The following is a 288,358-nucleotide window of genomic DNA, read 5'->3' on the forward strand; positions in this document are numbered from 1 at the left end:
TTAAAAGTACAGGTGACGAATCCACTGATTCTTCTTGTCTTGTTGTGACTAATTAATACACACTGAATAATGTGGATATTTTGAGGAGGATTTTCTATAGACCTTTCTCTCTACCTGCCAGGAAGCTGCTTTTCTTTGCTTTGTATGAGTTCACTTTTATGTATTGTTTTTATGTAAAATGCCACATACAGTAGGTGTACATGTATGTACTGTACACTGTGTACATGACATTTATTAGAGTTATGTAATACCACATGTCATATGAAGTCAACATTTCATGCACTTCTTTGTTCTGTCTCTCAGGTCTGATTATTATGTGGACAGCGTATCCACATGTCTCAAGAGGTCACAGAGTGAATCATGATGTTCTGACCTGTCCTCCTTCAGAAAGCTTTAGAGCGAGAAGCTTCATACAGTCCCGCTTTGCCAGATATCCACATCGTGTCATTGACGGCGGATTCCCTGCTGCTCATCAATATTAAAGGTCGATCTGTTTCTGTCTCTCAGGGCAACGCAGCTGGAAGACACGGTGACTTCAGTAGCAGACGCTTGTGTCTTTGTCTGTTGTTGATGCTTAAAACTGAGCAGAGGGAATTTTTACCGCTGACTATCGTGACCTGACTTCACCGTCATTAATCTACTGTGAAGAAGAAGCTTTACTAAAGGTGTAGGTCTTTTTGGACGTGGCTTGTTGTATTGACTGGGGTCAAACTAACAATACTGGTGTCTGAGAGGTTGCAGCTACAGATCTGAAAATGGATAAATTACAAAGAAAACGAAATCAAATATTGCATAACATGGCATCATTTTTGGTCTTTCTGTCTGTATTTTTTCAATTAAATACATTTATTCTTGTACAAAAAAATGTGAATTGGGTAATTTTTCCCTTTAATAGCTTCACAGCATTAAACTTAAATATTCTAATAAGAACTTCCAGGTTTAAATAACATAGGATGAAAACACATAACATACTACACCACTGCAATCATGGCCCCCTATTTAAACTTGAGTTTAGTACTAGATATAGTAAAGGAGAATACACTTGGCAAGCATTTTGTAATTGTAGGCGACCCTGTCTCCTAGAAAGTATATTATTTTTGTGCTAATTTGCAACAACAAGTAGGTTTCACCGCCCAGATTCAGTTTTTTTTAATCAACATAATGAGGGAAACGTTGATACTCGTGTATCTGCTAAATATTCGCTGGCAATGCATTTCATTTGTTTCCCCTTCAATACCTGCTCTTGCAATATAATACCTACTTGTAGCAATAAAAACATTACAGCTCTTGGATAAGATAAAGGAAATATTGTGGCCTTGGTGAAATATTGAAACACTCAAAAAATGACTGGAAGAATGAGATAAGGATGTTTTTACTTTATCAACCAAAACCAAAATCTTTCCTTCACCTTAAAAGGATAATGATGCCTCAAAGAACAGTGAAATGATCAACTTACAAGTGTTGTGTGTGTATCCAAAGCCTGACATACAGTTGTACTCATAAGTCTACATACCCTGGTAGAATCTGTGAGATGTGTACCATTCATAGTGTCTATAGTTGTGACCATAAAGTTCAATTTTGGTCTCATCACTACAAATAACTTTGTTCTAGAAGTTTTGAGGCTTGTCTCGGTGCTGTTTGTTATATTGTAAGCAGGCTGTTTTGTGGCGTTGGCACAAACGGCTTTTTTCTGGCAACTTGACCGTACAGCCCATTTCTGTTCAAGTACCTCCTTATTGTTCATCTTGAAACATCCAACTTTCAGCTGAAGTTGCATGTGGGTTTTTCTTTGCAATCTGAACATTTTCCTGACAATTGTGGCTGAAATCTTTGTTGTTCTACCTGACCGTTGCTTGGTATCAACAGAACCCTTAATTTTCCACTTCTTTATCAGAGATTGAACACTACTGATTGGCAAATCTTTTTTTATCCTTTTCCTGGTTTATAAAGTTGAACTCCCTTTTCTCGCAGGTCCTTTGACAGTTCTTTTGCTTTCCTCGTGGCTCAGTATCCAGTAAAGTCAGAGCAGCCCTGGATGCAATATGCAGGGGTCTCTCAAGAGCTGAGAAACTCATTGACTATTTATACACAGACACTAATTACAATCAAACAAGTCACAGGTGTGGAAACTTACCCTTCATAGCCATTTAAACCTGTGTGTGTCAGGCCAAACATTCAAGAGTATGTTTGATCAGGGCCAATGGCTTCACCTGACTACTATCCCTAAATAAAACAAAAGTTTTCAGCATGATCAGTCATATTTTCCAAAAAAAATGGCCAATATTTCACAAATTCTACCAGGGTATGTAAACTTATGAACACAACTGTATCTTATTCCTGTCTGCCGTAGACCTCTGTTGTTGGCCTTTTGTCGCTCTAGAATAATTTTCCTTTCTTCCTGGCGATGAGAGTCATAATTCCTCCGGTTGCTAGAGATCTGTGTGGTCATTTTTGGGCATTTGCTGGAGTAACTCATGTAATTTTTCTCAATAAAGGGCAGTTTATCTTCCAGGCATCTTCCAACTTACAGTAAATGTTTCATTTGTGAATAGCCTCAGTCTGTGCATCATCTATATATAAAGGGGATGTATCGAGCACATTTCCAGGTCTGTATTTGTTTTTTTGGGGCTCTACTTTATTTATCTTATACCGGCCTACAGTGGAAAATGCGATCAACCCATGAAACAACCTTAGCAACAAAGATTACGAAATGATGTCATCATGAGGAGGAAGTAGAGGTAACTTTGTTAAGAATGGGTTAGTCAGGATGATGCCCTGAGTTTTTGATTTTCAGGGAGCATTTTTACATATGTTCACCTCAAGTTTTGAAACTTTGACCGTGTATAACATAGAAATCTGACACCATAAAAGTAGAAAAATAACAGAAAATCATAAAAAGCGTGATAGGTCCCCTTTAATACAAAGCTTAAACAAAATTCGAATTAAAAAAAAAAGTCAAAAAACACAAATCACTATTGTGGACATACAAGATTTTCATTGGACTTTCTGCTTAGTCTTTAGTCATGCAAGTAAAAAAGTTTTTAAAAAGTTATTTTACCTTCAAAATATCAAGATAAACTGCAAACTTTAGAAAAGTTATAAATACCATGAAGGTGAAAGATAAGATACTTTTGTTCCATTTCATTCTGATCTTTTGCTCTTCATTTTTCACATAAAGGCAAAAATTACAAAAAAAAGATACAGCTGATCTCTCATGATATGAACAAGTTACATGATGGTAAATGTAGCACAGCCTTTTAGTAGCTCTAATGATCCATTTACACTTATCACAATGGGTAATGTCACCCTTTTAACAAATTGCCTTCCTGTATGTAGTGATTTGTTTTTTTGTAATATTGGGGGTGCTTGTCCTTTTTCCAGACCTTTCTGCCCCGCTTCTGATCCATTATCTGAAGACTCTGTGCTCATTACACTAATTTCATAAAGTGTTTGTGTTGAGGGCCCCGCTAACTGATTGTAGGCCCCACATGTAGAGTTTAATGTTCTGGAGACGATTAAAACAAAAATGGTCGCATTCAAACAAATTTAACCATTTTGTTTTGGCTGCAGCTGAGCTCTTCACCGTGTTAGTGAGGGCAGAAGCTTTTATTTCAAGTGCTACTTCAGCATGTAGCACTATAGCTTTTGACTGATTTACATATTCACATAAGTCACGGCGCTCTTGGAGTGCTAATTTACCAGAATTAAGAAGTTTGTTTTCATGAGGTTCAGTTATTTTAGGTTAAGAGAGAAAGTTCAGTCTTGATGTTTGAATTAAGATCACTTTGTCAAACTACTATTTCTAAGTCCACTTACTTCCCTTTTGTACGTGTTGGTGTAACGATTCGGGGTGTGCCGAATACAAATACATTATTCAGCAAAGCACAAATAATGGGTTTTTTTATGAATATTTGTTTCATACAAATATTTAAAAATCTCTCTCTCTCTCCTCTTTCCACTTTTATTCAAATACAAATAAGTTTGCTGCCTCAACAAATACAAATACTGGGTTTTCTGCACATCCCCAGTAACGACAGAGAGAGTTGCACACAGATGAGATTCATCATGATGACCTACTGCTGCATGGGCTACTATACACACACAACAAATAGTATTACAAAGAGCAAAAAAAAAAAAAAAAAAAAATCACAGACATTCTTACAGATATACACCTGGACCTGTTCAACAACAAAATTGATTACATAACTGGCCTGGAAAACTTTATCGAATCACTGCTACCTGCAGCGCAAAATGCCAGATCTCCACGGCCACTCCAGGCAAACCTTCAGATAACAAAAACTAATTCAAAAGAAAAAAGCCTCAGACAATCTGCTCACAAGTGAAATTGAGGTCAGTGTTTTACAATCTACTAACCAAAAAAAAAAAAGAAAGTACCTGCTTGTCACACTACACTCCAAAATAAGACATGCTGCAGTCTAGTTTAGAGCTTGCCCACAACCAGATAAAACACCTCCAACCACCATGAAAAACCTCACTGAACAAATGGACAAAAATAGAAATAAGCTCATTAAGGAAACCATTCTGGCTCTCAGGCACAGAGTTTCCCACCATCTGATATTCTCTAGCATAACAGAAAACACATCTGATGACCCAGAAGCTCTTCTCAAAACCTTCATGCTCTCCCAACTCAAAACTCTCTCAGCGTTACGTTCAGCAGGCAAATGGACCCGAGTGTGGAGAACAGCAGGCAAAGGATCTGAAGTATATCTTTTATTCCACAAGAGTGTAAGCAAAGCAAAACTGGCAGCTCTGAACTAACTAACTAAACAAGATAGAACAAAGGATCAGACAATGATTGAACAGAAAACTAGAGCTTAAAAACTAACTGAACTAACAAGGAGATGAGGTGCAGGTGGAGGAGCTCAGAGGGGGGGAGTGAGGTGACAAAACAGGAGAACAGATATGGAGCTGATTGGCTGGTGGACACACAGGGAGCAGGGCAGAGCTGATGATGATGATGCAGGACAGGTGTGAAGGGAAAAACAAGCTCAGGAACAACCCCAAACTCTTCATAATAAACGGACCTGCATTGAGCCGCCACAGAATACACATGAATACGACTCAAATACCCAAGAAACAGTATAACCTCTCTTATCTGTAATGAACAGAAAACCAAAAATCCCTCTTAATTACTGAGACTGAGAGTATGAGCTTTGAGAGACTGGATTGGAAACAAAGACAGACTAACTAATAAAAGCAACTTAATAATATCGTGCCAGAAAGTCTTTTTAAAGATACAGAGAACTGAACAGGCTCAATAACCATAAAGAAGAACTGGAATTAAAAAGACACACAGAGTGAACACAGGAACCCAAAAGAACAAAAACACAGAGTCCAAAAACCACAAATCCAAAAACCACGAGTCCAAAAACCACAAGTCCAAAAACACAGAGTCCAAAAACCACAAGTCCAAAAACCACAAATCCAAAAACCACGAGTCCAAAAACCACGAGTCTAAAAACCATGAGTCCATGACACTCAGATACTGCAAACAAAACACACGCAAAACACTCTTTCAGAGCTTTCAAAAGCATTGAACACTTTTCATCAGTGGATGGAGATGCTCAGTGATCACATAGTAACACCTGTCTGTGTTTTTTATGTTTAAAATAAGTGTGTTTTTACACTTACAGTATCTATCTATCTATCTATCTATCTATCTATCTATCTATCTATCTATCTATATATATTTCATGGGAGACAACTAGTCAGAAGCAAATGGCATCTACATCAAACCTGCAGCAGGAAATAGATGCTTTATTATAAGAATCATGCCATATTGAAACTGTTTTGTTTTTTTAAGTTGTAAATTGGCTTTTTTTTTCTTCCTGGAAATAAGGACTAAACATAGTCAAACTTCTGAGAATGTTTTTGTTAGTTTACTTAGTTGTTTCAAGTTTATAAGAAGTTGTAAATTTCCTTGAAATAATGGATCCATTTATAAACCCAAGTAAATATGAATTCATTGTTTATGTATATTTGGAAACTTTATTCTTGATGTACTTTTAATCGTATGTTTGCCTGTAGACAAATTTCACATTTTTTGCACATTTGGCATAATGTCACACTAGCTTAGAGTTTGAAATTAATTGAAATATAGCATCTTATCACTCTCAATTTTTCCTATTAGTAGGACCAAATTACCAAATGATTTACAGATCTGTAAAATATAGTTTCCCCACAACGTCTACCCCTCATCACAAGTTGCATATTTCTACAGTTTTTGACCAGTTAAACCAAGGAGTGATTGTTAAAAAAATATCTAGTAATTCACAAGCAAAGATAAGAGGAGAGTCTGAGAAATAATCATAACCTGACCTCCGCTTGGGAACCACAGATTTAGCATAAAGATGATTATGCTTCTTACTAACTTAACCCACTAGAAAGTCACGCCCCTCCCCTTGTTTTCACACTCACTGTCCTGTATTTTACAAAAAATTGTACAGTTAAAGGAGTTCTTCACGTGGTAACAAACATGATGGAAAGGTCATGATTGCAATCACGTGGACCGGTGTGACAGGATGAAGGGACTGCGTGTCCTTGGGGGTGTTGAAATGTTAATTTTCCAGATGGAATCACATGCTGAATTTAAAAATCGAATGTAAAAAGAAGAAGAAAACAATCTGTAGTGCTTTCACTGAAGGCAAGCAATCAGGATGATGACATGCTTTCATCACAAGATTCATGCTTCGAGCTGCATTACACTTCCTTGCATAATTTCCTAGGTTTGTGTGTACAATTTTCTCGAGACCTTTTTTTTCTGTCATTCTTCACTCAACTTGCATGCTATTAAACAGCTTCCATTAACTTTGCTGACCTGTTTCAGGTGATTGATTGAGGAGTTGGCGAGAGAAGGACAGGTGCTTTACAAATAACAAATCCAAATCAGCTTCATGGCTCTCAACCAAATGCTAGCTTTTTTTTTTTTTAAAGCTGGCAAAGACAGGAGAGATTTATTAAGTCAGGGTCAGAAATTAACTGCAGCTCAGGGCAGCAGTGTCCTTGGAGGCTCATACATTTTGAATTAACTTAAAAATGAAGGGGCAGCAGCCTTGGTGCAACAGAACTGTTGCCATGGACATTCAGTCACTGGCACTCAGTTGTGGACACAAAGGTGGATAGTCACTGCTTGTCCAATCATGTGCTTGCATTGAAGTTTGAAATTGGCAACAACTCGTCTTCTCTTGTGAAGATTATTTGGCCTGTTTTTAATGAGAGTCAAGTTCAGAGGTAGAATAGAACAGTTGCAAGTGAAGATGGAGTCTTTCATTGCTGTTCAATGAAAATCAGTATTCACAGTGTTCACAGTATTGACTTGTCAAGAAATAAGAAAAACAGCCCAGTTTTCTGTTAAGCTTTGTAACAGATAAATGGGGTTTTTTTAAGCCACACTAGGAGATGTTGGTCTGTCTGTCCTTCAGCTGAAAACTCTGGTCCATATTGAAAAATCCTGACATTTAAAGGATGCACCATGAAACATGGTTCAGATATTCATGGTGCCCAGAGGATGAATCCTTTTCCCTCCTTTACTTTAGCACCACCATGAGGCTGACATTTGTGATTTTGAGTGAAAAGTCACAACAACTATTTGGTGATCCTTTAACTTTTCATCTAGCTCCATCATCTCATTAAAGATTTAATTTGTCCAATACTTTATAACCAAATATGTACAAAACCAATAACAATCCCATCAGCCTCAGCTGTACTTTGTGTTTAGTGCTAATTAGAAAATGTTAGCATGCTAACACGCTAAACTAAACCTGCTAAACATCAACATGTTAGCATAGTCATTCTGAACATGCATGCTCACGTTAGCATTTCGCTCTAAGCACCTAAGTACAGACCTGCTAGCATGGCTGTACTCTTAGTCTTTTTAAAGAACTTTTTAGATATATTTGAATTTCCTGAACCAATTAAAGAGCTTTAACAGAAACCCTAAATATCAGGCAACATCACTGCTCACATTTCACTGCATTCAGTTTAGCTTTTTATTTATGCATAAACATGTTTCCTGTCAATATCAGTGAGATTTAATTTGTACAATAATTTGTTTTATAACCAAATATGTACAGAACCAATAACATTCCCATCAGCCTCAGCTGTACTATGTTTAGTGCTAATTAGAAAATGTTAGCATGCTAACACGCTAAACTAAACCTGCTAAACATCAACATGTTAGCATAGTCATTCTGAACGTGCATGCTCACGTTAGCATTTAGCTCAAAGCACCTAAGTACAGACCTGCTAGCATGACTGTACTCTTAGTCTTCTTAAAGAACTTTTTAGATATATTTGAATTTTCTGAACCAATTAAAGAGCTTTAACAGGAACCCTAAATATCACCAAATATGGAGTTACATAGTTTTCACTGGACATTTACACAATGATCATATTGATGGCACAGCATGAACCAAAAGGCTACAGGAGGCAACATCACTGTTCACATTTCACTGCATTTAGCTTTTTATTTATGCATAAACGTGTTTACTGTCAATATCAGTGATTCGGTGAGACAATAGTATTTCTACAGATTCTTTCTTTGTGCCTTCTAGGTGAAAAGGGTTGATTGTTTTTGATAGTATTTGTCAGACAATAACAGGACTTGCAGACCAGACAGTAGAAAATGTTTTGTGCACTCAGCAGTTGTTGAAATTGCCCTTCCTGGAACAAATTAATAAACTGCACTGAACTGAACTGAAAAGGCCGACTTCCCACTTAAACCATTACATAAACAAAATATTGAAAGTGGGTTAAACAGGTGTGCTTAATGATATAATGCAAGCCAGGACTCTTTTATATGGCTGCAGTGTATTATATTATATAAGATGTCATGCAGGTGCTTTTATTTTATCCACTCCTGTAAAGTGAGGATTGTACATTTCCTCCTCAGTATGTTTTTGATTGCAGATGTTATTTCAGTTTTCTTCTTCTGCTGCAGAGTGTTTGATGTGACAATAAGGCACCTGATTGGCAGCACTTGGGGGTAGCAGAAGCTCAGAACAAGAGTCAATAGCAAAATAAGCTGTTTGGCATTGGCAGAGACGATTTGGCAAATTTTGATGGGCTTCTGACTGCATTTTGTTCTGTTGTTTTCTGTCTTCGGTTTCATGTCTATCTTTAAAATAAGTACAAACAAGCACAAGGTTTTGATGGTTTAAACTCTCCATTCACTTTGTTTTTGCATCTCCAAACTCTTTTCACTTACAGCTTGATGTTGTCCCCCCGTTTACCCTGATTTTATTACATATCTCAGGGTAAATACCTGGTTTTGTTCATCAGTTCTGATGATTTATTCTTTTGGTTATTAGCCATTGACATCCCTGGAAAGGGAAAGATAAATTAAGAATTGATTTCAGTATTGTATTTGCTCAGATTGATATATTGATGGGCACAGTTTGCTAACATTCATTGGGCCTCATGCATGAATCATGTGTTTGCACAGATTTGATCTGTGTGAACAATTTAAGAACTTTTGTGGCATTCATCAATAATTGAATACCTCCTGCTTGTTCTTAGGGAAAATCGAAATTACTGTGATAATATGGAGTAGAATGAATACCTTGATAATGGGAAAGATTGTACAAATATATATATAGTTAAACATTTATTATGACAGCACACGTCATCAGTGCCCAACTGCTCGATGTGTTGGCCAACCAAACCTTGAGAAGAGAGCGTGTATTTAAATATCGTTTGCTCACTGATTCTTGAGACTTTGGCAAAAACACGTCCCACTAAGAAAAGTGCTACTTCCTTTGAAAATGAATAACATTTTCTTATTTAAAATAATCAGGGGTGAAAAAATTGTGAACAAATTATCTAAAATGTATAACATATTATATATGCCAGATGAAAGAGTAGAGTGAAAAACCTCCTAAAACTAAAAGCAGTACATTTTCAAGATTTACTTTTATTTCATGTTTGCTCAAAATGTGTCCTGAGTTTTTGTCAACACTGTCAGATATTTATGAAAAAGCAATAAAAATCAGGCAACCACATGGTCAACTACATTCCTGAGGACCCCTTTCCACCCATAGATATAGAAACGTAGATACCTCATTGGCTGCTGCTGTATGTTGCCGCTATTGGTCCGCCATATTGGGGCGGTCAAGATCTGCTGGTAAACAAATACACTGTGTATTGAGCGATGCAGACTTCACTACAAAGTCGACTGTAACTCGTTTAATTCTGAACCGATTTTCATGAAATTTAATTTGTTACAAATGTGAGATATTGAGCATGATACTGGTTAGTTGTTGGAATTAAATTCAGTTTCTAGGGGCGGATCTTATCAGCTTTATGCCAAAACATTAACCCTCTGAAGAGCAACAACTTCCACTGAGACATGCAGGCTTTGATCTATAAACAGGCAACATCAAGTGTAAATTATTTAGAATTTCAGCTTTTGTGAGTTCCTCCAAAAATATAGATTTTTTTACTCTTATTCATAAAATGAATAAGACTATTTGTTCCCCAGACTCCAGTTAAGAGACGAACATCCAGTCAGTTCATCCGCACAACCTGAGACACATATGATAACTTTCAGCAACACCTTTTGTTCTAAGGATTAATATTCTTGAAACAGTATATTTTCAAAGAGCTTCTCTCTCAGCTACCACTTTGTAATTTCAGAGTGTGAAGTTTGGCAATGTGATACTGCCTCAACTTGTGGAAGTTGCTGACAAATAATGACTGGATGCAGGAAGTGTGATGATTGTCAATGCTGTCCTGAGTTCCAATAATAATGGTCACCAAGATTGAACACATCCTCTGAGCCGAAGTCGGGCTGACAAGAGAAAACGCTGCATTGATGAGCTCCTGATGAAATGTTTATGGTTTGTCAAGTGCAGCTCTCTGCATATGGAATCATCAGGCCTCCACTGTTCTTTAAGGTCAACTCAGAAAACGATGCAGCGTCAAACACCAAACTGTGTCAGCACACATTGCATGAAAGCTGCTTCATCACCGGTCGAACAACAACTATTCCAATACACCAGTCAATTCTCCATCAGATCCCTGAGGTGAGCTGGCAGGTAACTGTGGTGCAATATCACACTACAGATGTCCTCAAATGGAGAGGAAGCAGTGTCAGAGTCGTCAGCCGGCACTACAGATGACATGTCCACAGCAGACAAGGAGACAGTCTCCTCCTGGGACGTCACACTGACAGCGTTCCCCGGAGGAAACCCCACAGCGGACCAGAAAATGCTCTGGAACTGAACCGAACTCTGGTTGTTGTTCCACCCACCTGTAATTCGCACATGAAATGACATTATAGTTCTGTATTGTATCATCTAATAACAATTTTCTCCTTATCCCTCTTAGTTATAACATAGCATTGTGTATTCAAAAGGTAATTCCTACCTGATGCCCTGATTGAACTGAACAGGAACTCTAACGGTCCTAGCTGAAGCGGTCTGTGCAGATGTAACGCTGTGACCGAAGCAGCTCTGGAATCATCAAGGTCAAGGTGTCGATGTTAATGATGAAGCTGATCACGGATAAGTGCCTTTTAAAAACTGAAAATAAATCAAATTAAAAAAGTGATAATTGACAATACTGTAAATATTTCTATCACCATTATCTCAACCTCGTTGCCCCATTTCACTATGAGGACAGAAATGACATTTGCTCTCATTGAAAACTGTCATGATTCCGAATCTAAAAACTAATAGATGCAGCTTCCTGTATATGTAACGTTTATTTCATTAACTGAGACCACGCCAAGAACGTTAGATTTCGATAGTTTAATTGAGATAATGAAAGAGAGCTGAGATGTTGATGGATGGGTTGGAGATCCTGACGAAGGGATTAGGGATGGAGGGATGAAGTGATGGGGTGAGGTGTGAGAGTTGAGGAACATAGAATGGAGGGTTGAGGGTCAACGATAGGTGTATGGTATTTGTCCATTAGACAACGACTGCTGACGGTGTAACTCTCTCTCATTTGTTCTCAATGAGAGAGAGTAGAGTTTATCCCCTTCCCATTTTATAGTCTATTTATCTTTATATGAAACAGGGCAATTGGGTTAAAATACTTTCATGTGAAAATGTGACTGTGACTTATAGAAAAAAAAGGATTGAGGAAAAAAAATAATCCTGCTCACAAAAGTGTAACAACCAAATAATTGCACTGCTGCAAAGATTCAACCAGAGATGTTTGATGAGACGTATGTTGCTTGATGAACTTCTTAAACGCCTGCACATTCCTCTCATTTCAAACGCCTCCGATTTTTTCTAGGAATAGAAAAAGATAAAAGGCAATAAAAACAAGAACAAACTGGAGCATCAAACAAACTTCACAGAAATGAACATCAAACAGCAAAAACTTTAAAGAGCAAGTAAGGATAGCTTGACAAGAGTCATAATGTCTGTACAGTTATATAAATATGCATTTTTTAAATTAACACATTTGCTGATATTGCAAATGAAAATTCAGCAACATCTCTATTAAGCCCCTGTACTTTAATCCACTTGCATATACAGTATATTATACATTTTTTAATGGACTCAGTACAAAATCATCATTTTGTACTGTATCATTCATTCAATGTATTTATGAACAGGTGTTTCATATTTAATATGAAATATGAATCTTTACTTTCATTGGTTTTTAAAAGGAAAATCTTTACCATTTATTTTAGATTCCTGCAGGCTTATTAGAGTTATTTACCTTACTGAAGAAGATGATAAAAAAGCCTGTCAGTGATATAGTGGTTTCCCATCATTCATTGCCAACGGAGTCGAGTACACTCAACTCGAGGTTGATGAGTTCAGCGGTTCAGGATCATTACTTGCCTCACCAGCTTGTGTTGGTGTCCTCGTCTGCCTTTACTGGACACTTTCAAATTAAGTAAGACATCAATATTAGAAAAAGTCTACGAGGGACGTTTACTTTCAAAATCAAGTTTAATAGTTATTCCAGTTATGTTAGCAAGAGACCATTCTAACCAGTTTCCACTATATATTAACACTGTTTATCACGAAGAACACTATAATCTTATGACTTGAAAATTCACTAACCTTGTTCAGATGATCTGGAAAGGATGCAAAAACTGAATCACACATCCCTTCACACACAATTCTGTCATCAGCCTTGAAACAGCTGAGAGCTTTAGTGTCATTTGACTCAAAATCCTTCTGTCTGACAGCTGTGGCCCAAGCTTTCCTCCAGTATCTAGTCCAGTATCTCTGGGGAACCTTTGACAAAAACAAGGCCATCTTAAAATGACTTCTGGCATGTAGCTGAATGGTGCAGTCAGTGCATTAAACTAGCAGCAGAAATACGGCTTACGAGATCTAGCTAATTTAGGCTAGCTGGTGTGTGTAATCTCATGAGCACAAACACAGGGAAGCACAAACAGGAGGTAAATTATACAAATAATGAGGTTATTGTTAATTAAATATCACGTTTTGGTCATGTTGTGCTTTAATAATAATTCAGTAATGTAATTTTTTTGGTAGGTTGCCATCTTTACTAAAGTGTCAGATCATTATCATGATAGTCTGAAGCGATATTTCACATTCACTAACTTACATAACAGTAAAATACAATAAAATTCACCACTTACTTGTGAAAGGTAATCCTACAATGCTTGTTTTGAATGTTTCGTCTGTTCGTACAGCCAAATGCAAAATATCCCTGCAGCATCTTTCCAAGTGATATACTTGGTAACTCTTGACTGTTGACCGCCCCAATATGGCAACCACGCAGATGCACGTCAAATCTCAAACGCAGTATCAAAATTTCTATATGTCTCCATCCTCCACATCTGCTTAATGCAAAAAGATCATACGAATTCCTGTAAATTTGCTATTTTTTACATATTTTTTACATATTATATTGATGTTGCTACTGTCACAACCCGACGTGTCAACACAGTGTCTTTTGTATATGAAGAATTATTTTAATTTATGACATAAAGTTATGCATTTTAAGTAGACACCAGAGGCAGCTAGCAACAGAGGGAAAACAAGATGGCTCCTGTATACAACTCATGCATGTAAAAAAGTGTGTTTTTGTCACCACCATCAGACTTTCTGATGTCGGTGACACATAGACGATGTTGACAAAAACCTCCAAATCATCCTCAATGGAGGATTGAATATAATTTATGATCACAATAAATACCAGTATGGTTTGTAATGTTTCATTTCATTTCATTAACCTCTTTATTTATACATATATTCCCCTTTTATAATATATTTTTGCCTCATATTACATTTTAAACAGTTACATTTAACAGAAAATGTGAAAATTCTTTATTATTTGCTGGAATTTGTTCATCAACTTTACCAAAACTTGTTGCAGACTCATTTTATGATCATAATTAAAATCAGTGGAAAGTTCAACAATCCTTTATACAGTATGAGGACTGAGTAAAACCAAGTCCTTGAATTACATAGGAATTTAATAAATAAAAGTATTGAGAGAGGATAAAGAAGAAATCTGGTCATGTTTATATTGAGTATGAGCTTATAAAAAAAGTGATCAAAGTGTTTGGAGAAATCATTTGTCCATCCGTCTGTTTCTATAACCATTTATTCTTCTCCAGGGTCACAGGATTAAAGAGCTGCTCTCAGTATGCAATAAGCAAAATACCTCCGACAGGTTTTCAGTCTAAAAAGTTAACACACTCACAAACACCTTTCATTCACCTGACTTGCATTTTGAATGTGATAGGAATATCTGTCAGTTATTTTCTTAGTTTGTAGAATTAAGGAGGCAAACTTGTATTCGTTTGTCTATTCTTAATCAGGATCCAGGATAATAGATTAGTCTTTTATCAGGCCTGCAACAGAGCTCAGTCCTGCTGTGCTCCAGCACCCTGTAACAGACCTTTATGTAAACCTTCCAGCTCCAGTAACCTCTCTGCACAGCCCGGTGGAAATTCCTACTTAATAAGTCTATGCACACACATGCATCGCTGAGTTTGATCTGGATGTTAATTTGTAAGAACATGTGTGGCAGACGTGACTGCTCATACAAAGCCTTCGCAGCTCATTGAACAATGTTCTAAAATAGATATTATATAATAGACATTGTATTGAAGTATTGTTGTCGGCAGCTCTGTATTTCTCTGCAAGAATCCAATATGTGTGCAGCTACCATGCAGAATTTCTTGAGGTGAAGTTCTGATTTTCCACAAGATGCACTTCAGACTGCTCATCAACACTCTACCTGAATCATTTTTACTGGCCATGTGCACTTACACAGAATAACAACACAATGATCTTAAGAAATACACACGAGGAATGACTACACACAGGCGAGTCTGCTTCTGTGAACTGTACAAAGGACACAAATAGTGCAAAGAAGGGAAGAGTGCAAGGAGTGATGAGATAAAGCCTGTTCCGATATACAGTAGTGAGTGAAATGCATTGCATATTTTATATTTTAGACTAAAATAAAAATAAATAATGTAGGTACAGTGGGTATTACAGTGTTCCAGGGTCACAGTGAGTTAACTGTTCATTAGTGTGATGGCGAGGGGGAAGAAACTGTCCCTGCGGTTTCTGTAGCGAGGTGAGAAGTTGGAACAGGTTATGATTGGTCTGTTTGTTCCTGTCTTGTTTGGTTGCCGATCCAAACCAGACAGTGATGGATGTGCAGATGTGTGAACTGGATCAGCAGCTCCTTAGGCAGGTTGTATTTTCTAAGCTGGCACAGGAAGTACATCCTCTCGCTGGGCCTCTTTGACTGTGTTGTTGACCTGAAACCTGAAGGATTCCACAGCTGACACACTTATGTTGAGTATGTCGAGGGGGCTCCTCCTGAAGTCCACTGTCATCTCCACAGTTTTGAGCGTGTTCAGCTCCAGGTTGTTGTGACCGCACCACAGGGCCAGCTGTTCAACCTCCTGTCTGTATACAGAATGCTCTCCGTCTCGGATGAGGCTGATTACATCTGCAAATTTCAGGAGTTGAACAGACGGGTCTCCTGAGGTGCAGTCGTTGGTGTGAAGGGAGAAGAGCAGTGGGGAGAGCACACATCTCTGAGGGATGCCAGCGCTGACTGTTCGGATGCTGGATTTGATTTCACCCAGCCTCGCCTGCTGCTTCCTGTTGTTACGTCCCCAGTCTAGGGGAAACCTGGACATAACATGTTTAGAGCCTCCGCTCTTCCCAGGCCCAAGAATGGTCAGCCCGACAACCATCAAAGTTCACTGTAGCAGTTTATTTTGCAGAACTTCAGAGCTGGGCAATGCCCAAAACAACAAACAAAAGTCAACTAAACCCCCACTTCCCTATCGAAAAACAAAATAGAAACAAAAGACAAAGCATAACTTAACTCCTAATCAAGAAAAACAGGAGAAAAAGGTTCACACAAAAAAGGGCTTCTCACTCCTACTAATTAAACTGCTACATAAGTTTGTGCAAATATTTACAATATACAAGAATTATCATCTAGTGAAGAAGAGCATGCTTAGCAGACTCAGCTGACATTAAATCTGTAGCACTTTACCACTCATATACATGACTAACACACACACACTACAACTAGCAGGATGGGCCTCCATCATCAGTATCAGCTGGTGTTTAAATCATCCGTTCTGGCCAATCAGCTGTCCCGGCACCCAGGCCAATCAGGGAGCACCACCTGCATGCAATCATGGCCACACTAGAGGGGTAAGGAAGAGAGAGAGCTCTATTGTAAAAATAGAAATACAGACGACCAGCAGGAGCAAAAAACACAATAATGACCCAGGGTCATAACACTGTCTATCAGGAGGTTTGTGATCCACTGACAGGTGGAGGTGGGCGCGGTGAGCTGGGTGAGTTTGGTGAGTTTGGTGGGGAGGACTTCTGGTGTTGAACGCCAAGCTGAAGTCCACAAACAAGATCCTCACGTACGTCCCTGGGGAGTCACAGTGTTGCAGGATGTAATGCAGTCCTATGTTGACTGCATCATCCACTGACCTGTTTGCCCGGTAGGCGAACTGCAGAGGGTCCAGTAGGGGGCCTGTGATGTCCTGCAGGTGGGTCAACATGTACAAACAAGTACAAACAAGTACAAACACACAAACAATGACAACAACAACAGGGCGACACAATAATTCGAAGGACTTCATGACTACAGACGTCAGGACGATAGTGGAGTGTAGAAGAAGAAGACTTCACACAGCTCTAGTGATCTGTTGAAGATCCTTGTGAAGATGGGGGGGCCAGCTGGACAGACTTTCTCTCTCTGAAAGAGCTGACACACATCCTCATCACAGACCGTCAGTGCTGGTGGAGGGTCAGGGGGGAGATGATAGCAGGAGGTTCAGTTGGTTATGTGATGTCTGAGTTGAAGCGGGTGACTGGTGTGGAAGTGGGCTGATCAAACCTGCAATAAAACACATTCAGGTCGTCGGCTAGTTGAAGGTTCTCTGTTGAAGGTTCTCCTTTCCCAGGACCAGAGTCAGACCGGGTCCAAATTCTACTCAGGTTGGGTTGGGTCAGGTCTCCTTTTACTGCCGTGGATCTTGGATTTGTATGTCAATAGGCCTTTGTCCAATACCCAGGTGGATCAGAACAGCCCCGTATACTTGCTTTCAGGTCTGATCATGTGGTACGTCACAATCACTGCAGGAGAAAACGTTGTGTTTTGAGTGAGAGGAGAATGCGAACTGTGAAGTGAAGAGAATTAACATGAGAAACAAGTAAAAGGAAAAGAAGAACAAAGAGGTAAAACCAACTGGAACATCAGTTGTTTGCTTCCTGTTTTATGCAAATGAATAACAAAGATGAGAAAAAGGTTCTAACAAGGTTAATGAAGAGAAAGTGAGGAGAAAGTTTCGGTGGGCGCACACGTCCTCACAAAAGCTGTATCGAAACAACACAGATGTGCTACATTTCACAGCTGTCTACACCTCTTCTTATTGTGTAAAATGGCATATAATATCTCATGCATTATATTGTGTTACGGTTTATTTCTGGGGGAGAGCTGAGGGCGGCCTGCTGGCCTCATACAAAGCCTCATTAGCAGAGAGTGACGCAAATTGTGTGAGCCCAGGTGCTTAGCTTGGTGCTAATTATATTTCTTCTTTCATTTGGAAACAGTTACAGAAATTGATGCACACGGTGCTGATAGAGATACAAATATATCTCCCAATATGAGGAGTTAAAAGCATAGAGATAATTATATTAAGAACCCACCTATTTTCCCTGTAGAGAAATCAGTCTGGGACGATGGTGTATGGTTCAAATTTCTAACTTAATAGCATATTTTTGTTATCCTCCCCGTCTGATGAATGCGCACCATATAAATTTCATGTTCTCAGTTTGTGACATAAGCTCCCTGTTACAAATTTGTCTCCAGGCCAAAGCTAAATTACTTCCCCAGACTTGACAAAACTCCTCCGGAGCCACAGAGGACATTATGACTGAGTGAACTGATTGACCTTGACGTGTAAAAGCAGTGCAGTTCCCCTTTAAATTACCGCCACAACAGGATCAGTAAAGAACACATTTGATGCTTTTGCATGCGCTTAAGTGACCAGGTTACTTAATGTATTCTTTTTTATTATTTTTGGGGACATTTTATGCTTTTTATTTGACCGCAACAACAGTTGAGGGGAGAAAGAGAGACAAAGGTCACCAGCTGGATGCGACAATGTATTCTTTTATTCAAAATGATAATAACTCAGGCGAAAACTAAAGCGTAAAGGAAAGGAGTAAAGGAAAAGTTTGACAGTTTTGGAGAATACACATATTCCCTTTCTTTGTGAGAGTTACATGAGAAGATCAATAACATGTTAAGTAAGGAGCTGGAGTCAGGAGGTGATTAGCTTAGCTTAGCTTAGCTTAGCATAAAGACTGGCTGTCTCCAAACTTCAAAAAAAGCCACACACAGCTACCAATTCACACATCATGTCTTCATAGGTTCATTTGTACGCAAACTGTAATGTAACAATGACAATTTGTGGTTTTAGAGGCAGCTACATAGTGTAGCTATAGTCTATCCATCTACCCAGCAAGTCTCTGCTGGTTGCCTGGCAACCTCTTTTTGTTTTGATAAGACTCTTTGAATACTGTGTCCGTCTGTAGTTTGCCATGAAATATGGATGATATATGATTATATATGACTGTTTGTACAAATGTAGACACACGTGGTGAAAGAAAAAAAACTTGAGAGTCTTTTCTCTCACTGCAGTTACTTCAATACACCTAAAATAAAATAATAAGCCATGGTTTCAAAATAAGGTCAGTTGTGAGGGAGAAATCTTATTACTGACTTGTTGCCTGTTGATTTCACAGTTACAAGGTTACAACTGTGCATGTACAAGTGTTATCTGTTGTCCTGCGTTATCTAATGTCAAGCTCTTGAATGCATGTAAACATACTGATACGAAGGTTTCTATAAGAACTACATAACGTTCTTCATTCTCAACAAGTAAAGCAACAAATACATTAACAATGTGGAGACTCAAAAGCTATGACACTGTACTCAGGGACCTGGACTTACTTATAATGATAATCACTAGTAAGGCTAATGGCTGGATTTAACCTTTATACTTCTAAATGGCAAATAAAACTGTTTTTAAATAATGAAGTAAAAAATCTAATTACAGCAAATTGGATTCTTTAAAACCTGTTGTTTTGCTGTCAAAAACCTTGGCATCACATTTGGTATTATTCTGTTTTTACTCACAATATGAAGAGGGGAAAAAAACATCCTTCTTCTCAGTAAATATAACAGATGCTGTAAGCTTAGTACATCCATTTCTTTTATCACAGGTTGCATCAGACTGAGCTGGATAAGCTAAGGGTTATATCTTTTCAACAGTCTGTTTCGTGTCAGGTGCTTTGTGTGGTTTTCTTTTGTTTTGTTGCAGACGTTTATCTTCCTGCTTCATATCAGCTCTGTTAAGACGTCCTTCAGCAGGATGTTATTCACAGCTGAGCCAACGCTCCTCTGACTTCACTGAGGTTGGAGTAATAAAAAAGAGAAATTCAAAAAATCATCTTATTACATCCCCTCATCTATTTGTTGTCGGGATAGAGACGTTATGATTACAGAATTAAATTGGTGAAAATAAGACTTCTCTGGTCAGTTCAGTCTGCATGAATCAGCACTTGGGATTTAGACAAGATCTACTTGAATGTGACATACATTCAGACATACCTGAATGGTATGTGGAGCTGGATAAGTCAAAGACGGTAGATAATAGACGGGTTTTTCTAGAGTCTGTGCAGCATCAACCTTTCCACCACCAACTATACTATATATATAACTATCCACTGTAGACTGAAGGGGAGAACGGGGTAACATGAGCCTTTTTTTTTACATTTGATGATTTTACTGCAAAATAAACATGTATTTATTTCAATATATAGTTACTATATATACCTCAGGTTGTTGTATACCCATGGAAATTAAAACAAGTTATCTAATTATCATGGTTTTAGAACAATGACCTATCAAAAAAAGTTAGTCCTATGGCACAACTTACCCCAAGGTGGGGGTAAAATGAGCATGGGGATGGGGTAAATTGAGCACTCTAGGGGTAATTAGTGCTACCATTAAATACTGATATAAAAATGACACAAAATCTAACAATTGTGAGATAATTTTGAACCTTTATTAATGCCATCAATTTAACAAACTGGTCCAGGTCTGAATGCTTGACCCCTACAGTGAGGGGATCTGGGGGCTCTGTTATGCTGTGGGGGGCATTTTGCTGGCATGGTTTGGGTCCACTTGTTCCCTCAGAGGGAAGGGTCACTGCTAATCAATACAAAGTTGTTCTGAGTGATCAGCTTTATCCTATGATGAAACATTTCTATCCTGATGGGAGTGGTCTCTTCCAGGATGACAATGCCCCAATTCATAAAGCACGAGGGGTCGCTGAATGTTTTGATGAGTATGAAAATGATGTGAATCATATGCTATGGGAAAGTACAAGCACTTTTTTCAGTATTTTTGATTATTATTAACTGTTAAAATCTTTTTATAAACCAGTGCCTAATACATTTTATCTAAAGCTTATGTGTTGTTTTTTAGAATCACGCCTTATCTGAATGATGTCTTCCAAGCCTCAGTATTATGATATAATATATGAATTATATTAAACTAATTTGCTGGCACATAGTAATAGCAGCCATACAATATCAGCGTCTCCTTACTGCCCGTTATTACTGAAGCAATTACGGCGTCTATGGAGAAGTGATAAGAGACGAATATGGAGCCAGAGGAAGTGCGTCTTTGTCAGCGGTATTAATCTGAGCTTCTCTAAGTGAGGATGTCAGTCAGAGGGCTACAGTAGGTAAGAGTTGGGCTGGTTAACATATGAGGAGAATTTGCTGTAATTTCTTTGCATTTATCAGTAATTAACTGTCATGTAGCAGTGTTTGAACCAACCTCAGTCATGGGTTTTATGAGTTTGGTTCCCTCTGCATGTCCCTGCTGAAGCCCTCAGTGGAATTCACTAAACCCCCCCTGCTGTAGACTGCCTCAGTTTTGCCCTTTTAGATGTTTTTTTTCCCAATCTGGCATGTGAAAAATCCATCACCGTCGCCTTGATCTTTGCCACATTCAGAGGTAGATTGTTCCTCCACCGAACCCTACCACCTAACAAAGCCGCCTATTTCCGACACTGCAGTTATCTGAAAACGTCCACAGATGACAGGATTCAGAACACGAGAACAGAAAGGGAGACAGCACGGGCCGCACGCTGGGCTCTGCTCACATGTTCAGAGAGAGAGGAAAAAAAATGAGTCCTGTCCATCAGGAGCACAGCAATCTAGAAGACTGTGGAGGCGTCCACCTGCTTCCTTTGTAGCCTCGCACTCAGCAGCAGGAACTGGATTGCATTAAGGGCCAAAATCACAGCCATCACAGTGCTGCCTGTTCTTTCCATAACTGCTCTAATGTGATTGGTTTAACTCCAATCTGACCAGTCTGTTTCAGTGAGCGATGACAAAACCGGAACACATGAACAGTGTTGTTTGTTAAAATAAGGCCAAAAACATCAGATGCTGGGCTGAATGAATCAAGCAAATGTGCCGCATCATGTTCTGATTCCTTTGAGATCACAGCTTTCATCATCGTCATTTCCAATTCAGATCAGGTTTCATTTTTCTTCAAGTGACTGTGAAAATGTCATCTCTTAAGCATGAATCTCATATGTAATTAGGCTGTTTTTTTTTCCTGTACAGCATGACATCTATGTTCACAGCTGCACTCGGATCTAAAAATACTAAAAGGAAAAAAAAAAACATTATTCAAAGGTGTTACATGATTAATCCTGCGTGGCCTGGTTTACATAATGTCCCCACAACAATGTTGTTTTTTAGTTGAGACGTGAACCAGCCGTAGTTTCTACAAGATTTAATACAAATTCAAGTAGAAATCAGTTGCCAATCTATTTGCTGATAGATTGCAAATGAGGAAGACTTTGGTGATAAATATCAATAAGACAAAATAAGATATGATGAGGAAGAAATGTTGGCCAGATATGATTGTGTAAGAACTTTTGAATGAGAGCCCACATTGAAAAATAGAATATATATATCGGTATTACGGCCTTTTTTGACTCATTTTTATAAATACTGAGCCTATTTTAAACATATCTGTGACATTTTATTCACCAAAAGTTGTTTACACTTCTCTAAATCCATCTTTCCCTACAGCCCAGATTCCTCTCCTATTTCCCGCACCTACTCCGATTGGCTGGAGGTGTGCCCCCCCCACCTTCACCCCCGGCCAATCAGAATACAAATAGTGAATAATACAATATCCCTTGTGCTGCATCTCAACATGGAATAATGGCTGCCACTAGAGATGTAAAACAGTCTGAAGAATCTGCTGTCGAGATTCCTGCATGACCCATATAACATATAAAACATGAAATATTCCCTTATTTCTGTATTTTGTGTCAATATGAAGCAACACATATTAAAATACAGTCTTTCCAGCGTGAATGAAAAGTAAATGTGGGCAGGTAAGTTCTCGTACGATTAATTCTCAAGTTCCTACTCTGATCAAGGATAAATGAAACTGAATGTAGCTGAAATATCTGCAGCACAAGTTTAATACGTAACTGCACACGATACTGAACCTGTGGAATTATTGTCCAATGTCAGGTAGAAGGTGGACATGTTGATAATGAAAGAACTTTATAATATAATAATTTTTGTATTAATTACAAACTGCACAAACTGTACAAACTCCCAGAAAACTGCCAGTGTGCTGCCTCTCCTGTTTTATGTCTTATTTCCAATTGAACACTTTTTATATCGCCTTGTGCTGCTTTTACATTTTCTCTTGATGTCTTTTATGTTTTATGTGAAGCTCTTTCAATCTCCTTGTTGTTGAAATGTGCTTTACAGATAAACTTGCTTTGCCTGTTTTTTTAGGGTTGATTCTGTATTTTTTTTTGTGTGAGTGATGGTGGTTACATAAAGCCACACTTTTATTTTCTCACCCACATGTTTTCAGATGATTTTCTACTCGCCACTCAGGTGTTAATGGATTTGGCGGCTGTATGTTACACTTCGGCACTGATTAAAAACAACCAGAGAGAGACGAACGAACAAATGAATATGCAGAAAAAAAACTTTCCAAAAAGTTGAAAAGTCACAGATAATGTACATATTATATAGAAATGTTGTTTGATATAGATGTAAACACTGTACAATGACAAAAATGATGTCAATTTTAAAATACCAGACACTAGATAACATAGATAATGTGAAGAGTATCTGGCTGATGTCGCTCAGCTTGTGACAAAGCATGTTTGGGAACCAACAGCCTCTCTGGTCCAGTCAAGAGACAAGAAACTTCTGTCTGTGTGCCTCTAGACGCAACATTTTAAACATGCATTAACTGATTTTTTTGGCCACTTTAGCTCTGTTTTTGCTTTCTACCAACTCCTGAGGGAAATATCTGGCTCTTTTTAGCTGCTAAATGCTCCATTATGTTTACCAGCTAGTTGCTAACTGTGTCTGTTTGCCATTTGGTGCTGAGCAGGTCACATACAGTAGGTTTTTAGAGCTTTTTCTCTGAAAACTGCTGCCAGCTGTGGCTGAAAACAACACTATGGGAGTGAACCAAAACAATGAGCTAAAACTTGCTATAAAGCTCCGTAAAGTCATGAGAAGCTGCAGAGTTGCTGATAATTCCCTGTAGGTTCGTCACTACAAACACATTGCAAGCTGTCAGCTCATACATTGTTATTATACAAAATGAAAGCTGTTGTATTGGATTCGAGTCAGGGGACATACTTGGCCAGGTCATAGTTTTCACTTTTTTCAAGTACTTTAAAGCAGACAGTAGAGCAACAAAACCCTCTCCAGTAAAGAGAAGCTGAAAAAAAATAAATCTGTGAAGAATGATTGAACATCTCTCCACAGATTTGGGCGAGAATGGTGTCATCTAAGCCCAGGAGGATCGAATCTGTCATCAAAAATAAAGGTGGGCATAACAAATACTGAAAATAAAAGAATGGAGACTCACTTATGATGTGTGTACTGACTTTTGTTGCAGTTTGTTCTTCAATATGGACCTTTAATTATAGATGAATTAGTCAAGAATACTGTTTTTTAAAGTTAATTGGCTTAATTCTATTTGAGGTTTGTCTAAAAACCAATGAAATTGTATTAAATGGACAAGTTTTGTTATAACTACCATTATTAACATTTCAGTGATATTGAGCAGGGATTTATTATATACTGTATATGTATGTTTACAGCTAATATTTTCCTTTTCCCAACACACTATTCAAGTCAGGGTTTACAAACCAGTTACATTTAATGCACACAGTGTATCTGTACATGCACGTGAACAGCACACAGTGGTTGCTTTAAGTAGCTTCTAGTAGATGTAATTTCATTCAAAAACTGTCTTTATTTGACATAAATTCACCAGCAATAAGAAAAAAAACCCATCAGGTGAAACAACAGAAGCAAAACTCTTTAATTAAACCTACTGATCTCTGTCTGCGGTGTATACTGGCTACATTTAACTGAATGCTTTTTGGTCAACTGAGGTTATCACACATAATAACAGTATTAAAGAGAGCCTCAGTACTTATGCTGGGTAGATCAAAATAAACTCCCTGACCCTTATTTTTCTATGAAATTCATTTCCTCTTCCCAGCACTCCAATGAAATGCATCATCTTTTGCCAGATGAGAAATGTGTTCCAATCTCTGCATGTTGCCTTTTGGTAATTATGTGTTTCCATGTATGCACAGGCACTGCACCGCACAGTCAGTGAGATGATAAATGCCGACTAATAAGGAACATGTTCCTCAAGAAAATGATATTAACATCTCCATCCATCAAGGAAGCTACTTTTTTTTTTTTTTTTTACTGGTTTTAGTCAACATCAGGATAATCAGTTCTAGTGAAAAGAACGGAGCCTTTTGCACAAAATAACCTGCTGTTCCCCATGAAAAACAGCAGTTACTACATTTATTTTCTGAAGAGTCAAAAATGCAGTGATTCACTGAACAGATCCCCTCCAGACATGGTTTAAAACATGAAGAAATACTCTGATTTGAATGATATGTGTCAGGTATGATTTTTCGACAAAAAAGTTAAATTAACTCTTTGTCCCTCATTGAAAATCCCACAATCTTCAAATACATGCTTTCAAAATCTCATTTTCAAATTTAAAGTCTCATTTTCAGTGTTTGTGAACTGGAGGCTTCAAGTTTCCACATCAGGCTCGTGTAAGCTACGTACCAGACCACGATTGACTCCGAACTAGTTGTGATGTCACTAATGATGCTCGTAGGTTCACGCCTTAAACTCAGATATAAGATGTACGCGGAGAAACTTTCCCTCTTCAGCAGATGAACATGAAAACAAACTCATTCTGCACAGAGAAGCTCAAACATCAGACTGAAGGAACAAGAAGAAAAACACATCTTTGAGTGCAGCAGAACTTTAAACATGTGTATTATGGATTATCTCACCTGATTCATGTAAAGTGTAATATTATATTATTAACATAACTCTTCAAACTAACTTTTTGAACAATTTCTTACATTTTCAATAAACCGGGACAGATTTAATTTAAGTTCACAGTTTGGTATTAATGGCTGTTATTGTCCAGTATAGTCCATGTGGAACTGTAAGACTGTGAAGCAGAGAACTACTGAAAGACAGTTAATGAATTTTTCTTTTCAGTGAACATAAGTGATATATCTTCAAAAGGTCATTTTTTGGGGGGAAAGAAAGAAAAGCTCCATTTATTATATGATTTAATTTTGATTAGAGTGTAAGTAGGTAATTATCAGTAAGACCAAGAAACCAAAAAGAACAGTGTGATACTTCTGAAGAAGTTATAATTTGAAAATGACCTCTATTCAGTGTCTTATCATATAAAATCAATTGTTTTATTGTATTATATGTGATTGTTGAGGCAGCAACATCATAGGAGAAACATGGAAACATCTCATCTATCGTCAACAATCTTCTTGTTCTTCTTCTTCTTTTTTTACCACAAATCATCAACTGTCCAAATGCTCCAAAATCTGTAGCTCTGCCCAGTTTTAGCCACTTTGACAGGATAACAGTCATCATCACAGGCTCAATTTCTACTCGTCTAAAATTTGAGCCCAGATAATTCACAGCTTTCCGTTTCACCTCTCTGCTCGAGCCTCTTTTAGCCTAAATCTCATTTTGACGTTGCGGGCTTCAGAGGAATACAGATCAGATCCGACTGCACATTTCTCTCAAACTTTAAATAAGTAAAGAAACGGAGTCACTGCTTCTTGGCCTAAATGAAATGTACCATTTAATTACATCTAATCAGCATGAAGAGTAGACAACGTTGTTTCTCTTATTAAGTTATTTTAATTAATCTAATCCATCTCTGTCATTTTGTTTTAAAGAAAAAAAATCTCATATAGCCTATTATCTCATTTACCTGCATGCTTAACAGCAAAAATATTTGGACATATGGAAGTTACGTTCTGGATAATTTGTTAAATATTGATTATTTTCTTCTAGGTGCACTTTAACTGACAGAACAAGTGTTTTACTCAAGTTAAAGTAGCATTATTTGCCATTTGCACAAGTACAAGTGTACTGGAATCCTTGCACGGTTTTCTAAGTCATTTATCAAATCATGTTTTTTTATGCAAAGGAACAGTTCAACATTTTGGGAAATATGCTTGTTAATTTTCTTGCCAAGAGTTACATGAAAAGATCAATATCACTCTCATTTTTGTGCATTAAGTATGGAGCTAAAGCTAGGAGACTGTTAGCTTAGCTTAGCATAAACACCGGAAACATGGTGAAATAGCTAGCTTAGCTCTGTCTAAATGTAACAGACTCTGCCTAAAACTACAACTTGTAGTTGTCACAATTCTACTTTTGTACAGTTAACAAAAAACAGCTATAACATGATAATTAGCAAGGTTCAGATGTGCTAGAAGGAAGATTTTGTTACATTTAGATGGAGCCAGGTTAGCTGTTTCCCCCTGTTTCTATACTTTATGCTAGGCTATGATAACTGATTGCTAGCAGTAGCCTTATATTAACTGTAAATACCAAGCAGCAACTACCACAGCTTGAGTCTGAAGCTGTTGCAGAAATACCTTAAAGTGCAAAACCACCAACAGCCGTTTGACGCTCCAACTGACTCCCGTCTAGTACATGAGAGTGGTATTGATCTTCTCATCAAACCCTCAGCAAGAAAGCAAATATGTATATTTCCCAAAACATCAAACTAATTCTTTAATTCTAAATGTATACTGGGTATTTTATGTTTGCATATATATATATATATATATATATATATATATATATATATATATATATATATATATATATATATATATGTCCTCTGGATCATTCTGCAAAAAGCCTCCATGCGACGACACAAAGATGCACTGCCTGGAAAACACATTAAGCTTTTTACCTTTTCACCATGTATGAATATAATTATTTTTGTGTCTGCGTGAGAGCTTCTCCGTGTACATTAACATCAAGGGAACACGGGCATCTAACATATTATCATAAACATCATGTAAGCTGAAAACACATCATTTCACAGACGTGCAGTGTGCAGGAACAGTGAATACGAGGACCGGAGCCACGTTTTCTGTTCCTGGTGCAGCGAGGATGTGGCCTTGTTCCAATGATGAACGTTATATCAAAGCAGATGACTAAACATTCAGAAAAGTGCTCTGTCTTTTAATTTTGCAACCTTGAATAAATTAATAAGCCTCAGATGTAACCGAATCAATACAATTCAATGTGAATCAACAACATGCGCTGTAGAGATTCTCAGTCATCCAGGTTATGGTAAAGTAGAAAGTACTATAAACTGCACAGTAAGTCAACTGAACTTGCTGTAGACTTTTGAAAACAGTGAAGTGAAGCGAGGAGAGCACAGACGTGTACACTGGGGAGAGAAAACAACTGCTGAACAAGCACATTTCTAAAAAGTTTGTCTTCTCAGTGTCACTAAGATCAAGTTCAGCTGAGGTGCTGCTGTCAAGTCTCCTACCGTTGCTCTAGTAAACATCAAAAGGGAAAATATCTTAGGTGTAGTCGATGTATCTCCAGTACACTATGTGCTATATATCATTAAGTGACAGGGACACCAGCAGGGACGCTGTAACCAAACCTCCAGAGCCAAATTGACCCACTCAAAGTTTTAAATAACTCTACCTTTGCAGGATTGCAACTCTCCTGTAGTCCAATACTTACTGTATGATATTTACTGACATTGAGCTGTCAAAATATAACACTGTGCAACAGTCTGCATACAGTGGAATTCACTATTTGATGCAAGACTCATATAAGAAATGTGCTGGAGGCCATCTTCTACAGTCTAAATGTAATTTTAATGGTAAAATTCTTAAAAGGAAAATTCTCTTAACATTAATCACTAACTATAACCTCTTCAATTCTACATCTATAGAATGATATAACAAACAAAACAATACAATCAGCAGCAGATTTTTGAATTAAGTATACATACCAGCTAGAAAATAAGCAGCTGTAAAAGTGCTACAGGAAAGGTCAAACGGTCACCAAATCAATAGGTTTCTTCTTCTTGGGGTCTTGATTGTGCAAAACAAATTTTATGGCAATCCAGCCATTACTTTGAGATATGTCAGCCTGTGGGCATCATATGTGTAGTGATCCAGTATCCATAGCCATACCAGTTAACAGTTATCACTGGCCCTTTGCTCTGCTCAGCCCTACTCACCAAGAGCCCAGCGCCGAGCCTTCTTGCTAGCAAAGTCACTGATCGAGTCTTTGAAGTCCAGCTCTCTAGCCAACAAGCCTGTCCTGGAAACATCGTAGACCTCAAATAGTTTTTTTTAAGAAGTCACAGGCAATATGCAAAATATATGTAAAGCAATGCACACTTCTCCAGAAATGCTTTGCAGCTGCATCTTACAATTTGCATTCAGGAGACCAAGATGGGAAAAGTTAGGGGGGAAAGTGGCAGCATATACTCAGGTGTAAGATCTCTGGAATACATAGAGAAGAGACTTTATCCTCACTAATCTGTCCAACTTTCAGAACAGCAGAAAATCCTTCTACAATTTTTGCAGCGGTGTGTCCAAGTCACTTATGGTGTTGTATTAAAAATACGCCATTGCTGCACTGTCCTACTCTGTCTCCTCTTGAGAAGTCTCATCACGCAGTCTCTTATTTTTCCCCTGGCAACTGTGTTCCTTCGCTAAATTGAGTTGCAACATCCATTTACGGGAGAGACTCCCGTCCGTCTCTAAGAACCTGTATCTCTTCCATTAAGACTCTAATATTGGACGCCACTGTGTCAAGTGATATTTTTCTCTGCATTGAAGTACTTTCAGCCAGACAGTGAGGAGGACAATAGCGTTGAAATTACCTAATGTAGTTCTTCAGACCACTAGCTTCTGATCTGGCCTCACTGGTGAGACTGTATGTTCTGCTATTAAGGGCCTTGATGACACAAGGTGCTACAGCCTCAATCTATGCACTTTCTTTGTAGATGGCCCATTGCTCTGGGGTGGCACTAATAAGTGTGTAAGGGCGATTGATACAGCCAAAAAAACGTTGATACTTCTGAGCTTGATTCTGCAGCCTGCACATCTACAAGATTTAAGGCGTGGGAGGCACAAGGTGAAAATGTAGCCGGATGATTTTTCTTTGATATCTGGGCTCCTTTGACTTTCCCTGCCATGTTTGCCCTGCTGTTATTACCCTGTCTATCCCTCGGTCATGAAGCACATTTTCAATCATCTCTGCTATCTCGTTTCCTTTCTTTTTGTGAAAGCAGTTGAATTCATGCAACCGTTCAGCGATCTCCCAGTCGTCTCTCAGTTCGGTATGGGGAAATGTCTGGCGTAGCATCACAGATGAATAATAAATAGCATCCTCTCTTTCCTTCAGAATTCTTTTCAAACTCTTCTGACACATAATTCAATGAACTCATTTTTTATGTCAGAGCTCAGATAATGTGTCAGCCTGGTTCCTTTTTTTGTCCCTGATTTTTTTGTAAGTGCTCATTCAGCTGTGGATTGTAATGAGACAAGACCTCTGGTGTGCCTTGGAAATTACCATTATATATGTCATCTAGGGTCTTTCTTTGTAGGTGCAGTGTTACATCCAGGATGCTCTGCAAGAGAGTTTTTCTGCTCGTATCTGCTTCTGTAACTGACAGTCAATACCGATAACTGTCATTAAAGATAGTTGCAAATTATTCCACTTCAAGTAGCAGTGTCCACGTGACTTATTCCTCTCATGGCTTGGGGATTTATCATACACTAGTGCAGTCCAGTGTTCAAAATGTGCCTCTTCAGAACGGGCCATCTTTCTATTATACACAGATGATATAAATAACAAGCTAAGTACCCTAATAGTGAATACATGTTCTTTTGTCATTTCAAGTAACAAATAATGTGCATCTTAAAATAAAGTGGATAGATTGTTTTCCTATTTTTTATGTGCCTTCAGTTCAGATTTGAGTGAGTATGTTTGCTCCAAAGATTTGTGCTTTGTCTGTAGTGGAGCTTCACAATGGTCATGGTCTTGGAATATATGAGACAAACTGGTTTTGAACTGCCTGTGCAGACCGTTCTCACTCCAAACTCATCACATATCGAAGCTTGGACCCCGTGGTGTCACTTTTTAACGAACAGGGTACCCCTTTAGTGTCATTTTTTAATGTGCAGGGTAGTCCGATAGACTTCCGTTGAGCTCCCACAATGTCTGAAATAGACATTATGAGACCGATGACGTCTAAATAAGGTGACAGATTTCAGCCCGGTCGCCAGAATAAAACTTTGGCATTGTATGTTTCTGCAAACCACAGATATGTTGAATATGTAGATTTTAACACCTGTAATATGGAGCACATTAAAGCATATATAAACATTTCTGAAGTGTTGTACTTCACATGACATCTATATAAGCTGACTTACTTTCTTATCAGGAGGTGAGGGAGTCGGTGGATGGCTTGTAATGTTGTTGGCAGAAACTTGGAAATCAGCACAGAGTCAGCATGGTTTGAGACCACCTTGCCCTTTTTTTTTTCCTAACCCTAACCAAGTGGTTTTTATGCCTAAACCTAACCGGACCTTAACCACCATGATACTGCGCCTTGAAAAATGACACTAAAGGGGTACCCCGTGTGTTAAAAAGTGACGCCAGGGGGCCCTGACCAAGCGTCGATATGTGACAAGTTGGGAGTGAGAACGTGTTGGCCTGTGGAAGTATTTGCTCCGTTTTACACACGTAACTAAAGTCAAAACGCAGGTGACCTACGTTCAACAATGTACCTGAACGCCTCCTGTGTAGTCACTCGCTGCTGATTTGCTAAACGTGCTGCTAACGCTACACTTTCTGTCTAGACATGGGGTCAGAGTGTCCATTCTTGATTAAAAGCTCTGTTTTCACTGTCTACTTTTCTCTGAGTCGTGTCTGTTCTCTCCCTGCTGGAGTCAGTCCTGCCCCTGCATGACTCATTGAGTGCTGGTTTATTCAGAGTTTATTAATATTAAACGTATTGTGTGTTCAAATCTCACCAAATTCGACACTGCACTCCCTTTGTTCCCCAGCAATGAACCCACCAAGTGTGGAGTCAATCCGATGAAAAGTCGAAGAGACACACAAAGGACATACAGACATCCAGACAGACACTCCTTCCTTTAGTAGATAGATAGATATGATGCCACTTCACATCAGACATTTTATATCCATATTGACTGTTCAGTGCACTAAAGGTCTTTGATGTTCATGGGAGAAAAGCACACATGGAATTCAATATAGTACATTAGTATTATTGCTATGAATTACCCCGTCTCTCCTCACTTTTTCTCTTCCATTGGCTGCTACTGCACTCTTCACAGCCCCCGTACTCATGGGACTGCATTTGTGCTCGCTCCCTTGCAAGGATGCTTTTCAACTCGCGGATACTGCTCTGGATGCTCGTATCACACACAAATACACACGCCTGGTATTTACCTGCGTGGGTTTTGAGACTAATTAAACTCTATCCACCTTTCTTTGTGACAAATTGGGTGACATACAGTTGCCCTTTCTTTTCTCTCGGCTGTCTTTCTTTTCTCTCTTTTTGTTTACGGAAGCCGGATTTTTCTTTAGGGAGCTGAGACGTGATGCTCCACAGACATTCCTCACTCGCATTTCACTGCTAGCAAGCACAGTTTGAGGGCTGGACTGAACCATTTCATGTAAACGGGGTTTTGGGGGGAAGCAATACAGAGGCTCTCTGATTACTTTTTGCCAAAAACAAGAAAAGAAAAGAAACTGTTTCATTAGTACATTGTAAATAAAATATTCTAATAATTTTTGGGGCCACTGTCAGTCACAGGCCTTTAGCATCGTGCTAACTTTTACCCCCCATACACGTCCCTAATTAGTGTCTCTGGTGTCTCATTTGCTCAGCATTCATTCTGACCTTTTGACACGTCTGCTACCAGCAGAGTCAACGGTGAGCTTTTGATAAGCTGATATACCTCTTGTATATGTATTTTGCATTTGAATTATGCTTTATGGAGAACATATGTGCTTCCCCCTGCTGCTGCAAACAGAAAACTCAGAACAATTGCAGCAATTATGAGTTCAATTTCATGCATCTCTTACACTGCAGTAAAATCAGAAACATATATATATATAAAGTGACCTGTAAGGTTATTTTGCTCTGTATATTACAGCAACAGGTGAGTGAAGATGATTTATGTTTTATCAGATTAGTTTTCACCTTTAAATCTATCATGATTTCACTAAAAAAAATGTCACCGCAAAGCTCCTCCATCTCATTTGAGCGAGCCTGTTGCACATAAATATCCACCGGCTCAGCCTTCTCCTTGGCGTTCATTACTCTCCACTTCCCCGCTGTTTCACTCAAATAACAAATAACACCATTTTCTCTTTGGCCTTTTCAGGTGGAAATGAATCATTATCAGGGGAAAGTATGCTCGATAGGTGAGACAAGTCGGCTTTTTGTTCTGGTGTTGTTTCAGTGACATACCTTAATGCAAGGTCAACACTCTCTGGTTATTATGTGTGGGGTTTTTTTTGTTTATTTGGTACTTCTTGCATGAATCTTAATGTGACACTTTGTCCTTGTATGAATGTAACTTTCCTTCCATCAATAAAGCTTAATAATCAGTCCTATATTGTGTGAATTTTTAAAAGCAGAAAATAGTTTGCATCTGCAACAATGCATGTTTATCATCATAACAGGCTTTACAAATATCCAGTTTTTTACTTAAAATCGCTTCTTAGAAGTTCAGTGTTTTTTTTCCTTCAAATGAATTTCTGAAAGCACCATTTAGGTGAAAGGGATGTCTGGTGTTGCAGGTCTCTTGCGAAATAGATTTTTTTTTTTTTCTTGAGGTAGAGCTATTGTGATCAGCATGAGGGCAGAGAATATTAATGCTTCTCAAGGCGACTGGAGGTGAATCATAATGGAGTTCTGCTGCTGACCATGACACATGTCAGAGGAAAAAACCATGAAGCCTGATGAAAACGTGTTCCTCTTTTTCATAACGTCGGCCTCTTTTTTTTTTTTTATCTCTGACATGTATGTGAGTGGCAGGTATGACATTTATATGTGTCAGTTTTTCTGTTTTGTATTTAGCGACGACTGAAAAACATCAAGGTGGAATATGAAGCGCCCTGTTGTGAGTAATGTGAGGTGCACCGGTGAGTAAAAGACAAATGGCATGTGTTAATTACCCCAAGAGACTGCTCATCAGAAGACAGATTGGTTAGCTCAATTCACATGGAGTGGCTGACTGCTTAAAGGGCGAATCCACCCTAAAATATGGTTTTCATGGCAGTTTTTACTCATTTCCTCTTAACGTACAGTCGTTTGCTGTAAGAGTAATTATAAAATCAAGATATTTTATTTACTCACTCTAACTACACAATATGGCCAGAAAATAAAACCTTCTAGGTAAAAGTTCATGCCGACTACTAGAGAGGAGAGCTACAGCGCTGTGCCTCTGCACTCTGTGGTAACTCAATTTGTTAGCAATCTTTTTTAAGGCATTTATCTTGCTCTTTTACTGCACTTTTCTCTGTTTCTTCAGGATGGGCAGGTTCACGGTTTTTCATGTCTCTCTTAAAACAACAGTCAAGTGTCCATATGAGCAGTGAAAGAGGTTTTCCTCGCTGCAATCATTCCTCCTCTTCATACTCGATATTAAAAGATCCCCTTCAAATGTGCTTTCATTGTAAGTGATGGAGGCCAAAATCCACAGTGTGTCCACACAGTCATTTGGTGCAAAGATGCATTTAAGGGTTTATCTGAGGCTTATAGGAGGCTTCAGCAGTCAAAATTCTTTGTGTTTCCTCGGACAGTGTTTCCATGTTGAGCTGCGGTGGAAGTATAGTAACAAAAATAGGAACTTTAGCACTAAAAAGACTGTAACGTTGAAAGATATCTACTTGATTTCACTCTTTTGGACGATTAAAGCTTCATATTAGCTTCAGGACTGTGGATTGTAAGTGTATTATGAAGGGATCTTCTAATGGTCAGTATGAACAGCAGCAATGATTATGGCAAGAAAACCTATTTCAATGTTCATTTGGGCTTCTGACTGTTTTAAGACAGACTTGAAAAGTTGTGAACTCGTGCTTTAAGGTCAACTCTTCGCTCGTTAATTAACCTTCTAACTTTTGCCATCTCCTGAAAATTTCAAGCTCAGTGTAATGTTAATAAAATTTAATGAAATTTACTTTGGTGGGTCACCAAGCAGATTATAAGTAAAGTATAAGTATAGTAATGTAGAAAAGAAAAGCTGTTTTGTTTAAGTTTTTAATCAGAGATTGACAAAGCTGTAACTTTCAGTTAACAGATGTGACTCCTATGTCTTTTGTATGTATCAGTTGTCAGGAACGCTCGCTAATTCAAAAACTATGGAACCATATGTTGCTGCAACAGCCTCCAGTCTTCTGGTTTCAGGCTTTCTACCAGTTTTTGGAACCTGGCTGCAGGGATTTACTCTCCATTCAACCACAGGAGCATCAGGGAGGTTTGGTGATTGATGAAATTGGTTAGTTGTTCATTTATTTCATTTTTCACAGTCATTTTTTAAGCACAAACACACTGCTTTTCTTTGTCTTATTTGATAATAAACTAAACAGGCTAAACAAGCAGTTAAAGACGTCAACTTAGGCTTTAGGAAATTGAAATGGGCATTTTCACCATTTTCTGACATTTTATGGACGACAGAATTGATTCATTAATTAATAAAATAATCATCATATCAATTGATACTTAAAATAATTGTTAGTTACAACTATGTAGGTGTTCCAGTTCATCACAAAGGTGTTTGATGTGGTTGAGGTGCACACCAGTCAAACTCTTCCACACCAAACTGGGAAATGTTTATCTTTATGGCTTTGTGCTCAGGGGTATTGTCATATTTTATCTCCAGGTCTCAGGAGTGGGTACTGGATCCAATATGTTACCAAGCTTTGCCTCGCTCTATGTCGGACTGTTAGACCCATACATGCAGCACATATCCAACTGGAAACAGTATTTGGATGATATATTTTTTTATATGGACTGGCACAGAGACACAACTGAAGGAATTCCATGAATTCATGAATCTGAAGAACCAACATCTAAAGTTTTCTATAGTTGCTTTTCAGTCATTCTGGTGATCAGGGAGAGGAATGCCTTAAAAACTAATTTGTACTAGAAAACCACAGATACATTTTTTTTTTATTACATAGGGACTCTCACCATCCTACATCTCCCTATTCCATTACTCAAGACGTATATGTAGCTCGGAGGAGGATTTTCAGGATCAATCAGCTGTTCTCAAAGATCGCCTCAGAAAAAGGGGCTTCAGGGAAGAGAGGATCACGGAGGCAACCAGGCAGTTTTGATAAAATCTCTCAAACTGGATTCAGTACTCACCTGTTGGAAGAGACACTGAGGAGGTTATAAAGAAACATTGATGCATCATAGATACAGACCCTTCACTGAGATTATGTTTTAATAACCCTCCTCCAGTTTATAAAAGACCATCTAATCTTTGCAATATGCTGGTGAGAGCAGACCTGCGCCCCCCCCCCCCCCCCCCCCCCCCCCCCCACACTTCTTGAGTCGGGTCCCTCCTGGCGATTACAAATGTGGGAATTGTCAACAATGCCATCTCACGTATATAAAACTCGTACCTTCAATCATCCTCACTCAGGAATAAGCTTCAGTGTCAAGGGCCTGATATCTTGCAACATGAAGAATGTAATATATATGCTTAAATGTCCTTGTGGTCTTGATTATATTGGAAAAAAAAACAACCAGAGCTCCCAAACCTAGAATCACTGAGCACAGACATGCCATTTGTTACCAGGATGTAACAAGCCTAGTTGCTGCCCATTTAAAAAAAAAAAAAAAAAGCCCAGCACAGCATATATCCACTCTCAGATACATCGACAGCCAAGCTATTAAATGCCCCCGTAGAGGAGGTGACATTGACTCTGTACTCCTGAGGAGAGAACTGTTTCAGATTTTATACACTGAATACTCTCACACCAAGGGGTCTGAATGAGGACTTTAATATCACACCTTTCCTGTGATTGTTTATGTATTGTTGCCATATTCTCCTCAGGTATTAATTAATCCCTGTGCTTTTTAAATATGAGGCACCTCTATTTAAATCACATTAAAGGTATGACGGTTACTAGCCTGATGTATTTCTATTGTGCTCTGAGGGTTCTTTCTATATTTCTATGTATTATATGTATGAATTATCATTATTGTTTTCTTTACACGTGTGTGTTTGGCACTTGTGTCTGTATATATATGTAAGAATGGGTTTTGCACATAAATCATGTGACTGTCATGTGACTGGAGCCTATTTAATCTATTTAAGATAGCAACTGTTTATGTTTTGTTTAGTCTGAAGAAGAGCTTGAAACGTCAATGGTGGATGTCTCAATAAACTGCAGCTAAGTGAGCAACAGTGTATCTTTCTTTGCAGCCTTGTCATGTTGACTTGTAAGACTCTAACTAGCAGTTCAATTGTTTTTACACACAAGCTGGATGATTAGTGGTCAGAAGAGAATGTAGGCGTCTCCTCCGAGCAAACTGTGTGGGCTTGTGCACTTTAACCTTGGTCTTTCACACTGATTTATCTGGCCAGAATGTGTGGTACATAACATCACAGCAGGGGGGGGGGGCACAGCAACGCTACTGCACAGCGAGGTTAACAACTGGGCTGTGAGTCATGTATTCAGACCAACATCTCCTGAGATAAGGTCAGATCAATACGGAGCAGAAGCGTAATAGGTTCCCCCACTCAGAATGATACGGGAGAAGCTGAATGGATTGAGGCCAGAATGTTCCCCAGGTTCTTTAAGAATGCAGTAACAGAGTTTAGCCTTAAGAAACACATGTACTATGTTAGATGTGTGGTGGTGTAGTCTCTGCCTCATCCGTTCTGGAGATGATGTGTGATGTTTCCATGGTAATGCTGCATCAGTTCATTGTCAGGCAGTTTCAAAATATTCCTCTGCCGCCCTCTAGTGGCTGCAGCGCACAAGTACAGTAAATATAGTTAAAAAAGGAAATATAGTTGGTAAATGTGTATAATTTTTATGAAACAACACACACACACACACACACACACACACACGCACACACACAGCTGCCAGACTAAAAGTATAAATGGAGCCTGTGAGATGAAGCCTTAACCTGTATTAGTTGATTTCCTTCCATGGATCTTCTGAAATGCCAAACAAGTTCTTCACTACTCAGTTAACAGTAATTATCTTGTAATAAAACTTTTTTTTTCTGTTATTAAATACAGTGATGCTGTATTTAATTGTGGCTACATATTAGGTAGAAAATGCTTTATCTTTATTTTCAGTCTGCTCCACAGAAATGTTAAACATGTAAAATTAATAAATGTGATACAGCATGTATTTAAAAAGTCAGAAAATAATCAGACCTGCCAGAGTGAATAAAAATGGAAAATTAAAGGCAATAAATTTTAATTCAATTAAGCAGATTTTCCCTGGACGACAGGGTTGACACATTACAGGCTTTACAATTACAAAGCAGATACATCACTTAGTAAATGCAGGTTTGTGATGAAATGTCAATTTCATATTTCATGAGCATTGATGCAAAAGTGTCAAATAAAACAGCAATAATCAGGAGAATTTATGTACATTGATTTCTAATTGGCCACATTGTAAAGGAAATAGTTTAAATTTAACTTTTTTTCTTTACCTGATAACACAGTCCTCTACTTTACTACACGAGAAAGTGTTTGTTTATGCGCTAAAGTGATCTTGTTTTCTCTTCCATCACTTTAATTATAGAAAGCATCACTTACAACATGTGTGACATTAAGACAATAACAGAAAACAATTAGGCATCATAATGACATAAAGATCACATAAAAGACATGACCTCACTTCCAATTTGTTGATACAGTCAACGTAGTAACAGGACAAAAGGCACAAGCAATAATAAATAAATAAATAAATAGAAACAATTTGTTGGTGGGATATATATTACATTATGTTATTATGCACTTATTTCAACACATTTATATGGGAGAAGCCGTGTTGTTTCCCACTGAATGTGGGCAGTTCCACGCAAATTTCCCACGTTGAGTAATTTTTCTTTTCTTGTAAATATATATATATATATATTTTTTTTTGCAAGTTTACAAAGATGCTCTATAACATTTCTAAACCGTCTCTGATGTTTACTAGTTGCGCTACAGATATCAAAGCCGGCGAGAAACTCTTTAAAACCATAACGCTCTGTCATTGGCCAATGACCAAATCGCTGAATCTGATTGGTCCATCCGTGCGCATCTCCGTAACAATTCCGACTAGAAACACAGGCAGTCGGACAGCGTGGTACCCAACTGGCAGCGTTAACCCGTTATACTGCATAGTATACTTCATTTCAATCTTGTTTAATTTAACCCCGGTTAAGACAGTTTAGACTGGAAGGTTTTTGAACCAGCAGTAAAGACGGAATGATACGCGTTTGTTGCTAGTGCTCCTTATTTTCAAAGGTAATTTCTTACGTTCATCCTGTCATGATGTGCTAGCTAGCTTGCTAATCGAACATGTCACCCGGAAAGCTAGTAGGATGTTTATTATAGCTGATAGCTCGAAAAATAATAATACTCACCCAGAGTGACCACTTTCTTTTCTAAACGGCAACATTAACTCAGTTAGCTTCAGTAGCTTTGTGCGTGTTTTGGTTAAACATTTGTTTTATTGGCATCTGTTGCAGCTTTAGCTACTGAAGCTCACATCTGTGCAAAGTAATTCAGTTAACGGTGTTCATACTGCTACACACGTAAATAATAAACCAACGTTTTTATCACTGCTTTTAGCTTTAATTACATGACATTGTGATATGACATAACTCGGTGCTTCTGTTTTAAACTTTTTACATCAACCTGCTCAGAGAATGCAGAGAAAAATTGGTGTTTGCTTGCCACATTAACATCATAATAATGTCATTTTGCTAAGCTTAGGCTAATTTTTTTTTCAAGGATGCCTCATTTAGATCAAGATCTCATTTGAGAGACCTGGGAACTGAGTCAGTCGCTCAAAATAATCAATACTCACACAGTCCAGTCAGTTATTACATCAATAAAACTATTATTAAAACCACATCAAATGCATTCTTAAAGTTCCTCATAAGAATGAGAGTCTCTTAGTTCAGTTTTTGCTGCAGTTCATTCTAATAGTAAGGTGAATAGTACCGGTGTTGTGTCTCTTTCCTCTCACCTTAATCTGAAAGTAACCATAACTCCTAACCTAATGATAACCTAAATAAAGCCCTAACCTCAACCATAAGAGACAGCGCTGTAGGAAACTGTATGTGAAAGGGAAACAGACTTTGATACAGGACTGAAAACAAGTTTTCCACTGTTGAGAGTAAGAGTCAGGGACTTTTAAACCTTAATGTTGTTAATAAATGTGCATTGCAAGTAATTCAAGTGAGCTGAGTAAAATAACACTTTGATGTAGGTGTATTTACTTGTGTGTCATTGATGTGGTATAAGAGTAGATGTCAGTTCTAATGTGATTGTCTTGTCTGCAGTCATGTCTTTCCATCAGGATCGTGGGGGTCCCAGAGGAGGGATGCCCCCCGGCCAGCACAGCTCCCCGCAGAACTACCGACCCGCCAACCTGAGACCGCCCCCTCCCCAGCCTCCGGTGCCCCCGTACCACTACGATCCTCAGGCTCCTCCCAGTTCAGGCTACCACGGAAACAGCGGCTACATGCCTCCGCACTCTGATTTCATGCAGTACCCTCCTCCAGCGCCTTCCCAGACACCCAGTTCTCTTAACGCGTGCCCGGTGCGCCCGCCTTTCCCCAAGCCCCCTGTGCGACAGGGCTTTCCCGAACCTCCACCTAACTTCCCACCTCCTCCTTTGCCCAGCTCCGCGGGTGGCCCCACCGCAGGCTCCCAGGTGTCCGCTCAGAACGCCTACCACCCTTACATGATGCCGCCTGTGCCCCCGCCGCCATTACCGCACCCTCCCATGCCTCCTCCCATGGCTTCTCAATCTATGAACTACCACCCTCCGTACTCGATGAACTACCCCCATCCTCCCCATCCTCCCTTCCCTCCTCCCACCTTCAACCCCGGGTACACCCAAAGCCCCAACTCGTTCAAACCAGACCACAGCTTCAGGCACGGCGGGCAGTACAAGTATGAGAAACCCATGGACAACCGGAGGTCTCCAGAAAGGGGGTATCGCCACGACGACCACAGGCAGAAGAGCTATGCCTACGGTAGCCATGGCGATAGGCATAAAATGGAGTTTTCCGGAGAGAGGAAGGATCGCGGGAGGAGTCCAGACAGGCGTAGCAGGCCAGACGGCGGGCGGTACAGGTCCGAATATGATAGAGGACGGACTTCCCCCAGACACAGGAGCAGGGATCGCAGCAGGTACGCAGACGGCAGTAGCTTTCCTGATGATTGAGATTAATCTGTGAAATAATCCTCTTCTGACTACCGTGTGTTTGTGTGCTGGCAGAGAGAGGTATCGTCACAGAGAAAGTCGGAGATCCCAGTCGCCCGACAGGCACAGAAAGAGACCTCGCAGGTACACATGTAGTCACTTATTTGTCTTTGTCTCACCTTTTCGTCCATCCTTTCTTATAATTCTTGTATTTTTTTGTGTCTAATGTTCTTAAGCTCAGTAAGTTTAGGATGAATAAGGTGTCTTTGCCTTTTACAGCAGTTGAAACATTCTACAGAGATTGCTTTTTTAATTATATTTTCCTTTTTGTAATCCGAGTCCTTTTGAAGTGCTTGTGTGTTCTTTGGTTATGAAATGGCTTCATGATCATGTCCTTCAGGGATCAGTGACAGTATGTCTATTTAACTGGAAATACTTTAGAAGCTGAAAAGTCCTGAATGATCCTAGAAGTAAACATCAGAGATACTCAGGCGATGAGTGAGAATGACTTTCAGTCGTATCTCATGGTCTTCATTTAGCAAACGGAACTGGCTAAGTTGACGTCACATGACCTGAACTCGGCTCTTTATCCATATTATAAAAATCGGTCATGATTGTGTTTCTGCTCGTCGCGATCCTCTTTTCTTATTTGTGCTTCGCAGCCGGTCAACGAGCAGAGACAGGAAGCGCAGCCGCTGGGAAGAGGAGAGGGAGCGGAGGTCGGAGGGCTCCTCGAGCGCGAGCAGAGAGCGCAGCTACTCGTCCGTCAGGAGCAGAGACCCCGAGGAGGCCTTCGCTGAGAGAGACCGAGACCGAGAGAGGGAACGGGAGAGAGAGAGAGAGCTGGAGAGGGAGAAGGAGAAGGGGGACGATGAGAAAGAAGAAGAGGAGCTACTGAAACCCGCCTGGATCCGCTGCACCCACGCCGAGAACTACTACTCCAACGACCCCATGGACCAAGTGGTACTGTTACCTTTGAGTTTATCTTTCCTGTCTTCAGTTGCTGGTTGTTATACTTGTTATTATACACTTGGTAACCATTTACAAGAGCTTCATGATATAACAAAACTCCAGTGAGGAAAATAAAGGTAGTAGCAGGTTTATAGATGTTAACACACACGGTGAGCGAAGCACTACTGTCTGATTTATGTAAAAATTCTCTCTGTCCAGATGAGTCCATAACCGTATAAATGTCTTTGACTATATTGTTATAGATGTGTTAAACTTCAGTATTTTTCAACCATATTTTCCATCTATTTTGCAGCTCTATTGGCCCCAAAGGGTTACATTACAACATGTTTTGTGGCTCCCGGCTGAGGCACTCTCACTCAATACTGGACCAGTTTCAAAAGTTGTCGTCCACATTAGAAACAAAAGGATGGGAAAATGAAAAACACCAGTTTCCCTTTAGCATCGCTCATTAACGCTGAGCAGAGACTTGTTTTATCCAACCGACTAGCAAAGGAAACTTTTTCCTTTTTTTTTCCTCCCGTCTGCTATTTTTTATCAATTCCGTCTTTCAGGGTGTTAAAGAGTTCGGCGCCGCTCTCGACTACAGTTTTTCAGCCTTTCAGTTAGTATCGAGCACTCAAAGACACCTCAATAGCACTTTGCAAATCACTACCTACCCTCTCAAACATTTCTGATGTCTGTGGATATTTTTGGATATTTCCAGCTGCTTTTTTTTTTAAGCTGACCTTTTAACATTTCTGAATGCTTGCTTCGTACTTTCTTACCACAAATTACACATTCTGGCCAAGACCTGACCAATCCCTCAATAAAACCAAAGTAAAGGTAAATGTCAAGAACTTTTTTCTTTTTTTTTTCCACCTCTCCATTAAGAGATTCAGTACTGCTGTGTCTCTTTCTTCTCTGCACTAACAGTGAAAATACAAGCTGTGGGAATAAGTGTAGGTGTCCCAAAAGTGTTGAATCACAATGATGACGTTGAGAGTGCAGGTGGCACAAGCTATATATATTCATATATAGCTTGTTTCATTCATAGTGAAATAATTACATTTTGTTTTTCATATGTTGTGCTTTTATTTTGGAGAACCTCACATCTGGATGTGTCTCTGCTTTAAAAGAAACATCATAGAGTCTCCAAAATGAATATAAATGTTGAGCTGTAGTATGTGGGTCACTTACAAACAGATGTAAGGATGGTAAATGCAAATATTTCCCGCTCTTTAGGTAAAATTAATAACTTCAGAGCTTATTCCTCTGAACCAGAGGTCCCCGACCTTTTCTGCGCCACGGACTGGTTTAATGTCAGACAGTATTTTCATGGAGCGGCCTTTGAGATGCGGCAGATAAATACAACCGGCATAAAAACTGCGGTATTTTCAAAATAAAATAATAAACCTGAATCCACTATCCACTTTATCAGCAGCGTCCTCGTAACATCGCGCCAACAACATAACATGAGTAACATCCTCTCTGCATCCCTAACGCTCTCTGGTTGCTATGGTAACGTGACCGAGACAAGCGTCAAGAGTAAATCATAGACGGATGTAATGGGGAGAATCCGGTCGTTTTTCAAAATAAAACATCGTTCGGACTTAGATAATAAATAAAAGGGAAATAATGTCAGTTATTTATTCTTTCTGTGAGGCCCGGTACCGGTCCGCGGCCCAGCGGTTGGGCACCACTGCTCTGAACCATTCGGTGACACACTTATCCAGTAAATCGTAGCGGCGTCACACGTATAAAACAAACTCCACTGTACTTAAAAGGAAGCTTCTATGTAACATTCATACGTCAACATATTTTCTTTGTATTGGTTTACTCCAGGGAGACTCCACAGTAGTGGGGACCAGTAAACTCCGGGACCTGTACGAGCGTTTCGAGGAGGAACTGGGGAGGAGACAGGAGCGAGCTAAAGAGGCTCGACCCAAATGGGACCCACCCAAGACCAAGCTGGACGAGGATCCAGGTGAGCAGTGATCCTGCGTCATCATCATCGTCCTCGTTTACTGTTGCAGCCATTGATTGATTGATTAGTCAATCAAATTTTCACCTTCTGAGATTTGCAGGCGTATTAGTTGTTTCTATAAGCGCAACAACTAAATAGCAAACAGCTCATACATCTGCTGACAATCTGTTGTTATTGACATCCATAAAAACCTGCAGTGCGTTCGACTGAAGCAGAGATTAAGTTCAACGTTCATGATCGTTATCTGCAGGGCTGTCAGCTCCATCGTCTTCCTCCAGCGTCTCCATAGTATAAATCTCACTCAGGGAGATCTAATTTGCTAAATATGTCGCTCTGGGGGCCACTGGCTTCACTTGAGTCGAAAAGCTGATAAGAAGTGAAGACTTTGTTTAGCTGAGAGCCAGAAACAATCCAACTGACTGGTAATTATATAATCCTCATTTCGGTGGGAGGGTTTTCTTTTCAGAAAAGGCAGAGCGACAAGTGTGAGAGAAAGAAAAGAAAACTTGAGTGCCAGATGTCAACATCGTAGCAACTGTACGGCTCCTTTTAACCACGTTGATGCATTTAAGTCTGTAGTCGGCTGTAATAGTAATGAAAAAGAAGGTTTAATGAATCTAATGTAGCGATTGGTAAGCTAAAGCCTAAAGAAACATACCGTTAATATAAATGAAGAGAGCTGCGCTGTATCGCCGGCATTGTGTGGATAATTACTCCTCCGCCGGAGCCGTCAGGGGCCGACAGTAAAGTACACACAGTTTGAAAGTATTTTGACAGATCGCTTTACCGACACTTTCTGTTGTATAATACTCAACGAGGGTGCAGCTGAGCAAGGGGGGGGAGCTTAACCACTCATCCAGCTCCGGCTCACTCACTGAATTATGTTTCAGTTGTCAACCCCCCCCCCCCCCCCTCCTCCTCCTCCTCACCCCCCAGGCTGATTAAAGAGCCTTTTGCACTTTGGTTTTTTTTCCAGATGACAGCAGCAGTGACTCAGACTGTGAGTCAGACGGCGAAGGAAGCACCTGCTCCAGCAGCTCTGACTCCGAGGTTTTTGATGTCATCGCCGAGATCAAGAGAAAAAAGGCTCACCCTGACCGCCTGCATGAGGAGCTGTGGTATAATGACCCAGGCCAGGTTGGTCTACTACTACTAATAATAATAATCTTTATTTATGTAACACAGTCAGAAAACGCTTTACGATAAATCAGAACATTCCTCACGTTCACAAAGAGATTCTCCTGCAGTGGAAGTGAAGGAGAACTACTTCATACTACTCTCTAGAAGTTATGAAAATCACTCTAGGAGATATTGGAAATCAATCAGTCCAGTAGAAGAGGCAGGTTGAGGCTGAAGTGGATCTACCAAAAAAAAGTAAATTGCAGCCCATCAGCGCTGATGTCTATCTAATGTTTTTCCTCTACAAGACTGTAGTTTCCTACTGTTGAAGTGCATGACTGGCAATGAATTCTCAAGTGTAGTTGAAGGCCAGTATTTTTTATTTTTTTAAAGTGCTAGCTGGAACATGTCTTATTCAGAGAAGTTTTTTTTCATGATATAACAAAACTCCAGTGAGGAAAATAAAGGTAGTAGCAGGTTTATAGATGTTAACACACACGGCGAGCGAAGCACTACTGTCTGATTTACGTAAAAATTCTCTCTGTCCAGATGAATGATGGTCCCTTGTGTAAGTGCAGCGCCAAGGCCAGACGTACAGGGATCCGCCACAGCATCTACCCGGGGGAGGAGGTATGACACGTCGTGAATAAATCAGCCTTTCATAACCTTGAAGTTCCGCCACAGACGTTATTCTAGTCACCCTAAACGTACCCTCGATACAGAGGCTGTTTTCTGTTGTATTTAAGAGACAATAAGTACGATTCGAACGTCCTAAAGCGCCGGTGAGTCGATCTGTGCCGGTGACTCATTGATTATTTTGCCAGGAGCTGAGATTTCTGGGTTTTTTATGACTCACTTTCTGGCTCTCCTGTGATTTGGAGTAAAAAAAAAGCTCTCAGCTAGTTGCATCTTCAACTGACAACAAAGTCAACAAACAACAAATCACAACGCGGTTTTAATATCGTAGTATTAAGCATCTTCCTTTCGGTTGCCGGTAGAGACCGATGAAGGTCACAGACTACTTCAAGCCTACTTAATGAGTGTGTTGATCTATGAAGATGTGTTTTGCAGGGTGTTAAATTAACATCAACGCCCCCCCAGACAACAATAAGTAAGTTTTAGTTGTAGAAGATTTCTACTCACCAGCTACTTCTACAGACACGTTAGCATTATTTAAAGGTGATTCTGTATCTTTTAAACGGGTCATTAAGTGTTAAATCAGATAAGGTTGTTGCACCATCGTCTCTGATTTTGTTCAAACCTCGTCTACATCATGAATGTCTATATTATGAATAAAACAAGGCATGGTAGCATATTTTGGTCATTCTCATAGGGCTAAAATGGTTTGGTTATTAAGGGTACAAAGTGCTAATGTCCTTCTGTTTTTCCTTCATACAAAAATAGTCACTGAAGTGAGATTTATATTTTATCTGTGGCAGAAAAACGTCCGTTTCTGGATTACTTTTTTGTGTCTCATGATTATTGCAGTGTGTCATAGGAATGTAAGAAATGAAAGATAAACATGTTTTCAGTATGTTCATCGGAACAGAGGGCATTTGAGATGGGAATTGTGTCCCGGATATTGAGAATAAGTGAAATATTTGGATAAAACCTCTGGTATAATTAGGAATAAGTGGCATCCTAAATGGCTCTCTCTCTCTCTCTCTCAGGCTCCAGTGGGAGCAGCTAAATGTGTTTCCACATAGAGGGTCGGATGTGTTTATTAATTATTGATTAACGACCCATTGTAAACATGTGTTTCTTTACTCCAATCAATATTTCAGAGGCTGGGACACATAAGTACAGATAATAAGAGTTAAAACAATGCCTTTAAGTATGTTTATTTATCTATGAAGGGAACATGGAGGGACACTTTGTACACTAAATGAACATACAACATACATACGTCTTATGAAAATGACTGAAAAATGCTTCGACGCCTTGTCTTATTCATAATATCTTCATGTCCTTTAGTGGTAGAGACCTCAAATATTGGCACAAAATTAATAAAAGATTGTATTTGAAGAAAAAATAATGATTGATACCATATGGTTGCAAAAAAATGGGTTTATAGTACCCTCGATATCACTCTTGTTTAGGCATTTTGCCTTTATTTTCCTTATAGAAAATCAATAAGCTTTTAATGCTTCAGTCATACTGAGAACATGTTTGTCTTCCATTCTGTAAAGTCTGGTGAGGATAGGAATAATACTTAATGGCCAAACATGGCTTCCCAGATAAAATATAAAAACATTGGCATTGAACAAAGATATATTACAGGTCTTAGTTTTAGGATCCAAACATTTTATAGACAAAATCTGAGACGATGCTGAAACCACTTTCCTGGATTCTGTGTGATTTGACACAGAATGACCCAAATCTATTATGCTGGTAAAATGAACAAGGGGCTGCCCTCCTAGTAGTCAATTAATGAACTAATTACTTGTTACAGTCTATGTTGACCTGGAAATGCTTAGTCAATTAGATGTTTTTTTTTTTTTTTTTATGGGTTTATAAATGGGCTGTGTGGTTGTACTTAAGGATGTCAGTCTTTACTGGAAAATGTCACGTCTCTGCCATCACTGTAATAACGTTTAGATTTTACAAGATCCTTTTGTGTGACTGCATTAATCTGTGAAAACAAAAGCAGATCTTTTAAAATTTAATCAAACATTTGGTCCGTGGTAGAAATCACATCACTGAAAGTAATTTGCAGCTATTTTGATTAATAGTTTAGGTCCCTTTTTAAGCAAATATGGCAAAAAGTTTCCTGCTTTTATCTTTTTTTATATATTTGTAAATGTAATATATAACATTTAAGGACGTCAACATGAACGTTGGGAAACTGTGACGTTTTTTTCTAACATATAATAAACGATTAACTGTGAAAGCAGCTGTCAGATTAGTCGACAATGGAAACAATTGCTATTTGCAGCCATAAAATACTGTTGCATGTGAACAAAAAGTCTTCATTTCATATCTCCCTTCTTTTTTTTTTATCTGTTAAACGCATCATGAGCTCACACATGTGAGCTAACGAGTGTTGTGTGTCTTTTTTTCCAGCATGTGAAAAAGTGTCGTCTAATGAACAACAACGCAGGGAAACTCTTCCACTACAGGATCACCGTGTCTCCTCCCACTAACTTCCTGGTATGGATTTATCTCTTTTTTTGTCAAAATCCTAAAATGACAGAAACTACATCTGCAAAAACACTAATTTAAGCAACAACTATCAGATCTTAAAGAATGTAACAACAATCAAGCGCTGTATTCTTCTTCTACTGCGGGATGTTTTGTGTAGCAGCAGGATTTTGAATGATGTATTATGGATTTTTCTACAGCATCATGGAAACAGTAATTGCTGTGTATATATATCATATCATATATCATATAAACGTGTTGCAGTGTCGCTAAAGTGTTTTGTGTTTCAGACTGACAGGCCGACGGTGATCGAGTACGATGACCACGAGTACCTGTTCGAAGGCTTTTCTCTTTTCTCCCACACTCCTCTCACCAGTGTAAGCCTGCTTTTTCATTCACTATCCGGTGATACAGCGTGAATTTTAACACCACAAAAATGTCTGACAGCGTTTGTCACTGTATAGTCAATTTTTCCCTGTTATGCCTGTTATTTTTTTTATATTGAATGTCATTGTTATTTATTTATTTGCTTACTTTTCTTGACAGTTTTATTCAAACAATTCATCTTAAACTTAACAAAGGTCAAGTAGAAAGTTTAGAAGGTTGCTTACAAGCTTAAAATGCTCACAGACATTGTGATTGGTTGTCATTTCCCATACAAACAGACATGTATTATACATAAAATCTCATCTGAAGTAATAATTCCAAGTAATGTGTGATTGACAGTTTGGTTTTATATGTGTACAAAGGGTTTCTCATGCATTTGGCATGTTGTGATATATGTATTAATATCTTTATATTCATTTCAGCCATATAGCTCAGTGTTGGTAATCCACCCACGTCTAATTTTATTCCCTCTTCTTTGTGATGTATGAGCCCGCCAGCATGAAGCTCTGCTATGTAAAGCAGCCGGGTCCATGATCGGTTTTATTACCCGGCTCTCGATACAGCACTCCACGTGGCCGACCGTCCTCCCCCCTACATGTCTGTTAATGCGACACGTCTAATTTAGTTCAGCAGCTGAATGAAACCACCTCTCCTTTAACTCCGCTCTCTCCTCAAAAGTAACTTCACATCGGGGCTTTTTTTGGCTTCGGGTCAGCCTCTCTTTGTCGCCTGGACAAAGTGCTCTTCTCTCACTTGCGCTGACCTTGTCGCAGAGTCCTCTCTTTCGCTTTTTGAAGGCCCGGCAATGACTGTTAAACATTAGAGAGGTCATGACTTAAAAGGACCCTCTCTTTCTTTAGCCGTTTCAGCTCGGCGCCCGACTTTTATCCCAAGGAGGAAGTTTAAAGGGAGCGAGGAATCGATAGGGCGCCAACAAACCCAGTTTCATGGGAATCTGTTCAAAGTGTTTTTACATATTTGCATCTGTATAAACCAGCAGTGTCAACGCGTTTATAAGGTTGGGAATCATGATATATATATCACAATTTCGTGTGTATACAGTGTTCGTGTATCTATCTAAATGTAAGATATATCACGATATCTAAGAAGTATAAATATCACAACACTGCTAACTGTAGCCTCAGTTTGTGCCTCACACAGAGCTGCTGGTAGCAAGTCTGATAAGAGACGCGGTGAACGAAAGATTTATTCCTTTTCCGTGGCAGTAAACACAATACACGACCCGCCGATAACTGACCGCTATATTCAGAGCTTAACGAGATATTCGGGGCTGACGTGTGACGACGGTAGGCTTAACATTAACCTCTCGTAGTATCTGGTACTACACAGAAACTTTAACAAAGTGCCATAAATGTGCTTCTAGTGACTGTCAAAGCTCCAGCAGACTCTGTGTTTCCAGTAAGGGTCTGCCTGAATACAAATACATTATTCGGCAAAGCACAAATATTTGTTAGTTAGAGGTCTGTCTGCAATGAGGTGAAGAGTAAAGTTTTATAGTAGTTAAGTTTTATTCATAAACACTTATTGTAACACTTTAATTTTCCAAAAATTAAAAGTCTAATAAAAACAAAAACAGGATTTTTTTTAAGCCTATTTCCACTTTTATTCGAATACAAATACAAATAATTTTGCTGCCTCAACAAATACAGATACAAATAGTGGGCTCTCTGCACATCCTTACTTTCCAGCCTGGACACTGAGAGTCTGACAGCAGCTGGTTATTTTACTCGCATGCATTGCGGTCTATTCGACTGTCACCAGTCTGTTCAACGCCTCCGTAAGGGAGCCGAGGGTAGTGGCGCTGTATTAAAAGTAGCTGAATCAAAGATGTATTGATACTCGGCGCCAGTGTATCGATAATGTAATACAAGTGGAGATGTTGTGATATGTTGCAATAATTGTCCCACCCCTTAGTATTTTACTGCATGTTTGAATATTAAACTACTTGGTCAATATCCGTCTCGCTTGAAAAGAGCCCTGAGGATTAGCCATGATTTGAACTGGATAATTTAAGCAGGCCTTGTTAAAAGCCAGGGTAAACGCTTCGTGGCAGTGTGGGGATTAGAAACCTTGGGAGTGATATTAGCCCCCCCCCCCCCTCCACCCCCCTCCTGCTAGTTAGCCGCTGGGATGGGCAAGAACGAATGTGGCTCCCAGGTTAATCTCTTAAAATGGACACCCGCGCTCTGACAACAAAGACCGTGTAACTAGGGAGATTAAACACAGAAGCGCAGGCTTATCTATTTAGCGAGATTTGAGTTACTTAAATTTGAAGAGTCAGGTTCCTGTCTCTGTGTGTGTGTGTGTAGAAGCGTGTGATTTGTATGTTTGTTTTTCAAATTAACCAAAGGTTGTGCATGTTTATACATATTACAGTAAGCTACAGTAGGATTTCTGCAGCGTACGTACAGTTTCTTTACATGTGTGTGTGTGTGTGCCGTTTTGGGGTCGAGCTCCACGGGCGTAGATGAGGGTTTTTAATGAGTTTCCTTGAAAAGCTTGTAACCTCTGCCTAACGCCAATGGTAATGAGTCGGCCCGTTCTTTCTTCCTCTCGTTCCTCTCGTCCCTTTCATCATCACAGATTCCATTGTGCCGTGTGATCCGCTTCAACATAGATTACACCATTCACTTCATAGAGGAGATGGCACCGGAGGTCAGTAAAACCCCACTTTATCTCCCAGCTCTTTCTCTCCCCTTTCTCACCCCCTTTGTTTTTTTTTTTTTTTTATCTCAAATGGCAGAGTCTGAGCACAGTTGAGCCACACGTAACCCCTCGCACCTCAGTGCCCGGGTGAGCGAAGGTGCTAATCCCCTTTAGAAGAAGGGAAAAGAGATTCTTTTTTAACCTGCAGAGGTTGATTACGTCGATAAGGTGGCTTATGCGATAAAGTTTAGAGAACTGGATTTACTTATCAGTCATATCTACATTAAGGTACTTTGTGGCAGTATGCTTGTGCTATACGCTCACATACGCCGCTATCAAACACTTCTCTCTCTCTCTTTCTTCTGTGCTCAGAACTACTGCGTCCGAGGCCTGGAGTTGTTCGCCTCCTACTTGTTCCAGGACATTCTTGAGCTGTATGACTGGAACCTGACAGGTAGGACACCCGAGCCAAGTTGACCGCCCGCTCTGTCGTCTTCTCGTTCTTTGACCTTGTCGCCGTTCTTTTGATGAACATAGTAAGCCACAAGTTCCTCACAGAGCCTTCATTGTTTGCCGTCATGACCTTCGGCAGTGGGTGTAGTTTGCTCGGTTGTTCCGTGCTTAAATGACAACAAAACATAACCATCTCCTCGACAATGGAGCAAACTCCTTTCACCGATGAAGGCCACAAGATGAAAGCTCTGGTCTCTTTTTGTTAAACTTCCAAGGTCAACGACCCCTCAAGCTCATGTGAAGTTAGATATTTTAGATACAGTAGAGTACAGAACAGTTGCATTAATAATGTATAACTTGCTCCTTATCGCATTCAAATGTAACACTGATTACTATCTGACTTTCCTTATAAATAGGTTTGAAATGTATGGAAGCTTGTAGTGTAATAAATAAACATGACATATTTATCAAGCTATGTTAATGACACAATAAACAGAGTCACATATTTTATATTCCGATATGATAACACCTGTCTGTCGGAGTAATAATGAGCAGCTGAAACATGTGCGGAAAGCTTCTCAGGTTTCTCCTCAGAGGCAGAACCGGCCAACGTGTAATTATATTAGTATGAATTTCGCCTCCGCAGTCGTCATAATATGTGTATATATTTATATACCCTCACTGGCCACTTTATTAGGTACACCTGTGCAATCTAATGCAATCCAATACAACAGCTCTGCCATGAATTCTACATATTTTGCCCTCCTCATGCATGTTAATGCAGTAGACAAGATATTAGGAACACTTTTCAATATACTCCAGTACATCACCACCACCCACTACGACCTCAGTAATAAACATAAAGTAGAATTATCACCTTTCTGACAATGCCAACAAAATATATAAGCTGCATAAATGTAGAATTAACGGCAGAGCTGTTGTGTTGGATTGCATTAGATTGCACAGGTGTTCCTAATAAAGTGGATGGTGAGTGTACATATGTATATATATAGAGAGAGAAAGTACATCAAAGTTGTGTTTTTCCTTTTCTCACAAATCTGTGGTGCAATGAATTCTGGTTAATAACTTTGATGAAGATGTCAACACTGTAAATCTTTAACTTTTGTTAGGTTTTATAATTAAATGTTGTCCTCTGTTCTTTTTTTCCAGGCCCAGACTTCGACAACGACGTCACCGGATGCCAGCGGTTCCACTTCATGCCCCGTTTTGTCCGGTTCTTACCCGGTGAGGCTCCGGACAACCTACACAGAACCCATCCTGCTTTTTACTTTTGCTCTTTGTCTCTCTCTAGTGGTTAAAACACACAACAGAAAAAAAAGGAACAAGAAGCTGCATGTTTCCAGTAAAGTTTACTCTCAACATTTCTGCATACGTTGATATTTGATGGGGGGGGGGGGGGGAATGAAAGGGTCACTGAGAGTGACTGTGCTGCTGCGTAGCTGCATGGTTGTTCATCTTTGCTACACATGATGGTGCTGGTGCACTATGATGTTGCCACGGTGTTTTGTTATGACAACCGTGCCACCTACCTTCTTTCCATCAAAAAACAATTTCTCTCCTAGTTCTCCCAATTTAGCCGGCTACAAACACTTATCTGCCTCTTTTACAAAAGCATAAAAAAAAAAAACTCCCAAAAAACTGTCCAATCCAGTGTTTCTGATGTGATCTGTGAAGAGAAAGAGAGTGAGAGGAGACAAGGAGTTACAGAGAGAGCATGATGATGATGGTTGTGTGTGTTTGAAAGTTACAGTGAGAGTGTGTGGGTATGCATTTATTATAGTCTTAATACATTTCCAGCACTGAGAGGGATTTTTTGTGTGTGTGTGTGTGTGTGTCCACGTGAACACTCGTCGATGGAGGTCAACCAATTCTGAGTGTCTATTAAAGCGATTTGACCTGTTAGATCATGCGTGCATGTGCTTTGGCTGTATTTCTATGTGCATGCATTCGTGTGTGCGACCGTGCGCTCATTCCTGATTTATTTTTTTTATAATATTATTCCATAAGCAAATCATTATGTGCCTTCACGTATTACGTAGCATTTGACCTTGTATCAGCTCCTCCGTTCACCTGTGTGTGTGTGTTTTCCTGAACAATGTGACTACGATGCATGGGCACATTTTCACAGTATGTTATATTGTCTCAAAAACTCAGAGGTGAGGCGGGTTGAGATGCTTGTAAAAAGAAAAGAGAAAGAGATTTTCTCCAACATCAACCTTTATTATTTTTTAGCCAAGGATTTTGAACAGTGAAAGAAAGTACTGTATGGAAGCTCAGTAAAACAGTTTCCCTCGTGGAAAAAAGTCACAGCTTGTTAAATTTCCCAACCTGTGGCTATAAAGACTGAAATTTCGGCATGTTTTTCAATTAACTACCAATCCCAGGTGAACTGCAAGCATCGTGGTAATCATTTTATACTTCTCCCTCATACATACATTTATTTCTGGCGTGTGTTTATGCCTCTGTATGTTCTGGTAGATGGTGGGAAGGAGGTGCTGTCCATGCATCAGGTGCTTCTCTACCTGCTGCGCAGCAGCAAGCCCCTGGTCCCCGAAGAGGAGATTGCAGACATGCTGCAGTGGGAGGAGCTGGAGTGGCAGAAATATGCGGAGGAGTGCAAGGGCATGATTGTCACCAACCCGGGCATGGTAAGGCCTCCGCTTCTCGGTTACTACTACAGGCAGGAGGTGGCCTTGTCTGCCGTTTCAAGGGCATTCGACGCCCCCCACCCCCCTCCCCCAACCCCAACCCCGACACCGCAGGAATAAGGCTGTTCCTGTTAGCCTGTGACATGAGCAACCTCACCTATTATCCCCAAGGGCGTTTGCTGTCATCAACACTATTCAGACCCAAAGCTTTTATGTCACAATGAAGTTGGTTAACCTTCTTGTCTAAGCCCCATATTTTAAAGGATGTACAGTAATTGTGTCTGGGTAAAGGTGAAGATGTCGTTGCTAGCTAAAAGGTTGCATATGAACAGTGGATATGATTGTGTAACCTTTGGCGTTAGGGTGAGTTATTGAGTCAACTGCTCCTCCTGGCAGGACTGCATTGTTGCTGTCAGGGTTTCCACATAAGGGGGGGGGTGTTTTTAATAGTGTTTCATCCCTAGACTCAAGTTAAAGATTGGTCTGCCAGTCAAACAAAGTCTATTAAAAGGGTCTTATAGAGAGCTTTACCCTGCTTTGGCAAAAACAGAACTATTTGGGGCAATGCTCAATAACTCTGTCATCATCATAACTGATAACTGATACTTATGAAGTATTTGTTGACTGCGTTAATAACTAAATTGGTTATTTAAACACAGGTGAGATGAGGTGGAAAAGACTATTTGATTCAGTTTCAGGGTTTGGAAACCAGTCACTTTATATTTTTTGTAAAACTTCTGTAAGACTACTTGTAAAGCTATTTTTTTTGAAAGACTAATACTTTTATGTCCATCACAATTTCCCAGAGACCAAAGTAGCATCTTTGAAGAACTATTTTGTCCAACATATGGTCCCAAACCCAAAAATATTCAATTAACAACTGTAGGAAACAGATAAAAGCAGGAAGTTGTCACATCAAAGCTGGAACCAGACAGTGTTAATACATCATTATCAGAACAATTGCTGATTATTCTTCTGTCAGTAGTCAATCAATATGATCAAAACCTTCATGTCTTGTCATCAAAGTATGTTCAGCCAATTTGGTTCCTTCATATCAACGCAGTGCCCTTTCAGAGCTTCCTGGTCCAGCTCACGTCATACATTCCTTCACTTTGTGGAAATCTCACTGGCTGTTGTCAAGGTCACACATACTACTCCAAACCAAAAGGTAGGCCAGTCAAACACGGCACGCTCAAGTGATTATTTCACACAGCGGCGCGGTCGACAAATGAGGGCACGAACATCATCGACCTTCAATCAGTTTTTGGCCGCATTAAAGCATAGGCAGAGAACCGGCGTGTGCTGTCGGCCTAGTATATATAAATTAGCATTTACAACGTATTTGTGTCGGGGATTATAAACAGGGCAATCATCAAGGCTTCCATCAAGCCAATCAAACCTGATTATGTTGCTTTAAAGACTAAATCAAAAGTGGCTGGCGACCTCTTGCTCTGGAATCAAAGTTTTGTATGCAGACCGCGACGAGCCAGCGCGGCTAATGTCAAGGTGAGCCCGAGCCTCGAGCCATCTGCCGCGCAGCTCATCACGCCTTATGCTACAGCCCCCCCTTTTCCCTCTGATCTCGCAAAACGCCTGACAGGCTATCTGTGATTTGGGAGACAGCTGAGGACATGTTGCTTGTCAATCTCCTCCCCGAGATAAGAGCGTCAGAAGTTAGCTCGCCATCTCTGACATCACTTTATCACTGCGTATGTGCTACAAGCTGAGTCCTCGTCTCATTACGCATCCTGTGACGGACGACCCTCACGGCACGAGTTGTTTGTTATTCCACATATTGGTAGCAGATGATTGAATGATGGCTGTCTTTGTAGCTGTATTAATGTGTTTATACTGTGCTGACTTCTTTTTTTTTTCTCCCCCCCTTTTTTTAGAAACCGAGCTCGGTGCGAATCGACCAACTGGACAGAGAGCAGTTCAACCCAGAAGTCATCACCTTCCCCATAATTGTTCATTTCGGGATCCGGCCCGCTCAGCTCAGCTACGCCGGAGACCCTCAGTAAGATCACTAACATACACACATAAATGTCGACCAGCCATCCAGAGAGAACAGATCTCTCCTTTTTATAGTTCCCCACCTGCTGCGTACCATCTCCCCTGTTCCCTCCACTCCTCATTCACCGGCGCTCTCCCAGGACGCCGTCGAAGAGGATGAGAACGGTGTATGTCGAAGAAGAGGAGGAGAGATAGAGACCGATAGGGAAAAAAAAAAAAAAAAAAGGGGAATAGAAAGACGAGAAAACGAGCGGCGTGACATTTTCACATGCGTCGTCACGGGTCCCGGGTTTCCTCTGGGTGCCTCCGCCGTGGGAGCCGCTGCTTGCCGGTTTATGTCTGGTGAATAGTAATGCCACACACATGCCACGGGGCTGCGGTAGGGAATACAGTACTGTGCTGCTGCATAATTAACAAAAGCAGTGTATTAGATCATCAGAGCCGCTGTCTCCAAGGTGTTTCAGAGAGATGTGACAAACACGGCGCCGAAGCACCAATCAAAAGTCGGTACACAACTTGATTTCTGCTCTCTCGTTCTAAATTTAAACCTGTGGATTTTCAACTCGGAGTATCTGGTTCCCATCACAACAGTCAGATGGAAGGAAAACGGAGGTGATGAAGATGCAAACAAGAGGATGATCATTAGGAAATGCATTTAGGCAGAACTTGTTTGCTTCCTCCCTCTGACTAATGTCCTCTTCCCACCCCCCCTCCCACCCCCCCCGCCGCTACATTTAAGCCGTCTGTCCGCCGAGCACTTTCATCCCCGTGCACCCCGCTGCCATGTCAAACTTCTCAAAGCAGGCAGACAACGACAAATTTATGGATGGACTGGGACATCATTAGCTGATGCAGAAACGAGTAGTAAGAGACCAGTGGAAAGGATTTCCTACCACTGCTAATGATGCGTGTAGCGAGGGCAGGGATCGGGCGTTGATTGCGGCGGCAGCGATGCCACAGAGAGAGAGAGAGGGAGTCTCGGACACGGAGGCGGCATATATCTGGAACATCCCGAGTCCCTTAAAATGCATCTACGTGTCCCTCGCTCCCGTCCTTTCCTCGTCTTTTAGTCCCTCCCACAGAGGATGCATAAAGAGACACGAGGAGAGAGAGGAATGAGACGTCCTTTCCTCTGAAGCGACATCAGCTGGAGCAACTTTAGACGGAGTTTGTCCAGTATTTACACCCGCTCAGAGGCACAGGAACCATTTCTATACCGGAGGAACGCGTTTATATTATTTTGTTAATTATTTGCGTCTGCATTTATTGATATTTTGATTGTGGATTCATTATTTAACAACCCAGAATGTGTGTCTTTCGAACACTGGAAATGATTTATCTCGCTAAGTGTTTCAGGGGAAAATGGACGTTATGTAATTAATCAATCCCCGACACATGTGACTGAATGGAAACGACGATAAATGATGTAACATATAAATAAATAAAATATAATAACTCTTCCTTACTTTAATTGTACCCATGATAAGAGTTAATGTAGGGAAATAATAATAAGATCATGAAAAGAGAAATCTTTTTTAATAAATGAAGACAGTTTTTATGGTTCTTTTGTTGATCAGACTGACAATTAACAAAGAATTTTAATTAGACGTTGAATCAAAAAACAAATAAAATAGATACTCTGGAGTTTAATCTGTTGTCTGTCTCCAGCCAGTGTTGTATCAGATCAGTCCGATCAGCTGCAGCGTCCAATCAATAACTGATATCCAATAAGGACAACCTTTTGAACGGCCTTAAAAATGGCGGACCGGAACGACTTCCGGGTTGCAGACTCGGGGGGATGTACCCATTAACTCATGAGACTGAAGAAGCAGTGTTGTCTCCTTCACGCTGCCCACTGGATGCATTCGTGTGCGTTTAGGACTGCCGCTCCAACTTCTCCAGATTTTTTTTTCCATCACGACCGCTGAGGCAAGAATGACGACATGTCAGAGGTCAGGGGATGTAATGAAAAGAAAAGCTGGATGGGAAAGATGGCACATGACAGAAATCCAGTGTGAGAGAGATATGAAAAGCAGAGAACATAGAAGACTTTTGTTTGAATAAGCCACGGCCACAGTCTCTTTCTTTCTTTTTTTTTGTGTATAAAATTCCTAGCAGCAGTTTTTTTTTCTGAGTTGGACCTAGTAACATTTCTTTTAAACACTTCCAACACAGCTCAAGTTTGAATTGAATGCCGTCACATTTACGCCTCATTCACACACTCTCACCCTCATTCAAAGAGGCACGCTCTCTGTGGTTTCTTATAAACCTGAAGGTTCCGCACGCGTTAGCCTTGAGAACATCATTTATATACTCAGCTTTGGTTGAGAAGTTTTTTTTTCTCACATTGCTACGATACTGGCATACAACAAAGTAGTTCATTTCCCTAGCGATGCATTATTTCATTCATCTGCTTTTCCTCCATATTGTTTGAGGTAATTTCATAGTAATATGTCATAAAAAAACAACAATGACTGTTTCATCACATGCACAATGAACAATAATACTGTGAATTAGCCAATTTTGAAGTTGTTGTGGAGACTGTAATGTAATCACAGTCTATTAAAATGTGTCCAATTTTCTTCACTCAGTTTTTTATAATTTTCAACTTTTAAGTTACAATATTTACAGGATCGATATTCATCACAAATTCTTCCCACACAACATGAGAGTAAAGTGTAATTAAAAGAATCACCAACAAACATCTTATCGTTTTTAATATCGAGGCCATTAAATCAGCTTTATTAATGAATTTACTGCGACTGGTCATCATTTACATCATTACACTAATCCTTGCTGCTCTTCACTGGTTACCTGTGAGTTTTAGAATTGATTTTAAGATTTTTACTGCTTGTTTTTAAAGCCTTGAAGGCTCCTGCCTATATCTGCTAAATCCCTATGAGCCTGATCTTTGCTTGAGATCCTCCAGCAGGGACCTACTAATGGTTCCAAAATCTGGACTTGCCACTAAAGTTGATCGAGCCTCTCAGCTGTGTAACTCCCTGCCTGGAGATCTCATCTTATCTTGTTTATATCTGAAGTTTTAGATCTTATTTACTTGTATTATCTGTTTTTCTTATAAAGGACTTTGTAAGTATCCAGAGACAGTTCGGCAAAGCGTAATACAGCTGAACTTCTTCCCACACTGTTCACAGGCGTATGGTTTCTCTTAGACAGACGGTGTTCCGCGGTCAGCTTCTCCTGGTTCCTTCAGTGTTTTAGTCATTCAGGAGGTTTTTCACCAGGAGCCGAAACATCCACAGTAGGGGTGTGTCCGAATACAAATACATTATTCGGCAAAGCACAAATAGTGAGTTTTTTTTTTTTACAAATATTAGTTAGAGGTCTGTCTGCAAAGAGGTGAGGAGTAAAGTTTTGTCTCAGTAGTCAGCACGGCCGTCTGTAATCTGGGAGACTCCAGTTCGAGACCCGGTGTGGGGACCTCCTTCGTAAGGTAGTTTGTTCATAAACACTTATTGTAACACTTTAATTTTCCAAAATTAAAAGCGTAATAAAAGCAAAAACAGGATTTGTAAGCCTCTCTCCACTTTTATTCAAATACAAATACAAATAATTTTGCTGCCTCAACAAATACAGATACAAATACTGGACTCTCTGCACATCCCTAATCCACAGGGGTCTCTTCCTCTCTAAGACAACCGGACCAACCGGTGACCAAAACCAGCAAAAACACACTGAATAAAGCAGTTAAATTCAGTGTTTCTAGGCAGAGGACGACCTGTAGCGGCAGGTTGCAGAGTCATGTTATCACTGCTATGAACAGTTCTTGAAAACAACTTAAAATACACGTCAGATGACTAAAATCCTTTATCCGGTTAAAAATGACAGAGATCCAAAAAGTATATCGCAAAAATGTGTCCCAAAACCGGATAAAAAGCTTGCAAACACAGACGCCGACGTATGTGAAGTAAACAGTCATCCTTCAGTTCATCATAAGTGCAATGATTACTTTCCAACTTCCAGCAGCCACTTTGGGCTCCCTCGCCAAGCATTGTGAGTATTGTAGCGCTATCTGAAACGGTCTTATCATGTTTTAAATATAGTCATCACACAACATTTATGTACTGTATATTCCAATGCCAAAAAAAAAAAAAAAAAAAAAGCTGTTACTTTTTACAGATAGACGAAGCCAGCAGTGTTTTTTAGATTCAGAAAAGGACGACTAGAGATAGGAAGGAGAGAGAGAGTGGGATGGAAAGAAAGAAGGCGACATACGCTAATGAAAAGCATGTGCAGGGAGTGGCGAAAGCTGCGGCAGTGCTACCCTGAGAGCACACAGCGGATCTGTGGAAAGGTCATTGGAGCGGATTGGGGACGAGAGGGCCTCCCAGGCTGGATAGACTCTCCCTCTCTCTCTCTCTCTCTCTCTCTCTCTCTCTCGCCGTCTCGCTCTCTTTCTTGCTCTCTCTCTGTCTCTCGTCCGCTCGGGCTGCCTCAGTGCGGAGGTGGTGGTGAGCTGATAATCGGGGCGGTAAAGCCGTCTCATTCCCTCGTCTCAGTCTCTAATGAAGTCCCCACTATTAAAGCTCTATAATTCTTCTATTCCACACCAAACCCCCCCCCCCCCCCCCCCCCCCCCACCTCCCCCTCCCACCACCACCACCTCCTCTCCCTTCCTTTTCTCCTCTCTCTCTCTCTTTCTCTCTATCTTTATACCTCTCTTCCTTTCTCTCTGTCAATGCACCACCCCCACCCCCACCCCCCAAACCTCACCACCTTACCCCTCCATCCCACCAATCATAATTGAATAACTCTTGGTAAATGAGGAGAAAGTCTCCTGAATGGGAGCAGAACGGTCACACTCGGCCCTCAGTGCATCAATCAGGAGGTCTGATTGAAAAGAGAGAGAGAGAGAGAGAGAGAGAGAGAGGGGGAGACGAGGAGAGATGGAGGGAGTAAAGGGGGGAGGCGGTTAGCGTGGTGGCTACATGTCACCTTGCCGATAACTCCCTGCCTCTTTTCAGATGCAAATGAGAGCAAAGACAATGGGGTTTTATAGAAAATGAGAATAAGGAGGTTGTGAGATAGCTATGGAGCCATGTGTCAGGGCTGCTCAAATGTTTCATGACTTACAGCTTTTTTTTTTTTTTTTTTTTTTACCAGAAAGGAAAATATAGTGAACTGCAAATGTGTGCGTGCTCACAGTTCAAACGGTGGACATCTGAAACACAGAGAATCTTCTGTGTCCGCTGCCCTCACACACACACAAGCAGCTAATGCAATAACGGCCGCAGGCAACTGTTAAATTATGTTTAATATCAGGCAAGCGGCAGATGAAATATTGATGTGTTGTTGCAGAGCAGGAGAGCGAGCGAGCCACCGGGCGAGCCAGGGAGGGAGAGATAGACTCCTGTCAGCTCCTGACACCACCTTTATTTACTGTTTTGGCAGGTACCAGAAGCTGTGGAAGAGCTACGTGAAACTACGCCACCTGCTGGCCAACAGCCCCAAGGTCAAGCAGATTGACAAGCAGAAGTTGACACAGAGAGAGGTGGGTTAAACACTTGTTTCCTTTGTCACACTCGTGTTTTAAAATCGATGTTTTATGCGGATGTGTTTTTTGGAAGCTCATCCACAAGCTTTGTTTTTTTTTTTTTTTTTTTGCTGAAACATTGGAGCTTTTGCACGCTCTGCAGAAACAAGAAACTCACAGCCATTAATTTCAAAAAACAAAAAACTTATTACTGATATTCCTGCTGTGTGCATCGATTCAAATGCTGTTTATCTGCAAGTCGCTGCTGGTAGTCGAGAGTCGTTCCCTGAAAGTAACAAGGATGACACAGCCAAAAAACATACAAATGTTTCTTTTTTGTTGGTTTTTGTAAGAAGCACAGCCTCAATTTCATGCCTTTTTGCTTTTTGTTTAACCAGAACAGAGGAATATTTAAATTTTTTTTGCTTTCAGGGCCTTACCTTGGAAAAAAATATTCATTTGCTCATTAGTACCGTGTAAGGCAGATATGTTACATAATTGCTGACCTGCTTCTTTTCAAATAATGTTATTTGAGGTTATGTGCTGGTAAAAAAAAAAAAAAAAAAAAAGAACTTTAGATATAAAATGATTGGTTTTACTCAACTGTAACCGTACAAATTGTGGATCAGCAATCATCTCCTTGTCATTATTCAACAAACAAGCTAAATTAAAACTATATTCACTGAAGAGTCAAGAGAAAATAGAAGAATTATATCTTGTAATGGGTGTAAATGTAAGATTTTGGAGCATGTTGTTTGGCCTTTGCCTGATTTCCTCTCATCCCTTGAATGAATGCTTTCGTCTGTAGGTCAGATATAAATGCTTTGCTTATATTCAGGTGTGGAAGCATCTTTTTTAAACAGATTAATACATAATTTAGATGAATTTACAGCTCAGGAACTGCTCTCTGGAGTTCACTGTGGAGGTCAAACCACCACAAGAGACCCAGTATGGTAAATATTTAGGTTTGGTGAAGTAATGACCATGTCTCCAGGTGCTGTGTGTGGCCTGTAGTAGCTGAACACAGTCCATGTCCCAGCATATCTCTCCCATAGGGACTGCTGTAACTTCTCTGCAGCAGATGTAACTTTCCCCCCACCTCTCTCTCTCTCTCTCTCTCTCTCTCTAAGGCTCTGAGTGTGCTACAGATCCAGTCTCTTCCTTTGGTCTTGTTTGATACACTCTGAACCAATAATGAGCAAGAACTCCGAGCTCAATTAGCTTTTTTCCCAGGTAGCTCCGCGAAGCTGTCTGGCTAACAGGCCCTGACAATCCTACTGTCAACCTGCACTGGAGCAATTAGTGAACCCAAACACATGCACACTCACACACCGGGTCCATCAGGCTCCACCACAAGCATTAGCCATGTCAGTGTCTCTTTACTGCAGTGGCAGTGTGGCATCAGGGCTTATTTAATGCCCGAGGGAACACTGAAGCTTCCTGCGTAAATGGTCTTTCAGTAAAAAGACTTAAACGTCGTCTCCTCTGATAGGTATTTTCTACCATTAAGAATCGCCCTGTCAGAGGTGTTCACTGCAATGTTGTGCTTCTCGAGCTGCTTCTCTGATACCTCTGTGCTCAGCCCTCAGACCACGGTGCTCCGGGGAGACCAGAGGTGTGCTCCTCGGCGAGAACTGGCCTTCACACCAGGGTGCACGCCTTTGCACCCGTGCACCGAGAGCACGGAGAGTTGTGTGGACATTCAGGCTGACTGTGTGTGTTGCCTAGATGGATTTTATGCAAAACTCTCAGCCAAACATGCACATAAACTGATATTTTCATCAGAAATACTTAACTCTTGTGACAAATTTTTTGTTTTTTTCACAAAATCTTGACATTTTCATAGTTTTTTGCTAACCGTCTCCACAAAATAACCAATAACGACAAGGTGAAAACGTGACTTAAGACCTTTTTGGTAACTGTACTGAAAATGAAATACAGAAGTATGTTACTTTATTATCACATATCTCTAATTTGAATAAGTATTCAGGCCCGAGCCAGTACTTTGGCAGTGGTTGCAGCTTTGAGTCTTCTCTATCAGCTCAGCATATGTGGATTTTGGGGATTTGCTCTGATTCTTCTTTGCAGATTTGGCCGAGCTCAGTCGAGTTGTATGAGGAGCATCTTTTTGAAAAGATATCTTCAACTCATTCCACAGATTTTCCATCGGTCTGTGCTTCAGCTGGGCCACACATGAATTTAACATCTTTTTTTTTTTCTCAGTTTATTCCAGCGTTGATTGGGATGTGTTTTTGAGGACGACTGTGCTGTTCCAACATGCGTTTTCACAATTTGGGGATTTTGGCACTTGAACCTGATTCCTCTATAATAATTTTTATGTTTGGTATAAAATCTAAACATCTTACCAGCAAAGATACAAGAATAAAATGAAGGTGACAGTAGGAAAATTAACTGTAAACAAGAATTTTAAGCATTTTTTTTTTGTTTTAACAGAATTAACAGGGTACTCAAAATGTTTGTTCTGTTGCTATAGGAAGAATGATTGAATCAAAAGGTTTTATCCCAATGGGGAGTGTTGAACAAATTTGTTTGCACAGCTGACATTTTTACATTATATTATATTTATTTAACGGACTCTTCTGTGCAAAGCAACCTAATAAATGTTCATTCAACCTTCACAGGAGCAGCTAGATGTTATCAAAAATATTAAAAGTGCACATCCCCCCAAACATAGAACATTTAGGCCCAAGCTTCATCCAAGAGGAAAGTTCAGGTATCTAACATCCTCTGTAAACTATGGATGTGAAAATCTGAACATAAGTTTTGGGAGACTTTATCCAGGACCACATACATCGACTTTAATCATTTAACCTCCTCAATGGACTCCACCTGCAACAGATGTACAGATGTAGAATTTCAGACACTGGCTTTGACCTCAACCTGATCCACAAAACACAAACACAAACACCCCCCCCCCCCCCGGACAGGAGGATGTAATGATAGAAGTCAAATGTGCCACATCGTGACACATCTGTTTGACCAGCAGAAAGTTAGTTTTTGTTCCAAGAGACTTGTGCATCCCTACCTCCCCTTTCTGGTTAATTATTTACTTTTTGTACTTCTAGCCATTCCCTAACCCTGTAGAAAGCCCTGCATAATAAAGTATTTACATATCATTTGCACTTCTCTGTGATTACTGCTTTCCATATACAGTGGCTGGCTGTCCATGGAAAGATTTGTTGTGTGTGTGTGTGTGTGTGTATGTGTGTGGTAGCAGCGCGTGCACGTGTTTTTGCGCGTGGGGGCGAGCGTGTTCACTTTGATGCACAGTTCAAAGTAGGATGGCATTATTTATTCATGCCTTTGTTGTTCTTATTTCCTCTGCGAGTCAGAAATTCCTGGCGTTCCATTTTAGGCAGATCACGGCTAACTCGGAGTCGATAGCGTCACGGGCGAATGAAACACTCGCGTGCACACTCACATTTAGGAGGTGCAGACTGTCAATAATCTTCCATCTTGGTTATTTGTAGGACCCTCTTGTCTCAGAGTCAACACCCCCCCCCCCCCCTCCTCCTCCCTTACTGAATTTCCAGTTATTTGCTATAGGGCTGACATGATGCTATATGTGTGTGTGTGTGTGTGTGTGTAATGATTTGTGCTGCCTCTGATAAAGGTATCTCTAGGCTCTTGTTTGGTGGTCCTAATGGGTAGGCAGGTGCTTCAGTTCTCGGTGGCTGGGATTGAAGCCTCAGTATGAGCCTTCCTACACCCTGCACCACCACCACCACCACCACCACAGCCCACAGCTCATGCTCAACCATTGCGGCGCCTTAATTAGCCAGGCCCAGCAGTGCTGTCGCTCTTCCCCCTGTTGCTGCTGCTGCTGCTGCTGCTGCTGCTGTCCACCACCGCTATACTGTATGTGTGTCACGCCATGGAGGTTTCAGTTTATTGCATGTGCCAGCTTTATCTGTTGGGAGAGCAGGAGCGAAAAAGAAAAGGGGGGGGGCGGAGGGGGGTAGAGGGCGGGGTGCTGTTTTGAGGATAGGAGCTGTCCCCGTAGGCTGTGCTCCAACAGATCAATAATTGACTGGCTGGTTGTTTGGCAGGAAGCTCTTCAGAAGATCCGTCAGAAGAACACCATGCGCCGTGAGGTGACAGTGGAGCTCAGCAGTCAGGGCTTCTGGAAGACTGGCATCCGCTCCGACGTCTGTCAGGTAACAACCGTCGACTGTATTAACGCACAAACACAGACACATGCGTGCATACATTCTGCAATAAAGCACTCATGGATCTCACACGTGTACGCATGCGACACATTCAGATGTTTAAGAGATGCACAGATTTGTACAAGCACTCACTTACACAAGCACATACACTGTTACATAACATTTAGACAATGAAACTCTCCATATAGCTAAAAAAAAATCATTAAAAACAAATACGATGCAGAGCAGAGACTGAAGAGAGGCAAGAAAACCCCCTAATATTCAATATTAGACAAGGAGATAATAATAATAAGCTTGTTAGACAGATATTTACAGAGGCTGGGTGCTCTGATGGTGAATGCACGCTCACCTGTTGACACCTGTCTGTACTTTGGGACAACCAGTAAGGCTGAATCTGAAGGTTTTAGAGCATGCTCTGGTGTTTGCAAGACCTTTAAGAGCCTTAAAAGTTATCAATAAAATATTAAAATCAAATTTGACCGGACAGGCCAACGTAGAGCAGCTAAATCTGGGGTGACACGGTCGTATTACTTATTACAGCTTATTACAACTTATTGTCATAGTTTTGTCCGAGTTTTGGCAAGAAACACAAGCAGTCAGACAAGTTTGTTGTGTCGCTGTGGCTCAGCTATTAACTGGATGAATACAGTGTTATCATAACCGATAGCAATGATGGCCAAAACTGTGGAAAAAAAAAAAAAAGTCACAATTTGTAACACACCGCAATTATACTTGCCGAATCCGCGCATACACGCACCCAGCAGTACTTCCAATCAGACAGACACAGACCAGCGCTCGCCGCAGCCACAGTCCAAAAAAACCGGGGGCCTTCTGATCTTTCCACACATTGCATCACTTCTTCATTCAAGTGTCAAAATCTGTGTAAGGAAAGTGGACTCCCACAGAGCCTCAGCAACCATACCCTTCATTAAGTAACGTCTGAGACCTGACAGTTTACTTATATACAAATCCACCGCCACTCAGTACGGCGAGAGGACATGTGCCACGTTATCTCCTCCACGCGCTAGTTAGCAGTAAAATAAACGAAGACGGAAATCCCATCTCCACATGCTCTTCTATTTTATCTTGAGCTCAGAGAAGTGTGACAACATATGCGGCTCACAGTTTCGTGTGCATACAGTTTAGCATAGGGGGTCCCTAATGAGACTTGAACCATAACCCTTAATGTGATAGCTCCACGCTGTGCCCACTGAAACATACAGAAGTGCATTTGTTCACGGATTTGTCAGTGTAATGAAGTGGACTTGTATGCTTTATTTTATTATTCTTTCATACATCGCCCTTCCCTCCCCATATGTTCTGCTTGTTACTCTGAAAATAATTGGCATCAGCGTCGCACATCATCTTCTGTGAGCACATACCCCATCGCCGTATGCGGCGGCGGCGGCGAGGATAGCCATACAGCTGATGCTCAGGCTCACATTCGGTGAGGAATGACAGGAAAAGTTCTAGCCTCACAAGCCAAACCCCCCCATCCCCCCCCTCTCTTTTACAGCAAGGTCTAGCAAAGAAGGATCCGATCAATAATTGCTGCCCAATTATATTTGCTTCAAGCTGTACCGCTACGACTAATTGGTTCATGAATAATTTCACTTTCGAACTATGCGGCGGCAGCAGCGGCGGCGGTACACCCCGCACAAAAAGTGTGACACCGACGGCAAAACTGACCCCGTAGTCTCTTGATTCTAAAAGCAGACACTCGATCTGGAACAAAATCAACCTCCTCTAGTTACTGACATCGCTCGGCTACACCAAGGTTATTTGACTTGAAAGGCTCCGTCAAGGACCAGGCTACACGTTAGAGGCAGGGATGGGATTTATTTATTCATCAATGTTTCTCTTTTTTTTTTTTTTTAATATATTTTTGTGTGTATTCTGTGATTCACTGCCATTTTTCCCGCTTTGTCCTCCTGACTTTTTGTGTCGGTCAGAAACATTTCAAGGGAGAGGCAGCTTGTTTTTAGTCCCTGCAACAGTGTGTTACATTTATTTATTTATCTTCATTTACTATATACATTAATCCACCTGCTTAACTAAGCTGGAGCATGTAGGAATATACTCTACCTCTCTCTTAATTTGTATTAGTAGCATGCGAGTACTGTAGGAAATAAATTAAAAATCTATTGCAAATTTGCTTTAATACTGCTGAAGAGATGTTTCCTGATAAAATATCTTGAAATAAGTTGGAGTAAAGTAAGTGTTTAGCCTCATAATGACATCTCTATTGCAAGATATACAGCATACATCAAAATAAATGAATCTTTAAAAAGTTCAGTTTCTTATTTATGCCTTATGGAATAAATTAATGTGATTAAACACCCCAAAAAACAAGGTGGGATCAGCATTATATCACGTTGTAGTTCATAAAATGATCATAGTGTGAGTTTAAGTGCGATTTAAAATTCATGTTTGCAATATTTCAGCCAAGGGGTAAAGACCACTGGTCCTGGTTGGACGATGTCCAGAAATACCCAAATGTCATCCGTGACAGTAAATTAGAAATTTCCCACCTTTTAATTACTGGAGTATCATCTCTAACAAGCCCCCCCCCCACCCACCACCCACCACCCTGCCTTTCCCACACTCACACTCATATATACTGTTGTCACTCAGGCGGTCATCATCAGCACAGGTCAGGGTCCGGCTTTGTTAATTGGCTGCTTAACAAGGCCTGGGGAGTGTGTCACCACAGCCCTTGTGATGGCCCCAGGGCTACGTGGCAGCGCTGCTTGTAGCCGCCGGGGCCTCGGGGCTCACCCTCCCCAGTACCACTAATTAAAACATGCGCGGCTCTCCCTCCTCTCTCACGCGGTGGCACGGAGAGGGGGGGGGGGGGGGGGGGGGGGGGGGGTTAATGTGTGTACACCAGCCTTTGCTACAGTTTTCTTAACCGCTCCGACCGGCCTGCTTGATAAGCCTCCGCTAATGATCCCGTAGATCGGCTCTCTGACTGTCAGAGTCGTTTGCTGACCACTGACCACTTTCCGTGTCAAATCCCCTCACGCACACACTTCACCCACAACTCATCCCCCTTTTTTTTTTTACACTTTTATTTCTCTTTCTGGCACTCAAACTTTGTTTTTAATATATATGTGGGGGGTCAGAGAGGGGGCTGTCTGAGTTTGTCTGAATGTAAGTGTGTCAACATGTCGAAATGGGCTTCGATTTGACTGTCCTGTCCAAATGTGAATTTCCCTCCTCTGTCATTCCCTCTCACAGAGCAGCGATTGGGTTTTTGATTATTTCATCTCTCTGTTGCTGAGCACCACTTAATAAATAATGACTGGCTGATTGATTTCTCCCTCCCCTGTTCCCTCTATCAACCCTCTCTCCCTTTCTTTCTCACAATCTCTTCATCACACTTTCTCTCAAAACACACTCCTCTCACTCTTTTTTTTTTTTCTTTCATATAAGGCACGATTCTTCTTCTTCTTCTTCTCACACTTTTCATGTTTCTTCCAATACTGCATTGCCCTTTTTTTTTGCCAATTCTCTCTGTCCTCCGCAGCACGCCATGATGCTGCCTGTTCTCACCCATCATATCCGGTACCACCAGTGTCTGATGCACCTGGATAAACTCATCGGCTACATCTTCAAGGAACGCTGCCTCCTTCAGGTAATGCACGGTCATGACAGCTGCTTGCTTATAATGTGAGACTGTACCACAACCCAGTCTGCATTATTTAAAAGCCCGGCATAGTTAATAACTAACAGGATGGATAAGAAAAAGGAGTAGCCGGTTAGATAGCCAGATATAAAAAAGTAAGCATTTGGTGGAGATCCAGGGAGGCAGCAGTCGCCTCATTATTGTGCCCGTTTCACCTCTGCAGGGATAGTTCAGGTGAAAACACAGGGCTCAGGAGTCAGCTAAGGTAACCCCCGCATACACACACACACACCGTCCTGAGTCATATCTCTGCAGCGAGCGGGCCCGGTCTGCTGTGAGTTGCAGTGACAGTAGTCAGGACAACAACAGCCTCCTCCGTAATGCCAGCTCTCTCCCCTTGTCAGGTCTGCAGCCTCAAGCTGTGTGCTCTCAGAGTAAGCGCCACGGCTGCCTCCAGCAATATTGAAGAGCTGTCATAACCTGATACATTAGAAATCAATGTGTTGTAGCCCTATACATAGTTAAAAAGGGGAAGGATGCATTAAGATTCGCTCAAGGCTCCGCGTGTGTGTGTGTGCGTGTGTGTCTGTGTGTGCATGACTGCTCGGCGCTCCGGTTGTGTTTATGCGCTGGGATTTGCACGTATCGATCGATGATTGGCCTTTTTGTCGTTCGGCGTAATGACGACCTGTCATTACGAGTGCTAAAAAGGAAACACGGACCCGCCGCGAGGCCGGCCCGACAAGCTGCGGCCCTTTCATTGGAGGAGATACGCACGTTTGAGCTCGACGTCTCTCGGGAAGAAGTTAATGGGTTTGTCCCTCCCTCCTTTTTCATTCCAATCCTTCATCTTCAACAAAATGACAAATAAACAAAAAGGAAAAAACAATCGGTTTGATCATAACAGTCGACAGCTCGCATACAGGCTGCTGCAGTGTGTCGCCTGTCACTTATGATACCGTGACGTCGCTCTGTGTGTGTGTGTGTGTGTGTGTGTGTGTGTGTGTGTGTGTGTGTGTGTGTGGACAAAGCAAGGGCTGTCAGCACTACAGGGATTGAAACGGCCCAAGTAAGGAGCCGTCATCGCTGGGCTTTCCAGCACCTTCCTGTTCTCCTTCACACACACACACACTCCTGCCCAGATAGGTTTGGACAGTAAGGCTGAAGCAGTGCTTGTTCAAACAACCGTCTCCCAGTCAAAGCTGGTTTCAGTTCCACCATCACTCTCTTGTTGATAGGTTGATCCCGATGAACTGAATGTTTTCCAGTGGCAGTTTATTCATTTCTAAGGAGAGAGAGACACTGACACCTCTCTTTGAATGTATTATAATCGTGTTTCTATACAAAGTGTGTGTGTTTTTGACCCCTGTAGCCTTGTTTTAAACACTACATGTGCTACTTCTGACAGTGCTTTGGAGCTATGAGGTGGCGTTGGTGCAACAAGGAAGTATTGTATTTACCTGTAGTATGTTGTGGAGAAGCAGTGGGTGTTTGGAACTAAACATACACATCAGTGGCCTCGGGGATGTTTGGGGAAGTTTGATTCATTGTAAGGGTGTTTGCAGACCTGCACTCTTTAATCCAGTTGAATTGGACTCTGGTTTAACCCCTTGGTACAGTTTTTTTGGGGTAGATCTGAACACAGTAATCATACTCGGGTGCGGACTAAAACAACCGTACCAAGACCCTTTGAGGATGCGTCCTCAGTCTGGTCCCAAACTAACTTTAAAGCGGTTCGTTTGATCCGACTCATCTGCTAGGCGTACTCTGCAAGTTGCACCCAAGACACATCTGACCAATAAGCGAAGTGAACGTTCTCACGTGGTTCGAGTGATGAAGTTTACCAACTCATCCACTGATTCAGACCAGAGCAAAGACCAGACCTGAGCTTGGTGTCCTCTATAAATGAGAAAGCTACAGACATTTCAAGCCTACAGGTGGTGAATATTTGATGCTCAAAAGATTTCCAGTGGAGTGTTTCTTTAAGGATCAAATTTAGTTTTGGAATAGGGGTGACCTTGCAAAGGGGAAACCTGCCCCCCCTCCTGGTGTCTTGCAAGAAAGTACCTGGTGTCTGAGACCGGTAACCCCGAGGTGAAAGGCATTTACTGAGTTTAAGGATACTAAAGATCATTTTGCAGTTTATCCCGGAGAACGAAAGGATTTTTCCTTTATATGACTGCGTGTTGCTGCGAGAAAGGCTGGTTGAATGTGTGTAACTGAACATGAAGATGGCTAAAAGTACTAAACAAAGACCAAGGTTGTATAAATGACAAAAAACTGAACTGTCCTTGAAGTCTTACATACTATATGTGAGATATGTGAGCAAATGAAAATATTAAAAATGTATTTGATAGTTGAAAATCTTCAGCTTATTGTACTTAATATTATTCAATTTATATTAATGGACAGAAACAGCACAATATGTACTTATTTAAAGATTCATAAGTAACTTGACATCAATATTAAACACACACAGTGCTATTGTTGGCTAGTGTGGGATTTCCTTATGTAGTTTTCAGGGACAATTAAGACTTTGTAGCTTGTGTGGCCGTTCTCAGTTTGGGGCGGTTGAATCAGAATTTCAGAATTGGGATTTTTGTTCTATCTTTGAAGGATAATGAGCCGTACTCCCATTAAAGGAATGAGACTTTATTTCCCGCTTTTTTTCTTTTTTTTTTCATATTTTCTGTAGAAGAGATGAAAGCAGCTGATCATCTGGGAAACCAGAGAGTTGGGTGGGTCTACACAAGAGTCAATGCTTGTTCCCAGCTCATTCTCTGTAATGTTTTAATGAAAACATATCTTACCAATCAAACTTGCAAGGAGAACATATGTCATAAATGTATAATCACTATACTATTATGCTCAGTCGGTAAATCCATGGGTACATCGTTCGGGTTCCTCTGTGTAGCTGCATACCTGTTATTGCAGTACAGAACGGCAATGCAATCATAGCATGAGGCAACTTGCAAAAACCCAGCCTGAGAAGTGGGAGCCTCTGAGCTTGGCACTTCCCCCCGCCTGGCTCCAATGGAGCCACGGCCCTTTGAAGCTCCTCTTCTGAGAGCCTCCCTGTTAAACATTTAATATTTAAAACTTTGGTGTTGGGGTGGGAGGGGGGGGTTTAGGGTTGGAGAGACATGTGTACATGGTCGCCACATGCTCCCACATCCACCAGACCCTCCTAATCCCCACCCCCCTGTTGCTTCATCCCCGTTCTTCACTTTTGACCCATGCTGAAAGAATGAGAGGCATCACAGAGGATCTCAATAATTTAACCGTACAAGTCCTCGGCCTCGGCTCTGATATTGCATGCTTTTGTTTGTGTGCCCGCACAAATGCGGCTGTGACTCTGTGTACAGAGTACAAGGGTATTTTATTTGTTGTGTTATTCATGGCCATGCATGTCCTGCCCTGGGACTGAATTGATACACAGCATGAATATTCCTTTATATTGTATATTATGTTATAATGTAACCTTAATACTGTATAGGGTATATTTATTAATTAAAACAGGGATAGGACAGGAGCTAAAATGTGTTGTGATGCCAGCAAATCAATTATAAAACATGAAGCTACAGATTAATGCTTGATGCTGTAGATTTCTATGCGTAGGTTCTGATTTATTCAGTTCAGCATCAGATTTCACAGGTTGACAACACCATTGCAACACCAGATGGATATATTGTATGTGATCAGGCCATATCATGCTTTATTATATCCCCCGTAGCGCCTACTTTTTCATTCTTTTCGTGATATAGAGCAACAACGGGAAAGTTTGGCTTTACTCATTACTGAGAGTTCGCCGTGCAGTTGTTGTATTTCTGTTCTTCGATTCAAGAGCAGTGATTGTGGCAAGCAGGACGTTTGCAGCGGAAATGGTTTCGCTAGACGTGTGCGACTGAAAACATTAAGATTACTGAGCTTTTTCTTCAACTTCATGTCGCCTTCGCTGTCAGCAGTCTCCAATAGCATCTGAAAGTTGAGGTAAGCTGACCAGCTCCCCTTAACACACCCATTAAATCCCCCTTTACTCTGTAGCTGTATCAGCCTATCCAATGCTGAACCAACTCCAGATATTAAGACAAAACACCAAGCATTAGCCTAGTGAGGCAACCATCAAACACACAGAGACAGACAACCCTACAATAGCATGACAACAGCGTCTATAATGCTGCAAGCGACTGCTGCATTGACTCAGAACCGTCTTACTGCTTTGTCTTGACGTGAGAAGAACGTGGTGTCACAGGAAAACAGCTAAATCCTCAAACAACACTTTTTCTTCCTAATTCCACTCTGTTCTCTATTCTCCGTTAATATCCAAAATGCTTAAAGACAGCCAAATTATTAAGCTCATTTCGGCTGTTTTTGGCGACCTGTTGGACATCACGCAGGTGTTTGTGGAGATCAGGAGAGACAGAATAATTTTGCAGATGTCATAATGTTATAAAATAAAAACCTGATATTAGAAAATCAATTTAAGAGCAGCCTTAGTTTCAGGTGATCCCAGTCCGTTCCCCCCTCCGTGTTGTTTCATGCATGAACCCTTATTTACCTGTGTACCATAGTAAATGATGCAGTACACGATAATGACATTGTTGAGTACTGTTTGCCAGCAGGCAGTTTGCCCATCAGTTTCCCTGCATGCGGGTGCAGAAGCGACTTCAGTCTAAGTCCACTGCTCGCTCTCCGCTGAGCGATGATGTTTATTCCCGTTTAGCCAAAGGCGGTCGAGCAGCAGCCGAGGCAGCGATCGCTAAATCCTAAATCCCTTCCGATATTTTACGCGGTCATTATGTTGACAGGAACGGTTGCATACGTCAGACCTCTTCACAGATTCAGCTTAAGAGCCCATACTGTTGTTGCCTGCTGTCCTTAACTGTGAAGGACTTGAAGTGTTTACAGAATAACTGATGTATTTTGCTTGATACGTTTCCTTTCAGAGCACCAAACTCTGTAGTTCAGGCTGTGTAGTAGGCTTGTATCTGACATAGCACAATGGGGGATTTGAAATTGGAAGTAAATGTGGTGTTTGTTGTTGTTTTTATTCACATTTTTTTATCAAACTGTCAAACTGCTGAGAATTGCTAGATTTCTGCTTGTGTCATGTCAAAAACGGTAAGTCGCTTTTTCTTTCTCCCTTTTTTTTTTTTTTTTAAAAAAAAAAAAAAAGCTGTTCCTCTTAACCAAAAGAAAAAAAAATACAATTGCTGTTGAATTTGTCGTCTCTGTGTTGAAGGCTACAAAGCTGAAGGCCTCTTGAGCAACTATAAATATTGAAACCTCTCTGTTAACGTTTTACATATATATCTCATTGGAGCTTGAAATTGATTTGAAGTTGGCTGAAAGGAGACAAGCATTTTGAAAAGCAAGCCCAGGGGGGGGAGAGTAGTTGAAGTTTTCTTTTTTTTTGGCTGAGATTAACATTCTCCTAATGTAAGATTGATAAAGGCTTGACATATCCTACTGAGCCCTATCTTTTTCCTTTTTCTTCCCTCAGCGAGTTTTGAGATGTTCAGCCGCAGCAGGCTTTCTAGGCACAGCAGTTTTTGTCCTCTTTTCAAACAAAGCTGAACGTTGACTAATATATTTCCTTCAGAGTTATTTTACCTCAAATTAAATTCCCACTATTGCCTCTCTTAACAGGTTTGAAAGTTAATTTTCATACAAACAACTTTCGCTGTGACAAAGAGGCAACAGGGACATCCTCTCTCTCCCATGACACATTTTAAGTACAGCGCTCTCTCTCTTCTCTCTTCTCCTTCAGCGATCCAACATTATTAGACTGATTTGCTTTGACCAGTCTTACTGTAATTAGTCATTAGACAAAAGAGGGAACGGATCAGTCTCTGTGGAGGCTTTCACAAGGCCCGGGGTCATGTTGTTGATGTTTAAATGCTGGCGGTTAAGCCTTTGTTGCTCACTGTGTGCATTATTGGCCCTTTTTCAATTAACAGTCCAGAATCTCTAACTCTAACCCCTAACCCCTAACCCCAACCCTAAACCTCTCAGGAGAATCTAACCCTAACCCCAACCCTAAACCTCTCAGGAGAATCTAACCCTAACCCCTAACCCTAAACCTCTCAGGAGAATCTAACCCCTAACCCCAACCCTAAACCTCTCAGGAGAATCTAACCCTAACCCCTAACCCCAACCCTAAACCTCTCAGGAGAATCTAACCCTAACCCCTAACCCCAACCCTAAACCTCTCAGGAGAATCTAACCCCTAACCCCTAACCCCAACCCTAAACCTCTCAGGAGAATCTAACCCCTAACCCTAACTCTAACCCTAACCCTCTCAGGAGAATCTAACCCCTAACCCTAACTCTAACCCTAACCCTCTCAGGAGAATCTAACCCTAACCCCTAACCCTAAACCTCTCAGGAGAATCTAACCCTAACCCCTAACCCTAAACCTCTCAGGAGAATCTACCCCTAACTCTAACCCCTAACCCCCACCCTATCCCCCTAACCCTAACCCTCTCAGGAGAATCTAACCCCTAACCCTAACTCTAACCCTAACCCTCTCAGGAGAATCTAACCTCTAACCCTAACCCTCTCAGGAGAATCTAACCCTAACCCCTAACCCTAAACCTCTCAGGAGAATCTAACCCTAACCCCTAACCCTAAACCTCTCAGGAGAATCTAACCCTAACCCCTAACCCTAAACCTCTCAGGAGAATCTACCCCTAACTCTAACCCCTAACCCCCACCCTATCCCCCTAACCCTAACCATCTCAGGAGAATCTAACCCTAACCCTACAGTCAGGCCCTAAAAGTTTTTTTTTTAGCATAAAATGATAAATTGCTGAGTTATGGCTTTCACCTTTCAAAAAATCAAATTCTTATAAATATGATGCACCATTTTGCCATCTATAATCCAAGATGCTTCCACCCTTTGCTTCTCAGATGGGTTGGTGGTCAACATGTTATTTTCTTCCATCCTGCATTAATGAATAACCCCGTCTTCTAACAGGGAAATAGGGTCTGATGTAGGTTAGAGTGACATTTTATGAGTGCCTGATGCACTTGTACGCTGTGAATTATGCCCATTGCAGAACCAATAAGTAACTTTTCCTCACCTTCAAAAGATTGTTTAAAAGTGACGTAAAATGTGACTAGTTTTTCAGTTTTTTTATGCTTAAGTGTGTAACTGCATTGAAAAAGTTATCAAATATTGCAAGCTTGAAACTGGAAGGTCGACGGTTTAATCCTTGGACTTGGAGGATACATTTAAAAAAAGAGAAACTTCAGTGAAACGTTCCTGAATAAATGAAGTTGAAAAGTTTTCTTTGCTTGACTGACACTCTCTTGTTTGCCCAATCTCTCTAGTTTTACACTAGTTTTCATGCTGTAGCTGAAGTTCCCAAGTTCCTATAAAGGTTCCTGGGTTCTTGAAAAAGTTCCTACAGTGGAAAAAATGCCATATTTATCTCGTTTGCTAACTCCCTCATCCTCTCTTCTAGCTGGCCATGACACACCCCAGTCACCACCTCAACTTTGGGATGAATCCCGATCATGCCCGCAACTCCCTTTCCAACTGTGGCATCCGTCAGCCCAAGTACGGAGACAGGAAGGTCCACCACATGTACATGAGGAAGAAGGGTGTGTGTAACCCCAGTCTCTCCTTTTTCTTCTTCTATCCTTCCTCTCTGTCAGATGACCACTCTGTCTACTATGGTCTCTAACCCCTCCACCCTTGGGATTTTTCTTTTTTTTTTCTTCCAGGAATCAACACATTGATTAACATCATGTCTCGTCTGGGCCAGGATGACCCCTCCCCTTCCAGGTAGGCTGCCCGCGGGCACATATCTGTTCATGCTATCACTGACCACAGGAGCAATCAAAGGGACGATTCTGGTGATTAATATACCCAGCAGGCCCGCTGACAAGAAAATTAACTTTAACTGTGAAAGGAAGGGATATCTCAAGGGAAATGAAATGAGCTAATTTTAAGGGCAACGACTACGTATTATTGAATGTGAGCTGCTGTTACTCTCAAAGCGCTGATCAGGTGAGCAGGTATGTGTGTGTGTGAGTGAATGTACGTATGTGTGTTTGCCTGAAGTCTGTTTTTCTCCTCTACTTCTTCCAACTATCCTCATATCTCCACCTCTCTTCCCGTCTCCTCCCCTCATCCCCGTCTCCTCCCTCCCACCACCCCCAGGATCAATCACAACGAGAGACTGGAGTTCCTGGGTGATGCTGTCGTCGAGTTCCTCACCAGGTGAGAAAGCGCTCGCACATCTTTGATAGACTCAACCGCTAATTGAAGCCGACTACAACACTATCGGCCTTTCTCTCTTTCCCCCCTCCCCCCCTCCCCCCTTTCTCACCCTCTCACTCAATTTTCCTCTCTTTCTCTTTGTCTACATCTGTCCATGTCTGTCACAACCACGCTCTTCCCCATACTTTCGACTCATTCAAGACAGTGATTTACTGGTAATTGGAACTGGGATGTAATCCCCCTCCCACCCCACCCCTCCACCCCGCTTTTAACGGCCTGAAATTCTCCATGACAACTTGCAATTAGCTGTCTGGAATTGCTGTCTGGAATGCTGACTGTGTTATTGACTCCCAGGTGAGTGCGGACGTTACTGCCCGGCACTTACCTAAGCACTGTGCTAATTATATGTAGCTATTATTAATCTCACACACCCACCTATCTTGGTAGCAACCCACCTACCTTCTGTACTTCTATCTCCTCCTCTGAGTGGATATTACCACAAGAAAATATAAAGAAAAAAGGGATTTCTGTCTTGCCACAGGGTGTAATACTCAAAAAGAATAGATTATCTCACTTCCTTTTGCCTGACTGCATAACTTCTACCACCAAAATCTAATTCGTAACCCTCAACACTAACACTTCCACAACACTGAGCATTCAGGAGCAGGATTAAACCTTAACAGGAACTGACACCGGGGCACACAGGACGCCGCTTCAGCTCCTTATGTAGAGTGCAAGAGTGTTACAAAGAAGGTGGTTAGCCTCTGTTTCTCTAGATATCTCTGGGTATGTTTTGCCACTTTTTTTTTTTTTTTTTGCCTCCTCCCTTCTTCCCTCTTTTCCCTCTGCCTTCCTTCTTTGATTGTTAGCGTCTGACGAGACATGCTTGGCCTACGCTCTGGCCCTCTGAATTATTTATCAGCCTCTTGTCCAGTTAAATGGGTACAGCAGATCCCAGCCAACTGCCTCGTGCACCTCCAGCGCGCCGCTGCCCTTGGAGGCTATCAGTGCCTTCCGCTGTCCAGCCAACAGAATATTTTTGCACATTTGAATTGCCCCAACACGAGGAGTTAGTGCTGAACACAGGGAGGTCACAAGATGATTTAAAAAAAAAAAGGATCAGCAGCAGATGATGTAAAAGAAACAAGTCCACTTGCAATATTTGTGATCCTTCCTGAGCAAAAAAGTAAATATTTCATAAGAAGTAGTTCGAAAAAGTTAAGGTAAGTTTTTACATTAGTGAAATTGAAGATACAGGGTCTGAAATGGCCAAACTAGAAGTCATCTTTTGGAATCGCATGTTACAACACAGAGCCGCGAGCCTGCATCACATCTGTTCTGGGATTTCTGAGCCATAAAGTTTAAGAACCGACGCCTCGGAGCGTGTAAGGAGAAAGCACGTGAGAAATTGATGAGAGATGAGCTTCAGAATTACTGTCTGGAAAGAGCCACAGTTTTTATATTCATTTAATGACCCTTTGATGTTCTGCACAGTCGGCAAGGTTGATGGTTTACGGCGTTATGAACGTTTGAAGGCCGTTTTTCTTCATGAATGGAATTTATCTAGAGAGGATGTCCTAATCTATTTAAGATTTATACTTCTTGACATATTCAAATGTATAGTATACATAGTAATTCAGTATTTCTCCAGTAATCTGCTCATAGAAATGAGGTTCTAGCTCCGTTCAGGTACAAACAATCTTTTTTTGGAGCCCAGTGTGACTGACACTTTTGCCAGCAAACTAAGTGTCTCTTGTCTAATTATTTTTCATTACACTAAGTGGTTTTTATTAATTCCAAGTGCTTTGTTTTCACACTAAGATCCCCAAACATCCTGACAAATAGACCTCTCGTGAATTTGGAAAAAAAAAAAGAGAACACCACCTGCTTTCCTCTCTTTGTCAGTGATTAGAAATGACTGAATTAAATGGCCTGTTTTTAATTCAAATGAAATCAAATGACACGCCGTGGTTAGGGAGACGCTGGACCGTAATGAAAATGGAACCTGCTCGCCCAGAACCCAGCTGTGGAACCACTGAAGCGCATGCGGGCCGTTTCTGGGCTTCCGACACAGACCCTGGAAAGGCTGGAAATCTCTGGAAAATTAATTGGCGGTCTTGAAAAGTTTGGAATTATGAAGGACCATAAAAATAACAATTTTCAGCTGGTTTTTAGATTTAAATAGTTGTAAATCCACTTATTCTTACTTTTGTTGGTCTGAAGAGAAACTTTCTGTAGGTGTCAAGATGGTGATGTGTGGCTGCGACTTTATCTGTTGCCTTTTTTTTTTTGAACATTTATGGAATATTTCCAAAATAAAATGTCTACAAACCATGAAATCTGTGATCTAGTGACTTGTTCTTCATTGTTTAATCTACATTTCATTCCTCTGTCCACAGCGTCCACTTGTACTACCTTTTTCCCAGTTTAGAGGAGGGCGGCCTGGCCACCTACAGAACAGCCATCGTACAGAACCAGCACTTAGCCATGCTAGCCAAGGTAAACTCATAACAAGTCCTCCCTCCATGCAGGTCAAAACAGTGAAAGGTCTGCGAACTGACAGGAGAACACGTTGGAGCCGGTGTTATTGTTTTCTGTCTTGCCGTTATGACTTTGCTTCTTTCTAAGGGGGCACTGGGGAAAAGACTAATTTTGTCTCACTGCCATTCCTACCCTTATTTTTTTTTTGCCCTCTCAGGTTTGTAATTGGAGTTAAAAGGTTGTTGTTTTGGAGGACTAGACTAGTGCGGCTGGGGTCCCTCCGGGCCCCTAGAGGTCTTCCTGAAACACTCTCCAGTTCCTGTTATTGTTAAGGCCCCCCCCCCCCCCCCTTGCTTCCCTCCTTCTCTCTCTCTCTCTCTCTCTCTCTCTCGCTGGCAGCATTATAGAGCCGAGCAGCACTCACTGGCACGTTTGTAAAGAACACAACAATAATCGTCCCGTGATGTGGAGAAAGCAATTAAAAACTTCAATCTTTCATGTCGCTCCCCGCTGAATACAAAGATGCAGCCGCCCGAATCTGCATTAGTGCTGTGTAGCAGTTTGGCTTGTTTCAATTTGCCGCTCGCGGTAAAGTGAGTGTGATACAGTGTTCGACGTTGCCAAGTTGTTTACCAGGCTCCTCTAAAGCCGTCTGCTCAAGAACACTCGCAATTATCTTTCAAAAAATATCTTCAGCGAGCAACGGCACAATCCGCCACTTCACTTGGAAGGCTTAAAAGTCAGAATGGGTTCCCTCTGAGTTGGAGTATTTATGAATTGTGATTTAATTTGTGTGTGCGCAATCACGGGGGGTGGGATACCACCAACGGTTATCAGCCATAATTAAATAGCACCCTGACTGTTTTTTTGCCGGGGACTCGTCTGTGGTGCGCTGCCAGTAAAGTCAAGTTGGGCTACTTTTGACTTGGCTCAGAGAAACAGTTGCAGAAAGTTTCACTGACCGAACAGTCCCACACGTCAGACACACATTTACATTAAATGCAAACATTATTATTGGATGTTCAGTGTCTTTGTTTAATAGCATCTTGAGTTGTTGGGTGAATTAGGTGATTTTTTTTGCAAAACTTTACCATATAGGCTTGTTTAGTCTTAGCATTGATACTGGTCACAAGTTTATTTGTGCAACCTAGTGATGACATACATCATCTCACTTGGCTTTACACACATCAACAACAGCTCCAAACACAGCTGAAGCTCCATCACAAAGAAAAATTACCTAAAAGGCTTTACATGTTTATAAAAAACATGGAAGAGTCCATTCAAAGAATATACATCTTTCATTCAAGGACAACAGTGAGGTCAATAAAAATGTCAAAAATTAAATAGTTGTAATCAAGATATAAAGTATTTTATTAATACCACTGAAAAATGATGGTGTTGCAGAAGCAGAGTCACATAAAACCATGAAACAGGACACACAAGAAGGTGCTGTAGCTAAGAAACGCAACACTGTACAGATAATAAATAATGTTTGTACAATACAATATATGCACAATATTGCATTCTGCGCAGATTGACCTTTCATAGATTACAATACAATTAACTTTACACTGAATATATGAACTTATAATACATGCACACACACATAAGCAGAGGTATTTTTATATACAGGTAAGTAGTAACACAAGGACATGAGGTAACATTATACGACAGCGGTGAATAGCACACTGCAGGTTGTTATTATAATAATAATAATATACAGTCTAGCGTAGCAAGTTCAATATCAGTTTTTCTTATTTTTTTTAGTGTTATTGAGGTAGAAGGTCAGCGGATGCTGCAGCTTAAAGCCCACGTCTCTTTTCTGAGTATTTGTAATACTAATGTTCTGTATGTTGTAGAAAGTAGTGAAAGAACGCACTTCTTTTCAGAGAGAATGAAGGTCACCGCTGTACTATTTCACAATTTATCTTGGGATTATCTATCGTGTCTGTGTGTGCGTGCCAGTGTAATTTGTTCACGTGCGTACACACGTGCACGTGTGCGAACAACTCTCCTCCTGTGTCGGCTTAGTGCATCATGCCACAGCTGGACAACACATGGACACATCTGTCAGTGCCATGAAGTAGAACCTTTTCCAGCAAGGGCAGGCAATCTTTTTCATTTCCCTCGAGTTTCTTGCACCCCTTCCCAGCCCCCCCTTTTCTTTTTTTCCCCTTGTTTTCCATGGAGAGCCTATGAAAATGTGCAATACCCCAAAAAAAAAAAAAAAAAAAAAAATGCTATTACTTTTTGAAGAGGCTATTACCGGGGGTGTCGGCGGTGGCACGCTGATATGAATATGTTTGTCTTTTTTTTTTTTTTTTTGTTACAGAAACTGGAGTTAGATCGCTTCATGCTCTACGCACACGGACCGGATCTGTGCCGGGAGTCTGACCTGCGACACGCCATGGCCAACTGCTTCGAGGCTCTCATCGGTGAGATTCCCACAAGACATAGAGATAGGAGGAGCGAGGGCGTTGGTGTGCAGGAGAACAAAAAAAAGAGGGAGTGAACTGAATATGTTAATGTATTCCTAATAGGGTAGATATACTGTACATACGATGAAAACAAATACTGTCTCTTTGCTCTTATAAGCACAGTACAAACAGCAGTAGGGGGTTTAATACTCTAGTGTTAGTGGAGGTATCGGTAATGCCTCTTTGCATTTATGTGTTTAATTCACCTGCTAAGTTCATTTGCTTTGAATAAAATTGAATCTTTTAATAGTCTAATTCAGGTTTGTGTGTGTGTTAAGCTGTGTAAATAGCTGCAGTGGATCTCCCATTAGATCCCGGACACATTACCCAGCTTTTATTGATCTCAGGAGATGCGGTTTGACCTCTGGCTGGACAGGCAATCCCCAGAGCACATCTCTCCTTTTACCCACACCAAACACATACACAAGCTGGCTATTCATCCCCCGCTAGCAGTTCAGCGGTAGAGTTTGTGAAGTGATTAGGACCCCTCACTGGAAAAAAACCACACACACAAAACACACACAAACAAAAATCTCGTTGTTGTTGTGTTGGGGGGGGGGGAACGGTCTCCTTCTCTCTCTCCATCCAACCCCATGGGCGCAGCGCTAAGCTAAGCTTCACTCCTGGAGAGCTGCGGAGTCGGCAGCTTTTCCTCATCTTATCACCATCTTGATTGAACCAGTTCAGCCATCTCTGCCCCCCCCCCCGCCCCCCCCCCCCCCCCCTTCTCCCACCATGATGATAGATACAGAAAGTGGGTGGCTTTAAAAGAGAGATCCTCGCCTCCCTCTTTCCACCCCCTTGCACCAAAAAAAAAACACAGCATGTGTGTGTGTGAAGAGTGGCGGGAAAGTGCTGACTGGCACCATGGCCCCCTGTCGGCCCCGGGGCCCTGTACTTGTTACGGGTTCATTATCGGCAGAGATGAAGTCATAATCTATTCTGTCCCGTGGCTGTCGCAGCCTCATCGCAGGCACACATCCGAGCAAGGCAGCGGGGGCCTCGACCGTCTTCCTCTCCTCTCTCTCTCTCCTCTTCTATCTAAAAAAAAAAAAATTTCAACTTAATAAAAGTGATGAATAAACAGGGATGTTGTTATAAAGGAACCTGTGAGGGGAAAAAAACTGCTGTCAGAGGAGAGCACCCTGTTGTCGGTGATGGATTACTAACTCGAAAATATATCAAGACGCACATGCGAAACACGCGCGCGTACGCACAGATTTGAGACATTCAAAGCGAGTGGCGTCGAGAACGGCGTCTGATGTTGCCACTCTTCTTTCACTGCGACTTTTGTCATCTTCATACTTTTTTTTTTTAAGCTCAAACACCTCCTTTAAGACCTTGTTTTCAAGCAGTCTATCCGTCTCCACCCCCCTGTCTCTGACTTATTCTTTGTCTCTTTGCGTTCCTCCATCTCTCTCTCTTTTTTTTTTTTTTTCTCTTCCCCCCCTGTGATCTAGAGTTTGGGTGTTATTAGGTGAAAGATGTGCCACAGAGATGATGAGTCATCCTGTCACTGTCATTTCCTCCCTCCCTCCCTCCCTCCTCTCCCTCCTCACCCTCCAGCCTTCCAACTCTCCCACTGAACATTTTTTTTTTCCCTCCTTACAAGACAAACTCAGATCGCTCTCACGTGTGCCGTACGATGCTTACGAGGGGGCACGGCAGACGCTGTCATTTCATCCTCTCTCTCTCGCGCGCGCTCGTGCTTTTCAACCTGACAGACGTCAAAAACCACCACTTTCCCCAAAAAGCAGCAGGCACCACATCAGCAGACGTATCGTCGCCTTGTTGTCCAAAGGTACCATCAGTTTTTTTTTTTCTTTTTAACACCTTTTTTCCCTCCTAGCGCGCACATGCATAGAATTCAAATGCGCCCTTCTTTCCATACGCTCGTGATGGAATATGAAAATGCTCATAATATTTTCCGAGGCCCCGGCAGATAGCTTTGCCAGCTTACTATGCATGTTTTTTGACCTTTGTTTTATTTGTTTCTCTGCCACAGTGACCGTTGAACCTGGTCTGTGTTGGAAATGGCAGATAATCTCCTGCTTTGCATGGGCTGAAGCTTTCCCTCCACGGGAGCCCGAGAATGTGTCTATCTCCCTAACCCTAAGGCAGGGCCGTTCTCTTGTTTGAGACAGACAGACAGAGAGAGAGAGAGAGAGAAAGAAAAGGGGGGAGAGAGAGAGAGAGAATGGAGAGAGAGAGAGAGAGAGAGCAGTAGAGGAATGGAAAGCAAAGGCATCTGCAATGCAAATGGGTGCCCTGCAACCCTGAATAATTCAAAGTGTTGAATGGAAATCTTGCTTTTCTGATCCCCTGTCATTAACTTCTGCCGGAGTGGGCCATTCTCATTTGGGCTCTTTTGGCCTGCGCACCTCCCATCCTGTACCACCCCCCTCCACCTCCTCCCTCCCCTCATCTCTCTCTCTCTCCCCCCCCTCCCTCTATACTTTTGCTCTTGCCCACTTTACCTCTCCGTCTTTTAGAAAGCACTTTCTCTCTCTCTCTCTCTCTCTCCGCTTATTCATAGAAACTCCTGCACGCCTGTTGCCCTCCCCGTTTCCCCTCTCAGGTCCTCTTCACTGATAAGCCACGCCGCTTCCTTCCTACCGAACAGTTTTGTAAAAAGAATTGAGAAGAAGAAGAAGAAGAAGAAAAGAGGCCCCCACTCTGTTTTTATGGCCCTAATTTCCTTGTACAGTTGATCTGTGGATTATACGCTGCCAGCAGCCATGGGGGATACAGATGGTGAACCTTTGTGAGGGCCCTCTCTAAGCTCTTCCTATTAAAAGAATGGAGAGAAAGGATTATCTCTCACTTGCTGAATATCAGATTCATACACAATGCAGCCGGTGTATTCATTGAGCGAGTACTGCTTCCTTTGTTAATTGCTGCGGTGGTAGCTGTGGTGGAGTTCTTGTGCGCCCTCATTTTTTTATTATTTTTTTTGTTTCTATGTCTTACCCCCCCCTTCTCCCCTGCTCCAAGCCACATTTTTTGAAAAGTAAGATGTTTGATGTCACAATGCACTCAGCCTGCCTTTTGTTTGCCGCTGTGGTGAAAAATTCTATTTTCATGTTTTCGTTTCGTTTATTTTTATTATTTTTTTTTTCCTACCTTTTAATTTGTTGCTTTCTGTGTCCGTCCGCCGCTTCAGCCCCCATTGAGCTGAGAGGGAGCGGCTTAATATATTATTTGATGGATTAGAGCCTGAGCGTTTTTGAATAATTCATTCTAGGTTATTAATGTGACTGTCAGCGGCTGGTGTTTCATATGCCCCTGACTCTGGGTTTTTATTGGTCACTGAAAGCCCACAGACATTGGAATTCTATTCCTAAACATAACACTGTACAGTCGACATGGCTGTCTGAATTAGACTTATGACAGATGTGGAGATTCATTAATGGCCTTCACTGGCCATGACTGATATTCTCTACACAGTACTGGATAAAAACTTTGTTAGAGTTTGCACACTGTGTTCTCTCTCTGACCTGTATCAAATTTGCACTTTTTAAAGTTTGGGCTCCAGTAGGCTTTGGTTCCATTTTTGGGTCCTAAAGTTGATTAAACACCCAGATTTGTTAAGCTATGTGTCTAATAGATTGCAAAGATCGACGTATAAAACATTAAAGTGATAATTTACTGAAATATCAAGCAGGTAAATGAGTTAAAATGCAAGAGATTTGACTTAGGAGCAGGTGGATCAATCACATTGTCCTATAAGTGTCAAAAGGGCATCCACTGCACACTCAGATGCAGTGTCAGTGATTCTCTATGTGCATATTCAAAGAAGGTTTATCTCTGTTGTTAGGCCCTCCTGCATTTTGCCTCCCTGGCAGAGTCGACAACTCAGCGGGTCGAACGCTCTGAAACTCTGAGACTGCAGAGATATTTGGCCGGAGCATGATGTTACTGCAGGATGAGCTGCAGAGAGAGAGATGCTAGCATATAATTGCCAGTTGAGTTGGCTGGGCGTTCAGGGCGTCAGCTGCAACTTTGCAAGCGCTGGTGAGGCGGACTGTGAAGCACAGATCTCCGTTTAATGATTGCGGCAAGTTGTAGGATTGATTGGATGGCTTTGGGGCACACTTTTTGCATGGACAGCCCTACTTGTCAAGAGCGTTCATGTTAGAATTAACTGCATATCTTGGTTTTCTTCATCCACAGGCTCTTTGATTGACACCAAAGGTGTTGCTTTGAGATTTGTAATACCTTTTTTTTTTTTAAATCCCTTGAGGCTCTCCTGGCTTCTTCCTCCTCTTTCCCTGCTTACCTCACACACCTTCTCCTTCCTCTTGGAAGAAGTTTGAAAAATCTAATCAGAAGCAAAAACTTTTAGTTTCAATGACTTTGAGGCCTCCATTTGGGGGAACTTTGCAAATCTGCTGTGTCATCAAAACATGAAGAAAATTGCCTTCCGGCCCCACCCACACCCCCCTAGCTTCAGCAGATGAATGCATTATGAGTGATAGTTGAAAGACATTCAAAAACTTGGTCTTAGGAGGGAGCTCTTATACTCCCACAGCTGGTCTCCAGAGGAAACATCTGCTGTGTAGCAGCGTTTAGAACCGAGGTCCGCATTACGGTAAAACCACAAATCCTCAGTGCTGATGCATAGTGGAAAACATCCTACGAAGAGCTGCTCCCCTCTCTAGAGCCTCCTGTGGTCAACCTCAGCGAGACGCTCTCCCCCGTCATGCCAAGATTACAGAGGCCTCGCTCACTGGTGCACATCTGCAAGGGGTTTAATGGCGTGATGCGTTCGCTGACTTTGACAAGAGTTTAGATTTAAAGATACTGATTTATAGGCCTTTTTGTGTTCAAGTTGCAAGCATTTTTTTTTTCTCTAAAAACCAAAGTGGCTGGTGCCTTCCAAAATTCACAAGCTACTTTCATTATTTTACCACTCAACTAGGTTTTTATATTAGTAAAAGGCCTCTGAACGAATGCGAGTCTGTTACTTGCCAACAGAGGCTGCCGGGTGAGACAAAGTTGTCAGGCTTAATCAAATTTTACGAACATTTGGGCAATGGCTGGTAGTAATTTCCCACTCTGTTTAGAAGTAAAGGGCATGCGAGGCAGATAGAGCGGGTTGAGCGTTTGTGTGTTTGTCTTTTGTTCTAGGTGGTTTGTTTGTATTTCTTTATGGTTTCGGTTATGTAGGCTGCATCTTGACTGTTTGTGTGTGTGTGTGTGTGTGTGTGTAAATGGTCTGTTAGCCATCTGAAAGCAGTTTCCCTCCCCCAGATGATGAATCCCTCATATGTTTTTGATGTAGTCCGTGAAAGCAGTTTTTGCGCATTTAGACCGGCGACCGCACCGCGCCCCATTTCCACCGGCTCATTTATGCACATAATAAAAACCGCTGCACGATTGTATACCCAATTTGCCAGGTGGTTATTGCTTTCTAAATTGAATGAGCTACCCTAAGTGTGATGGTTCCAAGTTGTATGCAGCTTAAAGGCACCGTGATAGTTCCACTGATTTTTTTTTTTTTTTTTTTCTGTTAGGAGAAACAGTAGAGGAGCAAAACAACAAAACACACAAAGGAGAGCTGACTCGTGTAAAGGAGCTGACTATTGCAGCGGAATGAGCTAAAGATGCTGCATATCATTCCCATAGAGAGACAAATTTGGCCTACTTGTCTTGATCGTTGCTTGCTGTGACAGCATCTCTCCGCAATTTAGGTCCAATCCTCTATCGAATTTCTTTCTTTGTCCCTTGTCTTTTGTGTGTGTGTGTTGGTGTGTGTGTGTTGGTGTATGCACTCCTTGTATAAAAAAAAGTTGTTTTTGTTCTTCTCAATTCAACTTTTTTTTTAGTGCATTCTGTGTGTCGGTGTGGACATCTGCACAGATAAACTAACGGCTGAGCGCGTAGGCGAGCGACAAAGAGGACAGTATACTTTTTGTCCGTTCTGACCATGACTGCGTTACAACATAAGTACATAAGTGTTACGTGGGCTTCTATTTGTTTGTCAGGCCTCTTCTCATATCTAAGCATCTGACACAAGCTCAGCCTTGCCGCTCTGAATTCAAGTCGTTGATGTTTACATGACCTTGGCCGGTGATGCAACTATCCCTTCCTCTCCTCCTCCTCCTCCTCCTCCTCCTCCTCCTAATACTGCGCTCTGACAAGAGGGAGGTGGATCTGCACAGGAACCCTGAGGTCATTTCACCGTCAAAAAAGCAATAAAAATGCACTCCTACTTTTAATAAAGCAATTATAACTCATTGCCGAGTTCAATTAATTTTAAGTTTTCCATTAGGAGAGAAGTCTGAAATTGCCTGAGAATTGCAGGAATTTTTTTTTTTTTTTTTAAACACAAGCAATGCACTGGTGGAACGTCATGCTTTTCATAGATATTTTAAATTTGTGTTGATGGGGGGGGGGTTGGGTAATGGTTTATCCTGCATAATTTCCAGCAACACACTTCCTGATTGAACTTTGTTGTTTTCATTTTGTCCTCATTCATCCTTCTTCTTATTTCTATTTCTCCTCAGGTGCTGTGTATTTGGAGGGAGGCCTGGAGGAGGCCCGGCAGCTCTTCGGTCGACTGCTTTTCAACGGCGAGGTAACTCACGACATTTATAATTCAGCTCTAATTCGGTGTCTGCCACATGCCTCTGTAGTTTTTTTTAAAAATTTCTTTACATGAGTGTGTGTCGCTGTCTGTCTGTCATATGCATGTACAGATCAGTCAAAGAACGGGAGCCGCGGACACACTAGATGAGATTTTCTTCCATTTTAAACTGTGGAAGACATAACTGTAATGCTTTCACCAATCTGGTCTCTTTTATTTGTTGAAACCCACACGCTGCATGTTTTAGCAAAATACCACACATTGCACAACACCCAACGCTATGCAGCTTCAGAACCTGAGATCTCACATAATCTCGCTTTATCCTCCAATACTTTTGACTATCTGCTTACACTGATCATGCGAAAAGATAGAACGATACGACGGGGAAAAAAAAGGGAAGATGAGGATGAAGCCGTAAGCTGAACATGGCTTGTATATTTTTTGCAGAATGAACTGGAGGTGTGGAACATTGCAGTTTGGCAGTCTTTAGCAGGACACCTGCTATTGTTTGAGAGTGTGTGTGTGTGTGTGTGTGTGATCAGCAGGCATGAATAATTGATGAATGAATCAGTATTTGCATTTATCTTGGCGAGGAATGTTATGAATCAATTAAATGACTTGCAGCAGGTCTAGTGTGTAGCAGCAGGCTCGGCTCTAATTGGCTGTTGAGGGTGTTTGTCTGAGATTCAGTCGGTGACTCCCACACACTACAGGACACGGGACACGCGGCGATCTATCAAACATGTTTGATCCAAACCGGTGGGTCTTTGAGAGACCGAATCAGAAGCTTCAGGACTGAATCTTTGAAGACCTCACACCACAAAACAACTGAGGAAGATTATCATTAATTAGGGATCACTTCTCCCCAAAACCTCAGAGTGGCTGAAATTTGCTTGAAGGATAAAAAAAACAAAAACATTATTATTATTATTATTATTATCTTCAGGACTAAATAATTCAATGTGCAATTATACATTTTAGCTTTTTCATTTGCATGTTTTTCACTCCGTACTCGGCCAAATTGATTGAGTCTCTTTTACTGTGTGGTCTGCCATTGTGTTCGAGTGCTGAGTACTTGCTTCTATGTGGAAAGCTGAAATGTCCTTGGTTCTGTTTTTACTGTCATCCTTTGGCAATGAAAGAAGACAGCAGTAATCGAGTTACTGGGTTTTCAGTGTGTGGAGGTCTTTATTTGTTAGGACAGATTTTTTTTTGGAGCTGCTGAACAGAAAAGAAACGCAATAAATTTCAAACATTATATCATTTTATTATGAGGAGTAGTACAGCATCTATTGGAGCAGGCCAGAGGATAGGGTACGCCAAAATCAAGATTGTGATTTCAAATCTACATTGATAATTAGCATATAGACAAAGAGAAACACAAATACGTCCGCTCATGCAAAAGAAATCCTCAGCATTGAGCACATCAGTATCCCATGGCTACAAAAGATACCTGCTGTTGCATGTTTCCTTGATAGTCCTGCTGATAAGATGTGGACTGCGGGTGTTCACTCGGGGAGACAACAGAGGAGAGGAAAAATAGGTGTGTTTATGATGGTATTTTAAGACGTGGTATCCATGTTCAGTGAGTAAAGAAGAGGCAAAAACAGGGTGTAGTGTTTGCATGCTGCATGGAAAAAAGGAACCTCAGTAGACATATAGACTTATCAGATGCAGAACTGTATAAACTATGGTTAATTTTAGATGAAGTCAGTCTGTAGTTATTATTCCTGATGATGATGATAATAATAACTGCTACACTATATTACAAGATCTAAGATTAATGGTGAATAAGGACGTTAGAACTCAGAGATACAAGCAGGACAAGACAGGAACTCTAAATCATTCAGCACTTAAGTAACTAGCAAGATCTTAAAATCATTTCTAAAATCTAATGGGGGGCTAGTAAAAGGATTGCCAAATGGGAGATATGTGATCTATATTCTATGTTCTTCTTTAGAGTGTCAGCATTAGCATCAGCATTTTGAAGCCGCTGGAGATGAGTGTGGGCTTTGCAGCTTAGGTAAGAAAACAAGGATTTTAATGGGTCGATACAATAGAAATTCAGAGAGTAAAAAACTCAATCTGAAAAGGATAAAGAACATATTTTATATATATAGCCTATATATCAGTTGAAAAATGGGATTGAAAGATGCTTTGTACATAACCTTCAAAACTTAAATTAGGGTAAAGCCATTTGTTGTTTTTTCAGGAAGTTTAAACGGAGCAACTTTCCAGAGAAAAACAAGATTATTTGATTCTGATGGGATAAAATGGTACGTACAATTGGTATTATCTGCATAAAAATAAAAGGAGAGATCATGACTATGAGTAATATCAGCACAGCGGAGCATGTAAATAAAAAATAATTGGGAACCCAAAATGGAACCTTGAGGGACTCCGCTTTTGATGTTAAAGGGAGGAAGTGGAATTACCTAGAAAAGAAGAGAAGAAGAGTTAGTCATTCAAATAGAGAATAAACAAGTTTCCTCAATTCCAACAAAGGAATAAAAGTTTTATGATATCTAGGGTTCAAATCTGTTCCATATTGGTTATTAAATGACTGACTGAATGTTGCTACATTATAAAATTAACTAGTACCCCACAAGAAGCTCATGATTTACACTCAGAGTTCATCAATACAAAAGGTAATTTCACATTTATATTTAAAGAAATAGTTGCCACAGTCACAGGAGTAACTTTTAGTGCTGCACAAAACATGTCATACTACTTAAGTTAACAAGAATATACATTTACTTATTAATCAAAAGTGACAAATGATGCAGTGATGTATTTAGGATGTATAGCAAAGTGAAGGTAACACAATTATATTGACAGTGTTAAAGCTCAGGATATCTGATGGTCCTTAAATGATACTGTTGATGGCTTTCAATCTCCACTCTGCCATTACAGTTTTACCAGCTGACATGACTAGTTGCAGCGTAGCCTTGAATACTACTGCTCAAATTACAAAAACACAAAAAGACTTCCCATTGAGCGAAGGTACAAAGACACAAAGACGTCACATCAGTGTATAAAACACACCAGCTTCACAGTTGCAGACACTTTCTCTTTCTCTTTCAAGAGGGCTTGGTAAAAAAAAAAAAAAAAAATATTGCCTCTGCTAGTGACATACATCACTCCACTCTATTCCAGTCCATTTTATTATCAAACCAAATAAGGCCCATTCCCATCTAACTTGACCGCCAATCATGAAACTTGTGGTACTGTCACAATACTCTGTACAGCCCAGTTTGTCCATTGAAAATATTTACTATGCCATGCAATTAATGATAAAAATCTCACTCATTTTGCTCAACTGCACTGTATAGTAAAACCACACTTAATGCCATACTAATAGATGCTGAGGGAACACATAGGTTGCATGTGATTGAGATTCTCCAGAGAACAAATATAAGTGATTTTCAACAAAGTTTTCAGACTTGCAGATCGCGGATTGAAATAATATGGCTTGTCACCCTCCCCCCCCCCTGCTGAGTCCTCCTGATGACTACTCTCTCATACAAAGCTGAGAGGAGACAGATGGACGCAGACCAGCAAGCCAAACACCAGCCGGGGTGGTATGATGGGTATGGGGGTGGGGGAGAGTTGTGGGGCAGGCTAGAGAGATAGACGGACGGAGGGTGAGATAAATTTCTATGGTCTGCAGGACCACTGGAACCCTTATGTATTTCTAGCTTAACACATCAGAATGGGTCTTCACACAGCACATTACCAAACTAATGAGATGCGGTGCAAAACTGAAGGACTCTAAATTTCTCTCTATTACACCCTGGAAGGCTTTGCCGCTCCTATTTGTCGGTATGGTATTCCGTTCACACACGGGTGATCAGTCCCATACCCTCCTTCGCTCTCTCTCTGTAACAACAGGATGCTGGCTGGTGTCTCCTTTTTTTTTTTTTGCTCCCTCTTGTTCTCTTCCCCTTCCTCTCCATTCTTTCCTCTCAGTAACACTCAAGAAAGTCATTACCCCCACAGATGTTTCACACCAGTCCTCTTAAGACCAGTCAAAACAAAAGCTCCACAACTCCGGAGGTAAAAATTCAGAATTGACTACCTAAGACAAAGCATGCATGTAATTTCCACCTCAAAACCTATCCATACAAACAGTTTTTTTTTCCCTCTTAGTCTCTCTCTGTTATTCCCTAATTGGTATGGCATTCATGGCTGGAGCGCAACAGTTATTTCCGTCCCCTTGTTTTTCTTTCAACATATCACCTTTGCTGGCACTGGTTCCCAAACAACGGAGCTCTCGCCGAGGATGGAATCTAGCTTCATTGCACACAGAAGCCCGGAGGAAACAATAGATGCTAATTTGCTAATGACATTACTGTGGAGGTTATTAAAGCATCAGCAGAGAAGCAGGAAGCATCTTCTTCAGGGGGAGCTGCTCAATTGCTCCCAACCTGGACTCAACAGCAGGGCAATATTGCAGGGAAAAGATGTTGATGCCACTTTGCTGTCCTGAGGGAAGTGCCTCTTTTGAAGAGCAATCACCATAATGATGATCTCACTACTTGCCCATGGGCTAATCCTTTTGCCTTTTATTAACACCACCACCACCACCACACAAGCATACACACTCAAACACCAACAAAGGTTGCTGTGACAACCGAGATGGTCACCATGGCGCTGTGATAGTTGCCTTTGGTAGTATGGCATCGCTGCCTTCTTTCTACCTCCCTCACTTCTGGGTGCAGTGCCAAAAAGGTTTTTAGAGCAGCTTGTCTCTAACTGACTCGAGCAATGATAGCACAAACAGTTTGAGTCTAACAACCTTTTCTCCCCATTTTAACATTAACTGTCATGTATTTTGCATTGAGGGTTTTTTTTTGCAACAAGTGCCAGTAAATCAGATTTGTCTTACTGTGATATTATTTTGGTCTCTTGGTATGCCAGTTCAGTGTGTGTGATGTGCTCGTTGGATGGTCAAATGGTTTCATAAACCACCTCCCCCCCTACACCTTTGTGATGTCAGAAATTCGGGGACGGGGGCCTTTCTATAACTTTCCAAAATAGACATTCATCCCAACTTCCCACAGTGATTGGTTGCAGAAGTGAGACAGTTGTCAGGGTCTTCTCTAGCTCTCTTTTTTTACATCCCCCACATAACCATTTCAGACACTTTTAATGTGAACAACTGAGTATAACACTATGAACACCCTCCTGGAGAGAGAGTTTAAAAGTATTTGCCATTATCCCTGAATTTAAACAATATTATGTCTCCCACTCTTCTATAACGGCCGGCTTTTCACTCCGCCTTCCAGCGTAGCCATTTGGAACAACAGTAATCACCTTTGACTCCCAATGCGGTCGGACAACACTTCCTACGAACCAGCTCTCTCATCAACCATAGGGCCGTCTCACCGGCTTGCGGCAAGGGTGTGATTTGAACCATTCCTTTCCGCATACACCTACATTATTCATTTGTATTTCTTTAGAAAAGAACATCCACTGTACACGAGTCATTCTGCGAAAGAGTGAGTTTCTAATTTCTGTTACATGAACCTCAAACATACGCTCCACTTCTCTTTGCACTCAGCCGGTCTTTACCCCTTCAACACCTTTAACGTCCTTCCCCCCCCATTCTCTGTTGACATCTATGCACTTTGTACACTTTGTCCTGTAACTGCGGCTACTATTCCCAATGTTTGAATGAGAAGCGTGTATGCCTTCTTCGCCGTGTCCTTTTGTTTGGTAATAGCTGGGAGAACGAATGCATGCGCGCATTCACAGGCCATTTTCCATTCACACATGCTTTTATTCTGCCCACACTCACAGAAACTGAAAAAAGGGTGCACTTTTCACCCCCCAACTATAACAGACTTCACCAAAGCGTCGACATTAGCTTTCCCCCATATTTGGAAGATCACCTTGATCATTCACTGATAGAAGCCTCCGTTTTGGACTTAGGGCCGCTTTTATGTTGGTATCGATCAGTGACGCTATCTCTTATCGATTTGTCTGCTACACTACTACGTTTGATGGATTGATTGGCAGCCTGTAGCTAGAGACCAATTTGTCAGGGAGCATTGGACCTTGTCAGAGAAGAGCACCATTATGTCCCAATCATGGATGGCCAACTTTCCCCAGGGGTGTGTGGGGGTAGTGAGTTTGTGTGTGTGTGTGTGTGTGTGTGTGTGTGTGTGGGTAGAGGTTATAGTGGCGTTGCCTAGTCACGGTTGGCTTGTGAGCCCTCAGTATATGCAAGACTGAGCCTGGGTCTTGATTCCTCTGTGGGTTAGGGCAGCGCTTACTGAAGCCCACCTTTTTTTTAAAGTGGAGATTATAGGCGGTTTCACCAAGTCGCCTCTCATTTCGCTTTTAATTTCAACTCCCATAATGGGTAGCCCGTTGACATTCAAATAAGCATGTTTGCATATGTTTTTTTTTTTTCCCCTTTTTTTTTTTCTGTTTGTAGCACAAGAGCTCTATCCTCCAAATGGCTGTGATTCAGCTGCTGCACATGATGATTTGTTCCCCTAGTAATTATACCTTCCTCATGCTGGGAGAGAGAGAGAGAGAGAGAGAGAAGGGTGAAAAAAAAAAAACCTGTTGTTATTCTTAAATCCCCACTCGATGCTGGCTTAATCATTGTCTGCCTTGTCTTTGGAATGGCTGTAATTGAAACATTAGCTGTTCGGGTCTATATACAGCATGTGGGCGGATCGTGTGCGCCTTGTGGACGGATTTTAATCATAAGCCTTGATCACAAGCCCCACGAAACTTGTGTGTACTTCACTTCGTCTCTTTGTTGTTTTTTTTTGCTTGTTCGCTGTCCTTTCTTTCTCATTGTCCGTATGCCTGTGCCCTAAGCTTTAAACGCATCAGTCCTTTCATGTGTATCGTGGCAATTTGTGTGGCTGCAAAATCACTACGTCGAAAGCAAAGCGATCCATTAGCCGGCGCTATTGACTTTTCTTTAAGCGATGCCATCCTCGACAGCACAGGACCCATGCTGTATTCACATGCAGGCTCCCTGTTGTCTCGATACCTGTTATGTACTTAGTGCTTCTCGACTCCGGTTCCAGCCTAAGAGACAAGTAACCAAAAGGAAGCATTTCCTCAAATGTATTGACCTCCTTCATGCATTTTTCATTGGCTGCTCAAGGCGATGGGTTGCCAGCTGGGTGAGTTGAGAAGATGAGGCGCCCATTTGATGCCGTTGACCACACACAACCCCACGCCATGGGCTGTTACCACGTTTTAAAGGTTTATATTCCTTGAACCCTTTAAACACCTGAGCGATACTGTACTTTAGAGACCCCTCAGCACATCTCTATCACAGCTAGACCCACCCAACTTAGACCCCAGGCCCAAAAACTGCCTCTCGCTGGCATTGTTCTTGGCAACAACTTCTCTCTCTCTCTCTCTCTCTCTGTGTGTCTGTCAATTTTCCAGTCTCTGTCTCTCTACCGTTCGATCTCGTGTGGTTACCCTCAGTGCAGGATTGAGGAAAACATGTTGATCTTGCACATATTTCTCTCCACAGGCGAAAGTGCAAAAGCAGTCCAGAACTGTCAATATGTGTCTTTAGAGACAACACACCTCTCAAAGCCAAACCGCACCGACCATCCACCTGCAACACCTCACGCTCAAATCCACATCTCCAACCCCCCCCCCTACCTTACTCCCTAGTGGGTGGTCAATATACAGACCCGTGGGTCTGAAAATGAGACGCTGACTCATTCGCTGTTATTTCACCGCCACCCACTGGGGCTGCTGATGGCACCTGAAAACACTCGGACTAAGGAATTCAGTGCGTCCACGACATTGAGCCGTCTTGTCTCACACCGCTACAGTTTTTCCACAGTTTTTTACGTCCACTGCGGAGTCTTAGTGGAGCATTTAGCAGCTAAAGAGCCGGATATTTCCTGCAGGAGTTGGTGGACAGCAAAACAGAGCTAAAAGTGAATATTAAACATATATTCCACCGGGTGTCCTGAAACAAAGACTCCATATGAATAATGAGCATCTGTTGAAGGTTTAGCAATTATTTCCAATGTATAACATGTCTATAATAATGTTTAGAGCTTATTCTGCTGTCTCCAAGTGGCCCTAACAAAAGCAATTAATGCAAGCTTTCATGAATGCAGTTAATCAGGACAAACATAATTAACAAGAGCCATCACTGTCAACCACGCTGGACAGTATTTTATCCAAACAAATCAGTTCATAATGAAGCCGTTCTTCAGAAAACCTTACCTGTAACACACATCAAAACAGTCCTTTTAACTCGTGGGCTCTGGCTCTCATAATTAAGCTTTTATTGGTTTTTTTCACATGTACTGGATTCCAGTGAGGCTAGTGTGTCTCCGGAATAGACGAAATGATCAACACCACCGTTGTATCCAACGTATCACTCAGATATCATGAAATTCAACAACTTCCGCAGCTTTAAAAGCAGTTTATTTATTATTTTAATGATGTAATTCGTCATTACCATGTTTATTTTGTACAGTTACACAGATGATCCTCACACCTACGGGGGGAATACCGAAATCTCTTTCCTCTGACGGCTCATCTTTCTTCCCTTTCCCTTTTTTATTTTTCTCTCTCTCTCTTTGCAGGACCTACGGGAGGTCTGGCTCAACTACCCATCACACCCCCTGCAGGTTGGTTGAGATATGTTTTTATTATTGATGTTTATTTTGGCTAGATGCCTCTCATTAAAACTCACCTCACCCCCAAGACACAAAAGCGATCTCCCAACTTTGAAGTTTCCAGCCTGAATGTATGTTTTTTCTGTGTGTGTGTGTGTGTGTGTGTTGCTAACAGAGGTGGGCAAGCTGTTACTTATGTTGCCTGAGGGTGACTGAGTCTTTTATAGCTGTCACAAGGCCCCAGTAGCCTTCCACCAGTCTCCATTGTTCTCTTCCTGTGGTTTGCTGCTCTCCATTTCGGTCGAGACCCTAATCCTCTCTTTCATTTACTCCGTCTCTCTTCCTCTTCGCCATCGCTCCCTTTTTCTCGCGCTCTTTCCGCCCGCCGCTCCATTCTTCCTCTGCTCTATCATCATGCTCTCTCCGTCTCTTCAGTCTCTCCCTCTCTCTCTCTCTCTCTCTCTGTGTTCTCTGCCGTTCTTTGCTTTGCATGATCTGCCCAGAAACATTGAACATGTCAACAGTGTTTGTTTGAAATTAGGATATGGAAGAAGAGATCAAAGATGCCATAACAGGATTACAGTCCCGAATCATATGGGGCCTCCAGGGACCGTCAGGCATCCTTCTCTCTGATGTGTTTGTGAGGAGAAAGTGTTTCTTTGTGTGTATGCCGAGACTCGTCTTTAAGCACTTTATTCTCTTCATCTCCCTGCATGTGCACAAGTGTCGCTGCGTTTTTCATATGTACATTTTTGCATATCCATGTTTGGCCCAAAATAACACTGTGTTCTTGTTTATGTACATCTCTGTGTATATATATTTGTTTTTTTTCTCCCCTGACTTTGCCCCCTCACTCAGTTTTTTTTTCATCCCAAAATGCTGAAGATCTACTGGAGCGGCTGTTTTTGTTGAGCTTGTCAGTGCTCAGAATAAACTCACTGTATCCAGCAGTCTGTTTTTCCTGGTGAGTTGCACAGCAGAGGCCCCAGCGGTGGGCACCGTGGTCAGGGTGGTGCCCCGGGGTCAGCCCTACAACCGCTCTGTGGTGCGAGGGGAACCTCCACAGTGTGCTGCATGAGTAGTCATTAGCTGCTTCAGAGAAGCGGCCTCATTACCACACACTGCGCGCGGCTGAGGTTTACTCTGGGTGGTCCCTTGCCAGTGGGGTAACGCCTGTTAAATTGTGCCAACCTCTTGGTTGCTTGATAGCATCCTGACCTTTTGGCTTTTGAGATGATATAATCTAAGCATTTTCACACAAAGAAAAAACATCTTTCCCATCATTATTTATTTAAATAATGATTTATTCTATAATTGATGAAGGCCCCTTGGAGTTTAGGCTAGAACATTACGCCCCAAATTGTTGCTGAGAGGTAACAAGGTGTCACCCCCCCCCCCCCCCCCCCCCCCTCCCCTCCTCCTCGTGCCCACCAAGACGAGAATGACAAAACGGAGGTGAAAGAGGAGCTGCCTTAATGAGGTTTGAGCGGATGGCAATGGCAGCTCGCCATGGCGTGGGTAATTATGCGTACACCCGTCTTTGGCATACACGCATACATTAGCCTTGCCACCGACGTGCCCCGCAGAGCGCGGTGGAACGCTTCGTGGTTGACAGGCACATCTTTATGTCTTTCGTGTTCGCTCGATTCGCACCAGCGCATCATCACCCCCGGCTCTCCAGAATAATTTACCAGAACGTCATTTACGTCGAGTCTGGATTTCAAAATTTCTCCTTTGGTTTATTAGGGAGATACATGAGTGTCAGGGTTTTTGGGTCTCAGAAGACCTCGACTCTGATTCTGCTTTCTGTCTGGACTGAGCTGAAAGTGATGCTTTGAAGCCATTTCAGAAGTGGGTTTTTTTTTTTTTTGATAACTGCTGTTGATTCCCCCCCCTCACCCCCCCCTCCATCCTCCTCTCTTCACTTCGTTTGAAGCCTTGCTGCTGGCCATTCCCCCTGAAGGACAGCTAGCGTCTATGAGTGCTGAACTCGTCAGATGTCGTTAGTTGTGATGCATGACATTTAAACGCCTTTCGTTAATTAACAGAGGAAGGGGGGGGGGGGGGGAGGCAGAAATGAAATGTTTCTTAGGACATATTGGAAGATGGAACCATGACATTACCGGCAGCACTCCAATTAAAATACTGAATTTAAAAATACATCTCTGCTCCACACAGTTGCTTGACATGGGAGACACTGAGAAAGCTGTTTACTTGTCATTTCTTCATGAAAACACAGACAAGGAAGATGCTGGAAAATGAAGAAAACGTCCGTCTTCCCCTTGAGTCTTAAATTGTTGTTCTTTATTCTTATTTTGGGGGTACTTTTATAGTGTATAGCTAAATGGAGCAAGCTAACAAGGTCAGCTGAATGCGCCTTATTTCCCTTTTGAATGTCCAAATGAAATTATGTTGCTCAATGTATCTTTTTCTTCGGAAAAGATGTCTTGGTCAAGCTTACAGTTGTACCACGCAGAGACCAATTAGAGGTTTCCAGCAGCCTAATTAATGCACCCATAAGGATATCTCTTGATTCAACAAACATGCACGCACATATTTTCTTAGCATATCATTTCTTTTTCTAATGAGCAAAGGCATGAGCAAATATTGTAGTTAAATCAAGCAGAATGTTTTCGCTGAACCCGTCTACCTCTGAACTCACCAAGCCTTAAAGCTAATGTTTAAAAGCATAATCTACACCGATTTTCACAACTTTGAAAACATTCTTTTTAAAAACTCATCAAAGTCACAAGGCCAAGAGTCTCTTGATATAGCCTGCTTTAAGAACAAGTAAGGAAACTTACAGTACGGCTGAGTCACCAGAGATATTAATTGACCGTTTGAATCACCAGATTTAGACAGAGAGAGGAAAAAAATGAGCTGTTTGACTTAAAACTTAATGACTAAGATATTCCATCTGCTGCAGAGTTTGTTTTGAGGGGGGGATAAAAACACACACACCCTAAACAGGCCCTCAAGCAGAACATAGTGTAGAGGTTCATTTCATTTATCTGACACGCTTATGTGGAATGACTTCATTGAGCAAGTAGCATTTTTTTATTTTTTTTTTTATGTTTATGTTTCAAGGATCCTTGAAGTGGTCATGCTGGTTGTTCCTGGACACATATTTGCTGTTTTTAAATCCCAAACCTCCTTTTTCAATTTCTTCTCCCTTTGGTTTGGCTTATTCTTGCAAAAATGTTCACACAGTAATAAATGTACATACACAAACCTAAAGAAAAAATATCACAGATTCAGTAGAAATGAGATGTGTAAACTGAAAGAAAAAAGAAAATAATCTATAAAATGAAATAAAATAAAACAATTATAAATAGCACAAGACACAAAGTAGATGTTATACATAAAACTGAATCATGGCACAGGAATAAAATAATAAAAGTTAACAAATGTCTTTCTTAAATTAAAGCAACAAAGACTATGTTGCCTACATTACTGCCTTAAATGAGAGTTGTGTCATGCAGTAATGTACACTATTGTGAAAAGTGCATATTAGGGATGTGCAGAGATCCCACTATTTGTATTTGTATCTGCATTTGTTGAGGCAGCAAAATTATTTGTATTTGTATTCAAATAAAAGTGGAAAGAGGCTTAAAAATCCTGTTTTTGCTTTCATTAGACTTTTAATTTTGGAAAATTAAAGTGTTACAATAAGTGTTTATGAATAAACTACCTTACGAAGGAGGTCCCCAAACTAACTAACAAATATTTTTAAATATATTTGCACGAAACAAATATTTGTTAAAAAACAAAAAAAACAAAACACTATTTGTGCTTCGCCGAATAATGTATTTGTATTCGGCACACCCCTAGTGCATATGCTATGATTAGCGACCTTTTATTCACTCCTACTCTTTCCATTTACTTTTACTAAAAAAAAAAAGTTTCACCCTCTGCTTTTATTAACTTGAATCACTTCCAACTATCTGACATCTTCTGGTAGGCTTCTGATAATCTTGACCTCCCACACATTAAAAGGATTCACACCACATGCGGACACACAATGTGATCGTATTAACATCTCATGCCCAAACCATGGGCATGAATGAATATGTTGCTATGACAGCCTCCTCTGCTCTGTGAAGGCTTTCTACAAGATTTTTGGAACCTGGCTGCAGGGATTTGTAGCCACTAAGAGCATTAGTGAAGTCGGCCGCTGATGTTGGGTGATGAGGTCGGGCTCTCATTCCAGTTCATTCCAAAAATGGGAAAACCTTTGTCATGCTGAAACAGGAAAGGGTCTTCCCCAACCTGTTGCTACAAAGTTGACCGCACACTATTGTCTTAAATATAATAGTATGCTGTTCAGGGCTGTCATGTGTCTTCTTCCTTCATTACAGCCTCCTAATGTTTATGAGAAATGTTATTCATGCCTTCGCACAGTTACAGTACAAATCCAGCACACCTGCAGAGCAGCTGCCCTACACTAACCTCCTGTAACAGCCTACATGAGTCTCATGTTTTTACCTGTAAGACTTGCGTTTTAATGTTGTTCTTCATCTGTGATGTGAAAACATCAGATTTCCACTCAGAGAAATATAAAGAGTCTGTCCTGCCCGGCTGCTGACAGCTCCGTCAGCCGAAGAGTCAATCTAACTGGACAGTAGAGCAGGTTGTACCAGCATCTGGTTCAGAAGAAGTTTAGCCAACTTTGTTAATATTCAACACCGGGTTGCTCCGTGTTGGCCCGCTCTGCGCCATGCTGTCCTGCGGTAAAAGCTTACAGCCTGTCATGCTGTCACCCTGTGTTACTCTAGAGAGATGAGAACTCCAGCAACACTTGTAGTATGAGGAACAACTTGATTAGTTGACTGACGGGTAATAGGCACATTTTTGGATTAACAAAAACCCAAGTACCACCCCCTAGTTGCACCTTTCTAGCTAATGGACCAAATATGGTGTCACCCATGCCCCTTGCCTCTGTTGATCTTGGACAACGATTGGCCTGAAGCCAAATGACCATATATCCAACCCATCTTTGTAGATGCCCCATTGGCTGATGTGTGTCTGGATGGATATGATTGAGCCTTTTTTTTTTTTACCTTTTTTCATCCCAATCTTACTTTATTAAAATGCTGTTTGTAATGTGTTTTATGATGACCCTGATGAAGGCCACAAGCCGCAATGCGTCGGTCAGCTAATAAAGTTGTTCTTCATACTACAAGTGTTGCTGGAGTTCTCATCTCTCTAGACTTCTTTCCCTTCTCCGTGCACCTTGGAAGTAGGTGAAGTTGTGCCAGAGACCCTTAATCTGCATACTTTTTAGCAACGTCACTGTGTACAGTGATTCCACATAGGGGCTTCTTGACTGATGCATTGAATGATCAACGTTTAGGAGGAAGCCCTAATGCTGTAAGGTTTACCATAATTGGAATGAAGGGGCCTTGTCCAAACAATGAAAAACAGCTGCAGAGTACACAAACCCATGTGGACTGAGGTCATGTAGTGTATTAGATACATTCGCTCTACTCTTTCCATTTCCCTTTATCAAAGTTTTACACTAGTTCATAAAAACAACTTGATTCAGAGAATCTTACACTCCCTGGTTACCCCACCGCCCCAAACACTTTAAGAATTCATATAAAATAAAGAACAATATCTCTGACTTTTGACTGAATGATTCCTTGGCCAGGTCCAGGAGCCTCAAACAGACAGGCAGCTGATTGAGACGTCTCCAGTCCTGCAGAAACTGACCAACTTTGAGGATTCTATCGGCGTTCTCTTCACACATGTGCGTCTGCTGGCCAGAGCCTTCACCTTGAGGACCGTGGGCTTCAACCACCTCACCCTGTAAGTACATTTGGTGTTTGTTTGTGGATAATAGAGTTACAGCCAATTAAAATGCAAAGTGAGGCACTAGCTGGCCAGATGTAATTTGCAAGGATGCTGCAGAACTAGCCAGACTTTGTCTGTTTTTTCCCTTCAGAGGTGATGAGGCATGATGCATTATAATTTATAATATGATCTGAGATAGTGGGAGTTTTATCCTGCGTCGAGCATTTTAAATTGTTGTATCTCTTGTAAATGCAGCAGCCTCCTCCTCCCACATCATCATATGTTTACCCCCTGCATCTTCAGTCACTAACACTGACTCTATAGCAAGTGATGTCTTGAATGTCATGTTCAAAGTACCTTAGTGAAAGATTCACTTGTTTTTGGCTTGGTGCCTAATCCAAGGGTTTCACAGCTGATAGAGAGAGAGAGAGAGAGACAGAGAGAGGAGGGGGGGTTGGGACTCTGAAGTCCCCATATCTGTAGTCTGCCTGTACCTGTGAGGCCATAACCCCACTGCCCCATGGGAAATGGTGTTTTGATTCACTGGGCTGTCCAGGGCAGAAGGTTTGAAATTCCTCTTTATCATTCATTGCAGCCACATACCTCATTTGACAGATTTCTCCCTCTCATTGTCATGCTTCTCTCCTCTCTGTGAATCTCTCTTAAATCTGTTTTTTTTATCCAGATTTAATTTAGACTGCATATACTATACTGTACAATAATGAAGTCTCTTCTGTTTTGAAAGATATGCATTTTATTTTTGACCTGTTTTTTTCGCTGTTAATTGCACAGTGACGTCATAGTGATTTAGCACCGACATCGGAAATGTTTTTTTTTTTCTCCTCTCGGCCTCTGTTATGACATTTGTTCAATAGCCAGTCAAGTTCCAAACTTCTCTGGAGATGACTTCAAATTGATCGGAGAGCGCCTCGGTCTGTTTTGTAACAAACATGACATTGTTGTGTAGCTACAGTGTAACCTTGCTCCTTCGTTGATAGAATGCAAGTTTGAAAAGATTGCAACTTTCATGAGGAAAATGTTTTCACTAATGAGACTGTTCACTCCAATTTATGTTTTTTTTTTTTTTGTGATTTTGTGTATGAGAGGATTATTTGCAACGAAAGCTTAGCTCACTTCAGAGCTTTACAACAAAACACAATAGTGAATTTGACAACTAAAGCAAATTAGCGTTGGCAGCTCACCTCTGATATCTTATTGGCAGGCTGCACTCTGTAATTGCTTGCTTAGGTTTGCCACAAGGACATTGCTCTGTGTGTGTTTGTGTTTGTGTGTGTATCCTGCCCACATTCACACATACTGTACACTGTTGTGTATGGTCTAATCCATCACTGAAATGTCAAACCTCTCCTCACTCATGGTTAGTGAAGTCGATTAGAGGTCCAGAGGTTTGTCTCCCGCTGATCTTTTCTTTCAGGACTTTCCAACTCAAGCTTGATACCAACTTGGAGGCATCACATCCATGCTAGGTGATTTAATCAAATGTGTTTTTTTTAGTTCACCAAATAGTATTGTTAATTTTCCTTGAGCAAAACGGAAAAAAAATCTTATATTTTTCTGGGTGATTTATGTTCATTAGCTCATTAGTGGCCGAAGGCAGGTTGACCTAAATACAGCCGACTGACTTGAAAGCTGGAACAGAGCAACAACTGCCCATAAGGACCAAAGGTTATACCGAAGTAGGTCACGCTGTCGTGATGGAGAGAAGAACGAGGTCAGATAACGGAGAGGAAGGTCAGACAATAAGGTAGGCAGCAGATGAGGAGACAGGACCTGAGTTGGCCTTCGGCCTATCACTTTATGCAGAAGTAGAGGACAAACCGACCTAGAAGAAGACAGCGAAGATGGGAGTTGACCCTGTCGAGAGGCGGCGGAGACCGGAGGCTACCATCAGACAGCAGAAATGGAGAGTGTTGGCCCCCCAGGCGCTGCTGGGCTTCCTATCTCCTCTCACAGCGGAAGAGCAGGGTGTTGCAAGAATTTCACTGTTAGTGAAAAAGGATCCATCTCTCCTCAAGTTCAGTATTTGTTAAATCAAAGTACATTCCACTGTGCAGCTTTCAGAGCGGTTATTTGAAATATTTATACAAGCAATTATACTTTACTAAATAGATCGAGGTTGCACAAAATAGAAACAAGCATATTCCTCAGCAAGGCCGACACTTCTGGCTCCTTAGATTTTAAAAAGCATAATTTTTAAAAACGAATACATGACAAGTAAAATAACTTCAGCAAATTATCTACATCATAGTCATTAGTGTCAGTCAGAAAATAGTGTTTAATTGCATGAATAAACAAGTGACAGCATGCTGAGGTGATTCCAGTATTTTCTTACACTTTCATTTATGTAAGTAATTTTCTATATATATAAAAAAAAAAAGCTTCATCGGGTATTACTGTATTTAAACAAGTCAAATCAAATGTTGTAATTCAAGTTTTTATATCATTCTTACAGTAAATCTGAAGCCAAGGTGATTCTTCTAATATGAAAACTCACTTTATTTATTATCCATTTAGGACTGCCATTTGGCTAGAAGAGACCCTGAGGTTACATTATGTATTTCTTTTCTATTACAATTTCTTTTCTATTGCTTTTACCCAGAAAGTCTCTGCATGTGTGATACCAAAGTCACTCCCCCACTCGCTCCTCCTCCTCCCACAAAGTAGCTGCAGATTACACATTTGAATCTTGCGCATATGAAACAAGAACATAATTTCCCTATGAACGGAGAAGGGGGAAAAAAAAAAAAGAAAAGGCCTTAAAAAATGCAGTGCTCCCCTCGTTTGGAGCGGGCAGCCCGTCGCAGCCTCTTCAGAGGGGCTGTTAAAGGTATTTTAGATCAAAGTCAAAGGCGAATAAAGACCTCGGCTCAACACTTTACTTCAATTTCCCCCCACCTTACTCGAGCATTGTGCCTCTGCTGTTGAAGTGAATAAGGGATGGCTCTTTGTGCCGCTTCACACGGCAGCGCATTCCTCTTTGACCCCCCCCCCTCCCCATCTCTCCTTTTTTTTCCCCCTTCTATCTCCTCTCTTTCTTCCTTTCGTCTCTCACTGTCACTCCGCTGTTCCCTTTCTCACTCTGCCTCCTATTGGACATGAAATTAGCTCACGCTATACTCTCTCAGTCCGTTTCTAACCCAGTATATTCTCCCCGGCGTACCCGTTTCCCAGCTCACTATATGTGGTCGATATTTGAGAAAAATCCACAACGATCCTGTTCGCATGTGCAAGGAGACTCCTGATGGCCTCCGTTTCCCGCCTTTTTTCCCCTCTCATCCCAACCTTTTCATTAAGAAGCTCTTAAAAACCTTAAAGACATTAAAAAAGTAGCTTTTCAACTTCTTATTTATCATGTATCCCTGCATGAAGTGTCCTGTTATCTTTGGATTCATGTCATTTACGTAAAAAAAGAAACATTTTTGAGCTTTAAAAATCAAAATCCCTGTACAGCACTTTTGATCAGTGACCAGTGAATCTCTCCAATCATATAAACCGACCTTGACTAATCAATAGACAAGAAATTAAACAATATTTTCATCATCATCCATTGTGAAAGTCCTTTAAGAAGCAAAATTGTCAAACATTCTGTCTTTCCAGCTTCTCTATTGGCTAAACAAAACAGGCAAACTGGGAATGTGAGTATGGACTGGGCATTTCATTGACTACAGATGAATCAATAATGAAATCAGTTACAGATCTATTTCACAGGTCAGAGGTTTGTGTTTGGATGTAAGTTGGGAAAAACCTTTTTGTTGACACTTCCAATAGAGCCGTGGCTGGAATTGATTGATTTTTTTTCTCATTTTTCATTTCATCCTCCCGCCTCCTGATATAACAATGTGGGCGACGGAGGTGATGATGATGATGATGGAGGCGACCGGCCTTCTACAACTGAATAATGGAGGGGGGGGGGGAGTACCCATCTTGGAATCACTGTGGTTTCTTCAGCGACTCCGTCATGCCCACTTTAGAGTGATAAAACCCTCCGAAGATCCCTTCACGCACACATTTCCTGTTTCATATCATGACATTAGTTAAACCTTAGTGTGGAATTGATAAGCCAATCAACAGAAAATTAATGTCAAAATGTATCTTTTGACTGTTGATCAGACAAAACAAGCAATTTAAACATTGCGATGGGCATTCTTCACAAGAATTGACCTTGATTGATCAACAGGAGGAAAAAATAGACTGATTAATCATAAATAAAACAATAGTTGCAACCCTTCCAAAGATGCCATTTCACTGTGTCTTTGGCTCAGATTTCTTCGGATAGGCTGTGGCTCATAAAAGGCAGAGGCACCAGAAATCAGACAATAAACTTTGACCTTTTTTCTCTCTTTGATGTCAGCCTCCTCCTCCTCCTCGCCTCTTCTACCTCTGAGTCTTGCTCTCTCATCTTCAGTCCTTCCCCTCCTGTGAGGAGCTCATATCTATATGTGCTCCGTTGCTGTATGTACCTCCTCACTTGTACGGCCCTCGCTTAACGCTCTCCCCCCCCCTCCCCCCACCCTCCACCCCGACGCTTCCTGCCCTGGCACAGCACCAGCCCCACATCTGCAATGCTAATCTATAATTCTGTTTAATTAATGACCATTACAGCAGCAGCAGCAGCAGCAGTAATGCCCCCACCCCTCCTACCATCACCACCACCACCACCACCACCTCACTGCCCTGTCTAGCACTGTGCAGGGGAGTCACAGTATGCTCCCTGCCTTTCACTGCTGCTGGGAAGAAAGGCGGGGGGAAGTGATGTACAGTATCACAGCGCTGCCATTAGCTTTTTTTTTTTTTTTTCTAGGAATTGTTAGAAGGATGGAAGTTGTTCTCCAAACCTGCTCGCTGCTGCTTTTATAGGCTTAGGATTTTTTTTTTGACAGGCGCTCTTGCAGGTGTACCAGAGGTTTTATAAGCATGTTTTTTTTTTTTTTTTTCTCTCCCCCCTCCGTTTTATATTTGAATTGCAATCAAAGCCCCGTCGGTTTTTTCTTCAGAAGGGGCTGCTACTTCAGGCAGCCTCCAAGTTGTCACACAGTCTGTCAGTGCAGCTGTTCCCAAAGGCCACCCATGAAATGTACATCAGCCGACTTCACTGTTTCTGCTGAAAGACTAAAAGCCTGGTAGATTTGTCGAGAGAGCACAATGCCTTTCATGCCCCACTGATGTGTAGCTGAATAACTTCATGTGAAACCCTCCCTGTCCTCTCTTTTTTTTTTTTTACCCCATATCTCCCTGCCTTCCCACCTTACCCTCTCTACAATTTAATTTTCCCTTGTATCCGTCTTTTATCTCATGAGGGTTTTTTTTGTGTTTTACCCTTTCTTGCTCTCATCCAGTGGCCACAACCAAAGGATGGAGTTCCTGGGAGATTCTATCATGCAGCTGGTGGCTACAGAGTACCTTTTTATCCACTTTCCCGACCACCATGAAGGACATTTAACAGTAAGATCAAATCGCTTAATTCACATGTGTCATCACACTCTCACCCACCAGCATGTACTTTTCACATTTGCGCCTGTGTTTTGTCATTTTCCCCATCTTTGTGCTTCTGTCGTCTGAAGTTGAATGAAACTATTGTTACCTTACACCGCTTTTCTTGAAGTAAAGTTTGTGTGAGTGTGTGTGGGTGATGTTTTATCCCCCCCCTCCCCCCTTCCTCATCCTTCCTTCCCGTCAATCTTTGAATCTCCAAGTGCAAGCCAGGTATTCACACAACAGAATACAGACAGAATAAGACATCCAAAGTATGTCTGGTAACTTAAATAGATATTTGGCAGCTAAAGAGAAGATTGTCATCATTGTCTGGTGGCTGTTTTTCCTCCACGCTGAATTAAGAGGACTGAGTTTTCCTTGCTTTTAACATAAATACTATATGAAATAACACCTCAAATTCCTCAAATTAGCCTCAATTTGCCTTGATGACAGCTTTGCACTTCCCTGTTTGATGAGATAAAAGGCAGAAATCTACTGTATAGTACAGTTCATTTAAATAATTGCTTTCAATAACATCACATTACTGTAATGAGTTAAAAAAAAAAAAAAAAGTAATCATTTAGCAGATACTCGAGATATAAAAAGCTGCACACTCACAGCGAGGCAGGTTCAATCTCTTGCTGTAGTGTCTCCGGGTTTTGTTAGGTGCTCTTTCAAACACATTTGGCAGCGTTTTGTGGGTGGAAAACCTGTCAGGAAATCATGTTGTTACAGTAGTGACTCCTATTATTGGTCAGCTGGTCAGATGAAGAAACCCACAATGCCGAGCGCTACTCGCTAGCCTTTCTCTCTGGATGAAGTCATACTCTTCCTCTATGAAGTCACTTGTAAACCTGAGTGTTAGACAGATAAATTGGCCGGGCGGATATATATCAGCTACTGTTAGCTTACTGCCGATGTTGTGTTTGTGTGTGTGTGTGTGTGTGTGTGTGTGTGTGTGTATGTGTGTGTGTGTATCCTTCCTTCCTTCCTTCCTTCCCATCAATCTTTGAGTCTCCGAGTGCCAACCAGGTATTCACCTCCTGCCTCTTTGCTTGTTTCCACAAAATAACTGTCTTCCACTCCTCTACCCCCATACTGCGCCTGTATGTTTACTGTACTCCTCGTGACGGGTATTGTCATGAGACAGAATCTTTCAGCGGTTTTCAATAACACATCTTTGTCGACACATTTTTTACTGAAGCTGTCAAGTGTCTGAAAAATAAAGTTTGTGTGTGTGTGTGTGCACGACTTGTAACCACAGGTACAAAGCAAAACGATCACACTTTGAACTCGCGAGTCCATTTTCCAACAGTGTCAGACGGAACTCCCTCTTTTCATTTGAGCATCAGCGCTTCTCCTTTACCTATTCGAGGCTTGAGGGATTGTACCGGTCTAAAAGTGAACACGAACCTCCGCGGTTATTTATTTTCGGTTATTCCTTATAGATGGAAGCCGTGACGTCATTTGTATAAAAGCTTCTACGGGCTTTTTTGTTAAAAGACCGAGAGAGAGCTCCAGCAATGCCCCAAGAGTCAAGATGAGGTACATCTGAAATGGATTTCAAATCGGGGGGAAAAAGGAAAAAGTGCTCATTCAACTAGTGTGTGTGTGTGTTTTACTGCGATTGTGATTGCGTGTGTGTGTACTGTTAAGGAGGACACATCACAGCGAGACAGATCCAGACAAGTCATATTGCATTCCATTTGCTTTTTTCCCCTCGCATCTTGTAGCTATATTTAACATGTTTGTGTTTTTCCTTTTTAGAGACGTAGATGTACCTAACCCAGTCTAACATGTTGTCATCCGCTCAGCTCCAAGTCACAATGTAATATTTAACAGAGCAACATGCAATCTCCCTGAAACATTTACTCCACATTACCATTTCCGTCTTTGATGAATTATTCCATGTGGGGTTTATTTTGATGTTTTTTTTGTACACAGTGTGTGTTTGTGTAGGTATATGTTCATATTTCTTGAAAGCTGGACATCTATAATCTGTTGGTTTCTCCGTAGCTACTCCGCAGTTCGCTGGTCAACAACCGCACGCAGGCCAAAGTGGCCGAGGAGCTCGGGATGCAGGAGTTCGCCATCACCAACGACAAAACCAAACGACCGGTCGCCCTTCGGACCAAGACTCTGGCTGACTTGTTGGAGTGTATGTTCACAGCTCTTTGATTCATTCGCTGAGAATACAAAAATGAAAAGAGGAAAGAAAAAAAAAAAGAAAAAATCTTTATAGACCTTTATAGACCCTCACTCAACCTTTTTTTTTTCTTGTATGTCTCTCCAGAATGTGCAGTTTAAGATGGCAGCATGAAGTACCATTATTGATTTCTTTGTTCCCTTTGTGTTAGATGTCAAACACAGTCACTTCACTGCTGAAGACACTGGGAGATGTGCTGAGTAGGAGGGGAGTCGTTAGTGATGATTTTTTTTTTTTTTTTTTCTCTTTTTCTTTTTAAATTCCACACCAGCCATAACCGCCACAATATCCCACAATCGACAAGCTACTCGTGGTATTCTATCAGCTAAAAAAAATAATCTTTTGAAGAGAATAAGACATCCAGAGTATGCTTCATAACTTTAATGGACGGCGGCAGAGTCACATTTGGCAGCTAAAGAGACGATTGTCAGCTGTTTTTTTCCACCCTGAATTAACCCTTTCATGCATGAATTATGATAACCTCAGTCAGGATTTTGTTTTTATTCCTCTTTAGACATGAAAAAAACATATTTGAACTCTTGAACAGGCATTTTTCAAGGAGTTTGTCCAACTTAGTGGACAGATGATTAATTGTCTCCCAACATAACATCAATACTTGGAAATTTAAACAATTATAGTACTCCTTAGTTATTACAAAATTTAATATACCTGCAAGGGTCTATTACTATAGAAGGATTGGCAAGATATTCCTGAGCTGCTGAGGCGGCCATCTTGGTTTTGAGAAATTTACGTTGCACTTACAAAGGCTGGCCAATGGGTGACAGTGTATGGGATGACACACTAGAGTCCGCTGTGTCGGCTGATGTGCAACTATACCATTAAAACCCCATGCATATATAAGAAAACAGCTTTTGAATAGCTGTCCACTGTAGTGACCACTATGCATGAAAGGGTTAAGACTCTTAAGATAACATATAAATACTATATTGAGTGTGATAAACTGTCTATTTCTAGTAAAATGAACATTTTACTTCCTATATTATATGTCGTACTAGTCTGAAAAGTTTGGTCACACCTACTCCAGGGTGTGAAGGGTTTTTCTTTATTTTTACTATTTTCTACATTGGCGAATAATACTGAAGACGTCAAAACTATGAAATAACACATATTGAATTATGTAGTAAACAAAAAAAAAGTGTTTCATATTTTAGATTCTTCAAATTACAGCTTTTCACACTCTTGGCTTTCTCTCAACCAGTTTCCTGTTTGATGGGATAATAAAAGGCAGAAATCTACTGTATAGTACAGTTCATTTAAATAATTGGTTTCAATAACATCACATTACTGTAATGAGTTAAAAAAAAAAAAAGTAATCATTTAGCAGATACTCGAGATATAAAAAGCTGCACACTCACAGCGAGGCAGGTTCAATCTCTTGCTGTAGTGTCTCCGGGTTTTGTTAGGTGCTCTTTCAAACACATTTGGCAGCGTTTTGTGGGTGGAAAACCTGTCAGGAAATCATGTTGTTACAGTAGTGACTCCTATTATTGGTCAGCTGGTCAGATGAAGAAACCCCATGGCCCTTTCTCCCACAATGCTGAGCCCTAATCGCTAGCCTTTCTCTCTGGATGAAGTCATACCCTTCCTCCTCCTCCTTCCTGTTAGACAGATAAATTGGCCAGGCGGATATATATATATATATATCGGTATATTTAGCCGATAATAAACAAGAAATAACATGAAAAGAGGTAATGAAGAAAGTGTGTCACCATGACGGCACTGACAAGTATTGACAAGTGTAGTTTTGAACTGTTAAAGGTTCTGGGTCACAGTTTCGATATTTTATCAATATTTGAGAGTTTTAAAATAAATCTAGTAACAATATATCAGCTCATAGTATAAAACTATACTAACTACCATAAATTCATATATGCTGAGCCAAGTGCTGCATATATGTTTCCAAGCCAAAAAAAAGTCCAAAAACTAACTTAAACAACTTTCACAAACAATAAAATCCATAAATCACTGACAAAAGCATATATATACATATCTATACAAATATAAAATACTGGAAAAGTCTGAGTAAATACTAATTAAATAGTCATTTGTGCCTTCTTTTATAGACTTTGGAGACAAAGTTAACAAACTGAAACACATCAAAATTTAACAACCATTCAAATCTTTTATCATTTATACAGAAGAATATAATATTTCAGGGTTTTGTTGAGTCATTTCATGAAAATGGGAATCAGTTTTCCACCCCAAATCCCACAGCTCTCTCTCTCGTCTGTTTTCCTCCTGAATATTTTTACCAGTCTCAATGGCCAGAGGAAGAAAACCAGCTCTCTAGTGCAACTAAAGATATTTGGCTTCTAGATAAACGAGACAAGAATATATGATTAAGGGCCAAACTTCGGTTTGATATGCATATATATTTTTAATTCTGGCTCTCCACAAGAAACCTCTTTTTCTCAAACTTCTTCATAAAAGCTTACTTTTAATTAAGTTATTCCGGTAGATATACTTTGCAGAAGATTGAGTAGATTTACTCCATATAAACACCTCATTTATTCTACCTTCTGCCATTTAGATTCTGCAAATCAAATACATGTTCCTACAGCGAAATGGTTCCTTTTTATTTTACTTTTCTGCACATTTTATGGTTTCAAGCCTCCTGTTAAAAGACAACGTTACAGCAAAAAAATCAAGGTTTGTGTATGTACAAATTCATTTTTATGATGTTTCCTCAATTTCCTGTTCTTAGGGGTATTTTAAAACAAGTTAGTATTGCTCCACACTCAGAAACACCTGGCGAAAATGGGAAAACACACAAATGGAGTGTATTGGCCTAACTGGGATTGAGCTGATGTGTATCAGAGGACACTCAGAGAGTGATTATGTAGTGACAGGGACTGTAATATAAATAGAATAGACCTTTTCCATACTGGCAGAAAAAAAGAAGGGGGGAAAACAAACAATGAAGGAAGCATTAATGCCTTCCGGGACGCTATCGAACGGTTGGGCCTTTAATGCATGAATCACACATGCAATTCACAAACACACACACAAAAAACAAAGCTTCATATAATTTGCCTTTCATATTATCCTTCAAAGTTTAGACCAGATCATAGTTGATGACACGGGAAGGGAGACGACGAGGGGTCAGCGCTGAAAATGAGCGCTGGGCTCTTCGGCATATGAACAGTTGTGCCCCGCGGCTACGAAAAAAGGGCCCCACGCCGGCCTCCTGAAATATTACCTATTATTCCTCTCTCATGTCCCGCACACACCGTCTTAGTCACAGAAATGAGTGAATGCACTGGCAGCTAGTGGAAGAGGAAAACAAAGGGACAGCCGTGAGATGAAGATGACACCCAGGGCACCTTCTCTGCTTACATTTTTATATCTTTTTTTTTTTTCGGTTCAGTTAGACCGCCAGTTACTCTCCATTCAGCTTGACACACAGCTGAATGGAGAGTTTTATCTTATATATTATATAGATGTTTCTCTGAACTCTGTTTGGCCTTCCCTATACCAATTTCCTGTTTGATGGAAAAGGCTGGCGACTACTAACCAATCTATTTATAGTCCTTATGATAACGTCACACGTGAGGTTTGTCCTCCTCATTGTTTTATTTACTGTAGATGTTTAGCAGGACAGATAAAGAAGCCACTCTTTTTATTTCTTTATGTTTTTTATAAATGCTTTCTTTCTCTTTTTTTTCTGTCTGTCTGCAGCCTTCATCGCCGCCCTCTACATCGATAAAGACCTGGAGTTCGTGCACACCTTCATGAACGTCTGCTTTTTCCCTCGGCTGAAGGTGAGCCCCTTATTGATGGCCATTCAAATGACGCTTGCGCCTGATCAATGAGCCGCTGAGCGGGTACCTCAGAGAGAAAGAACCAGAGACGACGACGATGATGAGGAGGCAGTTAATGGCTGAGCCCTAATGGCGCTAGCATCGACACACGAGGCTTGAAGTGGTGCTCGGGCTCTTGAATGCCTCTCCCGAAGGCGGTGGCGGCTCGGATCGCTATTTTAGTCGTCTTTAATGGGAATCGCAACACTGTCGGGATGCATTTATTTGGGTTGTTAACTTTAGTCGTCAGTGTTGTCTTCTATCGATCCAAGAAGTGCCGTTGATGGTGTCCACTCTTTGAGTGTTAGCAGGAGTTTAGTCAAGACTTCCACCGCCATATCTGATGAAAGACAGATGTTTTATCATCAAGCATCATCGAATCGTCCAAATTCCCGATAGAAGAGCCTCTTAATACAGCTGCTGTGGTAAAAGACGCCAACTATCACATACACTCTCATACCTGAACCAGACGTGTACACAATCGGGCACACACATGCACATGTACGAGTACCCACACCGCGCGGACGACTCCTTGTGAAGCTGCTGCAGTGGTCTGATACGCCATACTAATTGCTGTCTTGGTGTGCCTCTCCAGGGAGAATCCCTAGCTCTGGAGTGAGCTGAGCTTTGCGTCATGGTCGCTGCAAGAGAGCACCTCATTTCCACTTCCAAGAGAAAAGTTGTGAAACAGCCAGCAAGTCTCCTTACATAGCCTTCTGGAAACCACAGCGTTGCACACTGTGCTGCTTCATCCAATTTGGATGGAAATAGAGAGGCAATACCAGGGACATAAAAGCTCCTTTCCTTATGTTCGCATTTTTTTTTTGCTGCACTGTGTGATTACGCGTATAGAGGAGGGGGAGGGATGGAGGGTGGGGGGGGGTTCGTGTGAGTGTGAATGCATCTGTGCATTTGAAATGGCTTGTAGTAGAGCCGGGCTATATGCTACGCTCCTTTCAAAACAGCCAAATTTCTCTGCTTTAAGCAAAAGGGAGTGTAGATGCCCCCCAGAGAGAGGAAAAGTGGGAAGTAGAAAAAGGGAAGTAAAGTGCGGAAGCAAGAACAGCAGAGATGGAAGGGGTTTGGGGAGGATGGGGAGGGGGAGCAGTAAAGCGAGAGAGTAAGAGAGCGCAAGCAACAGAAGCAGAAGCACTCTTTGTAGAAAATTAATAGGAGCAGACAGTTCTGGATTCAAAGTCTGCCTTTTTATGACAAGGCTGCTTCCCTGTTAATGGAAGGGCTTTTAGAAGTCCCCCTTGGATAAGAGAAATGTATCAGGGCTGCACACCTGGGAGACTCCCAGGCGCTCTTTATTTCTGGCCGGGGATTGGCTTTTGTCTTAAGTAGCCTGTGATTTGTACTCACTGCGAAGACACAAATGGAGAAGAGAGCAAATAAGTGAGTGCAAAAAAAGGAGGAGAGGGTAAGGGCGGAGAGGGTCATGACAAGAATGAAATAAAAAAAAAAAAAAAAAAAAAAAGCAGGAGCAACCGAGGGAGACGGTTTTTTGTAAAGGCAGATGATTTTTTATGTCGTACGTTTTCTGAGTTTGTGAAAGAGGCGGTTTTGATTTCATGTGTGTGTGTGTTTTTTTTGTCGGGTTTGTGTCGTTGCAGGAGTTCATTCTGAATCAGGACTGGAATGACCCCAAGTCTCAGCTGCAGCAGTGCTGTTTGACCCTCAGAACAGAGGGCAAGGAGCCTGATATCCCGCTGTACAAGTAAGACCCCCAGAAAAACACACACAGAGAGACACACACACACTCTGCACTAGCTGGAAGCCATGGTGAATTATAGTTTTTTTTTTTATTAATATGTCTCACTCTAAAATCCATCTTTGAAAGTAGAGTTTTGACGGCAGAGATCTTTTAAAGTAGACCCGATATTTTAATGTTGTTTTCAAGATCTATCACATTTTTATATTGCAATATCATTATAAGCTATCATATTGTGAGTTTTTGTGTGTTTGGTTTTGGTTAAACGAGCAAATTAACTACCTGACAAATGACAATACTATACAATAACACAATATCCGTGCTCATTAATGTGCGGTTTTGCTCATAATGGTCTTATACACTGGTTCCCAACCTTTTTCTTTGGTATACTTCTTCTTCACTGCCATTAATTTCAATCTTTGCTTTTAGGTATTTATTTTAACCATGCCTCCATTACTTTTAACAAGCTATTTCAACCATTTATCCATCATTTTTAGCTGTGCTCTGCTAGAGCTGATATTTTTTCATTTAAATCTCCATTTTTTTCAGATTACATAAACTACTTCTTCCCAACAAAGCCACAATTTTAACATGTGCTCCCAAGCAACTGCAGAAGTACCTTGGTTGGGAATCATTGGTCTAACACACCCATAATACACCAATACTGACCGTGATATTAACAGTGTGCACACTCGTGATACACTCTAATGTATTTCACTCTATTTTTTGAAGAATCTGAGATCGGTGTACTGATATAACCTAAACATGTGCATGCACTCATTCACGTGTACACTCTACTTACAAGAATAAAAGCAGTCACATCTTTCCTTCTCTTCAGCGTGTGACCCAGTGTCTACAGTCGAGATGGGTATAGTCAGGCATCACATGGGCGTCGGTGCACATTCAGAAAAATGGAACGGCACAAACATAATTTACAGGACTTTTCTCCTTGCCGTTGGTCCCTGAACATTGTGAATAACTGTGTAAAGGTCTCTGTTGTTGTGATAAATAAACACTCCCAAAGAGACCTCTTATTTGACAGAAAGGTCAAGGAGCAAGTGTCATTTGACAGAATGCTTTTGAGAGCTGCCATGAAACAGTGTGTGTGTGTCGCCATGGAAACACAAACAGTGTTTTCTCTCTCTCAAAAAAAAAAAAAAAAAAAGGGGGTCAACTCGACGTGCAAGGGCGGTTGGAGATGGAGTAGTTTTATGTACAATGAACTCCACAATCCAGCGTTTAATCAGTTCCCTCTTCTTCCCGTCCTCTCTTCCTTGTATTTGTTTGACTGTCTTCTCAGCTCCCCTTCTGTTTGTTATTCGGTCTATCTGCCTCACGGATGGTGATTTTTGACACAGCGCAACTCTGACACCACAATCAACACTTCCCTCTAACTCTATCGCCCACAAGAACGTGAACTAGAAACAAATAGAGCTCCTGGGTGACTTGAATTTCAAAATTCGAACACACATTTACAAGAATAGACTACAGATTAATTTGAGGCTTTCGCCGAACCCTCGAGTGTAATTATTAGGGCCCGAGCACCGAGTGGTGCGAAGGCCCTTTTGTATCTGAAGGAATTATTATTCTTCTCCCCAAAGAATAGCATCTTTGAGGAGCTAAATGAGCTCAAAAACTCATAAAACTCTGCACATGCAACACAAATGGTGAAAAATTTAATATTTTATGGGTCGTGGTGTTGCAAAATGGCTCGACGGTGCCCCCTAGAAAACTTCAAAGTAGAAGCTCCCACCTTTAAATTTGACGTAGATAAATGAAATATGGTAGGCAGATGTATCATGTCCAGATTTACAAAAGAGCCTCTTGGAGCCATATCCTAAGTCTAACAGGAAGTCAGCCATTTTGTTGAATGTCGATGTTTCGCCATGAAAGAAGAAGTTGTTGTAACTCCTGTGTACATTGTCCAGTCTGACCCCAGATTTCTCCTGCTTGTTAAGAGTCCTGACCTGAACACACCTACGTGTCAATATTGAGTCATAGTCATAGGACCACCTACTCACAACAGGAAGTCAGCCTCATATGACAAACATCATCTGATTTACATGGAATTTACACGTTGTGGTCAACCGTAGCACCTCCTAGTGGCAACAGGAAGCAAACCTTATGTTACAAACTTCCTTTGATTAACATGAAATTTAAAGTGTGTGGCCTACATTCTATGTGCAGTAACATAATGTACATTTAGTGCGTGTTTTCTAGCACCACATATTGGACACAGGAAGTGATAGTTATCTCCTTCATGTAATCTTTAATATTCATGAAAATGTATATCCATAAGTCAGAATTGTACGCTTTTTTTATAGCATTTCAAACCACAGCCGCTTGCATCACATCTGTCAAAGCTGTCTTAAGTCTGAATTTGTTTACAAGTGTGAAGAGTAGAGAAACAGAGGGCGAGACAAGAGTGTGAGTCAGGCAGAAAGAGACTAAATGACCGAGAGAGAGGGCAAGAAAGGACACATAAAGGGAGAAGGAAATGAGTTAATGCACCGAGCCCCCCCCCTTGCTAAAGGTTCCCTGGTGAATGTGTCTGGCTGATGACAGATCCACACCTCAACCCCAGCACCGTCACTTTACCGTACATCTCGTCTGGGCAGGACACACCAGGGAGTACAGACATACACACTTTCACATGGTGCAGAGGACGGCTTGAGTCAGTAGCATCTTTTAGTGTAAGCTTGTACGGACCCTCTACACTGCTCCCTCTTCTCCCTCTCACACTTCCATCTGCGCTTAGCCTCGGAAGCTTGACAACTTCCCAACAGCCTCACAGATTTCCTTTTTTTTTTTTTTTTTTTATCCTGTCTCGTTTTGTGTTATTTTAGCAGCGTGATAATTCCGAGTGACACGCCGCTCTCCCTGTTGAGATTTGGCTGAAGCAACGCGCACAAGAGTCTTATTTGCTCCTCACATGCTTATGTGCTTCTTCATTTGTAAGTGAGAAAGGGGGTCTGAATTATTGATAAAGTGTCATAAGTGACCACATTGCATTAAAAATGGATCGCTCTCCTGAAATAAGTAAATTGTCTGTGAATAATTTAGGTGACTCACAGCTTGGTTCTGAGATGTTTATGCTAATGTTAACATTTCAAGCATCTCCCCAAGTTTTGTCTGCTGTCTTGTACATACGTCCCTGTAGAAATGGAGCAAAATTGACAGCTTGATTTTTTATTTTTTCTTCTAAATGAGGTACATCTGTAAATTAGTCGATTGCTATTCTCTTGCCGTCTCTCTTGGATTTTTTTTTTTTGGTCCCTCTTTAGCTTTTTCTTTGTTTACCCTTCTAGCGCACCAAAAGACTCGTGGGTCCCTCAAAGACGATTGTCGTTCTTTATTTCAATTCCTTTCCCCATAATGTCATCTTTTTTTTTTTTTTTTTATTTCTTTTACCAAACACAGATCTCGGTATCTGAACATGATGGGTGTGGGGAGTTGGGGAGGCTTTAAAAGTTGTTTATATGGTCCTCAGATGGCTTCTGTGTGCTCTCAAAGCACGCTACTGAATCAAAGCGCTATTCCCCTTCTCTCAACCCGCGGCTTGAGATGAATTATATTTGTTCCAATTGAAAACTTTTTTTTTTTTTTTTTTTTACCTCCCTTTTTCTTGTTATTTTTTCTGAAGGACATTGTCCCTGAGTGTCCTTGTGCCTTTCTCCTGGGTATTGTTATTATTTCTCAACTCTACCCTCCTCTTTCTCATCCCATATTTTCTATGTTTGAATTTGCAGGACCCTGCAGACAGTGGGGCCCTCGCACGCCCGCACCTACACCGTCGCTGTGTATTTCAAAGGGGAGCGAATCGGCTGTGGCAAAGGCCCAAGGTGAGTAAGACAAGTACAATATAATAAGACACAACAGGACGAGGCTCCCTTCTTCTCAATGCACACCGCTAATGGGCTCAAGAATAATGGCTGTGCTTTATTGATGGTGTTTATTATAGCAATTAAGCTCTTGTTGGCCTATTCTATCGGGAGAGACATTATGCGGAATGAAAATGAATCGATTCATTATTGATTTGACGTAAATTGTGTTATGGAAATATCACTGTGACGAAGCGACGTGCTGCATTTGGGTCTACCTGGGATTTTGTTCACAGCAGGACAGTGTGTGTGTGTGTGCGTGTGCGTGTGTGTGTGTTTGTGTTTGACTGCGCACCTTTTGTATGTGCTCATGTATTCACGCTTTTGTAAAGTAAAGAAAGTGAATATCTGTGCGAAGGCCTTTTCAGGGTTGAAGGGGTTGGCGATAAAGCTGCAGCTGAGCCTGCGAGAAATGAAACCTAAATCCATCAAACATCACCCCCCCCACCACCACCAACCCCCCACCACCACCACCACCACCACCACCACCACATGTGGAAATCCCCTCCACGGCCCCCAAATTGAAAGCGCTCTCTCTCTTGCTCTAAGCTGGCGATAAGTTTGTCCCATCCATAGGATCTTTGACAGCTTACTGTTTTTGTATTTACATGACTTAAGCTCCCAGCCACCTCCGCTGCTGGGCTATGATCACACACCACATAATATATACAGAGGGACGGTGAATCGCAGGCGTAAACAGTGCCCAGCGCCGAGCCGCCAATAGGCTTACCTTTTTTTGAAATGTGTGCACTGTGTTACCTGGGATTGTTAGGCAAAAGGGGCTCTTTCAAAACAAATATAAAGCACTTTTGATAATCCTCTCAATATTGGGCCTGTTTTTTTTGACAGAAATTCAAAAAAAAAAAAAAATTTTGAATATGCTAAAGACCTTTTCTCCCTCTTTCTCTCTCTTCCTCTCTCTGTCTCCTTTTTTTTAAAAAAAATATTTCTAATCTAGCATCCAACAGGCGGAAATGGGAGCTGCGATGGATGCGCTTGAAAAATGTGAGTTGTTTGGCATCATGAACCCCTCCCCTCCACACACACACACACACACACACACACACACACACATTTTCACACTTTAAGCCTTTCACATGCTTTGCCTCAGTGTTGAATATTAGCCTTGGCTGTACAGTATGCAAGATGGCTGGCAGAGAGCTGTGGCCTGACCAGCCGGTTGGCTGCAACATATAGGATATTAGGCTGTTTGAAGTGCTAGCCCAGAGCACAGGCATGAGGCCTAGCCAGAGATGGAGAACCAATAAAACAAGGACGGGGGTAAAGCTAAGCGTCCTCGACCGTGTCAATCATCCCAAGAGACTACAAGAAGTTTGTGTTGAGGGTTTGCGCAAAGTTTTTTTTTTTTTGTGTGTGTTTTCGAGCCCTTTTGTAGACCACGAGAGCGAGCGAGGCTTCACACTCTGAGCCGCTCTCTTGTGCTCCTCTTCAGATTTGAAGGAGTGCAGCTGATGCGTTCCCTATGTGCTGCTTCACTCCTTGGCTGTTTTTCCCCATCTTGTCATCAACCACCACTTAAGGAAAATAGATAGTGTTTTTTTTTTTTTTTTTTTTTTTAGGCATTTACAATGTCTCATTCACTGCCAAGTAAAAATACAATTACAGGGCTCTCTGTAACACGTTCACCCACCATTTCCATCATCTCCCATTCTCCTCTTATATTCAATACATATGGATGCATAACATCATACATTTACTGTATAAAGGGTCGTGTTCAAGTGTAATTTTTTTGGACTGGCCCCGCTCGCCATCACCTGCGACCGCCGCATTAATCAAATGTACAAATTGTTCATTACACAACTAATTAGCTTGAGGTGAACACAAATGGCTTTGTTGGAACAGGCCTGCAGAACTCACAAAGAGCAGGAAGGTCAAACTTTGATTTCATTTGGCTCATAAATGAGGCCTCCAGCCACTCGTGATTGATACTGTTTATGCACCTAAGCTTTAGCTTTTTATGAAATATTAGTGTTAAGGTTTTATTATTTTAAAGCAGTTATTTCTGCTTCCCCTCCATGTCTGCTTCTGGCTCTCCCTCCCTCCTTATCAGGGGGGGCGTTATTCAGTGCACACACCTCTCTCCTGTGTCTTCCTCCCTCCCTTAATTCCTCCCATTTCCTCTCCCCAGTGTACACCTCTGTCACCATGATTGATAGATGCTCATTGCTAGTAAATGAACACCCCCCCCCCCCCTCATAAATTGCTGTTTCATGTGACTAGATTAGCAATGCCTTTTTTAAAAGGTCAGTTAATTTAAAATCATCTCTTCAAAAGTCTTCCTTCCTTCAGCGCAAAATGCTTCCAGTTCGAGGGCTTTGTTTGACTTTGTATTGTCACTTAATTTAAACCCGACAATTTACAACTCAAACCCCTTCAGCTCGATGCGCCGTCGTCTTTCACCCCGCGCTCCCGAGTATCTGAGGTGAGCCTGTCAATTATATGACTTTAATTAATTAGTAGAGAACAAAACCTAGATAATCTGCTAAATAATGTGATGATATTCAATCTGTTAATGGAATTGATAAGATTAGATGAATAAAATGTTAATTAGCCTATTGACACAAAAGGTTTAAGTTTTGATAATCAATAATTTAAGTCATTTATCAAGAAAAACACAAATTGTTTGCTGGTTTCATGTTGTTTTTGGACAAAATAAGCAATTTGAAGACATCAACTTGGCTTCTTGGAGCTTGTGATGGGCATTTATTGACATTTTATAATAATAATAATAATAAAAAGTCATCAGTTATGGCTTTAAAATGTTTGTGTGAGGTTGGGAAATCCCCAAGAGTGGTTGAGGTTGATCCACCATCCATCATTTACATGTAGCGCTCATTATTTAGAGGTCATATTTTTTAATATATAGTCAGCTGATCATTATTTATCTTTCGCAGCTCACTATTCACACCTACATTAATCACTCCGGTGTAAGAAACCTCCCCCCGTAACGTTCGGTTATCCCGTTGTTGAAAGTATTCTTGTTGAGATAAATATGCAAGGTCAGTCAGCAGGTTTCAAACACGCCTTTTGAAGGATGTGTGCGTCTCCTGACCATGAGTTTTATATAATGAGACTCAAGCTCTTCTGCTGCAGAACCGCCTGACGCATCAACTCCTATCGGAGCCGCATTGTCTCTCATGTGATTGTCAAGGGCCTCGCTTCATTTGTTCGCATAGCAAGACTAATCAAGGACATTAGCCCCGGTGTCATGTAATTCGTCATTGATTGTCTTGTTGGCCCTCGCTGCAGCATTGGCTACACCATTACTCCTCTTGTACAACAGCCTCTACCTTGTGTTACTCTCTCGGATCGAAAACGCACCTCCCCTCCACGCGTCAGGATTCATTTCCATGTTTTATTTAAGGCCTCCTTGAGTATCAGGAGCACTCGGAGCAGGATTGAACTTTTTTTTTTGGTTTCCTTGGCTGACGGAATCCGCGGCTGCGGCAATGTCGGAGAGGTGAAAGACACGGCCGTGTTCAGTCAGACAGCTCAGAGCTCATTAAAGAGACCGGGGGGCCCCGATATTTGGTGTGTGTGTGTGCTGTCTGTAGCCGATCCGCTGGTGGCTCAGCTGATTCACATTTCATTATTTGATGGCCCACGTTTTGACAGTCTCCTGCCTGTATCTGTCAAGGCAGAATTAAATGTTAACCAAGGCCCAGACCGGGAGAAACATGAGTGCAAACAAATCGAGCCGAGAGCAGCCAGGTAGGTGTAGCGCGGATCCAGCTGAAGGAAGGAGTCGGCGGTTGCGGGGTTTCTCAGGCCCTGAGGCTCCATGCGCCATGCACCGTTAGGTCTAAGGCAACATCAAATATACATGGAAACGGCTTAACCATTTATCATTCATCCTCTCAGATAGTACTGTCTCTGTTTAAAGTCTCCAATCTCTCTCTAAGACTCAACCCCCCCTCCCCTCCCTCTTCCCTTTCCCCATTTTTTTTCCAGCTTCCTCGCAGCTGCTTGTTTCTCGAACAATGCAATATCTGTTGAATAAGAGAAGGAGCCTCGATGTGGCTAGTAGCTGGAAGGGGGACTACATTCTTCCCTCAGCTTTCTCTAAACCCCTTAATCTCCGGATAAAAGCATTGGATGGATAGAGGCAAAGTAAAGTACAGTATGCAGGATCTCTATTCACTGGCTTTAGTCTTTTGTTTGCCCTTTGGCGTGGCAGGGAAATCCCTTCATCAGCACCGCTATACAGCCACACTATTGGCTTGTTGACTGATGTGGTGTGCGTGAGCTCTAGGTGATAGACTCAGCCCGGCGCAGTCTATTGTGGAGTCTTCTCACAGCGCAGGCTTAGGCTGAATAGCGAATGCCTAAGTGAAAAGGACACTGTATGTTCTCATGCCCTTAAAAGGGGGGGAGCTGATCCCTCATCACAGATTTCCAACCTCCAGCCCGCTGTGTGAGCGTGCGTTTCGGCGGCGTCAGCAGACACAACAGGCCGCGTTGTTGCCGAGGCCCAGACCAGCGAATCTCAAGACCGCAACCTCCGTCCTTGAGAGGAATTACCGCATTGTCGATAAACAAAAGACCTGAGCTTGAGCTCGAGTGCGTTAACGCCTTTTACCAAAGGTGATCAGTATGCAGAGTACGCCGGCCGTTTCTCAAAGGTACTTTTCTCCAGAACGCCGGACAGCTGAGAATTCTCAATATGTCTTCAACGATGCCCAACACAGACTGAAATGAAAAGCCTTGTGTATTCTTTAGCATCTCCTCATTCTTTGACGCCTGCTCTTGCGCCGCATGTTAAACAGTGTAAATGGCCAAAGCTTTTTTTTTTTTGTCTCCTCTCGAGTGGTTTATTCTCAAGTCATCTCCCAGGGAAAAATGCTGGTGATTTCCATATTTTAACTGCAATATGTAGTTTTCTCTCCAAGGCTCACCAAGTGTTGCTTACTCACCGAAAGCATATTGAAATAGATTGTGTGTTTCTGTGTGTGTGTGTGTGTGGCCATGCATGTGTGTGTGTGTAACTCAAATTTTCCCTGAGAATGATTTCTCAATGTATTCTTTCTTCAGGATTTTTTTTTTTTTTTTTTTTTTTTTTTGATCCGTCTTCTTTTTAATAGGATATTGCTGTTATCTTGCACTTTTCCTCTCTGTTCCCATAATGAAGAATTAGAGTGTTGCGAGAGGAGGAATAATACATCGTGCTCTTCTATTCACAAGTCAAACACATATGTGAATTGCAGCTTTTGCCAGTGTTTTCATTTACTATAGGAGGCTTCTGAATTTTGATTATAGGAACTAGTTGCAGACAACAAAGCACTTGGCCTTAAGACATTCATAGCCAATTCCTTCTGGCAATCAGCTGAAGTATGTGTGTTGTACTTAGTCCCAGACTGTGGTCAATCACTGTTAAGTTCACAAAATGGCAAAAAATAGGGAAAATACCTATAACAGCTTCCTAGAGCTCAAGACGACGCCTTTAAATCACGTGTTTTGTCCAACAAAGAGTCTGAAACCCAAAGATATTCAATTCGTTTTGCTTGATAAATGACTAAAATCATAAATTCAGTCGTTGACCATTCATTTTCTGTCAACTGAATAATGGGAAACACATAAAACTCTTCTTTTAATAGACATTAGATTAGGCATTCTTTAAATAAACTGTACAAGTGATGTATTTTCAAACCACTGATTTGCTGACGAAGTGCTTATCACCACCATTGAGAGCGTTAAACACAAAGCAGATGGATAATGTGTCGCTCAGACACGTGAGAACCCATTTTTACTTCCTGCTCCCGCGGTGTGTTTCTCCGACTGTGGATACGTGTCTGCAGCAGTGGGACAGCAGCCGTTTCCAGAAAAACAACACTATCCACCACCAGATCGTCGAATAGTTGGCTCAATCCCTAAGGCGCCATATTATCAGCTGTGTGTCCACTGTCTGGACAATGGTAATAATTAAATTTGTCCATTTATCTGAGATAATATACTCTATCTGCACTTGATACAGCACAGGCTATAAGTGTTTAGACAGTGACACATTTTCTGTTGTTTTGGCTCTGTGCTCCAACACTTTGGACTTGAATCAATGTGTGAGGTTAAAGTGCTGACTCAGCTTTTAGGCATGAGGGCGTGTGTGAGGGTGTGAGGTCTCTACATCCCCTAACTCTGTCACATATTAAAGGTTTCTTTGTACTAACTGGCTTCACAACACACAAAAGTGATCCTGGAAAACCAGTCACACGAACACTACATTTAAATTATGACATGCAAACGAAAATCACATTGACTTATTTCATATGTGTTTAGCTGGAATGAAAGTAAAATATCTAGAATAATCATTAGCTACTGTTCAACAACTGAGGATGGATCCAATGCTAATCCAATGTTTTTGTGTTTTAGCTTAGAAAATACTTGAATTTCAATGTAGATTTAATATCTCTCTGCCAGGAATAAAGGAAGTGATGCCATACAAACGAGTTAAATGTAGATATCAGATGTCTGATACTGAGGTGAAATGGGAAAAGCTCTTTGTAAGCAATGCTCAGCCATTTTTCACTGGACTTTATTATTGTTCCCATTTGTTCCCATTTCATGTCCAAGGCAATAAAACTAGAGATGCAAATTGTAGGTTTAAAGTTTACTTATTACAATTTGCATAGAAAGCTGTGATTATCAAATGAATAAGAATGATGAAACAAATTTGTTTCTCACTAAAATGTGTCTTGACTGCAGGCTAGTTATAGGAAAATGATGACACATTTATCCATTTCATACTGACTTCTGCTCCTGAACACTGCAATACCAACATAAATTCAAACACAGCTAAAAATTAAGACACAAAATTGAACAAAAATCAACCTAAAATCAGAGTTACACTTTTAACCATACAAATAAATACTCACAAATTGACAGTGCTCACAATGAGACCAGTTACTAACCAGCAACTTGGGCCCATGAAGCAATCAACGACTATTCTCTGCTCCCTTATGGCAGCTGAAGCTATCATGGGAAGTTTGGAGTTAGCAAACATTTTCAGAAAACATCTTCAACCAAATATGCTACCGTGTTCTTGTCAGTTTTTGCCCAGAATAAGGCAACAAGTAAATTCATGTTTGTCATTCAGCAGAGAAATGGAACTGGGAGTTACTGGGTTCACTCACTGACTACTTTAATGGTTCGTTTATCCACTAAGTATTCGTGAATGCCTGGAAGATGTCAAAATATTGTCCCGCCCACAACTCAACAAAATATGATTGGCTAAGACAACTGTCAAAACCTAATTTATGCCCACATTGACTTGAATCGCTGATGAGTCACTGATTCACCCAGATACCAATAGAAGAAAAACTGTGATTGGTCCATTTCCTGTTCTGTTATTATAACCCACTGTTTGCCAAGACATATTAGTCCAAGTTTTTAACGATGATCTAGAAACTATTACTATTATTTCATTGAATAAAAATAAAAAATATTTATTAGAAGTACAAAGATTCTTTCAATATTTTTTCTTAGGCCTTCACTGAATACCTTGAAGGCCCGGAGGGTTTCCCTCTGGTGAGTCGACACAAGCCACCGGGCGTCTGTCATGCGTGCCGTTTTAAATTGAAGTGTGCAGTTGGTCGACCCAGTAATGTAAACACTTACTGGAAAATTACTTGAGCTCCAAATATCAAAATAACAAACAGCGCTACCAGGTGGGTCATTGGGTTAAACTGAGCTGCCACTCTCATGACTGAAGCCGATCGTCGCTTCCCAGTGAAGAAGGATTACGTGTTCCGCTATGCGTTGGGTTTATTCTTCTGTCGGGGTATGTTAGGTATGTTTTCACCTAAACAGACCTTTGAAAAGCCCGTCAGATTACCTGAAAAGTACATTGTCACAAAGCTGAAAACTGAATGAAAAGTCGACACTTTGAAGATACTTTTTCTTTTCTGCAGTACCACAAATGACCAGTAGGTGCTGCGCAGAAGAAGTTTTCATAGGACATCTTTAAAAAGTTATTGATGTCTCCAATGAATTAAAGATTGTTTCATAAAACATCATGGTCTCAATAACAAATTTGTGTTTTAGTGGAGATTTTAAAAGAACTTTTAATTAGTTAAAATGCGTCATAACCAGTGACAATCCACCTGTGTTTGTATATGTATTTGCCAGAGTTGTTTGGTTCCAACCAGTTGAGCAGAAAAACCCAAATCAGGACTTGAAAACTTCTCCTTAGAAACTAATTGCTGATATAAATAATGCTACAATCATGTTTTTTTTTTATTTTTTTTACAGTTTATTTGTTAAAGGCCAAGTAGTAGCATTTGTCAGCTCTAAAAGATCATCTGTTCCTTAACTTTAGTAAATTCTTTTGTTATTTTGTCTCCGGCTTATACATTAACATCCTATCAGCATCCTATCTGTTTTTGTTTTATTTTCTCTGCTGTCACATTACACCATCTTATTACAGATCTCATTTAGAAATGTTCACTTGTAATTATGTTATCAGATCTCATCGTCATTGTGCTGAAACCAAACAAGGCCTGTCTAATTTCTTGTTGCTTCATCATTATTAATGAAATAACAACATGAGGGGCAATTTAATCGCAATACTGCCTGCAACATTTTTGCTCATTTGACCAAAGTGACAGCATGACACTCGCTTTGAAAACTATAGTCGATGCAATTTGAGCCCTAAATTGCTGTCCGCGCCCAGTTGGAAACTGACCTTGTCTCTTCACACTTCTGCCTGTGTGTGTGTGTGTGTCTCTCTCTTTATCTGTTCTCCTTGGTCGACTTCTCTCTCTCTCTCTCTCTCTCTCTCTCTGTTTCCTGATCTGCCTCTTCCCTGTACCAGATAACTTCCCACAGATGGCTCATCAGAAGCGCTTCATCGAGCGGAAATACAGACAGGAGCTGAAGGAGATGAGACGAGAGCGGGAGAGGCAGGAGAAGGAGACCGACGAGGCGGAGGAATGCAGGAAGTGACAGCAACTTTTTTTTGGTGGGGCCCAATCAGGGCCTACGTCCACATCGAGGAGCCTTGTCTGCAAATGTGGCAGCTGTCTAGGCGAGATTTGGCAAAATGGAGGTTCCACTAGTTAATCATGGAGCCATGATAGTTGAGAATGGATTATTAACTGTTCCATAAGTTCTATATGAACCTCAGCGGGACAAAGAGGAGGACTAGTTGGGTTGTTAGGACTCTTAACTCAGAGATTTAGAGTTAAATTGGGGTTTTTTTTCATGTTTTTTCAAGTTAAAATTGGGACAGAAGACAAACAGACTTAGAAATGAATCACGACGCTGTCATGTTTTATGCTGTTTGGTACTGTAGCACTGTCAAAGGTGTCCTTATGTTGCCTTTTTATGTTTCTGTTTATGTTGCTTAATCGTTAAAATATTGAGTTGACGACTGACTTTTAAATCCAAAAAAACCGCAGCAGGAGCTCACAACGTTACTCTGGCACATGCTTAAGAAAAAAGAGGAAAACAAGTTTTTAAATGGATTGTGAAATGTTAAATAAAGCATCAAAGTTAATATACTGTAAATAAAGTTTGAGAATGTTTTCTGATAAGTCAATAATCTGATTTATTGTGTTTATCGTAATACTTTCGCTAAGAGGCCTAAACCAGAAAAAAAAAAAGGTTGAGTCAATTAAATTCAATCACTACAATGTCACCATCTGTCTCACATCTGCCACTCATCCTCTAATAATCAAAATGTGATTTTTTTTTTTTTCCTCTTCTCTTTTTTTTTTTCCAAATCCGATTGGCTGTCTAACTGATCTTAATTATAGATTGTCTAATTAACAATTTCCTCAGCTCAGTAGCCTCTGGATCCAGCTATTTAACAACCGCCGTAATATAAATTACTATCTGACATGTAGAGCTGAGTCTTTTATACAGAAACTTATTGTAGATAATACATACATACCTGTGAGGACGGTACATTTCTAGCTGCCTGTGGGTGGTATCACGTTTCAGATAACGGTTAAATTTTCCTCCTTTAACCAGAGGAAGAAATCAGTCCACTAGAGTTACCACACGAGCACGTAAACCTGTCAGAATGATCAACCCTCCAGTGTAAAAGTTTTCACAAATAAAGTAGAGGCTGATTTTTAAAGATATTTAATTGTGTCATATAAATATTCAGTACAAAATATCACGTTTTACAAAGCAGATTGATGAACGGCCAATGATGTAGGGCCCCTTTACACTACCACGACCTCTCAAATTTGTTTCTACATTGACAAAACTCAACTGCTCAATCACATTGTCACCAACATAATATACCTTTTTTAGTAGAGGTGAGCCCCGAGGCCGACCGTTGTCTACACATCAACAACCACAGATCTATTGTATCTGGAGAAAGAGGACATCAGCGTCACCATCTAGTTGCCTCAACTTTTTAAAAAAAAAAAAACCCAGAGACGTGGCGGTGCTTTACGTTACGATGTGCAACATTTTCTGTTATCTTAGCCGAGCATGGCGCCAATGCTCGGAGGCAATTATACTCTCCATAGGAAAACACAAGCACGTCTTCGTAATGGCGATATGCTGACACTCTGTATGAAGACAGAAAATAGTGAAGACTGAACGGAGAAAAAAGTGCTGCTGTCATGTTGATTTCCATTTGAGACCTCGCGTTGTACCTCCAGGCAGAAAAGCAGTTTTCTTAGAGTGAAGGGTTTTTTTTAAAAAACCCATTAAATGCTTATCATAGCAATATTTGTCGCAGTCTGAAACAGCCACTTATACGATGGGAGCTCCAGCAACAAGCTAATAAACAAAACAAGGGGGCACATGTATACAATAGCTGAGCATAAAGAACTTTTTTTTTTTTTTCAACCAATGTTATCAATTGTATTGTTTAATGTGCTGCAGATGCCTGATTCAGAGTATACAGAGAGAGAAAGAAGTACCACTATGGCAATTATGCCGTTGTGTTTTGTTATTACTGTTTCAAATGTCTGATAAATGTCAGCCTCCTCGCAGGTTGGCCTTTCGCTAAAGTGAGGGCAGAGCTTGTTTTAGCTGGCCTGTTTTTTTTTCTCTTGTTTATATCATTCTGCCTTCCCAGTTCAACCATCTCTCTCTTTATTTCTAAGCTGTTTATCCGTAGTTAGGAGGTCGTAAAATAATTTGACGATATTGCTGTTTAGAGTGATCATTTCCACTTTTTTTTTGTTTTCTAAATCACATTTTAAAAAACCTTGTGTTCTTGCCGCAGGATAATGTTTTGACCTTCTTTCTGAGTCAAGGACACACCTTCTGGGTTTAAGAACCTTATTCCGCACCAATCAAAGGTCAGGGGCCCCTTGATAAGCATCTTTATGGAAAAAAAGGCTGCTCGTCCCGCAGGAAATCAGGGTTTAAAGCCTGAAACACTCGGACTGGATTCATGTTAAAACACTACATACAGGTACATGTAATGAAGGGCAGGGGTGTAGGGTGTAGGTAATAGGAGGATTTTAAAGGAAAATACTGGTGTTCTTTGCTTTTTGGCACATTTCCATTAGTGAACTGCTATGTTACATTATGATACATTCGACAGAGCCCTTCTCAGGACACAAAATCTCTCAAAGAAATTCCTGATTGTGTAGATTTTAGGGTAGAAAATAAAATATACTATTAAAAAAAATGCTTTAAGTACATTTAAATGGTCATTCAGGCTTATTTTTTTTCCTTACGAGAAGAAAGACCTCAAAACCAAGAGTCTACAGGCCATTTTCCATTGCGTATATTAGTTTTTATAATCGAAGGCAACTCTTTTTTATACATAACATGGAGTTTGACGCTTTGTCACATGAGATTTCACACATAAACAGTCTCAGGTTTCAACACGAGTATGTCATTTTTCTAGAAAAATCCAATCAAAATATCATTATTCCTGCTCCTAGTACATCAACTCAAATACTGTTGATTGAGGGAATTCGCTCCTGTTTTTCTTCATTACCTGACCGGATTAAATGAGCCATTTAGAAGAGGGGAAGTAAAATTGCACAATGAATTTTAATGATAACTGTCCACTAAATGTGTCATCTAATCTAAGTCGATGCCATCAAGCTCAGCCTCATCTTCATCTCTCGGCACCGAGAGTTAATGCGACTTACTGATCTTCCCGAGATGCTGTACAGTGTGAAAAAAAAATCGAGATGAGCAAAAAAGTCCAACAAGACCAGTATTTTCCTCTAACTGGAGCCTGGTGCGCGTTAGATTTGTGGATTTTTTTTAACAACGTCATATAGAAAATAACACTATCCTGTGTATATTTCATATTCAGCCACAGAGAAAATGGTTCTGATGACATTCAGCTCAATAAGGAAATATTTGGTATTTTGGCTCACCTCACAGTGAATGCTCAAAGCTGTGTAGAGATGAAATATCAGATACTGCAAAAAAAAATGACAGAATGATGTGTTTGCAAGGTGTTTGCGGTCGCCGTAAATCCCCACAGTCCTTCACCGCGAGGTTTTATGAATATCAGCGGACAGCGACGTGCTACGACCGACATAAAAGTTTTATGTCGTGTTCCTCTCGCATCCGATCTGTAAAGAGATTTCTCTTTTTTTTTTTCTCATTATAGATGACAATGCCCCCAAAAATGTTCCCGGCACTAACATCTGAAGCATAATTGTTGGATAAAAGTGGCTAATGTGAGGCAGCCGTCGCTGAAAAGAGGGGGGGGGGGGGGGGGGGGTTGGGGGGTCATTTTTGGATGATAGAAATCCCTAGAAAAACAAAACAACTGTACAGCGTATTGTATCATATTACCGTACGTACACAAGCTAAGATAGAACTCACAATATGCAGCATGTTTTTGTCCCAGAAACACTGAAAAATACATAGGCATATCTGTTGGTTTACAAAACTGCTTGTTGAACGTGTCCATCACAGGCAGCTTTGGAAAAACAAACAAAAAAAAGATATCGGTATAGATATACTTGGGCCTCATGTACACCCCATACACACACACACACACAAAAAAAAAAAAAAAAAAAAGTCTTGACACAAAGTTTCTTTTCACTGTGCCCTCGCGAAAAACGCAACTAACACTGACTGGACACACAAAGCCTACGTCTGGTCACCGGAGGGACAACTGAATGGTGATCGATGGCGTGGTGAAAGAGCACTTGGACAAACAGTGCCCGTTTCTCTGTCCTTTCTCGCCATTTTTCTTCGCCACACATGCACCAGAACCGCCCAAAAAAGTTTATAATGTGTGTTTCTCGAACTCGAACTATCCCCGTCTGCTGTGTGCCAGGCTCTCGTTAGGAATCCCTGTCGCTGTCGTCGCCCCCGTACATGTCCGCCAGTTTCTTAAACCGGGGTCCCCACTCGCTCAGGTAGTTGTAGTCCTGGTCGCCCTCGGTGGTCACCGACTCCAGTGAGCTGAGGGACTCCGCTACCGAGCCGTTGCCCTCGTAGGCGTAGGTGGCCAGGGAGTCATAAGGCGGCGCCGTTGGGTCGCTGTCGTTGTCCTGGAGCCTCTGGTTGATGAAGTCCCTCACGTCCCCGTTATTGTCCCGGGTAGGAGGAAGCACTGGCCGTCGGACCGGAGGGTAGAAGGTTTCGGGGACGATGTCCCTTCTTTGCTTGCTCTCCTCGATGGCCTCTGGGTTGCGCAGTGTGCCGATATCAAAAGCCTGAGTGTCCTCCTCTCCGCCTCCTTCATCGTTGTAGCTGACAACGTTGTCTCTAACATCCTCCTTGGAGATGATCAGAGGCTCCTTCTTCCTCTGCCTCCTCAGGGCAGCAAACAGCACCACGATCACTGCAGGGAGAAAATAAATAAAGAGAACAGATAACAGAGTTTGGTGACTTTTGCTGTTGTTTCTTTTGCTCCCTCTTCTTGTTCTGTAGGCCAGTCACTTTTCCTGGGGGGAATTTGCTGATGTTGCATGAGTGTGTTCACTGATGTTCTGGGACTTTGTCTGACTTTGTAGAAAAGGCTCAGCTACCACAAGGATGCAATATGTATTTCTCCTTCCTCGGGGGCCCCTGCTGCTTAAGATCACAAAGGGATGCAGTTTTGGGAACACAGCTAAGTACACTGTGGACTAGAAACACAACTTATGTACCATTATGTAGCATTATAACGTTTGATGGATGGATATGAAGCTGACCTGGCCTTTTTTTGGGGTTAAGTCAGACATCAGTACCTCTTTGATGCGAATGCTACATGGGAGAAAATGTACATGTGCTTTGGAAAACTCTATGGACCTAAAACCAGTGCTGTAACATTTTTCATACAGTAGACATAAATTCCCTTGAGCCATTTCTGTTTTATAATGGAGAGGATTGATTCTTAATGTTTTAGACACAACTGAGGTTAAAAAGTTTGTTGTACTTGCAGGAACTCAACCATATGTGAGGCAAGAATACCACCGCTGAAACATCTGCACCGTGTTCAGACTGAAAGGACAGGTAGTGATACCGTTCCCGAAGTTAAAACAGCTGCAACACCAATGGCTGCTCAAAGCTGTGCGGAAGTTTTATGTTAAAATGCACCTGTCTCGCCTTTTTTCTAAAGCACGATGTTCTGTTCCCTGAGCTGAGATGCTGTAGATCTTTGCTGCTTTGCTGTTCAAATCAAATTAACATGTCAGCTGTGGTCACCGGCAGAATTATCCACCCACAGGAAGTGATGAATCAAATTAAGTTACTGTTTTTTTAACACCTGCGAGTGGCAAGCTGCCATAGTCGGAGAATGTTTACTTCAGTCTTAAGTAATTTCCAGTGCAGTAAGTAAGGGTCACATTAAATTAACAAATTCTTGGGAGATTAAATTATAGGAGCGTTTTGTTATGTTTCTCTTGCGGCCAGTACTCACTAAGCAGGATGATGACACAAAGCAAGATGGCCACCAGGGCTCCCGTGCTGAGTCCCGCCCTCGCCGTCAGGGCCTCGGCGTTGCACAGCTTCATGTTGCCCTCGCGGTCGCAGGTGCACACTCTGATGGTCAGCGTGTTGGTGCTGCTTTGCATAGGGTACTCTCCGTCAGAAATGACCACAGGCACGTGGTAGATGCTCTTCTGTAGGCTGTTGTAGCTGTTCCTCCGTGTCATGATCCAGGCTGTGTTGTCTGAAAACAACAGAATATCCGGTTACTACTGGATGCGGCAGTCGATAACCTTGGATGAGTCGTTCAATAAACTTTTTTTGAAATTGAACTCGGTCTTTTGAATGTGCTTTAAGTGCTGTGAGATGAAAAATTAGTATCAATATATCCCAACATGTGCAGTACATGACTGAAGATTTAAGTGAATCTGATGAGCACAAACACCAGCTTCATCACCTTTGTTATCACGAACAGAGAAGTTAGCCTTCCCAGCAGCCTCCTCCGCAAGACTGAAGAAGAACCGATGTCCTCCGAGTGGCTCGTCAGGATCCGTGGCACTAATGGTTTGTATCCTCTGAAACAAGGAAAAGACGAAGTTGACGCAGCACGCAAAATTCTGGAGACCAAACTGAAGATGCAACATGAGCTATAAACAACTGATAAACATTCAAAGTCGGAGTTAAATAGAAATGCTATAGTTCTATTTAACAGGGAATCTAGCAATTTATCAGATTGTTTATTATTCCTTTGTGTGTGATCAGCTAAACACTCCAGATTTGTTAAAATAGGATTGGGCAATCTAGATAAAATATCCTATCATGGTATATAAAATCTATCATTTCTCTATCATTATGACAAATTAGATTTTCGTTAAAATCAATTTAGAAACAGTTAATAAATAAAATATGTACTTTTTTTGTTTGTTTGTTTGGAGGTTTTTTTTTGAAAATCCAGTGTATTATACCTGACAAATCAAGCTACCACCCACAATGGCTTATATAATATAAATACTGTATGTATAAACAATACAGCAAATTTCTGTTCTTGTTTATATTTTCATATTGCCCAACCCTCACTATAAAACATCTAACTAACAAAGGTATCAACTGTGCAACCTGGTTGTACATGTTAATATTAACGTGAGCTGCTTTGCTAAATTACCCAGCTGTGCAGTATGTTCAGGTTAAATGGATTGTTAGTTCATAGAGACAAATAGTTAATGGTGAGCTATCAAGTAATAACAATAACCAGTAACTAATAGCTTTAAGATGCATGCAAATACAGACAAACACATCCAGCACTAAACAGATGTACACAGAAGAAGTTTTACTGTTGTTGCTTAGATCAGTGCTGCAAAATTTTTCACATTTATTGTGCGTATTTAATATAATTTCACCATTTTAAATCAAGGTGACATTTATGTTTTGAAATATATTAAATCATGAGCAGTCAAAAGTTTCAAAGTCAGGGCTTCCATGACAAAAAAATCTTATGAAGGGTGCTGTGGTCTAAAAAATTTGGGGCCTTTGCTGGTCTAGAAAGGACATTTTTCATGTCATGTCCTCTAATGTCAGCTGAGATCTGATATACAATGTTATCTACAAGATAACAATGTGAATAGACTCTTTTTGTGTGAGTATTACAGAATGGCAGCAGTACAACTGAGTGTTTTCGTTACTTTAGAATGAGCCCTTTATATCTACATAAGGGGCGGGTCCTCTTCCATGCAGCCCGCCCTGTCGCACCGCCATGTTTCTACAGTAGCCCAGAACACACAAGCTAAACACTGGTGTTTCGTGTTTCCACCCATCTAGCACCCCTACTAGCTTAAAACACATGTGACAGATTTACAAACACTCTCTGCGGTCTGCTAATTATACGCTGAACTTGAAGCGTACACATAATTCTAACAGGGAGTTGAGATGAAACCATGACTACTGCTTTGTGTTTGGTCATACCGACCTGATTAGCCTTAGCGTTCTCACACACAGACATCTCGTAATTGGTGGCAAATGTTGGAGCGTTGTCGTTGACGTCCAGGACTCGGATGTAAACCGGCACACTGCTGGTATGTCGCGGGTTGTCTAGGAAACACAAAGGTAGATATAATCAATTTACACTAATAATTAAGCCCATACATATGCATAATAGTATATGTGTAGTATGTGTGTAGATTGCATGTGTTTCTATGCAAACAATGCAAGAATTTATATATGAAGGTTTATATAACCAGCTGCCTCTAGTACACTACATTTAGAGGTTAGTATCAATCCCAAAAATCCAGTTTGGCTGGTAGTATAGGAGGAACAGAAATGTCTGCTTCCCGCCCTGCTGCACTTACTGTACTCTGAGGCAATGACGGAGATATTGTGCCAGGCGTTCTCTTCTCTGTCCAGCTGCCTGAGGATGAACACTGACCCGTTACCGGCATGGATGTTGAACACTCTGTCCATGTCTGTGCGCCGATCAATAGCGTACCTGCGAAAAAAAACCACACACACTCACAGGGAACAGCTTCTAAAAGTGTACACTTTACAGGCTGTGTGTGTGGAAGCGTGTTTTGTTTCCTGAGTGAAGGATACCGGGTGGGTACACTCACATTTACAGAACTTTTCAGGTGTGAACCGAACTGGAAGTTTTCACATTTGCTGTTGAGTTTTTGGTGAAATTGTCATTCCGTGCGGTGAGCAGGGTTTCAGCAGGCAGGAGGTATTTAAAACATGTAATTTCAGTCGCTGCAACTTTGTTAAAACATGATAGAGTTGTCGGTGCTCTGTGCCATCATTTCCTTTCCTTTGTTATTCATATACACACACAAGAACACATTAAGAAAAAGATGACTTTTTGCATTAATCCAGGCTACAGTTTGCCCTCAGAGCAACTTTGTTGCCTAAATGAACCAAACTAAAGGACTCAATAAACAGCTTTCAAACATTTCAGACTCACATTGTTGCTTTAAAGGGTAAGTTTGCACAAATCACAAAAAACCCCTAACCCTATTTTCTCAATTACCCTTTTTGTTATCTAACCGGACAGATAGTTTCAGGGTTACGTGCCCACACAAATACAATGAGGGTGAATGGATTGCATGTGTGCTGTTCAGAACATTGAAAACTGACTTTTTTTTTTAAAACTCAGCAACAGAAAACAATGTCTTGGTAACTCTGGGTAATACACAGACCTCCATGTCAACATGTTTTATAGAGACTTTTTGTATAAAGTACTTCCAGTGAAAATTGTTGACAGCAGGGTCTGTGGATTATCCAGATTTACCAGGAAATTGTTTCTAGAAGAACAAGTTGCTTTTGAGCTTTTCAAATGTCACCTCCCATGAAATTTCTTTCACCTCCATTGGACTGGCAGCAGAAATCTTAAGAGGCGGATATTTTTCAGAAAGAAAAACAAAATGTATGGTTAGACACCACCGGAGATAATTGTATTTTTTTTGTTATTTTTGAGAGTTGACCCTTTTAACTTTTATGGGTTACAGTCTTCTTTGAAACTAAGAGTCTTGAATAGTCTGTCCTGTGGTGATGACCGATTTATGTAAGTGTTTGCAGTCCCGCTCAAACACACACACACTTACACAAGCCAACAGGTTATCCAGTCGTGTTGTTTTTCCTCTGCTTCCCAGACTACTGTGATACATCAGTGTGATTAATGGAGTAGCAGGCATCAGGAGGGCCAGCGTAAGAGGAAGGAGACCCCCGAGGGGAGACCATGAACCAGGACTCTCAATGCACCGCTGCACCGCTCTCCTCTCTCTCTACGCAGATCCTCCCCTCCCCTCCCTCACCCCCTCCCCAGCCCCTTCCTGCTGCTTCTCCTGCATCAACCATTTTAGTGTCTTTATCTAAACACTCCCTCCTACTCTCCTGCCTGCTTGTCCGCCACCTCGCCGGTCAGACAGTAACTCTAACCTCGTTAAATCTGCGTCGGCCGTGGGCTTTACTAATTGCTTTTCTAATATTCCCAATAATTCAGCTGGCTGGGCCTAACCCTTCCCCTGATTAATGACAGAGAGATAACAGTGAGCCTCGTCCTGACCGACCATCCAAAGTGCTGCTCTCAGCAGGCAGGCAGCTGGCTGGATGGGAGGCCGGGCAGAAGGACATGGAGGGTTACAGAAATGTTAGTGATCAGCGGGTTGGGACATATTTCCTCTTTCCCCTCTACAGAGGCTACATGACCGGCTGGCTTGCCACAATATTTTCTAAAGACATTCTTCAAGAACAAGAGTCATTGTAAGTATTGATTTGGGGATTTGTAGGTCAACAGATGTCTAGTTTGAGGTGGGCTAATTTTAGATAAAAGGTTTTTTTTTTTAAGATGTGTAGGTTAAAGTGTTGTTTCAACAGAATTCAATTACACAGTCATTAAAATGCTGTTGAAAGCAGTTATACGAGGACTAAGAAAACTAATTTAGCCAAATTGACAAAACATTCTCACATCAAGGTTCATTTAGTAGTTTAGCTTTTGCTTTAGCTTTTGATCATCATCAGTTTGCCAGTTGTCATGGAATACAGATGTTCAAATATTCAATTTGTCAGGGACTTTACACCTGCAATAACTTTTTGGCCACTTGGGGACAGCAGAAACAAGTTTTGAACACAACTGACATATCATCACCTTTCAAATTATATGTTGAACTGGTTAGCAAACGCTTACTTTTACACATCCAGCAGTTACGGAGCAACATTATCATTCATTTGGTGAATGTAAGTCCAATATTCACTTTGGCTCTGTTATTGCTCTCTACCAACTCCTGAAAGAAATATATCTGGCTCTTTATCTGCTAAATGCTCCATTATGTTCACCAGCTAGTTGCTAATGGTTTGCTATCTGGTGCTGAGCAGGTAGTGTGCAGTGGGTTTTTAGAACTTTTTTCGCTGAAAATAATACTATGAGAGCGCTGTGAGTGAACCAAAACAGTAAAGTTGTAGCTGGACAGATAAACAATGAGCTGAAACTCGCTATAAAGCTCCGTAAAGCTGAGAGGAGCTGCAGAGTCACTGATAATTCTCTGTATGTTCATCACACCTCTCACATTACATACTGTCATTTGATCTGGACCTTGTCCTCTACCTGCAGGAACCTGGCGGGCAGAGTCGACAGGTTTGGTTTTGGTTGCGTTTGGTTTCATTTATCTTTTAGTTATGTACAATAAATCTATTTTTAGTTACCTTTGTCCAGCCTTGAGCCAGGTTTAAGGATGTCTACACCTGAGCAGAAATTGACATTTTGAATGCAATTAAATCTCTAGAATGTTTAATTTTTCATATCAAAATATAAAAGTCTGTTTCCCCAAAGTCCGCCCTTGGCAAGCTGAACACCGAAAGCATCATTTGGACTATTGCAGCACTAAAACGCTTAATTGAAACTGGGATTAATAAAACTCTCTAAGAGTTAACAGCTTCTGGCCAATCATGCCAACAGCAGGGCAACTCTGGGATAGACTTGTGACTTCAAATGATGAATAAAAATACAAAAAACATATTTAAAAACGTGAAAAGAAAAGTTTCAGACTTCACTGGCTTGAATATTGTCTTGTTTTCAGCTTTGACTGACTCGGATATCGGGGGAACTCCCATCTTGCTGGCACTGGATGACATTGAGTGATTAGCTGACATCTGATGTGAAATAGGTCATTATTATCCTGTTATATCAGCTAAATCCTTGTCATGCTCATCCTTGCTTACTGACTTCTATGCGTGCATGTGTTCATGTTTAAATGTGCACGTGTCTGCGTGTGTCGTGGCGAGCGGTGCGAGCTAATAAAGATAACCGTCTCAGTGACTTCCTCATGCCAGGCAGCCCCCAGGCTTCCTGGGCCCTCCTCTTCCACTGCGCGGCTTTAAATGCCACGGGGTAGCTACCTCATTGATGATGGGTGATAAAAGAGAATGATATCATATTTGACACCTGCAATAAAGTGGTGGAACTTCAACCTTGAGAGCCAACTCCCTTAGTGCATCATAAAAATGAAAAAGTCTTTCAGACAGAGTCGAGGTGCAGCCTCACACCCCACTGCCATTACTCCCATTTAATAAAACACTTGCATAATTTTGTTTCTCTATGAACTAAGTTGTGTAAGTGAACTTTAGTCACGTTTTTCAGTGTTAAGTAGGATTTGGTATGTCTAACAGAACAATGTGTCTGTCTGCCAAGGCCTCGTAATGCCTTTTAAAGCTGTGTTTATGTTATATTATGAAGAAAATCTAAAGACAAAGGTCCACTTACTACCGTCAGAGCTTTTAACCACATCTCATATGAAAGTTAATATTTAAATAGTTCACTTAATGGGAGCTCCTATATTACTAGAATAACGAAAGTAATAAGTTGTACAAGTATTGTACAAGTATGTAAATGGCTCTCCAATTAGGGAGACCACTGGTTAACATAGAAATTGAAAAAAGGGTACATTTTACTGTAATTTTAGTAAAAAATGACCACTCTTACAATATCTGTGATTAAATAATCTGAAGTTTTTTCTTTCTGGGGCTTTCAGCCATATTCCACGGCCTTCTTCATTACTAAAAAGCAAGTCAATGAACCTTAAGTTTAAAACATTTTATCACAGATATGTGAACCTTCTCACTAAGATCTTACAACAGAGTTTTACTATAACCACGTTTCATACAATGTAGAAGTGCACACAACTGAAAATCAGCCCGTGTTGCTTTACATGATACAAAATCTATGAATGAGTCTATTAATTTATACAGTATTGCTTAGATGCAAAGTCCATTACATAAAAAGTATAAAAACCCCTGAACATCATAATAGTGATGTGAAGTTATGTTTATTTGGACCACAAATTATACTTTTTTTTAATCAAATTAACAGAGTTTATTGGTTCTATCATCAAACCCTCTAAAATCAAATATTATTTGTGTCTAAATTCCTTCCAAAGATCACGATGTTTGGTCTTTAGCTCTCTTGGCTGTTGCACATGGCTCTCTGGAGTCTAATGCAGGAATAAATGAATTTGAAAATGAATGAAAAAAACCTTTAAAACCAGATCGAGGCACCAGAATTAAGCACTTAAATTAGGGTAACTTGCCTTGTAGACTTAAATGTTATTAGCAACTAAAAATCTGGTATAATTTCCATGTTTTCAGGCTGTCATTTATTTCCATTTATTTTCATACAATATGAAATTTAAACTCAAATCAATCATTACTTACCTAATGTAAAATTGACAGATAAAAAACACAGGCTTGTGATGGATATCACAATTCAAGCTAGTTTAAACAGTCTACCAAGTGATTTCGATATACAAAAATGAATGGAAACCAATGGCTGCCTGACAGGAGGGACAAATATATTCAAACATATAAAATACTAGCATATAAAAATGGCTTTTTTAATAAATCTGTGCTGTAAGGTACATGTGATATTTAATAACCAGGCTGTTGAGATGTGATGGGGTTCAGTACCTGACAGGACTGTGTTTGATGTCGGGATCGGACGCGCTGACGGAGCCGATGATGGTGTTCTTGGCTGCGTCTTCTTTGACCTCCATGACGTAGCTGCCGCGTTCAAATGCCGGGGGCTCGTCCACGTCCTCCACGAAGATCTTGATGTTGGCCTCGTCCCTGAAGGGGCCCATGGAGAAGAAGCGAGGGTTGATGTGGACGTTTTCCACCTGAACCCGCAGAGTGTACTGCTCCTTCCTCTCATAGTCCAGAGGCTGGAAAACAAAGAGGGGAACATATATGAGGAAACTGTGCCGTAACTTCATATCCTTCTTTGTTTTCTTAAATGTGACTTTTACTGTGACTTTCTGCTTGGCCCTGTTAGTGGCAATATTTAGTTTTAAACATCCATTTGTATGCAGCAACATGTTCAGCTGTTGACTTTGGGAAAACTAATCTCCATTCAGAGCATCCTGCCACATTTAATTTTAGGTCAGATTGGGATTTTATTCATTAAACTGACAATCTTTTCCAGAACGTCTTTTAATGAGTATGTTCAAGGACACTAACAAGACTGTTGATGGACACACATGGGCTGCTGCATAGATCAGACCTGCGCTCTTTTGGACATGCAAAAGGCCTTTCTCTAACTGCTGCCACATGCTGAATAATGTGATTGATGTGGCATTTCGGTGGAAAACATGTCATGACAACAACATGGTGCAAAAACAGGACTCGTATCAGGATTTTTAAGTATTTTTAGTCAAAGGTGTGTTGATAGTTTTAAGTCTATAAATTTGACAAATAGTGCATGTTTCATGTAACTGTTTTAACAATATCTCCTCCTGAACTGAGTGTCATTATTGCAATCATTGAGTATTAATGCTTAATAATGTTTATACTATATAACTGTTTTTCTATGGTGCAAGAAGTACTTAGACCCTTTACTTAAGTAAAAATATCTGTACCACAATGTAAAAATATGTCATTACAAGTAAAAGTACTGCATTAAAAATCATATTTAAGTAAAAGTATATATATTAGCAGCTAATTTACTTAAAGTACTTCATTCAAAGTGCTTGTAAAATCTAAAAATTGTACTTAAGTGCAGTACTTGAGTAGATATACTTCGTTCCACCACTGGATCTTTCTCTTTCTCAGTCACCTTCTTGGATATATGTGCTTAACAACTGATCCCTGCAACGCTCTGCAGCTCAATGAAACAATCAATCAAAGTTGTCTGCGGGTGTTTGCTAGGTAACGTCTGTTCATTTTGTTTGTTGTTGGGTTTTTTTTTTCTTGTTTTGTTAAATGAAGAGATCAGTATATCAGATAAGTATTAAAGCAACAGAGAGAATATTCAGGTTTGGAGCCGAGGGAAAGACTTTGGTGTAGTGTGCTTTTTGAAATTTAATCAAGGTTGTACACATTTCTAAATTTGAATCTTTTAATTAAACGAAGAAAAATATTCAAACTTAATACAACAAACAGCAACTACTTCAAGGTTAATACTTAAGCTGTTTATTTCACATTGAATGGGTAACACTCATAAAGCATTGAGTGTATCTAGTTAAACTAGATATGGGTATTGCACGTACATTTCAAAGTTAGTTACCAGGAGGAAAATGGGAATCATGACCCTCCGAAAGATTTAACAAAGTATATACCATTTTTTTATTCATAGTTGGCTTTAGTTTGTGGTCCTTGCTTTTAACAGTAAGTAATACTATACTATATTTATGCTAGACCATTTTCTGCTGGTATACAGGCTTTCATTTTACCCATTTGTTTGCTTAAAAGGAAGCAGCTTTGATATTTTTAATGTATGATCCCCTATAATCCCGCCTGTACTGTACACTGCTCTTACATCCTATAATTTATGGACGATGCAGGATGATTAGCGGTCTGATTCCTGCATGATTACTAATGTTTTCTGTCATTATGCATTCTAGTGCAGGTTGGCAGTCAGGGGCGCTGGATTTATTTCAGAAGTGCGGGGGGCCAAAAACTGTGTGTTAATGTGAATGTGTAGCGATAGATAGACCGGAGACTCTCACTAAACCTTTTCGGAGTAACTATAGCTTGCTTTCACCACAGGGTGGCAGAATAGTTCCAAACACAATGCAGCTAACTAGTGTTTGTGGGATTAAATACGAGCTTTTTTGTTCCATTGCCCAAAACAATGAGTTTACAGGACAACAACACTTCTGTGGCTGAGTAACAGCAAGCAGGAAACAGAAACGTTGTCCTTGTGTTGTAAGCAGACATGCCCCAAATCCATATTTAAAGATAAATCAGAAAAAAAATATTACTTTCCTTCTGCTTCACCTTTGCAAATTATTGACATGCCATGCTGTTGTGACAATGTCATTCAATAGCCTACATAAACTTTGGGGTGCACCTTGATTGCCTTTACTCAAAAAGGAAATGCTTTGGACCTGTCACTTCAATGCGATATCATGAATTAAACTAATTCACGCAAACTTTCAAAACAGAGGTCAGGGATGAAACATTATTAACGCTGAAGTTCAGTGTTGTTTGATTATTTTACTCTCTTATGCACTGGTTCTTTTGACATGTTTGCAGAAGCATGCAGTCTATTTGCAATATTGATAGCTGAGGTTAGTTAACGGCTCAAAGAGACTTAACGTAACACACAGCATTGAAACAGTTTTAGTGGTAGTTGTACACTGTATGCATTTGATTTGTGTGACAATGTCCTCTTTGATTGGATTAAAATGTGAATATTATGCCTACTTTATTTCACCTAATGTCTTAGAATGGACAGGAATGATTGAGATGTCTTTTTACCGTAAATGTTGCAATATAGGGGCATTTGCGGGAATACAGTGTTCACAACTCAACAGTGTGAATTCACAACTTAAAAAGAATGTGGGAGGAGGGTAAAGTGGGCGGTCCAATGGCCCCTTGGACCCCCTACTTCCAGCTCCCTTGTTGGCTGCATGTTTCTGCTTTTATGTTCTTTCTCTGAACTTTTCTTGAAGTTGTAGCCACCGAAGGTATCCCCATTATTGATGGAAATAATTGGGCAGTGGTGTCTTTTAATGAATGTGAGCAGGAGCAGCTGAATCGGAGCGAGTTTCCTCGCAGGCTGCCTATTGTACATATGAAAGGATGCCGGGGTCCGTGATCGTTGGAAACAGCCAATGAAAGCTTGAAAAATCCAGATGGTACAAGCCGTTTTCTGAAGCCATGAATAATAACATAATATGAGTCATTGATTTTCGCCATTTCGTGTTAAAGCAAGGGGGGGGTCGGGGGGGGACTGCACGTCAACGGGAGGAATATGTGGCTTTGAAGGACCGGCAGAAGCGGAGATGGGACACACTCCCACTTGACAAGCCCATTTAATTAGTAGGTTCAGAATTAGGGCATGCTCACTCCCCACACACACTCTGCCCGCACACCACATCCACTACAGCACTGCCGCAGCTACAAAAGGCAATTATGTCATCTTCCACTTAATGATGGCATGATGGAAGCGATCGATCGAAGGCTGCAGAGAGGGCGCTTGATAAGGCAACTGCCAGATTCTGTTGAATACATCAGAAACACACCACAGCACACCGCTGAAGGCTGCAATCCATACTGAGCATCTACATTTCTGCTTCGGCCTCAGCTGAGAAGGAAGAATGAATCTCACTCAAAACACATGTACAGGGAGTGTGAGCGAGTGTAAAGGGAGATCTAATAATTAATGTCCATCTTCTGGGTGTCAGAGTGTATGAAAACAAAAAGTTTCTGTCACCTATTGTTTCTTTACCGACTGCGGTTCATCGTGTTGTTCGCCAAGATGACATGCGATGCTCATACACCAGGGTGTAGGTTTGGTTTCAGAAGCGGCGGAGACACATTGAAGTCAAGGGTTAAGCAATTTCCTGCATTTATTTATTTACAGGTGATAAATTCTTTATTCCTTCAAAAGGGAGTTGCACTGTACATTATTTATCTATAGACCTTCTACCGCGGAGACCGCCTCGCTATCTCTGCTCTCGCTGTGTTAGGTCACAGGATATTTTAACTTTATCTACGGCTGCGTGTTCAAACGGAACTTGGAAGGGACTGGTTTTAAATACTACAGTATGCTTCTCACAAAAGAAATGAGTTACAAAGAGCTTTGAAATTTAAATCTCTCATTTCTTTTGAGGGTTTTACAAATATCATACTGACGCACTTTGAATTCTACTTGTAATTGTTCTTTTTATAATGTGCAACCGCTGTTCTGTGCTTGTAAATTGTGTGTTTGTCGTGAATTTCTGTGGTTTTTTTACCCGTGCTCGTACAGTATATATCCTCTTGTGCACAGGTCTTTCTTGAAAAAGAGATTCTGATCTCAAAGAGACTATTTGTTTAGATAGAGGATTAAATAAATAAATACACTGATATCAATCTAAAAAATTAATCAGACACACCATGCTGCTTTACTAATAACCATATGTAAAATGTACTTTTAAATGTTTAAATGACAAGAGGCCTAATATAATGATATTTTAGGTATCATATTTGCATATTTACTACAAAGGGCCCTGTCCTTTGCTGCCTTGTGTTTGTTTGTTGTTCAATCCTGGTTTATTTTTTATAGGATCAGCCAGACCACATCTGGAGATGGTCAGAGATGGCTTGAGGCCCCAGTGAACTCATCAGAGGGTTAGGGAAGCCTGACAGGCAAAACTGAGGGACAAAAAAAATGAGAAAGCACTTTCTTTTGTTGTGACGCTTCTTGCTGGGAGTGAACATAACAACAGAATAAGAATAGCAACTGTAGAAAGTGTGTGTCCATTTTCAAACAATGGGATTTTTAGGATGACATGTCCCCATCGTTCCCAGTTGAAATTACATCCTTTGCTCACCCCCCCCCCCCCCCCCCCCACAAAACAGAGTCCCTGACCTTCCTCAGCACAATGACGCCCTCCTGAGTGCTCCTATTGGTGGTGATATCAAACATGCCGGGCCCGTCGCTCCCCATAATCCTGTAGTCCATCTCCGCGTTCTCTCCGATGTCGGCGTCCGTGGCTCGGATCACTCCCACTGAAGACCCCAGCTCGGTGCTCTCGGGTACTCTGAAATCGTAGAAGGCTAAAAGAGAGAGAAAGAATGTTATCTTTGTGATTTTGGTAGTCACAAAAAAAAGAAGAAGAATTGGTCAATCAGGGCAACATTGTCAAGATGTTCTCTACAGAAAAAGAAAGAACAAGCTGGAGAAGGCGAGGCTCAGGAGTTTAAGTGAGTCAGAGATTGAGTGTGTGAGCAGGACCATGGCAACCAAGGTCATGGTTGCTACTTCTTTTCATGTCCATTTCTATTTTTCTACTAAAAGATGCAATTCATTTAGACGGTCAATCAAAGCTTTTAAGATTTTAGAAGCACATACGCCCTAAAATACAAAAAAATAATAATTTACAAGAAAATCAGAGGGTACTCCAGTTAAAAAAAAAAAAGAAGCATCATCACACCTGACATCCGACCAGTGTCATGACCGAAGCGCTTGTTATGACCCCGTTAGTAAAAGAAAAAGTGTAAGTGAGTGAGTCACGGAGAATACAAGAGAACAAATGAAAGAAAAGGGTGAGTCAGAGCCAATCAGAGAGCAGCAATATAAGAAGAACCAGCCAGGGAGGGAAAGCATGTGTGAAAAAAGGGGGGGGAAAAAAGGCGTGTGGGAGATTTAGTGCTGCAACATTTGTAGATCAGCTGTGGAGCAGACATTTCATATGCGGTAAAACATATTTCACTTCCAAAAACAGACATCTGGCCTTTCACGTAAGTCGCTACAAGTGGTATTGACTCGCCAGCCTACTCCAAGTTTAGGATGGAACATAAATTCTGGGCCAATTTGCCGAACATAAATTAATTGCTTCTTCTTCTTCTTCTTCTTTTTTTTTTTTGTAAGATGATTTTCTGGTTTGAGGCGGATAAATTGATGGCTGCCTGTCGGCCGCAGCGGTCCCGGCTGCATCTTCTATGCTTAAATAAATAGCTGGACTGCAGGAGGGGAGCGGGCGTGATATACACACAGCCTGCGGAGACAAACAGCACTGACACACTAATAAAACATGCTGACATTGTTTTGGCAACGCCTGAGTCGGCAGGTCTCTGTGACGTTGACACTTGCCTTCCATACACACACACACACACACACACACACACACGACACAGCACGAGAAGGTTTCCCTAGGCTAACAGGTATTTAGCATTGGGTGGAAAAGAAGAGGCATCACTCCGGCAGACAATAATGATATCGCTTCCAGACACTCTTCCTCCTCTGGGTGTCCCATTACAATATCTCTTCCTCTTTCTCCCTCTTTCAATCTTCCCCCCTCCTCCTCCTCCCCCCCTCTTTCCATCACTGTCTTTCTGTCGTCTGCCTCACTCTTCCTCTTTCTTCCTCTATCTTCCCCTCCTGTCACCTCCTCCATCCCTGTCGTATCCATCTCCCTCCCTGCTCTCACTGTTCATTCATTGGCGGAAGGGCTGAGATGGCAGCATCTGTCTCCCCTCACCCTTTACCCCCCCCCCCCCTCTCTCTCCACTGGTGAGAGAGAGGAGAGGGAGGGAGTGATAAATGGTAGTGGTGGTGGTGTGAGGGGAGGAAGGGGGGGAGCAGTTCTGCAGTCGCGCGTTCGCCCTGCGTCCGCCGCCGCGCGCACGCATCCGACGCTCGCTGTACAGTCGGCGCTTCGCTGTTACTGAGAGGAAACACGACGGCACCGGTAATCTGTCAATCTGATCTGGCTGCCTTCGCCGTTTGCCAGATGCGAGAGAGGAAGTGAGACGGGCGGCGGCGGTGGCGGAGGGGGTGGGGGGTTTGGAGGGGAGGTGGGGGTGAGAGAAGAAAGGGAGACAATGTGTGAGACTGAAAGAGAGTAGGAAGGCAGAAGAAAGGAAGGATTGATGATTGATGAGTGAGAGGGGGTAACAAAAAGAGGAAGAAGAAAAAAAAAAAATGCACCAAGGACAGTTAGAGCACTAAATTGAGAACATTGGTTTTATGGAGTAAAAGGCAGCAGAAGAAAGACTTAATAGCAGCAGATAGACAAAGAGAGAGGAAGAGTAGGGGAGATAAAACCCAGCGAATGTACTCTCTTCATTTAATAGGGATTACAGGGCTGATCTGATGCACTTTGCAGGACCCTTCGCTTTGTCATATGGCTCTATATTTAATTATTCTCTGCCTTTAAGAGGCCAGCCTTAGTCGCACAAAACCCAGAGCTCCCTCAATAATCCAAATTCATTTTGAAACTGACACCAGATGGGGGCTGCCAGCCTGGCACCGGCTGACACTGACAAGTGGTTTTCATGGGCTGAGGATTGGTCACTCTCTCTCTCTCTCTCTCTCTCTCTCTCTCTCTCTCTCTCTCTCTGTGTCTGTGTGTGATGGTGTGTTTCCAGAAGGCTGTACTCACTCTTGGTGAAACGTGGAGCGTTGTCGTTCACATCGGAGAGGGTGATGCTGACCGTCGTGGTTCCCGAAAGCCCGCCCATCTGTCCCGCCATGTCTTTAGCCTGGATCACCACCTCGTAGTTCTCTCTGAGTTCTCTGTCCATGTCAGGCAGGGCTGTCTTGATCAGGCCTGAGGAAAAAAAATATCAACAGATTTACCAAAGAGGAACATCCGTCTGATCATTTAGGAATATCTGAGTTAAGTCCAGCTCATTTATTCACCCCCAAAATACACAAGGGGGCTTTACAAGCTGTATACTCATCGCTTTTTATTTATTAATTCTTGAAAAACTGATCTCATTCATCAGCTTTTTAAAAAACAAATTTGCAGCACAGAAATCTTTTTATTTACTTATACTTTCTTTATTCCGACGGTCTCCGCTGCATAATCAGCAGCTCGTTTATCCATTTCACTCTTCGCTTTCTATTACAAAACATTTTCCGAGGTGGAAGCGGCACAAGAGGACCTCCTTGACCCTTCGACTGCAGTCAACGGTTGTTTCGCTGCAGCAAACACAACTTTTGAGTGTGTGGGAACGTAGCTAATTGTCTGTTTTAACCTGATTCTTTTAAAAATGTTATTATTTTTATTATTTTTCCATGATAAGTGGGTAGAAAATTAAAAAGGATCAGCCGCTGTCATGCTGTATATTAGTTACTGAACATTTAGAGATACATTTTAAAGGCTACGCTGCTAGTTTTAGAAGTTATTCACTCCCACATGCAAATTATTGAGGGATAGTAGGTGTCTGGTATTATCTTAAAAGTGAGAAAATGAGACATATAGCAGCTTTAATACATAGATTAAATGAAATGACATTACAGTCAATGCACAGAGTTGCACTAGTGCAAGAAAATGCAGTTTAGCATTTAACCGGATGGTGCAAACAGTAGCAAAGTGCAATGCACAGAATGAGCAATAAACCAAAAAAACCATATGTCAGTAATGTAACTATGATATGTACAGTACAAACAGAGGTGGTAAATAGTATGCATAGCTCTAATGCTCAGTTTTAAGTCATTTTTTATTAAATATGCTAATCCTGCAGCTTCATAAAATCAACCTGCCATATGACACACCGTACGGATAATGAACTGTTTCCTCGGGTGGACTATGTACATCAAAAATTCCCTGAGCTCACCTGAAACACATCCTAAAATAGGCCTAACCGCATCAGCTGTATTGAATTAATGATATTTCATTTTTTTCTTAGATTTATGCATCTACAGTACAGGCCAGATAATTAAACCACTAAGAACATTTTATTACTGAAAGGTCAGTGCTCTTGCTCAGTATGCGAGGCAGCACGGAGCTGAGCGGCCACCCAGGAGCACATTTCGGTGTCTGTGTTCTCATGATTTAAACCGGTAAGTGGACCAAAGGGCCAATCTACTAAAACCACGGTGTACTCCTTTAATTTTCCTCCGAGTGTGTAGCGTTCGCCATCCCGAATGCATTCGGCGTCATTTATCTTCTCTTTAGAATTAAGACTCCTGTTAATGTTTCAGCCTTTCAAGTGCCGTTGCAGTTGCTTATTTCTCTCTAACGCTCTGACACGTTAGATCTCTAGTTTGGAGTCAGGACAGAGAGCGAGTGAAGCGGTAATTGGCAGCATATTCAAAAGGTGTGCTCCATCTCCCATCAGAGCCGGTCTTAAATCCTGTCTGCTATTACATGTTTGAATTTGAGGCATCATAAAAGAGAAGCAGGTGGGGGGAGACAGAAGTAGAGGGAGAATAAAGATGAAAAAAAAAATAAATTTCACCCTAAATAAACTGCTTTAACAAACTTCACCACTTTCAGTCTCCAACAGATGATTCATTGCATATCAAACAATAAGGAAGAGGGAGAGGCTGACGTGTCGCATCACTCAGACTGGCCTACGCTGTTTAAAAGGCCCTCCAACTTGCTCTTTTTTTCTTCCTCCTCCCATACATAACATGGCAAAAAAAAAAAAAAAAAAGGCACAATGCGACTTCTTTTTTTATTCCCCCTCCGTAACGATGTGCAATTTATCTCGCGGACAACACGCTGTTAAGAGAGCAGTGATCATTCAGGCGGTGATGCAGGGGAAAAAGCAAACGTATAGCAGCTTTAGAGAAAAAAAAAAACAAAACAAAAAAAAAACAGCATCATGCTCGCTCTATATCTCTGTCTACCTTTTGTTATTGCTTAATGACTACAACACACACACACACACAGGAGGAGGAGAAGAGAAACAAATCCTGCTTATAATGTGATGTCCAGGCATGTCTTTGTGTAAGAGGGGATGTCAGCTTACATACCACATGTGGGATAAACCATATTACTGTTAATCCCTCCGCTAATCTGCAAATGGCTTTTTTTGTCGTTTTCCCTTTTTTTTAAGAAAAAAAAAAAAAAAAAAAGACACGAGCGGGATGTGTTCCAAAGCGCACATTAATGATTAAAACTAGCAAGCGGCTAGATTTTGGGGTTGGTGATTTGCCACTCTTTCTACTATAAATCCCCCCCTCCACCCTCCCACCTCTTGCCCCGCCAGCCTGCGAAAAAGAGGCAGACGAGTTTTTTGGTTAGGTTAAAACGGGGGGAAATTCACAGTTATATTGTGATAAATTGTTTTAATTTACTTCCTCGGTGAACCAGCGTTTCCCTCTCAGCTCGCCTCATCTATTTGTGCTCCGCTTCTGTTCAGTTCTGTTTCTCAGAACGGCGGCCACCTCCGGTCAAAAGGTGTTAACTTGTTGCGCTCGGCTGTGGGTTACATATGTAGGTGGAGAGTGCGACGGCGGTGTATTGTTAGAGCGGGAGGATAAGAGCGTTTCCAGTGAGGAAGGAGTGAAGAGTTCTGATCATTAGTCAGAGGGAAACATCTCTCGTAGCTGCAGTTCACTCCGGTGAACCGAGGCTGCAATGGAGGAGGAGTGAAATTATAATCGTAGCCTCTCTTTTTTTACAGTGGATTTCTCCTTTTGGTACCAAATGTTGAGTCTACAAGGAAGCTCTTTGATCCTAAGTGATTGACAACGAAACCAGACGTTCACTTTTGATGTTTTAGACACGTTCATGTGGTCGATTTTGAATGTGGTTAAACTGGAAATATCTCAGCGCTGCAAAAAGTCTCCATCTTAGCATCTAAATCAAGTTGTTTCAGTCTGTTATTGTGTCCTGAAAGTCAAGTTTTGGTGCTGCTGTGGCTCAGGAGGTAGAGCGGCTCGTCCACTAATCCGAAGATCAGCGGTTTGATTTCTGACTCCTCCAGTCCTCTAGTCCTTGGGCAAGGTATCAGTGTGTGAATGATTAGATTTCCTCTGATGGGCAGGTTGGGACCTTGCATGGCGGCCCCTGTACCCATTCAGCGTATGGGTGAATGTGATTTGTAGAGTAAAAGTGCTTTGAGTGGTTGCTATACAAGTACAGTCCATTTACCTTTTACCATTTAAAACCAGTGAAAAAACGAGCGCCATAAGATTAGCTTAACCTGTTTCCAAAGCTAATCCAAGTTTCATTGTTCTTGATTTCTGTCTTGTTCTTCTTTGTTTTCTTGATTTCTTGAGAATATTGAAAGCAGAATTGAAACAAATTGGTTTTTGGACCCCTAAACTGGGAGAAAGTTCAGATTTTCTGTCTTTTTCTAATTTTTTTTTTTTTTTTTAATTTTTAAGAAAATAAGGTTGTTAGGACTCAATTACAGACATAAATTGCTTAAGATGGGAATTAAGCTCCTTTGTGAAAAGCCCCATCGTTCATGGATAAAACATCAAGCTCCGCCCTTTTAAATATTTGGTGAAAAATAGTTGAAACAAGCTGATTTCTGCTGGAAAAACAATATTTTTTTTCCTGCAGTGGCAGTTTTTCTGCTTGTTTTAAGAAAGTTTGTTCTTTGAGACTGAATTATTGATCAAATTGACTTGAAAATGTTTTTTTTTTTACTTAACTTCTCATTGTCTTTGAAAGAAAAAAAAACAAAAAATGGAAACAAGAATATAAAATACACCAGTAGCTACTCAACACTGACCAGTTTCCGGGTCCACAGAGAAGTACGGCTGGCCCTCCAGGATGCTGTACACCACCTTGGCGCTGTTCCCGTATGTGGCATCGTCTGCGTCTATGGCTGTCACCTGAATTACCGAGGTGCCTGGGGGAAGAAGATTCATGACAATGATTTAGATCAACTCCTCAATACTGCTGAAAATTGCCTGCTGGATAATTGGTTAAGCTGATGCACCTTCTGATGAGGTGTCGGCTCCTCTTCTAATCACGCTCATGCAGAATGTGACTGATCATTTCTGTCCCTTTGCATTACCCAAACCAATCTTTATTCCTCGGCCTCTTATACCCTTATACGTGATTGATTTTCACGGGTAATCGATAAGTCCTAATGTATTTTTCTAAGTATATCTCTCTAAGCATACAAGCGGCACTGATACTGGCTCTTTGCAAACCCCAAGAAGCCTATTAGTGTATCCACAGATCTGGAGTGTCTAAGAAGCCAAATATCTGATAGCAGGCGAACGACTGTGATCCATTTTCTCTTCCAGAGAGGCTGAAGCCCTATTTCAGTAGAACAAAGGAAAACGGTTAGCCAAGTGCTACCTCCCAAATGGCGCCTTGCGGGGCCAAGTGTTGCCTCATTACATGCAGTAGAAAATTAATTGAGTAGAAATATTTAATGGCAAAGTGGTATAAATATAGAATTGTGCAATACAATGGGATAACGACCCCATGAAACTTCTCTAATTTGATGTCAGTTGAGATCTGCGAAGGGGTGAGGGGAGAGTTTCCCCTCCTTTGAAATCAGTGTCATTTGTACGGATGAAGGATGTAGTAGTGAAAAATTGGGGTGGGGGGAGAGAAAGAAGACCAAGGCTGTCTGATTTGGTGCTGCGTGGCGCAAGTGACAGGTTGGGAGGATTCCTGAGCAAGTTCACCCAACCTTGATCACTAATACCTTTAACTAGGGAATTAGACTCAAAGAGGCTTTTCTGACATGGCGGCTTTTAGAAAAATATCACCGATCCACATCACCCCATCTCGACTTTAAGCTTTTTTTTTTTTTTGAGAAAAGAATTCTCTGACAAACAAGTCAGGAATAATTTTTTTTTTTTTTTATGTGTGTGTGCAGGCGGAGTAAATTACCTCGACTGTAATCATTCAGTTGTCAACAGTAGGAGCACGTCAGCGTCATCCCTGAGAGAAGAATGTCAGAGCCGTGAGACTATAATAAAAACTCAAAGCGTATGTCACATTTAAAGGGGCAGTGTCTCGACGCAGTCACTCGTGAACACATGCTCTGCCAAGCGGTGACATCACACCTCGGTTGTTGCCATGGGCACCCGTGCTGCCCTTAGATAAGTGCCGGCCCTCTCTCTTGGGGTTGCTGAACCAAGTGACAACTCTGTCACATGTCTGGGCTGCAGGACCGATGTCCCTCAGCCCCTGAAGCACGGCAGCAACAGAACAGAGAGTTCACTCCGTGTTTTCATGCAAGTATTGATTAGGAGCCTTTTTTTTTTTCATATTGTTTATCTATATTCATGAGGCCGGTATGTACTTTTAGACTAAGAGCTAGAGCCAAAGTGAACCGTATATTAAAGTTTCATTCGGAGCTGAATGACAAGAACAAATGATAAATACAAAAACAGCAAATGGTACTGTCTCGGATACTGAAGAAATAGAATCCGCAATTATTCACTGCGGTGACACAGCTGACAATGCTGGTAATTAAATTAAATACTGTTTTAATAAGATACAATACTGTATTTAAAAGATTATCTGCACCAGCGCTGTAACCGTCACAGAGACGCTTTACCTTGTTTATTCTGCCATCATAAAACAGCTCCTAGTCTTTCTCATTTAATTAGTCGGGCCCCCTTTGTCGAGTCGGCGTCATTATTATGATTGATAAAGTCCCATTGATCCAGTAAGACCGGCGTTTTAGAACGTCTCTATCCTATTTGGATCATAAGCCTTTTAATCCAGCTCCTCACACACACACACACATGCACATACCTTTATTTGTGTAAACACTTAATTACTGTCAGTTTTATGATTAATAAATATGGTTTTATGTACTAAATGCAATTTTATTTGCCTTCTAAACACAAACAAACAATGATTTTTTCTTCTTTATTTAATGTCCTGTTACTATTTATCTATTTTTATCTTTTTCTTTGTTTATTCTTTTATCTATTTTACTCATTAACATCCATATGTGGGAGAAGAATCTCAGGGGGTGGGGCTCAGGGTTACAAGGTCTTGGTCAGACAGGATGAGGTGGGTGGATTAATATGTGGGCTATGCAATAAAATGTAAAGACAGAGTAACAATATAACAGAAACAATATCAACAGTGACATCTGGACTCTTGTATTTCCGTCAGGTAGTTTTCATGTCCGCCTCAAAACCGAGAAACTAGAAGTGATTCCTCATAAGAAAGAGCAGCCGAACAAGGTCAAGTTTAACAATAATAAATATGGATCCCAAAGGTAGTTTTGACACTGATGTGAAGAAATCATATTAATATATGCATATAAGCTACAGTCTTATAATTTTGAAGCTGGTATGCATCCAAGGGACCAGGAACCAGGAATAAATTGAGTGTCAAGAGAAGCAGTGCAGAACCGGACAGAATGATGAGTGACCTGGGTTAGCTAACGATGCTAGTATAAATTAAGTAAAACAGATATATATATCTATGTATGTGTGTATAATTCAACCTGCAAGTTGCTCTTTAACTAATTGAGTTAGTTAGTTAGATTAGACTCTTTATAAGGGCAACATATAATAATTAATAGAAAACACAGATATATAATTGAGAAGAGTTTTGCGAGTCTTCATCTGATGTTAAATAGCATCCAAAACATCAAATAAAACTTTAATTTGCTACAACACATAGTGCTTCCAGAGCAGGACAGTAAAAACACATATAATACATTTGCTAATTTGCTATATTATAAGTTGCAACATAAAGTAAGTGTCACTCTAACATGCTAACCTGAAGACTAGTGTAGTAGGACTCAATAAGGTTGAGTAAAAAGTATTTTTTGGGTTTTTAGAGTTGATATGTACAAATGATAAAATAATAAAATTGATCTGACCAAATGATCTTAACTCAAGGTCCACTCACTTGCTTTTTCCAAAGCTTTCAGCCATCTGCTGACGTAGACTGTGAGATGCTATTGAAAGTAAACGGACCTTGGGTTCCGATTATTTTGTCAGAATACAATGTTCGAGGTCAAAGATGAACTTCCACACTCAGTCAAACTGATTTTCAGTGAAATAAACCATCTTTGGATTGTTAAAGCTGACCTGTGGAGGTTTTTTTTCTTCCAAAAACAAACAAAAGTTATGTTTACATTCAGTCTTTCTCACTAAAACTCATTGGACCTCATTCATAAACAAATCTGTGCTTAAACTATGCATACAACCATTTCAAGCACAAATGCAGGATTCATCAATGTGTTCTTACCTGAATTTGTTCTTACTCTGCAAACAAATTTACCATGCGTGTGCACAAAACATTAACACCCCACGGTCTTAAAAAGATGATATAATCAATATCTATTCAGTGTAAACAGTATATTAGAACCACAATTACTTAAAATATGATTTGGCCTAAATATACAACATTTAAAAGTGTGAAATTGCTGATAATACCCAATTTATTTACTAATTATAAAATTAATAGCTAAGACGTTGTAATCCATAAATCATCATTATAGATGTAATGACATTATTAACATATTAAAACTGTCCTGTTCCCACTTTTAGATAACAGTAGCTTATATATATATCGGAATTTCCCTACTGGAGTGTGACAGCATCAGACTGGGTTGTGATATATGCAGCTGGTTAACCAGCAGCCTGTTCAGTGTCTTCACAGTCTGACAGTTCAGTAGTGACACAGTGAGACGCTCTGCTTTCACTATATCACAGCCTGTTGTGGACACGAGCCCACCTGTCGCAGTAGTAGAGAATTATTTAGATCAATTCCACAGATCTACACATTTACCAGCTTTTTATCTTGTTATGTTGAACATATTGCGTGATGGTGGTGCAACAGGTATGCAGGTTGTACACAGTTTACCAGCCAAAATCTGCCTTTTCTGGCTTCTACTTCTGAAACTTGTTTGTTTGCATTTCACTAGCAGTAAAGTTTTTCTACCATCACAGCCCTCTCCGCAATGACTGACAGCTCTCTCCAACTGCTGCACCGCTCCAACAGAGCTTTCCTTATATAGAGTAACGGGGGGGCGTGGTAGTATGCTAATTAGCGCTAGCGGCCACGTGCCCGTCAATTTAGAATGATTCTGTTTTACTGACGTACACGTGGTGGTAAGAACAAAACTGGCCGGTGTGCACGTGTCATGAATCCAACAGTAATTTAACTGATTTTGTACACAGAGTAAGAACATTTCTACACACATATTAGTGAATGAGGCCCATTGTGAGTAACCTTGAGGTCTAACAAAAGTGTAACTTCCATTTCCTTCCTCATAAAACATTTGCAAAGCTGAATTTTTCTTGAAATGTTGTTGCATTCGAGGATTGCTGTCATTTTTGGTGCATTACCACTACCTGTAGATCAGTGGAATAGACCATTGTCAGGAAGTGTTTCACGTTACATGTGCATGTGCTTCCTCGTGCACATGCATGAGACAAAACAACATGGGGACCCACTCTAAAGAAACTCTCTAGTGCTACTAGAGAACAAAACCTCCACAGGGGGACCTTCAAGCATCAGATCATGATATGTTTCCACTACAAGTCAGTGAATGATAATACTGAATTATCTCCCTGACCTATAGTGTTAAATACTGTACAAATATATATTTCATGCAGGTATTTACCAATGTCGGTCATCTCAGGGACTCTGGCCATGTACACGTCCTTGGTGAACTTCGGCTCATTGTCGTTGATGTCGTGGATCTTGATGATGAACTCGGACTCGCCCTCCAGCGCCTCGTTAGTGAAGCGGTTGACAGCTTTGGCGTGGAGGATGTAGAAGGCCTTCTCCTCCCTGTCCAGCCTCTTGGTGGCGTGGATATCCCCCGACTTCTCGTCTATCCTAAAAAGGGTCCCCGCTCCATCCCCGGTGAGGACGTACCTCACACTTCCATCACCTCGATCTGAATCTGAGTGAAGCTGTAAGAAAAAAAAAAAAAAGAAAAAAAAAGAAAGTGTGATAAAATGGATCCCTGCAGCACTGAAACAACAATTTCAAGCAACAGTTTGTGGTATTTTCATTTTAATAAATTTGCACTTTGCTTCTCTGCTGTTGCTAATTGTAATAGCACAACACTGATTCCAAACCCAGTTTATGGAAGCTTTCAAATTAGCTTAATTTGCTCTTATAAACACCAAGTGTCAGCTAGCGCCTTCTAGGGAAAAAAAAATCTCCTGGTTAGTATGAGCAGAAGTGGCCACAATGAACAGAAACTTCCTCAGAAAGTCCAAGAAAAAGAGAAACATCACACCACTGGCTACAAGGTGTGATTGACAGGTGATTTCTGAGAGGTGCTGTGTATAAAAAGACATCCCAGCGTTGAGCACTTTGTACCGAAGACGTCAAAAAAAATCAAATTTCAAAGCAGAATCACAGTTTTCCACTTAAGTATTTCTGATACACTGTGTACATATCAGTGATCTGACCAATCTGGGCTTTGGCAAAGAAACACTGACAGCTTTGATAAGTGCGCTTGGTGTTATTTAACAGATTCATATCATCTTTAGTAAACTGTCATCACGCTACAACGATACACGTTCGTGGCTTCACCTCGTCTCTGTGAAACTCAACATCCTGCCAAGAAGAAAACACACAGCCGTTTAAAACGTTGCATTAACTGGTATTGCTACACGCAGGTTGTCATCATGCTTTTTTTTTTTTACCGCAGGGCCATGGTGGCATTTTCACAGTGCTGTAAAACAGAATGCCAGTGGGTCGAAGTCTGTGAAGTACCAGCATGAGTGCGTGCACGTCCATCGCCTGCCAATCCCTGATGGATCAGCAACATGACCAACATGCCAGAGGACCACAAGAGTCCACTTGTCTGTGGATCTTCTCATTATTATTTGCTCTCTCTCTCACTCTCTCTCTCTCTCTATCTCCTGTTTAATTTTTTTTTTCTGCATGAACAGCAGCTTAGCATGCTCTGACATTTTAATTCCACCACCAAATCCCCCCAACATATTTATCTCCGAGAACTCATCAAAAGCTTGTCCAGTCGTTTCCCCTCCCACTGCTTCCCTGCCTACTTCCCTTTCCCCCCCCCCTCTTTAATAACTAGGGACATGGTAATAATTGCAGAGGGGAGGTAAAGGGCAAAAGGAGAGCACATGTTTGCAGACACGGGCAAACATGTCAAGTACAAACTGGGGCACACGGCATCTGAACGTCGTAGGCGTAATCCTGAAGTCCGTTATCGACACCTCGTTAACTCGAGTGAGCCGCGGCGTTTGATTTTGACTGTTTGAATGCGTATTTCCCTTTGAGCTGAGAGAGCTGTTGTTGTTGTGTCTACAAGCGTTCTTGGCTCTGCCGGTGGACAGACTGAGGGGGGATATTGTGCGTTGCCGCTGGGTCACGTGGGAGCACATTGCAAAGTCTCCCTTCTCATCATATATTAAAAAGCTTTTCATCCCAGGTGCTCGGAAGCTTTACTAATTCATGCTGTTTTATCAGGGCAAAGCTGGCACATGTGAGACGAACAGCTTTGTGGATTAGCATCTTTAACACTATTTTGTTTGCCTGCTTGAATGCTGGTAAAAAATGACTCTTTTCATTCCTTTCTCTGTCTGTCTAACCAAGCCGGTCGAATGTGCTGCAGAATTTTTTACCATCTTCGGATTAGGATCTAGAGTGTAGCACTGTTTCATTCACCCACTTGAATTCTGTTCAAAACAACTCCTGTTTTTTCTTTTTTTTTTTTCCTTATTCTCTCCGTCTAACCAAGCCAGGAGAATATCCTGCAGAATTTTATTTGTTTTCTGTTCTGCCTTACAGTACGTGCTTCCAAACAGAGACTCAGTTGGCTGAAAACAATCCACTTCAACATTATTATCTTTCTCCCGCTGTTATAGCTGCAATGTCCTTTTCTATGATTGTCTATCAAGCTGCCTATCTCTGCCGGCACAACAATTCAGTTAATAACCGTTGAGTCCTCTCCTTTCAGCTGAGATGTGAGATAGACAGTGTGACATATGCTGTGTCGACTGTCATTTCTATGGAAACAGAGAGATCTTGTGGTTCTGAAGAGTTCCCCCCTCTCTCCCCCTGAAGGATATTACAAGGCAGCTCAGAGTATCGAACCCCAGCGCCTGCTGCAGTGACCCCGTCCCTCCCAGTTGCCCACCTTGCCGGTGAGGAGAATTTACTGCTGCCCTTCTACTCAAATTAAGAGAGGGGAAAAAAAAACCTCTCCCGGAAATCAATGTGGCAGCCCAACGTGCATCCACAATGGCCCTTTGATCAATTTATATCGAAAATACAATTAAACTGTCACAGGGGGGAGAAAAGAAAGCCACATGTGCATTCAGTATGGTCACCAAGAAGCCCTGGCACATCAATAGCTAGCCTTTTCTCCTCTGCCCTCCTACGGTACCAAATCGTAAAAAAGGCAGAGTGCATGACGCTATATCTATTTACACTGGGACTTTTGGCCTTTTTCAGAATCAGAATCAGGTTTATTGCCAAGTGGGGTTGCCTCGGTGTTAAATATACACCAAATTAAGTAATATTAGATAATATTAAATAATAATAATAGTAATAAAAAGGAAAAGTATTTACAATAAAAAAGTAAAATATATTCTACATGAGAGGAGCTGCTGCAGGTTTAAATTTTAAATAATAGAAGAGAATGAGATGAAATGTACAAAATACTGACCAGGAGTAAACAGTATAAGCAATGTGCAATAATAATAATAATAATGCAAGTTGTGTTTATGTAATGTGCCATGTTAGATCAAAGAGCACAGATGTGTAAATATGAGATTATGGGGTGTTACGTTAATACAACATGTAATGTCCATGGGGGGGATAGAATCCATGTCAGTGGGGGTCCCGGGCCTTGTTGATGAGGGCAGCTGCAGATGGGAAGAGTTCTTTTGGCGTCTTGTCAGACCTCTTCTTCAGTCCGGGGTGGGAGGGGTCAGCCATGATCTTTACTGCTTGCATCAGTGTCCTGGAGGGACGGCAGATTGCAGCCAATCACCTTTTCAGCACAGCGGATGATACGCTGCAGTTTGCTCTTGTCCTTGGCAGTCGCAGCACAGTACCAGATGGTGATGGAGGAGGTGAGGATGGACTCAATGATGGAGGTGTAGAAGTGCACCATCATTGACTTTGGCAGGTTGAATTTCTTCATCTGCTGCAGGAAAGTACATCCTCTGCTGAGCTGTCATGGTTTAGGCCGCTGATGTTCTGCTCCCACTTCAGGTTCTGGCTGATGATGGTTCCCAGGAAGCAGAAGGACTCCACAGTGTCTGACTGGGGGAGTCATACAGGGTGATGGGGGAGGGTGGGGCTATACTCTGAAATCCACAACCATCTCCACCGTCTTTAGAGTTGTGAGCTATCTGCAGACAGGAAGTTGATGATCCACCTGCAGGTAAAGTCAGACATGTGCAGCTGGGAGAGCTTGTCTTGCGGCAGGGCCGGGATGATGATGTTTAATGCGGAGATGAAATCCACAAACAGGATCCTGGCGTAGGTTCCTGCAGAAAACATGGAGGACCATGTTTACAGCATAGTCCACAGACCACAGCTCTGGGCCCCTGCTGAGGTGGGAGAGGAGGAGCTGGTGGTCTGGAGCTGGTGGATGGAGTCACAGGGGATGACGTCAGGACTGACCCATCATTTTTCAAATTGACAGTAGAACTCATTCAAGTTGTTGGCCAGGCATGAGTCATTAGTGAGGTGGGGGGCTGTTTTCTTGTAGTTGGTGATCTGTCTGAGGCCCTTCCGGACAGAGGCCGAGTTGTTTTCTGAGAACTGCTGTTGAAGTTTCTCAGAATACAGATGCATCTCTCACCACCTTGCTAAACCAGTATTTCGGCTCTTTAAACTGGTTGTTGTCCCCACTCCTAAACGCTTTCTCCTTTTCCAACCTAAGCTGGCTGGCGTTTAGTGTTAAACCAGGGATTGTCAGTGTTGTAACTAACCCTGGTGCATGATGGTACACAGCCGTCCTCACAGAAGCTGATGTATAATGTCATGGCCTGTGTGTACTCATCCAGACTGTTGGTAGCAGTCCTGAAAATATCCGTACATCCGTATAGTCCAAGCACACGCGAATGGAGCACCTTTGACCAAAATGTCCAGTAATTCCATAGATGGGACGAAAAAGTTGGGAAATAGTTGTCTCCCTGACGTTCATGAGCTCTTCTCTGGTGAAACATTGAGTTTACGAACAAAACAAGACAAGAGAGTGTGCACCAACACACCGAGGCAGCCATCTTGCTCTTATCTTGTATTCTCTTATATTTAATGAGGAGGAGCACAATGCAAAAAAAACATCCTTCTAATCAAGTCATTGCTGTCTATAATAGCAGCCTAAAAGCCTTATTGATTCCACTCTCATGTCTGTGTGGTAAATGTAAGACTACAGCCAGCAGCTGGTTAGATTAGCTTAGCATAAAGGTTAGATTAGCTTAGCATAAAGTGGTTGTTTTTACACTTCAGTTTTTGTACAGATCAAACAAACAAGATTTTGATAATTGGTGAGCTTTAGAGGTGCTGGTGGGTGGATTTTGTTACCTTTGGACAGAGCCAGACTAGCTGTTACCTCCTATATCCAGTCTTTATGCTAAGCTAAGCTAAGCTAACCTACTGCTGGTGGAGCGAACTACTCAACAATATCAAATAATGTCACTGTGTCAAACTGTTTGCAACAGAGAGTGACTTGTTTCAATAATTCTATAAAAAATGTTTTTGCATCTTGAGACTCAAGTCAAGAAAAGATTACTTGAAACAAGTTGCTTTGCATTGGAAACAAACTGAAATATTTCTACATCTGTCAAGAAAATAAGACTTTAAGGACACAAAAATGAAGAGAGAAGATTTCCTTACAGTGAATCAGCTGTGAAGAACTTAACAAAAGCGTTTACATAAAACATGTCAATAAGATGTTATATCAAAACCTTCAATTTAATTAGCCTTTTCTGCTAAGTGACACCATCATTTCTCTAATGGTTTACATTTTTTTCACAGAAGAAGATATTTATTTCTATTCCTACATGCTTCATCTTCCAGTTTGAAGTGGGCTGAGAAGTGAAGTGGTACTCATCAGACATCTGTGCGTGAGAACTTATAAACGAGCCGTCTTTGTGAAATTAATCAGCTTCAAGTGCAGCAAATGTTAGTGCAGACTCGATCTGGCCGCCATTTGTGCTTCACTCGAGTTAGGCCATAAAGATGGCACTGGAAATAGGCTGCTTAGGGCAATTAGCCAGTTAGCCTTTAAGGCCTTGTGTCCTGGCCTGTCGAGAACTGGCTGCCTTCTATGTAGCCAGATGGTAGCCTCAGACTGTGCACAAAAATAGCTTATCAAATGTCTGTTGATGTGTAAACTTGAGATAGGCGGTCAGAGCTGCTGAGACTTAAAGGTGAAATGTCAGTTAACATACATTTCTCTCTTGAGGACATCTGACATCTTTTGTTTCGTGTCCTTATGCATAATATCCAGCATGTTATCTTGTAATTATGGGCAATTCTCATCAGCGTGTATTCACTTTGCTGCAGGGCTGTAGCTATGACCGAGGACGGCGAGGCCACGTCCTCAGTGTTGTTTCTGGGAAATTATGTGTTTTTTCAACATCAGGATTTTACATTTTACAATTACACACAGAAACAGTGTCTTCTACAGCTTCTACATCTTTTTAAATGTAACTATTTTACACTGGAAAGTCTCCCTCAAGTTGCTTTTCTCTTAATTTAGTCTTATTTCAAGTATTTTCTACAATCAAGCTGAGATGTTCTTGATTTTAGTGCAAACATTCATTATCCTTGGAGACGCAGACACTAATTTAAGTTAATTTTTTTACTGTAAACACTGAAATCTTATCAGTGCACTTGTAGATTATTTACTTTTTTTGTGGTCAATTCAGAAAGAAATGACTTAGTAAAATTGAGATTTCTTGCAGTGTAGGCAAACTACATAAATAAACAAAATAAATTCAAATAAAATAAGCTTTATGAAACAGCATTTAGACCATTATGTAGGCTGGAAACATGTACAAAAATGTAATTAAATATAAAATGAATATTAATTGATTTTCCCCTCGTTTCAGTACAACAAGGCCAACTGAATGCTCTATAATGGAGACAAGACCTGAATGTTTGATGATAGAAAATCAATTAATCTCAACCTGACAAAACCGACGGGAGTCTGAAACAGTAGTAGGCAGGTGATAGCGCGGTAACAATCGCGAGGTGCTGCGGCGATGTCGGCGTATCTTGCTCAGACATCGCTTCGCTTCCTGCGACGTTGTCAGACAGATGTTTGCCGGGCGTCTTCTCCACATGACCTCATCACACCCCCTCTTTCCAACCGCCGCTCACACCACGAAGGAGAGGAGCGTAATTGAAGTCACCCCCCCCCCTCTCCCGGCTCACAAGCGGGAACTTATCGCCTAATCAACAAACACTGCCAATGTGTGCTCCGGGTCGCCGCTGGAGACCGCAGGGGTTGCCATGGCGCGGGTACAGCCAGGCCTGTGCCATATTGCAATCTCCTTGCCTCTCTGCCAAGGTGAGCAGCTGGTAATGGGGGAGCGTGAACAGAGACCAAAAATCACCCCCCCCCCCCCCCCCCCCCCCCCCCCCTCAAAAAACAAACACATAAATCCCCGCACCTTTCCACTCTGCTGCCATAAGACGTTTGAGTCCTTCCCCCAGGTTGCCTCAACCGCTGAGTCATACAGGACTGGGAAGCATTTCATGTCTGTGTTCATCTGCTTTTTTTTTTATTTCCTCTGATTTCCAGCCCATTACTGGAGGCCAGTGTTTGCAGGCGTGTATGTGTTTGCGTGCATGCTGCTGTGTTTGTTCACATACAGAGAACATAGCTCACTTGCTAGGGACTATGTTGAGGAGTCTACCCACTAGGCCCAGAACCATTGGGGCCTATCAGGGGCTGTAAATACTTTATGAGATATGATAGTGCAGCACAAACACTCCTCAACCACAGGCCATTAACCATTTTCAGTGGATATGTGCCCTTTGGTAAAGTAAGAAATAATGAAATAAACAAACATTCTCTTCCCCCAGTGACAGCCCGGGCCCTCCAAGGCCTGTATGCAGCTTGCCTGCTAATGAGAGGCAGTGTGTACGATTCCCCTCCTGCAGGGAAAAAAAAAAAAAAAAAAAATCATTGGCCAATACAGCAAGATTAGCAAGATTAGCAGCCAACCAGCTCCCCAACAAGACACTGCCAGAGTCTCCTTCCCCCCGCCCCTCCTTCTCATCTCGATCGCTACCCTTAATTCCTTCCTGTTCCGACCGCTTTTGTTGCGCTTGTTCAGGAAAGACTGCAATTTCATTTGTTAGCACTTCACAACTCGATAAAGCCGTCGTAAAAAAGAGAGAGAGAGAGAGAGAGAGAGAGAGAGAGAGAGAGAGAGAGAGAGAGAGAGAGAGAGAGAGAGAGAAAAAAGCAACTGGGAGAGATTGAGTTTACCAAATAACTGGAGATGGGATGCTGTAATTCAAGTGCAGTTTCATCATTCTATCTTTTACTGTGTGTCAAGAGCTTCTCCCTTGTTTATAATAACCTGCCATTGTGTTATTTCCAATTCATTTTTTTGCCACCGCAAACAAAAGTGATTTCGTTCCATGCTGTGTTCTCCGGTTGCCATGATGTCACTTGCAATGACAAAAGCCTTCCCTTTTGTGTTTCTTGTAGTTTTTTTCATTGTTGTTGTTTTTTTGTTTTTTTTTTGTCATTCAGACTACATTGTGTAAAACATGGCCTCCACCTGAGGGATTCGGATGCAGATGGTTGTTCTCTATGTCGAGCCACGTGTTCAACTCGAAAGCTATTCATTCCTTTTAGGGCCTAATTCATCATTTGTACTTTATCTAGCAATTAACAAACAGTAATTGCAATCAGATAAGATCTACGTACTGCAATCCTATGTGACAACTGGCTAGTGAGCTGACAATGAAGAAAAGCCACCAGCTGCATGCACTTGGGTGGGGTGGAGGGGGGGAAACAAGCGCTCAGAGTCATGATTAAGTGTGGTGCTCGAAGGTTGATGCCTTAATGGCATCTTCAGGAGACAGGCTCTCGGGCCGTGGCCTCTGACTCTCTAAGTGTATACCACACTAGATAATCCATTCTTCTTTTGCTATTAGTCCTTTTACAAGCTAAAAGGATGAGTGGCACATCAATCAGCACTCTCTAAAGACAAAGTGGTTTGATCATGCTCAGTACTTACTTTTGATCTTCATTCGCTCTTTGTTTTTTTTGTTTTTTTTGTTCTTTTCGACTTTTTTGTTCTTTCTCGTATTTGTTCGCCTCACACCATAGCAGAGCGTTGTAATCCTTTTAGGCCGAGGCTGAAAGTCAGCCCTCACTCTGGGAGGACGTATGTTGCAGAATCTCATTTGGTTGGATGACTCTATCCTCCGCGGACACACGATAGGAATGCAAAGCACTAGCCCCATTCAACTCCTTGCACAAAACAGCCCTTTCTTCCTCCTCAGTCGTCCTGACCTTGCCACAACGCTTCACAATCTCCTCAATTACAGTAGGTTGGAAGAGGAGACTGATATCTTGACTTCCGCTCCGCTGCATGTAAAGCAAGCATTATTTGGCCCGTCTTCTTGTACATCCCCCCCCAATGTTATCTGGGTCGACACTGTGTTTTCATTTTGTTGAACAAATAATACCTTCGGAGGAACTCATATTTTACTGTAGGGCAAAACAGCCGCTTTAGGATGCCTTGATGTGAGTGGAATGGACATTGTGCAAGCAGCCACAGAGCTGACAGTAAGCACAAAATATATTGGACAGCTAACAGCAAACAAAGCCCCGAGGATGGATGGATGGATGGAAGTCCGATACACGAGCATTAGCCAATCGGAGTACCATGTCATGTCGACTAGCAGATGATATGATGATTCCTGTATTCTCACAGAAAGACACACTCATGTATCTCATGTATACAGGGTGTAATTTGTTTTGAAGGATCTCATTATAAGGAGTTTTTTTTTCCTTTTGAGTTTGTAGAAGATGATTATGTTATCTGACAGCCCATTATTTTACTAAAAAAGGCACCACAGGTAGGTTTTTTTTCCTCTTTAGCGCTATTATAGAACCTAAACTTTCCAAAGTCATGAATTCATTTATTTTTTTTGTGACTGAAATATGTAAATAAAGCAATATCTGGTGAAATTTGCATTCATTTGGATTGATGGATAGAGAGGAAGTCCAGCTTCATAAATATGTATTGACAAGACAGAACATAATGAGACATTTTTTAAATGAACAAAAATAGCAACTTTTCAAATGTCGGCATGTAAAAAGTTCAAGTTGTGTGTTGTGTTGACAGTGGCTTCGTGGGAAACTGAAAAAAAAAAAGAAGTAAATTCCCTCAAGAATAAACAAACAAAAGAAATTGAAGAAAAGACTGAAGGCTGTAGAGTGAAGGCCGCAGGCAGTTTTTGAGTTTGTATGTGAAAATCTGAGATCGAAGATATGTCGCTTTGTCTTTGCAGCGCGCACGTTTGTCACTCAAGTGGTCAATGCTGTGATGTTCTCACTTCTTAGAGAACAAGTATCTCTGTGTCTTCTAATGATGCAGTTGTTTCTGTATGTGACACTCTTTCCTTTCTCTTTTTCAGCTGTGGTGGCTGCTCACACCGACTACTTCCTTTATTACAAACAAACAAACCGCTGTCAGGAATGGAAAAGCTGATGGGAAGTTTGAGGGACTCAGCTGAGCCAAAAACGCAAGTTTGGTTTAGTCTAAAAATTCAAATTAAATACCTATTCGGTTTTTAATGGCAAAGTAGGCAAAAATTAAATCAATCTCCTGACAATTACACAGGAAACCCAGTCGACAGAAATAACCTGATGTTGTAATTGATTTTATCTGATTAAAAACAAGACGATCAGACTGTTTTTTCTGTACATGGGTCTAAATGTCAGTTTGCAGAAATAGTGCAAAACCTTTTTTTTTTTTCCATTTAATAAAAGAGGCCATAATTGTCAGGTGTTAAAAGGAACTTTGGCTAAATAAATTATTCTAAAACTGGAAAAAAATGATGATTGAAATCAGAAACTTCAACATCTGATAAAAAGAATTACTAACCAGAGCTATGAATCTGACCAGACTTTCAATGCTCAGCAGTTTCCAGCTGTGCTACAGACATTTTGTTCAGTACAGAAACAGAGTAAGACTGTATTGTAGTCATAAATGCATATATAGTCTGTTGACTGATCTAAACATGATTGATATACTCTATGTGCTATTTTTGTGGAAAGTAAAAACAGAGAAAGTACATTCTTAAACTACCTTTCCGACATACTGCAGGTCCGACCCGGTGTACTCCTCCAGCAAAAAGAACTGGTTCCACATCCAACCTCGTTTGGAGCGCCTGAGCGGCACACCGTTGGCGTCCTGTCCTGTCAGTCCTGCGGACCCCCTCCGCCCCCCTGTAGTCCTTCGCAGGGCCCTGAGTCCGTATCCTGGAGAGCTGAGGTGAGCCATGGCCCACAGCGCCATCAATACGTAAACTTTCCTTCTATCCATGCCCACCACCACCACCACCACAGCCTTCTGTCTTCTTCCCCCTCAGCGGTCTGTGTCCAGCAGTCTTTGGTCAGAGTATCGGATCAGTCCTCATGCTGTAATCTACTGAAGCAGGAAAGGTTCCTCAGTCTCACATAGGGCGGCAGCCAGCACCTGGAACATTTACACAGAAAAACAAACTGTCAATACTGGGAGGGGAGGCGGCAATTTGTTACTGCACAAGCTCTTGTTTCTTAACCTGTAGTGAAGACCAACTCAGTGAGTTCCAAGCTTTTTGAAGATGCGGTACGGTTGAAAGTCAAGGTGGGGAGTAGAAAGTAACCAGGAGACACGGACTCCTAGATATGTGCTTCAAGTTTTTGTTAAAAATCAACAGTGAATGAAACCTTGGAAACAACAACACAACAAGAATAAGAAAGTTGAACCACAAACAAAAAAAACACAATGAACTGTAAATGACAAATAGCAGAATTGTTTAAATGGAAGCAGTTGCCTCGGTTTTACGGAGCGAGTACTAACTTTCACCCTCAAATCCCTCTTTTCTTCTCCTGTACCCTCATTTCCAGTTTAGATATATCGGCTCCTAAGATTTTGACCTGGTTTTGACATTAAGCTTTTTGGTTGTTAAGTGATCCCTCGACCGTGTTAGCATGCATGCTGTTGACGAGGTTGTTAACATGACACTGTTAATTTCATTTCAAATACATGAACCAAAGTGACATAATCTAAATTCAAGAAATGGGAAGGCTTGACAGGAAAAACGTTACATTAAACAGGGGGATTTTGTGCAATTAAATACAATTTCCTTGCATTAGGAAGAGAACGAGAGGTGCTGAGGTGACATTTAATCCAAAATGGAGCCAAAATCCAAGGCCAATAGACAACTTAAAAACATAATTGCTTGCAGCCCTACAATTTTGTGTTTATTAGTTTAACTGGAAGACCTTTCGCTTCAGGTTTGGATGTCTTGTTTACACTTTATGTTTTTCATTTCCCTTTGCTTTCAGACTTTTTGGGCCCCAAACCGACCTCCCATATAGTGCTGAAATGATTACTTGATTAATTGCGTAATAATATGAGGAAACTGAATGCCAACAACTTGATATCAAGGTCATTTATTGAGGTAAAATGCCAAACCTTCGCCGGTTCCAGCTTTTCAAATGTGAGGATTTGCAGCTTTTCTCTGTTATACATCAATATAAATTCAAGATGTTTTGGTTTGGGGAGTTAGACAAAATAAGCTATTTGAAATTCTGGGAGTGTTTGCTGGGCTTTTTCAACTATCTCCTGACATTTTATAAACTAGACAATCAAAAAGTAATCTACAGATTTTCCAGTAATATAAATAATTGTTAGTTACAGTCTTATTTAGGTCACATCTGCAGTAAATCTATACCTATAAACACAGAAATGCTCAAAGCAGAAGATTTTGATTAATCAAGTGAAACCCAGGCATGAAACCAACACGATAAAAGTGATGCGGAGAGATCTGACAATATGTAACACAGCTCTGACTGCACAGCCCCCCCATCCACCCAAGCCCTGATATACATTCATGTGCACACACATACTGTATGTTGAATGTCAGTCATCTGATTGATGGGCAGGCTGAGTGCTGCCTAACCTGATAAATATCAGATTAGAAATTTTTACACATCAATGTATAGGCTTACATCTTGTACTGCACATGTAGAGCTACTTTATCTGCATTAAGCCTCTGAATCAACATCTAATGGAGTGCATGGCTCTGCGTGGAGCGGCCCGTTCTATCTTTTTAAACAATCTGCCTCGGCACACTTTGTTATCAGACCCAGCAGAATGCCAATGGAGACCCTGGGCAATGTCAACCCCAGTTTATTACCTTAAGATCAGTGTAAAGATACTGAACAAAATGACTGTTTGCAAACCACAGAGAAGGACCCTGATGTGGGCAGCGGAATATCTTCACTTTACGTCTCTCAATCACTTCTCCCACCCATCCCCTTTCTTCTGTCTCTGTCCGTCATCCTCTGAAGGCCGATACAACCTTTTTCTATTTTTTTTTCTTTTTTTTGAATTTGCCAGCAATGCACTGGCAAATGAAAAAAAAAAAAAGAAAAGAAAAGAAAAAGGAAACGGAACAAGAGGAACAGCGCAGGATGGAGGTGGAGGAGGAGGAGGGGTAGGTAGAAAGAGAAAGAAGGCCATGTATTCTGCTTTTGTTCTCATTATTCCTCCCTGGCTGGGCGATATCCAGGCCGCCAGTGTTCACTGGCTGGGGTTTGGTAGGAGGGTTATCAGTGGTACCACTGGGGAGTGTCTGCAACGTTCCTCTGTATCGCACGCTCTCAGAAGGCGGATGGAAAGGGATGGGGGGGAGGGAGCGTGGGAGGGGGGTTGGAGGGTGCAGTCTACCCCCAATGTACTGTATGGCAGGTCTGGTCAGCTTCCCCCTCACACGGTATGTTGGGGAATGAGAAAACGATGTCTCTGGACATGAATTAAGTACCCTGACCTGCATGCAGAAGTGGAGCCAGACAGACTGAAGGGAGTGAAGGAAATGGAGCGAGAGAAGAGGAGTGAGAGGAAAGGTGCCGGTTGAGGTTAGTAGAGGCGGCGGTGCTGTCACAATACCGCAATTTTTGCCTTGGATACGAGTGCTAAGTTTAGTATCTGAAAATCTGATACCGCAGAAATAAAGAAAAACCATCAAGCGGTGTCACAGAACAACCACTGTGCTTTATCCAAACAGATGTCTCACCACATTGGCTGAGACGGCTTTGTAGCAACTTTTTGTACAGGGGTTTTGATGTTGACTGGGTTTCTTTGTTGGCTCGATAAACAAAATACAGTAGCTGCATATTTCTCACTCCTGTGCCAGTCTGTCAAGCTGTATGTGGTGAAGAAGGATTTGGTTCAAAACATAATGGAGAGTTTGATACAGTTGTGTGTTTTCAGCTATTCTGTCTATTCTGCTGGCAGAGGTTCATAAAAACAGTTTGACTGTCTTGTTTATTTTCACTCCTACAAGCCTTTCCCAGAGTCCACTGAGGGTACAGCCTCCGATGACATGTAAAGACTCCTGTCGACTCATAACTCCTCTTCATCAACAATGCTGTGATGACAGCCACAGTCTATGGACGTCATAGACCACACACACACTCGATGAAAACAGGGAGTGGTAGTTCTAAACTTATTTTCACAAGGTAGAAAGAAGGGATAAAAGAGACAGAAAACACAAGAATACAAAGTGTATAAACTAGAAGATGTAAGGTTATAGATGAAATCAAGAAAACAAGACAGCTGACTAGTTAGCACACAAGCTCATTCACCTGCTAATTAGCTCACCAGCTGTATTTTGTGAACATTTAGGGCTGCAACTACTGATTCATCATTACTATTTCAATCAATCGTTTCATCTATAAGATATCCTAAAGTACAGACAACTGCCTATCACAAGTTGTCAGAACCCACGTGTAGGGATGGGTATCAAGAACTGGTACTAAATTGGTACCAGTCCCTGACTGGTAAGTACTGAAATATTGATAAACTCCTGGACAAACTGTGCAGCTACTGGTATTTATGTAATGTTAATTCATTCTGACATAGCTGGCGTAGGTGGCGGTAATGCTCCTTGGTCGCAGTTTACAGCACACAGTAACTTAATACGATATAGTCTCTATAGTCTTTTGTTTGATATCACCCGCAAATGACGTAGCATAGTTAGCAAGCATTAGCTCGGAGGGCTAACTTGGCTTGTTTACTATATTACAAGAACATTAATTTTTTTCCCCATCGTCCAGTCGATTGGTTGAAGAGTAGGTAGAATTTTATTCGACCAAGATTTTCTTTGGTTGACTACAGCTCTAATCGTTATAAAAATAAGTCTGTAGTTATTCACTCAGGACACAGTTAGCACTTCTAATTCAACTGTTATGTTTGTAAATAAATAACTGTTGAATCTTTTCACATCTTTTTATGTCATGTCTTTATTTAGCATTTAGCAGTATAAGCAGTATCAGTATCAATATCGTAATTGATAAAATCCTAACGATACCCATCCCTACCCAGGTGACAACTAGACTAAGGATCTGAAACCGAAAGTTTTCATTTAAGAAGCTGTAAGCAAAGAGTTTTAAGTATTTGCTTGATAATTAACTTAAAAACGGTTGGATTTTTCTTATCCGTTGATTCAGCGCTACATTATTTACATTTAGACAAGTTCTGGTTGGATACTGATAGTCTAGGTCTCACAAAAAAGCAGCCATCTCTTCAATTCCATGGCTCAGTTCAGCCTGGCTGTATTTGTGTCAGAAAACATCAGGTATCACCAGCATTGCTTTTGAATTCACAAAAGCATCTAGCATTGTGCCACAGCTCAGGTAATTCTTCTGAACCTTTGCCATTCTTTAAACAAATTCTAATCCCCAGTGTTTGTTTACGTCCTCTAGATGTGACGGTAAAACAGTTTCGGCTTGCGAAACACACTTTGGCGAAAGTTTTTGTCATCAGATGTAGTTACCCTGACAACACTGAGGGGCAAACGGGTAGAGAGAGAGAGAGAGAGGGAGTTGAAGGAGAGGTAGAAACGTCCTGTCAGAGCAGCGTCAGCAGTCAGGCTGGGAGACCGGCCCATCCATTACGCTACCTGTCTTCCAGAGGCAGCCAAGGCATGCCCTGCTTTCCCCTTATGAGGCAAGTTGCGGGTGGTTGAAGCTGGGGGTTAGGTCCCCTCTTTCTATTTTCCCTCATGCGTTGCAGTTTATAACACTCCCACCCTCCACCTCACCCCAACCTCCCCCCCCCCCCTCTCCTGCCTCCACATCCCATCCCCCTGCCTCAGCCTACTTTGCTTGCATAGGCCCAAGCTGATATGCATTATCGCTGGGCTTTTCACTGAAAGCCAGTCACTTTGCATGTGTCCTCTGCCTGGCTCAGCACAGGGGAAGGAGGGGGTGAAAGACTCCCGGGTCAACGGTGCGTTTGCTGATGGAGGCAGGTGAAAGTGAGATGGACTGTCAGGCTTCTTAATAACGCCCGTAGAGGAAAAAAGTCTCTGAGACCAACACTCTCTACTCCCTCTAAGCCGCAACTCTCATGGCAGATGCTCTGTTTCCTATCCAAATTTACTAGATGACTGTATGATTTTCCCCTGCTCCCTCTCCCCCTATCTCTAATATTTCCTCTTTTATTTCCCTCCCCCAACTCCCAGCGCACTCGATTTTATGAATTTACTTAATTGACGCTGGTGAGGAGCATGTGGGACTCTGAGCTATTGATTTGCTGTAGGCTTCAGCGTGGTTGGAAATACCAGTCGGTCTCTGGGGTAGACTCATGAAGCTTTCTACCTTGAGTCCCCCAGCACTGGGAAGCCGGCCTTTTCAATGGATTTCTTCATAATGTCACTGTGGAAAGCTAATGCTTTCAGTGTATGGAAGGCTCCGCCGTCCCTAAGGACCGCTCGCCCCTTGACCACATTTGTCATACCCTGGAAGCCATATTGTACAGCTCCCTGCTCTGATAATTCTCTTGACAAGGGACCACGACCAGGAATAAGTCAGCTAAAGCTTTATTTTTGCTACGTCAAAAAATGTCACAGCCGGTTAAGAATGCTATGGTGCCACATGTAGCCCAGTGGCTATGACAAAAATGCCTGCCTCTTTACATTTGTACTGTGTGAGAGTGAAACTGAGAGACAGACGGAGGGAGACTTAAAAGGATAATTCTGGTTTATAAAATCTTGGATCTTATACTCGTAGCTTTGGACTTGAGTCACCAAGCGTATTTCAAGCGAGACATTGATAGGAACAAGACAGTTAGACAGGTTTTAAATGAATAACTAGGTTAGCCACACTTATCTGGAAGGGAAAATGTAAAAGAACAGTACAATTACTACTCAAATTGCTTGTTGGAAACATCGATCACAGTTAACAGACTGAAGTCCTGGTTCATTTTTGACCTACTGTGCTTTATTCCTGACATTTCAGGGATGCAAACCTTTGGTTTTACCTCCAAATAAAGAAGCAAATTAGCCTGATAACCTAAACCTTCTGCTTCACACTCCATCAGACTTTGTTTCCAGATCCCAGCGATTAAATTTATGAGTAGCATGTTATTATATCCAATGAAAATGAACCACAGTTGCAATAAACCGGAATTTCCCTTCAAATAAATAGAAACCGGAGCGCCACTGTACATCCACGGCAGAGAAAGTGAGAGTGAGTGTTCACAGCCGTCTTCCTCGAACGCCCGTCGCTGTAGGTGATTTTTGAAAAAGAGCCACAGGTCTCGTCTTTCCCTGTTCGCTTTCTCAGGGAGCACCGTCGTCATAATGAAGGTGTGTAATAGAACATGACACCATAATTATATTCTCTCAGTTAAGAGGCAGTGTTTACAACAAGCACAAGGCTGCCTTTATTTTTCTCCCTCCTTACACACACTCACTCCCTCTTTGTCTCGCTCTCTCGCCTGCCCCGTCTTCGCTTCATATCATGTGCCATTTAATTGCATTAAAAAAAAAAATGCTTGATGAAAAAATGAAAAAAGTAAATTGCTTTAAATTGCCTGTCACAGATTGTGCGGAGTTGCCATAGAGCAATAAGACTTGGTGCATTGTGTTTGGGTGCTGGTTAAGAAAGATTAATGTGTCTGCTGCCAATTTTCGAATGCCCCGTGATTCTACGCTCAAAGAATTGCCTGGGATAACATTTTGAATCACAACAATTAGCTATTAAATGTATCTATTGGTTTTTATCAAATGCAGGACCATGAGGATAGAGACAGGGACACAGCAAGTTACACAAATGCATTTGTCAATAAATATTGGATCTGGCCAGCTAATGGCCTTCCCAGTGCACATGTGCTGTTGAACACAATGGGCCTGGGTGGCATTTTAGCCTAATCTAGACTTGGGAGTGACCTCTCAGAGTAGGCTTTCTCATCTCCTCTTTTCTTCTCTCCTCCTTACCTTCTTCTACCTCTCCCACCTTCTCTTCCTGTTTTTTTTTTTTTCCCCCTAACGAGAGATATGAGCGACACGGCAAAGCACCCTATCGCGCCCGTTGAGCCGAAGACTTCCACAGCAACCCAGAAAGAGCCCCGGGGGTGCAATTAAAAGTGAGAGAGGAGAATGTCAGCCAAGGGGGGTGAGCAAGGGAGAGGAGAAGGGATGAGGGAAGGAGGGGGGGAGAGGGAGGAAGGTTGGGCACTGGTGCCACAGGTAACATGGTCATGTTACAATCCACAGAGGAGGCCCTTAAAGGCTGTTAATGTGTGGAGGTGTCAGCAGCAGGTTGTTCCACCATCTTTTCTGTCTCTGGCCTCCTCGCTCGCCCTTCCACCCTCCCTCCTGGCTCCCTCTTGGACTCGGTTTGTTAAGAGGACTCAGACTCAGACAAGGTGTCATTCACAACCCATGTTATGCTGCTCGCTGGTGAAATTTTACAGCTAAATTTGGGAAACCAAACTCGACCCAAATCTAGGGTTCTCCATTTGTCTTATCGCCCATGTGGGTTACTGGTTCACAACAGATTTCCCAATGGCAAAAGATCAAAAACTGGGTAGCTGGATGAACTTTTGCTCCCTAAAATGTAGAAAAACAAGCCTCATGTGTCCCTTGTCCTTGCAGCAACGTGGATACAGATGCGACCAAACAAGGAAAAAAAAAAAAAATTCCCCCAGAATCCTGTCAATATATATCGATCTTTTGTTTAGCTGAGAAACACCGTCTAGACACAGTGCCGCATTGTCTTGAAAATAACTTCACCCCCCCCCCCCCCCCCTCACTCCAATCTGACATACAGATGCACACGCCTCACAGATTAAGGCGAGGAAATTGATCACTAAAAGGAGATTTCAGACAGATGGAGGATATTACCACAAAAGAAAATATATATATATATAAAAAAAAAATCTACGGATTGAGGAGGGCAAAATCATCATCATAAAATGTTGGCGAATAAACAGCTGAAAATCCCCCGGTCAAATTGGAATGCAGAGATGAACTGGAATTCCTGACTGAATGTCAGACACTGTAGAGCAAAACACCAGAGTCCTCTAGTCGATATTAGGATTCAACCTGCAACGCTGGAATACCGCAAAGATTTAGTTAACGGTTCTCTAAGTCCCCTTTCTGCTTCTAAATAGCACATTAAGTTTCCTTCCAAGATGTGATACCAATTTACCAATATCATCAGGCTGTTTCTGGATGTTTATCCACAAATTACTAACATATCACAGGCCCTTTATTTCAGGAACATTGTGATGTAAATTTTAGGTGACAGCTCTTTCTTCACAAAAAAAAGGACACATGGGTGCTTTGGTATGAAAAACTTTCCTGATCATACATGAATGTGCTTTTGACTGAATGACAGTAATCCAAACAAATTAGCTCATACCATCCCTGTCAGACGCAGCGGTGTGCCCACAGCATTCATCCCGATGCGCCACTCCAGAGCTCACTGCAAACACATTACCTTGCCTCGCTGCCCAAATGCATACCAAATAACCCATATAAATCATACAATCTGGGCCAAGTCAATGAGAGCCCCCCCCCCTTATTTTCCCTGTTTTCTAGTTCTTTCCACCATGCCATCATTCAGCAGAGCTCGCATCACTCAGTCCGAAGCTCTCACAACCGTCGTCGGAGTGGCCCAGTTTAGAACCCACAGAGGGCTCCTGAAGTAACCCTTCCTCTAGTGTACTTGATTTTATGTCTCCACAGTCTGGACTAAATTGCGGGTTGCCAGCTCTCCACACACTGCTCTGTCTCTCAGCTTGCTGCCTTTTCTTTTCTCCCTGTTGTCACTTTGACAAAAACAAAGATGGGTTTTTTTTTCTATGAACTTGCACCAGTGTTTCTGGCTGTGTTTACCATCAAGCAACTGGGAGGTTGAAGAGAGAATCCTCTCTGAATTCACTACGGATTTACTTAGTGTATTAGGGCAGCGTTGTTTTGTCCCAGCTCTAGTGCCAAATAGTGACTTTCAGCCCTGAAATATGGTTTTGAACTGTGCCATCATAAACAACAGACACTCTCACTTTTTAGTGAACAGTTTCTGATTCCACTTCTCCGAATTAATTGACTAAATGGGAGCTTAAAGTCATTATCTCCCCTCGCCAGTTCTCCAATCCTGCGCTAGGGGCTAATAAATGGAGGTTTGATTTCGCTAAATGTCCTCTCGCGAAGATTAATAACGCCTAGTACCCTGGTGGCAAACAGATGTGGTCATCCTTGCTCCGCGGCAGAACAAATGGGCACGAGACATCCTCGCACATAAAGAGCAAAGGAATAATAGCTTAATGGCCTTCATCCGGTGACACGTTAGCGGGTGAGACGTGCTCGGTTGTTTGCTTTTTCCTGTGTGTTCACCAGAGCACATGTTTTGTCACCAGCAGCCTTGTGGTCTGACACAGCAGCTCTCTTTCTGAGGGACTGACAATGGCAGAAGTGGTGGGGTGGGGGGGGGGAGAGGGGAGGATGGAGGAGGCTCAATGGAGGGGTCTGCTGGCTTCCTGCTTTCCCCACTGTGGCCTTTGTGGTAATACACTGGTGGTTATGGGAGCCTCCGTCTCTATGCAAATCAGTGTTTGCCCTCCCGAGTGTTTGTTTGTGCCATGTGCAGTCGAGCACAAGAGTCTGTTTTTTCTGTACGTTTAGCCTCGCACAGTCTGGAGCCAAAAGGCCAGAGCTGCATCAATGTAGGAATAATACTCATAATAAATCTGGTAATTAAAAGCTGTTATTTATATATCAATAATGTTGTTTACCGCTTAATAATATCGCCCTACCATTATATTAGATCATGCGGCAGTCGTTGCTTTTAAATGAATAGTGCGTCTCTGGGAGCAGATGCATTGATTGGACTACACAAAGGTCAAACTTGGCGCAGTGAATTGAAAATCAGTGAAGGAGCTGTGTTCCCACGTTTGTCTCAGCCTCCCCGTTGTGACAATTACATGAGAGGGAACGACGTGGAAGCACATTTCCATCCAGGCGTATATCGACTGTAACAGCGGGTCAGCAGCAAGATGGCTACAAACACAATTGTCACACAACACTAAATAATACATGGAGCTAAAACAAAGACATCACACACCTAAAATATGGCCCTAATAAAAAGCCGCACAGAGGAAATGTGTTCCCCCCCCCCCCTCTCGACTAAGAGTAATGACCTTTCCTAGAAGCCCACCATAAAATAACACAGCGACAGTTAGGAGCTCCTTGTTTTTACATTATTAATAGCGGAGGCTTCACACGCACTCGTAAGCTAGAGATGCGCGCCGATACTCTGGCTTGTTTTTGACTGTTCTTAAATTGGACAAAAGTCTCTTACACTGCACCCGACTAAAACTACTGAGGCATTCGGGTGTTAAGAAAGCCATTTGTCACAGGCAGGACTTCTGCCGGGGATATCAGCCCGGGCTCGGGATAAAAAAAAAAACAAAAATAATGCGAATTGTGTGAATACCATTCAAGAATAAGGCACACAATTTGTGGTGACATCTGAATTCAAATGCTCTGTATAAATACATATTTTCTTTGTGGCGCTCCTCCAGAAATGAAAAGGGGGGATATTTGCTGGCTTTTCATTTGTCGTGGTATGTTTCTTTGAATAGATTTTTTACAGTATCGCTGCTAAAATAAGGGTTCGGTTCAGCCAATCACATCAAAAAGGGGATTCAAGCCTCCTCTGAGCTTGAACAACAGACGGACTTGATCTCCTCTGACCTTAACTGTGACTCATGTTTATTTACCTCGGCTAGTTATTCCTGAGGGACAGTGGCCTCATCATTGAAATGAGCGCCGCGATGGGTTTCCTTTTTTATTGCCACTCCTGGGAACAGGACGACTCTAATGAACAAAGATGCTTGATTGATCCGAGTTAGCATTTGATTCCCGGAGCACCGCCCGGACACACGATTCAATATGCTGGCACGCCGGTGGAGCACCCCTTGAACTTTGCTGTACACACATCTTTAATCACACTCACCTTTTCTGGTGGCTGGTGTGACTTCCAGCTTATTTGTAATTACCAAGCTCCTCGGGGGGGTTGGCTGAACAACAGGCCCGGCCATAGGTCACGGAGAGACACTGTAGCTGGCCATATGGGCTCCGGGCCCAGGGGCAGAGGGAGAGTAGGTGGACGCCGGCGCTGGCATCGGGAAGTTACCAGAACGGGTCGGGGCGGGCGATTGAATTATTCGGAGACAGGAGACAGCCTTATCGAGCAGAGGCCACATTGCACTGACGTTTTCACCTCAGTTTCTATTTCCCATTTCACACCTGGACTATTGCCAGATAGGATATGTTCAGCCACCTCGTTTTTTTTTTTACCCCGATATTCACAATCGCCAGCCACCAGTCAAAAAGAGGGTATAGCGCGTTATCTATCACCACCTTACCACCCGCGGCACCCTCCCCTCTCTCCCCCTGAACCCTCTCCTGCCTCCTCCCTCCTCCCTGTTGTCACCAGCGCGGCAGCAGCATGGTGTTATTACAGATAAACAATCAATACTGCATTAACGTGTCCACTGAGGCTACCTGGAGTTAAACAGGCAGACGAGGAAAATAATTCAACCCAATGTCATGGGCGGACTTCAAGCAACTAATCTTGCTCATGAACTGGCAAACCGATATATATATATGTATTGAAAATTCAGGCCACTTTCTTTCATTATCCTCAGCCATCATTTCTTTGTGTTTGAGGTCACCAGATACATTTCTTTTCCTTCCTCTCCTCACTGGTCACAGAATGAAACCCCACTGCATTAAAGAAGTAATACCCTACTTTATAGCAAAGGTGACCATGGATATTGGAGAGCAGGGACCCATACGATCGATTTGGAGCGAGGAATGGAAATTTTAACATGATTCCCGGCCAGGCATTTTAACTCAGGAGTATTGGAGCCTCTCTTTTGATGATTGCTTCCAATCCAACTCGCTACTCCCATTTCAAAATTCTGATGACGTCTTTATTTAGGAAAAAGGGCAGCGATGTGAGGCAGACCCCTGGTGCCCTGCTGATAGCTGTGTGGTCCTGTTCCTCTTTGCAAAGCTTGTATGCAGCAAATTTGCATCTACATTCCCAACGCTGCCCATTGAAAAAAAAAAAAGAAGGCTTTTTTGTTCAGAACCTCTGTGAAAAAATGAAAACAAAGGCGTTCTTATGAAGAGGCCCGACAAATAGTCCCTGCCTCTCCGTCTCCCAGACTGGAATTAAATACTCCTCATTCCATCCTCATTCATTAGCCCCCACGCCCACAACCCTAACACCATACCGGGGGTATGAAATACCTTGCACACACACACACACACACACACACACACAAAATAAAGGAGTTGGACTTGGCTGAATGATTGCAGAGACTGTTTACTAATACTGCTGCTCACTCTGCTTTATTACAGAGTGCCAGGCTTTCCATTACTGCAAAGGGAAAGAGAAAAGAGGGGAAGAAGGAGAGGAGGAGGAGGAGGAGGAGGAGGAGGAGGAGGAGGGAGCAGGGACAGAACAGAAAAGGAGAGAGAGGGAGAGACTGCCAACGTCAGATTAAAAGAAGAAGAAGAAGAAGAAGAAAAAAAAAGAATGGCTCAGTTGATTTACACCTTCATTACTCTCCCCTAACTCTGCTTATTGCAAATCATGATGCTGCTTTATGAGCTGAATCCTCTATTACGACAAGGCCGGGAAGACAGTGCTTTAGTCCATAAAGCAACCGTACAGTAACCGCCACCCGGCAGCACCCAACCCACTCATCCTACCACCCAGCTGCCAAGGGATGGGGGGGGTGGAGGTGGGTGAGTGGGGGGAAGGGAAGCAAGACAGAAAAACCAAGCCACTGACGAAATTTGGTCCAGCGCACAAACCCGGAGCTTGGCATCTAGTTCAGATTTCTCTGAGCTCTATGCCAAAGAAGTATGGGTTACTGAGCTCAAAGCTCTGCGGCTATGTCGGGGAAGGAACTCACAGAGAGTGTTTAACGTTAAAGTGAGCAATGCCATATTTAAGTCAACAAACACGTAGGGCGCTGGAGGTGTGTGTTTACTGCCTCCCTACCACAAACTGAGGAGGTGCTACTGATGCGTTTACTCTACAAGCTGTTGGGGGGAACATGGGTGTATTTAGATAGAGGACAGAATGTATTTTTGTACTTTTATTTATTGAACCAAGAGGAGGACTTGCTGTTTTTTTTTCTTGCAATGATTGAATTTGGGTCCATGTGTGTGTGTGTGTATGTGTGTGGCTAGCAGGTCTAAGAAGAAATAGTTGAGGAAGCCAGGTGCAAGACCTAATAAATCAGCAGATAGGATGAGGCATGTAGGTGAGCTCGTGTGTCAGTGCGCTGATATAAACAGGGCGCGGGTGCATGAGACACACTGGATGGAGGTTTGTTATGTGTATGTAACACGCTGCTCCGGCCTGGCCTGTCTGACTCCCATCTGGAACAGGGTTGACAGAAAAGTTGACAGATGCTTCACCAACGTCCATTATTTATGAGACTGAGATCCACACTGCATTTCACAAGTGTCTGCTTCTGCTACTGTAGGTCGAGTCCTGACATTGTATTCTCTGTGTGTGTGTGTGTGTGTGTGTGTGTGTGTGTGTGTGTGTGTGTGTGTGTGTGTCCACGCATACACACACACATACATCCACTTGCTTTCCTGTGTTTGTGTGGGAGGCTGATGAGTGGGTAGCTGAATGTACAGATCCGTTTTTTTGCTCAAATGCACGAGTGTGTGCTTACATATTTGTGTCTGCACATTTGCGTATGTCAGAACCCTAAGTAACCACTCCACCTGCCTCTGTGAGTCTAACCCTTGACCTCTGGAGTGTCACTAAATCCCTGCCAGACAGTCAGTCCTTTCAGCTCCTGCATGGAGGACCATACACCAGCAGACTCCAGCTCTCTTAAAACCCACTTAGAGGCTTACAGCTGGGAGGCCCGACCATCGGATTGAATTAAGGCTATGATTAATTGAATCTAGTGGTGAGTAACTTGAGTGACTGATGTCTCGTAGGACCAAAGGTCTAGACACAATGCTTCAGAATAAAGCTATATTCATTCATTCAGTGACATCACAGGCAGTTTCAGTGTGCCTCAGGCATGGATGGTTGCCTCTAATATTATTGCTTAGAGTGCTGCTTTAAGCTCAATACCACCGGCAGCTCTGCTGCTGCTGCTAAGAGGGCCAATGTTAATGAGAGGCACAATATAATTAATACAAATGGAATGTTTAATGCAATTTTTCCATTTCAAAGAAATTCCCCCGGCATCTTTCTGAACAACAAATTCAACTCTCTTACATTGTCCTCAGGCAAACAATAACGCAAGTTTGGCATTGCCTTCATTAGATCAAACTCAATTATTGCAGAGTGCTTGCAGCTCCTCTAGCACAGGGGTGGACGCTGAGGCCGCCTTCTCCGCCAACTTGAAGGTCCGCTGGCAGGTCCTGTCCCATTTTTCTTTGACGGACGGCGGCGTCAAACAGTAGTTCGAGGCCTTTGAGACCCGTACACATCCATTTGTCAGTTATTCATGTCAAAGCACAGTGTTCAGCTGTTGGAGGTCTCAAAGAATGACCTTTTCTCAAAGGGGACAGGTTTCCCCTCCTGTCTGAAAGATGCCCTGGGTATTATTCAGCCCAATACAGTAGCGCGCTGTTATTACTGCATGTCCCATGGTGCTGCAGAAAGCTTGTATTGCGTCCTTCCCAGAGGAATATACGGCCCCGGAACGGTACGTGCGCTTTGATTCGGCAGGTAGTTTGTATGGAGGTCTTTCTATTTCTCTCGTTCACAATGAACCATCCTAATGTTTTGAGAGGTAGCAGAACAATGGCAGAAACCTCTCTTTTTCACTCCGGGGATTGAAAGTAAATAGGACCTTTGCTGATGTGTTTGCCTGTTCATTTACAGAACCTCAGAATACAGCTTGCACATTGTACCTCTGCGGAAAAAAAAAAAAAAAATGAAAAGAAAAAACTCACAAAGGCATTCTGCAGGACAATAGCGCAGCGGAGGAAAACAGGCGCACAATGGAGTCCAGATATCATTCACAACATAGACAGGAGACCATTATCCTCAGAAGGAGGGGCCCATCTGAAGGTGACAGATTTGGGAGACGGAGGAATTGTGCACACAGCGCTGCCACCAAGACAACAGTCTCCCCCCCCTGAAGCCTCACCTATGAGGGACAGGGTTTTTTGCAGTAGCATAGCCCGCAATGTTGAGGTGTTACACGTCATCTGCAATAACCTGGATCATTACTCCTGGAGGCTGTTAGAGAGGAAAATCACATCACTCTGCTTTCAGTGCTGCCAAGAAAAATTGACACACTAAAAGTCACACACCTCAATATGCACATGCACGCACAAAAGGGCCCCACAAACAGCCTCACCTCCACCGTCCCCAAACAAACACATACACACATGTGTAATTACACACCCACAATCTATCACATACTGTCAGCAGTGACTGGGGGGTTAACATACCAAGTGGCATCCCAACTGCGTTCCACCAGCCAGTGTTGCCTGAAGCTGACAGCTCTCACTGCGGCTGCCTTGCAGGAGTAAAGTAAGCATCATTATCATCTTCTCTCGCCATACCTCTCTCTCTACTTGGAACAAGCATAACACTCTTTTAAAATCTTCCCTTCTTTTATCCACCAGCCGACCCCCTTTTCTTTCACTGTCTTCATTGTACTCCAGTCAGGCGCTAATGCTCCTTGTCCTGTGGCTGGACTCTCTGATCTCCTATTACCCTCTCGTCTTCAGACAGTCAATATTATCCCCCCCCCCCCCTCCACCCCTTCATGACCAATCCTCCTCTTTCCTATCCCTCCGCTTTTACAAAAGTCTCAAAAGTCAGACAGACAATGTTGACCCCCATCCACCCCACCTCCTCCACTCCTTCATGCACTTGCTCGTCTTCCATAGACTTATTAACTGGCTGTCATGTTGAGCAGCCTTCCCCCAGACAGTGTTTAGCGTTCCTCCGTCCACTTACTGCAGCCAGAGTTAAGCCTCTGGGCTTTGCACAGACAGGAATCCAACTAGAGGGGAAAGGCAGGACCTGCGGACATGATCTGTCTGCTGCACTCACTCACATTCTTCCTCCTGCACCAACTACCTCAAGGCAGGGCTGAAACACACACATCATACAAGGCATTACCTCCAGGTGGGTTGTTTTTTTTTTTTCTTTCCTGTAGGACAATGTAGAGCACCAGAGTAGCAGATGATGAGATTAGGAACATTTAAATATCTTTTTTTTTTTTATAAAATAACAATATTTAATTTTTTTAGGGTTGGAGGAAGAAAGTCACAAGACAAATTTTTCTTACTATAGCATATTTTGTCACATAAGTTTAATTAAATTCCATATTTTTTTAAAGTTTCTTTTTATACTAGTTAGAGAACAGATATCTTAACTTGTTCAGAACCCCATTATGTTCCAAACACCAAAAAATACTTTAATGGTGGATTTCTACTCTAAATGCACTCATCAATCATTGGCAATCAATAAAAATGGATTAAAATGCTTTATCATGTGTCATTTTTTTCTGTCCATTCCAATGGACGGAGAATGTTAACGTGAGAAACCACCTAGTAGTAAAAATGACAATAAGAGACCTTTTTTCAAGAACAAAATTTTTCATGAACAGTTAACTCATATCAATGCATAAAGTGATGCTGTGAACACATTGCATATTTATTTTTTATTATTTAATATATTGACAAAATAATAAGGGGTCAGTCCAGAGTGGTTTGTTCAGTTCATTGGGTTGTAAATAATCAATAGGATGCATTATATACATGTATATGTATGTATGTCCCCACCTATTAATAAACTTGTGGCAACACCAGTGTTACGGTAACACCAGACATTGCACAAGATGAGATATTCCTTGATGACGTTCAATATCTGTAGAGCGCTTACTTTGATCTTTAACGTTAGATTTTTAGTTTAAATTCCTAACTTAGTGTTAGGGATCTAGTCTTAGTCTTAGTTAGTCTAAGAGTTAGCGACGGCCGGCTTCAGGCTGCTGCCAGCGGGTCGTGTACAGCCGGGCTGTGGTGCACATAGACACGGGGACGAGCCAGAGGATGACCACCGCTTCGACCCAGAACTGGAGCGACCCGCCTGCTATCCGGAGAGAGACACGCTGAGAGCAAGCTGAGCAGGCAGAGAATGGGAGAGTTTCTGCTGAAAACAAACACCGAAACCTGGGGAGACATGAGAGCAGCTGCTCACTAACAGCTCTGTGTGTTTACAGCAGAGTGCAGGAGGGAGGACAGACGTCTCGCTCTGCTACTCTGTGCTGCGACTCTTTCGGTTTATAACTGTAGCGTCCGCTGCCTGAGTAAGTACTGATAACACACTTAATACTTTACAAATTAGAGTTTTTTTATTTGATGAACATGGGCACTGATACGCAAAAATGAACTAAATGGGTTTTATTTCTATAAAAAGCAAAACAACGGTTTTGTATGTAATGTAATGGGTGTATACCCCAACACCATGTAACACCAGTAACACCGACTACTACCTGTTAGCCTAATCTTGTATCTTGAGTACTGTTCAGTAACTTGCAAAACAGTCTTAAAAACCAACATGAAAAAGAATCATGATAAGCTAAAAAATCGTGATATGATATTTTTGCCATATCGCCAACCCCTACATCCAATCAAATTAGTCTGTGCATGTGGGTGGAGTCAGATGACATCATCATTGGAACGGTTGTGGGATCTGAACGGGTTAAAGTTTGACACTTCCCTATAAAAACTACGAAGGCGAGATGCTCCCAAGATGTAATTTTGACAAGATCTAATTTTTGATGAATGACTTTCTTAATTGGGAAACTTAAATCAGTGGGTACATTTGTACCTCTGCCAAGGAAGTTACATTTTCACCCCTGTTAGTTAATCTGTGCGCCGGCAGGGTGTCTGAAAAACTCATGAACAAATTTCCATGAAATTTGGCGGAGAGATTGTCCTCAAGCTACGGAACAGTTGATTAGATTTTGATAGTGATCTGGATCTGTGATTTTCACTATTAGATGATTATTGTTTTCTCCCCACACATATTGGATATAGAGATTTAATTCCAAATCCAATCCAAAGCCTAACGCTACGCTCGCAGGGTCAAGAAATCGATTTCACCTCGAATTTAAGAAAGGAGGAATGTTTGCCGTCCTTGAAGGTGGCTTCCTTCTAGTTTTTTTGCTCATATTTTAGATGACACCCAAAAAAAAAAAGAATTCAACTCTCAGGCTAAACTCGGCATTGTGTGGTAGCTACAATACTGGATTTGTCATCTGCCCCTTCCTTCTACACCCTCCCCTTCCCGGGGCAAATGGTGTAAGAAATGAGACGTGGCTGGTGGATAGACTTTCATGCCCCTGCTTTACCAGTGTCATTTCCGCAACTCTGAAATTGTGCCATGGTCTACAGGGCTTTGTTGTAAATCACTATCTCCCACTGTCAGACTGCAGTCTGCTGCACACTGTGGATGCCTGGCTTTCTGCTGCCTCCTGGGTGACTAATATATCTTGTTAAATTGTGCTGAGAAGCGTGCGGAGAACTCTACACCTTCCTTCTTTGTACTGTGTTTGTTTGCTTGCATTTGTGCCTGCCTCTGTGTGTGTGTGTGTGTGTACTTGAGTGTGCCTACTTCAAAATGTGTGTCGCTCTGCGTCTGTGCATCCGTGTCTATGCGTCTGCATTTCGTGACTGAATAGGTAGGTGGGTATGTTACTTTTGCAAATATGTTCACTAAACTCCGCGAGTCTGTCAGGCTTTGTTGGTAATTCAGTTAGATTGCTATTCAGCCAGCTTCCGCTCGACACCACCACAGTATCGGAGTTGTGAAGCTATCTCTCAGCCACTTCATAATTAGAAAAGCTGTGGAGCCAAGCCACAGTTTGAGAAGAGGGAAGAGGGAGAAAAAAAAAAAAAAAAAAAGCTGTTGGCAGACTGCATTATTCAACATTGGCAGCAATTTACTCTGTCTCCCACCCCAAAGACATGAATCTAAGTGATTTCATAGTCACATCCGTCCTAGTGTGCCATACTGTATAAAGCTGGACTCTTCTCTTATCACCAGTTCTTAAGCCATGCACTGTATACTATCAGCTTTATCCAGCACTGTACACACACACACGCCGCACACACACACACACCATATCTCCGTCTAACCGCTTTTGAAAATAGATTTATGAGTATATTTCTGTGTAATTGGTGTTCTCCTGCACAAAGCAGGGAGAGATAATTACCCATTGTTAAGTGAGGTGTAAACTGTCTGATCCATGTGTATTTATCTTCTCAGCACACACAGAGTAAAATAGGCCCTTTTTTTGGGGGAGGATTTAGGCAGACTCTACAGTATACCGTTCTACTCTCCTGGCCACCGTCCAGCTTTAAAATCCCTTTTGGTGAAACCTGTCGAGAAACAGCCTTTTGGCTTAACTGTATCTTGTCTAATTCGAACGTCTTTTTTTGTTTTAGTCATAGCAAATTCAATCTAGAACTCCGGTTGACCTTCAGAGGGAAGGTGACGCCAGCCGCCGCCGATAGATTTAACTCCAAACAGACGTCAGAGCGTCGGCGGGCGAGAAAATACGTCGTGGCTTATTTTGGGTTTTTTTTTTTTTTTTGTGCAATTACGATTCTGACTGCTCCGTAAATAGGTGTCCCTGAAGGCAATCTGTCTCAACAGTGAGGAGCAGTTGCCAGTCTGCCTGCAGGAGCTCCAACAGTCAAAACAAGCCTCAAGAAATAAAAGACAACAACGTCATGGTGTTGGGGAAGAAAAGTCAAATCTGCTCATTCCTTGGTGAAACAGCTAAGCGAGTCTGTCCTGTACACCAGGGGGCATTGTTTTGGAGATAGAAAAGAAAAGAAAATGAAAAAAAAAACCCAGTTGGGTTGGCACTGAAAGCAGCAACTCCCAGATAAATATTTGGCACAAGAAAATCTTAGGAGGAATCCCGGAGCACACGCTGTACAAACAACGTCATGATTTATTATCACATCATACAGACCGTGACTAATGCAGTCAAACAATCAAGGTGCGTCTAGTGAACTACAATGCCCGGAGGTGCTCTCCGAAGCCGCTGACTTCAAATGTTTGGTAAGCGAAGCACACGCGGAAGAGCCACACGCTGCACATGCGGGCTCAACAAATGTCCACAAGTATCTACACACACACACACACACACACACAGACACACACAGAAAAGGAAAGAAGGCCGTAGACATTCCCATAGGGGGGAGAGTACGCTTTAGCAGAGACAGCAGCCACTGGGACATGATTTTATTAGCTCCAGATGCCGCTGAAGAGAGGACTAGAAACGTTCAATATTATGAGCAGGACACATCACAATGATGCTGCCCATCTGGAGCACAAATAATGTAATCAACTTGGGTCACCGGTCATCATCGTCTGGCTGTCGGGTAAACCCACCATCCTGTGACGTCACCTCTCACAGGGACAGGCTGGAGCCGGCCGGCCGGCAGATAGAGCTTCTCCAGCTTTTTTGGAATATCCCTTAAGCTGCTGCACATGACCCGCGGAGTGAGGATATTTGGATATTTTTTGGGGGGGGGAGAAGAGAAAGATGAAATGTGAGGGACTGTCTTTTGTAATCTGAGCTCTGGTTTAAAAAATGCAGATGGCTCTGATGCGTCTATTCCCCTGCCTGTCAAATCAGTTCTGCAATATTCCTTTTAACATCTTCATACAAAAGCGCTCGCACAGTCCGGACCGTAAACACATATATATACACACCACGCTGTATGTTACCACACACACACACATGCATGCACACACGCAGAGCAACTCTATTTGCAGGGCCTTTAAATATTCAGTACCTGCCGTGTTTTCTGTATGACTTTGATCAGCCACAGATTCTACTCTGTCCCTTTCATCTCTGAACTTCAAACCAGCATATGAAAAACCTGGACCACAAAAACCTGTTCTGGTTCAGACAATCTCCTTTCACCAAGCTGCTGCTGCTGCTCTCTACCTTATAAAAACAAGCAGGAAGTCGTTGAAATATAGAAAAGAAAGAAGGAGAGGCGGTGAAGTTAACCCTGCTCTTGTTACAAATGTAAATGTACTTTTTTTCCAGAGCCGACATCTTTGCCCAATCTTCCCTGATAAGATAAGCGCACATCCCTGTTTGTAATTTAGAAAGTGTGTGTGTGCAGAGGAGTGATTATTGCAGAATATTCCCCCGGGTAGTTTGACAACTCCCCCAAACAACTTCTTGGCCGCCTTCTGGCATATTAACTGAGGCTTACATTGAGCCAGAGCAAAAAAAAAAAAACTTACATGGAGCAATCTGCAAGGCAACAGAAAGGACAGTCAAACTTTCTCAAGCACTAAATTCAATTTTCAGTATTGCACACGCCTATTAGTCTCACTACACCTCTCTCTGTCAATACCTGCAACTTCTGAGCAAAGAAGTCATTCTTTTTATAACCCGGCCTGTATTATTCAGCAAAAACCCCATTAAATATTCACAGGCACATAACTGATATCATCTTGTTGTCAATAAAGCTGGAGGACATGTTTGATAAAAAAAAAAAATAAAACTTGAGTCAACTCCAGCAGTGCTCTCCCAAAAGCAAGGCCTTTCCACGGATCTCTAACAGCTAGTGCAAATAACAACAACAACAACAAAAAGGCAGCAAAAGCACCACAGTGAGACTGCAGGCAACCGCAGATAGACAGTCATCCGCCTTTATCAGAGCATGCTGTCCCACCTGCATCGATTCGCATCCCGTGGATTTGCCACTGGCTGCAGCAAGATCATCGGTGGAAGAAGAGAGAGGGAGGTGGGGGGGAGAGGAGAGAGAGGGAGGAGGGAGGAAGGAGGGGGGGGGGGGATCAGCTTCACAGGTAGATTCAAGCAAGCATTGCAAAGGCCTTCAAGTTTCATGCGTGACAAAATACGGCAAATGTGCTTTTTATTTATTTATTATTATTATTATATATATTTTTTCAAAGCCCAGGCCTTGCTCGCATCACTTCAGCGCGGCGGGGCAGCACTCGTCGTGCACCTCCGTGCAGCAGGAGGGGCACACACACACGTTCTTGTCTCTCTCTCTCTCTCTCTCTGTCTCTCTCTCTCTCTCCACATCGACGTTCATCGGCGAAATGAATGAGAATTACGCACACATTCAACTGAATACAAAAGTTGACGAATCCTCTTGGCCATCGATTGACCCCGGCTATAAGTTGAACGAATAAGCTGTCAACGCGAATACAAATAACTTCCGATTCCAACTCATTTTAAATTCAAAGCCCGAAGTTATTCCACTAATTAGTCTACTGCGCACAGACTATATAGATTTTGATTCCACTAGCGATTTCATTAGAATCTATATAAGAGGATATCAAGCCTCTATATAAGCGATACAACTATTTCGCTTTGGTCAGTATGTGAGCAACCCGGAGTAACCCGGCTCGGACAATTCAAAAATAGGCTACAAATGCTGCAGAAGAAGTAACTAGTCGCTTATCGAGCGGCGAATATGTGCCACAAATGTGCCAATTTTCCACAGTGGATAGAAGTTGTAAAAGCAAAAAAAAAAAAAAAAAAAAGCCTCGCTCACCTTTTAGTGAAGTTTATTCTAAGAGGATATTTTTTTTCTCCTCTCCAGGCTTGTGAAGGCGCACGTCGGGAGCCAAGTGTATCCGTTCACTGCAGCTTTTTTGTTGCCCGTTGTTCCACCTCAACTGCGCGTCTCAGTCGCGCTGCATCACTTCTCGCTGTGGATGTCAGGGAGGAGGCTGAGAGGCTGAGGGGACTCAACCCTCCCATTGGCTGCCATTCACAAGTCCCCAGCAGAACACGGCGGAAAAAAAGGGGAAGGGGAGGAAAAAAAAAAAAAAAAAGACACACACATACACACACACGCGCGCGCGCGCGCGCACACAAAAAACAAAAGGAAGATAGAATAATGGGGGGATTACAGCTCCGGTGTGGCTGCATTTCAACTGCCAATAAGGGATGTTCAAGTTTAATAATAGGAGCTAAATGTTTTTGTGTGTGTGTGTGTGTGTGTGTGTGTGCACGCGCTTTCTTTACATTAGCATAATCCCTGATTAATAGTTGCAAAGTCAGAGGTTGAATGTGGGTTTAAATCAATCAATAAATGGTTATTTTTTTTGTAAAAAAAAAAAGCCTCCAGTTAGACTCGCTGCTTCCTATAAAACCTTGTAAGACGTAGATCATGTATGATTACAATAGCTAATTCAATTTGGATGGCTCTGCATGAAGTAAATGGATAAATGCACCAGCAGCTGCCAAGCCAGGACAAATTAGCATGTGTTTTATGATACCACCATGTTACTACTATACAATACTGTCGTTACTCTGCTAATAATAATACTTTCTCCACCACTCAAGACACTTTCTAGTGATTTTTTTAAACATATATTTATGTATTTATCCACTTTTCTGAATCTGATAGGCACTAATAAACTTAGTTTAGCTCTTAGACAATGAAAATGAAGTTTTTGAACTTATTATATAAATTAATAATCATGCTGTTGCAGCTATGACCATGCATCTGCTATTACTGCACTTCTACTCTTCTTATATTATTCTACTGCAACTATTGCATGCTGTTGTTTCCACTAACCTACTTTATGACTAGTGCTACAATAATGCTACTGCTACTGAAAGTTGTGCTAGTTCAAGTGTAATATGTGCACCAAATGATCAAATACACCCGGTTGGACCTCGATAAAAGAAATGCAGTGTAATACAACAGCCCTGCAATACAGCCGACCTTTATGAAGGTTACAATGTTCAGGTTTTTTTTTTTTGCTGAAACTGTGTTTGAGACGGAGGCAGTTAGTTTGTGGTGTTAAATTGCCTTAAACTTACAGTGTTTCTCATTTTATTGGTGAGAAAATGTTAAAAAATCTTTAACTACCTCTGTTGCACAACATTAATAATAGTGAGAGGATAATAAGGCCATGAATAGAAAGAGAATAAATGTCAGCTGTGTGCTAAACTTTCTGGCTCACTGTGGGTCCACCATGGTTCAAGTTGTCCAAACTGAATCACCTCAAATATGTTTTACTGTTATCAGGAGTAAAGTATACTGAGTTACATTTGCAATTTAGTTACTTACTCTCCTGCGTTTGTTCTACATGGTTCATTGATGTTTGCAATCCTGCTGCTAATGATGTCAGATTCTTTTTTTCGGGGGCGGGTTAAAGGGAAATCTGATTACTGACCGAGCCTGTAAACTGTGGGGTTAAAGAGTAATCAAACTAATGCAGCTCATAAAAGCTTTATCCTGGCTGCTCTGCCTTGACCAGATTACTCTCTGTAATCTGTTATATTTCATTTGTGTGTGTGTGTGTGTGTGTGTGTGCATATACAGTACATGTAATAAAGTCTAGGTACTTTACTGTGACGAGGATACTTTACATGAGCTTTATGGACGATTGAATAATGTTGACGTGTGAGAAAAAAAAATGATTTTGTCAGAATCCTAACTAATCCTACATTATTCTAACTTTGTCTTTGTGCCACTGCTGACCTACAAATCCAGTAAGATTAATAATTTAGCCAGAGTTTATAGACACACACACAGAGTGGAATCAACAGCGTTAAATGGAGATACTGTATGACAACTTGCCTAAACGTAAGATTTCATTGTAGTTAAGCTACGATGCAGCAGGAAGACAACCATAATCAGTCACATCATTAAGTCGTGATGTCAAGAAAACAGTTCAATGTCGTCTCATAACGAGGAGATAATGAAATTATACTCACAAGTAAACAAAAGTATGATTTCTGGAGATAACGGGGATAATTGTGATCTTAAGATAACAGGAGAAAAATTAAAATTAGCTGTTAGCTGCTATCTGCTTCTTCACTACCACTACATTTTATATTCATTCATAAGACTTAACAAATGTGTTTTAGGTATTAAAAAATATGTATTGAACACAACTTATTCTTTTATTTGTCATGCATGTAACACTGCTTATGCAAGACACAAGCCACAAATCAAATGTCATATCTAATAGAGATGTAGAGCACATACAATGTGCAATATGAAGATGGACGTAAAGTCTGCAGGCGTTTATGGTTTTATGGTTTCAATTTTTTCCTCTTTTTTTTTTTTTTTTTTTTTCCAAGCCAAAGACCCCATGCTGTGCATGCGTTACCACCCATGCAGTGTTTGTGTCATGATGACCACTGACTGCTGTTAGATTCATGAGTTTAATCCCTGGAAGCACTCCAAGCATCCACTTTGCTGCTGTCCTGTCCTCTCAACCAAACATCAAACTCTTGCCTATAGCGCAAAATGCAGTGAGCCAAAGGGATGTCTGCATTTGGCATCATGTTCTATCAGGAGATCAGCCTGAGATGAATAACCGCTGCCCTTGACTGCATCATTGCTACTGAATGAGCTTACATTGCCTCAGTTTTTTTTTTTGTGCAGTTTATTTAACAGCATGTTGCCTTAAACATATCACAACAGTAAAAGCAGTCTACAGACACTAAATGTGTCCCGGTATGACACATACTGCATCTACGACTTGTTCAAAACGTAATGTAGAAATGTGTCTCCTTACGTTCTAATTAGTGACTGTGCAAATTAACATGAAATATTAAATAATTACGATCCAGGCAGTGTCTCTGTTTGCTTGTGTGTGACTATTGCTTTGTAAATGACCTCTTCATATTAGAGTTAAAAGGCTTAGATATTCATCCTCATACACCATGTGTTATATTTAGAGAAAATTACATTTATGGGGCATGGAGTTAGAGTTAGAGGATGTAGAGGACAACCTCTCTACAGATGTGTCCTCCTGTTATTATAGATTGATTCAAGAGGATGTACAGAAAAATAAGATTTATAGTGATGAGGAGGGTCAGTAGAAAGTTATATTTGATTTGTTATTTTTGCTTCCTTTTTGTCTCTTATTTGTCACATGTTGGAAGCAAACAACCATATTATAGCTGACAGCTGAGATTTCAGGATTTGTCAGATAATAGAACTGTTCAAAGAATCAGATTTGAAGATTAAACCTCATTTGTTGCCAATATTCTCTGCTCCTGTGTTTATAGACGGCCGTATTTCATTAATCGGTGCCTCACCTTGCCAGGCGCCGCCTGAAAGTGACAATAAAAACTGATGACACAATGAGCTATGTTCACCCCGCATGGTAAAAGTGAACCAATCCAGCTTCAGACCTCCTCCGAGCTCTAACCCCCCAATGTGAGCTAAACCTCCAGCATCAGTTATTAACTCCTTACAGATGGCAATTTGGCTGTTTAGGTTTAAAACTGCAGTTTATTATGTGGATTGTTATGAGTGTAAACACAGTAAAAACAGGATTCAGATGTGAATTTTTTTTCAAATGTAAATGTAATAGGAAACAACTTCAGAACTTGCAGCCATGTTTCTTAAAAATGATGTTTTTGTAACACTAATTTACAACAACTAATACATATTGAAAGTAAGGTAATACCACTTAGATTCAGTTTTTTATCCTCATAATGAGCAAATAATGAGCTGCCACATGTTCATATAGAACATACATGCAAAACATTCACTGACCATGTGTTTAATTTGTGTCTTTTTGTGGTCTAAATGGGATACTGGACAAAAACTAGCCATTACATTCCCTCCAAAACATGTTTACTACAGTTTATTTATGTTAAAAGAAGACCTGTGTCATTGATAGCCACCATGATTGATAAGAAAAGAAGTGTGCAACTTATAGCAAACTTAAATTGTTTGAACAAATCAGTGGAGAAGAAGAAGCGAGGTGTTTGAAAATGAAGTCATCTTTAGAAAGTTCAGTGCAGAAACACATCAAAAACATCAAACTTAAAGGAAAACATAAAAACGAGCATTACCACCCTAAGCATTAAATAAAATGTTTTTTAAAATGAAGACTCATTAAGTATGATTAATCTGACTTATTTTATTATGTACTTAATTTTATGGGAGAGCTAGAGCTCTGCTGTGGCAAAACCTCAAAAAAGGAAATCAATAGGTCTCCTTTTAGACACACAGTCCTATAAACAATCCCAGAAAAAGATCAATACGCTACAGGAAAGTGAACAAGGGAGCACAGAGGAGTCAGGCGCCCAAGCACCCCATATCACAGATATCATAGTCTTTTTTTTTTTTTTTTTTAAAGAATATCAGATACACTGTTGTTCTGTGAGGCAAAGATAAGTTTTTATCAACATAGTTTCCCAGCTCCCGAGAGAAATAAAAAACACTGCAAAATGTTTGGATCTTTCGCCTTGGAGGATTCTGTGGCATAAATATTCATTATGTCGCAAATAATGCTGCATCTCCTGCATGAGATCTAACTGGAACTAAGCCTAAAGTCGACCGTATTTCTTCTGTCATTTCCAAGCTGAGATAAAGTGACAGTTAAACACAAGGAAGCCATTCAGTCTCAGACTTGTTTACGGCACATATATAGTACATTGTGCAATTATATTTGGAGGCGTCTCTTGAATCGGTGCACTGTTTTGAGTAACTCACACTTAAAACAGCTGATGGTCACAAGTTCTCTATTGGTAGATTGTTTTCTCCGTTGCTTACGGGTTTGACCTTAATATTGGGTTGACATGGCTATATGATACACATTCTCTTTCACTGCTGACCAAGCTGTTTGTCTGTTAAAGGCAGAAAAAAAAACCTCTTGGTCCTCCCAAGTCCTCCCCAGTATGGAAAAACACGGGGTAATCAGACAACGATGGAAATGCTATTATTTCCAAATGCTGAAAAGATGGAAGTTGCAGCAGATGATGGATTAAGGTAAGATAAACTAAAGCGGATAAAAAATGGAGTTATGAAATCTCTTTTTTTTCTCTCTCTCTCTCTCTTACACACCACTGAAAGTGAGTTTGAAATACTCAACAATCACACCTTTTCCAGCCAATGTAGAGATGAAAATAAGGCCCCAACTAACTGTCACAGGTCTTTTCACACTAAGGATGTCTCTGCTCCTCTAATGACTGTGGAACATGCGACATTACCTTTAGTACATGTGAAGGAATTGGAAACCTGCTGTGAGGAGGTCTGCATAACTCTATGTAGAGCACAATTAAAGGCTCATACATAGTATGGACCCTTTCATTTATAGTTCCACCCAGAGGAAAATCTGGGAGAGGACAATATTCACCGTAGTCATAATGACGCTCTGCTGATAACGTTTGGTTTCAGGGAATACTCAGTGTTATAGGTTTCAAAGGTTTCTCCTGATAAACTGTGGTCAGACCAGCATCCATGTGATAAATTATATTTTTAAGGGCTTCTGGCTTGCTGAATGTTGCTTGAAGCAAGGCTATGTAACTTTTGAAAGAAGAAATAGCACATTCTTCCTCTTACTAATAAAAACTTTTATGTATAAGCAATAAAATGCATGGATTTTAGTCACTACAGCCCTACTTGGTCTGGTATGACCAGTAGTTTATTGTAGCTAATTTTTGCTAATAGCTAACTTTACTTACACATTACAAACCCACAAACCCATTGACTGTTCTGTACTTTACTGTTGCTCTATGTTTTTAGTATCTGCCATTATCTTCTGATTGCCACTTATGGTCTGTGGCCACCGTTTAGCAAAATTTACATGGGTAGTCCCAAAGGAATACTCCACCCAAAACTCTTTGAATGTCAGACACTTTGGAAAAGTTTGTAGCTTGCTTCTTTTGTAGAGTTGTAATCACAGCAGTCAAAACTGATTCATATGGCATCCCACAGTTATAGCAAAACATAATATCTTTCTCTGCCACTGATATGTACATTAAAATGTTCTAAACATTCATATTTCTGCAAAAAACATGCCAAAATATGGCTATGTGTATAGCTTCTGTTTGATGCTAGCATGGTTAGCATAGCTACCTTTGCCGCATGCGACTATGTGAGCTTGCATTGGTCATGAAAAACAAAGGCAAACCCTACTGGTGATGAAATGCAACAGCACTAATATGGGATATTTTTGCATTTTTGTGGTTGTACATAAGATTATAAGACTCGCATAAAGATAAAATAGATAAATAGGGCCGAGGCAAAGTTTAAATTATGGTATTTTGTTCTGCAACTGCCAACTGATCGACTTTTTATAATGACCATGGAGTTGTTGTTGTTTAATCTAACTTACAGTGTGGTACAGTGTCTCAATATATAAAGTGGTTAACATACTTTAATAGGACACTGGCATGGGCACCTAAGCATACACTGAAGCCAATTAAACTGTGGATCTGCATGCTAACCGTGAGACAGATTTAGTGCTGTTTCTTCTATGCACATAATACTCATTTGGAAAACTGACAAGGTCTTTACACTTGTGTTTGGCTCCCATGTGTACATACTGAACATGAGGATATGGCTTCCTCTGGTAATTCCCAATAATGAGATGACCTTTTCCAGTTTCCAAAATACCCTTTTCAGCTTCAGCAGGAAGTTATTAGTGAATAGTGTTGCATTTCTTCCCTATTTAAGAGAAGAAAAACACATACAACACAAGGCAGGGATTACGATCTGTCTTTAGCTATATCTGTTCAGTTCCCTTGCCGAAATATTCTGATTACTGTCCACTGAGTGGAGATTGTGTTATGCAGAGGAAAGCCCCCCCCCCCCCCCCCCCCCCCCCACCTCCCCACCACCCTCCTCCACTCAGTGCAGATTTTCTGACATTGTGCAATAATCAACATAATTCTCTGCTGACAGAAAGGCAGCCACACCTCATGCTGATCAGCAGATTAGTCAATGGGAATATTTTAAAAAGATTCTCAGCAGCTTAAACATCCAAGAGCCTAATTTATCCCAGATCATGAACATTTTACTGAAAACATTCATATTCCCTATAAAGAAATATTGCAAAGATGTAACTTTTTTCTTTTCCGATGAGACATACGCTGAGCCAAATCATCTGGTTTCAATTGTCATGTTTATTGAAAAGCTAAAAGAATAGCATAAAAATATCTCCACTCTGCTCCCTAGAAGTTCTCATAGCGTCTCTGCAGCACCAGGAGTGGCAGTTTTAAAGGGGCCTGACACTATTGAGCCAGTTCACTTATAAATCACAGTGAAGCATTTAAAAAGGATTTGAAACGGAGCCGGATCTGAGGACCTGAAGACCTACAGAAACTAAAAAGCAGAAGTCAAAACCATACTTCAGGCCACCTTAACAATAGTGAGGGAAAGTGGCACGCAGGGACTGTATCGAACATGCAGTAAAATTGCCAAGGGAAGTTTATATTTGCATGACACTGTGACACCCTATGTTTATTAGCATGCAACCACAGCTTTTGCACTTCACATCGGTAAAACCTCTCCCCTCCACCCCTTACCCCGCCCCTCCCTCCCAGAGCCGAATCTATTCCACCTCTTTAACGGCTGGCATAGGCGTCCGGGCATGCTCAGTGAGCGTAGCTAATCAGCCAAGCCGAGCCGTGTCCTTTGACGAGAGAAATCCTTCTCTCTGTCAGAGCACCGCTGCAGATGAACTGGTGGTGCTCTGACTTCAGCGAGGGGTAGGAGGTGTGGATGAGCATGTGGAGGGGAGGATTGGAGGGGTTGGGGGGGTTGGGGGGTGGGGATGAATTAGCCACACATCTAAACAGTTTGTCACGTCGCATTCGGTCTTCCAGATTTGGCAGGAAACGCACAAACAAAGTGTCCCGTTAAATGATAACAATTCCACTTCTTCCAGAAATTTTGCAAGGTGTGTGGGAGTTATTTTTTCACCACCTGCAAGGGTTGAATAGCAACAGCTTCATGCATATGTAGAGGTATAAATTCAGCGGTTCACATTTAAGGTAATATTCAAAGCCTGATAGTCTCCTCTATGTATGTGCAGCTCTGCAGGTTTCTCTGGTAATTGGTGATAACATCTGAAGACTATGTAGGGAATATAGCATCTAAGATACTGCTCCTTTCCAGCAACAAAGACAGAGAGTTGACTCTATCACAGCATCAAGGAATAAAAAAGAATATTAAAATTGCAGAATTAGCATTTTAACATCACATTCAGGCGTATTAGATAAATGGACAGCGGCTGCTGGAGATTAGTTGTTCTTTTTTTTTTTTTTTAGATGTGAGAAAGCATCACAGCACACTGGGAGATAGAGGCATCTAAGACAACACAGTGACCCTTGGTAAAGCAACAGAAAAAAAAACAGTGTACATTTTGACGGCATCATAAATCATGGGGCTCATGGCAGGCAGCCCAATTGTCCTGCGAGGGCAGGTTGAAGCTACCGTCATCCCTCCTCCTATGCCCCCTGGCTGTGTCTGAAGAAAGAAGTGGAACGGCAAAAAAACATGTCTGCTCTCTCTGTCTCTTTCTCTGTCAGCATTGATCTCCGGGATGGGCGTGGCGAGCGGCTACAGTCACGGTATAGTCACTACGCCGTGCTTTTTTTTGCAGCGGTTTTATATAGAGTTGACAAATTATGGACAAAAAGAGCACATGATCCCCTCGACACGAGGTTTAGCATGGTTGAGATCCACTGAAATACACTCTGGGAGGAAGTGTTCTCAGTCTTTTTAACTCGGAGAGAGACAGAGATGAACATGAAAGTACTGTATGAGTGAAAACGAGGAATAGAGAAGAAAAGACAGACTGTGAGAGTTTGCCAAAAAAAAGAATCTAAGTCAGACTTGGTGTGTGGGTTTGGAGGAAATCATCTTTATCCTGAAAGTGGAAGTCTCTGGGCTTAGTGATCACAACAAAGATGGTCAGCCTGGGTTTCAGTTTTGGTTAAGATGACTCCAGGGAGTATGGACAGTGGGAGGAGGCCTTGGATGCTTTCCTCTCCTTTCCCTTTGCTTCTCATCCTCCCCACCCACTCCAGCAGCTGTTGACGTGGGCCATCATGGGGAATTTGTACAGTCTCATTCAGTCGGAGGGAAGGATTAGGCCTGAGCTCAACCACAGATGGACTGAGACTGCCCCCTATTAATAAATCCTCCTGTGATGCTGTATATTCATCTGGACATTTTTTTTTTTTTTTTTTCTCTTTTTTCTGAGTTCCAAGCAGCTAGTGGACATGAACACAGCGGCATGCTAATCTGCCCGTTATAAAAGTTACAGAGAGAGAGAGTGAAAAAAGTGACATGACGAATTGAAAGAGGGTAGAAGGAGGAGGGGGGTGGGGGGGGGGGGGGGAAAAAATGGCCTTCTTCTTCTTTTGCATAATTTGGTTCCTATTAGCGACATCATTCAGTGGGTTTTTTCAGATGATAATTTGGAAATCTGGGGTTGCGGCGCTAATCCAGCGGCATTACACTTTACCGAGGGATTACTGAGTGACAACTTCAAGTGAAACGAAAGATGTAAGGGCCTCTTAAGCCGTGTTCCTATTAAAAGCCACAGTACGGCGTGACACTGTGGCAGGCTTCATTGCACACTTGCCAACTAGTTGGGGATATATATCCCCTGATAAACGCTCCAACGCTCATAGGGATTTCTTCATCTTTTTTTATTTTATTTTTTATTTCCTCACCCTCTGCATTCAGATATTTTTTAATTATTTTTCAGACTGTCTTTTATTTTTTTTTTGTGGGTTACTGGTTGTCGTGGTTTGGGTTTTTTTTTTGAGAGGCTCGTGGTACTAAGGTTGCGAGTTTAAGACCTGCTATCGGAGGAAGCGGTGAAGTCATTTAATGCTTGATCTAGGTGACTCTGACCTGAGTTTTTCTTTCCTTCAACCACCTTAAATCCTCTCAGTGGTTAACAGAAATTATAACAGAGGGTAATTCCATATTATTGCAATTTGGGTCTTATATTTGTAGTTTCCGCATCATTGCTACTGGCAATGATAACGTTGTATTCTCCGAAGGGAGACCTGGGAATACGGCAACATTGCTACATAGCGGTAAGACAGTTGTATTCCTGGGTAAAACTTAAAGTGACCATCCTTGAAATAGCGGTACTAATGTCTAATTGTACAAGAAATCTTACATCTTTACATATACCAGGACTAATTAGCTCTACACTGCAATACAAGGTCAATGCTATTTCTTTATATTTTCATTTCCTCTACGTGGATGATCAACTGGTGAGGATATTGATTTTTTTTGCCTGGGACGTGCAGCTTTCATCTCAGTCTTTTAGCAGGATATCATGTATGCAGCCATCAAGTGCATTGACAAGAAGTTATAAAACGAGTCAGTTGGAAACATTATGAAGTCATTTTCAAGCAGCCCATGGAACTAATGATAATTTAATTAGCTAGCTAGCTACAGCTGATAAAATCTACCAGATCTGACAGTTGTCATCTCAGTTGGCAAAACCAATGATTGCTGGCTTGAAATGTGAAGAATGCTTTTGTCTACCTGTGTCTTAAATCAAAGACCCATTCAATGGCGATTTAAGGGAGTTGGCTGGGATCTCTAGTCAGCTGACTTTTGACCACGAGTCACAAAGAACAGCAGGTCTTGAAATCAAAAGTATGTGCTGGCCATCAGGACTCTGGTCACAGTGACTGCAAGCTGAGCCACAGTGATATGAATAACATTCCTGACAACTGTTATAAATATGTTTTGCACAGGTAAGAAAAGTATAATGAGACTGTTGTGGTGACAAAATAGAGTCCTCCTCCTCTTACTTCTGTAAACATCGTGGACATTGATTTGGGGTCGCATACAACGTGAATTTGAATGTACAAGTGGGGATATGTGTATGTGCTGGAAGCATTAGCATTTTGCATTTGTAATTCACAGTCTAATACGTGTTAATAGATAGCATTAAATAGCACCACAGCAGTATGTTCAGTTTTGTTTAATAGCATTTTATTGTGTCATGTAGGTAATGTTATTTGTGTTCAGAGTGTATAAGAGTGAGATTATTGCTAAAATACACAAAAATTAACCAGCCAAGTTAAACCTGTGAGCCTGTAGAGATGTAGGCCGGAGACTTGGGTTTATTGTATTTCTCAGCCACTGTTAGACTGTTAAGGTCATTCAGTAAACACAGTTAAAGGTGTAATGTGATGTTTTCAATTAGTTAAACTGAGTAAGAGCAGCCTATGGAACATTAGATAATATAAGAAAATATGTTTATGATTGTGTATGCATAATATTGTTTCTGTACTGGTAGAAAATGTTAAGGTGCAGTTTACAAATGTAGGTATTTGTGTACCGGAAGTCCAATGAGAACTTTAAAGCAGGACTGTAAACTAAAGTTATTACAGTGAAGTTCACAGTTCAGAGATAGTAGAGCTGATACAAGCTGAGTTAATGTCACAATGATATGAATAACATTGCTGACAACTGTTTTAAATATGTTTTGTACAGGTAACCCCTGTGAATAAATGTGTTGCACCAGTTTGAACCCAGAAAGCTTCATTCTGAACCTGTAACATATAACATATTTACTCCACTACAGGGAAATAGCTCCTTAAAAAATGTGTAGCCTATCCCGAACAGAATTACTGATCGAAAAAAGACATATTTAAATAACCACTGCTTCCCAGAGACTGTGATAGGAAATTGGAAATATAATGTACATGGAATAGAAATCTGAATAGAACGGTAGCTGCATGTTAGTGCTGTTCTAGGTTGTAACATCAGCTTTAGTTGTTGTGGGTGGTCAACATGGCACCTTTAGTTTAGTGCTGTATGAGCATGAGTTTTGGAATTCAATTATGATTTATCTGTGCATTGGTTGAAGCAATATGATGCATTGAACATCTGTATTTACACATTTTGATCACCTGCCATTCATTAACCCACACTAGCTCCATGTCCCATCTTGGCCACCCCAGTCAAAATGCCCTGGATACACCAGTGGACCTATTGTTTCAAAAAAATTACTAAGAATTTCAAGTAGAAAATCTGCCACTGTCGTCATTGTAAACTACATATGTGCTGCTTGAGTATGGCAAGCTTGACAGGCGTAGCAACAGGAAGTATGGGTGCAGGGCTCAGTGAGCAGCCTGTTATTATTTAAGAGAATTTAAGAAGGTTCATTTTTTGCTAGGACACCATGGGAGGATGTACAGTATTTGGTAAATTGCTTTGAAAAGTAATTAATTCGGTCATGTTCTTCCTCTCTTTTCCAGAGTAGCTAAACAAAAAAAACCCCTGAGAAGTAACCGTTACCTTCTCAGTATCTCCATACTGGGACATATTGGTGTCCTATTGCTCTGATGAAATGAGTCTGACTCATGAGCCATATGGGGAGATCAAAGAGACACACAGGAGGGTTAAGAAATAAAAAAAAAGGTTTTGTTTTTTCCACAGTGACCTGGATATGCAGCCAGTTCAAGACGCATCGCTTTCCTCTCCTGTCTGCTGTCTGGATCCCCGGAGAGGGACAAAGTAACTGTTCAATCCCAGGTAATTAACTTCACCACGACCCAGGGAACACTCGCACCAGACATCACAATCCTTTAAGCACAACACTCCATTAGTCATATCCCACAAGGCCTTGCAAATGGCAGGACAAAAACAGGGGCATGCTGGGGGCTCATCCTACCCATATAATCACCGACACACACAGCTAAAATATGTCTATTAGCCTGGATCATAATGAAAGAGTGTGTACGATAGATACACACCGTTCAGGGTGAGTTGGGAGGAATTTTGCTTTATCAGTATCGGTATGCTTGCCAGATTTTTTTTTCTTTTCCCATGAGGTCAGTTTTCACAAGGAATACATATAGTATTACAGTGTTACTTTAATCAGTATGAAGCATCAAAACATAATGCAGATGTAGTCAAAAAATAGAAGGGAAGCAAAGCTGAATCAGGTCCTTTGTGTAACATGGCCAGGTGCTGTTTGGATGGAAGTAACAGCCAGGGCAGCGCATGCAAAAATCTCTCTAAATATACACCAAGAGCTGCTTATTAGGAGTAGTTAATGGTAAGAGAGTATCTACGTGATAAATTCACACTATTCAGAGATTTCGCATGTCAAATGTAAGACATCAAGCTTAAAAACATCCTTTCATCATGGGAATTATTTCCCATGTGATATATACTGACATGCAGGCAGCTACAGGCACATATAGGCATGTGATGAGAGACATGATGAATGTTTTTTTGGACATTTCACATGTGAAATATTATAAAGGCACATGGCCAGAGTAAAGGCTAATCTGGAAGAACATGGTGGCGTCTTGTTATTAATCTATTTCTGGTGCACAAAATACAGCCATTGTGATGTTTCTAGTGATACAGAATAGTTTGGATCACTGGTGGGAAAGTAGCTAAATACATTAACACAAGTACTGCACTTAAATACAATTTTTACTTCAGTATTTCCATCTGACAGCTGAGTTACTTTGAAGATTAAGATTTTAAATGATATATATATAAAAATGATGGGTATATAAAATATGATATAAAACAGTTTATGAAGAGTTGGACAGTAAAAGTTTGAAATAGCCTCACTTTGAACAGCTTATAATAAAGTACTGTTTAACATTAATATAACAATTTATACTGTATAATAATAGGTTATTCTCTTGAATGAATTTTTACTTTTGATGCATTAAATACATCTTGCTGATAATATATGTGTACTTTTACTTAAAGGGGACGTATCATGCATGTACCCAGGTCTATATTTATATTCTGTGGCTCTACTGGAATATCTTTGCATAATTTACAGTTTAAAAAACGCCTTATTTAACTTATACTGGCCCTCTATGAAACCCCTCAGGTCGGCCTGTCTGAAACAGGTCATATTAGCTTCTGTCTCTTCAAGGCCACCTGATGAACCCACTCTGTTCTGATTGGCCAGCTTCTAGAGTTTCGGCTCCTGTGGCTACATAAACAAACAATAGTAGTAGGATTTCACTTATTTTTCTCGTTCTTTACTCAAAATGTCATTTTCTCCAATACATATGTACATGTTCAAGCCGAAATACCATCAGAAATATGCACACTGGACGATGTGAACAACACATGGAACAACATTAGCAACAAAGACTACAGAAAGTTTGTGAGCATGCACAAATGATCTGACGTCAGTAGGGCTGTAGTCTCCCGGTTGATTGGTTGATTGGTTGGTCGATATGCTCTCCTCCGACCAAATTCTCATTGATTGGACAATCAGTGGTGTTACACCCAGACCCATCTCAGGTACTGCATTCAGGGCTTCCAATCACTGAAAGTTTAGCGAGAAGATAGGGCTGTATTTGTTTGTGGGGGTAGATAACAACTGGTTCACATTCCAACATGGCAGGTTGGCGGTAATGCATCTTAACACTGGCTGCCACCTGCCATAAAACGGAGAAAAAGAAGAAGAAGAAGGTAGTGCTGCACACCTAGCGGGCATGCGTAGGAGACAGCCAACCAGGTGAGTCTGAGACAGGGGCAGGAGCAGGAGAGCTACCCAGTAGAAGAGAGGCCTTGTCTGGGCTTGTCAGGCTCTGAGATAACGTTATCTTCTGCCTTCTGCTTAGAAGTGGTGAGTTTACAGCTCACAGCAACTTGATACAATATATATAATATCTCTGGATTTTGTTTGATATCTAGTGTCAGCAAATATTGTAGCCGACACTAGATATCGACTGCTAACAATGTAGCGTGCTAACTATGCTACGTTGTTAGCATAGTTGAAGCCCTGGTTTTTACTTTCAGGGAGAATTTTTACATACATTCACATGAAGTTTTGGAACTTTGACTATGTTTAACATGGACGTCCAACGTTATAACAGCATAAAAATTAGAGAAAATCACAAAAAAGCATGACATGTCCTCCTCAAGTACATTTTGCTAATAATACATCTGTACTTTTACTTTCCCTAAAGTAAAGGATTTGATCACCTTGGATAACCTATTTTTGCTGGAAGCTTAATTTATAGTGGCCTATATGCTCTGCTGCTATGATTTACTACGCTGATAATGCAGCTCCGCCTTCCTAAAACATTAGAACACAAATACTTTCAGTCTGAAAACAAACATAACATCTAGCTGTTATATTGTCAGTTCCTGTGTAAAAAGCCTTGTTATTTTCCGTATTAATGTGCAAACACCTGGTAAAGTGCAAAGAAGCGTGAATGCCTTATGGGCCTATTTACAGTCATTTCAATCAAAACAAGGCAAAGGTTGGTAAAAGTGTTTAGTTCAATACAGTTAACACAATCAAAGCTGTCTATGTATCTAACATACATTATGTATGGATCAAACTCTCTAGCAATTACTTTCATGCAGACATGTGCTGTTATGAACAAAACATTCTCAACATGCTTGATCTTTCCTTTCAGATGTGCGTCTCATTGTCATACGAGCCAGGCAAAATCAAATATAAATACAGTCCGTGTCCCTGGGTGTAAAATAGAATGTATTCAGTCAATAGAATATCTGCAAATGTCAAAGCGGCTTGAGTGAAAAAGCTTATTGAAATTTGAATGCAGCTGTATGGGTGTCTCTAATGAGGTAAGAAAAGAACTGTGTTTCTCTGACTGTGCAGCAGTCTAACCAATTATCAGACTTCCCTGCTGCTGAACCATGGGAGAAAGTCCATAGGTGATGGTGGGGAGGATGAGGGGGAAGCCACGTTGTTTAAGTGAGAGAGAACAGATAATGGACTTGGAGCTTCTCTCCCTGCTCCCCTCTCCCTCACTTCCTCCCCGACACTCTCAACAAAGACAGGACTGGCGCTTCTAGCCGACAGCCATCAGAGAACCAGGCGTGTGATTTGACTGTATATGTCAAAGAGAGTTTGATTGTCTTTGGAAATGTTTTATTCATCGGATGGGGTTTGGATGCTGCTTACCTCTGTTTCTGATTTGCTGGCAAAACAAGTCTGTCAGACAACATAATACAGAATGTGTAGCAACTGTTACACTTGCATAACTGCTTATTTCAACTCCGATCCTATCTTTGCAGCTTTTTTTAAAAGATGAAAGAAGATAGTCAAATTTAAAGCTAACAACTTTTTGCACAAACATTTGCTCAATATTCATAGTAAATTTTTTATGCACTTGGAGTAAAATCTGTATTTTAAATCACCCAATCCCATCTGAATCACATCTCCCAACATCCTGTTTCTTTATACAACACTGTGGATCAGAGTTTCATGAAAATGCTGTGAATGTACAGTGCAGTATAATGTGATGTATTTAATCTGACAAGCTATCAATACTGTAAGTACGGGTGCCCAACAATTTGTTTTCTTTTTCTGTCAACTACAGTCAAAGTTTACTTTGATGCACTTTTTTTTTGCATTTGGCTCATTTAGGTCAGCGCTGGCCAATTATAAGCCGACCAGAGCTTGTAAACAAAAGTCACATGGACTCACATGTATCTTGTTAATTGGACAAAGTTTTTGGTAACTCGTCATCCTGCCAGGTTAGAGCTTTGGCGGGGGCAGCGGGGGGTAGAGGCGGGTGGTCGGGCATATAGCTCAGATTTGACTCCCTGTAGCATCCCTGTCTCTAATCATTATGGGATTTCTTTGCTGTGACTTACCTACTCTGGTGCTAAGAACATGTATGAGGACAGACAAAAAAAATAGCTGAATATGAGTTTTGCCCTCAGTTAATCTTTTTCTGCTTGGCTTTCTGGGCATGATGAACTGCTGGCCATCACATGCCAGTATCTGCCTCTTCATACTCATAAACTCTTATGTTTGAGGTTGTCGATGTGGTCTGGATATTATTTTTTTTCTCCGAAGAAGCTGTCCTGCAGTTCTCCTGAAAGAAGACTGCGACCTGCATTTTCAGGTGCAGTTATTTCACGCTACCTGAGTTTAAATGGCATTGTCCTCACCTGCCCAACTAAACGGAGCAAGGATGCGTCTAAAAAAGTCTGCCTACCGACAAGTCAGACCTGGCGGTGACACCGCGGGGCTGGGAAGCGGACCTGAAGCCTGAAACGCGCCTCTGGGTCACACAGGAATCAAAAGAGTGGCTATTCCAAACAGGTTCCTGCAGGGAGGAGGGGAGCCGAGCTGTGGCAGGCCGGTCTGCTGCTTTTGACAGTCAGGCAACGAACGGCGGTGAGTGGAGGTCGCGGAAGAGCAGGAGATGACTGATTCATGGGCTGGCTAGCAGGCTGTGTGCGGACATGCACGCGCGTGTGTGTGTAGACATGTGTGTGTGCCCTGCAGGACACACAGTGGATGACAGATTGGCAAGGCCACGGATGGGCCAGGCTCCATCAGCACCGCAGGCTGCTGTGATGTGTCCATTCTCCCTTCACTCACTACAATCGGCCGGGCCAGAGCTGTCTGCATGATTGCCTGTATGTGCGGGTGTGTTTTGTTGTCTCTTTCCCAGTTATGGGCGTGTTGTTTCAAAATCAGAGGCACAATCACTTTATTTGCCAAGTACAATAAAGGTGAAAGTTTGTCTTGGCGGTAGTGTTGCAGAACCGTGTCGACAGCTAACATTGTAAAGGAGAGCACAGAGGCACAGCAGCTGGTTATGTGAGTGTTTCTCCCTGTGTTTCTTTTTTTTTGATGTGTGTCGGTAGCTGGTCATGGGTATTTCAGCCCGCATTTGTGCATGACTGTGTGCGCATATTGTTTATGTTTACAAATTCTTGCACATTCAGATTCAGGGGCTGGACAAGATAACACAAAAAACCTTACAATTAGTCACAGAAGAAAGCAGAATAATAAGCACATCTGTATCATTTCAAAATAAGCCGTATAATAATGAATTAATCTTGTTTCATTTTATCCGTTTGATACTCGTATATATTGAAAAATCAATAAGAAGTGCTGTGTGCTTTAGTAAAATATTTAATTTGCATGCTCTGTATATAGGCATGAGAATATTATAATTTAATTTAGTTCCACATCTGTTTTTGTACATGACATGTAAAGTAGAGAAAGAGAGAGACAAATATAGAAACATTGCATATTTAAATAGCATGTTTTTCTATAGGTGTGCATTCCTTGTATCCCCTTTCAATGTATTTATTTTTTGTGCTACTAGCCTGTAATTTCTTTCTGTTTTCTCCTCTGATTGTTATTTCAGCTCAAATGTTCCAGCGGTAATCCATGTAGACTTTTTCAGTGACTTGTATTTTAAGTGTCCATTGAGTAAAAAAAGTATTAAACTAACTTGACGAGTGTGGACTTAACTAACACTGGCTCAACACTCGGGGATAAATTAGCGCAGACTCCTCCGCGGTGTATTGTTTGATTGTAGATGAGATATTTATGTGTTACGAGTTTGTTCGGATCCCTTTCAAAGTAGGGGAAACGAGAATTCCCTACGAGTTGAGGTGAACATTTTCACCTCTCTTCATCGCACTTTGACAGATTATGACTGATGAAGCAAAAGAAAGTAACAAGCCTGGCACCTCACTGACAGCACCCTCCATCCTCCACTTGTCAGTGTCAGGTAACCATTTCACAAGTGCCACCTTCAATTACTTAGGATATTGCTAATGATTATACATTGTGTGTGAATGCAAATGTGTGCCAGGAAGTTACATGATATAAAGCTTGAGTGTGTTGTAGCATGACTGATGATGTTCCAAATGAAGGGTAGACTTCAATGAGTGTCTTAAAGAGCAGAAGAGATTTTAATTACTCATCTGTCTGGCTGCTTGCATGACCTTCAGTCAGGACCTGGACAGAAGTCAATTACAATGATGATGTGCTATCTCCATATCTGGCCGTATACCTTGCGACTGGGCTGGCCTTGGAAATGGCAGATTGTCAAAGGTCACTGTAATATTAATCTGAAGGTCAGAAAAAAAAAAAGAAAAAGTTTGAGATCAACTGTGCAAGAGTAGATTCCTTGGCAATGGCGTTAGACTGCAGAGAACAGCAGTAGGCGAGTACAGTCAGCGCTGAAGGTTTGTGATTTATTACCCTCACTTAAGCTGTGAGCAATTTGCGTTCAGTAAAACAAAGAAAGCTGCTCAAGTATCACTGTAAACTGTATAATTATTCCCTCATTCATTCATTTTTTAATCAGCCACCTTTTGGCTATTTATTTCAGTGTTTTGAGTGGATAGCAGCACCAATAAACACGCCGACTCTTGGCGGCATCACCACCCACAGCTGCACTGGGAGAGAGCTGTTTTACTCAGGAAGTCAGTTGCTTGGAGTCTATTTGTCTTTTGTAATTACCATTCAATAAAGGAAAACCCTTGGTAATTATCCTTGGCGCTCAGTGAAACCAATCATTGTGAGTTAACATAAACACAGACCCGTTTTTAAAAGAGTGTGATTCAGACGCGGCCCAGCCTCACCGGGAACTGCAGCTCAGCTCCGAGATCAAACACGGCGGCGGACACGGGGCGCTCGGGCCCCATCTGTGGCCGTGATCCCCTTAGAGAGCGAGGTCGCGACCTCATCTGAGAGTTCAGAGTGAGAGGGAATCTCGCCAAGGTGGTGGCCCCTGCTGAGTACCGCATCATGTGCATCATTGGTTAAAGGATTCTCTGGGTCAAAGGCAACTTGGGAGAGCTTACTGGCCTCACACGCCGATGGCACTGAGGTGGCACGTGGCTTTAATTTGATTAAGTGGGAAGTGAGTGTTGGAGGGGAAAAAAGACAAATCAGACATTTTCACTTCACAAAGCGAGTTTGTTTAAACTTATTTGCTTTATTTATTTTGATGGCGTAGGGCGGTGGCCTAGATAATGGGACTTCTTTTTTCTTTGCGAGCCGTACTGCGGCACTCGAAAAAGCTTGAGGGATGAGAGCGAGGCGCCTGGAAATTAGTTTGCTTCATAAGTATTTGCCTCCAGTAAATAACCGACACTTAAGGAAATGGTATGGATACGGGCGTCGTTTATTGCTGCAGTCTTATCAGTACTCGCCGGTTTATCTCAAACTAAAGAAACTAGCAGTGATAAACTTTGGATCAGAGTGTGAAAAAGGCATGGCAACGCTACACAGAGAGAGAGACTATTGCACTCGGTGTGCAGCATCCGTCAATACCTTGCTCTGACACATATACAATTCCTTGCTCTCTACCTCTACCCCCGCATTGTTGAATGTGCCTTGACACTGGTCTACTATCTGAGCTTTTATCTCTCTGACACGCCTTTGCCACTGACATTTACATGAAAGCTATAGGCCTAGCTGGGAATAATCTGCACTGATAGGAAACGTCTTGCAGCTGCAGGAGAAAGAGGAGTTGGAGTGCAGGCATCTCTTTACTCTGTAGTCTGGTGCATCACAAGACAGCTTCTGGATGCAGTAAACTCAGTGTATAGGAATGCTGGCAGACACTATAGAGATACAATCAAAGATACAGCCACTGCGCTGTACACAATAGAGGAAAAGATGCAGAAGATATGCTGTGCTTCTGTATAAAATGTTTGTGTATACAAGAAACATGGAAGTTATGCTTGCTATCATTTGATTTATATCCCTTTCTTGTCCACGAGGTATAGTATGTAGATAAACTGTATATATAAAACGTCCAGTCACTCTCAAAATTTCCCCTTTAAAGAAATTAGAAAATTGAGAAATGTATTTTTTAGAGATCCATTAGGATCTTAGAGGTTGCCAATTAACAGGGTCTTAAATACAATGATTGACATCGCTGCTAGGACACTCTGAGGCACTCAGCAGTCAGCGTGGCAGCAAAATGACAGCTCACAACAGGAAAGGCAAGCTGTTATTACTCTGAGGAATGAAAGACTGTCTTGAAGAGAAATAGCCAAAAAATCATAAAGTATCTTTGAGCACTGTGGTTTTCACTATCAAAAGACGTCTGGAAACTGAGAAGGGCTGTGATCAAAAAAAGGCCCTGGCAGACCTAGACTGACAGCAAAATCAAACAACAAGTTCATAAGTTGCTCTGACTGGTGTAACACAAGACTGGCTTTAGCAGACATCAAGGCACAGCTAATCTCTATAAACAGATATCTGCATATAAATGCACAATCTGTAGCCAACGGGATAAGATTTTCAGGCGTTCTGGTTTCCGTTTTATAGTCCGAATGGTATTGACCAATCCCATTTGAGTAGGCTTTGGTTGCATGCAGGTAAATGATCTGTGTGGAGAGCAAAAAAGGTGGAACACTTTGGCCGAAACGCAATCTCAGAACCCATCAGCTATCGTCTAATGATGATTTAGCTTTTCATTCATATGCAGATATCTGTTTATACAGATTAGCCAGAATGTCATCTGGACCATCTCAAGTTGCTAATCGGACTGCAAACAACGACCGGCACATGGAAGAGGAAGTCTTGGCCCAGATATCTGGAACCCCCCGAATTGCTGGCTGTTGCCCCCAGAGGCTAAGTCTTTGTCAGACAGATAGCCGATGGGATCTGAGACTGAGGCACAGCTGAGTGAGAGTCAACATTGAGAAATTCGACTGTGCAGAGAAGTCTTAAAAAACAGGGCTGATGGGTCGTGTAGCAGCTCAGAAACCTTTATTGAGCCATCAAAACAGGGTTAGGAGGCTTGCTTGGGCTAAAGCAACATAAACACTGGACTGCTGAAGGGCAGGAAAAAGGTATTGTGGACTGATGAGTCCAAGTTTAACATTTTAAGTTCACTGAGCAGGTTCCACTTACATCAAAATCATCCCCAGTAAAATCCATACACATCGTTTACTTGCAATTACTCCTTATATGTATTTTCTAATTTATGGCATTTACAATTGCACTGTGCTTCAGATTTATCCCCCCAAAAATGCTAAAATATAGGGTGTTCAAAAACTTTTGACTGGCAGTGTACCAATGCATAAAACATGAGGAGAACAGCAAAGGGGAAAACAAGACACATTGCTAATTAGCTTCCTGGTTAACACCGGAGTTGGCATGGTAACCAATAAAGCCGCAAAAGCCATGCTTAATGGGAAATATCAGCATGGATGGAATGCTTCTTTGACAAATTAGATTGTGCGGCTGTCGTACGTGTGACCATGTGTGTGTTATGTAAATGTGTATACAGCATAAAGAGTAGGAGTCTGATTCTTTCTGACTGCGTAGTACATCCAGGGGCATTAACACAAGCACGCATCTTTTCAATGCATTTTAAACACCCTTAAAGAGTCCTAGGGGAGGAAACCGGCTCTCCAATCTTACAATGGACATATTTTCCTGTGTGAAATCAAGCTGTGGGCATAAAAAAAAAAAAGCAAAGCTGGAAAAACAAATACACATAAAACAAATGTTTATGAATGATGAATGAGAGTGCTTTTGGAATTAGAAGTGATACTTAATAAGGAGGCCTTGTCTGCGTATTCATCAGCACCAAGGCCAACAAAAGTTTTCTTCACCTCATTTATCTCGAATAAAATCCCCCCACCAATAATGATAATTGTCCAAAATTGGTGGAAAATTAATCTGGCAACATGTCTGTATGAATAAATTGTGTCATTATTACCTCATAAGGGAAGTGAAAGAGGGAATTTACACTGCATCATAATCCAATCAGCTCATTAATTCTCACAAATGTCTTTTTATCCCACTGTTGCAGGGGAACATGTGTGACTGAATCAATACCACACTCATGCTTTCAATACGTGATGTTATTCACATCAGATCATCCTAGCACACGAGGCCTTTGAAATGTATGTCTAATAAACAGAAGATTTAAAACCAACAAGGTATATTTGCTTATAAGATGATGACAAAACAAAACATGTTTTATATTGAAGATTGATCATTGTTGAAATTACAGGACTGCTTTATCCCTGCATCTACAATTAAAGTTCATAAACAACTCATTTATTCTGCCAGGTTTTGAAAGAGACTTAATTGCTGACTGGATTATGTTCACTAGTAATGTTACAGTACAGTACATCACATAAATTCTACTGTATCCCACATGTTTGTAGGCTTAGGTCAGACTGTCCTCCAAAGAAAAACGATACAATAGGCCGTGATGTCATTCGCCCAGAAACTGTATGTTTGTGTGACAGATGCAGATGTAATTATGTAGTTCAGATGACGTCTATAAAAGTTTTCTTCAATTGGAGGAGCAGGTGTGGATGGAGGCATTAACCTAGCAACAAAAATAACACTATATTTTTCCCATTTCCAACTGCAAATCGGGACCAAAGCCGTAACTACGATGTCCCCTAACCTTAACCCTGTGGTTATTGTAGCAATGACGACGAAGGTCACCTCATTTTAAGGAAGTGGTAACTTTAACCCACACCACATGTTTCTCTCACCTTAACAAAGTGATCATTTTAACCTAGACCATAATCTTTCCCTAAACCTAACCAGACCTGAACCACAGTGTTGTAGATTTGAAATAGTCTTAAAAAGCACAGACAAATGATGTCATCCTGTCAATTACAACTGATATGGGCCTTAGATTAGAAAAAGCTCCTATGTGTCGCTCTGGAGTCACATGATTAAACAACCTATTTGGTAATTTAATTTAAAGGACTTGTTGGTTCAGCCAACTGAACATTAGGGGAAATGTTCAGTATTTAAAGCTGTGCGAATCAACATTTTTGCACTCAGCTCATCAGGTACACCTATAAACTAATGTAGTCGAACAGCCTTGCAGTAAATCCTGCCTTCTTGAAGGTTACAACATTCAGTATTTCTTTAGAGGTAGTATTGTTGGATTGTATAGATTTATAGTGAGAGGAGTTTCTAACATTTTATATAACCTTCACTGTTATGACATACCAAATTTAATATCGCAGCTACATTCATTATGAACTTTTGGCTTTAGCAGCGAATAGTTTGCAAATACATTCAGTACAAATGTTTTCTGAAAAGGTTAGAAAAAAAAAATAGTAATCTGGGTGGCGTTACGTTTCTACAAGCCGTATCTGCTACTGCAAAGTAGTTGTGTATGAATGCAGTTGTTAGGGGACAGGTTTAGTTTTACTACCCTCACTGATGTAAGCAAACCTTTAGTAGCATCCGAAAACATTAATTACTTAGTTGTTGTGTAGAGTCCATTTATCAAAAGAACTGTCAGTTTGGACATTGAATGATTTTAAGTCCTAAAAAAGCTCAATAAGTGATCAATTTACTGAAGGAATGACAGTTTCACTTCACTGTAATGTTGCCGCGGTTCCGGTAAATCCTTCAAATGAGCTAAATTGCACAGAAACAAGCACAATTACTGTAGTTTATTTGAAGACATCTTTACTCATTTGAGGAAAAAAATAACATTGTTCTGATGGAAAAGCTTCTGCAACGTGTTATCAACTGCAGTGAAACCCAGAGATGTGTCACACAAAGGGCCTCTTTTGTCATTTTGTGATATAGCAATGGGAAAAAAAAAAAAAAAAAAACGAGAACAGAATCATTTTCAGGTAGAGGGGTGTTGAGGCAGAACCTATTCATTTTGACCTACATAGGATGGGTCCTCCAGAGCGAGGTTAACGCTCCAGCACCCCTTTCCAAGCGTCATGGGATCATTAGTATCCTTTGCTGTAGCGCAGAGCTCTTTTGATGCCCCCCGTCTCCAATGAAACTACACTGGGGGACGGCCCATTTTCCAGGGCCTTTTTCAAAGTGGCCATTTCCATTTTGAGGATGACTCCCCTCTTCTTCCTCTTCTTTTTCCTTTCTCTCTCTCTCTCTCTCTCTCTCTCTCTCTGGTTGAGTGCAGCCCTGTAGAAATGAGGTGAGGAGGAAATTGGAGCGGGGTCATCGCTTGAGCGTCGACAGCGTCGCTGTCATCCTCGCCTGGGAACGTTCACCTCCGCAATAAGTGAGCCACACTGCAGGAAGATTAGAATATATTTTAACAATGCAGGGACTCCGTCGGCAGACAAAGTAATAAAGGAAATGACAGGAAACCATTGGTTGGCAGGTGACAGGGAAAGTGGCGCCATGTCACTTGATTCACATTATCCAGCCTAAAACACAACACTTAAGTGGATCTATTCCACTTTACATGCAGCCTGTCAATATTGTGTTCAGACAGTATTATTCCCATTGAATGTGTAACAGCTGTACAATGAAAATATGCCTTTTTTTTTTTTTTTTGGTTCATGCGACACAAAATATTGATTTATAGATGATGATAAACCCTCGATGGTGTCAGCAGAGCCCCCCGCTGTGTTTACTGGAGAGTCTCCAGCTAGATGTAGAAACATATTTCACCGCAGACTACCTGAGAGTTAGGATTTATTCTGATACAAGTTCAAATTTTCTCTGGGGCTTTAGATTGACTGCGACATTTGAGAATGTAGGGCAAAACAAAGCCTTGAAATTTAATAAGCTGCAGCAGTTTTCATTTGCATGAATACCACTGGATCTGACTGGCCTGGCCTGTCCTTGCAGCATTGTAAAGGCTTTTTTTTTTTTTTTTTTTTTTTTTTTTCCCGAAAGCAGAGGTGCCTCGCTCGATCCATTTCCAAACCTATTATCCATTCATTTTCATTGAGACCAAATGTTAATTTGATTACACACATTCTCACAATAACCTTTTCTAATTTATCTCCCTCCTCTCGTTGCCCTTATATTTTCTATTTCTCCTGCCGCCGCGTACCAAGTTTGTATCACTCCATCCTCCTCTGCCTCTAAGTGCCAGTGTCAGTGCCTCCAAACGTTGTCTCTTTTCTCAACAAGCCTCTCAGCTTCTCTACAGTGCTGTCTTTCTCTTTCCTCTGTCATTTCCCAGGCTGATTCAGGACTCTTTAGAGTTATTATATGTTCCTCACAGTCTGTCATTAGAAATCGGGGGTTGAAAAAAAAGGCAGCATCTTGCCATCTAATTGCACATGCTCTCGTTGCTTGAAAAGAACAGTCAAACCACTCCTCCTCTTTTGTCTGCCTTCATCTACAGCTTCAGACTATGGCTTACCCTTATCGTACTTAAATGCTGAACATTTTCATACAAACAAATATCTGTTTTTCTACTCGCTTCTGCTGATATAGTCTTCCAATGAATTACTGTGAAATCATAGCGGGTGATTCGCCTTTTAAATCCATTGCCAGCATTCAATGCCAGTGCAGAAGGTAAGTAGTGACCTTCACACAGTATGACAAAAAGTAAAGGTGAGACATTCAACTTTGGCGCTGGAGACTGGGTGTCACATTCTGTCTCAGATCAACAGTTAATGATAGCTTTTTGAAATCCCTTATGTGTAAGATGTCATACCGGTGCTGTCAAAAAATGTAATGTGGTAGACAGGAAGGAAGGTCTGAAAGCAACACATAAGACTGTGCCAACTGTCATCAAGATAAATCAGTTGTTTCTGTTTATTTGTTGTAGTCTGTCATTGTGAATATGTTAGCTGTTTTATTGTTTTGGGGGGATTATTTTGCTTGTAACCGTCGACTTTTGTCAATTTATCATCCTTTATCGATGTTCTGTTTGGTGAGTGGGTTGAATATAACAAAAGCAGCGTCTCCACACAGTTTATAAAAGTTTTTACAGTTGCTTATTACTTAAACACTAGTTCCTAGATACAGTAGGAAAAGCTTTTTGTTTCTTTATGCGGCAGTGATTTCTAAAATGGATTCAAACTTGGTTAGAAAGCATATTCGTGGTTGAACAGACAAAGAAAGGAAGTGCCGTTTACTGAAACCCAAATTTAACAGCTGACAATTCAAAGGAAAAAAAAAAAAAAAAAAAAGTTTCACAGTACCGGTGGCGTTGTGCGACTGACGGCTGATCTGTGCAAAGTGCAGTGCAGGAACAGAGCACTCTCAGCACCTAAGATAAAAATAACAATAGAAGCTTCTCACGTACTGTAGTCTGAAGTAGTAACAGCAAAATTATGCGGCACAAAAAGTAAATAAATGTTACTTGAATTGTTTTCATGGCTGATCACTCGTATAGAGGTTTTGTGATCAACTGTAGCATGAAAAACAAACAGGTCAGTGATACTCTGGTGAAAACTGACATTATATGAACCCCTCGGTGTGGCCAGTTCAGTGGGAAAAAAAAAACAACAACAATTTTTTCTCTCTTCATCCCAAACAGCACATAAAGACTCCCCCTCATTCTCGCTGCTCAGCCCTTTTGGCCTCGGTCTCTCTCTCTCATGCTCCACTCCCATCTCCTTGGATTCCTGTCCTGCGAATGTTGTTGTGACACTCGGCTTCCATTACACCCCCATCAGAGCCTCTGTTCACTGCCTCACTGAGGAGGAGGAGGAGGAGGAAATTATAGCTGCTCCCTTAACCCCTGCTGTCCTCTAGTCACAGGGTTTGTCAGATAGATAGACTGACAGACAGATAGATATATATATATATATATATATATATATATATAGATATATAGATAGATAGTAGGGATGTGCAGAGAGCCCAGTATTTGTATTTGTATCTGTATTTATTGAGGCAGCAACATTAATTGTATTTGTATTTGAATAAAAGTGGACAGAGGCTTAAAAATCCTGTTTTTGCTTTTATTAGACTTTTAATTTTGGAAAATTAAAGCGTTACAATAAGTGCTCATGAAGCTTGTTCATGAAGCTTGTTCATGAAGCGTGTGTCAGCAGCTCAGCTTTATCTCTGGGGAACACTCCCAACTCTGGAAGTGATGTCCAAATTAGGAAATATGCGTCATGTAGCAGGTGGATGTGACTCCCCTCGTTGAGACCTGCTGATACACGTAACAGCGGAGCAGAGGAGAGACACTGAGATAGCAATGTAACCAACCTGCAAGCTGGTATTTGAAATGGTTTATTTTTCTTCCTGAAAACAAATAATTTTTGAAATATTTGTATGAAACAAATATTAGTAAAAATCCCACTATTTGTGCTTTGCCGAATAATATATTTGTATTCGGACACACCCTTTATAGATAGATAGATAGATAGATAGATAGATAGATAGATAGATAGTAGGGATGTGCAGAGGGCCCAGTATTTGTATTTGTATCTGTATTTGTTGAGGCAGCAAAATTATTTGTATTTGTATTTGTATTCGAATAAAAGTGGAAAGAGGCTTAAAAATCCTGTTTTTGCTTGTATTAGACTTTTAATTTTGGAAAATTAAAGTGTTACAATAGGTGTTCATGAAGCTTGTTCATGAAGCGTGTGTCAGCAGCTCAGCTTTATCTCTGGGGAACACTCCCAACTCTGGAAGTGATGTCCAAATTAGGAAATATGTGTCATGTAGCAGGTGGATGTGACTCCCCTCACTGAGACCTACTGTAACCAATCTGCACGCTGGTATTTGACATGGTTTATTTTTATTCCTGAAAACAAATAATTTTTGAAATATTTGTATGAAACAAATATACGTAAAAAACCCAGTATTTGTGCTTTGCTGAATAATGTATTAGTATTCGGACACACCCCTAATAGATAGATAGATAGATAGATAGATAGATTACTTTCTAACATTTCTGATTTTTCCAGACTCCACAGAGACCCTGTGGCTGGCAAACTTGGATTGCCTGCTATTTTTGGTAAAATGACCTCTAATTTCACTGTTTTATCAAAGTACCAGAATATACTGTAGGTGGGTGGAGTGGAAGAGAATAAAGAGAGACAGAGAGGGAGGGAAGAGGCAGGGAGGCAGGGAGGGAGAGAGGGAGGGAGAGGAAATTGAGATGAAAAAAAAAGGCAAAAAGACAGGGTATAGCTGAATTACTGAACAGCTTTGAAAAAAAAATCTAATGCCACCCGCCATAAGTAATGCAACACCAATGGCTTCCGCAACAGATGTCAAATAGCATTCCCGTGGCTGTGTGCAGACGCAGTTAAAACAAGCTTGTCAATTATAGCCGAGATGATGAAAGTCTTTTTTTGCGAGTCCACAGAACTGTGAGTGGTGGACCACAGAGAGGCGTTGGTGGAAACTTCTCCATATGGAGGCCATGTGCACGTGGGTTATACAGTCATGACAATCATATTTAATAGAAAAGAAATGTTTTTTATTCTTATAATTAAGCTGACACGTGCACAGATTGTGAAGTATGAGCCCCTCAAAACCAGGCACACGAGATGGTTTTTCAATATATATATATATATAACAGTTTGTGGAGATGAGATCAAAAATCTACACAATGCTTTGCAAACTGAATGGTAGATGAGTTATTATTAGTAGTCATAGAAACAGTTCTCCTCCTCCTGCTGCAGGAAACAGTACAAGGCCCTTGTCATTGTCCAGGAGTCAGGTGCAAGAAAAAGAAAAATAGTGAAATTAAACATCAAGCACTTCACCCACGCATGGCATTTTAAGCTTTTGAGTGTGCGTGTGTGTGTGTGTGTGTGTGTGTGTGTGTAAAAGCACTTTGTCATGACCTTCTTAGGAGTTCTTATTCTCTGATATTATTTTTGATACTGTGATGATGCTTGTTTTAATCTATTTTGTTTTGATGTCTTTTGAATCCGTATCACTGTGATGTCTTGTTTTTTTTTTTTTAAATCTGGAATGCTGAATCTCTCCCCCCGTCTGCACAACAAATTTACCCTTGGGTACGAATAATGAAACCTTGAAACCATAAATCAAATTCTGTTCAGTGGGCCTGGAGAGCTCAGCTGCTCTGCAAGAAGTTTTTTAAGAAATATTTCTTTCATTTCTGCGCCGGGGCGCTCATAATTCAGTGCTCCTCCTTGAGTCTCTCCACGGTAGGAATTCACAAACACAGCTCGCTCCTTTATTATTTCTGAAGAGGGGTATGGCAAATGAAGAGAGCCATGCGGGGGAGAAAGGGAGGGAGGGAGGGAGGGAGGGAAGTAGAGAGGGAAGTTGATCAGTTTATCAGAATACCAAAGACTGACATTTCCAACTTTCAGTGTTCCAGCGTTACGTTCCAGAGTATTCTCTATATTCCTGGCACACACGCTTACTGAAACACTCGCACCGCTGTGTACTGACTGGTACCATGCAGATATCTGAGACCAAGCACCCCCCCCCCCACCCCTCCCTTTACACACACACACTCAGAGCTCTACTTGCCTGCTACTTCTTCTCTTTCTGCAGAACTTGTGAGATGCTGTTAATTATATGCTGTGGGTGGTTAGATGATGTTTATGTAATTATCCTCTTTTGTATTCAGAAATCAAATCCGAACGGGGTTTTGGAGAGGTTCGTGAAAAGGACCTATTTAAACAGTCGCATTTGTTTTCAAAATAGCGGTAGGCCTAGTGGGTCCGCTGCTGGCTGGCTTTATGGGATGTTTTTTGGCTGCGCATATAGTCTTAGGGAATATTGTCTATGGGTTTTTTTTTTTTTAAAAGGAGGGCTCAGCTGTTTTTGAAAGTTATAAAGGAATGATAATTAACCAGGAGAGTGGCCTGGGAATCTATCTGGGAATCTATTGTGTGTGCAGCAACAAGCGGTGGTGCGTGTCCGTGCCGCAGTATTATGTTGGAAAATATCTTTTTTGTAAGTGCAGGAGAGAAGTATCACAAGCTATGCCGCAGTGTTACTTTTAGCCTTTCGAAAAAGAATTGACGCCCATGATGGAAAAGGTTCATCCCCCCTCCTCCCCTCCCAAAATCCCACCTAGCGGGTCATCTGCCCGGTTATCTAATATGATCTAATCTCCAGGTTTTTCTCCTCTGGCAGGGGACACATGGGCAGACAGCTAAACATGTCAGGGATATTGGATGTGTTATGGTGGTGTTGCTAGAGGTGTCTTCCTCAACTTTTCCTCGGACTCTGATGAGCTGAGGGACCGTTATTCCCCAGGTGATTCTGCCCGAGATTAACTCTGCTGATTCCCGGCGTGTCATTTCCTTGTGTGTGTGTGTGTGTTTAGCACCAGAACTAGTAATCTCACAGAAGAATTGGTAAGTTTTTCTTTTGTGCAACCTTCTTTTTGTATGGGATATTGTTTCTTGCTTTATTCTAAGAAAAAAAAAAAAGTGTGGTTCTACATTATTTTTTTCTCCTCCTGATGCAATCTTGAGATTTTTCTGTTCCTCCCTTCGCAATGACAAGTTTGAGGAGAGGTGAGGGGTTTCACCGGCAATTGTACTAAAACAAGAACGCAACGGTATAATATTCTATCAGAAGAACAGAGATAGAGATGCTGCCTTGAATCTGTAGCCTCAATTATCTGTTCAATAGAGTTGGCACTTTCATGTTTTTGTTGAGGGATGCCTGCAGATTGCGGAGGCTACTTGCAGTTCATTTAGCACTTCTAGTTTTTGAAAAAAAAAAAAAAAAAAAGCATCTTCATACTGTAGGCTGCTGATATTAATCTAAAGTGAGAGTAGATATGATTTACACTGGCCTCTTTTCAAAAAATCTGTGGGAGGATAAAAGAAGGCCAACAAGCCATCAACTGAAGTATCATTCTAACTAATTTGTGATTTTGTCTGATTTTTTTTAATAAAAAGGACATTGATGGAAAATTTATGGAGAGAAATTTTGAAAGCTTTAATAGTTCAGCTCAAACTTTCCAAAAAATTTAAATATTGATTAAATCGGCTGGATCTTGACCTTTGCGATATAAACTAAAGCAAAGGCTGAGTCACGGGGCACCTATGAGGACTGTAGCATAAACAAAAGATAAATAATTCCCCTCGCTTGTTGCTTGTGTGATTAATTATTCAAAGAAACCTGGAGGCTGAATAAAATGATTACATGATAATACATGTTTCTATAACAGAAACATGATATTTCCCATAAATTATCTCTCAATCCCTCCTGAGCCTTAACAGAGTCAGAATCATCTACTATATTGTGCAAACTTTTTTTTTTTTTTATATATATTTGGCTTGTTTTCATTCAAACTGCCCAATTACAAGCAAACAAGGCTTCTAAACAAAAGCAGCTTGTTATCTGGACGGCGTTTTTGGAAGCCTGTCATCCTGCCAGGTGGTGACTGGAACAGATCTGACTCCAGTACCCCCCCCCCTCCCCGTAAGTTCAGCTAAGCATGATGGACCTGTCTGAGCTCTTTTCTGTAATTTACCTCCTCTGAGAGTAAACTCCTCTGAGTTTTTGAATACATGCTAGATGTGATTGCTTTACCGCGATTCACCCATAAAGATAAACCCCCCCCCATCCCCAACCCTCCCTATGCTGCTGCCCCAGAGCGAAAGACTTTCCCTCTGAGCCTCTGATGGATGGCTGGCATTATTTTTATCACTGTAACATAATCAGCCCGTGTGGCTTCTATGTGTGTGTGTGTGTGTAAGCTCTGTTAGCATAACTAAAAATACAACCATGTAATATTTCATACTGTACATACGCAATCTATCAGGTGAAATTGGAGGTGAAAGATCGTTTACTGTATTAAATATGCATGACTTATTGGGGGATCTACCGCACACAAGCATCAACCATGTCTCGTACAAGCGGAGCGCAGTTTATGCAGCAAACAGTCAATCAGGTAGCTCGCAATAACTCTCACAGTGATTCTAATATCGGATTATTGATGATTAAAATGAAACTGTTGAGTTTTGGAACTTTTCTTCTTCTTTATCTTATTGTTTCTGAAAGTAAAAAACTGTTTTTGTTCTTTTTTTGATCAGTTTTGATAAGCCACTCAAAATGCATGAAAATACATGTGGGTCATAACACTCAAAATTAGGCTAATTTAAGATTCTTTCCCCTGCCTCTAAAGCTTAGAAGGTATAACTAGAGGGCTCTAACAAATAAATTATGAAATGCCTGCAGTTTTTTGATAGAGATAAAGCAGATACAATATTAAATCCTTTCCAAATTAGTGGCGGATGTATAATTCAGTAGGTGGTGAACATCAGCTGGGCTGAAAGTAGGCACTAATGAGATGTGGGCAAACTGCATCTGAGGTAACTGCCCTGCTCTGTCTCTCTTTGTCCCTCTTTCTATCTCAGTCTCTCTTTAATGTCTGCCTCTCTCTCTCTCTCGGGTTTTTTGGCTGAATCAACCACCCCACAACACCCATAAACACAAATTTGCTGTAGGCCTTGCGCGCGGAACAAAATGGGATGCTGAACACATGGCATAGCACAACAAAGACAGACAGTTTCATCAGAAACACAGCCAAGCTTAGAGCAAGCAGACATTTCTTTATGAATCCTTGTGTTCTTTCCCTTTTCCCCAAGTTGCACCAATATTACCAGATTAACCATCTGAAAATGACACTCAGAATAATTGTGCAAACATTGTTTGGTTCGGCACATTTAACTACACACTTTTCTGTAAGGCTTTTTTTTTTGTTGTTGTTGTTGTTGCTTTCCACACCACTGAAGGAGCTGTGGTTGAATGGGTTTCTGTGTCCTGATGGATTTTGGGTGGTGCAAGTGGCTCCCTTACATATGCACTGAACTGCAGTTATAATGTTTTGGCCCTTTGTAAATGCACTGGTTTGCTGAATTTCCAACTACCCATTTTGTGTAGAATGAAACAGTCTGAGACAACAAATGCAACCTTTCTTCCAGTAACATTAGCTTATTAACCATTTTAATGATGAAAATGGAAGTGCAGCACATATGAATACATACTTTTCTGTAAGGTTTTTTTTACTAAGGGTTTTGGTGGATGTGTCCTACACACTGCAAGCACTTTGGTTGAATGGTTCGTATGTCCTGATGGATTTCCGGTGGTGCAAGAGGCTCTATTATATATGCGGTGAACTGCAGCTGTAAAGTTTTGAACTGCTTTGTCTTTTGGTCTTTGAAGTTTTACATTGGTTTGCTGGGTAACAGTTCATCCCAAAGGTGTTGGACGGGGTTGAGTCAGGTTGAGTCTGTGCAGGCCTGTCAAGTTTTTCCACACCGAACTGGGAAAACGATTTCTTCATGGACCCGGCTTTGTGCACGTGCATGGGGGGATTGTCATGTCGAAACACGAGAGGGCCCTCCCTAAAGTGTTTCCTAAAAGTTGGAAGCACACCATTATCTAAAATATCATGTATTGACTGAGGTATTTCAGTGTGTGTTTTGTATATGAGACTTACTGTTACAGTAACTGGAGACACCGACAGGAGCAGACCCACCAAACATCCCTCCCTCCATAAAAACGTGTGTGATTTCATGAAGGATACATCCATATTTTTACACAGTCAATGATCTATGCATATATGTTATTTCAGCTCACTGACATTGAGTACTTTACTGCTAAACCTTGACTGCAGCATTTTCATTCTTGGGCATTTCCAAGAACTGATTTTTAAAGGTTTTCTCTAAATAATGGCAATTCAGTTCAAGTAAAAGAAGATATCAAAATAGTTAAGGTCTTATATTGTTATGTTAGTACACAAAGGCGACTGTGTAATAATGTGTGTATTGTGTATCTGAGCTTTCATTTCTCAACACAAGCGCTATTCACCGCCTACACTTCTGCTGTAGGTCAACATCTACATCATTCTGTGGCCTTACACCACATTGATTACATTTTACAACTATACTGTGGCCCTGACAGACATAAGCTATGTATTTTATATGAACGTTTTCCAGGAATTTGTATTATTACTGAATCTGTTGCACTATAGACTTTGCAGTTTATAACTATTTGAGTCTTATTTTTGTATTTTCATTGTTCTAAACCAAACAGTGCTGAGATCTAGGAAGTTCAATGTGGCAAGAAACACACACAAAAAAACGTGGCTGTGGATAATTCATGACTTTCTATACAATAGACACTGAATTGTTTACTCAAAATTTGACACATTGCATTGTGGGATTGTTAGGAGAAAGTAGTGTAGTAGTGGACACTATTTTTTTCGTTCTGTTGTGGAACTTTTAAGGACACAATTATAGTGGATAAACTTGCACATTCAGTAGTGACAGTGACAGTTAATATAGTGCATATAGTTAACAGAGAGTGATTTCAGAAACAGAAATAGGTCAAAGTTGAACCAGTAAAAATGGTCCATAAACCCTGGTGGATGTTTACAAGATAGTTTGGGTAATAACTCTACTGTCGTTTTAATAATATTACCACATTTCCAGGTCTCAGCCATTAATTTGATGAGAATAATGTTATTATTACTGCAATAAGGATTGCCAAAACTACTCAAATAAGACCCAATTTTTCATAAACCAGAGTAGACCTTTAATTAGGAATATGTCTGAGGAAATGACTTGAAAACTGTTCAGGGTCTACTGTAAAATGTAATTATCTGCTTTGGGGTGAGTGCGTTCGTTTTGGTTCATTAGTTTTTAGCAAATATACAGTAAGTGCAGAGTATTGAGCCACAGTACAGTGTGTCCATTGACTAGAGGGGAAAACAAATCATTTATTTCCACATTAGTGCCTGTTGCAACGTTGAGCTTCATCTTAAATGCACATATTATAAAAATAACTTCATACGTCATGCACTTTGTACGGATTGTCTGCATGTATGAATAGAAAAGTTGTAGAGAACTGGGAAGCTTTGAAAAGCTGTTATCAACTTTGTCATCCACTTTGCACTTCTCAGGCAGAGTTGTGTTCACCGAACAAAATCACCTCAGCATGGAAAGAGAAAACATAGAAATTTCACTGGTTGTTGACGTCCGCTGAGTGAGAAAAGTTCAGCTGCGGCCAACACTTCTCGGCCAACAAGCTTGTTGACGGTCCACATGTCAGCCAGGGGTCCCCTGTCTCTCGGCTCTATAGGACATGTTGACTTGTTGTTCACAGCGCTCTCGGTGCTCGCGGTCACAGCGACTGTGCCGAGAAAAGGGCCACTTCAGTACTTGGAATTGTTAAAATTTTTAATTAAAAACACTATCAACATCAATCATTTCATCAGTCAATCAGTGGCGGGATGTGACACTAGGAAGTGAGATTTTAGATTCAAATGATGTTTCTGCGGATTATGAGTACATCACAAGGTTATAGATGATTTTCTGTTTCCCCTGACACATTCTCATTTCATACTTTAAGCTGGTGCCTGGTTGAATAATTTGTTAGAAGCATAAAATCTATAAAAATAGCTCCAGAATAAAAAAAAACTGTAGGAATGCCCACCAATAGAGGTTGCCCATGCACCGCAGGGAAACATATTAACAATTAACTTTAGCAACTGTTACAGAAATTATCACCTTAGGGGACCATATGGGTCTACATGGAAGAGGCAGCTGTGGAGCTTAACTAAGTACATTTACTCAAGTACTGTACTTAGATTAATATTTAAGGACCTCTACTTCCCTCAAGTATTTCCATATTCAGCATCTTTAGGATCCTGTAGTTCACTCTGTGTATCTGGCACCTCTTGCTGTTACTGCTTACATAGAATAAAAATATGTACATTGGAAACACATAACAGATTCATGAAAATGTTGTAGGTTAGAGGTTTTAGTGATAACCTATTAGGACCAGGATGGAGTCAGCATATCTGCATGTTAACCAGAGATTAGAATGACATAAAGAAGGAAATTCAGCAATTAAGTATGCTACCAAATGCTAAAAACATAGCATTTATTAATCTGTTTGTATTTTTTAAGTACTGTAAATAGCTTCTCTATGAAGGCACATGACTACCAGAGCAATGCTCTTATGATTAATTCCCAATTTCATTCGTCTCTACCTCTGTCCAAATGTGAAGAACACAGTAAAAACTAAATGGCAATCACAACATACATCATTGAATTAGCTGCTGTCAGTTAAAACAGACTGCTGTGTTTGCAGACAGACAATATGAGGAAGCAAAATGTACAAACATTAGTCTCATTTCTCTTCTGACACTTGTCTGTCCTCACAAATACATTGTGATAGATACAGTGGTGAAATACTGAATTAATGACAACTGGACATTGTTGTGGAAATTTTCCATCGTTATCGCCGTCGTTGCTCAAGAACCACACAGAGACATAAAGAAATCACTAACATTGATACTTGTTGAAGCAGTTGTAGACACTGTACAATCCATCACACCATCAGTAACAATTATACAAATGTCCAAACACAAACAAAAATACAGAGAAAGCATGTTGTTCAGCCGGCTCTTTCTCTAAAGATTGTGAACCCAAACTAGACAGCTTTATACCGCTCCAGAAGCAAAGCTAAAAACAGTCTAGTTCCTAAGTGGACACTTCCACAAACCCTTACCCTAACCCTAACCCTAACCCCTAACCCCTAACCCTAACCCTAACCCTTCTTACAAACAAGTGTGGTCACACGATCTAACAGACCTCATGGTCAATCAGTAACTTCAAACATGGACATCCTTCAACTTTAGCTGGTCTAGGTACCTCATGATCCACACAGTCTCTAAAACAGTAGGCTTAAGACAAAGATATCTCCAGCTAACCCCAGAGGTCAGAAAACAACCCTCAGATAGAAACAAGTTCAAGAGTTCAGCTAGCCTAGGAGTAGGATTTCTTCACCAACATGTATCCCCAAAATGACAATAATATTATATCACATTCAGTTGATAACGAACATTGACCCCCTAGTTTAAAAACATTTGTAACATATATACAAAAGATTCATAAAATGATAACCTACTATTCAATTTTTTTTCACAACATCCAAATCCAAGCAAATGCATCTGCAGCCACACAACCTTCAGATAAGTCTTGCGTGCATATGCAGTATTCTGTAAGATGTCCTTTTATAGCCACTTGCAAGTGGCCACTTTCGACAGCATTTAACAGCTTGAACTGCGAGAAGGAAAAGAACATGAAACCATGCTGCACGGAGTGCTCTTAAGAGTTGCCTTCGTACAGTAAGTGATGGACTCCTAATTATAGTTATTAATGCAACAGATGTAGTATTCATATGTTATTAAAAAATACTTTACAGTCTTGGATGGTATACTACATTTGGGATGTAATGATTACTGTAAACAAATTGAAGTTACAAGCATCTCAAATGATGAAAATGCTGTGATGACTCTTCAGCATCACCGCATACACATACTTCCCTTCTGGCGATCTTAAAAAATTTAAGAGAAACTTTTGCTTTTGTAAATAGTATCAATGTTGAATCTGCACTTCAGCTACACAGCAATACAGCAACATACAGAGAAAAACCCCTCACAACAAATCTTCAAATCATTGTTGAGAGAAGACGCCTTGTGATTCCAAAATGTTCTCTTTAATTTTTCACATTTTACAGCTGAAGTTGCAAATAGTTTTCATCCTCAGAAGCTTTTCTGGCACTCAAATTTGAAGAAATATAAACAGATTTTCCCCATAGTCCATTATGACTTTTAAAGCTCAGAATCAGAGACCGTCTTGAAATGAAAGGTCACTGGTTTTCATCATTCCAGCAGACAATATACTCACCGAACGGCCACGTATCCTGTCAAAGTGTCCTTGAACAAGACTCTGAACCCCTGCCTGCTCACTTACTGCAAGCCACTCTGAATATGAGCGTCAGCTAAATGCCTTAAATGCAAATGCAAACCATTTTTCACTCAAATCACATTCAGCAAAAATGATGAAATTGTACCTTGCTGTAGCAATATTTTTAGAGCCTATTATTTATCAGTTTCAGACCTCAACAAATGCTGCTGCTGAAAATAAGTCCTTCTTTACTCAGAAACATGGGAATTTACATGATATTCATATTATGAAAACAGCAACAATTAGCGTCTTGTAAATTGGTGAGATCTTCATTATCTATCCCGATAAATTGAAACTTTAATGTATTTTTTCACATGCAGATGTTTTACAATTAAAACACTCTGTAAGACATCTAATTTGCTGTGTGTTTTGATTTGAAATGAGTTAGATATATCACATATATAGAGTGCCTAGTTGAGTGTTTCAGCTTATCAGAGGACTACCTGGTTGGTTTATTACAACGCATTCCCTCACCATCCATCACCTTTTAGCACCACTGATTATCCTGGTGAAAGATAATTACACGGCACGGTGCTGCACTGCAGAGAGGAACACTAACAGTTATCTGACCACCTGAACAACAACCCTGGGAGGAGGAGAGGGTGAGACAAGTGTGCAGGTTCTGCCCCTCAGCATTCATGTGTGTAGTCGTGCAAATCAGTGAGCATCTGAGTTTATATTCAGGTAAGCAGCTCATTTTTTTCTGAAGTTCAAAGCAGTTGTGAAAATGTAAAGCTGCATTAGTTTTGGCCACTTGGAGGCAGAAGAACTCCACAACAACCTGAAAAACACAAAATGTAACATATTGCTTTATAAAGTTTTGTGAGCAAATGTGTTAGCAAACAATTGGCTATTTACACATCCAGCAGCAAAGGAACATTATCATTCATTTGGAGTTGTGTGTGTTGTCAGTATAGTTAAGACCAGTATCCACTTTTAGCTTTGTTTTGGTTTCCACCATCTCCTGATTAAATTATCTAGTTCTTTAACTGAGAGATGTTCAAATGTCCTCACCAAATAATGCAATAGTTGACATTTTGGCATTTTTTGCCACAGTTAGATGAGAAGATTCATACTTACATACATGTTATTATGGAATAGATTAACTAAAATAAAATTAGCTTTAGAGCTTTCCCTCTGTTTCCCATCTTTGCGCTAAGCTAAGCTAAGCTAAGCAGCTGCTAGCTATGTCCTTATATTTATTTAATTGTTATGTAAGGGACAGATATTAGAATGGGTTATTTTTTGGTGAAAACAGCTGCTTTCTTCTGCTGGACACTGGTCGAGTGAGAGTGAAATTAGCAGACTGAACAACCAAAACAATGAGCTAAAAAAGGCAAAAAAGGTGTACAGCTCTGCAGAGCTGGCTGGTAAAACTTTTGTGGCTTCTTCACTATGAGCAGCTCCTTTCATAATCCCTGTGCTGCAGTCATTTGATTCATTGTTTATGAAATATTGATTAGTAGAGATTTACATTTGAGCTACAATTCATGGTGCATCTCAGATTGGTTTTTCACATCTTAAATTCTGCAGAACAAACTGCTGGAGACCGCTGTCATAAAAAAGAATTAAAAAAAAAAAAAAACCCAGAATGTTTCTTTCATAGCATGAAACATCATTATGTGCTACATCCTTAGCTTGTACGTGTCAACAACCAATTTCTTTACAACTTTACATAACTATATTATCCAATCTGACTCGGCCTTCTCTTTTGAAAAATGAATCGTGAGTACCAACAAAGCAACCTTTACTTCACCTTTACACTATGACTGAGCAGTGTTTTTTTTTTTAGGTTGAGCTGAAAATAAATAGGTAGTGTGTGCAAGAGGGAGGCTGTTTTGTGTGTATTTAGGTGTGTGTGGGTATTGTGTGTAATTATCACCTCCGTCTCAGTGGTGGTGGTCTTGTCTCATTACCGTCGTGGTGGGGCGTCCGTGCTTTCAGTGAACAGCATGATGTCTGCTGCCTCCCAGCCCCTTGAGCTGAGGACATGGACACAGAGGTGTCCAGTCGTCTCCTGCACACCCCCTCCTACGCTCCTGCCACAACTGTACCTGAAAACCTGCTGCTAACCTGCTGCTAATGGGCAGCCCCTATCTGCAAATAAGGCCTTATTTTACCTCAGGTACACAGTGATGCATTCACTTGGCCAGACCTATTATTCCCATTGCCTATAATTCTCTCTCTCGCTGAGCATTGTTTTCACCACCTCTCCCTCTACTCTTCCCTCGCTGTGTATGACGTGGTCCTCCTCTCCTCATACAGAGGGAGTCGTTATCTCCAGTAGATAATAATAACGCCAATCTAAAAGGAGATTTTTTTTGTGCCAGATAAAAAAAAAAAAAAACAAAAACCCCGGAGTGGATCTTGGATACGCCTGTCTGCCACAGCCTCGGTCATACTGTGTTATACAGTTAAGCCAGAGCTGTTTGGGAAGATGTGCTTCAAATGCTGCATCAGGAATCTGGAACTGTGCCCTTGGGTGTGTTTCAGAGACCCCAATCTCACCTCTGAGTCACATCTGGCACCTCCAGCCATAGCTGCAGAGGTGTCTGTACTTGCTCAGTGGTAATTGCTAATGGTAATTACCAACCTTTTTCCATGAACCAGGAGGCTTATATAAATAAATGACTGGTGAGGTGGGCATGGCAATTTCCCAGCAGCTCCCCGTATCTCTAACGCCGTCCTTCACCCTAATTCCACCACTGGGACCTTGCCTGGATCTCAGGTTCTCTGGCCCGCAGACTGCACCTATTATCTTCAACGGCTGAGGCTATTAACCAATGCACTCATGTGCTGTAGGTTGGCTCTCTTATTAGTTTGGCCTGGCGAGTCGGTTTTCCTCAGTTCCCAAGTCTCTCTCCCCATCATTTACTCCAAAGCCTCGCGTGGGCTGATACCTCCTGACCCTTTTGAAACTCTTTCAGAAGCCGTGCCTCTCAAGTTGGTTCTTTGAGACTCAATTCTACACTCCCACCACTGATAGTCCATCTGCTGAGATTGAGGACTCCTCTCTGCATGACTACCTTTCCCCCTGGCACTTTCACCAAGGCCACCTGCATTGTACAGACAGAAAACGGCTGAAATGGCTGCAGTGAGATTTGCCTCCAGTGCAATCCCCTCAACATCTAAGTTGGAGGCGAGTTGACTTCTTAAGACTGGAGGGATTCAGCTCTGCCTCCTACTGTGGAGAGAGTTGCTGTGAGTGCAGTGGAGAGAAGGAGACAGAAGGGGAGGGAATGTAAGGTGGGAGAAAACAGTATGCGATAGTGAGTGAACTGGAGTCTTCCCTAATTAGGCACTGGGCCTTCATTCAGCACATTTATAGTCTAATAAAGCATGGAGGGTATGTGGTGCACTGTGATTAAACAGACGTTTGCTTTAATACATGGTGGCTGGAACAGTACGTGGGGGCTGGTTTTGGAGATGTGCCACAGACATGAACAGCTCCTGCTCATCTTCTGGACTAATTATCCCAATGTTCTCGGCTTCATGATTTCAGCGCTCAGCAGACAGCAGGACGGGGCCGGAGCAAGCCAAGGCAGCCACAGAAATTGTCAAAATCATTTAATCCATCTCCCGAGCATGCTAATGTAATTGCTTTTTGATTAATTGCGCCGGTGGAAAAAAAAAAAAAAAAAAAAAAAAAAAAAGAGCTTGCTGTTGTTGTTGTTGTCAGATTATAGTTCAATGAGATTCCTCAAAGTGATTGGTTGTAAACATATCCCTTCATTTCAGCTCTTAATGAAAGACTGCGCTTGAAATCTTCATGAAATGTCATTTTCAATAATTATGTTCTTGAGTTCATCCGAATGTTGTTGCGAAGGCTTTGACCTGCTTTTTGACCCTTTCGTCAGAAAAAAACTCAATATTTCAGTGATTAAAACTTTCCCTGCATGTCTGCTCACAGAAAACTGCTCAAATGAGGTAAAAGCAATGTACTGAGTTAGGGATGTGCAGAGAGCCCAGTATTTGTATTTGTATCTGTATTTGTTGAGGCAGCAAAACTATTTGTATCTGTATTTGTATTCGAATAAAAGTGTAAAGAGGCTTAAAAATCCTGTTTTTGTTTTTATGACACTTTTAATTTTAGAAAATTAAAGTGTTACAATAAGTGTTCATGAATAAGCTACCTTACAAAGGAGGTCCCCACATCAGGTCTTGAACTGGAGTCTCCCAGATCATAGACGACTGTGCTGATTACTGAGTTAAAGCTTTACTCATCGCCTCATGCAGACAGACCTTTACTTATTTATACACCCATAACACAGAGACAGCACACCATGTAATGTGTAGGGAGGAACTTCAAAGGTGATTCTTGCACCTCTGGGGAACACCCCCAACAAATAATCTTTTTAATATTTGTATGAAACAAATATTGATATAAAACCCATTATTTGTGCTTTGCCGAATAATGTATTTGTTTTCAGGCACACCCCTATACTGAGTTTCTATAGCAGACAATACATATTTATCAGTTTTTCACTGGTATTTACATGTATAACTATGCCGCAGAAAGCTGTTTATGTTGTTAAGACATCACTGAAAAGACCGTATACCAATAGGCCTTTGTGGGAAGACACACAGGTGTAAATAATGAATTTAATGATGGCTGAATTCCATTCAGCTGCTTTGGTTTCATGGTCATGGTAGTGTGCATGCTGCCACTGTCATAATGGAACACAAACAGAACACAGCCATTGTTAATGTTATTAGCAACACCTGTGCATTTCTTTCTATGACAAGTCAAAATGTCTGCTGTGAAAAAGGCTTGTTGTTCAGCTGGTTTTTTTTACCCATTTTCTGCAGATCACATATACTTTGCATCACAGCAAATCATTTTGCTACTGTGTTTTAGAAAACTGGATGTATTTTCTTGTTCTTATTTATGATTGTTTTGTTTAATATGGATTGTAAAATATAAATTAATGGCCTGTCAATGCAAATCAGTTGCCTCAAATCTCAAGAATTAATGGGGTGATTTGTCCCTTTATATGTTTTTGGTTTATTGCAGTTTAAACTTTATTGCAGTAGTTTTGGCCATCATTTCTCACAGTTGCAAAATAATTGCCGAGATCTGGAAAAAGGGCAAGATTGCAGAAAAGGGGACAGATGATCAAACAGGCTTTCAGAAATGCCCAGACTACCAAAATATATTTGAGAGAGAAAACAGAATAAAATTGTTAAATTATTACTTCTTGGTTCAACTTTGACCCATACTCTCCTTTTTCTGTTTTTGGTTTGGTTTGGGTCAATGACAACATTCTAATATATTTATAGAAATGCAATATATCTGACTTTTACAGCAATAGAAAGATAAAGATCTGGACTCATTTTCATAGTTTTCCCTGGTGTTTTATTTTGGTGTGAACACAAAGTTTTCCTGTGCAATGAGGGATTATTACTGACATTATGGGTGTGCTTTCTTTTGGCTTTAGATAATCTGGCTAAACAACTGGTGGTGGGATAAACTATGAAAATAAAACCAAATAGTAATAAACTGGAACTAACCATATGGCACATGGAAATGTGGGACTTTTTAACTACACCAGCAGGATCTCAGCTCTTAAGAGGAAGTGAACTGTTTTGTGAACACTGTTTGTGGTGCAGTAAAGAGACTCAGCAGTGACCGCAGGTTCTTTTACATTCAAACTCACCGACAGTTCTGCACTCTTCTGAGGTTTAGAAGTGGAGATGTCGGCCGTATCTGCTAACGTTTATGCAGGCACAAGGAAGAGCGAGAGGCAGGAGGGAGGGACTGCACAAGGAGTAACTGTGCCTCTGACAGACAGTGTTGAGGCTAGTCTCCGGTTCTCAAAGGGAGCCTGCCTGTCTTTTGTAGAGACAGAGACTGCAGGCTACCATAGTCAGATGCAGAGCTCCACTACTAAAGGAAAGTTAATAGCTTGGCCTCCCCTCAGACAAACAGGAGAGACAAAAAGAGCAGAGAGGAAAGGGAGAGAAAAGGAAGAGGGATGCAATGTGGTAAGGGTCCATTAGCATTCCTGCTCTCAACCTGACACTGACAGCTGACACTGACCCAGTGTCCAAGGTGAGCAGGAGACATGGCACAGGAAGCAGAAACCCCCTAGAGGCAAACCACTGGGTGTTTTTATGCTGTTCTCTGTTTCCTTTGTGGTTGCAGTTGAGTGGATTCTAAATGTCACAGTTCTGTGACACATGTAGATGACTTTGACCCTGTTACAGCCCAGCCATACCTTCCCTTTGCCACTTAAAGCTGCAAAAAGCGAGAATTTATGAGATGAATACACTCCGTTATATCAGTTTAAACCATAAAGATGAAAAGAATGTTTCATCTAACCTGGTTGATACCCTTTAGATTTGCCTAAATGAAGTTTATAACGGTTATAGTGACCTCTCTACCTACAGAAAGTGACAGTTAAACAGGGCTAAATGTGAACAAAAGAACTCTTTATTAAGAGAAAACTGGCTGTTGGTCCCTTTGCTACTGACTAGTATGAGCATGCTATGTGAACTTTACTGCACAATTTCTGGATTTCTTTTTTGGGTAATGAAATTCAGAACTTTCAAACATTTACATCTTGCTTCTGTCTGCCACCAGATTTTTTCCAGAGCAGCTTTAAGCAGCCAAAGTGGATTCACCACAAAATCAGAGCAGAAGCATAAAATACTGGACAAATCAAAAAGAAAGAAATCAGTTTAATTGTGCTGTACATCTGGCATTTGGATTTGACTGTGCTTCAGATATAGTCAACATGTTTACTTTTTCCAGTGGAGATGAGATTTGCTGTAATGCATTCAAAGACTTTGGCAGCCAATGACGGACATCTGGGCCAGAACAGCAGGCAACCTCAACCTAAACAAAAAGCATGCAAATAATTATGTTAGTACACAGATTCATATGCTTCCCACTGCAAACATATTGTCATTATCTCTCCCTCTCCCTGTGCAACTTTCAGATTTGATTTGAATTAGTGACTCCACCAATCACACAGAAGGGTTGAGGGAGAACAGGAAGAGTGGGAAAAGCAACAAGTTTTAATTGGTCTGGTCTTGTCTTGCGCTGAGTTGAAGTGGTTTCAGGATGACAAGGATTTCCTCTGAAATTGGAGAGAAAAAAACATCCCATAATGTTGAGGTCACTGGCTCAATCCCTGCAAAAGCCACTGAGTTCTTTGACAAGACTTCCCCCTTTTCCTGCTCACTCCATGAATCTAACTCTGTTTTGCAGTGACAGTATACTGCTCCATATGTATATTTTGCTTTTCAGCTTAGACCAATCACCAAAAATAAATAATAAATCAATAATGTCCACCAATCGACACATTCTATTAAAAAAATAAACTTAAAAAACAGGCAACAAAGACATTAAACTAGAGAAACATATCGATCTGAGTGAAATAAACAATATAGTGCTCAAAAGCTAACACCTTCATGGTTACAATATGAAGTGGTGTAATTTATGTCACGAAACAAAATGTTTTAGGATTACTTGAATCATAGAGATTATTGTGCATAAATAGAAATCCCTGTGGGAAGAAGCATTGAGATGCTAGAGAAGAAAACCCACAGCTCAAGTAATTCCAAATGTAAGACAAGCTATAATACTTCATTGTTAGTTGCTATAGTGCAGCAACCTCATGAAAGCTTACTGTTGGGTAGGCTTTGGCCTGGAAAACTGCCCTGGCACACTGCAGAGAGCCACTACGGCTGAACAACCCTGTGTCCTAGGAATTACTTTCATATATGACTCAATTTCAACAGCAAATATGTTTTTTGTTAGATACGTAATGTCAGTTGAATCACGTCTTCTCTCAACGTAATGAAAAAGATGTTGTTAATTAATGTATTTAGCACTTTGCGAAAACGTTGATACTGACCGCATGAGTTCAGAGACAACGTGGTTCTTTTATTTTCCACCACAATTTATGATCTCACAGTGCTACATCTGCTAGTAGAAACTACGGCATCATTAAATTTATTGTGGTTATGTTTAGGGACTGGCGGCGCTCGGTTGAGGTTAGAGAAAGATGGTCTTGGTTTAATACAGAAAAAAGGCAAAGTCGTCAATCTTTTACTAACCTTAACCAAAGTGGATTTGTTGCCAAAACGTACCACACATGTGACTCTGATGTGAACCCTGATCTCTGGTGTCAGAGTCCTGTGTTTTCTACGCCCACCATCCTATATAAATGGAGTTTCTAGGAGACAACGTTGGACTGAAAAGACAAAAAAAATGTGAACAACAGAAAGTTACAACCTCCCATGCTGTTTGAGTGCCAGGGCATGCATTTATTATGTGAACTTTATCACGGATGAGGTAAAAAAAATAAAACTACAACCATGGGAGAAGAGTCCAGATTTAGGCTCATAGTTAATTTCCATCTGTGGTTTCTCTGACAGGTGGATCAACTGATGTCTAGTAAGTCCTGCTCAGAAAACCACACCGATCACAGAAGGTTCGCACAAAAGGTGTTGTCAAAAAAGTATTAAACGCTTCTTGCAGATTATCATTTTAACACACCACTCAAGGAAATTCCAATTAACTCGCCTCAGCTGTTAAGAACACAGCAATAATAGGTGTTTGTATGTGTGTGTGTGTGGAAGGGTGGAGGGGTGGAGGGGTGAATGACTGCCTCTGTCTATCTGTACTCAATTTTAGAGAGTTGAACTGTCTGACTAACTGTGTTGCAAGAAACGGTTGGCAGATGTTAAGGTCGATCACAAGTCTCAGAGAGCACTCCCCTCAGTAATTTTCTAGCACTCCGGAGGAGTCTGCTATGTTGAAATCAAGGTTCTTTCTGCAATTCTGAACAGCAATCAATCGTATTTGAGATGCCATATGTGTCAGAGATGCAATTAAGTGTGTGTTTGGAGCGACTGTAATTTGTGGGATCAACAGATGACTTCCAAATGTCTCTTAAGGTCAGGTTTTTTTTTTTTTTTAAGGCTAGAGCTCTCGTATTCACAGCTCACTGTTTTTTCAGCGTTGAAGGTTAAATTATAGAACATGGGACCCATTGAGGAAAGCGTCGCTGACTTATACCAATGTTTGGTTAACTGTGTTTGCGGAGGGTTAACAGCGCAAATTAGTTACCTTTTGAAGCGGCTGGATTCGCGAGATCACGAGATCATACAGACCGAGACTTAAATTTATGATTGAATTGAATATATTTGCCCTTGATCCTGCACTGCAGGAAATGAGAAGTTGCTTTAGTTTGAAATGAAAAGTAGAGCAACCTTGCACACTGAATGATGTTTAATGGAAAGTAACATCGGCCCTGAGGCTTCTGCAGTGCTACTATTTCCCAACCTAGTAGTACAAAATTAACTCTGTCTTAACTTTTATCTTTGCTATCCTCTTCTCTCTTTTATTCAACTTTCTTCCAATAATTGCTGGCGCCACGTATGTATAGGAGAGTCAAAGAGTGATAGGCGGCGGTGTAATAAGGTTATAAAAGAAAAGTGCACTTTTACAAGGGCCACTGGAGCCTCTCCAGTATATATATCTATGGCTCCCATCATCGCCCATATCTCACCTTTTGAAAAGTATGAGAGTTGTTCTTCGCTTTATTATCGGAGAACATCCTGTATTTCAGGTGGTCTGATAATGTAAAATGCAAGGACAGGACTGAAATAAAGTGGTTCTGCGGAAGAATGTGCAGAGCTCCTCATTAGACCACTTAGCGCCGCATGCATCGTCTTTAAAATCCTCGTCTCTCATCCCTCCTGATGCATAAAATTTATGTATACAGAACAAGTCCAGCGTTGACCCTGACTCCCGTGTGCATCGACTAGTCTTAATTTCAAAGTACTGTATCGCTGTGTTTCAGAAATTAGCATAATATTCTTCCAAGTCTACATGTACAGCACAGAGGATTATTTGATATAACATGCGCGGTATATGATGTCTTGTCTGTTCACATCAAATCACACATTACTCCTGTATACCCCCGCAGCCCGTACATTACAATCTTTTATGTGTGTTTTTCTCTTTTGATCAAATGCTGTTGTCAAAGGACTGGACAGGTGACCCCTGGGCAACGTGAGTGGAAATCTCTTTTGGGGTTGCATGATTTTACCTGGCAAGGTGTTGTCTCTCTCCATTAGCCATGCAACCAATCATGAGTAATTCAAACGTATTACCGCGAGGTCTGTGCATTTTCAACCCCTAAGAGCTTTTTTTTTTTTTTTTTGCGATAGAGATGACTATTACCAAGAAAAAGCATGTTTCGTTGTTTGTCTCTTTGATTACCTTAAGTTACGATAAAAATAAAGTATCTCCACTCAAGATATTAAGTATGATGATCGTGTGGTTGCGTAGAGAGTGCACTTTATGGTTGAGTGCTTGGACAAAGAAGGGATGATGGGCAGGTTTCCAGTTGTGGTTAAAAAAAAACAGCAAAAATGGGGCCACACAGTGAAAATGCCAAAAAAAACAACCCTAAAAAAACCCAAAACATACAGCATAGCAACATCACATTCTGCAGAAAGGAACAAAAAAAGGGATTTACTTTCATTTATTATTATTTTTTTTTATGTAAGAGCAAGTTTAAATTTCAATTTAAGAGCATGTTAGTGAAGTCATCACTCATAACCCGAACGTCTTCTGAATTTAAATCTACAAGAAGGCAGAGCTGTTTTTTAATTAATCTACCGAGTTTACGGCTCCATCTGTTTGTTCTGCCAGCGAGTTTTTCTCACTTTATTTATCTTTTCACTAAGTGTGACCTCCCTCTGTTCACCTGTTCCCCTTCATTTCCTCACCCGCGCAGTCAGTCGCTTGCTTTTTTTAATGCGTCATTGCACATTTTCTCATATTTAAATTGACAACAGTCAGGTGCTTTTAACACCATCAGATCACTTTATGAGTCATGCTGTGAGTGCTACTCCTGAGTGTTTTGTGAGTTTGTAAACAACAGAAATCTCACTGGTGGGGTTAGATGCATTTTATGACAGGAGTACCCTCTGTTAACATGAACGACTTCCATATCGGTTGCTTTTTTTTCTGTCTGATTTAAAATTTGCATTGTAATGTGGTTAAGTTATATGGATATGTACTGAATATATTTGAGAAGTACTATATTTTCTCACACATAACTCAACCGGCCAACAACAACAGCAGCTAATTTACTTCAAATGCTGCAAATTCGCCTGATTGGCAGGATTTCGGTAATTGTTTAGTGACTTCAGCAAATCAACAGTGAAAGCAGTTGTGACTGTTGACTGGAGTTAATCTACAACCGCCTGTAAACAAGCACATAATTCATGATAAACTGCAACCGGTCTGGTGTTCAAACAACTCACACGGGATTAAGACTGCAGTTTCTGGTGTTGCAAACCTCTGTGTTGCCAGCGGAGCTAATGCGAAGAAATGTGAGACAGAGACTCGTGTCCTGAAACAGCACATAGAGAGTAATGGATCCTGAAACTTTTAGAACAAAGACTGAGTGACTTTAGCAGCAAAGAGACTGGATTTTTGAAAGTGTAATAAAGCAGATTTGAACATAAATCTATTTGAAATAGCTGCTGTTGGGCAAACAATTACATCTAAAAAGGGAAACATGATATTAAATAAAATCTTAACGCCACAGTTAATGTTTAGGAACATGAAAAAGTAATGCACTTAATAGAGCTGTCGCAACTTTAAAGAGATTTAAATTAAAGTAGCTCTGTTGCCAAAACAGTGTTCTTAGTCCATTTTCTGTCTATTTGCATGTCCAAATTGTTTCATCAGAATGTCAGCCACAGTGTTCATTAAGACAATTAGCAAAAAACAAACAAACTGGAAAAAAAACCCCAAAAAAGAGGAACATCATGCATTTGCACATCAGTGATTAAGTTCTTGAGAATATTAAACAACTGGGGTCAGTAGATGAAATGAAATACGAGACAAAACAAAGCAGTATGCATCTTTAGATCGGCTCATAATAACGCAGTGATAAGGATTAAAACTGCAACCGTTGTAAACCAAGGTCAGACACCTTTGTATTGAACAGATGGCTTGTGCCACAAACACCCTACATGATACAGTCTAATTGGTAGTAACACCTTATTTATTGACCATTTACTGAATTGGTCAATTAGGTTAATAGGTTACTTCACTGTTTACTCTGATTTACAAACCTGCAACTCATGAGCACCTGCCTAATTCCAAGTAATTACAATCAGCCATCATACGGATAGTTAAGGAGGATGTAGACATTTCAGCTAAAAAAACCTCCATTGATGCATTGTAATGTGTCTGGCTTCTTCCAGATACAGTTTCCCCTCCTTGGACTCAATGTATATGAATGTTTAACAAAACTATCTTGTTCCATTTCAAAGCTTAACTTGTTTTAATGCAAGTTTTATATGACACATGTCACGCTAGTCCAAAGAATCTGTCATATAGATAGAACCTTGACTCATTTAAACCAATTTCTTAATGTCAAGGTACAACTCATGGAAATCTTTGGCAACCCTGACAGCTCAACGCTAGTTATCTTTGAACTTGGATCCATATGGTGTCTCGCTTTCCCTTGACAAGAGCTCTGCCCGTCTCGGCGGTGAACTCCGGATCTCCCGCTGTAACAGGTAGACAGGAGGCTGTAAGTTGGGGGGAGGATGTGGAGGAGGGGTCCTCGGCGGCGGCGGCGGCGGACCTGGCTGCCACCCGGTGTCGTACGCAGCACGATACCCGGCACCTTGTCTTAATGAATACCCCGAGCTGTCACTACGCTCCTTCCCAGCATCCCCCAGAATCCACTTCATTTTGTTTATTTATTCATTATCTCATATGTTCCTCTAATAAGGTGGGGCTTGTGCGAGACACACCGAGGGGTTGAGGCGTCTGCAAGAGGATCTGAATGGCGGCGCTGTCTCGGGCAACAAAAGTGCCAGCATTGAAGGGTAATGGGCCCACCCACAGGCTGACAGATCTAAAAGGGTGATTAACGAACACCCCAGGGAGAAAGGCAGTGGGAGGTGAGGGTGTATGTGTGTGTTCATGGATGCCTTTAGATACTTTCTCTCTTTCTTTCCTTCTTTCTTTCTCCATCTCTCACTCTTAATGATATATTTTTTTTCTGATTTTCTGATTCTCTCCTTTGAGAAATTGTGCACAAACTCGCTCTTTTCTCCTCCAGATGTGCATAAAAAAAACCCAACAACCACACACGTACAAATGGGTCTTTCTTTCGCTCACTCATATTGATTCACACCATGTTCCCAAGGTAATCTGGATCATTTTGCTCACAAACATGCGCATGTTGAGATGCTGACAGGTTGAGCAGCTTCTATCAATCTAAATAAGATTCAGTGATGTAGCCCATACATTTTCCTCTGCCTGAATGTCCTCCCCCCCTCTGCCCCCCCCCAACACACACAGAGCGAGTGTTCACAAAAGCAGCTAGTCCTCAGATGGTGGGATAAGTTGAGCTCAATCTCCGACGAAACATGGAGGCCTATTTTATCGCGCTATATAAAGGCCAGGTTGATGGGGTTCTAAAAATATGATGGTCTTAAATTTCTAGACATTCTTGGCTCTAATAAAAGGATGCAGCGGCTCATTGTTCTACTTTTTTTTCTTTTTTCTCTGATGTGTTCGGTATGCCTGTCCTGAATTCCAATGGGGGAGCATCTTTTCCTTTATCACTCTCTCTCTCTCTCTCTCTCTCTCTCTTTTTCACTCCTCTAATCTCTTAACCTCCCCTTTTACTGCAACGTTTTCCACCAAAAGTCTCCACTTCTACAACTCCTCCCATTCGTCACATCTTGTTCTACTATCCCCAGCAGGCAGTGTGACGTTTCAGACCTCTAGCTTCCACAATTACAGTCACAATCTGAGCATAATTTATCTTGCTTGTGATCGAAATCACGCTTGGGCCATAACTTTCCTCTGGCAGAATGTTTATGTGTGTAACACCAGATTGCCAACTTGTTCTGTATACACCAGATGCGTAGAACTATAAAGGATGGTGATGATGATGGATGATAATAACGATGTCAAGGCTGGCAGAGAATTTCAGACCAACAAGGATATTGGGGTTAAAGCCCAGATGGAAGGGGTTAAATGATTGCTAGTAACCTTCCCCCCCCGTCTCCAACCCACTTTGGAAAATGATAAACAAGCATAACCAAGGTGGTAAAGAAATGAACACAGTGTTTCTACAATACGTCTGGCTGGTTTCTGGGATTTTAACTGTTCATCTTTCGTTAATTTTCACTCTTTCTGTAAATCATCCTCATTCTGTCACATCCATCTGCTGGTCATTAGCTATATTCTGTCATTGCAGGATTAAGGGAGAAAGTGAAGAGCTTGAGTGGCGCCAGCAGCCGCCGCAGTACAACAGTAACAGCAACAGCCGAGGTGCCTTGTTTTCAAATCACTGACCTTCATCAGACATATGCTCCTATGCATGTGGTGCTAAGAGCGCCGCCGAAAAGCATATGCAGATATGTGACACTTAATGCTCTGCGTCCCAGGCATCTGTCACGGCCACTGGCTTGTGTATTCGCTGGGGAGTTGCCATGTGGGTGCTTTGAGCTGAACACAAGCTTGTTCCGTTTCTATTCTGCTAATGGTGCACTGCCATGACGCATGGCTCCTCCTTTTCCATTTTGCATGTTTGAAGCCATCAGTGTGCTGTCATGCTAACATGGGGTGGGCTGTTTGATCACTTCCTATAGGGTGAACACGAGGAGGATTTGTTGTATTTTGATGTGGAAGAATGGGTTTTTTTAAAAAAAGACAGGCCTATTACTGAGGCCAGAGATGGAGAGAGTGTGAGACAGTGAAAGAAAGACTCGACCAAGTTTCTATTCAGTTAGCTGTGGGAGGAAAATGGAATGTAATTTGTACACTGAAAATTGGCCATTGTCTTCAGGAAGATTGTTCTATTCAAATGATGACATTGAAACGGCATTGGACGTTGAGCCTGCAGACCGTGCAAGGACACCACAGAAAAGACATACATGAATAGGATTTTTTTTTTTTTTTTTTTTTATGATTATGGTTAAAAAGAAAAAAAAGATGGAGCCTGAATCATAATCTGGCAATGAGCACGAGCATGAAATTGAAAATGAATTGAATGTGAGCTGAATGAATGGCACTTACTTTGTTTTTCATCTTTTAAAACAATACATACCTCTGATCAACTCAAGTCTTGTTTTCATGCTGATAAACAACAGCCTGTCTTTTGGGCAAATCGGCTCTATGGGTGGCCCTTGTCAGCTTTCTATGTCTGATAGTCTGTTATGATGGCCGCCTTAACGTTCTGTTCCTAAACTATGTTTTTTGTTCTAATATTTGCACATTTCCAGTATGTGCTCATTGACATTTGGATTTCCCAGAGAGTGTCGAGGCAGGATGCCAGTCCCCCTTTTTTTCCCTGTTCCCTCTGAGCATGAATTTATAAATTGAAAAACCAGGCAAAAATGACCTTAATCCGCTCTCTGTCATTCTGCAGGAAATGTTCATGCTCTGCAGGGACTGGGTTTACAGCCACCATCTGTTGCATTTTTCATTAACAAAATCTATTTCTTCATTTAACCATGCATGCTCAGACAATGCTATGGCTCCCATAACACCCCTAAATCCTGGATTGGAAAAGAATGAAAACACCAACTTGCCATAGAGAACATGTTTTCAGATTAGTGCTGTAATTGCAAGTATAATGCAAGCATATTCATCAAGGATTATGGCTATGACATTTTGTATGTATTCAGGTAACAGGGGACAGCAAATTCATCTAATAGAGCTGAGTCAGAATGGACCTGAGAACAACTTTTTGTGATGACTGTTGCTGACTCTCTTGCCCAGAGAATCTCATAATGCCTAAACAAATGGGGAAGTTCACGATGTCTCGCTCAAGGACACTTGGAGAAGACACACTGCTGATGTCGGGGTTTGAACTTTTGTCTTCTTAATTATCGGAGACCTTCTTCTAGCCACAAAACCAGTTTATGCCTCAGATTTAAAGGTTTCAAGAACACTAAATCTTACTTTTTGTGATAAATGACAGGCTAAGACAACTACCGATAAAGTTTTGTTTTTACTGTGCACAGTTTATGATATTTTAAGTAGCGTATATTCATCTTTTCATGGCTGTGCCAAGTCTTCCTGCTCTCGCGGAGCCGCTGCCCAGCCAGCATATATCATGTCACCATTCTCTGATAGGTTTATTGATTTTGCACTCCCCTCAGCACCATCTCTCAAACTTTTCAACACCAGAACTAACTGAGACAGATATTTTCCAACTGCTCAAAATAGATCATTAGCCAATTGGAAAAGATGGACTTTAAGCCCTACAGATCTATACAAAAGATTAGGAGAAATGGAAAGAGAAAAAATCCTGACAATCTGCAGCATAAGTCCATGTAGAAAGGAGAGTTTTGTTCCATGTGGCTGGTGATAAATGCAAGTGAGTAGGAGGGACAACAGCTGGGCAATGAAATGTTTATGGTAAATATATGAGAATAATATCTTGTCGGGGGTGATAATAATATGCAGCTGTGCCAGTATTTTTCCTCCACGTATCATACCTTCAGGACCACAGACAGAGAAATGATGGACATCGCAGAAATGAAGACCATCACTGCTTTAAATCCTCTCTCTACTGATATGACTATAGGTCTCTATCACTGTGTCAGAGCACATCCATATCACAGGGGACAATCTACCCTCTGGGATGGGCTGTTGTCTGAATGGTTTCTGCCAGCTTCCTCTTTCTTAGGACAAATAGGGTAATAATTCCATCAAGGGGAGAGGATGAGGCAATAAAACATGCGAGAAAGGGAGGGGATTTTTTAATGTGCTTCGTTGTCTCAGATGCAATTACAGTGCCCATCATGTGATGCTTTATCTTTCAGTCTCCATGGGTTTTGCCCTCACTCTCTCTTTTTCTCTCTCTCATATGCACCCTAATCGACATGCAAAAAAAAAAAGAAAAAAAAGAAAACAGTAGCGTGTAGCATGTGTGCTGAAAAGGAAATAAAAAACAAGCAGAAGCCAAAGTGTCAAATTCAATTTTAATTTGTTTGTTGTTATAGTACAAACCTGTTCAACAATGTTCTGTAAGTTGAAAAAAACAAAAAAAAACAAAAAAAAAACACCTTGAGCCAAATAAATTATGATAGCACATTCCCAGATCACTTCCCCGAGAGTAATCTATGAGGATTTAAAATTAGGCTGTTCTCTATGCATACTAATTGCAGACAGCTTGGGATAAACATATGATTTCAGAATTTTTAAGGTAGTTAGTCATTGGTATGACATTTTTTTCTGACTCTACTCCGACTTCAGGCAAGGTCTTTTCTGATCAAGTTAATTACTTTGAGGGGAGCAGACAGTGAGGCTAATTAAGAAATATGTCTAACTGAACTATGGTCAATGACAGCCCTACTTCTACCACTGGGTTCTGACCTAGATCACTAATGCCTCCTATTTAGGAATTACCACATGACAAATATCCAATCAAACCTCCAGAAATTGCCCTCCATCATAGCAGGCTGAACTGTCATCACAGACAGGTTTCCTGGGTGGCTTATGAAGTCACCAGTAATCAGAGGAATTCATGCCAAGTTGTTGATTACCTCAAATTAAACGTCTGGAGGCCATTGAGACCTAACTGTGTCACTCATGGCTCAAAAAAGATGCACAATAAGACACAGTGAAAATTATAATCAGTGATACTGGTGGACAGCAAGACCTTGGGAAGATACTCATCAGTCTCCTAGCTTCAAAGGTGTTAGATGTTTAAATCAAGAAGTTGCTCATAATGACTTGAACTTCAATATGAGAAAAAAAAACATTTTTCCTCTAGACTCCCTTGTACAAGCAAAAATCAATACAGACTGTGATCTCTGGCCATAGAAATCTACAATGTTCTGTAACTTTTGATGTATAGCAGAAAAGACTGCAGTCTGATATTAACATGCCTTGGACTTACATTGACCCTTAGTGCATACCGTAGAGTTCTAGACAACATTCAGCTTCACTGAAAAGGTTATAAGACCAGCACACATCAACTAAATTTAATAAATCCTGGTTGTGAAATACATCACTTCCATTTATAAGATTTAAGGTTATAAAACACACCAGTTCCATTTATAAGATTTAAGGTTATAAAACACACCAGTTCCATTTAACAGATTCTGGTTTAAGATCATATCAGTTCCATCTCACAGTTTCTGGTTCTGGATCAAATTATGGATGTATAAATTGGATACCATGTTCAAAGATGGTGCCCATTCATTCCTGGGTCCATTTGGGCTGGTTCAAAGCATGCATGTCTGCAACTTCTGCTGGCCGAGCCAGCTGACTATGAGGTTGGTTCCCCATTCACATGAATCACATAAAATAATTAAATCATATGGCTCCTCTAGACTTTCCAAATGTTATTGGACCGAATGGATCATATTAAAAGTGGATGGATTATATTAAAAGTCATTTTGCAGTGTTTGTGACGCTGAGTAAAATCTATTCACTGTTTTACAGTCGTGCCTTTTCCCATGATTGTGTATAGAGAAAATGCTTTTTGGACCAGTGTGTATCACGTGATGGACACAGAAATTGTAATTACCCGGTTTAGCCACAACCCGGTTTGTTCCTGGTGGCTTGGATCATATCAATTTTCAAATTTAAAACATTTTGGTTCTGGAATATATCTGCTCTATAATACTGAACCTGCGTTCTGGAATTAAAACGTTTCATTCACTAGATTATTGTCCAAAACACACCAGTTCTGTTGAACATATTCTGATTCTGGAGCTCAATGGGTGATAAAAAAAAGGTTCTCGTATTTAATTGATTCTGGTTCTAGAACACTTTACCTAAATCTACTAGACTTGAGCTCAGAATGAAAAAAAGTTCCACTTATTAGATTCTGATTCTAGAACACATCTTGATCCATTTCACAGATTCTGGTTCTGGAGCACATCAACCTCATTTAATGGGTGATGAAAAAAAGGTCAAGCACAGAGTGATTCAAAAAGACCACACAAGGGCTGTTCCATCGCTCATCAAGAGAGAAGAGCAAGAGACAGAGAGAAATCTATGCGTCTGTGTGTGGGGTAGGGGAAATCCAATACAGAGGTAGGGTGACTTCAGTGGCCATAAACAGTCTTTCATGAAAATATCCCATATAGACAGAGGCGCCGGTGGCCATAAAGGCAACTGAATTATTTATGAGCAACATTTTGGAAACAGCGGTGAGAATTTGTGGATAGGGTGATGCATGTCCGGTGGCCTTATTCTGTGGCAGTCCTCTAATGCTTTGATAAATGGCTGTTATCTACACCCTTTGGTGTATGACGGCCATCTGCTATGGACTCCTTAAGGGCCAATTGGAGACGTTCAGAAATCTGGGTCAGCTCAGGTGGCTGCATTAGAGGAAAAGGTTGCTGACCGTGAGAAGTCCGGCAATCTCGGTCTGAGTCATAGGGCCACGCTGACCTCCTTATCAGTGCGGACAGAACTCAGTTTTCAGTTTGTACTCGGAGGCTTGCCTCAGAGGGATTGGCTCTGAATCAGGATAGATTTACCCGCTGCACTGCCATTTCTGCACACTCATGTCTGCCTGAGCAAAGCACCACAACCTCTGAAAAAGTCAAGTTTAGTTTCATGTTGAGAGTTATTGCTCACAGGCAAGAGACACAGTCAGCTGCTCGTTCATGCACATGCATACACATACTGATAGAAAGGTTGAGCTTAATAAAGTTAACAATGAAAACCTAGCCAGTAAATGATCTCATCTTTAATGCTGTTAGCCAGGGAGAAATTCAGTTAGATGTTTTAACCTGCCAAACGTAGGATAACCTTCATATATCTGCCCAAAGATGCAGAATGATTAAGAGTGCAGTGTTGTAAGATTCATGCTTCCCTTGTGTCCATGGCTGTCAGAGTGTATCCAGGTGGGTGGATTGAGTAGTAACCAGAGGCAGAGGAAGCACTAAATGGTTAAGTAGGTTTGTTTGTTCCTTAGGGGTTCAGAGCCTTTTCTGGACTAAAAGAGATGAGACCACCCCAGCAATTAATCATGCTGGTATTGGCATGGTGGATACTGTATCCACTCAAGGACAGCTTTGAGATGCATTAGGCCGAGTGCTGCCAATCCCAGGGCATCGTCAGCCCAGGGGGATGCACACATCTTTTGCTAAACCATGCATTTCCCTGGCCCTTACACTCACCTACTTCTATTTGGGTACACCGGTGCTGGTGAGCTCTTCTAACGATTCGTTACTCTGAGCTGCTAGAACTGTTTTGGCTCTGTCAACCTCTTCTGTCAGAGAACAGGAAGCTGATGTGTGTTCACAGCTTCACTCTTCCTCGTATCGACTATGCCGCCAGTGCTTTAATCATCCTTTACAATAAATCTCAATCAATTCAGCACTGAGGATGCGGGACACGTGCAGATGGCATGGGCTGATAGTCCTGACACATTGCAACTCAATCAAATAGTGGCACAATAAAGCACCCCAACCCCCTCCCTTTCTCATAGGACAAGGATCTGTGAAGCGGCACTCTTGCTAATCTATGCCATCATTGTGCCATGTAATCAGAGCTAGTATCATCCTCCTCCGTTTTCCAATGTCAAGCCTTGACAACGATATGAGGACTTATTAGTTTAATAGGCAACATAAACAAATCACAACCACTTAGCAGAGCGATCATTTCAGCAGCACTCAGTGGACATCTTCTGCAAGATTCCAAAATTGAGACTGTGGTCGAGGGGATTGGGTTATGGCGTGACTGTGGTAAACAGGTGGCCCTATCGGCGGTTTGCCAATACACGCTGCACCAAATGGAATAAAAAGGCGAAACAGATGTTCGTTCTGCTGTGCTGTGCCTTGATTTGAGCGGTGATCACAATTTTACTACAGATCTAGATTTTTCTCTCCAGGGCCTGGTCTAGCGGTCATGGTACGATGAGCGCAGTCAAGCTCTGGGGATGATGTGAGAGTCTGTTCGCCCAAGACCTCAACCAGGAGCTGAAGAATGTTGTAAAGTGACGACAATCGATGTACTGAGGAAGGCTGACAATACGTGTGTTGTTTCTGCGACTTCTACCCTCCAGGTCTGTGATTTTAGCCCTTAGCTTAGCATTGTCTTTGGTCAGTGGAGCTAACATTGTTTCCAGGGCCTGTACACTCTGGGTGGTTGTGTCAGCATGCAATTCCAGTGGTGGTCTGAATTCGCTTCAAGCTTTGCGAATGCTGAATTGAATTTTATGGTATGATTCATGTTAACTGTGTTTGTTCAGTTATATCAAGCTGCGCTGTCAAAGCTGAGCTAGGCATAGTAGCAATGACAAAGATCGTGGGAGCGTGGAAATATACAACTACTCCATGCTGGCGTCAACCGGAAGTCCATGCTCACGTTTTTAATGCCTACTGAAGTATTCACTGTCCCTGGCATGCCTGCTGGAGGACTTGACAGCAGCTGTGAACCCAGTAAGTACTGACTCTGACTCCTTGCTGGGCATGGTCTGACAAGGGTGTCAAGCAAATGAGAGGAGCCTGTGGAGGGGAGAGAAAGAGACGGAGGGATCAGACATCCAGTTGTATAAGCAATGCAGCTGATCCGAGACATGCCGTGAAAGAGAGGAATATGTGAACAGAAGCCATCGGCCTAGGTGTTGCAGAACTGCTTATGTCAGTGACACTGGCCTCTGTTGGGTTTGCATGACACTCCGAGGCCAGTCAAATGTTTAGGTGCCTCTGCCAAAATCACTGGCCTCTTCCCTCGAAGGAAATCAAGCAGCATTTAATGATGGTTAGAGAAGTAGTTAATCTGCATGACAGTGAGTCAGTAATAACATTTACAGCCAGAGATGAGTCACTCTGACTCAAGAAGGTTATCGCAACACTCCTCCTGCAATAACGACAGTTGCGGGAAAGAGATTGGATGATCAACTAATAATTGCCATTTTGGTTTTGATATGCTTTTAAGAAAGGAGGAGGAAGTTCACAATGAGGAAGAGGATCTGAAAGCCTATAATGACAGTGCCCGATGCTGAGAGAGATGGAGCGGGGGTGGGTGGTGTGGATAGCTGTGAAATTGATGCGACCTTGAAAAGATCTGGAGACAGGGAGAGTCTGCCTGGTAATTACGGTGAAAACGTGTGTAACTAACTATCATGTTCAGCCCGCCAATGAGCACAGGCTCCCTGACCACGCACTATACTCAATTACAGGGGAGAGAGACAAGGAGAGGGCCAGCAGGAGAGAGGAGAGGGAGGAACCAGGGTCATTTTCCCCTTCAATGACCTTCAGACTAATGCGGCCCAGGAGAGCCAGCTATTTTCTGAATCTCACTGGAAGATGTCCCCACGCTCTTAGAGATATATATATATATTTTTTCTTTTCTAGCCCACATCTAAGATGCAGGTGGGGAAGGAGGGGGCACTAAGAAGGAGTAAATAAGATAAAGTAAACATGTCTGCATGTGTTAAACAAAGAAGACTGACTTAATTGAATAAAAAAAGTCTTCATCATAAATCTGGTATTCCCTCATCACATTTGTTTCATTTATGTCTTATTTTGTTATAGATTAAACAGTATAAGGTGTGGGAGGTCTGTCTCAAGTGCGACATCTTTTATTCCTGTGACGCATACACTGGTGTTTCTCTGATGGCTGCTGATGCGCCTTTTGCACCAAGACAAACTAATGCACATTTATTCTGTGAGGCAAATGAAATGATTCTGATCTGAATGAGATCACCATGAGGGAGTTATTTATTTAAAGTTGCCATGATTGGCAGATTGAGAAAAACTTCTGAAATGTTTGAATATAATTAGAAGGATGATGAAATTATTTTCTAATCGCGGGATCAAACCTCATGGCATGTTAATGAACTTTGCCTCCTAACTTTGAAGCCCCAAACAGATTGTCCATCTGTATGATGCCATATGTGACTAGAGGCTGCTGCTGCAGAGTGAATAAGACCCTGTATGATCACACAGCCTGTTTGTAAAGGGATTGTGTTTGTACAGTATATGAACAGCTTTGTTCTGAAATTAGATATACAGCATCTGAAAAGGGGTGACACCGATTCATATTAATTGATTTATTGCACACAAAGTAAAGGATATATGGAATGTTATTAGCCTGAAATAACATTTGACATTTTGACAGTCTGGATCCTCAGATTTATTGAACTCAAGGTTATGATTTATTTACATGATGAATATGTTGTGTTTAATGTCCCTTTGGTTACAGAATCATACTGTATGTCTCAAATATTATGTTTTCCTTGTCAAGCAGAAAGTATAATACCAGGTCACTGCAGTTTGTTCAGATTTATTTTATTTCAGACTGCAAGGTAAGGAAAAATTAGGTAATTTATATCCCAGCAGACCTGCAATTTTTTTGCACTTAAATTATTTGTTTATTTATATAATTTGAACGCATTCACACCTGTGAAAGACTGAATAACTGAAGCAGCACTGGGGTTCCATACACATATGTAATTACCTATTGCAGTAAATAATCCTCCATCTCTATCAGAAACTGCAATAATAAATGTGATGAATACTAAAGGAATAATTATCCATTTACTTTGTCTCACCAAATGATGGCTGCTCTCTTAACTCTACATATTACACAAATTCTGTCGATTTAGAGTATTTAGTACAACAGCCTCAACTGATGCAGTTAGTGCTCATTGATTGGCTGTCAGTGTCAGACTTGGGTAGTAATAGTGCCCATAAGGAGAGCGATTTGAGGAATGAGCAAGCCCAGCCAATGCAAAGATCCATTCACACATTCAATATTGCTTTTCCCCAGTCACCACTATTATAGCCAATCACTTATCCATCTCTGCCATGATTACAGGTAGACTATGAAAGTGCTACTATATTTAAACTTGGAACACATTTAAGTAAATGTGTACTCCAATGGAAAGCTCAAAAGCAGCAATATATATTTATATCTATATCTATCTATCTATCCATCCATCTATCTATATAACTTTTTAAGCAGTAATGGGAAATAAAGATATGAAGATAAAATACAATACAATAAAGAAATATACAGATGTGGCTGGAATTATTGGTACCCTGGCATTTTATTAAAATAATGCATCATTTGCCCTGAACAGTGTTTAAATTAAAAAATATTTTATTATCAATGCATGTCTATGTTTGGTTTGCAGTGGAACAAAATCAAAAAAAGTTGTGAAAATAACTGAATTCATGTTTATTCTACAAAGACATCCTAAAATAGCCTGGACAAAATTATTGTTACCCTTTTGAAGTTGTAAGAAATAATTGATTTGTAGTGATACTTAGTAAGACTATTGTGTTTTAATTAGTATCACAGGTGTTTTCAATGTTATACTCACTCATGCAGCCAGTTTAAAAGGAGAAAATTACTCACTCTGCTGTTTTGTGTCACTGTGTGCATCACATTAAACATGGAAAACAGAAGGAAAACTAGAGAGTGGTCTGAAGACATCAGAAAAAAGGTAACAGCCAAGCATGGTCAATGTAAAGGTTACAAGACCATCTCAAAAGAGCTTGATGTTCCTGTGACCACTGTTGCCAATATTATCAAGAAGTTTAAGGCTCATGGAACTGTAGCCAACATCTCTGGATGTGGTCGCAAGAGGAAAATTGGCCCGAGATTGAACAGAAGGATTGCTGGAATGGTCAAGAAAGAATCAAGGAAAACTTCAACACAGATCCAAGCTGATCTTCAAGTTCAAGGTACAATAGTTTTACACCATCCGTCGCTGTCTGAATGAAAATGAGCTCCATAGTAGAAGACCCAGGAAGACCCCACTTCTAAGAGGGAGACACAAAAAAGCCAGACTGGACTTTGCCAACATGCATGTTGACAAGCCACAGTCCTTCTGAGAGAATGTGCTTTGGACGGATGAAACAAAATTAGAGCTTTTTGGTAAATCACACCAACCCTATGTTTACAGAAGAAAAAATGAAGCCTTCAAAGAAAAGAACCCCATGCCTACCGTGAAACATGGAGAAGACTCAGCGATGTTTTGGGGTTGCTTGGCTGCCTCAGGCACTGGGTGCCTTGAGTCTGTGCAGGGCACAATGAAATCAGAAGACTATCAGGGCATTTTGGAGTGAAACATAAAGTGTCAGAGTGAGGGCAGTGTCAGAAAAGTGTCAGAAAGCTGTGTCTTAGTCACAGGTCATAGGTCTTCCAGCAGGATAATGACCCCAAACATGGATGAGGAGAAAACATTGAACTGTTCTAAATTGGCCGGCTATGAGTCCTGATCTGAATCAAATTGAACATCTGTGGAAAGAGCTGAAACTTGCAGTTGGGAGACAGCCCCCATCAAACCTTAGAGAACTGGAGCAGTTTGCTCAAGAAGAGTGGACTGAACTACCAGTGGAGAACTGTAGAAACCTTATTCAGAGTTATAGAAAGCGCTTGACTGCAGTTATTGCCTTCAAAGGCTGTGCTACAAAATATTAAGTTAAGGCTACCAATATTATTGGCCATGCCATTTTGATTTGTTTTATTGTATTAAATAATATATTAAGTTGTAAATCAAAAGCAAAGTTTCAGTTATATTCAATGTGAAATACAGAATGATGGTTACCATATACTCCTGTCAGTTTCAATTTAATACAGAGAAAATTTAGTTTTTTTTTTTTCTAAAAAAGGTGGAAGGGTACCAATATCTTTGGTAAATGAATGCATTTTGATCATCATGAGATTTTCTGAATCACTGGAAACATAGTCAGAAATTTTGGCAGGGACCTTTTCCATATGGTCACACCAAAACCTTGCATGCTTGTGCTAAAAAATGTGAGAGGGTGTTAAATGACAGTAGCCTGGTTCCAGACCTCTGAATCGCTATCTCCCTGTATCCTGGGGTTTAAACAGGTTGAGTGTTATGTTAATTGTGTGTCCGTAGGATTAAGAGTGGATATGTTGTCTTTCTGTGACAGAGCCAGAAAGATGGCAACTGCAAAATAGATAAAATCGACACAGCTGTACAGGTTGTTGTGAGCCGACTTACAGGAACAACATTAGATTAATATTTGGATATTTCCTCAAACAAAGAACTTGCAAAGCGACCTCTACTACAGCTTCTGTGACTGACATCGACATGATGGACACATTAGTCTCTACTGATTAAGGAAATAAACCCCGTCCTCTAAGAAACATTAAACACTGTCAGACTAAATAATGAAGGGAAAATGAAATGGCGATTTAGTCTGATTATCAGGGTATCATGACAGTAACCTCTAATTTAGGTACATCAGTTCCTACTGCAATTCATAGATATCAGATTTTGGCACCCACCCCTGCAGAACCACTCGCACACTCACACCTGCACAAATAGAAAGCCACTGGATACTACTATTTGAAAGTCAGTTTGAGGAGAGGTTAGACAGATATCTCGATAACCCAGCAGAGCTATGACCTAGTGGACTTGTGTTACTTTTTTCCAGCTGGGGGTAGACAGAAGAGAGAGAAAAAAAACAAAATCAAGGCCCTACTTGACTTTTCCGGCACTTTTAAGGTGCTCTGATGCTACTGAAGTTTCTTTTAAGAATACTTTCAGTGGATACATAAAACACTCTGAAGTTATCACTTCCTCACAGTGTTATACAGCCAATGCACAGGACATGGCTCCACTACAAAGACTGAACCAGACTCATGACTTCCTATTCTGAATGTGCATCAAGGACATAGTTTGCTATGTATCTATTACAAAATGATTTAGTCAATAAAAATGCTATTTGTCGCTAAATGGATGCAATGTTTTACTATTGTTTATTTACAGTGTTTGACTTCTTGGCTTTAGTTTCATGTTGAGAAATTGTTTTAATGTGCTCAAATGACCTTTATGTTTTTTTTTTTCTGTGAGTGTTGGTTCTGGTGCTTCTTGTAACGTTATTATGCTGCCATGTTGGCCAGGACTCTCTCTAAAATAAGATTTCGATCTCAAGAGGCCATTCTGGTTGAAAAACAGTCAAATAAATAAGTAAGATACATGTTTTTTTCTTTCTGTTAGAAAACACCTCATTGCCACAGGTACTAATTTTTCTTAATGTGGCTATCACTTTGGAATGAAAGGGTTTGTGTTTACAAAGGGGTTCATTTCAAGATGCTAAACATCAGTGTTGGAATAATGTGTGAATATACGTGTAGCTCTAGGAAACCTTTCTTTGCTACTGTAAAGCACCACTTCTGCAGAAAAACAATGCCTCCTCTTGGCCAAAGTGAAGAAATTTAATTAAAAGCCTCTGTGCTTTTTCCATCACCAGATACAGACTAGACCACATGAAAGAAATAAACAAAACAGTGAGTCAATTTTCCAAACAGTGGCTGATGAAGACACTAAAAAAGAACAAGGACTCCAAGAAAATATAATTTAAAGCAGACAGCTTGACTGTCTTCACAAACTACAGTCCCCTCTTAAGTTAGGAACTATTCATTTAGTCTCTGTCCCCATCTGTTTTCTATCTCATCTTGAAATTGTCAGTTTCACTTATTGTGCAGCTTCCTTGAAAAATAATATTCCAGTTGAAATTATGCTCATAATGATAACATTCACGGGCTCCCCCCCTTGTAGATTCAGATCAAAAGTTTTTTTATTTGAAATAGTAGATAAAAGAATAGAGAAAAAATTACATTACAGGGTGCCACTGAGATCGACCCATCCAAGAAATTCAGTGGAAGTGGAATTCAGGCTCTTTTGCAAGGCGCTTGCAGCTGACATCAGAGAGACTGCAGTCTGGGACCATTAAAAACATACTCTAACTTTAGTTCAAGGATTTCCATAGAATGTGTTCATGGTTGTCCTGAATAGTAATTTTCTTAGATTCATTAATATCTCCAAGCACACATGCATGATAACCAAAAAAAAAAAAAAGATTATTTGGGTTTTTTTCCAACTTTTATCACCAAGATGATTATATACAGCATTTTGTAACTTTACTAATTAGCCCATTTTGCAGAGAGCACTGCCCACCAAAAACACACCAACTGATATGATTTAATCTTCACCAACTGAACCAAAAACGTGATTAAAACATGTCCTTTAAAGACAGTGAAACCCAGAAACTGCCTAAATATGATTTTTGATTGTTCAGTGGCCTGGAAGATGCATATTTAATGAGATATTTTAAAGGATCATTCCTATTTTTTTACAAGATGGATCTTATTTTTGTAGTTTTGCCAACTGTTTCTATCAGATATTATTATTATTGTTAATATAACATAGTACTTTAATTGCTGAGATTTGGGAATGTTGTAACATTGCTTATAATATGTACAATGGACCAGTCAGTTAATCAGACAGATTTCCCCCTGTTTGGCCAAATGTATCATCCAAACGGTGTGTTGTAAACATTGTCAAACGTTCTCATTCTTGGTTTTAACTCCAAATTAAATGGTCTAGATACTCTGGTTAAACTGTTTGCCTGACTGATCTGACTCCATTGGACTTTGTTATTGTGACCATCATGTTTCCAGATCTTTCAGTCAGTATAATATTATCATAACTGCTAAAAAAATGAGTTAAAATCAAAAAATAAGACCTGAATTGTAATAATTGGGGATTATCCTTTGAATAACGTGAGGTAACATGAGAAGTTGTTTCACCTAGTCCGTCTATGTACAAAAATATCAAATGGCCATAAAATGTGAGCCTTTCTGAAGTGATGAGTTGGACAACATCCATACTGTCTGAGCAGAGTCTCCAGCAGTTTTCGTGTTTCATTCAAGCAGATGTCACAGATTTTATCTTTAAGTCACACACATATGCTGACTTCTGTTTGGTTGACGACTAAGAAACTTTTCTAAAAACTTTTTTAAGAAACTTATCAGAACTTGTACATATAACACAATAAAAAGGAATGGATATAAGCAGAACCTACAACAATGTCTGACAGACTTGTTGTGATACCTCCTCACTACAATTTAAACCGACATCTTGTACTGTGTCATTTGTGGCACTCAGTTTAAAACTGAACATCAGACAAAAAATGCACCCAGACACCCTGATAGAGACAAACAGGTATACTGTGAAGATATAAAAAGTGAACAACTGTGATTACTCCTCTCTAACCAACGGAGAAGGAATTTTCAATTGATTACCAATTCAACCTAACACATGATTTGGCCTGAATAAAAGCAGCACAATGGAGTAATAATCCTCCTGAAAGCCTCAGAGACTCCTTTTTTTGTCATCAAGGATACAATCAAGCATACAAATCTGTGAAGCTTCACTGGGACAAAGCTTATAATGCTGCAAAAAAAATGAATAATGAACTTGGTACAGCCAACGGCCTTTTTAATGTAATCCAGCTACTGTCTCTCAGCGCATTTCATCAAGCTTCAATAAAATGATACATGAAAAGTGACACATTATTACTGAAGGCAATCTGAGCTGCTCAGAGACAAAACAATCAAAGAAAGCAATCTGAAAAATCACAGACAACAATCTCGACAAGTACTGGGTGAAATTAGAAAAGATTTAATTTTGGTGGCACGGTAACAATCAAGAAGCGCTTCAGGCTTCAGTAACATTAGAGGGCTAACTTCCCATGATGCAAGCGGACACGGTTTGTTTGATTGCAAATGAAAAAAGTCATGTCAGAGGTGTACTTTTGTGTTCAAACAAAGAACACAATCCCATTAGAGGGTAAAGCGCCCATTGTTGCTCTCTGGGCTCAATCAATAAAGACTCACTCTAGTTCAAGTTTCTAAGATTAGATCCAACGTTTCAGTAGGCTGAATGCTTAAGTGTGCTGCTATAGTGCTGTGTTGGTATAACAAGGTTACATCAGCCAGAAAAGGCTTTTGGTACGGTAAGTTAATTTAAGTTCAAGGGTAGATAACAACACAGGTCTCAAACAAGGTCTTGTTGAAGATAATTGTGCCATGTAGGGTTTTGTTATGAAAGAAATTAATATGAGTTATACATCTATATAAAACAAAATCAAATGGATTTTCAACTGACTGTTGTATGGATTTGAAAGTGTTTTGTTCCCAGAGGACTGGCTTATGATTTCTTCTTTTGACTCGGTCAATTAACATGTTCAGCTAAGAATGCACCAGAAGTGCTATTTGCAGTGAAAGCATCACATCCAAGCTTTTAAGAGAACTTGTATGAACACTTAGTTTGGACACTTGGTGTGCTGAGATTAAAAACACAGGCTGAGTCATACTGGCTTTAAAGCTCAGCATTCAAAATATCCACTCCAACCCTCAACAAGTGGTATAAGGGAGACAGAACTGCATTGATTCAGTGATTTGCGGGTCAAAAGATGTCTAGACATCTGGGTTAAAATTGAAAGCAAAGTTATCTATAACTGGTGTTTCAATACCATTAAAAGTACTTTAGTGTGAAGCAGGTCCCATCTACAGATTGAACTATAGTTTAAGCATTTACAGGTCACGTAAACTATGTCTTCTAAAACATTAAGAGCAAATGGTTTTAGTGGAAATGGCTTTGAAATTATCACTGAGCCTTTCTTCGACTCTCTCATGTCGTTTTCACTCTCAACAGTCTCTACTGGCATCAGAAACATGTGGGAAAAAACATAAGTAGACCAAGCTGACCACCCACACATGACTGAAGTTTCCACGTTATTGCACTACAGTGTAGCTTCTGAAAGTGTCTGAAAGTGTTATATGTTAAAATAAAATGCAGTACATTTTTAAAAAAAATACCCTTCCCTGCCATTTTTTTTAATGTAATTTTCTGCATTTGTCATAGGTTTTCCATCAGCACTTTGACATAAAGTACAGATATTCTGTCTCTTCTCAGTTAAAGTTTAATTCATGTGGACCAACCACCATCAACAAACCAGGTGTTTTAACCAGTTCTGGTTGCCTGGGGTATCATAATGTAAAAACACGATAAAGAGGCTACAGCCCCGCTAGCAGCTCTGCTAGCATGCTTTGAACTAACATCAGCATGCTCACAATGACAATGCAAACATGTTGATGTTTAGCAGGTATACTGCTTATCATTCCCACCAACATAGTGTGTTAACATGCTAACGTTTGCTAATTAGCACTAAAAACAAAGTGCTAACTGTGGCTGATGACAATGTCAGTTTTGTCATCAAAAAACCACACTGCTAGCATGACCAAAAACCTACAATTGCTTCACACCTTTATACCTTTTTCTTCTTTGCAATGGATTTCATCCATAAAGCATTAAAGAGTTCATACCATTATGCAGCCAGCTTCATTAAAATAGAAGTAGCGGGCCACTGTGTCTGTTCTGCTGGATGGACATGAGATGGGCCACTGAAAAATGTTGCTGAAATCCATCCGCTATAGGTGCTAGGGTGTGTAAAAACTCTTCAGGTTGAGGTTACCCATGTATAGTGCAAGTAAGTTAAAAGTGAGCCAGCTGAAAACTGCAGTTGAAATGTCTCTTCTGTGGACAACCTGTAAACTAGCACGCTAACTTATGACAGTTGCTACAAAAGATGATCAAAAGGGAGGTTAAACTGCAGTAGAAACCAAATTATTTCAGTCTTCACCACTCTGCTGCTATAATCACTGCTGCTACTCGCCATTCAAGCATTTCAACAGCCCTGTCTCTCCCCAACTTCCACCTGTACACTGTGATTCTGATGCCTTGTCTCCTCTGAACGTGACTCACCTGCATTTTTAGTCAACTATCTATCTAATTCTGAACTGCACTGCTTTCATTTTACCCGATGCTGCATTCTACGCTGGTGTCATCGCAGCCTGAAATGGTTTCTTATGCCTCAAGGCTTTGTTTTTCGAGGGTGTAAACATAAAGCTCAAAAGGATCAAAAGGCTTCAATTCACTGATAAATCTACACTGAGAGCCCCCATCCTTCAGCGCTGTTAAATAAATATATTCAGCAAACTATATAGAGGGCAAGTGAGTGAAAGAGAGAATTTTGACCCTGGATCAACTTTACAACGGTGCGATGCAACATCATCCAACAACACATTACTTTCGTCAGTGGAATACACAATATGGCCAAAGGTATGTGGACACCTGATTATAACAAACGTGTGATAGAACATCATTCCTAAAACCATCTGCAATAATAAGCTGCTATAAACCAATTCAACCAATTTTAAGATTTTGAAACCTGGCAGCAGGGATTTGCACCCATTCAGCCTTAAAAGCATTAGTGATGTTGGATGATAAGGCATGTAAATGGTAGCACTCAGCTAATTTTGTTGTTTATCTGGCAATAAACACGAATGCCGTGATAACTTTTCAGAGTTGTACAGTCTCTCAAAGCAGTAGAAGCATTTGTCTTGGTATCTGCACATGCTGGTTAGTATTTCATCTATTTATTGTTAGCCTGTAGCGACACGACAACATGGCCCCGCCCATGCAGCTCCTTGCTTTTGTTTCCTTTAGTGCTCTTTCACAGTTTTAAAAAAATTACCCTGTAGAAGTTTAAATTGGATGATTCTTGAGTCCCTTAAAGGTAGTGTTTTAAATCAGTGGCTGATGCAAAACAAAGAAAGAAGTAGTAACCTGAAAGTAGACATGTACTTAAAAATGCACCATGGAAACGTGATAAACTTCACAGGCGTCCGTAAAAAAGCACAATATGTGTTTGCAAAGATCAAAATTCAGGACAGACAGTTAGTTATTTGTATTTTTCATGTTATGCAAAACATTTGGCTCATTCCATATGGGATTACAAGACAACATTGTACATAAAACATCAATTAAAGAAAGACATTTTCCAGCAACATATTCAAATGATTCATGATTTCAAATACACATACAACAGTTGTGAGGGTACTAATTGGCTTTGCGACTACAGTGACAACTATGTGTGAACGTTTACCTAAATAAACACTTGTTAGGCTACTGAGTAAAATATTTTGGTAGTCTTCACCTTGCATGCCAACTGAGCATACCCCACACTCACAAATCTAGCATGTTGCAGACCTGTGGGACAGCAAATACCCTCATTCTGCATGGGGGGAAGGAGCAGACACAGCCAGGTATGAGACAGAGTTGGTTTTTCAGAGGAGAGAGAAAATGTGCCAGGTGGTAACAAATCGCTAGAATGCCAGGTCAGCAGGCAGACATCCCTGAGACGAGACAAGGTGGGTGTAAATACATCCACTCAACGGGAGGCTGGATAAGTTCTGCAAAGCAAGGTGGCTCTAGAAATGAGTTTCGCAAGAGTGTGTTCATGTGTGCATGAGTGTGAGTGCGTATGTGTGTGTAAAATGTCTTTTAAATGCCTATACTCAAAGTCTATGAAGATTTGCCTGTAAAAATCAAACTGATTTACGCCATTTGAGAATAGCAGGAAGTGGAAAACTGACAACTGACAGTCTTCAAGCGGTAATAGAGTAAAACACCTCTCAATACTAGTGCACTGAGAATGAACATCATTCTCAAGAGTATCTTATCCTTGAAACATATGCAGCGCACATTTTCATCACAGGCAATCGAGGAAAAAGGAAAGATCCAAGGACAGCTGCTGCAGTTTAATGACTTTATCTTCATTTGAATGGGTACCTTTCTCAAAGGAATCGTTCCACATCACTGCTTGAAATCCATTCAGGCAATATGATGGCCACCTGAGAGGCGCATCAACCAGGATTCTATGGCTGTGAGCTGGTTTTGAGAAACATAATACCTTCCTCTCGGCAGAATTATCTGCTCAGAGATAAGTTTGGCTATGGTGAATTGGTGCACCTCAGTCTCCTTTTTTGGCTGATGTGTGACAGGAACCTGAGGCGGGGATGAAAGATGGAGCACCCTGCAGTGTATACATCAACACCAGAAAACTTAATCTAACTCTGTTTACCATGGAAGACTGCCGGAACTAATTGTGCAGTATCTCAAAGCACTGGACCTGAGTCATCTCTAAGCATCTTTAAAGGGTGTGTGTTCAATATAGTGTATATGCTACAGTATACTGCAAAAACAGAAGAAAATAATTACAGCTGGTCTCTGAACACAGCTGGGTTCTTAACGCTGAATGGAGCTTTACTGGACTCAATTGTGCATTTTATGTATACTTAAAGCTCTACTTATCAACATTTTTTATAATAAAAATAAATCACAGCACCACCTGTAGTATGAGCATAGCAATCACCAAAATTTTTAATTCTTTTAAGCTTTTTAGCCCATTTTAGCTAATTGTTTTGACTTTACAGCCCATTTACTATTGGTTCAGTGTCACAAATCCCATTAAAGCTCTGATAAATTGTACACTACCTGCCCAGCAGCAAATGACAGAAAAAGTTGGGGACTAGCTTGTAAGATAAGTCAAATATCTAGTGACTAAAGAGCAAAATATTTTGAAAAGCAAACAAGAGCTTAAAGGAAAGTCAATATTCATCAAGTCTGAAAGACATCTCAAAATCATCTATGTTCTGTGTCTGCTCAATGTAAAACCAAATGATTCAAAAATCAGTTGATCAATTATTGCTGCTTTAGTAATAGTTACTACTATTATTTAATCTTCTGCGTCCCCTGTGGGTCCTATGTGGTGTTCCAGATTTTCTTTTGCCTGGAAAATGCAATATCTGGGATGAGATATGCCTTCAGTTCGTAGCACATGGCCCAGCTGCAGCCTCTGCCTTATTTCAGCAACGATGTTCTCACTTTTGTTTTTTTTCTGTATAATTCCAAGGCTATGATCTTGTTAGGCCAGAAGATGCAACACAGTCTTCTCAGGCGTCCATTGTGGAATCCCTCTATCCTTTTCATTTCAGCTTTAGTTACCCACCAGCATTCAAGATTAGTTAGCATGTTAGTTACCTTTTTTTTTTTTGAAACAGTATGCTAATCAAATTCTCAAAAGAGGTTGAATCTCAAATAATAGATGTGAAACAGCTGTGCAAGATGTGTCGAGTTTATTGCCAGTGGCCTGACAGTGATCTAAAAAAAGTGGTTGGAAGTGGTTGGAATAAGTAAGTAATTGAGAAATGTAGAGTGGTGAAAATGACTTGTACTTCTTGTTGCGCTGATGGTATTAATGCTGTTTACAAGGCAACAGGGAAACATAGAGGAAGTATTGAATTTGCATTGAAACAGACTGCATTAACAGAAAATTAAAATGGGAGCAAATTAGAAAACAAGGAGACTTGTGATGAAATAAAGGAAAAAGAAATAAATAAAGGCCTTTTTTCTCTCTGCAACTCCTCTTATGAATCTGCTCTTATGAATTTATAGTATATGGCATTGTGCAAAAACATAGAAGATATGAAAATTGAAAATTAAGTTTGATTATAATTTAGGCTCTGTAGTTTACAATATTGTTTGAAATGCATTTTTATTTTTTATTTTCCAGAAAGTAGCCTATGTTAAAGTTGAAACTGTGATAGACACTTGTATGTTATTTTTACTCGAGCCAATAAATCACCTTACTATTTGAGGGAGCGAAATCCTTGTGTGCACAACAATTAGAAGTGGATAATGTCAACCCAAATGCTCCCGACTATTGCCAACTGAGCCTCTGAAATCAGATCAGGGCCCACCTGAGTTTCTGTGCAATAAACCATGGCCCTCATGGGTGAGAGCTGGAGCTGTGCTCTCCCTCCACGTCCTGTAATGACTTCAGCTAAGCAGGTCCTAAACAGATGGTGACATTCAACACCCCAAAGGTTGTCCCAAAGCTTAGACCGGATGTTTGAGATATTGTTTTTCATATGTAGGGCCAACACTTGTCAGGAATGGCAAACGGGGACTAAAGAAGTTTATCAACGTGAATCAGAACTGGTTCCAGTTCTCCATCATACCTACAAATGCTGCCAGTGGGGTGAAATAACCTGCCAGACGGGCGAGACGATTCAATTTATTTCTTTGTGATTCTTCAGGTGTTTTAAATACATGCTTTTTTACATAATAGTGCAGTGACCTAAAAAATATAGATCAAGAATAAATGGCATGATATTATTTTCAGTCTAATTTAAATAAAATGAGACAGTGCTATTTACCAGGACTGACAAGTGACAAGTCACATACAGTAGATGTGCAAAAAAACCCCAATCTGACATGATTTTGTAATGCAAATTCTGTAATTTATAATCTTTCAGAAAAAGAGAAAACTATAAGGTTTGAGAGAGACTTGAGCACTGTATAGGAGCATTTTATTTTATTTATGCTAACATAAACATTTCATCATGAAAGACCCTTGGCTGTCTTGTCAGTCTGTGTTCATCTCCCAGGAATGTTGACTCCACCATCTGGCCTCTGTCACCGCAGCCACCTCTGGGCCTCAAGGAATAAAATCGACCCTTAGAGCTTCCTTACCTGACACACTGAAGGGCAGTTCTACTTTTTGCTGCATGGCACGTGAAAATGCTATTCCAATGCACCCTTTTCCACAAAGGGAGGATTTCATTTGCCAGCACATATTCAGGGTGTGGGTGGAGAATGAGACAAGACAATTAGGGTGTTGAGTGTTTTTTCTCCTGGATGCTAGTTTCACCACATGCCCTACATCCACAAGATGAGGATTATTCCAGCAGAGTGGATTTTTGCATCAGCTTTATATTTATGTCTAGCAACATGTATTGTGCATTAAAACAGGTGAAAATAATGGGGATTGACACTGTGCTAAAGTAAACAATGTGGACTCTACCGTGAACCAAGCAACTCACAACACAAAAGCTCTCGACTTTCAAGCGTGATGAAATCTTTGCAACATCGATGCCCCTAGAGTTCTTGTCAGTGTCGAACTGGGCATGTGACACTTCTGAGCGTGTTAGGAGCAGTATTCTTTGTGTTGGATTCATATTTCATGACAGCATAACCAAGAGGAGCCATATGGTAATCCAGACTGGACCTGCCTTAAATTCAGCCCCCAGCTAGAGGTGGTGGAGTGACCTAATGAAGCAGCAGACTGTGTGCTGCCTGGGGTAAGAATGGGAAAGGAGTTCAGATGGCTCTGGTCAGTGGCAGCAGCAGCTAAGCCCTGTGACTTGAGCCCTCCAGGACACACAGCACACTGGCCAGCCAACCACACAGGACAAGGCCCGATGTTCCCAATAGCAGCACAGTGCCAACAGGGATGGAGGTAATCTAGCAGGCTTAGTCATGGCTCTGTGGGGTAGGTGTGCATGTGAATGTCCACATGTGTGAGAGGGTTGTCTGTTCCCTTTTCCTTTGTGGGTGAAACCCCTCAACACAGATTAGAAACCATGCACCCCCGGACCTCATGCTATATCTTAAACATATCAACACTTGACAAACTTTACTCTTAAAAGCTAAACCAGCAATTTAGTATTGCACTTCCAAAAAAAAGAGCAAAAGTTGAAGCATCAAAGGGCAAGATATCTTGATTTGTTGTTCCAAGTTTGGGTTAACCTAAAGCTAAACTAGATCCTACATTTCCAGTAATGCAGCCAATAGATATATTTGTGGTAAAAGCCCAAGTTGGCATCATCATGATTATTTTCTCAGACATTGGAAAGCAAAGACACATCACACAACTGTTTTTACAGTCTGAGTAGTCCTCCTAATGACTGGCTTACTCACCTTTTACTTGTAAAATTGGAGTTTCCTTTTAAGCAGGACCCTAACTTAAGCCAAAGCAAAATTTTGATGTCAAACCCTGAACCCAAGTCCAACAGTAACTCAGAAACTTTAATAAGGATTATAGGGTCTAGAGATATATAATTTACATTTACATTACATTTTGTCATTTGGCAAAGCGACGGTTTTATTCAAAGCGACTTACAAGCGAGGCAAGACAATCAAGCTTTAGAGGACAGTCAGTCAAAAGACCTGTGGTACAAATTCTCAAATAGCTGACGAGGTACAACTGCAATGAAAAAGAGCGCTAGACAGTTTCCAGACAGAGTTTTATTTTTTCTAATTAAAGTAAGAAATGACTGGAAGTGGACACGTGCATAAGAAATGCCATAAACAACAACAAGAAAGTAATGCAACAATCAACAAATTGCTAAAAGGTTAAACGGGCTCAAGTGTTGAGGTGTTGATGGAAGAGTTTTCAGACATTTCTTGAATGCACCAAGGGAGTTAGCAGACCATGTGGAGCTGGGTAGCTCATTCCACCATCGCAGAACGAAAAACAAAAAGAGTCTGGATCATAATTTCTTACCAGACAGTGATGGTATTACCAGACTGGTGCAGACAGGAGGGGACATATGGCCTGATGAGTGACTCAATGAAATATGATAAAAAAAAAAAAACATGTAATTGCAACCCTATAGCCAAAAAGAACATGATCTCACAAAACCCTGAAATACATTCAGTGACATGTTTGAACAGTAATGATATTAACTATTCCTACATGGCAGCTACAGGTTATATTTAAGATTAGGCATCAAAAGAGATACATAAAGATTGGGGTCATTAGGTATAGTTAGGTGTAAATTACTTGGCTGAGGTTGAGGAAAGATTGTGGTCATGATTATAAAAGGCAACCATAATTGGTTATCTAAGGCAGGATGTTCACTGTGATCTGGCATGAATATTGGACCTTTATATTATGAATGTTGGGCACACTATGCACCCATCCACCACTCTGAACTCTTTACTTACTTTTCACACTTTGTGTTGCAGAATCCTCTAATTGGGTGCTGCTAAAAAAAATCCAAAATGAACAAAACTCCTAGGAAAAGTGGTCTGGAAATGGTGTTAAAAACAAAAAGCAGTATGCATTGTATATAAAAAAGAAAAAGTATGTGATTTCAGCCTCTCTCTAAGAAATTAGATCTTCTCTTTTGCATCCTTTGAACACCCGAGAACAAAGAGTAATCACACCTTCGCTGAGCCCAAGTGAACTCAGCGCTGTGTAGATGAAGTTAGTGACAAGATGGACTCAGGCAAAACTGAAAATGCGGACACACTGTCAAGTTTTCAGTCCGCTGTGTGGCAGAATTTCCAATTAAGGAAAGGAACTGCAACAAAACAAGTGACAACACAAAGTCTGCCAAGAAAGTAAGAGAGGCTTGCATTTTAGGTAACAAAGGCAACATACTGCACTGTGTACACCCACATAATACTGAAAGACCCCAGTCAGTACTATATTTTTTATTATGCTTAAATGCTGTGTTTGAATCTTAAACATTGTGTGAAAATGTAGTTGTCTCCTTTTGCTATATTTCATCTGAAATTAGCATTTTGCAGTTTTAAACTCAACAGAAACATGTCTTCCATATTGTTTCTTTTTGTTTTTCAGCCGTATTTGTCAGGCATATCAATATAAATGATGAAAATTCGATCTGAAAATATAGCAACATAGTGAATCACACTAAACTGCAAACTGAATGTACTGTCTTGTTCCAACCTTAACCCTAAAGTCAGGTATTTTACTAAACCAACCTCTTGTGGAAGTGCAGAAAGGAAAAAAATGTCCTCACTGTGAAGGATTTTTCACATTTTTCTATCCTAAGATGGACATTTGTTCATGAAGTATATGAAAACAGACACAACTACACATTGAATAATCATAACACATTGTTTTGACACTTATAGTAAATGGAAAAGATGTTTTAAGGCCATACAAGAGTCATAAATATGTTTGGGCAGGCGTCCAGTGACTATAAGCCCCCTTTTGATTTTTCTATCTTCTGGCTCAACTTGGCAGTCAAAGCAAGACCCATAAACTCTGTGCCTACCTCCCACTCCGTCCCCCATCATTCTCTTGATCCGCATCCTATTGGCGGATGCCAGAGGAGGAGGGCCATGAGGAGGGGTTGGCGAGACCGGGCAGTAGTAGCTTTGGGCAATGTGAAGGCTCAAGTTGGCATCCTAAAGTAAGTAAAGTAACCTTTTAAAATGCAAGTATGGTTCTGAGAAGCCAGACCTCACAGGGACAGGTTTCAGGTTGAGAGCTTATCTATTCTGCAACAACACGTAAGTCTGCCAAATTACTGCACTAAGCAGCACGGCGGACCAGGGAAAGGTCACACACAGCCATATGCAAAACCAAGTTGTCTTTTTTTTCCCCTACACACACAGAGAGCTGCACCCTTGTGAAATACATACAATATTAAACATCTCGGGAGTGAGAGAAATGCAATTTCGAGAGACATATCTGATCGATTTTTCAGTGAAATAACCCGGATCTTGTGAAGTGTTATTGCTTTCATATCATTTTGTGGATATATTCATAAACATCCCTACTAGCAGATAGTGGTATGCTCAGCAGAAATATGTGACAGATAAATGAATCATACAGCGGGCCAGCAAGGACGCTGTCCCCTAGTTTACCCTCAAGATGGCTGCTTCCGCAAGGCGCTGAGTAAGGATTCCCCCATACAAACCTTAATATTCTTGATCATTTATCTGGTCGATATTCAAACACCAGGAAATAACAAAATGTTTTATGCATTCAGTTGCCATGGGCAACATTCTTTTTGCTGTACTCTTTACTGATAAATATTCCATTACAGAGATAAGGCTACGGTATTGAGTGCTAAGGCATACAAATAAATCTATATGCAATTTATTTTGTTTTCCTTGGGTTTTTAGACCTCTGAGCTACTGCATATTGCACTTAGACTCAGTTTTACTATAAAACAATACACGGCGGCTACTGCACTAAAATAATTGTGTGCATTATCATCAGTGTTTGCAAAAAGCAGCGTGACAGGGAGTTGAAAACAGGTTGAATCACTTTACTTTGGAGTTGTTTTCAGATTTCATGAAACACGCATTTTGATCTTGATGGGAGAAAATGGATCTTGAAAGGGAATGACAAGAGTGATAACACTTATCTGAGAAAGCAGGGCAATACCCAATACTCAAACGGATGTTCTACTATCTGTACAAAGTACTATTCTTAGAAAAGGGTGGTCTCTGATGTTCAGGTTCCAGGCTTTGCACCTTGCAGTGTAATAGAATAAATGCCCATATCTTTGGACTGTAAAAAATGAGATTGGAACTGTGCAACTGTAATCCAAAGCGGAGGGAAGCTTTCAGTGTAATCAATCTCCAAAAAGGCTTTTAATGGAATCAATGGAGAGAAAGGGGATTGATTTCTGCACAGTATACTGCCATTTTTAGATATTCACTTTGTCAAAACTCTCCTTGGTGGACTGAAAACTTCCATCCAGCTATATAGGTTAATTGCATATTGAGCAAAGCAGCCCATTTGTTAAGTGGCACACTTTTTCATGGTGACCATTAAGTTAGAGAAAGCTATACAGCAGTGTGGAAATGTAACACTGAGCTGTGATCTCAATCCTTTAAAAACATGGCCTCAATTGTATTCTCACCTCCATGCGGACATTCAAAAGTGAAACATTTTTCTGGTTCTGTTCAAAATAAGATCTCTGCCCATTGAAAACTACTCTGCCGCATTCATTGTACATGAAAATAAAACTGCCATTGACATTACAGCAATGCTAATCAGTGCTTAGGAACTATTTACCAGTAAAGTTTCAGGAAAGTTAGGGAACTGCACATATGACTACAAGTTTGTGGGCACCTATGTGCTTTTCAGTGCTTTGGGTTAGGGGTTATTATTCATAGTTTAGGCTTAGTTGCCTCAGTTCTAATGGGAAGAAATCTTAATTGCTAAGGCACACAATGATATTTTAGATAATAGTAGCTCCTTTACTCTTTTCACATGACAATGTCTATGCACACAGGCCATGGCCCTGTTTCCTAAAGGCTAAGATGATCATAAAATCCATCTTACGAACCTTTTTGTAAGCTTAAAGTCCAACTGAAATTAAATTGCCTTTTTTTCCTCTACCACAGCATACATATCTGTTCATTAAATCACTTGTCTCCTGTGTTCTCCTTTGAGAAAAAAAAAATCACCAAAAGAGACCAAAAGGGAGAAATTCTGCCATCTGTTTACATAGCTGGAGTCCTTATTTCAATACAGCAAGTCAGATCTTGAAAAAAGCATTGTGTTCTATCATAGGCAGAGCAGACGGTCACACTGAGCCTGATTGCATCCTGCTACACAAAACAAGAGCCACATTAGCTTTCCTGCTAAAGTCTCCTTCTTATCTAACTTATAAACATGTCTTGTCCTGCACCTTGGCTTGTTGTAAGAGCCAAACAAACATTCACCGGGGAAAAGCGCACCGCTAACATCAGTTGGCAGGCTACAAAGCTAATTAGCTGCTCAGCTGCAACACATTAAACAGAATGTAAACATACCTGCAAATGTCACTTTGCTATGCATTGGGGTTAATGTCCCCATGCACAAAGTGGGGTCTATAGAGAAATGTTTTCCCCAATTTGGTGTGGAAGAACTTGATTGGCCTGCACAGAGACCTGACCTCAACCCCACATCCAGCACCTTTGGGATCAACTGAAATGCCAACTGCGTGCTAGACCTTATCGCACAACATCAGTGTTCCTGTGGCTGAATGGGAGTAAATCCCTGCAGCCAGGTTCCAAACCCTTTTGTAAAGCCTGCTATAGCAGCAGATTAATGACCATGGTTTTAGAATGAGATGTTCAGCAATTACAAATGGATGTAATGTTCAAACATACTTATTATAGGTGTCCAAATTTGCAATGTCTATGAAATATATCAAGACAACTTGTATGGTTCTTTTGCAACAACTGAGGTACATACAAAATTGCTGGGTAGAACAATGCCACACACACACACACACACACACACACACACACACACACACCCCTGGTAGCCACATATAGCTAAAAGATTCAACAACTTCTGCTGTTGGCATAGAAACAGAACAGGGACCGTTAAGGTTAAAGGGTAATACCACTCAATCTCAGCTTTGAAAAAAATCATTCCCATGCTCTTAAGACAGTTATGTCTTTACCAGTACATGCACGCTGTTATCTTTCATCTACACTGACAAGACATGAAGTTTGTGACCCTGTGATTTGTCTTGTCATGAGGCTCCACTATCTATAGACAGCTGTGCATGCCTGACGAAGAATCCATAATGATATGCAGGGTGCAATTTACCGAGGGAGATGATGGGGATTTCCCACCCTCTGGTCTATATATCCCTGCCTCCCCTGAGTTATTTTTATCCCCAGTGGGGACAAAAATTGATCCCCCCCTCATAGCAATTTATGCTGCTTCACCCATAGACCATAAAAAATATCTAAAATAAAAACAAGCACTGCAACGTGAGAACAGTCATTAGCGCAAACAACATTAGATTCAGAAATGGACTTTCGCTGTCAGCGCTCGTGCTCGTATGACAATAGAGATGACATCGCGTCTAGGCTGCGTGATGATGCAGTAAATGGACCAGGGGTCGCCTCCTTCCCCGCTCGGAGATTTGTAGAGATAGGGGCGACATGCCACTGATGACCCTTCCACAGAAAAGCATAAAAAGAAGACAGAGGTCCGTCATCAAAGCAGACTGTTTTCTTAGTCTGACAAGTTGGCATATACTGCAGCCTATGATGACAGCACGTTCTGCTATTGCATGTTGTGACTATTTTCTCTTCAATATTGAAGTTTCTCTTCAATATTGAAGTTTCTCTTCAATACTGCGCATAGAGCTGAATTAGACAGTGACTTGCAAGAATGACATTGAGTGGTGTTATCCACAGTAGTGAAAGTAGCATCGGAGGATTTAATTCTAGCATGTTAAATTAGCATTTAACCTTTTGTTTTGTTGTTTATGATCACATCTCTTATTTGTCCGGATGAGGAAAGAACAAAGCATGAACATGATATCACATCCCTGAGAGTGAAAATATTGCACTACTTCATGAATTAAATTTTTAAAAAAGGTTTAAAAAGATTAAAATATTTCTGCAAATGCAAATTCAAGTTTTGTAATTGTTTTATTAAAGTTATTATTTTATAAATGTTACTGTAACAGCTGCAAGAAAAGCCTAATAGCTTTCATAGTCTATATAAGCCTACTGTGGTTTCATGAAAAAAAAACAAAAAAAAAACTGTTCAAGTCAGTAATTCGTAAGCTCACTGTGATTAAGATGATACATCGCCACGTTTGTCACCTTTACGGATCAGAATTATATTTAACCTTTGATTGTTTGATATGGTAAAGTGGTAACGGTTTTATATTTATATACTTTTCATCAATTTGCCTGTGACGGGAAGAAAGTAACATTAGTGGCACATATATATTTCTCCCTCAGTCAGTTCTATTAGCTTAAGGTTGCTGCTGCTGCACTCCAAATTGGAAAATAAGTAAATCCTGCTATACAAAGCAACTCTAATTGTATGTGTTTTGTATTTCTTTGCCAGCAGCAGTGATGACTCATGGTTACATTTCGACGTCTCACTTTATTATGTAGTGATCAGAAATATGTTTCAGGATTAAGGTGTTTGTGAAGCTGACATAATAAAGCATGGCTATTCTGGTACCTCATCAAAATAATTACAGACCCACAGTCCCACGGTTAGGTGCACTGGGCAGCTTTTGTAACAAATGGCATCAACAGCAAAAAAAAATGTGAGCTTTAATGCCCACAAATCATGTGACATGATGTCAGTAAACTGCAGACAGCAGGCAAATGTTTACCAACCCAGCCAGTCTGTGATCCCTTTATGCCAAAGGATAGCGAGGGGACCGGAGAGGCAAATTGACCAGAGAGGCAAATTATCTAACACTGCTGAGTCCATTTTTCTGTGGACAGAGTGCTCAACGCTCTTTAGGAGACAGTTCATATTTCACGTGTGAGTGGAGAAGAGACTATATCCGATACCTGAATTTCATTTGGAAAAAAAAAAGGGGCGAATTTAAAGGGTAATAGCAACAACCATCCGAAGTTATAAAACAGACAATGCGTTTTGTGACATGTTCACACCGCTGTCACACTGAATCTTATTTTTTTTCTTCTCTCGCCCCACCTCATTCTCCACCTCCTTTGTTCTCTGTCACTTAACTGTGTAGGTGTTTGGCATAAGCCATGACAAGTTGAGCGTCAAACGGAGTTGACAGATTGTTGACATCTTCACTCACGGTGCGCCCGGATTAAACGCTCTTGACAGGGACTTCTGTTTTATTTCTCGGGTGAGATCTGATGAATTATGAAACAGTCATAGTTACATGTCAGCCCCCGTGCCCGCGTGACACATGGCGGTCATGTCAACCCTGGTCCTTTGTTGCCTGTAACGTATTCTCTCTATGTCATCCATTGTGCTCGCCCATGTCCACTGTCAAGCCACGACATCACAAGGGAGGAATGTCTGGGGAACAGAGACTTTGAATAGATACCCTGAAACAATATTTTTTATTCATACACACAGGACAATGTTTGTTCATATTAATAAAACCATAAAAGGAAAGCGGTTGTTGCCTCTGGGTTGTTTCCTTTGCTTCGTGTGTTTTCTCTTTCTTGCGTTTTCTCTGTATTTTTCTGTTTTTTTTTTTTTGTTTTTTTTTTGGCTCCTTTAGTTAAGAATTCCCTTGCAGTGATGTCCATATGGTGGAATGATATTCTAAATTTTCAGGGTTTGTATATAAAGTGGATCACACTTCCTTCAAGCTCACCAAACACATTCTCTACCTGCTGAGCACAGACTTCTCAAAGCTTTGATCATCAGAAGCCCTTTCCCCCCCCATCCCACCCCTACCACCCCCCCCACTGCACCACACACACAAACATGCACACACTCCAAAACACACAGAGTCTATGGGTCAATGGGCTGTTGTGGTAGCTAGCTTGCAAAATATACCAAAACCTTTTTATTTTTCTTTAACCGTTACACCTTGAACAGCTCGGCTTAAGGCCAGGAACACATAGGATGCTTTTCTTTTAATACAGCAGCACCTTTTTTTTTTTTTTAATGTATTATTGATGTTCTGGACATGACGAGCACATCTTCAAACTACAGGATGCAGCTAATGTTTGACAATAATCTACTTCACCTTACCCTGCAACTGCAATGTAAAAAAAATAACATGAAATAAGTGTTTTCTAGGCAAATCTCTCGGATCAGACGATGTAACCTTCTGTGCTCTCTTCTCCCAAGCAGTACTTGTATATTATGGAGCCATTATCCTCGGTTTCATATTTTTCTACAAAAGCAAGCTTTCACCAACTGTGTGTTTGTAATTCTAATATTATATTTCTCTAGGTTAAGTAGGTAATATTTAAAAAGAGTTTTTCAGTCTCCTTTCAGGGCCTGCATTCATCAAGCATCTCAGGGATAGAAATCAGCTCTAACTGGGCAAAAAAAAAATTCTCATAGTGACACATATTTGGTCCTATTTTTGGGCTTAAGGCTAAAAGCATTTTATCAACTTTCTTAACTGAGGAAATGATTCATATTTCTGCCAATATTCAGGAGAGCTCCAGTGGTGGTGTTCTGGCTGTTAGGAGTTGCCAGGAAAGTGCTGTCAGGCAGAGACGTGAGCACTTTCCATGGGAGAAGAGATGTTTTGGGAATGCTTGATGTAAATCAGTTCATTAAAAAATGCCATTTTCACACAAAAATGAAAAATTTTTTTTATGACTGACCTTCTGTGGGATGCAATTGCGCCATCAATTATTAGAACACATGCTGTTTCTGCAGAAAACCAAGGTCCCTGCAACCTTATATGGATCTTGGCAAGATCTTTGCAAAAGTGATGATTAGGATTTGTCATAACCAACCAACCAACCAATCCACGCTTGTTGCTGTTATATTGTCTTAGATCATGTGCAGACTCATTAATTTCATCAGCACTCAGTGAGAAGTCATGGAAAAATCAATACTCTCGATTATAGGTGTTGTAATATGATGTGATTGGATAGGGCTGATGAGGATAATTTCGCAAAATGAATTCTGAATGAGGTATAATGTTTTAATTTTTTTAAATCTGTGTATAAAATCTGTAAAGAGGTGTCACAGTGGCTTGAAGCCTACTTTATGAATTACATGCTGTGTATGTACATATCATTATGAGATTTAAGCTTTTTATTAATTTTTGCATGTATAACCTTGAAGCTTTCACTTCTGTAACTCCATAACTCTAACAATTTCTAGAAGGAAATGATGCTTGATAAATTCAGGCCCAAAATGTTGCTCTTCTTGTTACTAGTGATGCTTACAGCCGCTGTTTGAGCAGAAGAATAAAAGCATCCTATCTGATCACTGCCTCAGGTGTCTAAGCTGAGGGTCTCTCTGTGTCAGTGATACAGCCCACTGTCCACTCCTCTATGTCAAGTAGAAAGTCAGACAAAACAGATTGGTATCATCTGACTTAGCGGCGTCCTTATCGTGATCCTCATGCTGTTGTTCCACTAATGCCTCGCTGTTCTGAAGCGCTGGGTCTCACCCTGGTGGTTTTCTTCGTGCGTAATGTGTGTTCTTGGGGGTTCAGTTTACACAGATTTGGCTTCCTAACTGTGCCATTTCTCCCCTCTTAATCTCAGAAACATGACTGCTATCTGATCCTCACCAAAAGCCACTTAGACAGACTTACACAGGGTCTGCTTTGGTTGGCAGACAACAGGCATCTGAGCATTTTTCGCTGTTAGCTTGGACAAGAATAAGATCTGAGTAATTTGAGGGCTCCACTGCAGTGGTCAGAGAAAATAGGCCATAATTGCACAGCTTTACAGTATCAGGAATAATAGGAGCATGAGTTAGAAAGCTGGGTTGGGTTTTTCAAATACACTGAAACAGAAAAGAGGCATTCTTGTATTAATTGAAGTAACTGAAAACCCTGAAAATTGTGAAATAATTACAAGACGTGATTCATCCATGTTCTCACATGGCAAAATATTATTTTATTGTTCATGCACAATCAGGCAACAGCATGCAGCGGCATATTTTTGGGGTCTTTTCTATAAAGGTCAGCAGGTTACCGCTTTCATCAGTAGTTTACAAAAACAAGCTAAATGAACCTTTTTCACAAACGCACCCTTTTAATAAAAACTGCTTTAATGCTTTCTCACATGTGTAAGTGATACCCATATGTGACGAAAGCGATAAGCGCACAAAAGAGATGGAGAGGACGGGATGATGATAACACGGAATCGAGGTGGTGTGGAGTGAATGGAGCGTGGGAGGATCCCGCCTGTGTGTCCATGGCAAACACCCGGCTGCTCATGGCAGAATAGGGAAGCAGATGGGTCACAGAGAGAAACATATCAGTGTGTGGAGTGACATCCGGAGATCATTACATCCAATCAGAGGAGTGCAGGAAGTACAGACCGATTGAGATTGATGGCACCAGACTGCTGCCTTACAGCTTTGAATAAATGAGGAGAAGAAAACAGGGCAACAGAACAACAAAACCCACAGTGTCCTCGCCATTTCTCAACCCATAGCGAGCGAGAAAAGCCCCCTCTCTGTTCTTCTTTTCAATGTGCAGCATTGTGTGCCAACGTTTCAGTGAGTGTTTCTGTGTGTGTGTGTGTGTGTGTGTGATGCTGTATAAGCTCGTATACACGTGCAGCACAGTGGGAGTGTGTGTGGATGTAGCAGGGATGCAAGAAAGGAAAGCAAAGGGAGGGGGGGAAAGTGTTAAGAGTTCTTAACTAATGATTTCTACTTTGTGAGTGTTGTTGTGTTCATGTAACAATTATACAGAAATAAACAAATGACTGTTTAAAGTGGAATGAAGTCTACGGTGACCAGATGTCCCGGTTTGTCCAGGATTGTCCTGGTTTCAAGCTGGGTGTCCCGAGTCCCGACAAATATCTGTAAAACACTAAAATGTAAATTAAACAGACACAATTAAACCAATAATTATAATATTATACTAGTTTTCAGCGCTTACATAGGTGTTTATCATATTCTGTCCCACTTATCATTATCTAACCCAATAGAAGAACATAAACAATGCACCACACATCTGAATTCAACACTGACTCGTCTGTATGTGTGTCCATCAATCAATGTGTCGTCGTCAAGGCTGTTGCTAGCCTTTGACGCTTGCAGCTCTTTCTGACAGCAACGCCCCAAAGCAATCAACCTAGGGGAAACATTGAAATGCCTATAATGTGTGCATAAGTGCATATATGTGCACATGCATGAATGTCCCAGTCCCGGTTTGGGGGTCTGAAAATATGGTCACCCTAATGAAGTCATCTATGAATATTATTGACCACTACATTGCACAGTGAGTGACTATACTAATGGAAACAATACCACAACATTTGGGCATATTTTCACACAAATACTGCAAGTAAGACTTAGATAAGTTAGATTTTATTCGAAACAAGCAGACTAAGTTTTTTAAAAAAAGAAAATCAGCCAGAGACATCTTTTGAACAGTGATGGTTCTGATTTATTTAGCTTTTTTTTTTTTGCCATTTTTACTGCTACATGGATGTGTTTCTGCAGTGTAGCAGTTAATATTGTATTTTGCTCATGACAGATTAAAACTCATCTTCACTTCAATATTGTAGAATTTTGGCAAAAGTTTTTCTTACTGTCAACTTCCCTAGAATACCAATGCTAATTGCTTCATCTTGAAATCTCACCTCTACAACACAATGGTGTCCAGTTGTAGCGTCGGAGGCCATCAAATCCATTTTGCAAAAGGAAATGTAATATTTTAGCGTTTTGTGTCGCAGTGTCTTGTCTTTTGTGTGACAAATGTGCAAAAGCAATAGTGCATGTACTGTTATAATGTTCACAAAGAGTCTGCTGAACACAAGAAACAGAACTATCAATGCTAGTCATGTACTGTCAAACAAGCACATAGGAAGTGATCGCTGGCCATGTCAAACACAATATAAAGTTACATAAACACTGAAGGAATGGGGTTCTCTTGTTTCTGTTGTCACTGATGGTATCTTCAGATTTTTTTTTTTAAACTAATAACGTTTCATTCGTCACACACACACACACACACACACACACACACTAGGAGTCTCCCCACACTACAGAATCCAACACAAATGCCAACACCGAGGCTACAGCAAGTGACTCATTCCTTTTGGCTCCAAATAGCGCTGCCCAATATGGCCAAAAAAATAAAATCTCAATTTTGTTCAATCTTGCGGATGATTAAGAATTTTAATTACTTTTTTAAAGATGTTATGCAGGATGCAGGAAGGCTATCGTTGTTATCATATTAAAACAAGACTAAGAGTCTGCAGCCTCGCTAGCGGTTCTGTTACGCTGTACTTATGCTCAGTGGAGCGGGGACCTAAAAAAAAAAAACACCCGTGACAGTCATCACTTGTGACTTAAGATAACCAGAAAATTTGAAAACGGGAGGAGCTGCCGCCTTGTCTTTTGCCAGTTATTCCCATGTTTCTCTTCCATGTCTTCTTTTTTGCTTTTTATGATATTCCAGTTGCTGTACACTGCAAGGTGTGTATGCAGTTCTTCCCTTTTCCCATTTCTGCTGCACGTTGCATTGTGGAATAATAGCATTCACCCACAGTACACTCCAAAATTGACCATATTGAGTATGCATACTATCTGGTTTACAGAAATGTATCACTTTTCCATTGTGATACACTCTACATACTCAAAACCTGCTTAGACTCAGTCTGCAGTATGGATTCAGGACACAGTCTATGTCATCATACCGAACTTCTTTGACCCTGACAGTAAGTGTCCCCAAGATAGTGAAGGATAAGTGCATACCAAGAGTAGCGGCAAAAACCATGACAACCATGTCTTTTTAACATGACTGTTACTCTCATGCACTTCGCCGAATACTTTTAGCAGTGATTTAGAGATCCACTGAAGAAGAAGCTCCGTCTAAATGGCTGCTAATGGAGCCTTCAAAGAGCGGAGCGCAATCAAATCCGCAAGTCAATTTGATTCAATACTGTTTTTTCCAACTAAAGGTCACTTCAATGGATGCCACATAGGGTGAAAAAAACAATCATTACATGCAGCTACTGTCACAAAGGCAGAGGTCTTGCAGTCATATGCACAGTTGAATTAATTAAAGTTAACAATGGTTCAGTATTTCTTTACGATGTTTCACACAAAGACATTTTCTTCTCTTTATATAGCCTCAACTTATTCACAAGTTGTAAGACTGAATTGCACATCTGCGTCAATTCTTGGTTTCAAACAAACTGCATGCTTTATTTATAGGATCTTCCAAGGCTATCACTCTGTTCTGAAGCACTCTTAATCAATTGTTTATTGTGATATCATGCATACCTGACAACCTGGCGATGATGTCTGCATGTTGACACATAGATAACAAACATCTGAAACTATCTTTTTTTTTTTATCACAAAGTCTTTCTGACCTTTTCAAAACTTCAGATTAAACTTGGTAAACTTAATTTTATTGACATGTTTTCCCTTGCCTACAGCAAACTCATGTGTTTAACATGTGATTTATATACTTAAGACCATGACAGATAACAATAGATTTTTTATTTTTTTATTTTTAGACGTCACTACTAGGCACACTCTGCAATCATTGAACGCAGTGAGCAAACACTGTGGCATTTTGATTTGTTCATTTTGGTCACACACGGTGCACGCTTCCCTGTATAGACCTTAAATGAATCTCAGCCTCGATGTACAAAACTACTATAACTGCAGCAACCAGACGTTCTAAAGATCTGATCAACGGGGGACATGCGCATCCAAACCTATCAGGTCTTCTCTTGGGCTTGAGAGCAGACCTGCAGCTTGTGTTGGAGAGTAGATGTCTATCTATAATCAATACACCACAATCTGGCCTTATCTCCCTCTCTGATATGCTGCACAGCCACTTTTCCACACCCTCGAATGTCCTCCGGCATTGCATCTGAGAACGTTGACAGCAATTATGGATTGCCACCTTTTTCCAATAAACCTAGAGTCAGCATAGCCCAGCAGCATTCAAAGATTCTAAATGTGGTAAATAAAGTTTTTTTTTTTTGGTTTTCTTGTTTAAGAAAACAGACAAAACAACACATAAAGTGGAAACAGCAGAGTCTTATTATTTTCCCATATGTCACAGGCTACAGCACTTCTGGCATCCTTCTCTTGCTGTATTCACTTTCCATCCGCCATTTGTTTAAATAAGAATGATTCCTACATCATGTTGTCACCCCTCCATACTCCTGCTGTGGTTTTGTCCCTGCTGAGTTGCTCTCCCCAACAGGCTGGTGACCTCAGAGCGAACACTGCCCAAGGCTTTCAAAGAAAAAGATTCTTCCCTCTATCTAAGGGCGCCCCGCACCCACCCACTCCTTCTAGTCCACTTTAGGGATGTCATTGCCCCCCTTCTCTATGCCCCCAGGGCCTACAGGGGCCAGTGATTTAAAGATCCGATCTCCATATGGCCAGGCCTTTAAGGAACATCTGACAGACAGGATGTTTTTTTTTCTTGCATGTCATTTCACCCTTCCAATGCAGACTATATTATATTCATACTGTACTGACCCTGCGACATTCTGCATATGGTACCTGAGGCATAATCTGTCAGTTTTTGACACGGCAGAGCTATTTTTCTTATGCAAATTTTTGTTTACATGCCCTTTTGTTTCTGATGTTGTTCAGTTTTTTATCCCTCGGATTTGGGTTATGTTGCGAGGTCTGCATGGCTACAAGTATTGACAGGATGGTGGCACAATGGAGTGATGGCATGGCTCTGAGACGGGAAGAAAAAGAAGAAAGAAAGGCAGGGGAGACAGAGCGGTGCAGAGTGGAGGATAGAAGCAGCCCTGCTGGAGGCTCGCCACAGGCTACGTCTGACATCCCTCTCTCTGACGGACTGATGAGATTACCCTGACATTTTTTCCTTCTAACTTAAATTGCATTACCACAAGGATCTTATGTTAGGCAGATCTCCATATTATTCTCAAGGGATTTGGTTTCCATTTTGCTCTCTGCTTCATTCTGTTCTCTCCTTTTTCACTCGCACTCAGAGGGATGAAATCTTCTTTACAGCCTTGCATGTATTATCCATTGGCAAGACTGCGTGGATCCCATTTCAGAGACTGTGACACCGTATATCATGGTAACGCAGTGGCCCCTGTTCAGGCCCCTCCTACAGTAAACTAGAATGATGCAGGTCACTGTGGTTGCAAGTGAACTGTGACATTTGATTAGTCAACTATCCTTGCACGGTGGACTGTTAACAGAATGAACTAACCAAGCAATGCAGCCTTAGGGTCATTGATAATTAAAGATAAACCATTTAAAAAGCAAATCCAAACATAGACCGTGAACTATACAGATTGGGGTCATGAGAGCATGTTTTTATGCCACTAATTTACATTCAACCTTTGCATTTCACCAGCAGTTTCACCTTGACATTTAAGGTTAACTGACAAATTAGGGCGCAGTTTTTTTTAGGGGTGTGTGCACTGGGCGTCTGTGTTCACCACCGGGCACCGGTACTCTCTCTTTGCTGTGCTGCATAGCGTAATGGTCTCAATTAGTCTAAAAGTCACCGTGGGTAATAATTCACCTCTCTTAGGCTTCATTTCCTCAGATTCAAGTCAAGCATAGCACAGGAAATGACACTTCAGGAGCTTTTAAAAAATGATGAGGACAAGCGGAGCGATCAGGGCGGTAAATCAGGTGAGCGACTCGTGGATGGCGACAGCATGAGGTGGCGGTAGAGCCTGTCAGTCGCCGTGGTTACATGTTCATCACGGTGCAGGTGACATTACTCAATCACTGTATCAGTCACCGGAAAGACTGGTCAGTGGCATCAAACACAGAACTCATTATTGGAGTGCCTCCTGCTAAAATCAATCACTGACAGTTTGGCTCATTTGAAAAATGAATGTTATCTGTTTTGGGAGATGGTCTTCATTTACATATTGCCTGGTAGTATAATCTCACTCACACTGTGTATTAGGATTCACTAAATGTAGGCATTTGAAACATGATAGTGATGACAGGATAAAATGCCTATATGTTATCATTATATTAAATCAAATATCCATACATGTAAAGAAAATGCATGGATTCAAAGTATTTAGAGCAAATATTTGAATACTCCATTGACACACAGACAAATGTAATTCTTTTTGCTAGGTTAGCAGCCCCTTAAAGGAGATTGATCTGCTCCACCTGGGATACGTTAGCGCAGCACTTCTGAACCTTTTTTGGCCTGTGACCCCATTTTCAGGTCCCAAAATTCTCATGACCCCAATTAGAGCTGTGAAGTCATGTCAATGTGTCATGTGAATTGCAGTATGGCACACTTTTGCATTCTATTTTCAAGAGTTCAAAAGGAGGTGCAAACAGTGCTTGAAGTGCCACTTATTCACATGTTGGCGTGTGAATCGGCCAGTATCAGCAAATTATTAAGTAAGATCTGTACTTTCTCTCCGTTTTACCGCCTAGCTAGCACAGCATTCGCCAACCAATGATGTAACTTCATCAGTCACTCAGTCAGTCATCTTTAAAAATTGATTTTATTTTCCTTCTCAGTGAGCTTTTAAGTGCTCTTCTAATGCATTTGATATGATTAACACTGTTTTGTCTTGTAAAACATCAACTTGACCATGAAACTGCAAATGAAAATCAGCCTTTTTGGCTAAATCTGATACATTCATATAATATTGTTTTGCCACTGATAAATAAATGATAAGTAGAATAAATGGGAATTTCTATAACTCATGTAAAGCACTTTGAATTGCCTGTGTTTGATATATGGAGCACAAATATACTTACCTTTATATACACATATAAAACCTCACATCATTACATCCAGCGATCTCACATTCATCAGAAATTCAGCAGTGCTGCCTTGTACTATTCATTTTGCTAATTGTTTTTCTGCAGCTGTGATCTGGGAGAAACCTACAAGCCATTACAGTCCTTGATCTCACCTTATTCTATGCAAGTACATTTTGTACAAAGGACATCCTGAACGCAGTATAAAATATACGTTGAATGTTGGTGTCCTTTTCCTCATTTATTGTTAATTACACCTTGGAAAATGATGATAAATGATATGGCTTGTGTCACATTCCACCATGCTGGCTATGCAAAATAGAGCAGAGCAGCAGGTATCATTTGCACCTTTAGAAAAAAGTTCCTGGTAAGCACCCCGGGGACATGAGATCAGTGGTGACCTTGAGTCCAACGGTGGATAAAGATCTTTTCCATATTCATTCCAATCCGGAAACCATGACTTACCAATCATTAAAAAGCTTATAGATTTGACATCCCTGGGCCATCTCCATTTATCATGCAGCTAGTGATAAAGGCTACTCCACTTACATACAATTCTCTCGCTATTTTCCATTCAGAATAGAGGAAATACAATTACAGAAGTGCAACTTACACTTATCACCTTTTCACGACTGTGCTAATTGTTGCCTGTATTTTTGCCTGTTTTATCGCATGGAGGTGTTTGGACTCTCACAATTACTGAAAGTGATCTAAAAAGACTGAAACATAACAACATTTATCTTCTACTAAAAACATGTTATGTTTTTTTGTTGTCTGGATAATTTAAAGCTGAAAGAATGAGGAATGAAAAAAAAACTACTTTAAATTCTCCAGACAGAAATGTTGGATTGTTACAGTAATGTAAGATGTCTGCTGGTGTCCAACATGCATTTCCTCAGCGGATGGAAAATATGACATTAAGCTGGGCTGTCATCCTACGACTACATTCCTCAGTGTGTTACATGTGTGTCAAATAAGTCACAATCTGAAATTTTACATTCCTAGATGGTTCTTGTACATCTCTAAAACTTCCAAAGACACAGAAATGATTAATTTCTCATCCTTCTAGACTTTCCAGGAACCCTGAAACCCTTTGAAGAAGTTCAATACAGTCAACTTGTCAGTTTTCGAGGGTAAAGAGCCTCAGGGGTAATGGGATGAAGTCTGTTGCCACATTGTTGCAACATGCGTGGGATTCCCATGGGAGGGCTGGAAATGGAGTCAGGACAACGCTCCTTCCTGACATCTCAGGCCCACGTGCCACCGCCTTCACATCTCTCCCTCTGTGTTTGATGTCCAAATTGAGCTCTGCTTCATCGCCTTCATAGCTGCCTCCCGTCTGTGTTCCTCCTCTCATTGCTTTTCTCATGGATCTCACAGAGGAGATGTTGAAACTACTGTTAAACTGATAAATTAGCTTGCTGGGTACATATATGAAGCTGATCTTGGACTTCTGTGTTAAAACATATCGTCCACTGTCGAACACCAACACCGGAAGCAATGTATGAAACCCTACATGAAATTAAAAAAAACATGCATATTTTATTTATTCATTCAATTGCACAGTTAATAATTTATTCTTACTTTCAAGGCAGAAATACTAATGTACAGTATCTCAGTGTTTCTTTTAACATTAAATAGGTAGAGTTGCTCAGCTTTAATGAGTTTCTAATGCTAAAAGAATTTCATTAAAAATGGGCTTTAGTGGAAAGTTTTACTGTCTGAATATAAAAGCATTTAGAACTTTAACATAGTAACTTATACGGATATAAAACGTGACTGTTTAAATGGTCAAATGGTCAGAATTAAAAGTACTATAAGTTGGTGAAGTAAGAGGTGAGATCTCTGGAAATTCAAAGCAACACAAGGTCTCCTGCTGGCTAAGCAGTCACAGTTTCTGCCTCGAAATTCGCTTCATTGGTCAAATGAGTTTCCACGCATTTCACTTTGAAATGAGAACAGCGGAGAGACGGAGCTACCGCTGTTCCTGACATATTATCCAGCTCATCTGTGGCCACTGCCATTATTACCTCTAAGCAAATATGGATACATAAAAGTCACCTACCCCTGCTTTGAATCTACTGAATGTTAATTGGTGGTATAACTTCTTCTAAAATAACCATATCGGTCAAACTGGAGTCCAAGCAGGACTTCATGTCCGCTGCTTCTCTCTTCTCAGCTCATTTAACCCTTCTCTCTGACCCTCTTTCAGAGT

At 40.9% G+C, this 288,358-nt stretch overlaps 2 protein-coding genes across 5 annotated transcripts; one reads left to right on the forward strand and one right to left on the reverse strand.

The window, feature by feature from the left end:
* Positions 1-39,281: 39,281 nt before the first annotated feature.
* On the forward strand, positions 39,282-130,926 carry drosha (drosha ribonuclease III). The gene is made up of 32 exons (XM_042399097.1): positions 39,282-39,478; positions 40,522-41,377; positions 41,466-41,534; positions 42,053-42,353; positions 44,184-44,325; positions 45,302-45,462; positions 45,994-46,074; positions 48,508-48,594; positions 48,876-48,962; positions 51,577-51,648; positions 52,012-52,093; positions 53,263-53,337; positions 54,592-54,761; positions 56,654-56,778; positions 62,187-62,286; positions 66,339-66,446; positions 69,988-70,095; positions 77,555-77,693; positions 77,817-77,877; positions 78,256-78,315; positions 80,715-80,814; positions 83,129-83,231; positions 89,783-89,853; positions 98,454-98,498; positions 104,137-104,294; positions 109,637-109,742; positions 111,789-111,930; positions 115,678-115,760; positions 117,416-117,519; positions 121,263-121,355; positions 122,353-122,399; positions 130,219-130,926. Exons 2-32 carry the CDS (start codon positions 40,524-40,526, stop codon positions 130,347-130,349), a joined length of 4,065 nt encoding a protein of 1,354 aa, XP_042255031.1. The 5' UTR covers positions 39,282-39,478; positions 40,522-40,523; the 3' UTR covers positions 130,350-130,926.
* Positions 130,927-134,062: 3,136 nt separating this feature from the next.
* Positions 134,063-193,580, reverse strand: LOC121888144 (cadherin-6-like). 4 transcript variants are annotated; one of them, XM_042399520.1, is made up of 13 exons: positions 193,415-193,580; positions 170,584-170,973; positions 170,380-170,430; positions 159,918-160,212; positions 155,085-155,204; positions 151,049-151,216; positions 148,534-148,721; positions 143,646-143,899; positions 138,548-138,684; positions 138,169-138,290; positions 136,663-136,780; positions 136,198-136,449; positions 134,063-135,138 (listed from the first exon to the last, which is right to left on the reverse strand). In XM_042399520.1, exons 2-13 carry the CDS (start codon positions 170,818-170,820, stop codon positions 134,636-134,638), a joined length of 2,445 nt encoding a protein of 814 aa, XP_042255454.1. In that variant the 5' UTR covers positions 170,821-170,973; positions 193,415-193,580; the 3' UTR covers positions 134,063-134,635. The 4 variants fall into 4 exon arrangements, with proteins under 4 accessions (XP_042255454.1, XP_042255455.1, XP_042255456.1 ...); XM_042399521.1 differs by lacking the exon at positions 170,380-170,430 and having other exon boundaries at positions 193,415-193,579; XM_042399522.1 differs by lacking the exons at positions 170,380-170,430; positions 170,584-170,973; positions 193,415-193,580 and adding an exon at positions 163,072-163,171.
* Between the last annotated feature and the right edge of the window lie 94,778 nt (positions 193,581-288,358).

Source organism: Thunnus maccoyii, chromosome 21, assembly GCF_910596095.1.
Source record: "Thunnus maccoyii chromosome 21, fThuMac1.1, whole genome shotgun sequence".
In the NCBI taxonomy this organism is placed as follows: domain Eukaryota; kingdom Metazoa; phylum Chordata; class Actinopteri; order Scombriformes; family Scombridae; genus Thunnus; species Thunnus maccoyii.

Bases quoted from the DNA above. Each gene is read 5' to 3' on its own strand.
- drosha (XM_042399097.1), top strand. From the start codon at position 40,524: ATGTCTTTCCATCAGGATCGTGGGGGTCCCAGAGGAGGGATGCCCCCC. The intron at 56,779-62,186 runs GTAAGATCACTA...CTGTTTTGGCAG, and splicing joins AGCTACGCCGGAGACCCTCA to GTACCAGAAGCTGTGGAAGA. The intron at 70,096-77,554 runs GTAATGCACGGT...CCTCTCTTCTAG, and splicing joins AGGAACGCTGCCTCCTTCAG to CTGGCCATGACACACCCCAG.
- LOC121888144 (XM_042399520.1), bottom strand. From the start codon at position 170,820: ATGGATAGAAGGAAAGTTTACGTATTGATGGCGCTGTGGGCCATGGCT. The intron at 151,217-155,084 runs GTCAGTGTTGAG...TTTTTTCCTCAG, and splicing joins CTCTGTGGACCCGGAAACTG to GCCTGATCAAGACAGCCCTG. The intron at 148,722-151,048 runs GTGAGTACAGCC...TCTCTCTTTTAG, and splicing joins CGCTCCACGTTTCACCAAGA to CCTTCTACGATTTCAGAGTA.